The 288,358-nt window shown below is 39.9% G+C and overlaps 2 protein-coding genes, 2 long non-coding RNA genes and 1 pseudogene across 4 annotated transcripts; all 5 read left to right on the plus strand.

The window, feature by feature from the left end:
• The first annotated feature begins 14,989 nt into the window (after positions 1-14,989).
• Positions 14,990-20,373, plus strand: LOC124873034. The gene is made up of 2 exons (XR_007039421.1): positions 14,990-15,039; positions 19,135-20,373. It is a non-coding gene; the product is annotated as an uncharacterized LOC124873034 (long non-coding RNA).
• A 2,101-nt stretch (positions 20,374-22,474) lies between these two features.
• trabd2a (TraB domain containing 2A) lies at positions 22,475-112,545 on the plus strand. The gene is made up of 7 exons (XM_047372050.1): positions 22,475-23,111; positions 25,167-25,727; positions 69,382-69,528; positions 69,868-70,042; positions 93,876-93,966; positions 106,745-107,017; positions 111,197-112,545. The coding sequence occupies exons 1-7, from the start codon at positions 22,941-22,943 to the stop codon at positions 111,396-111,398; spliced, it is 1,620 nt and encodes a 539-aa protein (XP_047228006.1). The 5' UTR covers positions 22,475-22,940; the 3' UTR covers positions 111,399-112,545.
• An 80,634-nt stretch (positions 112,546-193,179) lies between these two features.
• LOC124873046 (extensin-like) lies at positions 193,180-195,041 on the plus strand. Its single transcript, XM_047373526.1, has 2 exons — positions 193,180-193,351; positions 194,221-195,041. The coding sequence occupies exons 1-2, from the start codon at positions 193,180-193,182 to the stop codon at positions 195,039-195,041; spliced, it is 993 nt and encodes a 330-aa protein (XP_047229482.1).
• Positions 195,042-201,306: 6,265 nt separating this feature from the next.
• Positions 201,307-207,745, plus strand: LOC124872867. Its single transcript, XR_007039373.1, has 3 exons — positions 201,307-201,439; positions 206,385-206,502; positions 206,592-207,745. It is a non-coding gene; the product is annotated as an uncharacterized LOC124872867 (long non-coding RNA).
• A 50,902-nt stretch (positions 207,746-258,647) lies between these two features.
• Positions 258,648-264,509, plus strand: LOC124873048 (annotated as a pseudogene).
• Positions 264,510-288,358: the final 23,849 nt, after the last annotated feature.

The raw sequence follows: 288,358 nt of genomic DNA on the forward strand, positions 1-288,358 counted from the left end.
AAATCAAACCTCTTTTTTACCTGAACATGATTGTCTCTCAGCCGGAGATAAAGGAGATGTCTGTGACGATGACAAAAATGCTGAAGGTCCTGGTAAAGCTGGTAAAGGCAAGACCGTTCACGGCCTCCGTGGTTTTAGCGGTTGACGAAGGACCCAGCCCACATAGACCGGGTCCTTCGAAGGATGCAGCCCCTGAATTGGGACACACCCACTGCGAGCGCTCCCGTTGTCACTTCCGGGTCAGCCTCGGAGTTGGTACATTCCCTTTCCGGTTGATTTTGTCAAATGTAAATTTGTTTCAGTACTTGTAAAAGTATTTTGCATCTTGCTAAATTGTTTTCTGAAATAATAACTTGTTTTCTGCAATGTAAATTTATTTCAGTACTTGTAAAAATGTTTCGCATCTGTTTAAATTGTTTTCTGAAATGTTAATTTGTCTTTAGGTTTGTAGAAGTGTTTTAGATTTTGTAATGTTGGTTTTCACCCCCCGGCCACTGTAGGGTTGTCACGTTTAAAACTTAGATATTTAGTGTGTGGGCTGCTGACTTGTCAAGGTGACAATGAACACCATAATAAAATCAAAAGAGCTGTCTGAGGCCTTCAGAAAAAAGACTGAAAGGAAAAAGGATTTCAAGAGATCTACAAAGAATTTGCAATCAGTCAGTCAGTCTACTTAATGGAAATTAGTGTACAAGTTCAGGACATTTAAAAATACTGCCAACATGCCCAGTTCTGGCTGCCCAAACAAGTTTATTCTAAAAGCAAGATGGTAAAAGTGTATGCCTGTACAATCAAAAATAGACTACACAAGGTTTACTTTCATGGGATGTGTGCACAAATGAGACCTTTGCTGTCTAAGAAAAATATAAAGCCCAAATTAAAGTTCGGACAGACAGGACCAGGTCCTCTGAAATAGAAAGAGATACTCGTAAAATTGAACTATCTGGACATGAGGACAGAGAACACTTTTGGCATAAACTAAATACAGCATTCCAAAAAAAAGAACCTCATTCCAGCTGTGAAATACATAGTGTCATTTCACTAAAGCTATTGTATTTCAGCGAGAGGGGGTATACTAGCTGTTAGAGGGAGGGATATCCTATCTTCAGTTAAAACAAATTTTTGTTTATTTGACTCCTCTCGATGCGGAGGAGCCGTAGCTCGGCTCCAAGTTTGTTACGAATCAAAGATTGGTAGGACTCACGACGACACAGGAGGCAGGCAGAAATATAATGGGACTGAGATCTTTTACAATAAAAAAACAAACCTAGACACTAACAAGGCATGAGGAGAACAACAGAGTCAGGATGGAACACAGCAGAAAAAAACAGCTAGAAGTGATTGACGACCAGAGGAGCAATGACTACTGGAGCGAGTCTAACTAAATGGACAACAGCTATGAGCGGTGCATGAATGGAGTAGCTGAGGGAAAATAACTACTTGACATGGAGACACTGGGATCAGAGAAACGGATTAAACAGGAAAACATAATCAAAAACTAAGAATAAAAATACCAAAACGGGCAATCCGTTTATCCATCTCCCTCTCCATTTTACCATCACTCTTAAACAACAAACCAAGATTCTTGAACTCTTCATCATGAGCCAGAGACTGAAAAGTTTAACAGTTTTACTGTTTGTTATTTGATTATGAAGAACAAGGAATGCCATCAAAGAATGTGATTTCTGTCATAGATCTAGTGGTGTTAACATGCAGAGACGCTCTCTGAACTCATAGAACAAGAAAAAAATGTTTGGTTTTAAAATACTGGTGTTCTTTATGAATCCACCAGACAAATAGGAGTAGCATAATGCTTTGCTTTATTTGTAAAGAGCCAAATACCTTGCACCAGGAAAACACTGCAAGGCACTTTCAACATATGCTGATCATATTTCCTGCAGCGAGATGCCTTCTCTATATTCTATAATGTTGAGACATAACATGGTATGATTTTTCTTATATATATATATATGTATATATAGTAACATGTGCCTATTTGTTTTGTCTTGGTTTTGATTTGCAGGACATTTTGGCACTACTGAAGGCTGCCATATTAAAGGAGAAAATAGGAAACTGCTGTGCCCTTTCATTGCTGTTTTTTCATCCCGTCTAGTGTGTTAATATTCAAGTTTCCTATCAAGAGCAGATGGTCGCAAGGAACATGATTTTGGATGATTAAAATGCAGAAAATTTGATTTACCCCACTGTTATTTACTAAGGTTTCTTTTTATTTCAGTCTGTGTTTGTAAAAAGAGAATTGAAACAAATACCACATCAGCAAAATTTCCTCTGTCCTTGCCCCCTCGCACAAAAAGTGCAAACAGAGAGCTGAAAATCGCTGGACCGGAGGGATGAACGTCTAAGTGATCTTCTCTGTGTTTGAGCCGCAGTGAGTCACACCGAGCAGTGTGACCACTAAATCAAAGGGCTGTTTGAACAGCTGCATTCTTTCACACCCCTTCATCCTTTCCCCTCTCTCTTGCTACTCAGTAAAACTAACTTTGTGGTTGTGACCCCTCCACCCTTTCCACCTCAGTCTCTGTAATTGTGGATCAAGCTTAAGGTAAAAAAAAAAGAAAAACTAAGTGCAAAAGTGAGTTAAGTCATTTTTTGCCTGTGGGCAGGTGAGTAGACAAATGAAATTGACAAATTTGGATGAAACCTCACAGAAGCAACTGATGTTGGTTAATGGACCCATTAACCACCTGAGTGAGTCATTATGTAGCTTCTATTTCATTTAATACTTCCAACTCAGCCTCATACATTGCTTGGCCATCTTTTCCCAGTAACAAGCATGGAAATTGTAGAGAGGTGGGGCAAAAAGAAAAAAGGGAGAAAAGGAGAAAAGAATGAAGGAGAGAAATAAAGATGAAGAGATTACAGGATAACAGCCTAGAAGATTGCTTCTACACCTGCAGAAACACATATAATAACAGCATTATTACCAAAAGGTGCACGGTACTAATGAATGCAAGATGTATTTAGTGGTAAGGGTGGCTCAATATAGAACATTTGTGTATCTATTAACACCTGAATCTAAACACCTGTGGGTTTGAGTGTGAGCGCGCTTGTATATACAAGGTTTCTCCATAAAAATATGCAATAGCATGTGTGAGGAGGCACAGACCTGCCCAACCTGGACCTGAGTCAGACATGGAGGAGATCCCAGCCACAGACATCCAAAGGCCCCCAGAGCACTGGAACCCCAGAAAAACTACTGCCGGGACTACCACATTCCCCCCAGAGAAGAGCAGGGGAGAGTCCCATGGGAACCACCCAGCAGCCACAGTGCAGAAGCCCCGGGGAGCTGCAGCGACGAGCCCACAGGCCCCACCGGCAGCTGTCTACTCCTGAGCAGTTCCAGCCATGGACCCAGAGACCCGAGACCCCGGGACACATCCCTCCCCAAGCAGAGGCCCGACAGAGCTCAGGGGCCCAGGTCCCGGCAAGCAGCCACCGGGAGGGAGCGGGTGCACACCAAAGCACCCAGCCCCGGAGACCGAGAACCACAAGTACACCAGCGGGCAGACACACCAGCCACCGGCAGGGAATGTGGGGCCAGGAAATAGGTCCTACATTTGATGGGGGGTTTAAACTGATCCAGGAGAGGAAGCAGCCCAAGACCCAACCTGAAACAAAAACAGGCACACACAGTCAAATCACACATTCTCAGCCTCATGCCTACACATAAAAACACTCACACCCACGCACCCAACATAAAGATACACAACAATGGACATCATACACTCACTCACACTCCCCATACATACTCTATACTCCCAGGTCCAGGTGCAGATACCCCATAGGGGTAACCAGCCCCTGGACCCAGGAGGTGGTCCCTTTCCCTTCGGGGTGGAGACAGGCTAAACGTCCTAGCCTCAGACCCCATCCGGACAGGGGGCCATGTACAAAAGAGGGGTCTACCTGGTCTAAACGAGCCCGCTAACAGGATGCCACAGGATGAAACAGTTCCAACCCCCCAATGAATTCCAGCCTCAACCCCATGAGCCTGACACCCCCCCTACATGAATCTCCCCACAGGGCCACCCTCAACCAGTACACTGATGTCGAACACATACCCCCGAACCCAAATGCCATGAATCCCCTCCCCACGGGGGCATACCCCCACAGATGAGCTCTATCCCCGATAAGTCGATGAAGATACACCCACACAGCCCCTCTTCAAGCACCCCCGCTGCATCCTGTCCTCTACCACACAGCGTGTCACAAAGGCAACGCAAGGGCCCCGCGCAACACCATTCCAGCCATCTGCCCACAGGCGCAACAGAGCAGACACCACCGAGCACCGTTTTCATAACGAAACCCCCAACCCCACACCAAGACAGGACAAACCCACCCAGGAAGAGGGCCCTGACAAGTACTAGGAGCTGGCAGCCCCCACCACGACCCCTGCAACCAAACAAACATACCACATCGCTGCCAATGCAACAATAGCCCAGGGAGAAACACTAACCAGATTAGCTCCACCATATTAATAATATTTTTTACTATCTCATTGGAAGTCGGGCTGCATGGTGGTGCAGTTGGTAGCACTGTTGACTTGCAGCAAGAAGGTCTTGGGTTCAACTCCTGCTTCTGCATGGAGTTTGCATGTTCTCCCTGTGTATGTGTGGGTTTTCCCACAGTCCAAAGACATGACTGTTGGGTTAATTGGGTTTTCTAAATTGCCCTTAGGTTTGCAAATAAGTGTGTACATGGTTATTTGTGTACTTGTGGACCCTGCCTCTTGCCCATAGACTGCGGGAGATAGGCACCAGTTTCCCTGCAACCCAATATGGAAGAAGCGGTATGGAAAATGACTGACTATCTCATTGGCAGTGCAGCAGGCATACAACTATAGACACTACAACAAGTACCAGGAGTGGAGTTTAGGGAGGGATTCTGATACTCATAATTCAAAAATAATTTGATTAAGACTGATTCTATCCCAAGTATTGAGTTGGGACATCTCTAGATTTTCTTTACATTGATGGAAATAAAATTACAAAAAAACAAAACTGATACTTAATATGATTAAATGATGATACATTGACGCAAAGACACACAAACAATGGGTTTGGCATTTAAGAGATAATTCTTTTGTTTGGCCTACAAGTGAACCTGTAGCTAAAACTGTTACTTTTGGCTAATACCTACAGATTGATTGCTGAAAGAATTGAAGCTTGACTGTCTCTCTATTACAGTCGTCTTGTAAACTCATTCTTTAATGTGGGACCAATTATTCTTCTACAAGCGAGATACAACAGACAAAAAAGTGGCAGGGGAGTGCAATTTTCCTTACAAAAAAATGTGAGTTTTAAATGATTCAGCGCATTTCCATGGCTTTCAATCTGGGCCAAGAAACGTTCTGCAAATCTCTGCATTTGGCATTCCTCTATTCTGACAGGGTTCTTGTTGAATATCTGCTCCTGCAGTCCCCAGAGACATTGTTGGAGTTCAGATGTAGCTTTTCATCAAGTCGTTATTGAAGAAAGATCTTACACCTGAGGGAAAACACTCTGGCAGAAGTGTCCACTGAAGCACTAATGCTAAACAGATGAGGTTCATCAACTACCATCCTGCATTTTACTCTAGTTTCACTTAATATGCAATTACAATATTACACTGGAGCTGTGCAGTGATCCAACACTAATGAGCAAAATACTAGTAGTCTTGGGAATACAAGCAGCAGCAAAGATGATAATCAAAATTACCAAAATTGTTGAATTAGTTTCCAACTATTTTCATTTTTTTTTTGCATTGTAAAATGAAATAAATTGGGCTTTAAAAAGGTCCAATACTTCAGCTGCAACAGCAGGCAGCATTTTATGTATATCTTCATTGAAACGACTTATGTGGATGCTAAGCATCTTGGATTCTGGTAGTAATTGAGGATGGAACTGAGGTTATAATTTACAGGAAGCCAGTTATCTTTTTTCATTCTAAACTTTTGACCTAATTTGAGACATTCAAATCTCTGGTTGAGTTACATATTTTTCCCACTTTTAGTGAAGGCTACATTGCAGACAAAACATTATGACTGCCACTAGTTGAAAAATATGGTACAAAATGAATTTCTGTCTCTGAAGTAATGGGTTGGAATCAGAAGGAATTAGATTTGATGGATGACTGTCAACAGCTTCAGCTCCTGTGGGATGTCCCTATTCTGCAGTGGTCATGTCAAGCAAGGCCAAAGAAATGACAAAGAGATGTAAGCATAGGCAGCCAGATGCAGGTGAAATTCAAACACATTAACAGATGTTTCTTTTGCATAATTTAAAGTTCGGTTCAACAGGAAGTTGTCAAAACAAATGTAAGAAATACTTTTGCTAAAACTGCCCCAAAAAGGTAATACTTTCATTGTGCTTTTTTTTGGTATTTTTTTTCATTTAATGGCAGGTCAGTGGTGGTCATGCTTTTGTTTTGCTATTTCTATGAATGTTAATTTGGTACAAATATCCTTCCTTGGAAAAGTATTAATACCCAATTAACTTTTTCACATTTTGTCACAAAACCACAGATTTCCATATATTTTGTTGGGACTTTATGGGATAGACCAACAGATACTGATGCATAACAGTGATGTGAAAGGAAAAGGATACATGTTTTTCTTTTCTTTTTTTTACAAGCAAAAATCTAGAAAGTCTGTCAAAACTTTTATATTCATATGAATTTAAATGCAATTACACCTCCAAATCTAGTGACTGAATGACTCATTGCAAAATAGCTCAAGCTCAGTCAGATTGGATTGAGACCACCCGTGAACAACAATTTTCATATCTTGCCACCGATTCTTAATTGGATTTAGGTCTGACTTTTACTTGGTCATTTTAACTCATAAAGATAGTTTAGTCTAAAACATTCCAGCTCTGGCTGTAGGTTTAGGGTTGTTGTACTGCTAGTACATAAACTTAAATGTAAATATTTTCTTCCAGGATTGCCCTGTGATCAGCATCATCCATTCTGACTAGCATCTCCGTGCATTCAGAAGAAACACATTCAGATGGCAAGATGCGGCCACCAGATCGTTTCACTGTAGAGATAATGTTTTTAAGGTGATGTGTTAGATGGTTTCATCCTACTAAAGAAGGATCTTCCACATTTGCTGTGTCCTCTACATTGCTTGTGGAAAACTTTGTTTAGGACTTATGGGTTTCTTTCAACAATGCATTTTTTCTTGTCTCTCTTCCATAAAGTTAATATTTACAAAATGCATGGCTCATAGTTGTGAACAGATTATTTCACCATATTGCTTTATAGCCTAAACCTCTTTAAACTTCTTCACAACTTTATTCCTGATCTGAGCTGCTTTATTCCTGAGCTGCTTGGTGTTTATGATGCTGTTTATTTTCTTATGTTCTCGAATAAATATCTGAGACCTTCACTAAAGAGCCAATCTGTTACATAACCGAACTTAAAGGATCTGTAACAGATGCCGTGATGTCAGATATCACAGCAGCCCTTTAAAAGTCCAGCTACTCGCACCATCATCTTATCATTCTGACATGCTATCCTCAAATAAATGATTAATGGCATTATTAAAATTTTAAATTATAAGGAAAAATTATTACTGATATTTTCTCCTCTTTGCTGATGGTTTTAAATTTAAGTTGTAAATTGGGGGAATATTTTCTAGAGTCAGACAAGAATGGGGGGAAGGTAGTAGCGAGCAAATTGAGGCCAAAAACTTACTTGGGATCAGAGCTTTAGATCATGGAATGTGCGCTTTCCCACAAAGCCGCCAGGACACTCTGGATTCCAGTAAATGTTTTTGACCCTGAACACCATTTGTGCTTTGATGCTGTGACTAATGCCTCTGTCATACAACTGCTTCCATCATAACTACTTGTGCAGGCACGTATTTTTCTGGTCTGTGTGCCACTTCCCATTTATGTCATGTTTGTTTTTGAAATGCGAAACTGTGGATGTTTACAAGAAACAGATAATACAATGTGTCATGAATAACAGCAACAACAATCATGTGGGTTGTCGTCCTACTAAAGCCAGAAAGTCAGTGGACAAATCATGTTGTAGCTGAGCCGTGTCTGGGCAGTGTCTTGCTTATATGTTGGGAAGGCACAGATTACAAAAGGTGGCAGTTACAATAAGCAACAAGAAAACACCAAAATTATCTTGTCACACAAAGGGAAATCTCTATGGCCACCTTAAAATTATGTCATCACAAAAGACACCAATGAACAGGCCCATTTCCAGAATTAAAGTCAACCACCCAAATATTTCAGAATGTTCTAAAACATAAACATTTTATAGCAATCAGAAGGAGTCTAACTCCCAACTCCATTTAGAAATATTCAGGGAAGTCTTTATTTTTTTTTTATCACATAGATTAAGATTTGTTTATAGAGCACATTACAAACACGGAAGCTCTGAAGGATTTGTGTGAACAGAATTATATTTAAGTCACTATTTTAGTAGTGAGATCTTACTAAAGCCTCCTTCAGCAGGAACCAACCTGATAAAACCTCTGTATCCAAAAAGACACCAGTTATTGGAAGGGCTTATTTTCCCATCACTTTATTTTTCACTGTGCTTGATTTAGAAGTCAAATACAATATTTACATTGAATTCTAATGATTATACAGTGTTTTAGGTAGCATACATTGTATTTTATTTATTCAATTCAGTTCGAGTAATTTCATATCAGTTAAATTCAATGTTGTTCAACTTTGTTCATTCATATTAATTCAGTTAAATGAAATTCAATACATATCAGTTTATTTCAGTAATACAGTTGAAAGAAAATATTTACCTACACAGTATTACTACACATTACCATTATTTTATCACTGTCTGACAGTATGAGGATAAACTTTTCCTGTTTAGGTTAACTAGGATTAAAAAAATAATTTTAATTTGCTAAATGCTAGAATAACCCTCTTAAACAATTTGGGAAGGCCCATATGATGATGCCAGGACTTTGCAAGCTTCTGATTCCCAACATCTTAGGTAACCTCAAACAATGTCAAGCAGAATGCAAACATCTCTGATACAGAGTCAAAATGCCATGCAAGGCACGAAAGCAGTACTGTGTGAAGGGAAGTCTGACAAAGGAGTTTTCCCAACAGGTGTGTTCCTATGGTGCATTCACATAAGACTGGTACACTGGATCGTGTATATATCAAAACAACTCCAAAGAAACTCAGTAATTCGTTTATTAGCAAATGTTGGATCTGTGTTATTCAAAATTCCTAAACAGCAACAACAACCATTTTCAAGTTGTTTTATTGTTGTGTGATCTATCTATTGATCCACTGATCCCCTTTATCTTTCATTAATTGACAAACTCAAACCAAAGTCTCCAATCAGTTCTATATACGCCACTCATTGAAATGCTAGAACACATTGCCAGAAAATTTAAACTTACTTCATTGACTGTTGAATAAAGTAAACAATAATATTTATACATTTTTGTTTCTCTACATTGAAACTTACAGAAAACCAAGGTACATGTCGAACTGTTATTTTGTGTACCATTACATCCTTAATATGTATCTATTAAATGAACTTTGAAAATCCCCTCATATGGATAAGCATACCAATTCTGCTTTCAACCTTGCAGAATTGTGTTGCTAATATGACGCCACTACTTCCATCAAGGCACAGAGCCAAAGCAACCATCCAGACAGTGAATTTGCTGGAAGCACTTGCAATACATTTAGCCATACTTGACATGCACATGTGAGCTGCCAATACCCATGTCTTTTTGCCCAGCACACTCCATATGCTTCTTATTACTTCTCATCAGTCCTCTTGAGTTATTGCCTGGCTCCTTCTGACACCAAACAATATCCTCTGTCACGCTAAACAGTTGACATATCAGACAGTACAGCAGAAATTAATGGGCAGTAGACCAGAAGTTCCTCAAATTCAATCTAACTCTTTTATCAGTGAACATTTTAATTTTGGTCAGATTATCTGCAAGCTGGTTTCCAAGCAAAGGAGCTTCAAGGCACCATCATTTCTGACCAATGTTTTGAAAAAACTACAATTAGATGTTAAAATGTTAAAAGATGTTAAAATGACTCTGAAATTTCATAAAAAGGACAATAACTGTAGAGGTAGCAGATGTTGACCCAATGTAAAAATGCATGTCCCAGTTTCACTCATAAATTTACTCTCAAAAAGATTTGTTTCACCACAGACAGACAGATGAGCAGTTCAACACGTGAACACATGGTGTAATAGGGCTAACTCAATGACTAGAACACAAATCAGTGACAAGGTTGCAGTCAAGCTTGAAGCAGACAGACAATTGCTGCAAAACCATGGGAATATCTTCATGTCACCATAGGTCACATTTTAGCAGCACATCATGGTATTGTTGCTCAAAAAGAGGTTTAAGTTATCATTACACAGATCCAATAGCTTTCACCAAGATATAAACATTAAAAAGCTCTGTAAAGGGCATTTGATTTCCAGAAACCATATAGTACCACAACACCTCTTCATTCCCTCCAAAAAATGATGGCTGGCTCAGTTATAGGACATTGGTCCCCCTAATTTCCGCTGGCTTCAAATTTGCCTTTAATACACAGTGGTGGCCATGTTTAATGACACCCCATGTTAAGATGTGTAGAATGGCTGAAAATATATTAATCTTTTATTTTTCAATTCACCTTGAGCAATTTCTGGTCTTCATGCAGCCAAAGTGGTAAAAGTATCCCACCTAGTGCCTGTTATTTTCCATTATGTGTAACTTAGCTAATCTATATACAAAATACCTAACTTTATATATAATCTATATGTTAACATTCAGTCTCTGCTTTATTTAGAATCAGTTTCACATTGGTACAAATCACATTTGTAGGTAAAAAACATCTTAAGAAATAATTGTTTAAACCAAAACCTCTGTTAAGCTGTTAATACTTTGAACAACCCAATTTTGTCAATAGTACGAGTCTTCTAAAACATTTTATAAACTTGGAGGTAAAAAGGAAAGGTCATAAACAATTCCTCTCTCTAGGTTACCAAGCATCCAGGCCCCTCTGTCTTCTCTTTAGCTAACTTTGCAGGTTTTTGGTTAATTCACATCAGAGGACTGAAACTCTGGTTGAATCTATGTTTCAATTGCAAGGACCACACCTCAAGCATATGAGTTTAAAGGTTTATTGAAGTAAGGAGTTGAAGGGATAGAAGAACTGGAAATAAGGATAAGGTCCTCTGGGGAGACAGGTCTGGAGACTTGGGAGTAAGAAACTCAGCATGGGGGTACAGTCTTCTCAATAAGGCCTTCCTAGGGAAGAGGGTAATGGGATAAAGTGAAGGAAGGGGGATGAGGATGATGGGATGAAGGGAAGGAAGAGGGATAAAGATGATGGGATGAAGGGAAGGAAGAGCGATGAGGATGATGGGATTAAGCGAAGGAAGAGGGATGAAGTGAGAAAGGTTAAGGGTAAGGGAGGGTGGGGTTGAAAGAACGTAACAGACTGTGAAGGTTGGGTGATTTTGGAATAAGTAGGCTGTTAGAGGTGTGGTTAAGGCGTGGCCCTGCTCCTAAGTTAAAAAATTAACTTCACACATATTTACGTTTGTGATGGTAGGACAGAAAAGGCTTCTTGCATAGCCGCCAAACCATTATTTGGTATATAAATAGTGTCTAATGGTTGTTCATACCTCACAAGCTGGGTAACAGTCTGTAGTGACAAGATAAATACGGGTCCAGTCTGTGGCCAGAGGAAGAGAGACACCTCCATGTGATCTTTCTCAAGCTCTGCAGAACATGCCAAGCATACACTAACATAACTATTTGGGCAGTTTATTTAAGCTGCAAAACATCTTGCTGCACTATAAATGTACGATAAGTATAAAGATAAAAACTAGATAAATGTATTTTAACATCTTTTCCAGAAGTGCCAATAAACGTGGCAAACAATGTACAACCCCAAATCCAATGAAGTTGGAATACTGTGAAAAACATAAATTAAAACAGAATACAATGATTTGCAAAATCTGTTTAACCTATATGCAATTGAGGACACTATGAAGACAAGATGTTTAAAGTTTGAACTGATAAACTTCGCTTTTTGGAAATATTTAAACATTTTGAATTTCATAGCTGGGACAGAGGCATGTTTATCACTGTGTTACATCATCTTTCCTTTTAACAACATTCAATAAGCATGTGGGAACTGAGGACAATAATTAAAGCTTTGCAAGTAGAGTTCTTTCCCATTTTTGCTCGACGTACAACTTCAGTTGCTCAACAGTTGGGTCTCCGTTGTTGTATTTTGCACTCCATAATGCGCCACACATTTTCAATGGGGGGCAGGTCTGGACAGCAGGCAGGCCAATCTAGTACCAGCACTCTTTTACTATGAAGCCATGCTGCTGTCTTGCTGAAATAAGCATGACATCCCGAAAGATGTTGCTTAAATGGCAGCAGATGTTGCTCCAAAACCTGTATGTACCTTTCAGCATTACTGGTGCCTTGACAGATGTGCAAGTTACCTATGCCATGGGCACTAACACACCCCCATACCATGACAAATGCTGGCTCTGGATCTTTGTGCTTATGACAATCTGGATAGTACTTTTGCTCTATGGCCCAGAAGACACAATGTCCATGGTTTCCAAAAACAGTCGGAAATGTAGACTCGTCAGACCACAGCCAGGTTTCCACTTTGCATCAGTTCATCTTAGATGAGCTCAGCCCCAAAGAAGCTGGGAGAGTTTCTGGTTGTTGTTGATCAACGGCTTTAACTTTGCATACTAGAGTTTTAACTTGCACTTGTAGATGTAGCTACAAACTGTGTTAATTGACAATGCTTTTCTGAAGTTTTCCTGAGTTCACATGGTAATATCCGTTACAGAATGATGTTTTTATTGCATTTTTATTGCAGTGCCTCTTGAGGGGTCAAAGGTCATGGGCATTCAATGTTGGTTTTCGGCCTCACTGTTAACGTGCAGAGATTTCTCCAGATTTTCTGAATCTTTTGATGATATTATGGACTGTAGATGATCAAATTCCTAAAATCCTTAAAATTGTACATTGAAAAACATTGTTCTTAAACTGCTTGGCTATTTGCTCAAGCAGTTCGTTTACAAAGTGATGAATTATACAATAAAATATATAAAATATACAATCATCTCCTTTGTTTTAGTCACGTTCAAAATGAGATGATTGTTTCCACACCATGCCACAAAGATGATTTAATTTCCCTTTGGGATTAATGAAGTATTTTTGAACTGAATTGAACTGAAAGCGGTCCACCAGCTCCCTGTACTCATCTTCTTGTCCATCTCTGATCCACCCCACAACTGCAGAATTATCCGAGTATTTCTGCAGATGACAGGAGTCTGTCTTGTACTGGACGTCTGAGGTGTACAGAGTGAAAAGGACTGGTGAGAGTACAGTCCCCTGTGGTGCTCCTGTGCTGCTGACTACCTGGTTATACACAACCCTTCAGTCTCACAAACTGTGGTCTGTTTGTCTGGTAGTCTTTGATCCAGGAGATTGTTGAGGCCTCCACCTGAGTCTTCTGGAGTTTCTGACAGAACAAATCAGTTTGAATTGTGTTAAATGCACTGGAGAAATCAAAGAACAAGATCCTCACAGTGCTGCTGGCTTTGTCCAGATGACAGTGTGTTTGTTGAAGCAGGTGTATGACGGCATCTTCAACTCCAACTCCACAGCGATAAGCAAACTGAAGGGGGTCCTGATGGTTTACTGTTTGCTTACTCAGGTGGGCCAACAGGAGTCTCTCTAGGACCTTCATGATATGGGATGCCAGGGCAACAAGTCTATAGTCATTGAGGACTGATGGGTGAGTTTTCTTTGTTACCGGAACAAGACAGGAGGTCTTCCACAACACTGGAACCTTCTTCTGGGCCAGGGTTAGGGTTAGGGTTTGAATTGAATTGAAGTGGTGCTGCAGATCCCACAGAGCTGCTGTGCACAGGCCTTCAAGACTCTAGGGCTAACACCATCTGGACCTGTAGCCTTATTCCGATTCAGTCTCTCCAGTTGTCTCTTCACCTGACTTCTTGAGACACACAGGTGGAAGGGGGAGGCAAAGGGAGCATCAGCATCTTCTGATATGGTCGAAGGTAAACATGTAGAAGCAGAAGGGTCTATGGCTGAGGTGGAAAATAAAAATGTTGAGGTGTTACTGGACAGCTGTGAGTCCTCTGGGTCAAAGGAGGGTGGGATGTCTGTTTGGCTGTGAATGCTGAAAGCTGAAGAATGGAATGTGTAATACTGTGTAAAGTTTAAAACTGAGCAGATTAGGGAAAGAACTGTAGGATAACTAGGAGTGACGAGAGCCAGCTGCATGCTGACAGCGACGGGAGGATGCGAATCCAGACCAGCGTGGCTATTATTGGCATCTCCAAGGCTGAGAAGCAGAATCAGTGGGTCACAATGACCATGACGAAAGTATTGAGCAATAATCAAGAAGCTGAGCTGAATAGGTTGCGCAATAACTAAGAATCCTAATAAGGGCCTGACCGGTGCAAGCATCAGGCGCTATAAAAACAATGATGAGAGCAGAAACGGGGTTGTTTCCTCGCAGAAGACCAGCGAACAAGTTCGGACGGAGAAAATAAGCTTGGATGGAAAAGGAACAGAGACACAGCCCCACTGATTGACTGCATTAACAAAGAGGATCAACTCGTGAGCCCAGAAAGGACTGTGCCTCAAAATTAAGAATCTGATTTCATCTAAAGCCTTTTTATCCAGACAACAGAAGTGAACTTGATCGGTGAACAGCTGATTGCTCTAAGTTTCAGGCTTCTGGAAGTTCTGAATCAACTTAATTTATGTCCCCGGGTTTCCTTCAACTCTTCAGCCTCTGGAAACTACTGTTTTCGGAGACAAATAACAACAAAGATCCTGTTTAACCATCGAAGCCTGGAGCATCAGTGCCTGCCACTTAAAGGAAGAAACCTGAAGATTAAGTCGTATTTCCTTCAAGAAACCACTCGTTGTTACCAGAAGAAACGTCTCCATCAGGTGCATGGATGAGCCTCCGTCTTCAAAGCCTCTTCAAACTCACTAGTTTCAGCATCAGGGAAAGACAGGTTGAGTTGATTGATTCATTTCTATTATTGAAATTATTTTGTGTTGCTGAATTTAAGCTGTTACTGACCCCTGCAAAAGCATTACTAAATAAAGAAAGCATATACAATTCTAGTTAAATCGTGGACATTCAGTTATTTGAGTCACTGTATTGTTGGTTTTCATTGGTGGCAAAAAGTCTTGTTGCCTGGTTCTAAGATATTTTAGGAGGTTTTTATAGAGGTCCTTCTCAAAATATTAGCATATTGTGATAAAGTTCATTATTTTCCATAATGTCATGATGAAAATTTAACATTCACATATTTTAGATTAATTGCACAGTAACTGAAATATTTCAGGTCTTTTATTGTCTTAATACGGATGATTTTGGCATACAGCTCATGAAAACCCAAAATTCCTATCTCACAAAATTAGCATATTTCATCCGACCAAAAAAAGAAAAGTGATTTTAATACAAAAAACGTCAACCTTCAAATAATCATGTACAGTTATGCACTCAATACTTGGTCGGGAATCCTTTGGCAGAAATGACTGCTTCAATGCGGCGTGGCATGGAGGCAATCAGCCTGTGGCACTGCTGAGGTCTTATGGAGGCCCGGGATGCTTCGATAGCGGCCTTTAGCTCATCCAGAGTGTTGGGTCTTGAGTATCTCAACGTTCTCTTCACAATATCCCACAGATTCTCTATGTGGTTCAGGTCAGGAGAGTGGGCAGGCCAATTGAGCACAGTGATACCATGGTCAGTAAACCATTTACCAGTGGTTTTGGCACTGTGAGAAGGTGCGGTGTCGTGCTGAAAAATGAAATCTTCATCTTCATAAAGCTTTTCAGCAGATGGAAGCATGAAGTGCTCCAAAATCTCCTGATAGCTAGCTGCATTGACCCTGCCCTTGATAAAACACAGTGGACCAACACCAGCAGCTGACACGGCACCCCAGACCATCACTGACTGTGGGTACTTGACACTGGACTTCTGGCATTTTGGCATTTCCTTCTCCCCAGTCTTCCTCCAGACTCTGGCACCTTGATTTCCGAATGACATGCAGAATTTGCTTTCATCCGAAAAAAGTACTTTGGACCACTGAGCAACAGTCCAGTGCTGCTTCTCTGTAGCCCAGGTCAGGCGCTTCTGCCGCTGTTTCTGGTTCAAAAGTGGCTTGACCTGGGGAATGCGGCACCTGTAGCCCATTTCCTGCACACACCTGTGCACGGTGGCTCTGGATGTTTCTACTCCAGACTCAGTTGAATGCTTCCGCAGGTCCCCCAAGGTCAGGAATCGGCCCTTCTCCACAATCTTCCTCAGGGTCCGGTCACCTCTTCACGTTGTGCAGCGTTTTCTGCCACACTTTTTCCTTCCCACAGACTTCCCACTGAGGTGCCTTGATACAGCACTCTGGGAACAGCCTATTCGTTCAGAAATTTCTTTCTGTGTCTTACCCTCTTGCTTGAGGGTGTCAATAGTGGCCTTCTGGACAGCAGTCAGGTTGGCAGTCTTACCCATGATTGGGGTTTTGAGTGATGAACCAGGCTGGGAGTTTTAAAGGCCTCAGGAATCTTTTGCAGGTGTTTAGAGTTAACTTGTTGATTCAGATGATTAGTTTCATAGCTCGTTTAGAGACCCTTTTAATGATATGCTAATTTTGTGAGATAGGAATGTTGGGTTTTCATGAGCTGTATGCCAAAATCATCCGTATTAAGACAATAAAAGACCTGAAATATTTCAGTTAGTGTGCAATGAATCTAAAATATATGAATGTTACATTTTCATCATTACATTATGGAAAATAATGAACTTTATCACAATATGCTAATATTTTGAGAAGGACCTGTAAGTTGCCTTAGTCAAGTTTGTTAAAACAGCGCCCTTGGGGCTCGTGCTGAGCTACTAAAATTAACCTAGCCAATATACCAAGAGCCAGTTGTAAATTAGGGAATGAGCAGCCGTGAATGAAAGTGACTGTCGAAGGTGTGGATGACTACAAGAGGCTACTCGGTCGCCCGGACCTCCAGTTGAAGAAGGGTGAGACTTTTGGATGAAGGCTGTCAGAGGCTAGGCGAGTCATTTCCCAACACCCGCTTAAACAGAACTTTCAGTAAACCTGCTTAGTATTAGTAAGACCTTTCAGGATTAGGGAAGTCCGGACCCGTTGGATGGAGCGCTGGATTGAGCAATCCCTTTAGACATGGAGAAGTAGGAGGGAGGGGTTAGCTCATCGGACAACGAAAATGCTGAGCTTGTTGCTGAACTGAACCTATTGAAGAATGTGTTCAGTTCATTGGCTCTATCCAGACCTCCATCGGTCTGATCTTCCTTCTGCTTGAAGCCTGTGATCTTCTTCATCCCTGACCACACATCTCTGACATTGTTTTGCTGGAGCTTGCTCTCCAGCTTCCTCTTGTACACCTCCTTGCTGTCTCTTATCTTGACTTTAAGTTGCTTCTGTATACTCCTCAATAATTCTCTGTCTCCCTCTCTGAAGGCTCTTTTTTTCTTGTTAGGCAGGTCCTTCAGGTCACCGGTGATCCGGGGTTTGTTATTGGGGAAGCATTTCACGGTTCTGGTGGGGATGATGTTATCCACACAGAAGTTTATATAGTCGGTTACACACTCAGTCATGGCACTGATGTCCTCTCCATGTGGCTGGCACAGTGCGTCCCAGTCTGTAGTCTCAAAGCAACCTTGCAGGGCTTCTTCAGCTTCCTGTGACCATTTTCTCACAGTCCTCTTTATTACAGGTTGTCTCTGAACAAGGAGCTTATATTTCGAGCAGAGAAAAACAAGATTGTGATCTGATATGCCTAGAGGAGGTCTTGCTGTAGAGATGTATGAGTCCTTGACATTTGCATAAAACAAATCTAACGTTTTGTTTTCTCTGGTAGAGCAGCTGACAAACTGTTGAAATGTTGGAAGTGTAACAGAGAGTGAAGCATGGATAAATCACCAGAAATTGCCACAAACGTATTGGGGTTTTGTGTCTGTCGCTTAGCAACAACTGAGCTGATGGCATCACATGCAGTGTCGGCAACAACGGAAGGTGGAACGTAAACTGTTGCCAAAATAACACTGTTGAACTCTCTGGGTAAATAATATGGACGAAAACTTACTGCCAACAGTTCAATATCTGGACTGCAGAGATGACACTTCACAGTAACATGTCCTGGATTACACCATCTGTTGATCACAAGTACTGCCAGTCCACCTCCTTTACATTTGCTGCTCCTCTTTAAATCTCTGTCTGCTTGTATGGTTAGAAAGCCTGGCAGAGAGACGCTGGAGTCGGGGATATGATCCTCCAGTCATGTCTCAGTAAAACACATAATACTGCATTCCCGTTACTCTGACTGGGTCCTTTGTAGGGCTTGGAGTTAATCCAACTTGTTTCCCAACGATCTCACATTGCCCATCATAATCGACGGAGGAGATGGTTTGAACTTCCTCCTTCTCTTTCTTCTCTTAGCTCCTGCTCTGCATCCACGGCATTTCCTTTTCAACTCATCAGGGATTTGGGGTTGTAGTTTAAGTATTATTTGAGCTTTTGAGATATTAATCAGCTGCTCCCGGTTGTAAGAAACAACCCCGTTGCCATGGCAATGCATAATAACAAATGTCCAAAAGTAGAAAAGTATTAGAAAAAATCTTCCAAGCTGCACAGCATCCGACATTGGAGAGGACACTCGTCCAAAAAAAACAACAAATCATGATATTCACCTGTTTCCAACTAACTTCTTCACCTGTAGAACCTTCCAAACAGGTGTTTTTTGAGCATTTCTCATCTTTCTCAGTCTTTTGTTGCCTTGTGTCCCAGCTTTTTTGGAACATTTTGCAAGCATGAAATTCAAATTGAGTGAATCTTTGTGAAAAATGATAAAATTTTTCAGTTTTAACATTAAATATCTTGCATTCAATTGTATATAGGTTGAACGTGATTCGCGAGTCACTGTGTTCTGTTTTTATTTACATTTTATACAACGTCTCAACTTCATTGAAATTGAGGTTGTATGTTTAAATTATTCTTTTCTTTAGAACATTTCTAATCTTTGGACACTTTCACTATTTCCCCAAAAAAATTTTTTTCTTGTTTTCGTTTTATTTTCAGGGACAAAGACAAAAAGACAGGAGTAGGAGTCACCTGACAGGATCAAACACATCCACCACCCAGTGTTTATAAGATGAAGCATATGCGATCATTTCCATATTACAAAATCCTTTTGAAGGTTCTCTAAAGAGGCAGAATCAGATGTTTGCTCAGGAACACTCAGAGAACCCTCAGTCTGTTTGATGTCAGCAAACAGGACACTTTAAAGTGGAAATGTACAAATGTACGATAGAAGCAGTATTGATGTAGGAAATATCAGTATCCCATATGGGCATCAAAAAGAGCATAAATAAATTGCACGAAAATGCAAAGGCTTGATTGGAGAAAAAACCTTATTTATTTTTGTAATACTGTTGTTTAATGTGAACAGAATAAATGGATTGAATTTTCACCAATGGAAAGTAGAATGATGGTTTACTGGTTTTAAGCAAGCCTAAATCAGATCACTAACAAATATAAATATGCAATCATCCCTGGCAAAGTAAGTGAGTTCAAGCATTTTTTAATTATTCATCGGCATTAAGATAATCTAATGGTTTAAGTGCTAAATACAGCCGATTTTGTTAAAGCACAGTATTGACATTTTTCTTCATCAGCTTTTTTTCCCCTTGAGATACTATAAGCTACAGGCCAGATCTCGAGTGAAAAGTTAAGCATGAGGCTTTGTTTTTCTGTAGTACAGAACAATAAATGATATTTATGAATAAAACATCAGTTAACAGGTTTTCCATCAGGCTGTACCGACTGTGACTCTAAACAGAGCACGGGAAGGATGACAGAGCTGCCTGACAGAGAAGATTAAGCCCAGGTGTGTCTGTAGCAGCGGATGCACAGATGGTCAGCTTTTAATCCTCGTAGCATAGGGAAATAAAAGACCATCAACACACTCATCCATTTTTTAGTTCTGTGTTTTGTGTAATCTTCTAACAGCTTGAATGAATTAGCTTGGCATGCAGTGTCTCCGAAAACTACAGACTGCACAATTTACATGTCTTTCCATTTCTCATTTTTTTCTGCATGCTGCAGATTTACAGGTCAGAATGTTTCTCTGCTATGATAGCGCCCACTGTACAGTTATTGGCACACCTGGTAAAAACATGTAAAAAGCCATTAAGTAAATGTATCATTTATTTCTGTAGTATTGATGCCTCTCTCAGATAACTGGGGATTTTTTTTTTTTTTTACCTCCTCTACCATTCTCCTAACTGTGTTGATGAAATAAACGTGTGTTCTTGTCCAGCCTTGTTTGTCACAACTTCAATTTGTATTTCTCTGCCTGTAGACAAGGGAAAGACTAGATGAAGAACTACTTTCTTGTATCAATGACCTGACTAAAGATCAACAAACATCTGCTTTACTGAACTGATGTGTTCTCTTTTGTTTCCCATTTTGATGAGTAGCTAGCAGAAACAGACCCACAATATTGCTTCAGTTAAATATATTTTATAGGTTTACATTAATTTAATTTAGCACCAATAATTCTGATAAAAAACAATGTTGGAGTTTTTCTTCCTTTGCTAAATAAATGAAGGCAAGTTAAAAGTTGCATTTTAAATTTATTTTAAATGTGAGAATATGTTCCTGCACAATAAGTAAATAAATAGCTATATATCTTTACAGCCTATAAATGTGGAGAGGGCAGTGATGAAGTGGGAAATGTATAATTTTTAATCATCAAAACAATTCTATTTCTTATTTATAAAAGACAACCCTTTTCATTTTTTAAATCTTATCTTAATCCTTAAAGAAGTAGTGTTCCCAGACCTTTGCAGGGCAAAATTATCAGTTTAGATTTATAGTCCTTAAAACTGTGAGATTATGATACTGCAGTACAAGATCAATTTATTTTAGGGTTTTTTACACATCTTTACCAAGCATCATAATGCCTTGCAAAAGCATTCATTACCCCTTGAACAATGTACTTTGAAGGAGTTTTATGTGATATGCCGACACAAAGTGGCACATAGTGGTGTTTACATTTTGAAGAGGTACCTGGAGAAGACCTCTGTATGATTCCATATTTCTATCCAAGGAAAAAGGTAAGTTATGGACTAATAAGTAAAAGTTTCCAGACACTGATCAGCTTAGAAAACTAAAACATAAATGTAATAAAATTGCTTCATTCAAAATAATTTTACATGATGCTTGGAGGGGACTAATATAATGTAGCACCAATAATCTGGTAAAATAACATAATTTTCTTCCCTTACCACTTTTTTTTTATTCTATCCTATTTTTTAGATTTTATTTCTTCTGTTATACTATTTAGTGGTGTCTATTTATGCTGAAAACTAGAAAACTGGTTCAGTTAAGTCAAAGCTCAGTATTTGGATTTTTTAAGTTGGACACAATCAAATGCTCAGCAGCAATAGGTATATCCACGAGGTGGCGCTTTAACTCGTTTGAAGGTAAGATTTGGTTTACATGACAAACTCCAGTTCAAGTTAATAGCTGTATTCATGAATTCTGACAGTTGTGTATTTGATTTAATTAGGGATATTTCCAATTTAAAATAAACTTAAGTGCATGAAGAAGTCCTCACCTGGTTAACTAAAGTTGAAAATAAGATACCAACAGGTCTGACATTTTCAGTCTCTGGTTACACTAAACATGGCGACTGTTTTCATGTTAACAACTTTTTGTGTTTACTCATACGCCTGTCAAGTCTCCTTGATTATTTGATACCTTTTTTCCGGATAAGAAACAAATTCTATTGTTTGTAATCCAAATTATCAATCAATACTGTTGCTTTAAAAAAAATGTTTTTTATTGTTTGAACATACCTCGTGATTGTGTCTAAAGATGGGAATATGCACTAAGACTGAGGTGTAGCCAGCTGAGATGGTGATGATGAAACTTTGTGTTTTTTTAATTAGAAAAATAAATCCAACTTGTCTCAGGAGCAGGGCCGTAAACCCTAATGAAAAGGTAGAGCTCGGCGTCTTCTCTCAGATACCCAAAATAAAACGATGTTATTGCAGGTTTTCTCATGTTAATGCCTGCAGTTTGTAAGTAATAGATGGGATTGCCACAGTCACAGTCATTGTTTTGGGCCCTCCTGCAGGGTCAGCAACAAGAGATCAGCCTAACTGAGAATGATGTGGCAATAGATGAAGGGTAATTGCAAATAAAAATATGTACACACTGCGGTTGTGTTCTACCACTATTTTTGTGTGTTCACATGTATTATATGAATGACGAAGACAAGGTGATGTTTAATCAGATTATTGTGAGTGTGCGTGTGTGTGAGAGGAATGGGGGTCGTGATGGTGGGATTATGCGGGCAAACTAAGGGGGTAGTGGAGCTGCGTGCTCTCACTGACACAGACACGCACAAACCCCGAGCAGCGAGCATGCAGCGCAAACTGCTGAGAAATTCTGTTTAATACATTTTCTTGCTTACTTTGGGCTTGTAACCGAACAACTGCAACACAAACTTTTACTTTTGTGTTATTTTTGGCAATGGATCACTGACTCAGCTCGGACCTGTTGGATCAAACTCACTTGCAACTTCTTTCTGTGATCGAATTATCTTTTAAAAGAAACAATGCAGAGCTGGAGAAGTGAATAAAACTGTCTGGGGGAGCAGTAAAAGGATGATCTGACCCTGCGTAAAGCCCCAGAGGACATCTCTTTTTCCTCACCCAGAAAACACGTGAAACGGCAGCAGGAACAGCAGAGGCGTCCAGGAGGCTTCAGTCAACATGACCGTGTCCGGCGGTTTTGTCGGATACTTGTCAGCTCATTTTACTTGACCGCATGGTGCCGTGGCTGCGGAAATAAGGACCGCTGTCCATGTACGTTGGATGAATAAGAGTAGTTTCAAACACGTTGTTGGAGCTGTCCTGCACAAGTTTGGTGAGAGCTGTACAATGCGGGGCACTTTGGGCGCATTCATGCGGTGCTGTCTCATCCTGCTGGTCCGTGCAGACCAGTGGAGGCTGAAGGACTCATCCAGCTGCGAGTTAAAGAGGAAGGTAAGTGTGAATAAGTGAGTCTGCCTTAATTAAAATGAGTCATTTAATGAGTCTTAAGGGTCCATTAGACTTCGTCTGTGATTATAAGTATTCTTTATTTTAAATGTTTTTATTGTGTGAACTATTTGAGAAATCAAAATTTGAAAAGCATGATGCACATTTATGTATTCAGCCTCCTTTACTCTCATGCCTCTTAATAAAATGTAGCACTGCCAATTGAATTCAGAAGTAACCTAATAAGTAAAAAGTCTATTTGTAAGTGGTACAGCGTACATAATGTTGTGCTTTGAGGGGCTCAGACGTTTGTTAAAGAGTATTGGTGAACAGCATCATAAAGACCAACAAATACAGGAGGACCATGGTAACACTAGAGGAGCTGCAGAGATCCACAGCTCAGGTGGGAGTACCTGTTGTAAAAACAGCTGGTTGTAGCATTTATGGAAGAGCGAAAGAAGAAAGCCAATGTTGAAATTATGCCATAGGAAGTCCAGTTTGCAGCGTCCCACAAGCAAAGGGATGAGGCTTGTGGCCTCCACCAAACACACACACACACACATACACACACACACACACACACACACACACACTATCTTAATTGTGAAACATGGCTTTGGTGGCCAAGCTGCAACCACTATCTTCATGGTAAAACATGGTGTTGGCAGTATGATGCTGTTTGATTGCTTTTTCTTCAGCAATCAGCGGTGAAGTAAAGTTGGTGGGAGTTGATTTAAGGGGGACTCAGCTTATGGCATGTTGGATTTGTCTTGGAAGCCAGAAGCTTGGATCTGGGAATAAGATTCAACAGTCTTTATTGTCATTATGCCACCATAACAACATTTTCCTGAGACATCAACTTCAAAAAACGCACATGTAGTACACAGATATAAATTAAAAACATTTACAAAATTAAAAAAACACTTATAGAAAAGAGAACATATCTATATGGAATGTGGCGTGTAGTATTTAGTATTTACATAAAGTGCAGCTTGTGCTGAAACAATATATGGGAGGGGCTAACATTTGAGTTGAGCACATAGTTGTAAGTGGGACAATCTGTGGATTTGCTAATTGTTGTGCTAACTTAGCAATACAAGCCAATAACAATGTATTTCTAGCCATTTTATTCATTGATTAAGTAAAGTAACATAAATATGGGTTTAATGGCCTACACACTGTCACAATTGAAAATAAATAGTTCAAGTCTGCAATTGTCATTATGTTGTACATGTGTTGCAACCATACAACTTGGCACAGCATGGTGACCTCAAACTTTTCAGTTGAAACTGACTTCAGAAGGTGTTTTTATTGTACTTCAGAGAGGAAACTTAGAAAATCATACTTCTGAATACCAAGAAAACACAACATAGGTACAGGGTAAAACTGGATGGAATTGTATTAGAGGCTGCAAAAGACTTAAGATAGGGGTGGAGGTTTATCTTCCAGCACGAGAATGACCTGAACATAAAGCCAAGTTCAAGAGAAAACATTCAAATTAAGGCTTCTTCTCTCTATTTCTAATATTTTACACATTTTCACCCACTCCTTATTGTTTACCTGTTAATCACTTTTAAAGTACTTCTGTTTTTACACATTTTCCTTGACCTTTTCCAGAGGCAACAGGAAGGCATAAAATTCTGGTTAACAGCCCTTTAGTCTGACAATCACCCTCGTGTGTATTGTTTCTTTGGCACCTGGGTTCTAAGTGGCCTGTTAAAAAGTCATTATCAGTCTGTTAGCAGTCTAAGAGGCAGACAAAAAGGTTCTTGGTGTCAGACAAGTCCAGTGTTGGTTGTAAAGTAATTGTAAATTCAACCCTTGCCTCACTTATTTTGCTTTTATGTGTTCCTAACTTGTTTTTGAGTACTTTGTAAATTAATTGATCAATGTGAAATGGTGTTAAGTTTAAATATGAGGATATATATATATCTGAGGATTTATTTCCACACTGTATATTTTTGTGTTTATTGATGCAGGAAGGCATGAAATTAATGGTTTGTCACATTGTGCTGAACTTCAGAACATATACACAGCTTCTTCTTTTCAATTTTCCTTCAGCAAACGGACCTAAACTCCTTCCTGTGGACTATTAAACGGGATCCCCCATCATATTTTTATGGTACAATCCATGTTCCCTATACCCGTGTTTGGGACTTCATCCCTGAAAATTCCAAGCAAGCCTTCCAGGAGAGCAACATTGTTTACTTTGAGCTGGACCTGACTGACCCTTACACCATCTCAGCCCTGACCAGCTGTCAGTTGCTTCCCCAAGGAGAAAACCTGCAGGACGTCCTACCAAGAGACATCTATAGGAGACTTAAAAGACACCTTGAGTATGTAAAACTCATGATGCCATCTTGGATGACGCCCGATCAGAGAGGAAAGGGACTCTATGCCGACTACCTCTTCAATGCCATAGCTGGGAATTGGGAAAGGAAGCGTCCTGTGTGGGTGATGTTGATGGTGAACTCACTAACTGAGCCAGATATCAAGACGCGAGGGGTGCCAGTGCTGGACCTGTACTTGGCCCAGGAGGCAGAGAGGATGAGGAAGAGAACAGGAGCAGTGGAGAAGGTGGAGGAACAATGCCATCCGCTTAATGGTCTCAATTTCTCTCAGGTGAGTTCAAAGCTTTCTGAGCGCTGGCTTTAGAGCTACTCCTCTTGTACATGCATTGCTATAGCAGGGTTTAAACATACATGTTTAGGTTTGTACTGTTCATATTGCAAAGGCTACATCTCTTTAAGAAAAGGTCACATTTGTTCTTCGTAAGTTCTGTCTTGTGTTGATAAAGTTTCTTTTTCTGGGTGTACACAGACTGTTAAGAAGGGGAACCTTAAATGAGTCACTGATGTGAATGTTTTTCGCTGTTCTTTGTTGACTAAGTTCTTTCCAAACCTGTCAGAACTCATCTGCCTTTATAGTCAGTAAATAAAACTGCCAGGAGGTAGTTGTGAGATCTTTCTGATTGGCCTTTGGATTGGATGAGAAGATAGGTGAAACTGACAAGAGATAGCAAACAACTCAGCCACCCACAGGATCTTTTCATTTTCTTCTTTGGTCTAAAATCATCAATCCGTGAAAAATAAAACCAGCTAATAATCTTTAGATCTTAAAGTGATGCAATAAACACAAAATTAAAAAATGTTTAATGTGTATTGCTGGAAAGAATTGAATCATTAATTTTCCTGCCTCTATCTAGCATGACATTTTAGGCCCTGGAAGTTGTATATATTGTCCATAGCTAGCATGTAGTCTTTGTGTGGTATTCACATACTATACTTTTGCCATGATGAGTAACAGTATGGAACCTGTTGTCACCACTAGTATGGTAAATACTATAAACTACAACTCTGGTAGCTGTAGATGTCTGCAATCTTCATTGTAACAAAGTCAAGACAATCTTACAGTCTCATAACTTGCTCATCCATAGAGAAGTTGTGTCCTGTATTTCCAGTGGTATTTTAGGTTAATTGAAAGAGCTACATTATGTTATTTTTGCATGAGAACAACCTCTATTAAACAGGGTTTTAGTTTTTCAAACAATGGCAAAATGATTAGGGTGAGGACATTTTAAATATGTAGCAAACCTAAATTAGTGATTAGCACAGCTGACCCCCTTAGCATGGCTATGTGTCTATACACCCCAGAAATTTAAACTCTTACTCTGTCTTTGAGATTTCTAAAAGGCTGCCAACATATCCAATTCAGGATGTTCTATAAAAGATAAAGGTTGAAAGCTCAAAAGAATAAAATTGTGCAACTTTGCTATTAGCCTTCCTGTTATCTGCTGAACGTTCTCTCTCAGCCAAAATGAACTTCAGACATTTAGTAGAAAACACAATTTCTTTTTTAATTTTCTTCTTTCATCCATGTGCTTCATGTGAGTTCATTTATAAACACTTCGTTGTTACAGAAAACAACAAAGTTTACCTCCTCATCCCTTAGTAACAGTTTCCTCTCCAAAGAGCGCTTTTGTTACAGAACCTGGTAGCACTAAGAAAAGATGCGTTCACTGAATGAAGAGATATAATTTCTGTCCTTCTCTCAAGCTTGTCAGACCAAAAAAAAATTAAAACAGTTACCTGATTCCACTCACCAGTTGGTTTGTCGGTGCATCTCTAATTACAAACCAGTATGTGTACTCAAGCCTGCAGAAACTGTATTGAGAATTGAGTAGAACACATAACAGTTTTACTTTACTTCAACTTAAAAAATTTTTTTGCTCATAATTTATAATTATACAGTATGTCATAAAATTATTTGTAAATATGCATATTCATTTGCTTTTAATTTCACTATATTGACATTCATTTGTTCAATGTAATTTAACTATTAAATGATTCTCATGGTCATATTAAATAAACAGTAATGAAGTCATAAAACAAATACACAACAGATGAGAGTATAACTAGCAGTGAGACATTTAGGATAAAAAAAAACTGTGGTTACGCTGCTAAATGTTTTCTAAGAATTATACTTTATTTAACACCTCCTTCAGTTATCATAACATTACCCAGGAGTACACCCTATCCCAGGAGATAGGGAAGGGAAGAAATATTGGAAGAATAGCAGCAAAGAGATGCTTCAATTAAGTTCATATTGCTTTTAATGAACTCTAATAAACTCTACTAAACTTTAATAAACTATGATTTAAAAATGGCAACTTGTTCAGAGTTAATGCGTAACTTTACATAATCTTATATCTTCTAGGTGGTTCAGAGAATCTGTATGTGTTAGGTTAACCTTTGTGAAACATTGCCTCTGTGAGGAATTGTATCAATAATAATTTACAGAGCTTCAGACTATAGTCGAAAAGGTAAAAAGAATACCTTTGTCTATAAAGAACCTTTTTTATTGGAGCTCTTTGTCAAGTATTTGGGCACATATTACAATCTATATAAATAGTTTGCAGAAAACATTGATGTGTTTGTAAACACCATGCATCAGAGGCCTGTGTCATTTTTTTTCAGAGTAGTAAAGTGGAGGAAGGTGTGCTGTTAATAATCAGCTGTGCAAACACTCACTAACTTCCCCCCCATGTTCTTTATTATTAAGGAAAAATCGATCCTAATAACTCCTGTCAGAACCACAGAAAAGCAGCCTTGTTCCTCAGGTGGATACATTTAAGTCCCCTTCACTACCTGCCTGTCTGTTACTCTGTGACCTTTTGTGACCTTTTCAGGCTTTATAAACATATTTCAGGGGTAGCCACCTCTATGAAATCATGTTGCATATTACTGGGAAGTTTCTGCAGTGTTGGTCAGGAGTTAAACAAATCTCTCCTGGCAATTCAGCACAAAACAGAAAAGCTTGAAATAGTGTTATTTTATAGTAGTCCTTTGTGGACCCTCAACAGACAGCTAAACAATGTTTTTATTGGTGCATTCATGAGGAAGAGAGTGAAAAGTTCACTCTGAATAATATTACTACTGTATAATCATTAAGCGATAAATATACTGATGCAGTTTGTCAGTCATTTGCACAGGATTTTAAATGGATTAGATTTTTCCACTGGGAAAACGTTTTTGAAGCAAATAGTTTAAAACACAATAGTTGAGGACGACTGGTTAAAGGAAAGACATTTTGGTTTATATTTTACTCCAAATATTTGATTAAACTCATCACATTAAAATCCCATATCTAACACGCTTTTCAGGTTTAGTGATGTACCAAAATTTTTCTTTTTTATAAATGATTGTTTTTTACCAGTTTTCTCAAAGGGTTTGTGTATTTTGTTGCTTTGACAAATCAAGCCTTGCATCATAACTGCTTTGCTTGAATAATGCATACAAAGCCCCACAGACTAAACAATAAATTTAACTACCACACAACAAGCCCTTGTCCTGACATTGCATAAAAACAGGGCACAGCTTGAAACTTCACAATATTCACATTCAGTTTCCATCTTATTACCAGGAGCTCAAAAGATGTCTTCAACCCACTGCCTCAATATTTCAGTAAACCCCTATTTCCCAGCTTGCTGCTATAGTTGAAAGAGCCAGTTCCATTAACAGCTTTTTAGTTTACCTCAACTGTAAAATGTCTAGACAGAGAGCGATGAGTAACAGACGCACTTGGTGAAACAGCACTGGCCAATTGTCATTCTCAACTGAAAAGTATGTTTTATCAAGCTGGAAAGAAAGTGAGATAGAATCACATTTCTGTGTTGTAATGGCCTCTAATATTTTTTTGCTGCCTTTTTGTGTATGGCATGAAACAGATCTTGGGAGAAAAATGAAAATACTTGTCAGTCATCCTAAAAACAAAAAAGTCAGTTAAATGTAAACCTAGAATCCTGCCTGTTTACATACTGTAGCTTGGTTTATGATGTGAAATAAAACATTTAAACCATGGCTGAACCAGAAATTCTGTTCTTTGGTAAAACATCATTAAAAATCTTTTGCATAAATGGTTAGATGATCGCTTCATTAGCTGGATTACATGTTTTTATGTAAATTTCCAAATTGGAAGGTTGTGGTACTTCTTCTAGAATAATTCTGACGTAAAATTGTGATGAAGTTTGAGACAAGTTGGCCCTGCAGGCATGTTCCATTGTTATATTTTGATCTACAGCACCCACTGAAAGTGAGTTTAACATTAGGTTTGGAATGTCTATTTGTGCATCAATGCATAAGGTGGCAGGCATCAAAGACAAAAAAAGTGATAGCAAAGTCTGCTGTTTGAATGTGAGCTGTTAATGTGAACATTTCTATGGCTACGTATTCGCTGAGGAGCAGGAGGTCAGGGGAAAGGTTGTCTGAGAGCAGAAACCGGCACCTTATCTGGGATTTGAAATTGCTCTATTGTGAGCCTATTGCGCCTCTTTTTTATCGTAGTGATTAAATGATGCCTTTGACAAAAACTCAGCTTTTATGTTGGATATTGCAATTTCTCCCACCTATTCTGGCCAACATTGTTCCTCTGAAGTGCATGTGTGTCAGCACTCCCGTTTCTCTAAACAACTATGTCACCAAAATAGCCTATGTTATATTAGCAAACCATGCAGAGTTTGTCAGAGTGTCACTTTTCTGCACACATCTACTCCATGTTTTACTTGTGAGGGAAAGCTGCACTATAATGTTGTAGCTGACTTTATCTCCTAACACTAAAAAGTCACTTGAGGCTAATGCTACAGATGTGTGTTAATGGAAGGGAATGCAAAATACTCAGACTGTATGCAGCCAAACATGGAAATAAAAAAAAAAACATACAGCATCTACATACTACATTCAATTATTGGGGGTAAATGTGCATGAGGAATGTTTGAACGAGTTATGGATATTTTTAGTCATGCAATTTGCGCACATCAACACATCGTTTGCAACAACAAAGGACACATAGAAATAAAAAAAGGAGTTATGGTTAAAGGAGTATTTTTATTATGTGAGAAACTTTATTCTCACAAACAACACCCACAATCACCTTGGTGGTCTGGCTGTCGATTCCCTGCTCCAGCTGCTGACGTCCCTGTTGCTGTAATGAATTGTGTTGTGACCTTGTCTCTGAGGTTGGTCATTTTCCTCCAAATCCAAGATTGCATTGTTTTATAATCCTGGGGTTTAGGGACTGTTTTTGGTGGGTAGGGAGAAATGTTTCTCTTGTTGACTTACAAGAAGCTCACCCATGTATCCTATGTGGACGATGTTAAGATTTAACATCATAACTGCTCGCTATATCCCTTTTCTGTATCGACAGTAAGCACTGGCACATTCATTCACTATGTTCACATTTAAAAGGTCTTTGTCAAGAAAACAGTTTGTTATGTGATTCTGTTTAAGATTTCTCAATGCTATTGTGACATACTTAATATCATCACCCGTATATTGAAGTCGGATCTGATTCTGAGGGCATAATTCCAAAGTTTGTTTCAGAAAATTGTGCTTTAAAATTAATTAAATGCACTGAAAAACCAATGGAAAGGCTGATTAGAAATTATTTTTGTTACTTTTAGGATTTTTCTGCATTTTTCTGATTTATCATATATATATATTGGCATAATTTTCTTCCATTGTCAGTTCATTTCTTTAGATTTAACTAGTATAAATGTTTATTGTTCTAAGCCAATTAAAATGGTACAATGTCTCTAAGGGGCATGCAATAAAGATTTTGGAAGCCTCAATATTTTTTAGAAGTTTTCATCAACACCGACTTTTAACTGCTCATTCTTTTTAGATGAACATTTCCATTTTTATTTTACATTTTTATTATCACCATCCTTTTACATAAAGTGAAAATACCTCAAAATATTTTGTATTTGAGGTGAATTTTGAATGATGCATTCAGCTACATAACTTCATTGGTTTAAAAGTAATAACCTTTTTCCTAACAAGTAATCTGTTAATGTAAGAGTTTGCTTGTCAATACAAATTAAGCCCATTTAGCTCATTATTACCAAAGCACAAAGATTTTTACTTTCTTTCGTCAATTCTCTAATCTGGCTAAGCATGACTGCTCTTATTCTTAGATGGTGCCCCTGGTCTTTTGAAGAGCAGGCTCAGCCTTGCCCATTACACTAAGTGAGCTTTTCCAGGACAACAATGGCTGCATGAAGGCCTGCTTTCTCTGTCACTGTTGTTGGAAACCCACGGGACATTCCACACCTCAGTGGTGCAGACCCGCTAATGAAAGTGTTGTTTCTTTCCTTCCATCACTGGGTGTAATGGTGCATGGAAATGTGATGAATGCGGGTCTCTGCGTAAGTTTGTGAGAGCAGAGAAGGAATGTTTAAAGCCCATTTAGTTCATTCATTACTGGGAGAACAAGGAGGGCTGAGATACAGTCTGAGATCAGTAGATGATCCATTAAGGGAAGAAGGCGTGACTCCCACTCCATAAAAGGTATCATGACGTTACCTTTGTTTGACAACCTTGAAACCTTGTATTTCCATTTCGACTTAGACTGACAGACTACAGGGCTTTGGTCCTGCTTGGTCAAACAATGCAAGGTCTGATGAAACCCAAACAAAACTCACATTTAAAGTGTACCACAATGAAAAAAGTATCTGTTTTCCATTTAACAGCTACAGGTACATCTCAAAACATTATCGTGAAAAAGTTCAATGTTTTTGGTTGCTCATTTCAGAAAGTGAAACTCATATATATATTCATCATACATGGAGTACGTTTTAAGCCTTTATTTCTTGTAACGTTGAGGATTATGGTTTACGAATGATGAAAACCCAAACTTGAGTGATTCAAGTAACCTGTGCTTGAATTTGTTATTCTCATCAGGGCATTCTTCGGGCAAAAGCTTAATACACTGCCATGTAATTGGTCTGGCTTACACTGGGACAAATTATGAATCATGTGGACATTTAAACATATAATGCCAAGAAAATGTCATCATGTGAGATATTAACAGGAAACGTGTGTTTTTTAATACCACAGAAAACAGATGTTTAGTGGATTATTGCTGTAATTTATTTTAGAATAGTATCAATACACCACGGTTGTGCTCATGACTCTTAGTTTAGATGTGTTGTAAATCTCACTCATATTGTAGGAAATGATCTTATTTTCTTGTGTCTTAACTTTGTTTAAACAATAATTTATTTTGCATCACACTGCTTTCATCAGAGGGAATATACTTTCCATAAGTAATTACAGCATGTAGTGTATTTGTCTAGTGTGTACTGGCTCATGTAATTGCTGTTTAATATTGTTTGTGTCTATATGAATGTTTTCATGCTCATGTGCATATCTTTGCTTGTTTCCAAGAGTTCATGCCCGGGTATGAATGAGGGATTTCTGTGGGTATTTGTATTTCAATGTGCATATACAGCTCTATCATTGAATTTCCAACATGTCCTTACAACTGCCTCTCTCTGGTCTCATGCCACACCAAAGTGCTTGATTTCCTCTCCACTGTTGACCAAACAGTGGTGTATTCTATGTCTGGCATTTCCTTAGACATTATCTGTCCATCTGTCTGGATACATGACACCGGAGAAAAAGATGTGAAGCTCCTCTTACTTTCACTTCTCTCTTTTCCAAAAAGCTTCATAAACCACTCAATGTTGGTCTGTCTGCCTGTCATAGATATAACAGGATGTCAGAAACCTTCCTCAGTGATTTTGGTCCACATTGACCTAAAACATCACACAGTTGCAGCAGATTTGTCAACTTCACGTCTATGATGCAAATCTCTTGTTCCCCGCTGATGATAGACATCAACAACAATATTCATGTAGGCTGTGACATTTAAACAATGCACAATTTGAAATAGTTGTCCTCAAGTGTGCCAAGAAAATATTCCACGCAGTTACACTACCATCAGTTTGAACTATTGATTGCCAAATTATGACCCTACATTTCTAAACCACAATTATTCTAATTTACATCAAAAACCTAAAAAGATCCTATTGTGTGTTGTACGTAGAGCAAAACTAAAAAAATGCTGATAATGTATAGAAAATACTTTCCCATATATTGCAATATTAGGTAAGATGGTGCAACCAAGAACATACTCCATGAAAAACCAAAGAAATCAAGCTTTACGTTTGACTGATCATCTAACCTCAGAAATATCATACATATTTATATGTAAAACATGTTAGTCTTCTGTTTCATTAATGTTTAGCTTCAGTTTCTGTTCAAAATGTTTGGTTTATTAAATCACAAAACCCATTTTTTTTCCCTCTATCTATCTTACCAAGGTCGGATAATGTCACAAATTAGATTTTCATTTTCTGTGTAGGACACAGTTTGCATTCTTTTGTATTTTCAACATATTGGATTGAAGGTGGAATCATATACCAATGGATGGTGCCAACTGGGTGCCAAAAAAAGGTCTTAGATCCCCAAAAGTACACATAGTAAAAGTCTTTCTTGGAGTAGAGATTGACTTGTAGAGACCGCCCCAGGCTTTTCCTGGTTGTGTAACTCAAGCTCCTGCAGCTCAAAAAGGGATTGAATAGCTTGTCTCCCTGACTTTACACCAGGTCATGAAAATGTGTGCACGCTCATAGTAGCAACATTGTGTTCTTACAAATGTTTCATGCTTTGAGTGATCTTCTGAGCATTTAGGCTTTGGAAAACCTAAAACTGCAAACGAAAATATACAAAAATATGTACAATATAAAATTACTGTGATTCATAAACAAGCTTTGACATATTTAGGCAAGAGAAAATACTGTATAATGTAAGATAATGTTCCTAATAAATTGTTTATTGTTACATTAACTGACATAATTAATATATAGATTAGAATTTTGAATTCTGTGAAAAAAACATTTTTAAAAAACATAAAAAAATAAACCTCTTTATTCTGTGATGCATCGCCTCTTCTTTTAACAAAATCCAATATAACATTCAGAGTTAGGGAGGCTGCCTGCTTTACTTTAAGAGCTCAAACGTTTTCACATTTCTGTGTAATCTGGAATCTTAGCACAACAGCAATGGGCTCATTTGTTGTATTTTCACTTTATATTTGTTTTGTTTTTGAAGTTTGCACTTAGACTTAGACTGTGACAAAAATATTTAATCAAAGCAATCCAATAAATTCCAAAAATGTAAAATATTTAAATTCAGTTACATTCCAATTCCATCCAAGTTATATTGCAATGCATTTAATATAGGTTTATAACACCATTTGGTAAAATGCAGGAATCCCTCTGCCACGCATTCATGTGGGAACTGTCAGCAGTTCATTCCATTGAGTCGTTAACTTTATAGTCATCTAAGAATTTTTACTGGCCATAGAGAAATTCAATTAGCCACAAACTGATTTTAAAAGAATCTAATGTGGTATACAGTTATGGTGAAAATGAAGTACACCCAGTTAAATTTTAGAGTTTAAGATATTTTGTCTGTATGTCTAAAACATTTCCATTTTGGCTTAATCTTCTTGTAAACTTTCTTGTACACAATGATGGTATTATTATGATCCTTATTCCCTATCATCAAGTAGAACAAATATATTTAACCATCCTTATAGTTTACTCGCCCATTTCTCATCAACTTAAAATTAGCTCACTTTGGAAATTTCAATTAAAAATCCAACGTGTATAGTTTCTAATGGCCCAGCTGCTTGAAAAAATATGAATAAATTGAGATATGTTCACCTCTTGATTTAATATTCCACAGATTACAAGGATATTACAAAACATATTACAAAAGTTGCACGCATATAAGAGTACATCATATTTGTTCGACTAAACCTACATTTTAACAAATGCTCATCTTTAGCTTAACTACTATACATGAGACTGCTGAATGAACAGTTTCAGCTATTACCTTGTGGAGACTCGAGCTGTTTTTGTCATGGGTGTTTGACACACAGCAGTTTTGTACAATATTTTCAAGTGTGGCTCTTGTCTCTCTGACCCGTGACTTTTAATAACATTGGATAAAAGGGCTATGATAACAAGTAGTGTGTTTACATATAAAGGGAAACAAAAATGTTTCTCCTTAGGTTGCAAACCAAATTGTCATAATTTTTCACCATTATGGAATGTCCCAATCAGTTTTATGTTGTAGGAACATTGCCAAAAATGGCTTTTTGGCTTGTAAAGGTGGCTGACCACTGCATTAGGGTAATTGGACGGAATTTATGTGGTGCTGAAAAGCATTTTAAATATTTGTTTCTCATTCCAAAAACTGAAATATCCCACATTTGCCATAATTTTATCAAAAGTCAACATTCTAGGACAGATTATTTTCTAACATTTATTGTATGATCAACGGGAATGAAGAAAGCATGTCAGTCACACTGTAGAAGATCAAGATTAAAAAAAATATATAAAACAAAACATGATATTAGGAAAAGCTGGAAAAGTTGAAGTCCAAATTACATTTTAAGTTGCTGTTAACAGATAAAGACTAAGAGAAATTTGTATTCTAGTTTTATTTTTCATTTCTTTTTTCACACATTTCAGCTGTGTTAGCATGTCCTGCATTTTCCCACATAAACAATTACTTACTTATTTGGTTGGGATCTAGCCATCCCAAAATAGCAAACATGCAAATTTCACCTCGTATATGTAAACGTCAACATGTGCAGAGGCTATAGTCCTCGATGCAGTTGTTCCAGGTTCGAGTCCTCGTCCCAGCGACCTTTGCCGAATGTTTCCCCCTCTCTTTGCACTCTTTCCTGTCTACCTACTGTCGGACAAATGAAAAAATGAAGGCCTCTAGTGCTGCAAAAAAAAAAAAAAAACGTACAAACTGGATTGCATGCACAAAACTGATCTACAAACCAGGTGCAAATCAAATTGCATTTGTAAAATGAGCGGAAGGAGCAGGTGGAAGAGTTTGCGTTCATGAAAACAGATGCTTATTACCAGAACATGCAATTTATGGAAAGAGGGTATGCGGATGTTATTCCTTACCATCCCCATTTATCCAATCTGAAACAGATTACAGGTACACTTTCTGTGTTTGTATTTAGCATGTTTGAAAGACAGGTGCAAAATTCCGTGCAAAAATGTCTGTGGTCATTGTGGCGAGAAGGAGGCATAGGTGCAGTGACATACAACAGAGAGAATTAACCTTCTGTGTACATGTCAACATATTTTGACTGTCAGAAAAACAAATTGTAGAGATATCATCCATCCAGCAATGCCATTTTGGAGCTGCAGCATAATAATTTTAGCCCACCATCACTTTATGGCAAAACACCATTATGTCTGGATGCACTGAGGAGCGCTTCTTTAGTTTTCTTCTGCATGTTTGCAGCGGGACTGCAGACAATCTTTTTGCAATTAAACCAAAACGAAAAACACGATGACTGAACTTAAATACCGTGGCATGTTTCTAAACAAACAAATCTGAACAAAAACAGCCACCAGAGACCTGAAAAAGGGAACACTGAAGAAAAAACTGACATATGCACTCCCATCTTGTGGCAAAGAGAGGTATTTATTTATTCTGGCCGGTCTGGGGTGTGAAAGTCAACTTTCCCAGTTTTAATGATTGATATAAAATGTTTTATCTTCAGGTTTTGTTATTTTCAACTCATTTAAATAGGGCGGTCCAAACTGCTTTTGCACCTGTTATCCATTGCACACAATTTTGTAGGTCACCCGTTACTCATCCTGAGTTGCAGCAGCTGAAGCATACTGAAGTAAAAGATGTAGCTGCAGTTTCTGTCTGAACTGCTCCCATGCATTCTGATCTGCTGCAACACAGTGCAGCATGTTTATAAGTTTAAAGAGACTGTACAGTACATCCTGCAGAATTTATAAAACATACATTTTATAAAGGCTGCACAGTGGCGCAGTTGGTAGCACTGTTGCCTTGCAGCAAGAAGGTCCTGGGTTCAATTCCCAGCTGGGGGTCTTTCTGCATGGAGTTTGCATGTTCTCCCCGTGCATGCGTGGGTTCTCACCGGGTACTCTGGCTTCCTCCCACAGTCCAAAGACATGCCTGTTAGGTTAATTGGTCCCTCTAAAGTGCCCTTTGGTGTATGAATGACTGTGTGCATGGTTGTTTGTGTGCTGCCCTGTGATGGACTGGCGACCTGTCCAGGGTGTACCCTGCCTCTCGCCCATAGACTGCTGGAGATAGGCACCAGCTCCCCTGTGACCCACTATGGAATAAGTGATAGAAAATGACTGACTGACATTTTATAAAATTAAACAGTCAGATGAAGCGATTGTGAAGACACAGTAACAATTTCTATGCATAATTCATTTAAATATGCCTCGTATTTGACATGCCAATAGAGCATTATCTATCATTACCCCCTTCTCAATTAAGAAACAAACATGTATTTTGTTTTAGCACTCATTCTGAATAATAATTTCTAGTTTATCCATTTTTTTCTACAAGGAAGAATGTATAGACATTAAAACAACTCAAATGAAAGTAACCCTGAATGTAGTTGCAGATGAAATAGCAGATATCTTTGCCACTGCTTATTTTAGCAGGCAGTTTCCATCCACTGATCCAGCATCTGATTAGGAAACTGTGCTGTGGATAAACAGCTCATGGAAAGCACTGGAAACACATTCAGTCTGTGTTCAACCATTGTAATTTAAGTAAGAAAAGCTCAGTATCTACAGAGTACCTATTTTATATCGTCCTTTTTAAAAATTAAAGCCAATGTAAGATATGTATGTACAGCCCTTTGCAGAAGTTTTTAGACATCCCTTGTTTCTTTGTATTCTGCTTTTCGATTCAGGCTTTCTTGTAATCTTTAAAGGGTTCTTGAGCAATTGAATAAAAGACAGTTAGTTATCTCTGAAAGGTGTTACTTTCTGATAGATTTTAAAAGTGCTGCACAACATATTGAATTGCAGTATCAATTTGTGCAATATCACAATTGCAAACAACGGTTTGGATATAACATTTGGTAGGATATTCTTTTACAAGTGCCATGTTTGCAAAGTCAGCATGCCAGTAATATTTTTAACCTGTTGAATAGACCTTATCGTCCCTCGATGCCCTTACTTTATGTGTATTTTTAGAAGTTGAGGTTCCAGCACTCACAAAGAGTGGTGGGGGACATTGTGATGAAGGAAAAGAAAGAAAATAGTAAAAAAAAATGTGGGTCAATGGTAACCAATATAGTAAACGCAATTTTCAGCAATACTGTTGCAATTGCATGTTTTTTTCATGTAGTGCAGCCCTAGCATTTATCGCTGAAATCCTTATACCTCTTTGTTTGTTTCCTACTTGACCACTTCCTCTTTTTAGCAAAAACTGAAAAATAAGAGTTGATGGAAATTCACAAAAAAACATTCAAGCAAGTCACATAGAACTTCCAAATGCACTCAGAAAACCTAAAGAACAATTACTTCACTTTAAAATCACTTTTTAAAGAGCACTCTAAAAGATTAAGGTTACTAAAACTTTCGCACAGCACTAGACAGTGCACATGTAGCATGTATAACCATTTTTCCAATAATATTTTTAACTTGTTTAGTATCCATTATACCCTTCTTTAGTCACTCGTACTCGTACTCGTCGTACTTGTCGTCTTCCGCTTATCCGGAACCGGGTCGCAGGACCAGCAAACTCAGCAGAGACACCCAGACGTCCCTCTCCCCAGACACCTCCTCCAGCTCCTCCAGGTGGAGCCCAAGGCGTTCCCAGGCCAGCCGAAACACATAGTCCTTCCAGCGTGTCCTGGGCCGTGCCCTGGGCCTCCTCCCGGTGGGACATGCCTGGAACACCTCCCGAGGAAGGGGTCCAGGAGGCATCCGGTATAGATGCCCGAGCCACCTCAACTGGCTCCTCTCGATGTGGAGGAGCAGCGGCTCTACTCCGAGCCCCTCCCGGATGGCCGAGCTCCTCACCCTATCTCTAAGGGAGTGCCTGGCCACCCTATGGAGGAAGCTCATTTCAGCCGTTTGTATCCGGGATCTCGTTCTTTCGGTCATGACCCAAAGCTCATGGCCATAGGTGAGGGTAGGAACGTAGACCGACCGGTAAATTGAGAGCTTTGCTTTTCGGCTCACCTCTCTCTTCCCCACAACGGACTGGCACAGTGCCCCCATTACTGCGGCAGCCTCACCAATCCATCTGTCAATCTCCCGCTCCATTTTTCCTTCACTCGTGAACAAGACCCTGGGATACTTGAACTCCTCCACTTGAAGCAGGAACTCCCCTCCAATCTGAAGAGGACAAGCCACCCTTTTCCGGTCAAGTACCATGGCCTCTGACTTGGAGGAGCTGATCTTCATCACAGCCGCTTCACACTCGGCTGCGAACCGCCACAGCGCATGCTGTAGGTCTTGGCTACAGGGGGCCAGCAGGACCACGTCATCCGCAAAAAGAAAAGACGAAATCCACTGGTCCCCAAACCAGACCCCCTCCGTCCCTTGGCTGCGTCTAGAAATCCTGTCCATAAAAGTTATGAACAGGACCTGTGACAAAGGGCAGCCCTGCCGGAGTCTAACATGCACCGGGAACAGGTCTGACTTAGTGCCGGCAATGCGGACCAAACTCCTGCTCCGCTTGTACAGGGACCAGATGGCCCCTAATAAAGGGCCCCTGATTCCATACTCCTGGAGCACCCCCCACAGGGCATCACGAGGGACACAGTCAAAGGCTTTCTCCAGGTCCACAAAACACATGTGGACCGGTTGGGGAAACTCCCATGAATCCTCGAGTACCCTGTAGAGGGTATAGAGCTGGTCCAGTGTTCCACGGCCGGGACGAAAACCACACTGCTCCTCCTGAAGCCGGGGTTCGACTATTGGCCGGACTCTCCTCTCCAATACCCTGGCGTAGGCCTTACCAGGTAGGCTGAGGAGTGTGATCCCCCTGTAGTTGGAACACACCCTCCGGTCACCCTTCTTATGAAGGGGGGCCACCACCCCAGTCTGCCAGTTCAGAGGTACTGTCCCCAACCGCCATGCAATGTTGAAGAGGCGTGTCAACCATGACATCCCCGCAACATCCAGAGATTTGAGGTACTCAGGGCGGATCTCATCCATCCCCGAAGCCCTGCCACCGCGGAGCTTTTTAACCAACTCTGAGACTTCAGCCTGGGTGATGAAAGAGTCCAACCCCGAGTCCCCAGCCTCTATTTCCACCAGGGAATGCACGATGGCAGGATTGAGGAGATCCTCAAAGTACTCCTTCCACCGCCCGATAATGTCCTCAGTCGAGGTCAGCAGCCTCCCACCACCACTGTAAACAGTGTTGGCGAAGCACTGCTTCCCCCTCCCAAGGCGTTGGACAGTTTGCCAGAATCGCTCCGAGGCCAACCGATTGTCCTTCTCCATGACCTCACCGAACTCCTCCCAGGCCCGGGTTTTTGCCTCTGCCACAGCCCGGGCCGCGGCACGCTTGGCCTCACGGTACCCATCAGCCGCCTCAGGAGTCCCACAAGCCAACCACAGCCAATAGGACTCCTTCTTCAGCTTGGCAGCATCCCTTATTGCCGCCGCGACAGGCACCGCAGACCTTATGGCCACAGCTACGGGCAGCTGCATCGACAATAGATGCGGAAACAATGGTCCATTCGGACTCTATGTTTCCAACATCTCTCGGAATCTGGTCACAGCTCTCCCGGAGGTGGGAGTTGAATACATCCCTGGCCAAGGGCTCTGCCAGACGTTCTCAGCAGACCCTCACTATGCTCTCGGGCCTGTCCGGCTTTCTTCTCCTCCAGCGGATCCAACTCACCACCAGGTGGTGATCAGTGGAAAGCTCAGCCCCTCTCTTCACTTGAGTGTCCAAAACATGCGGCCAAAGGTCTGATGATACGACAACAAAGTTGATCATTGACCTCCTGCCTTGGGTGTCCTGGTGCCAAGTGCACTGATGGACACCCTTATGTTTGAACATGGTGTTCATTATGGACAATCCGTGACTAGCACAGAAGTCCAGTAACAAAACACCACTCGGATTCAGATCGGGGAGGCCATTCCTCCCGATCACGCCTCTCCAGGTGTCTCTGTCGTTTCCCACGTGGGCGTTGAAGTCCCCCAGCAGATGGAGTCCCCGGGAGGGGCACTATCCAGCAAACCCCAAGCAAACCCACTCCAGCCCGCCGCATCTCCCCGTGGGCTACTCCAGTGTAGAAGAGAGTCCAACCCGTCTCAAGGAGATGGGTTCCAGAGCCCACGCTGTGTGTGGAGGCACGCCCAACTATTTCTAGTCGATATATCTCGACCTCCCGCACAAGCTCATGCTCCTTCCCCCCCTAGCGAGGTGACATTCCACGTCCCTAGAGCCAGCCAAAGCATCTGGGGATCGGGCTGCTGAGGTCTCCACCTTCGTCCGCTGCCCAATCCTCTGTGCATCTGTCCCTCATGGTGCAAAGAGGATTGGGCGGCGGACGAAGGTGCTTCTTTAGTCATTTAAGTTAAAATATTTGTAGTAGCTTTTCAACCCATGTTTGTGTAGTAGCAGAGCTTCCTGGGATTTAATGTTAATTTTAGAAGATAAGGTCTTCTTTGCATGGGACATCCATGAACTTGAGTATCACATATCTCCAAGGCAACTCCTTCTAAAAAAATTTAAAATAAAATACAATTCTGACACATTTCAGCATTGACCTACACTGAGGAGTCAAACAGATCATAACGAATCATCAGTCTCTTTAAAGAAACAGTCCATTAGTGTGAGCACTCTACTGCTCCTTTTCCATGGGCTGTACTTTGGCCAGCTCCACTCCACTCAGCCTGGCATTTTGAGCCTGGTACTTGCTTTTTTGGCACCTGCCCGACAGCAGGTTCCGTTGGGGTTGACCAGGACCGAAATGCGCTGTTCCCTGATTGGCCATGGGTGTGGTCAGCCGTATAGTCTGACTGCAATATGTTTCCATTGATGATGTCAATGGAAACCTGAACAGGTTTTGTGACAAGTAGAGTGAGATCTGGTGTAGCGGAGTCGTGTGGTGCTAGAATCGTGAATCTAAAAGAGGCATAGATGTAGTCCATCCTCCATTAACACAACTCCACACCTAAACATCTAACTCCCGAGTACCTTGTTCACAGAGAACAATGTAAGCCTTACTTACACTGTAAGGCTTCTCCCTCTCCCCCTACAAGCGCTGAAGAGGGGCCCCAGCCAACTTGCAATCCTGCAAAGATAAGCGGACAGAAACAATGGATGGATATGGATGTAATGTTTAGCTTTGCCATAAATAGTTACCACCAGGTGTCTGACATGACATCTGATATACAGTACTCACACAGTTTGACTGATACAGGGATGCCTGCATCAAACCAATGGCTCGTTCCCTGGCCTCTGCAGAGCTGTAGGACATGCTGATGAGGGATTTCAGACATATGGTTCAGATGTGTTGGAGCAGAGATGTATCTAAAAGTTGTAGAATAGTATCTCTCAAGGACTGGACTTGGGCACCCTTGTGCTAATGCTTTCTTTATACCGATGCAAGTTGTGGCAGGTCTAAATTTGATCCAGCACTTGTAGAAATTTGCCAAACCTGGCTGGATTTTGGCCAAGCAATCCAGTGCCAAACATGTCCACAAGCTCTAGTCCAGAGCATTAATAGTTTCTGCTTCCTTGTAAGTGTGGAAAGGTGTTGTGCTGCAGCCAAATATGAATCTGGAATTATTAATTATTTTTTACTTTTTTTTATAATGGGTTCTCTTTGTAGTTTATTTAAAATATACAGCAGATTTTTAGATATCCTGTTTGGCCTGTAAAACATTTCCAAAAATGTTGTTAATAAAGCTTTTCTGCTCAGAATGTAAGGCTAAAATAGATCTCACACAATATGTAAGTGGATGCTAATAAAATTACTTAGCAGATTCAATTATTTAACCCAATAAAAAGGAGAGTTATGGTTCTGAACTAACATGGCCATAAATCCACTTGTGTCGATTTGAGTTCAGTCCACATTTTCGTGGCTTTAGTGGAATTTCACAGGTGGGCACCACACAGCAGGGTCTGTCAGACTCTGCAGATGTTTTGACCAGAGTCGGACTCAGACAGGCAGATGTCATGATGCTCTTATTTCCAACAAAAATATGATGAATGGGCGCCCTGTACGTCAACAGGAAGTTTCGTTATACACTGCCAAATGGTCAGTGCTCACCTCTGAGATGGGACTTAAACGTGCTTGAGACTTTAACCTGACAACATTTTTATTTTAAACAAGGCCACATTTAATTATTGGTCACTTACTTAATTTTTTAATGCTTCAAATAATCTGAATTAGAGGTGTCGTTGTTAACTATTATGGGTTTTCTTGCTGATACTGGTATTTAAACATCAGGGTGGTTCATGACTGCTGTATCAGGCTAGTATTGTTTATCTTAATCAACTGATTCCATGTTTGCATTTTTGTCACTCTTAAATGTTTTAGATCCTCAAACTAATTTTTATATCAGACACAAATATTTGGTTCAGTTTTACAAGCCACACCCTCCTCTGATTATTGCTGGGCATGAAGAATCAGGAAATTAGAACCCGTGGGACAACATGAATTACATTAAAAGACCTCAAAACAACATACAATGTCTGAACTTCAGAGCAATTCAATGACACTTGAGAAAAAACAATGACACATAATTTTGAAAAGGGTTACAAAGTCATCTCTAAGGCTCTGGGACTCTAGTGAACCACAGTGAGATCTATTAACCACAAGTGGAGAAAATGTGGAAATGTGTTAAACCCTACCTGGAGTGGTAAATCTATGAGAATTACTGCAAGAGCATATGGACAGCTCATCCAGGAGACGACGTAAGAACCAAAACTAACATCTAAAGCACAGTTGGCCTCACTTGACTCAGTTAATGGCAGTGTTCATGATTTAACAATAACAAAGAAACTGGGTAGAAGTGTCATCAAGGCAAAGAAAATTATGGTCTGGGGTTGCTTTCTTGCTTCAGCACCTGGACGACATGCAGTAATTTATGGAAATATACATTTTGATCTGTACCATCAAACCATTAAGGCTAATGTATAGCCATCAGTTTGTTACCTTAAGCTCAAGTGTAAAGGGGGTTATTCAGCAGGACTACGGACAATAGCAAAAATCGACTGATATGTCCTATCTAACCCAGATTTCCCTGACTTTTCTTTTTGTACAATTACAAAATGTCCCCACTACTCTCCATGAGCTTTAGAATCTCAGCCACTAAAAACATACATCAGTAGTGGGCATTAAGGTCAGTCAGAAACTGTCCAACTTGCCAAATTAAGTATAATGCTTATATGAAAGCATGCCACTTGAAATAATGCAGTGAGCACAACATTAAAGATTATGTATTTTAGTGGGTGTGTTTTTTTTTTTTTCCAGGTGCCATACTTCAGTCTTTGACGGACATTGACAAATTAGCTTTTATAATATCTAGAATTACCCAGGTGGTTGTCACGGTGAGGTTTTGGGGTGGACCGAAGCGCAGACAAGAGCTTGGCAGCAGCATTCCGAATAATCTTCAGCTTTATTCAAAGTTACAAGCGTAACAAAATCACTGCTGGTAAACCTTGAGATCCAAAACTTACATCTGCAGGAACATGGTAAACATGGCAGTAGAGGGTAGACCCGAGTTGTGCAATGAGAGGAACCAGCAAAGGACAATGAAACAAAACTAACTAATATACTGAGGGAGAACAAAGGCAGGTAATCAAAGGAACTAAGAACAGGTGAGACAAGGAGGCAGGGAGTCAGAGGGAGCAGGTGAACCTAATAAAACTAAGCATGAGGAAAGGGACTAATTAACACAACAGTGAGCAGACCTCATAGAAACTATAGACCAAGATAAATAAAGCATAAAAATCAAGAATAAACATGAACTAAAGGAAACTGGGAAAACAGAGGGAACACAACAACCTAAGAACTAGCAACACCATAAAGAAGCCCTGACTACAAAAGTAAACAAAGCTAAAGCACACTGACTGAATAGACTGGAAGGGAAGCAGAGAACATGTGGACTAGAATGTAAATAAACAAAATATAAACAATAAGTAAACACAACCTAACCAGAGGGGCTGGAGAATAGAGCTAAACTAGAGGAACTAAATGAAAAAGGACTACAACTAAGAAAGGAACTAAACACAGAGAAAATAAGACTAGTAACCTAGTAGAATATAAAAGAGGACAAATACCAAACCATAAATAAACACAAAGATACTAAATGGGATACTGAACTAGGAAATACAAGGAAACCAGAGCACTACAATAAAATAATAATAATAATAATGTAATAATAATGTAGTAATAATAATACAACAGAGAAAACCATACTAAGTCAAAACTAAGAAAGCTACAATAACCAAAGGAGCAATGAACGAGGAGGGTGACAATACTAGGGGGGAAATAAACAATCAGGAGTGAGAGGAAGTAACCAAAACTACCACAACTTCCAAAATACTAAACATAAACATAAACAGTGACTAAACACAAACAAAGTCCAAACCCTGACAGTGGTCCAACCAAACAGTAGCTTATTTGGCTGCATGAGAGACAAACTAAAAATAAAACATATTCCTTATCAGATAGACTATTTAACACCACAAGCTATATTAAGTAGAGCAACTGTAATGCTAAAGAGCATACAACATTTGAGTTCAGTCATATTTTAAAAACATAGACCCAACATTTATTGATGCTCTTTTGGCACCAATAGTGGAAAAAAAATATAGTAAAAAGCTAAATATTAAACAATCCCAGTCATACCAATAGTTTCGAGAATTTGCATCATCATCAATTATGAGCTGATTGTTATTATCACATGATTACTTGGTCTGTTAAAAAAAAAAAAAAAAGAAAAACTGTAAAAGATGTCATATTGCCCATCCCTAAAAATATGCATAACTTCACTATCCATCTGCATATGTACAGCAGTTTTAAAATTGCCAAGAAAAAATAAAACAAAAATAGTGAAGAAAACAATTCTGCAGATAAAGGTGGAAATTATTTGAAACTGCTTTGCTTGAAAAAAAAGTGAAAAAAACTTTATTGACCAATTCTGGGCCAAGATACGAACTCTGATGGTATCATAAAACACACTGTCAAGTCAACACTACCATACTTTCTACCAGCAATATTCAATTCAATTCAATTCCGTTTTATTTATATAGCGCCAATTCACAACACATGTTACATATTAAGCCTGTTTTGTTTGATTAAAGAGAAAAAAACCAAATATTCTTGCTCTCATAACTTTTACTTGACCTTTCTGTTTAGATGTTGTTTTACTAGGTTTTATGGAAAGTAGTGCACCTTGCAGATTTTGATGGTAATCAGAGGTTTGCATTTTGAAGCTTTCAACACAGGCAAGTTGAAATTTAGTTGTTTTTCAAGAAACAAACTGTGTATGTCTGTGCTAAATATAAACTGAGACTTGACTGAATGTAGGAAATTCTGTAGGTGTTTTGTACTTCATTTAAAGCTTCAACAGCATTTTTTGAAATTGGTGATTAAATCTTCAGTTATTTTACGGTTTTCCCTCTGGGTGAGGATTAAAGACAATACTTTCATTGTCATCTCCAGCAGTCAGTAGTAGTACGTTTTTGATAAGATCTAGATTTATTGAAAGAATCCTTGTACTTCTTGCTTTTTGGATGTCTGACAGATATTGTTCTAAACAAAATTGGAGATGTGATGGTCTGCTGCTCTGACTTGTTTTGAATTCATACAGGAAAGAGAGAGATGTTGTATAAATCTGTGGTGTGCGGCCATGTTTCTACATCTGTAGCATTTTTCTGTTGGTCACCAAATCTCTGTTTCAGAGATTTTATATCAGTAAAGTTGTACCATCATGTCATGAAATTAATCTTGTTTTTATATTCATGTTGTTTTAATCATTGTGGATGATAAATAATCGGAGGTACATATCAGGCAGGAACACACATTTCTGATGAATAAAATTATCCAGAACTACTTGAAAGAGATTAAAAAAGAAATAAAAGCCACTCATTAAATGATGCAGGCAGAAGTCACAATCCTAATGTTTCCACCATTTGGTTTGGCTATGACACATAACTGTCTTTTCCATACCTACAGGATCAACTACCGTCAGTGCCACTGCAAACTGCGGAAGTCCACAGAATTGTTTTATTGCTATTTTGGGTTGGCCATTTATTAAACTTATTTAGAAAAACATATGTTGAAAATTAAACTTTTTTTGGTCCATTCCGTATATTCTGTCCAAAAATCCGCCTCAACAAATATATTTTAAATTAGGCCATTAGCTTAGGCCATTTTAGCAAGTCTCAGCAACTTTTCAGCTACATTTAGACATCACCAGACAGCTTTATGGTTTTTTTCACCTTTTACTTTGCAGTGTGTGATATTCCTGCAAATAAAATGTGTTTATGAATTAACTAAGTACTTTTTTATTTCTACAGCAAATGTCATAGATAAAAATCAAAATGGTGCTTCAAAGATGGAGCATAAAAATGAAATCAAATATTAGTTGCTGCCAACTGCTCTGCTCTTTCAAACTGGCCAGGCTTGGGGCTGTTTTGTTCAGTGTACCGAAAATACTATTGGTTCGACCAATATTTTCTGATGTGCCTGCTTTTTTTGAAGGATTTGTATATATGGGTGCAAAATCGCTAATGGATGCAGGCGTTCTAATGGTGCTGAATGCAGGTGTTGTAGCCGTAGATTTAAAGCTGACGAAAATTGTCCCTTCATCCTTGACAAAATCTTGTGCTTTATCAGGTCAGTGTGTATTCAGACACACTCAGAAGAATATATAAATGGCTGGGCCCGTGGTTTCCTCTGACTGCAGCCTGTTTAAGCTGTCTACATATTCGACAGGACATTCTTACGAAAAACACTCTGAAATTATTATTTATCTTCTACCTACTGTATTTATGTCTATATCTACAGGAATTTGAGAAATCTAAATCTAAACTACAGTGTTGAATAGTCGTCAGACCTCAGTCACGTGGTTTCCACTCGTTCATGTATACATTGCTCGGAAAAAGCTCCCGTCTCCATCTCTGTAGTCAGAGATATAATACTTCTGAGAAGTGATGCTCACCCTGTGTGGTAAATTAGAAACTGCTGTTTGTTGTTTTACATTTGATGGATGATCTCAAAAAACAAAGGAGCGTAGTTCCAAAATATATAGAAGTAGTTTACATGTCACATGTTTAGAACTCAGAAATGTATATGTCTTCACATTACAAATTCTCTGTTTAATCAGATAATCATTTATCCCAATTACCCAATTTTCCCTCGACTGTCCAGATTGACAATCAGTAGATCAAGCACTAAAAGTAACAATTCTTTTCCCCATTCATCAAAACAAAAAACTCCCTCCATTTTCAGTCTATAAACACATCAGACAAAAGCATGTTTTTTTTGTTGTTTTTTTTTTAAACAGATGTACGATCAGATTTTTCCTTGCTAATACCGATTGTCTCTGAGTTCTTTCATAATTTCTGTTTTGATCGATTCCATAATTGCACAATTTCTTTGATGGCGATATTAGTTTAGAGTCCAACAAACTATTTACCATTGGAACTGCAAATTAGTGATTATCGGCTGATGAAGGGAGAATTAGCTGATTCCGATCCCTTGATTGATTGATTGGTGCATTTCTATTTAAAAACTATTACCTCCATCATACAACCTCCAGCACCTTTTTTTCTTGTGTATATGTTATGGTACATAGAACAAAATTAGCATGAGTAAGAATCAAGATCGGCAGCTCGCAACTCACAGAAAACCATAAATCGGTCTCACCAGGAAAAGCCTGATCGGTCCATCTATGCTTTACATGGATAAATATATGTACAAGAAAGGTTTAGCTGTTTATGTAACTTGGAACCTTAAATGTTTTTGATGTACATGGGTTGGACAATGAAACTGAAACACCTGTCATTTTAGTGTGGGAGGTTTCATGGCTAAATTGGACCAGCCTGGTAGCCAGTCTTCATTGATTGCACATTGCACCAGTAAGAGCAGAGTGTGAAGGTTCAATTAGCAGGGTAAGAGCACAGTTTTGCTCAAAATATTGAAATGCACACAACATTATGAGTGACATACCAGAGTTCAAAAGAGGACAAATTGTTGGTGCACGTCTTGCTGGCGCATCTGTGACCAAGACAGCAAGTCTTGGCCAGGGTAATGTCAGCATACCACCAAGAAGGACGAACCACATCCAACAGGATTAACTGTGGACGCAAGAGGAAGCTGTCTGAAAGGGATGTTCGGGTGCTAACCCGGATTGTATCCAAAACACATAAAACCACGGCTGCCCAAATCACGGCAGAATTAAATGTGCACCTCAACTCTCCTGTTTCCACCAGAACTGTCCGTCGGGAGCTCCACAGGGTCAATATACACGCCGGGCTGCTATAGCCAAACCTTTGGTCATTCATACCAATGCCAAACGTCGGTTTCAATGGTGCATGGAGCGCAAATCTTGGGATGTGGACAATGTGAAACATGTATTGTTCTCTGATGAGTCCACCTTTACTGTTTTCCCCACATCCGGGAGAGTTACGGTGTGGAGAAGCCCCAAAGCAGCGCACCACCCAGACTGTTGCATGCCCAGAGTGAATCATGGGGGTGGATCAGTGATGGTTTGGGCTGCCATATCATGGCATTCAGTTGGCCCAATACTTGTGCTAGATGGGTGCGTCACTGCCAAGGACTACCGAACCATTCTTGAGGACCATGTGCATCCAATGGTACAAACATTGTATCCTGAATGCGGTGGCGTGTATCAGGATGACAATGCACCAATACACACAGCAAGACTGGTGAAAGATTGGGGTGTTTTGGAGGAGAGAGTCAGGAAACGTTTTCCTCCGCCAGTATCACGTAGTGACCTGGCCACTATCCTGCAAGAAAAATGACTTAAAATCCCTCTGACTACTGTGCAGGACTTGTATATGTCATTCCCAAGACAAATTGATGCTGTATTGGCCGCAAAAAAATCTAGAATTGCGCCGCTCAAGGTGGCAACAGGTTGGAGTAGCTCTGTTACTTTTGATTCTGATTTATTCTTTTTTGGGAACTATTCCTCTTGTGGTGGATACAGTTGATTTTTTTTGAACGACTGTTCACACCGGTGTCGGATGCTGTGCAGCTTGGAGGATTTTTCTTAATACTTTTAATTCTGATGATTCTGCAGTCGTGGGGTGGATCAGAGATGGACAAGAAGCTGAGTACAGGATGGTGGTGGACCGCTTTGTGGCATGGTGTGGAAACAATCATCTCATGTTGAACGTGACTAAAACAAAGGAGATGATTGTAGATTTTAAGACAAACAGGAATAGGTCAAAAAGTATTTCCATCATGGGAGAAGAGGTGGAGGTGGTGGAGGAGTATATATACCTCGGTGTTCACCTGGACAACAGACTGGAGTGGAGCTACAACTGTGAAGCCATCTACAAGAAGGGACAGAGCAGACTGTACTTCTTGAGGAAGCTTAGGTCCTTTGGTGTTTGCAGCAAGATGCTGCATATCTTCTATAAGTGTTGTGGAAAGTGTGATCTCTTCTACCATCATCTCCTGGGGAAGCAGCATCAGAGCCAGGGACTTAAAAAAGCTCAACAAGCTGTTAAAAAAGGCTGGCTCTGTTCTGGGGACTCCTCTGGAACCTCTGGAGATCATTGTGGAAAGACGGATTCTTCATAAAATGAAGAACATTATGGAGAATTCTGACCATCCTCTTCATGAGACTGTCCTACAGCAACAGAGTGTCTTCAGTCAGAGGCTTCTTCAGATCTGCAGTAAGACGGAGCGCTACATGAGATCCTTCCTGCCCACAGCCATCAGCATCTACAACGGTTCTTTGAAGAAACCTACATAATATGTTATATGAGCTATAACAACATTTAATTTCCCTTTGGGATTAATAAAGTATTTTTGAATTTAATTGAATTTCTATTTTTGGACATTTGTTATGATGCATTGCCATGGCAACAGGGTTGTTCTTACAACCGGGAGCAGCTGTTCACCAGTGTTAGTTTGGCAACAGTTCACGTTCCACCTTCCGCTGTTGCCGACACTGCATGTGATGCCATCAGCTCAGTTGTTACTAAGCTACAGACACAAAACCCCAATGCTTTTGTGCCAATTTCTGGTGATTTTAACCATGCTTCACTCTCTGCTACACTTCCAACGTTTCAACAGTTTGTCAGCTGCTCTACCAGAGAAAACAAAACATTGCATTTGTTTTATGCCAATGTCAAGGACTCATACATCTCTACAGCAAGACCTCCTCTAGGTAAATCAGATCACAATCTTGTTTTTCTCTGCTTGAAATATAAGCTCCTTGTTCAGAGACAACCTGTAATAAAGAGGACTGTGAGAAAATGGTCACATGAAGCTGAAGAAGCTCTGCAAGGTTGCTTTGAGGCTACAGACTGGGACGCACTGTGCCAGCCACATGGAGAGGACATCAATGCCATGACTGAGTGTGTAACTGACTATATAAACTTCTGTGTGGATAACATCATCCCCACCAGAACCGTGAGATGCTTCCTGAATAACAAACCTTGGATCACCAGTGACCTGAAGGACCTTCTTATCAAGAAAAAAAGAGCCTTCAGAGAGGGAGACAGAGAATTATTGAGGAGTATACAGAAGCAACTTAAAGTCAAGATAAGAGACAGCAAGGAGGTGTACAAGAAGAAGCTGGAGAGCAAGCTCCAGCAAAACTATCAGAGATGTGTGGACAGGGATGAAGAAGATCACAGGCTTCAAGCAGAAGGAATATCAGACCGATGGAGGTCTGGACAGAGCCAATGAACTGAACACATTCTTCAATAGGTTCAGTTCAGAAACAAGCTTCGCATCTTCCTCTCCTGCTCACAGCCAAACAGACATTCCACCTTCCTTTGACCCAAAGGACCCACAGCTGTCCAGTAACACCTCACCTTTTTTATCTTCCACCTCAGCCCTAGACCCTTCTGCTTCTACATGTTTGCCTTCAAACATATCAGAAGATGCTGATGCTCCCTTTGCTTCCCCCTTCCACCTGTGTGTCTCAAGAAGTCAAGTGAAGATGCAACTGGAGAGACTGGATCGGAATAAGGCTGCAGGTCCAGATCATGTCAGCCCTAGAGTCCCGAAGGCCTGTGCAGAGCAGCTATGTGGGATTCTGCAGCACCTCTTCAACCTTAGCCTGGTCCAGAAGAAGGTTCCGGTGTTGTGGAAGACCTCCTGTCTTGTTCCGGTACCAAAGAAAACTCACCGATCAGTCCTCAATGACTATAGACCTGTTGCCCTGACATCTCACCTCATGAAGGTCCTAGAGAGACTCCTGTTGGCCCACTTGAGTAAGCAAACAGTAAACCATCAGGACCCCCTTCAGTTTGCTTATCGCTATGGAGTTGGAGTTGAAGATGCCATCATACACCTGCTTCAACAAACCCACTGTCATCTGGACAAAGCCAGTAGCACTGTGAGGATCATGTTCTTTGATTTCTCCAGTGCATTTAATACAATCCAACCTGATTTGCTTTGTCAGAAACTCCAGAAGACTCAGGTGGAGGCCTCAACAATCTCCTGGATCAAAGACTACCTGACAAACAGACCACAGTTTGTGAGACTGAAGGGTTGTGTGTCTAACCAGGTAGTCAGCAGCACAGGAGCACCACAGGGGACTGTACTCTCACCATTTCCTTTCACTCTGTACACCTCAGACTTCCAGTACAAGACAGACTCCTGTCATCTGCAGAAATACTCGGATGATTCTGCAGTTGTGGGGTGGATCAGAGATGGACAAGAAGCTGAGTACAGGAAGGTGGTGGACCGCTTTGTGGCATGGTGAGGAAACAATCATCTCATTTTGAATGTGACTAAAACAAAAGAGATCATTGTAGATTTTAAGAGGAACAGGAATAAGTCAAACACTATTTCTATCATGGGAGAAGAAGTGGAGGTGGTGGAGGAGTATAAATACCTCGGTGTTCACCTGGACAACAGACTAGAGTGGAGATGCAACTGTGAAGCCATCTACAAAAAGGGACAGAGCAGACTGTACTTCTTGAGGAAGCTTAGGTCCTTTGGTATTTGCAGCAAGATGCTGCATATCTTCTATAAGTCTGTTGTGGAGAGTGTGATCTCTTCTACCATCATCTGCTGGGGAAGCAGCATCAGAGCCAGGGACTTAAAAAAGCTCAACAAGCTGATAAAAAAGGCTGGCTCTGTTCTGGGGACTCCTCTGGAACCTCTGGAGATCATTGTGCAAAGACGGATTCTTCATAAAATGAAGAACATTATGGAGAACCCTGAGCATCCTCTTCATGAGACTGTCCTACAACAACAAAGTGTCTTCAGTCAGAGGCTTCTTCAGATATGTTGTAAGACGTAGCGCAACAGGAGATCCTTCCTGCCCACAGCCGTCAGCATCTACAACGGCTCTTTGAAGAAACCTGCAGAGCTACAACAACATTTAATTTCCCTTTGGGATTAATAAAGTATTTTTGAATTTGAATTGAATTGAAAAGGAGGCCCTACACCATACTAATAAATTATTGTGGTCTAAAACCAGGTGTTTCTGTTTCATTGTCCAACCCCTGTATATTTTTTTCATTTTTACCTGTCTCACCATCTTTATTATTTCTCCATCTTTCCAGGGGGATAATGTCACCTCCGACAGCCAAGCCAGGTCAAAAACTTTTTTTCCGTGGTGACTGGACTTTTTCTGCGTGTCAAGTGGCAGGGCATGACACATTTGGGCTACTTTGTGTACTTCTACCTTTGCCATATGTACCAGGAGTAGGAGAGTTAGTCCTGCTGCCGCTCGCAGGAGAGGAAGTGCTGCCATCAAAATTAAATTTGATGCTTTTTTAAAACCACAGATATCCTTGCGTCCTTTCTAGGTTTTAGTGGCATGTTTTTCTGTCCACTGTCAGGAGCTTGTGTTCACCTGCCCACTCCCTCAGTGTCACAATGATGCGTTTAGGTATTGAAACATGGTACCGTTTTGATTTTATATGAATCGGCACCTGGTAGTACCGACGGAATTCGGTCGGTACCTATTAAAGTACCGAATTCAGTACCCATTCCTATGTACAGTATCTGTCACTTTGATCTTGAAGGGCCAAGCTTTGGCCTTCTCCTCCCTCAGGAGTGGCAGTGTTCTGCTGTAATGGTGATGTGCTCCTCCTGGTCAAATTGTCATCTTAAATACTTGAGAAAGAGATTCAGCATTCTTTGACTCCTGGTGATCAGAACAAGTAAAAAAAAAAAAAAAAGACCTAGAGCAATTACAAAGACATTGTTGGAAAGCAGAGACCTGATCCTACAAACTGACTGAAAATGGTGATTGTAGATCAAACTTTATGGCCGTGAGGGCAAGTTAAAAGTCATCCTCCCAGAAAAAAAGAATGCCTTCCTCCACTCTTTTTAACTGTCATCTCCACTCTGGCAGTTGGTTTTTCCCACAACGTTTGGGGCACTGCAATGCTAAATGTGAAAAAATCTTTGCAGGTATAAACACAATGTTTTCACTTCTGAAAATATGATGGGTTTCTCTACAAACAGTAAGTTAAACTGTGTTTGTAGGTTAAAGTATGTTGACAAAACGAAGCCTCAAAAATACTGAATTCTGATGATTGATCCTTCTTTATTAATTCTGATGGGATTTCTGAGCATGGTTTTTGACCAATTACGTTACTATGGTAATGCGAAAATCCAATAAGAGTAATAGCACACATATCGAGTCTGAGCCGCAGGTTTTGATATATACTGTGTGGGTAAAGCCTACGGTTCGGTCCATTAATGTTTACATTAATGTAAACCGATAAAAAATAAATAAAGAATCTAAATTTGAGGTGGATAGTAATAGGTGCATAAATACAATGCATGACACAGAGAATTTCATTGCCTCCATGCATTGCTTTGGCAGGCCCTATTTAGTTCCTGAAAATGGTGGAACAAACATGGTGGACCAAGCATAGGATTGATGTTCAATTAATTGATTTAATTAAGCTGCCAATCTCATGTACTCCCACCTTGCACCTGCAACTCACCCAACAAAAGAAAGATAAAAAGACTAATGGGTTCAATCATGTATGAATCTGGTGTGTACTTACACTCAAGAACAGCACTTTTACAAGTCAGGAAATGTTTACCTTTTAACTATTAATACAATCAAAATGCAGTTTTTCCTTAATCTTTAAGCCTGTTTAAAGAGTTTACAACTCAGTTTAACCTCAAAAATAATCACTGCGATGCTGTTTTGATGAACAGTGGGGGAGCTTCTTTGTAACAGACACACACTCCATGGCACCTGGATGTGTTTAAATGTTACTGCTGCAGGCCAGTGAATTCTGAGGACCCATAAGCTTCCACTTGAATAGTAAGATACCGTGCAAAGTTAGTCATTAAGCAGGATGCAGCACTTCTAATAACTTTCAAAAAGCCGATTCAGTTTTGTTTCCTTTTCCTTCCCTCTCCATGTTCTACTAAAGAGATTAGGTAAAGAAGAATAGACCCACTGGAGATTAAGTCAATATGACTAATATAATATGAGTTTCTTCATGGTGAAATATCTAACCATTTTTTGTGAAGCTGTGAAACTTTTAAAGTGTCCTTCATCTTTCCATTTTTGTTTGACTCACTGTTTCACTCTCCACAGACCTTTTTTCCTACTTAAAATTGTTTATTTTTTGGTGTATTGCTTTTTGTTATGTAGCTCTGTCAGCTGCTGTTTTGGTCTTCACTTCACACGACACGTTCCTGTTTATGCATGTATCCTCATTGAATGCAAATGGACGCATCTGTGAAAACTGAGCTGCAAACACACTAACAAAGTTTGGATGTTTTTCATATTTTGTTGACTGTTTACGTGTCTGTGGTCAGGCAGCAGGCCTGAGAGGATTTCTTAACAACTATAACCACATCTTTCGCTTTCTCTCTCTCTTTGTTATTTTTGAGCTTTTTACCTTTGCCTCTCTAACACCTGCTGTTTTTCTTCATTTGCAGTCACAGTCCACAACCTTTTCCCTCTGTTTGCCTCTTAAAACTGTTTTTCACCCTATGTTTATCTCTGTCATCCCCTTTTGTCCCTTGCCAATCAGTCTGTCAGCACAACAACCAAATCTATTTCTCAGATGGTTTGGATACTAGATCCCATTTTCCATTACATAAACCCATTCTTATTGTGTGTTGTTGCATGTGTAGGTGCTGCTTTTTGTACATGAAAGCATATTGTGTTTTGGGTGTTTTTATTCAGAGCAATAGAAGTGGTGCAAAGTACTTCAAAGTGTTTACACGTGTATTAATATGTTTAATATGTCTGTGTGTGTTTGCTTCACCGGCTTGTAGGTCTGAGTCAGGGCCAGTGGTTTGAGTGGATTGCAGATATTCATAAACAAGATTGTGGGTTTTAGTTTCCTGTTGCATCTTTCTGATTTCAGCAGAGTCAAAAGTTAGAAATGTGTTTCTGAACATGGTTTCTGCTGTTTTTCTTTTTTTCAATGCTCAGAAAAACATGCCTGAATGAAATCGCACTGATCATTCTCTGCTGTAGGAGACATATTGTCTTGGATTCTTCATTCTTACAGAATGGGGAAGTAACTAGTCTTCCAAATGCAAAATGAGGTTGTAATTTTTTAAATACTAATAAATAAATGGGGTTATAAACAATCTGATTATAATTTTCTTAGTCCACAAAATCTTTATTTCATTATTTATATGGACATCCATAAAATGTTGCTCTTGGCTTTTCCCTTGTTTGCTTGTCTGATTCTTTCAAAATTCATATACAGAGGTACTGCTCTTGTGACAAATAAACTACATGTTCTGGGACTCAGGAAACAGTTTGTCACTTATTTCTGTCTCAATCAAGATTGAAGAACATAAATATCCTTTATGAGGGATTTTTATAGGGAGCTCTACCCACATGAACAGTTTTCTGGTTATAACACAGCTGGTACTTACAGTTTTTACATGTCCAATTGAGTGTTCTTAAAACAACAAAATGATGATTGATGTTAAATCATGTGGCATTGTTGTTGGTGCTACATGGGTTGGTCTTAGTATTTCATAAGGCATTAATCTACTGGGATTTTCACAAACAATTATCTCTGAGTTTTACAGAGTGATCAAAAAAGAGAAATTATTCAGTTATCGGCAGTTGTGAAGACAAAAATGCCTTGTTGATGTTAGAAGTCAAAGGAGAATGGACACTAGTTTGACATGTGTAATACCTTCACTGAATCCTTAAGAAGATGGGCAACTTACGACCACATGCATGGCCTCTCCTTTCAGCTAAGAACAGAAAACTGTGGCTATAATTTGCACAGGCTCGCTAAAAACAGACAACCACAGATTGGAATAATGCATTCTGGTCTAATGAGTCTTGATTTCAACTGTGACATTTAGAAGGTAGTGTCATCATCATCATCATCATCAACATTATTTATAAAGTGCTTTAACACCAGCCATAGCTGAAATAGAGTGCTGAACAGGAGGATAGGATAAGAAAAAACAAGCTAAACACACAGCAATAAAAATAACTTAAAAGCTCAATACAAAATATAGTAAAAACCAAACAATAAAAAAGATAAAATACATACCAAAACAAAGTAGGGTAAAATCAAGTCACAGTTTTGTTGAAGGTCCATGAGTAATAATAGGTTTTTAGACAAGTTTAAAAAATATAAATGTACAGTATAATGTACAGTATAAACATAAAAAATTCTTTAATGGTGTTGGGGAGATTTTCTCTGCATGCTTTGAGTCCCTCTGTAAATTTGGAGTCCACAGTCTGCATCCCTTTTTGATGACATTATATAATTTTCTGTGAGATTTGCATCATGGATGTGCACCTTGCAACAATTCCCAATGCTATCATGTCAATATGGTTCGCAGTCTTTGAGGAGCATCCCCTTGTTGAATCTACGTCACAAATAATTCACACAGTTCTGAAGGCAAACGGGTGCCCTTCAAGGTCCAATAAAGTAGCGTGACTGTTGATTAACATAGTGTGCTGATTTGTCAACTGTGTATTTGAAGAGTAGAACAAAATAAGTAATCTCTCACCAGGATGTCTGCCTATTATTTGTGTCTTTGTGGTCCCTGAATGAAATATTACACATGTAGAATCTAGCTCCTTGCACATTATTTCATCTACAACAAATCTATAAAAATATAACTAACAAGCATCCTTTATCTTTGTTGTTCTGCCCATGCTGGACTTGCAGTCTTCTGTGTCAGTGATGTGTTTGTCACCAACATTTGAATAGGATATAATATTATCATGTGTTATCACCCCATGCAGTGGCCAGTATATGTTTGTTCTAAGGTTCACTATATTATTCTCCATGTGTTTTTACCTAAATTCTGTCAATTTCCCAAGTCAACAGCAGTTTAGATTATGTGTAAATTTTTCATGTGGCTTGCTGCATAGGTAAGATTTGCGGGATGTTTGTAAGTGAATGGATGTCCTGTTGTTTTGTCATTTGCGCATGCATATCGGCCCAGGAAAAAAAATAGAATGTAAAATGATTGCTAGAAATAGAATTAAGGGACAATATGCTGTGAATGTCTGTGGTTTCCCAGTCTTACAAATGCTTGTGTTTGGTTTGGTCACAGTGAGATTGTGAACACAGGTGATTTAGTCTTTGCTGTCATGTGTACCCTCACTCCCTGAGTTTGAAAATCATATCACCAAATTATCACCAGATACTTTATGATTTTCTCAAAGTTGCAGGTAATCACCTGTTGTAATAGACCATCACACAGTAGATCTTAGTGGCAGATATCTGCAAATACCATTGCACAGTTTGCTCAGGGTGTTGTGAAGCAGGAAAGTGTGAAGGGTTCAGAAGTTGGCACTTCAGTCACCACAACCCCATTATGCACACACAAAAACACCGCCTTAAACCATTGGGCTATTTGGTTTGAGACTGATTCCCTGTGACAGCCTAAATATTTGGCTGTGTCCGGGCACCAAGGTAAATGCACCCTGCAAGAATGTTTTTATAGGACACAAGGGGGAGGCCGAGAAGGGGAGTGAGAGAGGTGGGCTTAGGATAGACACAAAGTGAGAGAAATAGAAAACACATAATAAGAAAGACACGAAGAGAGCTTTTACACTTTCACATCAGCCATCACTCAGATGTGGTTTGAGTGATGGCTCCTAGTTTTACAGATGTCAGTGTGACTTAAAGGGTTTGACATTAAATTAATTTATTGTTATTAATTGATATGATGAAACAACACTGTGCATTTTGACTTGAATGTTTTAAAGAAAACACTATATGAAACATCAGAAATATAAACATATTCTCACAATAAATTTGTTAAATGCATTTCTAAGTTTTAACAAGTGATGCACCAATTACAAAACTGTTTACAATCACAAAACATAATCAAACAAGTTTTTCTTGTTTGACTATTAACTGATTAACTTGGAGATCGTCAAGTGAAATACAGTACAATTTCAAATGTTTTACCTGATTAATAAGATAATCAAATTCAGTAACTACCCCATCTGAAAAAAAAATCCTGTTTTTTTTAAAATTTCTGTTTGATTCAAGGCTTCAACATTTTATAAATTATATGTTGTTATTTTATGAATGTTACATTTAACTGTTGAAATAAACCGAGGTTTTCTCAAATACATTTGCAATTGTTAAAGTCCTTAGACAGAAAATTGTAATCGCAAAAATTCCTTATTTGTGAATTGGTCAGCAATGTGCAAATTGGTATCCACTATTCAGAGCCTGATCAACAAATCTCTTCTTTCAACCTACTTAACGTGTAATGTGGTGGGATGTTTTAAAACTGATATATACTTTCTCCAATAATGTTTTGGTTTACTTGGTGGTTTCCTCCCAGTGGGACATACCCAGAAAGCTGCCAAATGGAGTCACCCAGTTATTCTGATCAGATGCACATACCACCTTAACAAACTCCTTTATTGAGCCCAATCCCAAGGTAATTTTAACCACATGGATCAGTAAGTCAACACAAGAGCAGTACCCACACTGTGTCAGATGAAGCCTCTATCTGTCTATCCAACTCCTCCTCAATCATATTATAACCAGTGACCAAGATACCAGTACATTCTGCTTGAGGCAGCAACTGTTCCCCAACCTGGTGGCAGTGATCCACTTTTCTGCCAGTTAAGAACAATGACATGATGTTTAAAGGAGCTGATCTTTATCCTAACTGCTTCACACTTGGCTAGGAATCACTCCACTTCACACAGATCATGACTTGAAGTTTTCAATAGAATCACATCAACTCGAGTTTTGCAGAAAGGGCCCTAAAAAATTGTCAGACAAGGATAAACAAAATTCTCTGGTCGAATTAATCCAAAATATAACTTTTTGGCGTGAACTTCAGATGTCATGTCAAGAGAAAAACAGGCACTCCTCATCACCTGGCTAACACCGTTCCTACTGTAAAGCATAGTGGTGACTAGTATCCTATTGGGAAGTTTTTCCCAGGCAGGAACTGGGCAATTAGTCTACATAGAGGATAAGGTAAAAGCAGCCAGATATAGAGAAATTCTTAAAGGAAACCAGCTCCCGCAAGTCCTGGACCTCAGATTAAAGCGACAATTATGTAGTGTATTAACTTTAGTGTTTTTTTTATAATTTTTATTTCATCCTTTTACCTTTCTACATGTTCAATATGCAAATATCTCCAGTGTCTACTTGCTAATCTACACAATTGTTTTCAAATTCTTCAGCCTCTAAAACTGATTCATGTATTTCACTTTTAATTCCTCATTGTTAAATAAAGTTGGATTTATTGATTGATCTTCCTACACAACAATTAACCAAAGCAGACAGCCCATATTACAAAGGACTGGCTTCAGGAATAGTCTGTGAATAGCCTTGAGTTACCCAGCCACAGTCGAGGTTAATTTCAACATTTGTGGAAAGACCTAGAAATAGCTGTCTATTGACGTTGACCACCCAACCTAACTGAGCTGAAGAGGATCTGCAGAAAAGCATGTTGAAGAAAATGACCAAAAACAAATTTGCCAAATTTGTAGAGACATACCCGGAAAGACTTAAGGCTGTGACTGCTAACAAAGTATTGAGCAAAGGCTGTGAATACTTGTATGTGATTTGTGTTGTTTCTTATTTTTTAACAATGTCAGATTTTGGATCTTGTTGATGCTTGTTTTATTTGATTTTCTAAATTGTCAAAATAATATTCCAGAAAACAATTAAAAGCTAGTAGAGTTTTAAAACATTTCCTTTCCAGTCAAAGCCAAATTTCTTAAACATGTTTGGAAAGGAAAGAAGCTTTTTGCGCATACACAAACTTCAGCTGTCTGCCTGCTGGACAACGTTGCTCCTGTCAACATTCATAGATTGAAATGTTGACGATCAAAAGGAATTGGATATATCAATTATGTCTGGGGATGGATTTTCCTTTCAAAAAGAGGGGGGAAACAATTTTTGGCCATCATTACTTTCAAAGCTTTAGGCCTGGGGAGTTTTCCCTATGTGGCTTGGCTGTTTCTCTTTTTCACTCCCACTTTTGTCTCTCCTGTGGAGGAAATCATGGCCCCATATTTCCTTTCTTTTGCTTCGAATTGGAAAATATTAATAAACCTATCTTCAAAGGTCCTCTTTGAGCTCTGTGAAGGCTGCCATAATCCATGATGATGAAACATTTAGGCACACACTCACACTTACAGTAGATGCACATACATATACACCAGCATGCAAACACACAGACAAAAGACCTAATCTTGTACAGGTGTGTGCACACTTACATGCACGGAAGCACAGAAACGCAGTGAGGAGGTCATTAGTGACCCGAGGAATGTAGAGGTCAAATCTTAAAAGACCTGGCTGATAGAGGGGATGTATAAGATCAAAGGAGAAGAAAATGAGAGAGGGAGGGAGGGAGAGATGGATGGAAGGAGATGCATTGGATAAATAGGATCAAAAGGGAGAGGAAGGGAGGAATAGGAGAAAGATGCATTTGTGAATGAGAGCGGAGGTGTAGTGCAGGAGGAGGAAATGTAAAGAGAAAGTGTTGAGGAAAGGTTTAAAGACAGAGAAGGGGGGTGATGGTGGAGGTATGGAGTGTAGAATCAGTACAGATAACTCAATTTGACAGGTGCGTGTATTTGTATTTAAATGGTAGGTTTTCAGCCTGAAAGTGAAAGCTTGTGCAGTGATGAGAGGTTTATGCATGTGGTGTGTGCGTGTCTGCGTATGCCTGCTAAATAAGACTGAGTGCATTTTGGAAGCCACAAAACCCACAAACTATTGGAGTCATTTCTTCAAAAATGTGAAAAAACTGAAAAATATTTGCTCTTTGATATCTACAATAGGAAACAGTTTTTACCACATTTCACTAAGGCACGATGAACCTTCTCATCTTGTGATAGCACTTTTTTAGCAAAACTGTCTAATGAATAAATTACATTTTCTAATACCTCTGTCACATTATTACATATCTGCCTTGTGGTTCAATTTCATGGATGAATTATATGGTTTGACTAACAGGCCCTTACAGACTGGGAATAGAGTATTTAAATTGTATCCTCAAATAGTAGGGCAATCATTAAGTGTAGTTGGGAAGTAGTGGGAAAATAAAATAAAAAACAAGATGGTAATATGATGGCAAATGTAACCTACTCTGTGCTGATGCCTTAGTACACTGTAACTTTTATACCCTTAATCCTTGTGGACACACTATACAAAATAGGGGCACATCAAATTTGATGTACTTTAGATGTGATAAGACTTTCACAAAATGTGCTTCATTTGTTCAAATTTAGACCCAAGTAAAATATTTTTTTAATGTACATGGCATGATTAATGACCAGTAAGAGAAGCTTTAGTGCCCATCTTATTCCTATCTTTCCATAGAGAGACAGAAGGCATAGTCCAGTTGGGTTAAATGTTAGAAGAATGTTCTTCAGTTTACATACTTCTTAGTACTAACCTCATGTGAGAAGCACAAGGGAAATTCCCACTTGACAGGGAAACTCATTACATCTCTGTCAGATGGCATGGCATTGAATCAAAAGGAAAATTACATTTAAAAGCAAAGATGCCATTTAATAGGCTTTTTTAAGGCTACACAGAGATATTGTCTTGATCTTGAGAATGTCTATATGGAGTGATCATGTTCTCCCCTTATTCCAACTTTCTTCCTCAGTCTAAAAACATGCATTCATGGAAATTGACCTTTAGTGTGAGTGTGTTTAACCATGGTGTTTTTGCGTCTTGCAACAATGTGTTGCAATATCAAGCAGATGTCCAAGGTTTACTTTAGTTTATTCTACTAAAGATTAAGTGTACCTTTGTAGGTAGAGACAAACGTCCATTTAGATTTCTAACAATATCTACAGTTGGATCCCTAGTTCATACTGGCAAGTTCAAAGTGATATGAACATAAAATCAAGGCTCTGTGTGTGTCAACTTTTACATGGCTCAAGTATGTGGAAAATGTAACACCCTGTGGTGTTGTCCTGTGAAGCTTCAATAGTAACTTCAGAAGTGAGTTTTTTTTTCTTTACTCTTTCTTTGTCTAATTGATTTGACTTTTTTCCCTCTGCCGGTTTCTGGTAGAAATCACTGAACTCCTCTTTGTCTTAAACAGTTTCATGTGTGTACAAGACAGAAAGAAGAAGAGTTGCTTTACTATGATAACATCACAAAGACAAAGGGAAATGGAGCAATGTTTGGAAGTCTTCATTTGTACTTGGGAGAAAGCCAAGGCTCATTGAATCAGCTGTAGCAGAGAGTGTGTGTGTGTGTGTGCTTTGAAACACTTGTTACAACACATGGTTTTCTACTCTTATGCAGACACACTATCAGTCATAAGACAAAGAAAAACTCCCACACAGAAAGATGTGCTGCATACAGGCAGACACATGCTCCTCTTTAGTATGTCATTAAAACTGAACTGGAAATTAAGTTACTAAATCGCTCTAAAACCAGTGCCAGCGCTTGCAATTAGAAGAGCCTGAACTCGCCGAAGGCTTTACCATACAAGGAGAATGCCATTATTTTTACATGTTGTTCACATTATAGTGCCCTCATTTACTTTGATAAAAATCCTACAGTTTTTATTCACTGTTCATTTATGTACAGAGTAAATGTATTGGTGCCATTAATTAGCCCAGATTTTGTTCATTTACCTCATTATCTAAACTGCTATCATACTGTTTCTTGCTATGCAACATTTGCTGGCATATCTAAAACCAATTTTCTGAGTTTTATGTGAAAATATGAAGTACATTTCCTGAAACTTCAAGACCTGTCAGTGAAACTGCATAGCCGTTGCTTATAGTGTATCTATTTTGGGGTAAAGAGTGAATATTTCAAAGTTTGTTACTGTGTAAGGTATTTTAACTGGTATTCTGTACTTATCAACTGGTTTTCTGGGAATGAAAGTTTAACACTATACACAGTCAATGAGTGTCCCCAAAGGGTCAAAATGTTTTCAGATTAAATAATCGTAAAATATGTCCAACTTCCCCTCCTATTCAAGCATTCGGCATGTCATGCTGTGTGAATCTTTATTATTGCAGAGATAGTGTCCGCATAGGATAGGATGAAATTAAGCAGTTATCAAGTCATTGCTGCAATGTTTGCTTAACATTTCCGTACATTTTGCAGCAGTACTGAATATGTGGTGACGCTTATGCCACAAACATTTTCGACATGTCCAAACAATTTGTGGTAGATGTTCATAGCCGGAAAGCATATTACATATTCTATATTATCAAATGTATAGAATGGCAATGCTGTAGTTTTACTTAAATTAAATGCCACAGTTTAAAGAGGTTGAAGATATCTGGTGTACACAGTTTGCATTTAAAGACTGGAATTTCCAAGTTTCAAGTAGAAAAAAATCAACCCCTACAATCACACTTGTAAAATATAAGGTCCACAGGTTAAACCCAGTATGACTGGTTTAGGGTTAGAGTTAGGGTTACGTTTTCTGAAAAACATTTGGAAAAATTGTGTTCAGCCAATGATTTGGCCCTCAACAACAGTCTCAGTTGTGTTTGTGGCCATATTGGAAAAATCACAGTCCACCCTTGGTAAAACATCTGTTTGTTAAAGTGATTTACCCTGGTCACTTAGCATATAAATGGGCATAAGCAACACGTAAGTTGTCTTTACTAAATTATTCCCATTTTGTTAAATCATTCACTAAAGGATGAGACCATATAATATGAAGTTTTATTGCATTTAATAGTGAATGGTAACTGCACATCATGCTACATACAGTGCAAACTAGTTTTTCTACTTCAGCATAAAACACCGCGTATGCACAGAGTGATAATGACCCAAATTTAAAACAAATATGACTTAATTTGACAACCTTTGTGCTGCAAATACACACTGCCAGTTATGCTTCAAATCTCATAAAATGCAAGTGCAAAAGCCCAGATTACAAACATAGCAGACAGTGATCAAAGTCTTTCCAGTGAGACAAAAAAAGTGATGTAAAAGAATGACAGCATTGTTTTTCATTTCTTTCTGTTTTAGAACAAAGTACGTTTAGAAATTACATGATTGAGATGCTATTGCACATATGTTTTAACTTTCTCTATGCCTTTTTATTATTGTCCTTTGATTACCTGTCATTTGAAAAGATCTCAGCAGAAGGTCTGCAACTGTTTATTTTGCATGATGGAAAATTTTTCCATTGCCCGGTTGGCCTGTCAGCTTTAGTTACGCCAAAACACGTTTCATTGTCATTAGTACAATGTGTTTGTTGCATAGGCACTCAGCTGTGTTCAGGGCTTTTCTTTATAAGATTTTAACCAAAATTGTTGCTAGTGCTCCTTACAATCCCAGAAAAATAATAATTTTCTAACTGTAACTGATGCAGTGCCTCATTAAAGACACTCTACAAAGCTTTCTCTCCAGTCTGTTTGGTAAATCCAACATTAAGCTAACACACTCCAGAGCGCAAGCTTTCAACTAAGCCACTGAACACTCCAAATCTCCACATGTGGGAATCTAACTGTGATGATGTTTGCTCTAGACGTGCACATCCACCCCACTTCATTTCAACAAGAGGGGACATTTCCATAACAAAGCACAATTATTGACTTTCATTGGCTCCGCTCGCTTTGATATCAGCTAGGGGTGTGTCTGTGTGTCTCCCTGTGTGAGCAAGAGGGGCGGCGGGTTAGAGGACTGCAGTGGAGGAGAAGAAACAAGTGGACCTGAAGAAAGGAGCCCAGTGGGAAAACGGACCCACTGACCCTAAGTGCACTAACATAATAGGAAGATCACAGAGATCACACAAAACCAAATTTAGTTAAATAATGTTTTTTTTTCTTTCCTTACATTTGTTTCTGTAGTTTTTATAATTTTCTTTCTTATTTGTTGGTTGGTTTTTAATATACAGATATTTGACTGATCTCACTTCATTGTCCTCCTCCTGTGCTTGCAGCCATAATTTAAGGGGCTGAAAGGCATGTCGAGCAGAGAAAGAGAAGAGTAGAGAGTGGAGAAAAAGGGGAGACCCTGCAGATGAGGGCTTTCCTTCACGGACGTGGCACAGATGTGAGGGTGGTTTTGTGAAATGAGCTGGGGAGGGGCGGTGATAGGCTAATTTGTGTAGAATAAAGACAGGGTACTTTTCATATGCAGAGCACCACTTTGATGCGCGGCTGATGAAAGCTGGAAGGAGCGCAGAAGAGAGGGTGACGGAGGGGTTCTTTGTCCCATGACGAGAAGGCATCTGCTCTCCGCTGCCCGGCTCTCCTCGTCAACATCGAGGGTCCCACAATGGGACGACCCAATGAAAAAGTGTTGTCGGATCACCCTAGGATACTGAACATAGAAAAAAAACTGTTGCTTTGGTCTGCCTGATTAGCATCCCCATTTATGTATCAAAACAAAATGTATTTGAATCAAAATCTGTTACAATACGCATGCCTAAGAATACATATCAAACATAAATATGCACTAAACTCAAAAAAAACATTCAGCCAAATTGCAGCTGCATTTACATTGTCAACATTTAGAGTCACCCCTGGAAAAGATGTATACAATGTCCCTCTTTTTCACAAAGTTTCACAAAGTCCATGGGAGAGAATCAGTTTCATAGCATAACAAATCCTCTATCATAATCAGCGGTTGGCATTATGAGCTTCTGCAAATAGTCTTTGTTTTATGGTAAATCCTCCTGGAATGTTTGTTGCTGAAATGTTAGATCTTAGTTTCATCTGACAGAGGGTCTTGTAAAAATCCCATCGAAGCTCAGGAAACTAAACACAATTACCATTGTGATGGTAGGACTGAAAAGGCTTTCACTGGTATGCCTCCCATACGACCATGTTACATGCATAAGCTTTATTTAATACACGGTGACCACAACATGCCACTTTGCTGCAACCTCTATTTGGAGCCTTCAAGATGTGTGGTTGCAAGGTAAACTTACGTAGCTGTCCAAACGTCTGTGTCACAATTCAAGTTCTATGTCATTCATCTGACAGTGGTAATGACAATCTGCTCAATGGCATGCTGTCATGTCTTACATTTCAACATCAGTATAATGTCAGTGTAAAGATTAATTTATCTCAAGACTTTTTACACATCTTTATCAGGAGTGCCGATAACTGTGTAGTGTGCTAGAGCTTCACCTATGAAAAAACATGTTCCCTTCGAATGAAATTTGAGAAACAAGTAAGTCATACAACTTGTCTCTTTCATGGAAATGAAGATCAATGTTTCACTCGGGTAAGGTTAAGCCTATGTATGTGTATGTGTTGGAAACATAACAAGGAGACAGTGAAGTGAGGTGCTAAGGTGAAAGGAGTTGCTCTTTTTGTAGGAGACAATGGACTGGATGATAGTGAATGTGCTATTTTGTATATTTGCATTGTAAGTGGATCTTTGCGATACTGATCATATTCTGCAGACTTGGCGGGGCTGTAACACCAAACCCTAGCCAATTTACCCTCACACAACTAGACCTCAATCATAGTGCAGACAGGTTTTATCAAAAAAAGTCTTGTTTGGTTCTCAGTACAATAGCCTATATTTTAAAATATTGACTCAACAATTTGATTAAATGTTTTGGCTAATATCTATAGCACAAACCATCTTTGGACTTTCTAATGTGTATTCACCCATATTTACAATGTATTTCAGATCAGTTGGAGCAAAGCACACCATTTAGAGATGTACAGCCTGACATTCAAGTTATTTCTTACCAGAAATTCAAAGATTTTTTTTTTTTTTGTGGATGCTGTTTTTTTTTTAAATAATCTTAATCAAGATCAGCATTTAACACACAAGAATTGAAAGTGTTTTGTTAACATAATAATTAATGGTTGCCTTTAAGAATATGCAATGGTTAATTTCTTAATTGCTAAAAAAGAACAAAAAGTACTAGCAAGCATAAATAGAAAGACCTGAGATCACTTTACTTAACTTAGAGCCTACTAAAAGAAAGCAAATGCACGTATTTTAGTTTAAGGTTGTAAAGTTGGAAAACATCTACTTTAAGTCTTGACTACCCTTAAGACTTAAGATTTCATGAGAATTATGGGTACTACTTTTACAAAAAAAACATGATTGTCCATATTATGTGTTCTACTGTTTTATTTATATTCAATATCATATACTACTCGCACTCATGATACAGGCCTAACTCAGTGATTCAAGTTACCTTGACTTGTGTGTTGAGACAGTAACAATGGTTTGCCTGAACTAGTGGTTTCTAATGGTATACAATGAACCCATCTGTAAATGACACTTTAAATTTTAAAAGGCTTGGTGTGAAAGAGAACATGTCTGGCTTTTCAAAGTTTAAACTATATCATTCAGCTATGTCTTAAGCCAAGCCACTGGCCTTCTGTACTTCCACAATGGATCATCTAATACAAGGCATGACGTAGTTGGATATTTTGTTAGCTTACCTGTGTTGAAATTATACATTATGTTCTAGAAGGAAGGAAGACTTTGGGTCTAGACCAGAGTAAAAAAAAATAAAAAATCTATATTTTGTTTCCTTGTTGCAGGTGATCTTTGCCCTGAACCAGACATTAATGCAGCAGGAGTCTTTGAGAGCAGGAAACCTCCAGGTCCCATACACAACCGAGGACCTAATCAGACACTACAACTGTGGGGATCTCAATTCCATCATCTTTAATCATGACACCTCACAGGTCTGTCTTCTGAATGTCTTATCCAATCTTATCTTACCACTAATGTAACACTGCTTAAGACTTTTGAAAGGCATCTTAACCTGTCAACGTTTTGTTTTTCTCACTGGCATGGCCTTTTATCCTTTTACTTTCACCACTGACCTCAGTCTTCACCCTCCCTTCTTTTCTACTCAATTCCTCTCAACATTCTTTCTTTCTTAGGGAAAATGTTAGCTTTTGTAGTAATAGTTTGTTCTTTAAAAAGAAAACATCTTATTTAAAAAGTCTAAATCAAGGTTTTGACAAATAAAACGCAAAGAATCATAATGAAATGACTCAACTTTTCATTCTCAATCAAAGGTGCCTAATTTCAACAATGTGACCTTGCTGCCTAGTGAGCAGGTGACTGCCCAGGAAATTGATGCCTACTTCCGACTGGAGCTAATTTACAAGAGGAATGAGAGAATGGGCAGGAGGGTCAAAGCCCTGTTAGAGGAGCAACCAGACAAGAGCTTCTTCTTTGCCTTCGGTGCAGGTTGGTCTTCTTTGATTAATATGAAAAACAATATGGAATCAAAATGTAATCATGTTTTTTTTTTTAGAGCCAAGTGAATGGAGTATAGTGATTCTGGATATGCAATTATATTTTTGAAGCATAATTTGGTTTGAACCAAGTCCTAAAATGAGGCCTATTCAAACTTAGAAGATAAACAGTGCATGATTTATTGCACTTGTAACACTCAGTGTCTCCAGGAATTAAACGTTTTAAGTTAGGATGTTGCTAATCAAGTGGGTTTGATGAACTGATCAGCAATGAATGTGAACATTATCTACATAAGCTCCTTATTAAAATCTTTACGGGAACATGTGGGATGGTCTAAAAGAAAGATGTTATTCTCCAGGATCAAGTCTTTTGTCAGACAGCCCAATATGGTGGAGGCATTAGAACAATAGATGAGTGATTCGAGCACTGGCATTCTCAAAACAGCAAACTTTGCACACACATGGAATAAATTCACCACAACTTCTGCAAAATATAAGAATTTTTAAACAACAACAATTCAACTGCAAGTTAAACATATTTCGGTTAACAAACGTTTTACTAGGCTAGAACAATTCAACTGAACTACCAAGCAAAATGAAGGAAAAAAGATCTAATGAACTATGTGCAAATAAAGGAACAAGAGAACAACTAAAACTGATGCAATAATATGACAGTTCAATGTGGATATTTATTTTTAAGAACCAAGATTTACCTTGAGGAATTTAGGAATGACAAGAAATTAGTTTCAAACTAATTAAGGAAAGCAATTTATATATCTTCAAACAACCAATCACAATGTGAAATCAGAAGGTAAGTAAAACATTGTTTTATTAAAATAATATTTAAAGAATGGTTTTGCCAAATTAGTCAATAACTTTTTGGTTAAGTGTTTCTCAGTGTTTAAATCTGCCACCATTATTTTAGTAAAATAATATTTAAGGAAATATTCTATTTATACATACATTAAACCTTACACATAAACACTAGGTTCAATTGTTTTTCAAATCATCTGATTTAACCTATAAACTTATGAAAAATAACTAATACTTGGTTGCCTTTTGAACACTTCTGCATAGGAGATTTTGTTAAAAGAATAAAAACAGCTAAATCACTACAGAGGAGACAAATTTAAACTTGTCGACAAATGAAATTTGGCAATTTTACAAAACTGACACAGAAAAAATTATGTTCAAAATCAAGAAATATTAAAAATATATAAATATAATATTTTTATAAAGCAAACTTTATCCAGGACAGAAACTTTAATTTAATTTAAATTCAAAGAAAAGTTTTTTTATACTGTTGTGATTATGACTATATTATTTAATATTTAATATAAATACTTTTTTATTTTATTGAAATATACTTCGGTCTGGACCTGCAATGGACTGCCGTCTTGTCCAGGGTGTACCCCACCTCTCGCCCATAGACTGCTGGCTATAGATACCAGCTTCCCCGCGACCCAATATAGAAGCAGTGGTAGAAAATGACTGACTGACTGACTTTGGTCTGTTAAGGGTTGTCCTGTGAATACCATCCCAATAAGACAGTGGTATTAGGACAAAATTGAAAGGGATGAGCCAAGCTCTGGCAATACTAAACAACAAAACTCTGTACACACACAGAATGAATTCACACAATTTCATAAAATACAAGAATTTATTAACAAAAATACGTCAACTCAAATCCATCAACAAACTCCTTACTATGCTAAAGCAACCTAACTGAACTACCAAGCACAATGAAAGAATAAAGAAGACTAATGGGCTATGTACAATATAAACAAGTGAATCAAAGATGGTTGAAAACCATGACCAAAAGAGTGATGCGACATTACTGTGCAATGTTATCCATGTTTGAGAACCAAGGATTATCTTAAGGAGTTTGGAAATGAGGTTAAGTTAGTCTTGGAACTAACTGAGGTAATAATGGTCAATAAAATGGTCAATAACTTCACTATAGCATGTTTTAGTGCCATCAAACTCACAGCACACAGAGAGCACCTCATCTTGAATCTTTTGAATAAACATAACAATGACACAGAAACAAGACAGAAAATGGTATTCAGGTGAACCGGATTTTGTGTGCAGCTGTAAGGGCTTCTTTAATATTGGGATTTTTATTATTCATTGTGATTTTATTTTATGTCATATTGCATGAACAAGCTGTAAGACTTTTTTTGTGTGCTCATGTAATGGCGTCCGATCTCAGGTTGTGACACACTGCAAACAGTAAAGGAAAACTTTAATATTATTTGGTTGTAATACAGAGTTATTATCAGTATAAACAAGTCTGCATCAATAAAGGCAATGTTATGTGTATTCAAAAGATTCAAGATGAAGTGCTCTATGTGTGCTATGAGTTTGTTGGCACTACAACATGCTATAGTGGAGTTATTGACCATTTTATGCATATTTTACTGAATATTTGACTATTTAGGCTATAGTCTTTGGGAAATTCCAATTTTGTTTAAGTATTAATTTCCGATCCAAGAAATGTAGTATGAAAAACGTGACATCACATACACATACAATGATTTTAATGACAATACACCTCTCCTTGGCGACTTTATTGAATATTTCTCCATCATATTTTTCTGGTGTTGCAATTTGCAGACGGTCCCTGCGCATTTGAGGAGCAGCGAGTTCTGCATAGAGGCCAATGCAAGTCTCCCAGCGCAGTATTAGGCTCGTTTTGAGGAAAATACGATTGTAGCTCACTGTCTGCCTTGCTGTGGTTGCAGAGAGGTGTTGGTTTTCCAGAGGCAATGTTCCGCTGATGTGTTATTGATCCGGAAAAGCCGAATCTGTGAATATCTTTCTAACTTTACCGAAGTAAGTTGGCGGCCAACTTCCTCCAGACAGTCCAATATAGTGGAGTCAACCTCCACATCCATCTCAGCTTGGAGCTGATTGAAATCCTCCATGACCCGTGCACAACGAAAATGGAGGTAGTCATTTTGGTCAATACCATTTGCCAATGACCTTCAATCATTGGCAATGGCAGTAAGAGAACCCTCCATTGTGTCTACCAAAAGAACTTCGGTACCGGAGTCCAGGCAGTAGCAGCAGGATCGGGATCATCCACACAATTCTAACCAATGCTGCTGAAGACAAATGTTAGAACCACCCATCTCATTAACATTCGGAGACAGAAAATAATAAATAAATAAATGTGGAAATGTAGAAATACAGAAATAAATGTAGGAATAAATAAATAAAAGTATAAATAAATGAATGTATGAATAAATAAATGTATATAAAACGTTTAGATTTTCCAATATGTATTCACTGATAGTTATGATATTGTTTAGGTTAATTGGAGTACAGTGATCCATTCAGAGGTTTAAACTGCTGCATAAAAATAGTGGTTATAATGCATCGGCTTGTCAACAGAAAAAGAACGAAGCATTCGAGTAATTTCTTGCAAACCCTTTAATGTTTTTTCCTATGCTTGTTTTTGCCAACTTGGGTGTTGGTCATTTCACCCTTTTGCTATTTCACACTTTTGCAGTTTTGCTCATGGTTATGACTAGTCAATAATATCTACAGGCAGGTGTTTGCTCATAGTTATTTTGGTTTGATTTGTGGTTAGAATGTAGGAACAAAAGAGTAAACAGGAACCATAATCCATGAAAATATTGTATCCGGGATACCATTAAATGTGGAGACAAGTGCTTGCAGAGTATATCTTGTGTGAACAACACAGCATAAGTAGTGGTTTATGCAGTATCTGCTTTGTTAGGAGAGAGTATCAGGTTATAGTGGCAAAAGAAAAGAAAAAAAAAATCAAATTTCCCTACAGTGATATCATCACAATTACTATCTTCCTTAGTTTTCCCTAATATTTTCCGAGCAGAAAATCAATGGCATTTTTGCAGAAGGAGAGACCTTCACAGTCTGCTGGTCTCTGAACTGGCAGGAAACAGCTGAAGAAAAGCAGGCAAACACAGTCACACACACACCCACGCACACACACAAGTCCTAACAAGGAATACATTTCACAGCGTGTCCCTGAGGAGGTGCCTTTACAAGGGCTTGGTCTCTAAAGGTGTGTGGTTCTGTGTGTGTTTATGTGTGTGTGCGTGAGCGTGGGCTGCTGAGTGAAACTGATACAGCCAATCAGCCCAGAAGCACTAGTCGTAGACATACAGGGGGCAGGTTAGGTCGACATGTACAAGAAATGGGATGGGGCACATTAGGGTAGTGACACACACACACACACATCCATGTTTTACTATCTTTATGAGGGCTTTTCGGTTACTTCCATTGACTTCCATTCATTTTCCTTGATGTTTAGTGCCTAACCCTGACCCTAACACTAACCCTAACCAGTTAATACCTAACCCTAACCATAACAATAACTCAATTCATACCCTAGTCCTGAACCTAACCCCTGTCCCAAGAACGGAATTTGAAAAAGTGAGGACCAGAAAAATTTCCTCACTTTGTCAAAATGTCCTCACTTTGCGATAAAAATACGAAAAATGGTTCTCACTCAGCAACAAGTACAAGAACACACACACACACACACACACACGGAAACTCCTGCCAGAAGTCATTCCGAAAACCAACCTGGGTAAAATGTGTCCTTAATTATATCTAGAAGGGTCAAAGGCGACCCACATACACATACAAACACACTAAATACAATGGAGTCCATTATGTCAGCATACTCACTTCTCTGTTGCCATCAGCTGTGAGACTTATCTGTGAACATCTCTTGTCCATTTAAATTAGCACAAAAGGATGTCTCAACAGACTAAAGGTTTAGCCATTTTTAGAGTGCATTTACTGAGGTGTCGGCATAACATGCAGCAGTAACTGGACTCTGGGAAAGAGTGGGACTTATCACCCTTAAATTGTACTCCATCAAGTGTCAGCTAATCCGTAATTAGCTTAAATGAACTCAGTCTGGACTCCACATTAGATTCTGTGGAATTTGGAGTTGCGTTGTTTAAAGGAGAGCCAGCATATGGAGCATATTTCTCTTCCGAAGTGATGATCCAGTCATTGTGCAGACGCTGCCAAAGCATCTTGACTGACGCTTTGTGGAAAATAACTGTGGGCTTTCATTTTTGCCTTCAGTAAGCTTTATTGCCACAACAACTTAACAAAACAGTTTATATGTGATAATTTACCACCTGACAAAGCGCCTGCTTTGATACTGATCAGTCTTGGCCAAAGAAAACTAAATATATAAATAGGTCTGGGTGTCCTGGTTATCTGTGTTTATGGAAGCTGTCCTCAATGCCTGAAGTGTTTATGCTATAATAATTTCTGGTTTTCTTCTATATATTTTTGTTACATGCCACTACCAACAAAAAAGAGTCCTACCGTACACTTTAAATAAGAGTTATCAGCTGTTAGTCAGCTGTGCTATGCTCACTTTCGATCAAAACGTCAGACTCATTTTGCTATTTGACGAAAAAGCGTTGCAATATGTTTTGGGAAAAATAACACACAGTCCAAAAAATGACAACAATAAAGAATAAAACGGATAATCTATGTTTTTGTTACCAAAAACCTAGTTTGCAAGTAGGTTAGTGTTGCAAAAGGCAGAAACAACCTTTTTTTTCAGCAAATTATGTTTTAGTAAAGAACGCACCAAATAAACCATGAGGTAATTGTGATGTTGAACTTTATTCTTGATGTGATTGTGATGATTAAAAGTGCACAAAAAAGATATAAACATTTGGTTGATACTGGACAATGCTCAGCTAAAAATAATATTAAAAAGAAAATCAATTAAGACAGCATAAGGTCAAACAGAAACTGAGTTTCATTATTCTTATCTGTTAAAGTATTTGCAATAAATAAAATATATGTGCTTATTTATGGGTTTGCTTATTTAAGACTTCTAATATAGCATGAAGACAAGCCCCTGCTAAGTACAAAATAAAGAAAACAAACATTGGCCGAAATCCTCAAAGTTGAATGTCACAGTTACACAATAATTTAGATCCAGAAAGAAGGATTTTAACAATTTCATTTTACTGATTTGTTGTGTGTCATTTGCCTGGTTTGAGCTTCATTTCGGGATTCCCTTGCCTCAGTAAACACTGCAGGACAGTTAAGAAAATAATGACTGTAATCCAAATTACAACCCACCTATCTTTTTTGTGCACTTTTAATCAACACAATCACATCAAGAATAAAGTTCAACATCACAATTACCTCATGGTTTGTTTGGTGCGTTCTTTACTAAAACATAATTTGCTGAAAAAAAAGGTTGTTTCTGCCTATTGCAACACTAACCCACTTGCAAACTAGGTTTTTGGTAACAAAAACAGATTTTTTTGTAACACTTTCAAAAATGGAGATTTTTCAGACTCAGAAATTGAAAATCTTACCATACATATCACCCAGCCTAAATTATGCTTTTAAACTATTTTTTTAGAAATAGAAACATATGAAGACAATTATTACCACCTTGTATTCTAATTTATATTATCAACATATTCTCTGCTATGCCCTTTCATGTTTGAGAAATAGTGTGTTTACATATTGGTGAAATTATTTTCTTATCCAGACTGAAAACATGCATGCATTCATTTTCTGCCTGAATCTGCTTAGCAGTATAGTTCTCCAAAAAACTCTGCTCCCAAAACCACAAATTTAAATGTTTGCGGCAGCGTAATTGCCAGTGTGGCTGACATGCTGTAACGGTTACTATGCACTGAAATGTTTGACTCGTTTCACGGACGATTAGGGTTTTCCTTTGGATCTTCTACTATTTAGCTTGGTAGGAGCTTTCTAAAGTGAATACTTCTTGGTTGGTGAGCTGTTTAGTGCTTTAGGTAACTGCAGCAGATGGATGTCTTGGACCTTGACCTGGCTCTAGGCAGAAGGTGACATGACATTTCCCAGAGCCCACTGACTTCTGGTGTGTTGGTAATGCTGCAAAAGAGAGTGGAAAGATATTTATCTAAAATGTGGAGTATTAAGCCACATTGGCATGCTCATTATGAAATTAAAAAACATGATAGAAGTAAAAAAAAAAAAAAAAAGGATTTTTGGGTGTTTAAATGTTTTAGTGTTTAAATGCTTACCAGGGGAAACACAGAAGTAAAATCAGTTGTTTTGTAGCACCAATGTTCCGTGGGGAAAATTTGTTGGAAGAGCACTGTAAAGTTAAGGAAGTAAATTAAATGTGTGGCCCTACGGTTTTCTAATACTATTCAGGTCAGATAACTACATTAAAAGGAAAGCGTCAAGCCTTTTTTTGTTCTTCTCTTAAAAATACCCTTTTTTTTATCTTTAGTAGTTTAAATAAATAAAACACCCTACTCCACAATTATCAGCATCCCTGGTGAAGATTTGTAAAAACCTCTGAAATAAATTATTCTTTTATTATAGAAAGATAACCTTACACTGAAAAACAAGCCAAACTTCTCTAATAAGAAGATTTTGTTAATCTCCATAACATCTTCTTCATGTTGTGTGTTAGACTTGGGTAATTTTACAGCCTTGTCTGTAACAGTTTTAGTTTATTTTAAACTTGTATGACATACATTTTAAATGTTGTTGTGAACAGCTGGTACAAAGTCAACTTAATAGTACCATCAGTGTCTATATTTAAAAAAAAACAACTATGCAACATTAACCTCTGTGTGTTTGAATGCAAGGCTCCATCAAAGGTTAATAAATGGACATTCTTATTTAAATTTCTGCTCATAATTTCCAGTCTAAAAGCTGCCTCATTTCTTGCCCAAACCCCTCCTGAGTGTTTTTTCCTCTGAGTGCCACATTTCTGTAGCTGCTGTGCTCTGTCTCTCTCATGTTTTTTTCTTCCCCAGATGGTGTGAAACTCAAAAAATGTGCCGCTTTTCCACAGCACCTCACCCTCATAAACAGCCAGTTTACAACTGTTTGGGGTAGTCGCTGACACGAGTACACACATGTCATCCAGCACCATTAAAATGCAAACCAGACCCACCACGCCCACATACACACTGGGTGGGGAAGCAGCACCAAGCAGGGGCTGAAACGTCTGCCAAACCTGGATTGCGTCCCAGATTTAAGTTTGAATGACACCTTTATGTTGGAACGTTTTATTTAAAAAGATTTATTTAACTTTTATTAGTGTAGCAAAGAGGATTTTTGCTACTGGAGTACAAATCATTTTGCTGTTACTCTGTTTTACTTAATCTCCAACAAACTGAAAATACAATTGGCTATTCAAGAATTAGATGGATACCTTACTAGACAAAACAGAGCAATCAAGCTTCACTACATTAAAACCAATCTGCTAGAATCCTCTCTATAACAGCTCTTTGCAAAACTATTCATATACCTTGAACTTTTTCATAGTTTGTCCTCTTACAACCGCACACTTTAATATATTTCAATTACATATTATGTTGTAGACCTATATGCAGCATACTGCTGTGAAAAAGTGGGAGAAAGTGGAAGAAGCCAGATACATGGTTTTCAAAACTTTTAAAAATTAAAATCTGAAAATTGTGGTGTGCCTCTTTTAAATCTGGCACCTCATGAAAATCCATCCCAACCAAGTGCCCTAAAAGTCACCAATTTAGTAACCACCTATTTAGAGTTCAGCAGTGTATAATTTAAAGTCAATATATATACAGCTGTTGTGTGATGGCCTCGGAAATTTGTTAGACAACATTATTGAACAAACAGCATCATGAAGACCAATGAACAAAGCAGACAGGTCAGTAATAAAGCTCTGGAGAGGTTTAAAGTACAGTATGGTTATTGAACAACATCCCAAGCTTTGAACATCTCTCAATCATTTTCCAATCAATCACAGGTAAATAGAAAGACTATGGCACAACTGCAAGCCTAAATAACCTGTAGAGATCCACTGCTCAGGGGGAATAATCTACAGCCAGAGCTGAAATGGAATAGTTTAGATACAAGCATTTGCCCAGTCATAGCCAGACCTAAACCCAAGTGATAATTTTGGGCTAGATTGACTTCCACAAATTCTCTGAATGAGCTTGATCTATTTTGCAAAAAGGAATTAGCAACTGTTTCAGTCCCTAGTAGTGCAAGGTGGATCTATAAAGTATTGACTTAGGGAGGCTATTATTTCCAGTTTTTATTTGTAAACATTTCCGTCCACTTCAAATGATCTACTTTGTGTTGGTCTATCATACACATTTTAAACATAAGCTATTGAATGTTTTGGTTGTAATGTAGCAAATTGGTGAAAAGTATAAGGGGTATGAATTATTTTACAAGGCACTGTATGAATTTATTACTACAAGTCTCTGAAATTATTAGACAGCCACCAAATGTCAGAGGACGACCCTTTCAAAGATATATAACACAGCAGCATTAGAAGGATTTCAGTGCAGCAAACAATTCTGAGATGTTTTTTTTTGGAGTCTTTAGTCTTAGTTTTGTTGATATTTACAATCGCAAACTCATCTCAGATAAAGCTGAAAAACATTTACCCTGAAAGATAAGAAGTCAGGAGCATCTGTAATATGTCATCAGCATACCCCTTCCCCCTTAAATAAGGATAAATGGAAGATAAACCTGTCAGCCACTTTGGATAACTTAACTGCCTGTAAAGCTGCTAAGTGAAAAGCACATAAATATATACATTTCTATGATCCGGGGCCCCAGTGTCTGTTCTCGAAAGACATATTTTATACAGCCCACACTTCTTCTCTCAGTTGTCACAACATCTTGCTGTGATTTATTGAAAGAGTTGAACTCCTCACCCCTGACCCCATTCAAACCCAGCAGTATTTCCTCATCCACCTGGAACATACTCTTTATGTGCCTGCCCAGAGGCCAAACTTTCATTTGGACCAGAAATACCGCACTCGTATATGAAAGGGGAAAAGAGAAGGAAAATTATATATTTAGCAAGAGAGCAGCCGTCTACCCATTGATGATTTGAAATGTGAATTGTTATGAAGGGGTTGTCCTCTTTCATTTTGAGGATGAAACATAAAGTGGACTGATGCATTGGCCAGAGGGGAAGAAGATATGAGAAAACAGAGGAAGACACAACTCATGATTAGTGGTTTTCTTCAGTTTTTAGATAAAGCCAAAGCACTTCTGGAGTTCTCGTCAATCGAAATGTAATTTTAGCCAATTTAAATCATGTAAGATTAAACCATGTAAAATTTGAGGTAAAAATATGCAGCTTTATGCTTGTAATCAATTTGATACATTTGAAGGCTCTTAAAAATTTGCACTGTACCTGTACCGTTAGCTTTTATTTTATATTTCACAAAGCATTTTTTGGTGTTTCACTACAGATGTACCTGAATGTTACATTTTTTAAGTATTTGTGCTTTAAGACTTTGTAAAGACGTCATGTTGGTTTTGTTTGAGACAGTCATGTAGGAGAGGAACTGGAGCGTCGAAAGGTGGACAGGCAGTTTAAATATAGAGGCAGGGTGGAGAAATGACCAATGAACAAGAAGAGCTAATCAGATAAAATGTGGAGCAGCTGGAAGCAGGAAGATTAGAGTAACTAAAGGAGCGGGGGGGTAATTAACTCAGACGAGTCCAGGAAAGTAACAAATATCTAAACACAAGAATGAACCATGAACCTAAACAATGAATTAACTAAAATGACAGCAATTAAAGAACAACAACAGAGAGGGTACATAAAGAAACCCAAAACTCAAACACCTACTCACTGAAGAATCATGACATTTTAATTTATTTTTTTGTGATCTGCATTTATTTTATTTTTCTTACCCAAAAATCATGAATAAGTACACATTCAAACATCAAGTAATGTCATCACAACAGTAGGTCTAGACTAGATAAAGTGCTATGCAAGTACAGGCCATTTACCATTTGACCCAAACATTGCAAACCAAGGTAGGCCAATAATAATTTAATACATGAATGTTCTTTGTGCATTGTTGTAACGTAACATTGAGGGTGCAAAAATAAATAAATAATCTGTCTTGCGCACAAGATAGTTTTTTTTAGTATTTGTTTTTTTCTTCCATGTCCCTGTGGCTCTATAATGTTTTTCTGGTCTCTGGTGGCTGTTAATGTTCAGTGTTGCTTGTTAAATACCCGCAATATGTTTCAGGTTTAGTAAATCACGTTACAGGTGGTAAAGGATTACATTTGCATATCCTCCTCTCCTTCCATACATTTGCACCCATACACTATTAGTGAACATGTTGCCAGAACATTTTGTATTTAGGCTGGATACTGTGCACAACAATCAGAAATTCCACAAAGCTGGTAGAAAATGGTTAAGTTGGGTATGATTATGATTATTGGGTATCATTATAAAATCTGAGATGCCTTTGAGATAAATTCAACATGCCAAACAGTGCAACGTTCTGTTTTAGATACTAAGGATATTTTAGTTGTAAAAGCTGCCAACTTTTAACTATGATCTTGACTTATTTGCACCAAGGAATAAGATCTAGAAAAACACAGTTTAATGAACTTATTTATTTGGCAAATACATAGGCGTGATGAGGAATGTAACTGGGAGATCACATGGTTAACTGACAAAGTTAGTTGCCTAGCAGAAAAATATGCCGGGTGAAGAACAAAATCATTGACAAAACACTAAAAAGGGGTAGAATGACCATCAAAAATGGAGCCTGTTGGAATTTACAAGACTCTTTTGTAAGGATCTGCTTTTACTTATGACTTAGACCTTAAACACAGATGATATCCAGGCCTTTTGAGACGACAGCAAGATTGCTTTCAGATTAATCAAACTAAACAGGCACAAAATTGCTCTCTAACCCACATGTTTTAGATGGAAGCGCTGTGTGGAATGCTTTTTAAAAAGCAAGAGGGCATCCGACTCCCATTGCTATACTTTTTCCTGGATGGAGACAGTTGACAGGCTGAGGAGGGACTCGCAGCAGGATCTGAGGCTTTCAGAGATTTACGTGTTGTTTTAAAAGAAGCCATTCTTGAGGCCACAGTATTAAACTGCAAGAATACATTATAAAACATACTATAATGATAAAAAAAACAATAGTTATTATTGTCAAAGATTTGCAGCCAACAGTCTAAGCTTTATCTAAATCATGGCATACTTTATCTTGGTACAAATTTGCAAAAAGTTAATAAGTTGCCTCAGAATAACCCTCATCTGTATCCCTGCCCCAATTGTGTTGTGTTTGCTACTCAGACCTATTTGACAAATTGACATTTTGGCTCATGACCCTTTTAAATATAGCTGTGCCAGCTTGTAGACTACATTGTGTCTGTGTAGCATCGCCAGCTCAAACAAATATTCAAGCTGTTTTATTTGGGCTTAAAGATGTGAGATTAGCCAGTAGACACAAGCAAAGATAAGAAACAGCATTTGAAAAGCCAAAAATAATGATGTAGGCCACACCAAAAATGTGTTATTCTGCATTTCTGCCCTGTTAATCATCTTGGAACCCATCATTTGTTCCCATGTGTAGAGACAATAAATCATTTCTTGAGAGGCTAGTCCTGATGTTATGACTGTGCATACTGAAGATATATGTACAGTACAGACCAAAGGTTTGGACACACCTTCTCATTCAAAGAGTTGTCTTTATTTTCATGACTATGAATATTGTAGCTTCACACTGAAGGCATCACAACTATGAATTAACACGTGGAATTATATACTGAACAAAAACGTGTGAAACAACTGAAAATATTTCTTATATTCTAGGTTCTTCAAAGTAGCCACCTTTTGCTTTGATTACTGCTCCGCACATTCTTGGCATTCTGTTGATGAGCTTCAAGAGGTAGTCAGCTGAAATGGTTTTCACTTCACAGGTGTGCCATGTCAGGTTAAATAAGTGGGATTTCAAGCCTTATAAATGGGGTTGGGACCATCAGTTGTGTTGTGCAGGAGGTGGATACAGTACACAGCTGATAGTCCTACTGAATAGACTGTTAGAATTTGTATTATGGCAAGAAAAAAGCAGCTAAGTAAAGAAAAACAAGTGGCCATCATTACTTTAAGAATTGAAGGTCAGAACAATTGGGAAAACTTTGAAAGTGTCCCCAAGTGCAGTCGCAAAAACCATCAAGCGCTACAAAGAAACTGGCTCACATGAGGTCCGCCCCAGGAAAGGAAGACCAAGAGTCACCTCTGCTGCGGACTATAAGTTAATCTGGGTCACCAGCCTCAGAAATCGCAGGTTAACAGCAGCTCAGATTAGAGAACAGGTCAATGCCACACAGAGTTCTAGCAGCAGACACATCTCTAGAACAACTGTTAAGAGGAGACTGTGTGAATCAGGCCTTCATGGTAAAATAGCTGCTAGGAAACCACTGCTGAGGACAGGCAACAAGCAGAAGAGACTTGTTTAGGCTAAAGAACAGAAGGAATGGACATTAGACCAGTGGAAATCTGTGCTTTGGTCTGATGAGTCCAAGTTTGAGATCTTTGGTTCCAACCATTGTGTCTTTGTGCGGCGCAGAAGAGGTGAACAGATGGACTCTACATGCCTGGTTCCCACCGTGAAGCATGGAGGAGGAGGTGTGATGGTGTGAGGGTGCTTTGCTGGTGACACTGTTAGGGATTTATTCAAAATTGAAGGCATACTGAACCAGCATGGCTACCACAGCATCTTGCAGCGGCATGCTATTGCATCCGGTTTGCGTTTAGTTGGACCATAATTTATTTTTCAACAGGACAATGACCCCAAACACACCTCCAGGCTGTGTAAGGGCTATTTGACCAAGAAGGAGAGTGATGGGGTGCTGCGCCAGATGACCTGGCCTCCACAGTCACAGGACCTGAACCCAATCGAGATGGTTAAGGGTGAGCTGGACCGCAGACTGAAGGCAAAAGGGCCAAAAAGTGCTAAGCATCTCTGGGAACTCCTTCAAGACTGTTGGAAAACCATTTCAGGTGACTACCTCTTGAAAATCATCAACAGAATGCCAAGAGTTTGCGGAGCAGTAATCAAAGCAAAAGGTGGCTACTTTGAAGAACCTAGAATATAAGACATATTTTCAGTTGTTTCACACTTTTTTGTTCAGTATATAATTCCACATGTGTTAATTCATAGTTTTGATGCCTTCAGTGGGAAGCTACAATATTCATAGTCATGAAAATAAAGACAACTCTTTGAATGAGAAGGTGTTTCTAAACTTTTGGTCTGTACTGTATGTGGTCTTTGTTTTTCTAGAGCATAACATGTTCACAATTACACCTGTTATATAACAACATGACAGTCGGGGCTGCTTTTTCTTTGGCATGAAATATTATGAACCTAATCATATTATAACCTAATCAAACTCTAGAGTCACAAATCTTGTTGCCAGTGGAATCCATGCCTGAAGGCGTATTTCATCTGTACTTGTTGATGTTGTGTTTTAAAACATTGTGAACATGGCCTACATGAAGAATAAATTTGTTGATCATTAGCAAGACATGCAAAACAATCCATCACATCAAACAGTGTAAAGTTTGATGCGATGTCCTTACAGATTTATTTTGTTAAACCTTTTCAAGTAGGGCTAGGTTGGTTCAGGTAGCCTTTTACCTTAATAAATTAAATCATACTTTAAAAACTACATTTTGTATTACTTTCGTAAAATTTGTCTCATTTTTAAATTTGTTTGATTATTAAGAGTATTAAGAGCTCCGCTTTAAAGTAAAAGCAACTAAAGAAACTAATACGTTGGCAAAGAACCAGTATTAGTTTCACTTTCCCACATCTGAATAAATGAATATAGAAAGTTACATTTTTTATCGTGTCCTTATGATGGCTTTGAGATTGCTTTTGTCACAAGGATATTAAAAGTTAGATGTCACAACCAGTAGTGCTGTCATATGAAACACAAATATGGTGGAGTAGATTTGCTTTGAACTTACAGTGAATTGGTAGTAAGGTAGAAATATTACACAAGAAATTTACACAAGCATCACTAGTATATACAAAAATTATCTTAAATGACATTATTAAATCTCACTTATGCCATATATCATAGATAACTACACACTTTATATATTGACATGTGGCCCTACACATAAACTTTTAGAAGACTTTTTAAACTTTTTCCCACTTCATCCCGCTAAGAAATACTCATGTTCAAGAGTATGAAAGCAGTTAGTTAATTGTTAACATTCTGCCCTGAGACTGCTTATACAGGTCCTTCTCAAAATATTAGCATATTGTGATAAAGTTAATTATTTTCCATAATGTCATGATGAAAATTTTACATTCATATATTTTACATTCATTGCACACTAACTGAAATATTTCAGGTCTTTTATTGTCTTAATACGGATGATTTTGGCATACAGCTCATGAAAACCCAAAATTCCTATCTCACACAATTAGCATATTTCATCCGACCAATAAAAGAAAAGTGTTTTTAATACAAAAAACGTCAACCTTCAAATAATCATGTACAGTTATGCACTCAATACTTGGTCGGGAATCCTTTAGCAGAAATGACTGCTTCAATGCGGCGTGGCATGGAGGCAATCAGCCTGTGGCACTGCTGAGGTCTTATGGAGGCCCAGGATGCTTCGATAGCGGCCTTTAGCTCATCCAGAGTGTTGGGTCTTGAGTCTCTCAACGTTCTCTTCACAATATCCCACAGATTCTCTATGTGGTTCAGGTCAGGAGAGTTGGCTGACCAATTGAGCACAGTGATACCATGGTCAGTAAACCATTTACCAGTGGTTTCGGCACTGTGAGCAGGTGCCAGGTCGTGCTGAAAAATGAAATCTTCATCTCCATAAAGCTTTTCAGCAGATGGAAGCATGAAGTGCTCCAAAATCTCCTGATAGCTAGCTGCATTGACCCTGCCCTTGATAAAACACAGTGGACCAACATCAGCAGCTGACACGGCACCCCAGACCATCACTGATTGTGGGTACTTGACACTGGACTTCTGGCATTTTGGCATTTCCTTCTCCCCAGTCTTCCTCCAGACTCTGGCACCTTGATTTCCGAATGACATGCAGAATTTGCTTTCATCCGAAAAAAGTACTTTGGACCACTGAGCAACAGTCCAGTGCTGCTTCTCTGTAGCCCAGGTCAGGCGCTTCTGCCGCTGTTTCTGGTTCAAAAGTGGCTTGACCTGGGGAATGCGGCACCTGTAGCCCATTTCCTGCACACGCCTGTGCACGGTGGCTCTGGATGTTTCTACTCCAGACTCAGTCCACTGCTTCCGCAGGTCCCCCAAGGTCTGGAATCGGCCCTTCTCCACAATCTTCCTCAGGGTCCGGTCACCTCTTCTCGTTGTGCAGCGTTTTCTGCCACACTTTTTCCTTCCCACAGACTTCCCACTGAGGTGCCTTGATACAGCACTCTGGGAACAGCCTATTCGTTCAGAAATTTCTTTCTGTGTCTTACCCTCTTGCTTGAGGGTGTCAATAGTGGCCTTCTGGACAGCAGTCAGGTCGGCAGTCTTACCCATGATTGGGGTTTTGAGTGATGAACCAGGCTGGGAGTTTTAAAGGCCTCAGGAATCTTTTGCAGGTGTTTAGAGTTAACTCGTTGATTCAGATGATTAGGTTCCTAGCTCGTTTAGAGACCCTTTTAATTATATGCTAATTTTGTGAGATAGGAATTTTGGGCTTTCATGAGCTGTATGCCAAAATCATCCGTATTAAGACAATAAAAGACCTGAAATATTTCAGTTAGTGTGCAATGAATCTAAAATATATGAATGTTACATTTTCATCATGACATTATGGAAAATAATGAACTTTATCACAATATGCTAATATTTTGAGAAGGACCTGTAATGAGCTGTTGCATTTGCCCTAATTGTAATATCTGTCCCTTAGTGCATTTCTGAAAAATACCTAGGTATTTTTCCACAAAAGAGTTGGCAAAGATCCACTTGACTTCAGATCAACTTACATTACCGAATTGTCTAACTTTTCATGCAGCGTCCGTAACTGGTGTGTGTACACAGTCACCATAATTTCTCTGCAACAAACAAGAGCAAAAGTGAGGACAACACTGACACAGAGAGCACAGAGACTACCACAGGCTGGACAACATAATCCCTAACACGGCTTCAACGTGCTGTGTGCCACCGCAAATCTTGAGTTAGGTTTTTTTTTTTAAAACAACCTCACACCAAAGACCTCTTATGTTCATGTTTATTCTAAACATAATTTAAAAGCTCTTTCTTTAGCACACTTTCTCTGCCATCTCATTAAAAGGACTTTAAATGGTTGAAATGGGACGGCATAAACTTTACCAGTTTAAAAACTACCTCTCCAGTCCTACAGTAACGAGCATAGCTGTCATCATCATCGCAGCTTCTCTATGGGTCGCTGTGTGCATGGTGTGTATGTAGGTGATGAAGAGCAGACGGAGGCCATAATGCAGACAATGCAGACAGAGGCTGATAGTAACATAACGGTGTTTAGCACCGGGCCCATCACCAAATAACAGTGTTCTTATTCACCGTGTTTCACGTTAAATCAGATTTGATTTAGAAAACATGACTCGTCTCTCTAGACATAACATTATATTATGGACCTGCTACACTAGATAGCTGTATAAGCTTGCACCTTACAGATTGTTGGGTTTTGAGGAATTTGAACTGGAGTCCTTATAAAACCCAGTGCCCGTATTCACAGAGATTCTCAGAGTCCTCCCAGAGAGCTCTTAACTTGGCCAAAACATTCTATTTTAGTTTGAGAGTGATTTCGGTAATTGCTGCGAGCAATTTGTAACTAGGCAAACCACACAATAAGCAGAATAAACAAAGTTGAAGGTGTAAACATTTCACGCACAAATAAATCACTTCTTCATCAACAGAAGTAAGAGTAACAGAAAAAAAACAACAAAGATAAAGGTAAGAGAAACATAAATGTGAGTTACAAGGTTTGATCGTATGCATTACCAGTGTTTAAAGTTTTACGGCTGTTTTATTGTTAAGTGTCCCAAATTGTATCTAGATACAGTTTTAGATCCTTAACAAAGAGGTCAAAAAGTGGTTTTATGAATATGAAACTATGCAAGACACAGAATGACTTTAATAAGAAATAATGTTTTTGATGGGGCAAGCAGCCATTTCTGGTGTGTGAACTGAAGCCTTTCATCTCACTTTTACTACATTTCCACTGGTTATGTAGCATACTGCCCCCTGTGTTTTTGGAGAATACTGCACCAATATCAGTGTCATGTATAAATGCCTACAGCACTTGTTTAGGCTCACTATGGACTCCCCCGAAGTTCTGCGCGACCTAGTATAGACCTAGTTTTACAGTTGCGCGGATCTCATTTCCGCTTCTGACATTTTGACATTGATATGCCACCATACATCTTTTTTGGTAACATAACTACACTACAATGTATTTCAAAAAGATGGATTTTAGGAATACATTATTCTGAAGCATTTGTTTACATTCACAATGTGAAATGAATTGCAAAGAAAAATATTTTAAAATGAGAAACATTTAAAATGTTGCAGATAAGGTAGCAAAAAATGGATTTTATCAATGATTGTTCATGTCGTAACTCTGTGTTTATGGAATTTGTATTTCCTGTAGCATAGGTATAGATAAAGAGATCTGTTAGTTAAAATGATTGTAAAAACCACATGTTTACTATACATACAGTACCTTTTTAAGCTATCTTTTGAATATAACACACACACATAAAATGTTCTTAACTGTGTATTTTTAATACAGTTGAGGGATGGGATGCACCCTCCCTCAACTTCACATTCCTTTGCTTGTTTTGATTTTTTCTAATTGTCTCTACTTGTGTTTTTTTTTCTGTCTTAAGTTCAGAAATCTGTGCTCATCTTATCCTGTCTGTGTTTATGGGTTTATCTTTTTTTTGTCTGCTGTTTTTGTCATCCTCTTTCCTGCCTCCTAGGTCCTTCTCAGATTTTCCGTCTGCTTTGTGTTCAGCAAATGGAGATCAGTATCAATATTACAAAAAAGCCATAGCCTATTGAATGTTATCAGTTTCTGAGTCACACTATAGTGAAATAGAGTTTTGGTGTTGGTTGAAATACTATCATTCTTTAGAATAAAGACTACTTATTTTGTGGACCTTAGGTGCTTGTTTATGGGGTTTTTTCAACAGCCCAGCTTATCTTTTAAACTCTCAAAGCCCAGTCAAAGGCATATTTTATCAGGGCTAACTCTTATCTCTGAAATCTTACTTTCAAAACTATGTCCTGTTTTATGTTGGTGTTTAAAAAACAAGTTTTACTTTAGCCTAGTAAAGCAAAACTAGGCATTTATTTTTTTAATGCTGAGGACACTTATATTAAGATCAAAACAATAACATGTATTTACAAGGTACTTTATCGTAAATGGGTTCAAGGCAACAGCATTCACTTTCCAAAAGATTTGTTTTGTACAGTAACTGCATTGTGGCTTTTGTGTATTTATATGAAAAAAATTGACAAAATTTCTTATTCTTGTGTCTACCAAACATTTGGCTACACTTCTGTGTAGCTGCAGAGGTCAAATACGAAGAGCATATCTACCATGCCAACAAGAGCAATTACCAAGAGCACAGCTAGCTTGATATGCTTGTAATGATTTAACAGTCTTGACATATGGCCAGCCTTGCAATAAATGATCTGATGACCAACCCACATCTGTGTGTGTGCAGTGCCACACTATATGGATAAGCTTCTTAGGAATACCAGAGACCTTTTTGTGGCCAGATATTAACTATTTGAAAACCATAGAAAAAAATAATAGACACAAGGCTTTAAATATATGTATATATGATGTGCATAAGTATTTTATATGAGGTTATTTTAGGTCATTTGTAAGAGATATGCAGTGAAGGTGTATTTAAATATCACCACATATGGTTATACTCCTCTGGCTGATTATTGATAATGGTTATATTTATTATTTGAAGGAATTTTGTGTCCATTGAGTGCAAATAACATTATGAGAAAGTCATGGCTAATAAGAAAGTGTCTTATTATCAAAGCCTGTATTTCTAGACAGAGCTGGCATTGTTTGAAAAAAACGCTAGAAAGCCTGTGTTATTTTTGTGCTAGTGAATAGTCAGTAATTTTTCTCTTATTTGTCTTTGTCATAACTGTCACTTTTATGGATGGTTGAGCCTCTTTGACAGTTGAAAACCCTAAGGTTTTACTTGGCTATTACAAGCCAGTGTTGGGGTTTTTCCTGTAAAAAAATTTGGTTAGTTACGTCATCTCAGAAACACTGAGATGACTGATCTTAAAATTCTGTCCCCCTTTTTTTTTTTTTTACATAAGCTTAATTGTTCTCTTTATCGTTCAGTGTATGGCGACACTTTACAGTTTCTTTAAAAAAAAGGCTTCATTCTGTGGACAGAGGTGATGATTATAGGCTGCTGAAGAGTACTGTCTATCAGGACATAATGTGTACATAAACAACAAGAAAAGTCAGAATGGGGTGGAAAGGCCTTAGTGCTGACTATAGTGTTTGTTTATCCAGCGTGCTGTAATGTTATGAGAACTGCTGCTATGGCCTTGGTTTCAAGCTGTAGTGTAAATATTGAAGATTATAGAAAAGGAACAGTATTTAAGGCTTTCCATATGTTCTAATAATCTAAGCCTGTGATTGAAGAGATTCCATGTCTAAAAAAATGTCCTAAAAAAGGGGCCCCCGTGGTTCTCATCTGGTGCAGCTTTAAATACAGGTGTGACGAGTATTAAAATGTAATTTGTCCAAGCTAAAGACTAAACTGTTTAGTCTTTAGCTTGGACTTTACTATTGAACCTATAATCTCAGCAAAGCAGTCTTAGATATTTGGAAGCCAGTGGATGGATTGAAATAGTTTTAAGGCAGATAAGCCTTTCTTCAATATTTTCTCCAACATAATTATTGAGCAGTATTTTTGTTTTTTGTTCCATATATTTTAGGTCTTTGTGGCATTCCTCTGTAGTTTTTTAGCTGAAACAAAACTACACTGGTGAAGCATTTTAATCATGGTATCTAAAATAAATCTTAATATGGGAGCGCTAATATTTGAAGTTTTTTCATCTTAATAACAGATTTTTAAGACTAGTTTGCAATGTCTTGAGTTTGCCTAATTTTCTCGCACTGCTAAATTGCTCTCCTTGTATGTGACTAATCCACACTTAAATCCTTTTTTTTCTAAAATAAGAGTTGTGTCCAAAATATATTTGGTTAGTTTTTAATATAAATGGGTATGTTTTGCAGCAGGGTTAAAGGCTTTCTAAAGCCATATTTTGTTGGACCACAACTTATTTATAGCTCTTCCCATCTTTGGCCTGTTTTAAAAGTTGTCGCTTCAAAGGAAATTGGAGCAAACATTATTAAAATTGAGCATTTACAAGCAACACATGACTTAATCTGTGTCTCTCTTAGTAAGTGTTCCGTTTCATGTTTCTGGGTGTAGGGGGTCCACTGTAAATGAAAGCTTTCAGGTCTGTCTCATATATTTATCTCCACCATCTCCCCTCTCTTGGTGTAACTTAAAAGGCTTACAGTGAACATATTGTGCATTGGTGCAAATATCTCTAGCCAATTTCATCGATTTAAGATGTATGAAATAAGACTAAGTAAATAATCAGAGGAAACACATGTCAGATGTTGCTCCAGATTACTCCAGATGTGGACGCCCAAAACTGTGAGCTGGGCTCTAAATTGCAGGGCTGCAGGTCTGTTTCCAGTGAGGCTGTAAATAAATATCAAATGCAGGTTATGCCGTGAGCCCAAAGCTGGGCCAGAATAACACGTTTTTTGTCTTAAGGTAGAACATTTCTGTATCTAATGGATGATAATGGTAGTTTCACCTTAGAAAAGGTTCAAGGACAGAAAAAAAGAAATGTTTCTATTTTTTTAGCTATCCATTTGAGTGTATTAGTTAATGAGTCTAAAAATGCCTCTGTACTAAAAACATGTGTGGAACCAGCAGGGCACAGTTTTAATTAGTGACAAATTAGGAGCAAGATGCCCCGAAAAAGAAAAGAAACATAATTTGTGTATGGAAGTCATCTTGTATGAACCTAAATGTACATTTTCGAAGTATATCTGTGGCTACCCTAGGTACCATTAAGTCTCTTCAGGTCTTTAAATCTGAATGCAGTATTTAGAAAAATATTTAGGTATGACTGATGAAAGGGTATAAAACAAATCATTCTGTTTTCAATGTCACAGTGAAGTGTGGGCAAATATCTTTTTTGAGAATTTATTGTGAAATTTTTTATTCTTTATATACAGTGAACCAGGTTTATATTTAACCATAAAAGCTTTTATGCATTCAAAAAATATTTGATTACAGCTGGAGAACTCTCTCTGTGATGTCTATCAGATTTAAATTGCCCTCCCTTGCTAAATTCTAATTTACTTGCTTCTGTGATGTCTTTGTCTCCCACTATTTTGAGATTTTACATTTCTGTATTTTTATCAAAAAATAAGAGTTAGAATAAATTGATACTTGTCCTAGCTCACAAAATTCACACTTGCCTACCAAAAAAATACTTTGGCCTTCCCAATCTAAAAAGGTTAATCATATACCTCTTCAGCGCTTGCATATTTCTGTATATTTATGTGGGAATGTTATTGTGTGTATTCTAATGTGTCTCTTTGAAGTTTTGAAGTCTACCCACCTCTCTGTTGCCCTACATTGTGTGGAGCAGACTCATTTATCCCACCTCAGTCGCCTGATGTAGACCTGAATAAATCATGAACTTGAATAAGACTTGAGCTCTTTCGAAATGTAGGCAAGTTGAAAAACTTTCCTTCTGTCTCTTTGATTCGTTCTGATCTACGTTTTTTGTTCATGAGGTTTGGGGTTTGGGATATTTAACTGTCTACTTGAGTTGAAAATTGTTCCTGCCTAAAGTAAAAATCTCTCATTCTTGCACCAGCTTGTTTTATTGTTGTATAAAAGCCCATAAGATGCTTGGCAATTATCTACATTTAACAATTAAACTAACATTATGATATAGTTACCATTTGAGCTTTTTTAATTCAGGCCTTCTGAAAGAATAGATTTGACTTTCAATAATTGCTGACAAAAGAACCAACAAAAGTGGTCGAAGTGGCAAAGAAGTGTTTACAAAAAGCTGAATATTTATTTGACTAGACAAAAATCTAATAAAGAGTGATTTAAGAAGCCATATTCTTGCCCATTTTAGACACTAATTCCTACTGTTGCACATTCGAACACTGCATATTCAGTCATATGTGAAAGCATTCTGTCCAAGTCATGGTGGCAGCAATATGGAGCCCATAGTGCATCCAGGCTAGCCTGTTTCTGTCAGTGGCTCTGGGCCAGATTAAAGTGCTGGGGCTCATTGTTTACACAGCTCTTTGGTGCCATGGCTGAGCAGGCCCAAACAATAGGCCACTGCTCCCTTTTGTCTAAATAAGAGGAAGAATGGAGACCTCTTGACATGGCAACCTGAAGCCTCAATGACCCCACTTCACCTAGCTGAGAGGGTCACACCAAGAAAGAGAGGACAGGCAAGTAGAGGGGATATAAAAGATAAGTACGGAGGTGAATGAAGAGATCAAAATGGATGGGGAAGAAAAAGAATCAAATGAGGGGGGTGGATGGAGAACAATCAGAGATGGAGGAGGAGTAGAGATGAGGGCATTTCTCCAAAAGGCAACCAGCATCTCCTCCAAAATTGTACCGCTTTAAATCTAACTCCATTTTCAAGGGAACATGAACATTGTGAAGTCAAGCTCTTTTTTGAGTGTATTGTTTCTAGGTACATATTTGATATTGTTAACTATTGATGAATGACTATAACCTTTGTCACCCTACCTGGGGCCATTCCTGTCTCCTTCTGTCTTCCAGACTTAATTACTTTATTGCTGAACTCCTGTACTGCATTGTGCAGCCATTGATATCAAATGTCTCACTTCCATTAGCTGGAATACATCATCATTAGCTTTGGAAAGAGGAAGTCATCATTTTTCATTATCTTGATTGCAGGTCACTTTCTTGGCAACAACACAGTTATCGATGTGCTTCGCCGTCAGGGATATGAGGTGGAGCACACACCTGCTGGACAGCCCATACAGAGGTAATTTCACTGGTCAAAACATTTAAACACAACCACACACTGCAATGTATTTCACAGAGATTTTGGACATGATAGACTGACAAAAAGTAGTGCCTAGGTGTGAAATGGAAGGAAAATGAGACATCGAGTCTTGCTGCGGATTTTCAATTGGATTCAGGTCTGAACTTGGACTGTGCTATTCTAATGAATGAAAATGTTATGATAAAAAAAATAATCTATTCTTCATCTGGCTGTATATTTAATGTCATTATCCAGCTGTAAGATAAACCTTCACCAAAGTTTTCAGTATTTTGCAGCCTCTAACAGGATTTCTTTCTGGATCGCCCTGTATATTGCACCAATTTTCCTACCAACTCTTAACAGCTACCCTGTTCCTTGCTTAAGAAATACATCCCCACAGCATGATGCACCATGTTTCTTGGTGGGGGTTGTGTGTTCACATTGATGTACAGTTTGTCTTCTGCCACTCTACATTTTGCAGGAAGACCAAAAGGTTTAATTTTAGTCTCAGCTAACAGGAAAACTTTCTTCCACATGGATGTGGGGTCCACTGTATGGCTTGTAACAAACATGAGATCTTCAAAGTACAGCTGTTTTTACTCTAACAATAAACTAGTGGACTTATTATCTGCTAATAAGGTGAAATCTGGAGGTGCTGGATTTGTTTTAGGGGTATCAAAGTAAAGGAAGCCGATACTTGTTTTTGTATGTTTATTCTCCTATCTGCCATTATTCTGTGGTCACTGGTCTATCTTGTATTCTTTCATCACTATGTGGTTTGGCTCATCAACAAAACAGGACAGGTCCAAACTGCAACAAACAAACATCAGGGCTGAGCTTCCGTCCATCCAGGATTTGCTGAGGTCAGGGCCAGGAAAAGGGTCAGCTAAAGTCTCTGCAGACACCACACATCCAGGACACAAATTGTTTTGTCTTTTCAGGTTGGTGCTAAAGAGTGGTATTTGCTAAAAACAACAGCCACAGAGACAGTTTATTTCCTGTCTTTTTGATGAACACCTAACAGTCAGACTACCCAGATCCATACAATGCATATTTGCACTGATTCAACCTCTCTTTTCTTCATATTTTGTAAAACCAAAAAGCTAACTTATTTTCCTCTTTTTACATATTATTATTTAAAATGTATTCAGTGAGAGAAAATTGGAACCAAAGTCAAATTCATTGTTTGAGTGCATAAACATGGTGAATAAAGTTAATTCTGATTGTTAGTCTTTCACATAAAATCACAAACAAAAATTTTTAATTTGTAGTTGTAATGTGAGAAAATTTAAAACTTTAAGGTATGAATATTTCCAACACATTCTAAGATATAGAGTGAAAGTAGTTAGGGGGATCCTGTTCTTTGCCATTTTGTTTTATAAGACCAGGATGCTACAATGCTATAAATATAAGCAATTAAATATTTTCTCCCAAGCTGGGTTTTCATGTTTTTTATGTACGTTTTTGACTAAAAATATGTGCCTGTTTAGTCGGTTGCAGATTGTAACTTCACCACTGCATTTTACTACAGTAACTAATATTTGTCTATTGTGATACACTTTTCTTATACCCCCCCATAGTCCTCCCAACATAATCAGAATGACACACACTGGTCCCCTAATCAGATTCCACAATATCGTAGATGCAGTGTTTACATTTCAGTTTCAGCAGAAATAATTCTCATCGACTGCTCTCATTCTTTAGGGGATTTTGCATGTCTCGGACTGCTTCTGTGTTTTGAATTGCACACCTGATGAGTCTAACAAATTCCCCAACGGCCCACCAATGAAGCGGTGTTGAAAAGGCCACCCTAAGTACGGCTTGTACCTCCTGCTGCGAAGCATGTAGTGCAGCCAGTCGAGCATGGAGCACTGCTGGTGGCTATCTCACTTCCAATCTGCGTTCTTGTTCCTGTGTGTGTGCGAATGAGTGATTAATCTATTTTCACACACAAAAGCCGGTGTTGGATGGGATTATGAGCCAGAAATGAAACACCATCTAACCCACATATATCTGGCAAGTCATTATTCCCTTCTCCATATATACTTATCTATATTATCATGAAAATAAAATTGATTGAAGCGATTCTGTCACGGTTCTGTCACGGTTTACTTGGAATTGGACCCCAGAATGCAGACGAGCAGGCAGCGTGATGGTATGTGAAAAAAAAAAAGTTTAATAACAAAAATTCACACTCAGCAGGAGGCAGGAACAAAACAAACGGGCAGGCAAGACAGGCATGGCATGATAAAAAAAAAAACAAGACTTGGTTAGAGAACTAGACATGAGAGCTAGACATGAGCATGAGAGTGAAAGATGTTTCCGTGAAGACTAACAGAACAGGTGTGAATATATCGAGTGAAAAGCAGGTGGAGCAAGGGAACAGATTAACTTGGACAGGTGAGCCGAATAAACTTAATTGACAGACAGAACAAAATGTGGCTGCGGCAAAAACAGAGACTCTAATAAACAAACTAGAAAAACATGAAGCTAAAGCATAACCAGATCCGAAAACCAAACTTGACAAAACATGAACAAGACGACAAAACTAAAGAATGACCAGGAAAATAAACAGAAACATGATTCAAAACTTGAACAGTGAAAAACAGAAGGAAAAACCCCGAAACCAAAAGCCGGACCCTCAGTGATGTGAGCAGGAGCTGAGGCGTCGACCGGACCCTCCGTGACGGAGCAGGAGCTGAGGCATCAACCGGACCCTCAGTGACGTGTGCAAGAGCTGAGGCGTCGGCGAGACTCTCCGTGACGTGAGCAGGAGCTGAGGCGTCGACCGGACCCTCAGTGACGTGAGCAGGAGCTGAGGCGTCGGCTGGACCCTCAGTGACGTGAGCAGGAGCTGAGGCATCGGCGAGACCCTCAGTGACGTGAGCAGGAGCTGAGGCATCGGCGAGACCCTCAGTGATGTGAGCAGGAGCTGAGGCATCGGCGAGACCCTCAGTGACGTGAGCAGGAGCTGAGGCGTCGGCCGGACCCTCCGTGGCGTGAGCAGAGGCGTCGCCGGGGCCCCTGATCACTTGAGCCAGGGCGTCCCTCTTACGACATCTTCTGCGCCGTGTGGAGGGGGTTGAGGCTGACTTAGGGTCAGGCTGTGGAGTGTCAGGCTGTGGAGTGTCAGGCTGTGGATTGTCAGGCTGTGGTGTGTCAGGCTGTGGACCTGACGTGGGCTGCTCTGCAGCAGCAGCAGCTCCCTGGAGTCCTGGCGTGGGCTGCTCTGCAGCAGCAGCAGCTCCCTGGAGTCCTGGCGTGGGCTGCTCTGCAACAGCTTCCTGGAGGCTTGACGTGGATGATGGAGGATGGCAGTAAAACAGCCTTACTGAGACTTCATACTCCATCTCGATCTGCTTTATCCTCTCCATCAGCTCAGGAGAGGAATACAGGAGACCTGTCGTCCTGAGGATCTTGATTCGGCGTACCGTGAACCTCAAGCGCTGCTCCAGCTCGGCAGGTGTTGCCCCAGAACACCGGGCCGGAGCGAGCGCAGACGGCATGGGCGGAGGTGCAGCGAGCCTGGGAGTCAGTGCTGTGGCAGGCGAAGATGCGGGCTCATTTGCTGCAGCGAGCCTGGGAGACAGTGCTGTGAGCAGGCGGAGAACGGCGACGAAGGGGACCTGTCCCCGGAACTGGAATCGCCAACCTGGATCCATCATAAGCCGACTGCGGCACTGACAGCCCTGCAGAACGGCGCAATGACTTCTCCGCCTCCCTAGACAGGAAAGTAAGGAGGTCAATGGAGCTAGCCTGATGCTCCTCCGCGAGGTCCGTTGTTGGCGGAAACTTACTGTCACGGTTCTGTCACGGTTTACTTGGAATTGGACCCCAGAATGCAGACGAGAAGGCAGCGTGATGGTAAGTGAAAAAAAAAGGTTCAATAACAAAAACTCACACTCAGCAGGAGGCAGGAACAAAACAAACGGGCAGTCAAGAGAGGCATGGCATGATCAAAGAAAAACAAGACTTGGTTAGAGAACTAGACATGAGAGCTAGACATGAGCATGAGAGTGAAAGATGTGTCCGCGAAGACAAACAGAACAGGTGTGAATATATCGAGTGAAAAGCAGGTGGAGCAAGGGGACAGATTAACTTGGACAGGTGAGCCGAATAAACTTAATTGACAAACAGAACAAAATGTGGCTGCGGCAAAAACAGAGACTCTAATAAACAAACTAGAAAAACATGAAGCTAAAGCATAACCAGATCCGAAAACCAAACTTGACAAAACATGAACAAGACGACAAAACTAAAGCATGACCAGGAAAATAAACAGAAACAGTGAAAAACATAAGGACAAACCCCAAAACCAAAAACCAAACAACCCTACATCATGACAGATTCATGTTGAACAATGTAAATTAAGATTTGCCGTTTGGCTACATCACATGTAATGAGACAATGCAGCACAAAATGCATAACAGACCTATATGGAGCTAAATTGGGGCCATAAAGTTTGTTCAAACGAAACAAATTTGAACCTGAAAAATAAAAGTTTGTTCAAACGAAACAAATTTGAACCTGAAAAATAAAAGTTTGTTCAAAAGAAAAAAATTAGAACCTGAAAAATTATTTTGAACTTCGTCGTTGTCGTCGTCTTCTGCTTTATCTGGGACCGGGTCGTGGGGGCAGCAGACTCAGCAGAGACGCCCAGACGTCCCTCTCCCCAGACACCTCCTCCAGTTCCTCCAGGGGCAGCCCAAGGCATTCAAAGGCCAGCCGAGAGACATAGTCCCTCCAGCGTGTCCTGGGCCATGTCCTGGGCCTCCTCCCAGTGGGACGTGCCTGGAACACCTCCCGAGGAAGGCGTCCAGAAGGCATCCGGTATAGATGCCCGAGCCACCTCAACTGGCTCCTCTCAATGTGGAGGAGTAGCGGCTCTACTCCGAGCCCCTCCCGGGTGGCCGAGCTCCTCACCCTATCTCTAAGGGAGTGCCCGGCCACCCTACGGAGGAAGCTCATTTCCGCCGCTTGTATCCGGGATCTCGTTCTTTCGGTCATGACCCAAAGTTCATGGCCATAGGTGAGGGTAGGAACGTAGACCGACCGGTAAATTGAGAGCTTCGCTTTTCGGCTCACCTCTCTCTTCACCACAACGGACCGGCACAGCGCCCCCATCACTGCGGCAGCTGCACCCATCCGTCTGTCGATCTCCCGCTCCATTCTTCCCTCACTCGTGAACAAGACCTCCAGATACTTAAACTCCTCCACTTGAGGCAGGAACTGCCCTCCAACATGAAGAGGACAAGCCACCCTCTTCCGGATGAGGGGTCCAGCAGGACCACGTCATCTGCAAAAAGAAGAGACGAAATCCTCTGGTCCCCAAACAAGACCCCCTCTGGCCCTTGACTGCACCAATAGATCCTGTCCATAAAAGTTATGAACAGGACCGGTGACAAAGGGCGTCCCTGCCGGAGTCCAACATGCACCGGGAACAGGTCCGACTTAGTGCCGGCAATGCGAACCAAACTCCTGCTCCGCTTGTACAGAGACCGGATGGCCCCTAGTAAAGGGCCCCCTATTCTATACTCCTGGAGCACCCCCCACAGGGCATCACGAGGGACACAGTCAAATGCTTTCTCCAGGTCCACAAAACACATGTGGACCGGTTGGGCAAACTCCCATGAACCCTCGAGTACCCTGTAGAGGGTATAGAGCTGGTCCAGTGTTCCACGGCCAGGACGAAAACCACACTGCTCCTCCTGAAGCTGGGGTTCGACTATCGGCCGGACTCTCCTCTCCAATACCCTGGCGTAGGCCTTACCAGGGAGGCTGAGGAGTGTGACCCCCCTGTAGTTGGAACACACCCTCCGGTCACCCTACTTATGTAGGGGGAACACCACCCAAGTCTGCCAATCCAAAGGCACTGTCCCCGTCCGCCACGCAATGTTGAAGAGGCGTGTCAACCATGACAGCCCCACAACATCCAAAGACTTGAGGTACTCAGGGTGGATCTCATCCAACCCCAAAGGAGCTTTTTAACCACCTCGGTGACTTCAGTCCGGGTGATGAAAGAGTCCATCCCTGAGTCCCCAGCCTCTGTTTCCACCAGGGAATGCATGATGGCAGGATTGAGGAGATCCTCGAAGTACTCCTTCCACCCCCCGATAATGTCCCCAGTCGAGGTCAGCAGCCCCCCACCCCCACTGTAAACAGTGTTGGTGAAGCACTGCTTCCCCCTCCTGAGGCGCCGGACAGTTTGCCAGAATCGCTTCGGTGGCCTCACCGAATTCCTCCCAGGTCCGAGTTTTTGCCTCTGCCACAGCCCGGGCTGCGGCACGCCTGGCCCCACGGTACCCGTCAGCCGCCTCAGGAGTCCCACAAGCCAACCACAGCCGATAGGACTCCTTCTTAAGCTTGACAGCGTCCTTTACTGCCGGTGTCCACCACCGGGTTCAGGGAATGCCGCCGCGACAGGCACCGCAGACCTTACGGCCGCAGCTACGGGCGGCAGCATCGACAATAGCTACGGAGAACATGGTCCACTCGGACTCTCAGTCTCCAACATCCCTTGGAATCTGGTCAAAGCTCTTCCGGAGGTGAGAGTTGAATACATCCCTGGCCAAGGGGTCCGCCAGACGTTCCCAGCATACCCTCACTATGCGCTTGGGCGTGCCAAGTCTGTCCGGCTTTCTCCTCCCCCAGCGGATAAAACTCACCACCAGGTGATGATCAGTGGACAGCTCAGCCCCTCTCTTCACCCGAGTGTCCAAAACATGCGGCCGGAGGTCTGATGATACGACAACAAAGTTGATCATTGACCTCCTGCCTAGGGTATCCTGGTGCCAAGTGCACTGATGGACACCCTTATGTTTGAACATGGTGTTCATTATGGACAATCCGTGACTAGCACAGAAGTCCAATAACAAAACACCGCTTGGATTCAGATTGGGGAGGCCATTCCTACTGATCACTCCTCTCCAGGTGTCACTGTGGTATCTCCATTGGGCGTTGAAGTCCCCCAGCAGAATAATGGAGTCCACAGGAGGGGCACTATCCAGCACCCCCGACAGTACCAAGAAGGCTGGGTACTCCGCACTACCACTCGGCCCTTAGGCCGAAATGACAGTCAGAGACCTCTCCCCAACCCGAAGGCACAGGGATGCGACCCTCTCATCCACAGGGGTAAACCCCAACACGAGACGGCTGAGCTGGGGGGCGACAAGCAAACCCACCCCAGCCCGCCGCCTCTCCCCGTGGGCTACTCCAGAGTAGAAGAGAGTCCAGCCCCTCTCGAGGAGTTGGGTTCCAGAGCCCACGCTGTGCGTGGAGGCGAGCCCTACTATTTCTAGTCGATATCTCTCGACTTTCCGCACAAGCTCAGGCTCCTTCACCCCCAGCGAGGTGACATTCCACGTCCCTAGAGCCAGCCTAAGCATCCGGGGATTGGGCCGCCGAAGTCTCCACCTTCGTCTGCCGCCCAATCCTCTTTGCACCGGTCCCTCACGGTTCCCCCTGCAGGTGGTGGGCCCACTGGGGGATGGTCTCGCCTCTCTCATTTGGGCTTGGCCCTGCCGGGTCCAGCGAGGAGCAACCCAGCCACCAGGCGTTCTCCGACGAGTCCCGACCCCAGGCCTTGCTCCAGGGTGGGACCCCGGCTCCGCCGTACCGGGCGACGTCACGTGCCTCGATTTTGTAGTTGTCATGAGGGGCTCTTGAACCGCTCTTTGTCTGACCCGTCACCTAGAGCCTGTTTGCCATGGGAGACCCTACCAGGGGCATTTAAGCCCCAGACAACATAGCCTCTAGGATAATTCGAGCACTCAAACCCCTCCACCACGTTAAGGTGGTGGTTCAAGGAGGGGATCATTTTGAACTTCCCCCCAAATAAATGTGAAAACTGGAAAAAAAGTTTTGCAGCTGAAAAAAAAGTTCAAAACTACTTGCAGATTTTTTTCCATGAGAGCATGCGAAATCTCACATTTCTCAACATAAATCAAAAGAACCGCTAGACTAAGAGCGGTATGAAACCAGATGCAAAACAAGCCGGTATTTTCCAAATATCCTTGCATCCTTGCATATATATATATATATATATATATATATATATAGAGAGAGAGAGAGAGAGAGAGAGTTTTTAAAAAGTGCCACTGTTTTTTAGCCCAGGCTATTTTTCTGATCTCCGCTTTTCATTGTCAGCTCAGCTGGCCGCCCTGCAGCGCATGTTGCCTGACTGGAGCAGAGAGGAGGTTTGTCTGAGCTACTGCACCCTGTTGGTGGTCAGACCTCTTGGAGTTCCTCCGGTCCTTGGTCCCCAGAAGCAATCACACTACATCTAACACTGACTCTTAAAGGAACGATTCTCAAACAGTTTCTAACTTTCAGTTCAATTCAATTCAGTTTATTTATATTGCGCCAATTCACAACACGTCGTCTCAGGGCACTTCACAAAAGTCAGGTACATACATTCCAATTAATCGTAACCATTGAACAGTGCAGTCAGATTCAGTTATTTATTCAAATTTGATAAAAAGTTTTTCTGTCTAAGGAAACCCAGCAGATTGCATCGAGTCAGAGACTTGTAGCATTCACTCCTCCTGGATGAGCATTCTCTCGCTTTGCAGCAATCCCTCATACTGAGCATGCATGTAGCGACAGTGGAGAGGAAAAACTCCCTTTTAACAGGAAGAAACCTCCAGCAGAACCAGGCTCAGTGTGAGCGGCCCTCTGCCACGACCGACTGGGGGTTTGAGAGAACAGAGCAGAGACACAAAGACAACAAAGAAGCACTGATCCAGGAGTCCTTTCTATGGGAAGGAAAAGTAAATGTTAATGGATGTAGCTCCTTTAGTCATTTCACCTGACCAGATAAACTCTGAGCCAGTTTTCAAGGTTAGAGTCTGAAAGAGAGCACATAGAGTTAGTCACAGTAAAAGCTCAGTCAATTGCCATGTCTAGGACAGAGAAAGTGTTAAACACTGAAAGACAGGGCCATATGGATCATCAGTAGAGGGTGACCATTAAGTTGTTGCCAGAAAGGTGTCACAGGTAGACACAGAGTCAGGCCAGTTGTAGCTTCTAGGAAGAGAAAAGAGGGAGAACAAAGTTAAAAACTGAAATAACAGCAAATAATGCAGAATTAGAGAGTAGTGTGAGAATGTAGCGAAGAGGGTGAACGTGGTCATTATGTCCTCAAGCAGCCTAAGCCTATAGCAGCATAACTACAGAGATAGCTCAGGATAACCTAAGCCACTCTAACTATAAGCTTTATCAAAAAGGAAAGTTTTAAGCCTAGCCTTAAAAGTAGACAGTTTGTCCATCTAGAGCCCACTGATGGCCATTGTTATACTAAAAACTACAACGATTGGGATACTTCTCTCTGTCAGATTGACCATAACCATTGGAAAAGAAAAGGGGTCATACAGGTAGCAGAAATGGAGGGTGTGTTTGCACCTCAACCATAACTGAGCCGGTTTAGGCTAAACCTGTCTCCCCCTTGCTCCATCCAACAGGGAGGGAAGAAGATGGAGGTAAAAATTAAGGAAGCCACTCTAACTATAAGCTTAATCAAAAAGGAAAGTTTTAAGCCTAGCCTTAAAAGTAGACAGGGTGTCTGCCTCACGGATTAAAACTGGAAGCTGGTTCCACAGGAGAGGAGCCTGATAACTAAAAGATCTGCCTCCCATTCTACTTCTAGAGACTCTAGGAACCACCAGTAAACCTGCAGTGTGAGAATGAAGTGCTCTGTTAGGAACATATGGAACAATCAGATCTCTGATGTATGATGGAGTTAAATCATTAAGGGCTTTATATGTGAGGAGGAGAATTTTAAATTCTATTCTGGATTTAACAGGGAGCCAATGAAGGGAAGCCAAAGTAGGAGAAATATGATCTCTCTTTTTAATTTTCATCAGAACTCTTGCTGCAGCATTTTGAATCAGCTGAAGGCTTTTAACTGCATTTTGTGGACATCCTGATATTAACAAATTACAATAGTCCAGCCTTGAAGTAACAAATGCATGGACTAGTTTTTCAGCGTCACTCCAACAGGATATTTCTAATTTTGGCAATGTTCTGGAGATGTAAGAAGGAAACCCTAGAAACCTGTTTAATATGGGATTTCAGCTCCTTTAATCTAAATTAGGCAGAGGAATGATTACAGAGATCAGTGCCGAGGCTCTGTGAAAGGATGACGAAGAGCCCCGAAAGAAGGTCACATATAGTTTTATATCTGGCACTCCGATCCAATGGATGTGCCCTCCCTCAGTGTTTATCAGCAGACTTTGTGTCACCATTGTGGTGTCTATCTGGTAGGTTGTGTAGTAGTGGGTTTCCATCCTTAATCTAAGTGTGCTGCTGTATTCTAATCAAACCAGTTACAGCCTGCTCCACCGTCAAACCCAGTGCCCCAGCCACAGGTCATTTATGACAAACCTTGGGCCATTTATCCTTGTAATGTGTGTCGAGCATTCTTGTCCTATTCTAACAAAAAGGAAACATTAGAATTTATGCTTTATATCATTATGGTATAAGTGGGAAAAACTGCTATGAGTCATATAAATAAAGGTTATCCTTTATTTATAAAGGTTGATATGGCATAGTTTAGGGCACAGTGGTCCAGCAAAATATCAGCGCCCCAGAAACTGTCGCCTCTTGCGTGCTTGCCGTCGCGCTCGCCCTGCGTCTGTGCAGGGCGGTGAGCCGGTGGTTCAGCTCGTAGGCCGGTGGTTCACGGGCTGAAGTCAACCACCGGCCTACCGCCCTGCGTCTGTGCAAGGCGGTTATTAAAAACTAAACATTCACAAAATAAGAAATGGCTAAGCCAGCGGTCCACTGGGGATTTCCCCGGTTGCCCCGTATGCCAGTTTGCCCCTGGCTGTGAGTCATTTCACTAAATGAAGACCAAACACGTTTTAATCAAAAATGCACCAGAAACCGAAACCCGAGTCCAGTTCATGTGAAAACAAGTCCAGGCTTAATTATGCAAGGATATTCGGAAAATACTGGCTCATTTTGCATCTTGTTTCATTCCCGCCGCTTAGTCTGGCGGTTCTTTTGCTTTATGTTGAGAGCATGGGAAATCTCCAACACGGACTTAAATTGCTGTGCAAATCTGTCAAGATCATATTTTCTCCTCTGAGATGCGCATCGTGTATTCACGTAAGCTGCTTCTATCGGTGAAACATGTTATCTTTCAAAACCAATCACATATATAGAATATCGATGATGTATTACAGATATTTCCAGTTCCCACGGTCCCTGAATGCAACAGCTGGGAATATGTTGTTCAGCCACTGTGTTGAGCTGTCAGTCATGATTCCGCAGACCCGTGATCTGAGGCCCCGCCCCCCACGCCAAAACAGAGCCAGAAGTTTGAAGCCGAAATTCGAAAAAAAAACTTGAATCTGAAAAGTAGTTTTGAACTTTTTTTTTCCAGTTTCACATCTGTTTTTTTTCAGTTGCAAAACTTTTTTTCCAGTTTTCAAATTTTTTTGGGGGAGGTTCAAAATAATTTTTCAGGTTCTCATTTTTTTCGTTTGGACAAACTTATATTTACACACACCCTCACACACACACACACACACACACACACACACACACACACATTTTACTTTGACCGGGGGACCTCTAGGACACATTCAGCACAGTTGTTGCTGTACATTCCTGCTACTCGGTTATAACGTTCTTTGTATGCTTTACCGGCCAGCATCTTGCACCCATTTGCTGGACTGTTTCAAGGGCATCTTTGCAAAACCTGTCTAGTATGGTGGACCCTGGCTTCTATACATGCATTTTCAATAAGTTAAAATATTATTTAAAAGTTAATTTAGTTCAGTGACTCAATATACTAAGTGAAACACATTATATAGATTAATGACATACAGACTGATGTTTTCAAGCCTTTATCTCTGTTAATTATGATGATTTTCTGCTTACAGCTAAAAAAATCCCCACAACATTTAATTTCTTAGACTAGAAAATTACATCAGTTCAATAAAAACCACAATTTTTAATAGAGAAATGTGGACTTGATGAAAGGTATGTTTAATACCTTCTTAAAGGTTGTTGTTTTCAAAAGATCTGACAAACAAGCGTTATTGGGACACATTCAGTTTTTTTTTTTATATGACTGTATTTAAAACAATGCTGGTTACATGGGTAAATGTTTTTCTATCTAAAAAAATACATTTAAGTGTAAAGTAAGTGAATTCTTGTTGAAGTCTGTATCCATGGAGTTCCTTTGCAAGATACGGTCGATCACAAGTGACTGAACTCATTAGAAAAGGTCAGCATTGTATTAATCATTACAGTTTTCAATTCCAATATGAGGTTGACGTTTTCTTTCAGTGATCCATTTTGAACCTTCAGTTTGTGTTTCCCAAATATTGGATGTGTTTCCATCAATTTTTATGTTGTTTATTAGATTTTCCGGAACATCCTGTTTCAATACTACAGGAATTTGTCTTATCTCCCCTTTTCAGTAGCCTCTCCCTCTTTCCCTTCAGTTTTATTTTGTCACGGTTAAAAAATATCTAAGAAAAGAAAACCTGCCTTTGAGGATGGTGTGTCATCTTTTCAATGGTACACGAGTTCCCAGGAGGAAGGAGAATATGCCACTCAGTGTTTGCAGTCTCTAACTGTAAAGATGTAAGAATGGATAACTAAAAGTTTGGGAAGTTATTCAAAGCTGATGGATCACAAAGAGAGGCAAAGCAAACAAAAAAATCAACCAGGAAAATAAGTTAATTGTCAAATTTTGCTCTTGTTAGATTGTCACATAGAACTGCTTCATATATATTTCAACCTATATAAATGTGTTTGTGTCATTCAGAAAATCATTATCAAAACCGGCTTCTCCAGCACTGGAGGATCACCATGATGATTTTACTTATATGGAACCTTTCCTCCATGAGCTCCCCCACAAGGAGGAGGATCAGGGGCTTCCCCTAGAGGAGGATCCGTTACCCCACATACTCCTTCCTGCAGACAGCCTAGATCTTCTAGAGAAAGCAGAGAGGAAAATGCTTAAGAAAAAGAGGCGAAACAAGCAAAAGAAACAACGGAATCGACATTTTAATGACCTCTGGGTGCGGTTGGAAGAGAGGTAAGGTGACAGAAAAACAAAAGACAAGATGACAACTTCATTTTAGACCTTCATCAATTTATTTAAAGTATTCTTCTTCCAGGGTGAAAATTACACAACATACAGTTTATGTGGTTATTCAAAACAAGAATCAGTGCATATGTTTAAGTTTACTGTAAAATATGGTCAAACGTAGACATGACAGCTTAAATATATACTGGCATTTAAGTTTCTCTTAGTAATGAATATTGAGTAGAGCAGATCGTTTCTGTTTGCCATCATAAAAATTATTTGTTAGATAGAACCTATTGGTTAGACCAATACTCAGAACCATTGGAAACTCCAAGTAATTCAGTTAAATTCAATTCATTTCAATTCAATTCAATTCATAAATACTTTATTAATCCCAAAAGGACATTAATTGTTGTTGTAGCTTATATTATACAGGTTAAATTCCAAGCAGAAGAAGAAATGTAGATTGCAGTTGACTTCAACTGATTACACATATTTTAGAAGTATCTGAGCAAACTATTGTACCTAAGTACACATTATCACTAATGTCATCCTCAGAGGATATGAAAATGGTTAGAATGTTCAAGAACAAAACGGGAACAACCAAGGCTTGGATCTACCATGAACTGAAAATTTTTGGAGTGTCACTTTCCACAATAAGGCAAGTTTTATATTGCCATGGATTAATACGGTGGAGACCAAGAAAGAAATCCCAGCTCCAAAATTATCAGTCAGGTTTCACAGAAATTTCCAGATGCCAACATAGACAAACCAACAGCCTTCAGGAGAGGTTTTGTGGTACTTCTATTGATACTCGTACTTGTACTCATCGTCTTCCGGGACAGAACAACACCCCCACCCCACATGCTGCAACCCCTCCACTCCACCCTCCAGTCCTGGGATTTCGTTCTTTCAGTCATGACCCAAAGTTCATGCCACAGATACCAAGCAGTAATTTGAGAGCTTCACTTTCCGGTTCAGCCATTGCTTCACCACAACGGACTGGCACAGCATCCTTATTACTGCAGTAGCCGCAGTAGAGGGCAAGCCTGAAGAGGGCAAGCCACCTTTTTCCAGTCCAGAACCATGGCCTCGGACTTGGAGGAGCTGATCCTCATCCCAGCCGCTTCACACTGGGCTGCAAACCGCCCCAGTGCATGATGTAGATCTTGGCTAGCAGGACAATGTCATCTGCAAAAAGAATAGACAAAATCTACTGTACCCAAAACTAGACCCCCTCCAGACCTTGGCTATGCCTAGAAATCCTGTCAATTAAAGTTATGAACAGGATCGGTGACAAAGGGCAGTCCTGCCAGGGTTCACTTGGAACAGGTACAACTTAGTGTCGGCAATGCGAGCCAGACTCCTGCTCCGTTTGTACAGAGAAAGGATGGCCCTCCAATAAAGGGCCCATGACTCTGTACTCCTGAAGCGCCCCCACAGGGCACCACTGGGGACACGGTCGAATGCCTTCTCCATGTCCACAAAACACACATGGACCTGTTAGGCAAACTCCCAAGAACCCTTGAGCACCCTGTATAGGGTGTAGAGCTGGTCCAGTGTTCCACGGCTAGAACGAAAACCACACTCCTCCTGAAGCAGAGGTTCGACCATCGGCCAGACTCTCCTTTCCAACACCCTTGCACTGTCCAGCACTCCCAAGAGGGACGCCAAGATTGGGTACTCCGCACCACTGCTTGGCTCATAGGCCAAAACTACAGTCAGAGACCTCTCCCTGACCGGAAGGTACAGGGATGCGACCCTCTCATCCACCGGGATAAACCCCAACATGAGACAGCTGTGCTGGGGAGCAACAAGCAAACCCATCTGAGCCCACCACCTATCCTTGTGGGCCACTCCAGGTTGGAAGAGAGTCCAACCTCTCTAGAGGAGTTGGGTTACAGTGCGAACACTGTGAGTGAAGATGAGCCTGACAATTTCTAGCCAATATCCATTGACCTACAGCACAAGATCATGCTCCTCCCTCCCTGGCGAGGTGACATTCCACATCCCCAGAGAAAACTTAAGCATCTGGAATCGAATTGCTCATCCTTCATTTGTACCCTTCCTTTCGTGATGAATTTTGACCTTGTGTAGATTGAAAAAAAAATAAGAAATCAACAGTAAATTCAAGCTTGTACACCTAAATTGTTCTCTTTAAAAAGTTGCTTAATCATCTTGCCCTAGAAAAAGAATAATCAAAACATTAATTAAAAGCCCCAAATCAATATGACATTCATGCACATATGATTGTGTGTAAATGTCTGGTCACAGCTGTATGTTTGTTAAAGCATCAGAAAGGAATGAACACAATAAGGAATAAATACATTACATGGTAGAGAATGTGGGAAGAAGATGAGGAACTTCCTAAAGTGATGCTGAGGGATCAAACTGCCACCATATCACCAAAAAAACCACCAACATATCAAATCACTATTCTCTTCATTTAGTTACAGAACACAAACATTAGATCCATGCTTCTCTGTAGCTGGTATCAGTGTCTTAAATGGAAAAATAGCAACCTGACAATTAACTCCAATTTGGTTCTCACCATAGCTCTAGGCAGGGACTAACCGGAGAACAAAACAAGCTCACCTTTTTGACAAAAAACAGTCACCTGCCATGTCAAAGAACTTCTGTGTGTTTTGTGACAGCGAGATTTTTATTTCATGTTAGTTGTCAAAAAGGGTAGGACTCTGTCCTTCCATTTCCTGCAGTCATTTATTAGTTAGAACCATTTGTTCTGAATGTCATCAGTCATAAGGTCAACCTATACAGTCCACAATAAATGGCGCTTATGGGCCATTTAGAGTTTCAAGTGTCATCTGACCTACACAAAGCTGAACTGTGTGAGTTAAATAGGACAGCCTAAAGAAGAAACAAAAATATGGAAAAGTCACATAAAATGCTCTTTACATTATGTCTTAAGGAATGTTTTTCTTTCTTTATGTGAGACCCTGAATTTTAAATGGAAAAGGAAACAGACTGTTTGCCTACCCCTGCTACAACGAGCATTCCTTTTACATTTTTGTGTATTTTCATGTCTGAAAAGGAGAGAAGTTCAGAGTAGACAAAGTGTTCCACTGCAGAGTTGAGATTTTCTAATGTAATTGCTGAATGGCCACATAGTGAATTGCCAAACCTGGTTACTTTAGCTTACACGAAGTCGCTTCCTAAAACCACTAATGTGACATAGTTTTCAATTTGAAAATGTGATTAATCTTTAAAATTACAGTTTGTGGGCCATTAGGTTTTTAGGCCAATTAGGAAAATCCATTAAAGTAATTTTGGGTAAACTTAGATACTGACTGCCTAATTAGTGTGTAATATATGTGAATAATATTTAATTATTAACATAATGATAAATATTTGATTTTCTGGGGTAAATTTACATTGACTGAAAATGTTTTTAATTACTTCAAAAATGCAGCAATCTTTACTGTTTATTTATTTTTTGGTCCAATTGGGGATCAAATCTTAAATGTTTAACATTACCTTCGTTAAATAGATGTGAAGGTTTTGTTTTGCTTCAGTGTCAAATGTGCATCCCATAAAACAAAGGAATTTTTTTGTGCAGCATATTTCAGTACCAAGACAAATCAAAGTGCTTTACATCATAAAAACATAAAAAATACATTGCAGTGGCATAATAAAACCAAGTAATGTAACGCTGGACTAAAGACTAAAATTGATGATGTAAGAGTATCATTCACTGGCTTCAACAATTACATAAACATTTTGTCTGCATCAAACCTATGTTTAATTTATGTGAATAATTACTTTAAGTTTATATTTTTACGTATAATACAGGGGTAATATTTAGGAAGTACACTGTAACTCAGAAGTTCGCTGGCAGTTATTTTATTCATCAGGATACATTTTTCCAGAAAATTATTAAAAAATATTTTAAAGTAATCTCTTATTATTCTAGCATTTACCAAATAGAAATAATTTTTATAATCCTAACTGACCTACACCAGAAAAGGTTTAATCTGAATCCTCTTCCAGTGTAACAAAATGTGTTTCTTTTTATACAGTGTATGTAAATGTCTGGTTGTAACTGTTTATGCAAATCAAACAAACTAGCATCGTTACGCTTATCTCAGAGTCATCATGTGATTAATGTGATAAAGAACCATAATTAAACCATTAGTGTGATTAATGTTTTTTTGTTACTTCTTCCTGCAGTTCTATGGTGCAGTCTCCGCCTCCCACTTTGGTTCGCATCATCAATGGTTATATCACAGTGGAGCCACCAAACTCAGTTTACAGCCAGCACAACTACCATCATTTACAGTCTTCATCACACATCTCCATTCCATACATTTTACTTCTCTTGCTCTCTACATTTATGGCTTTGATTTTTCAGAGAGAGTCTGTGGTACTCTAGTAAGACATCGTTGATTAATTTATCAAATAAGCATTTAAGAGTTTAAACTCTATTTAATATAAGGTCTGATTAAAACCTGGAGGGTGGGCTTCAGAAATTAGGGGGAATTCTGTTAAATGAGGATTACATGTAGCTGTCAGACTGGATCAACATCACTTGGAAATGAAAATTCAAATGTTAACTGATGTCAGTGAACTAACGCTCTGATGAAAACATTTAACGTGTTTTCCTGGAATATACAGGTTTGATGTTTTCTTATTTTACAATGATAAGACTTTGGACAAAGAATGCAAAAGGCAAGTGGAAAAAATAATTGTATACTTCTCATAGACATTAATGCCAGATGATTGCTACCCAATTTATCCATTCAGTGCCTGCAACATGCATACCATTCAAAGCCTTCTTGAACATCAAATATCATTTATAAACACAAACAGAATCATTTCCTGTCTTTAGTGCGTTTGTATGAGTTGTTAATGTGTGTTTGTTTTTGCAAGTTTGTCAGCTGTTATGCCCCCTGTGTTTGCAACCAGAAGAATTCTTCACAACTTAATTTATTCTATCATTTACAAAGAATTGCTTTAATGTTGGGAAAAACATATTGCTTGGGGAATTGTACATAGTGTTTTAAATACTATAGATGTATTTTAGGGCTATACAAATTAAAATGATCAAAAGCATTGTTATATATAAATTAATAAATAGTGTGCAGTATATTTCTGAAAGGACATCAGGAACTAACCACCACAGCCCATGTCATGTTTCACACTGTAATTAAAGTTGTGATATGGACATATGATTGTATTGTATCTAATCTATCAGTGTTATTACCTGCTTTGTTGTGTTTATTGAAAGAGTTCATGATCAAGCATATTTGTTTTTCATTAGATTTAAATTATTTAACTTCATTAGTTTTTCGATAAAGCATATGGGACATTTTCTATGACTTTTTTATAAATAATTTTGTTACTACAGCATACAAGTGTGTTTTTTATGTTTTTAGTGTAATAATAATAATATTGCAGCTATAATAAAGCTTTCTACACATGTAGAACATGTACAGGGTAGTATTCTAGGCCAGTCATATGTCATCTATGGAATGAGATAAGTGTAACAGTATCAGCAATAAAATATTTATGTAGACATATTTTTGTTTATTGAAAATTATTTTGTGTAATAACAATTGGAGAAAGTCAATAATGTTGTTATTATTATATGTAGAACAATATGTAGTGGCATGCTTTTAAAATGATTTTATGTGGTGTAGGACCTAAACTCAGGCAGGAGGCAGGCAGGATCATGTTGGATGATGGTGATTTAATGATCTACAAAACATAATTAAAAACAAATGAAGGCAGCAAGGAAGGGAAAAATACAAAGGGACATATTAGCGAGACACATAGAGCTTAACAAGAGGATGCTGAGATGACTGAGAGGCAACCAGGGGAGGTGATTACTGAAATAGAAACATGGAACAGCTGTGAGGAAGACTGGATGAATAAACACAGACAGGAAACACGGGGATCATGGAAAAACTAAAGCAGTAACTAAACACAAGTGAAAACAGATAATCATAAAACACAACAAAACAAAGGAATCACCAAAGATAGAGACCTAACCATGTACAAAGGTCCCAAAAGATCATAACATTCCTTATAGTAAGTAACTGGATCCACCCAAAAAGGCTCAGGAATCAAATAGTGGCCTGGGCTTTTAGGAGTCGATCAGACATTTCTTCACCACAGCTGCAATTCACACAGTTGTTGTAAATTATAATTCAAACATTTTGGTGTAATATTTTTGTTTTGTGTCCATCGTTGTTGATACTGCCACATTTTTATGTTCAGTTTATATAAATGATATATGCTATCATAATAATTGGATTGATTTTTAACAGATCAAAAAATGCTTATTTTTATGTCTTTCATTCATTTATGCAGCAAAATTTGGCATTTAAGTATTGGTTTCCTGTCAGGCCTAAATAAATACTTTTAATATTTTTATCATCTTTATAAAGTCATAAAATGTCAGCTTCAGCACTGAACCACATCTGCACGAGTGTGACATGAATAACATGCAAAACGATAAGTGTGCTTGTAAGCAATGCTGCCATTGCTTTGTTATCGATGGTTCATGACAAGTTAATGTGTTGCTCACATGTTTTCTAAACGCCTATATTAGAAGTTGTTTAAGGGGCACACGTGGTTTGCCACAAACTGAACGGTTGCTTTGTTTGGCAAATAAAGACATAAACAGGAAACTGGAGCAATAAGGGATCCTCTAGATGTACAGGAAATGAGAGTTAATAGATTTGTTCTGTCAACAGGAAAAGATACCTAACTGACTATTTAGCCTGTGCTTTCATTTAAGGTGGGGCTGCATTTTAGATGTGCTTATGTACGTGTGCCAGATAATAAGACGGTATAAGAGTTAGAGCACAAGAGGGATGTTTATTTCTTAAATTGCATCACTGTTATGGAGCTGTTTTTATAACAGAGGTAATTGTTACCATGATCTGCACAGAAATTATTTGGCAATTTATTTTTTATGAAAATAAAAGATATTCTGGGCCATCAATAACCAATCATATTTGACACCAAATATAACTTCACAAATGACCTATATTGACTACTGACATTTTGATTTATCAGGTATAGCTTTTAATTACTTTTGCATCTTAAACAAACTAGATCCCAGACATTTGATACTAAAATTACATGCAAATGCACACTCAAACACTGGCACATTTGATCATGTGATTGTGAAGGGTAAAACTGAACTGTGGTTGTATTGCTTAAGTCCCATTGGTTTTCAATCAGTCTTGTGTCTCAAAAGCATTAAACTTACATTATCTTAAAGGCAGCATGCAAATCTAAATAATGGTTTTGATTTGTCCATGTAACTCAAAACATTTAAAAACAACAAACCATGTAAGTCACTCAGCTCTTCCATAAAAGAACAAACAAATAAAGATGCAGGTCACTCCCCTAATAGCCTCTCGCTGAGTGTGCTTGTTGACAGATGTTATAGCTTATTTAATGTTTGAAACACAGCTTGAAGAACAGCAGGAATGTCAGAAGTCAACCACAAAAGCTACTGGCAGAAAAAAAAATCCCTTTAAAACTTAAGCCAATATGTTAGCTGCAAACAAGAAAAATAGTCATCATCCGCTGACAAGTGCGCTTACTGATTTTGCATAAATCTATATCTCTAATAAAATATAATCAAAAAGTTGGGTCCTATCAAAGCACACCACACTGGACTGGAGGTTGGGTGGCCAAGTGAACCTGGAGAAATTAAAAGCAGATGTCCTTTCAGACTCCTGTTTCCTGTAAAACCTCAAACTATAGACAAAAATAAAGACATGCCATCAACCCTGGTCATAAAGACTACCAATCTTACAGTATATTTTTGCTGCACATGGTCAACTCATTTTCCTGTGTGTTGCTGTTTAACTGGTGTGTCTCTGGTCCTTTAAAATTGTGCAGAAATAAGTCGACGGTGTATTTAAAAAATATATTGTAGTGTATTTTTACTGCATCCTATATAGACTATACAGGGTAAATTCTGAAAATTAGATGTGAATTCCTTGAAAGACCCAAGAAAATACCGTTGAGAGTTCTGCAAAGTAACCTCTAAGTTCCAGGAAAGTACATGGTAAGTCCTAGGAAGCACTAGATCTTGAAAGCAACCTCTAAATTCTTGAAAGTTTATAGGAAGTTCCTGGTAAAACATACAGGTAGTTTTAGATTTAAAGCTGCAAAAGAGGACGAGAAAAAGACTAAAGCAAATAGGAGGAAGGCTAAATGGTGCACAGAGAAGCAAGTTGCTATGTTTTTATTTTTGAGCTTTCAATTTGATTCTGTCAAGAAACACGCTAGATTTAAAAATAACAGTCTTTTGGAAATCTTAGATTTAAGGTTAGGAGCTACATTCCTTAGGGAATATGAATGGAGAGTATGGCTTTAAAGGTTAGTCTTAAAATAACCCAAAGACTATAAATATCAGCTTAATTAATTATTTTATTTTTGTTATAAGGAAAAGTCTGTTTTATACCAACCACTCTCTTACACAGGTTACCTCTGCTTTCAGTTTAACTAATTACAGACAACTCATGGCAGGCAGGAAAGGAGAAAAATATTTTGAAATGCCTATATTACTGTTCTAAAACAGAAATTCAAATTAACCCACAATCGGTATCAACAGGACAAAGGTTTACAAAATCCAGAGATCAGAAATCATCTTGACTTTTGTACAAGGAATATAAGAAAATAACGAGTGTAAACCTGTAAGCTAGTTTCACCTAAGTGATCCAACAGTGTTTGAGTCTATAGGCAACTTTCTTAATTGTCTAGTTGTTCATACTATATTAAAGTTATTGATAGTGAATAACATTAACAACCTGCTTGGTTACTGATTACAATTTTTCAGTATTCATGTATAGTCTATAGAGCTATTGGGTGAATAGAATTAATTTTATGTCTGTTTGGTTAAACAGACATTACCACTGCATTGTACTTTTCCTATTGTTTCTGTTTCTTTTTTTTTTCATGTACAGCACTTTGAATTGTCTTGCTACTGCTTTGGTGGAGGGGCTGGCCGGCTGGACTGCTTGGTGGGCCGTGGTGCGCCATGCGGGGTGCGGGTGGCCGGCGGGCTGGGGCGCCATCCGGGGTTTGGGGTTGGAGTGCCCGGTAACTGGGGCCGCCGTGGCCTTCTTCCACTGCTTCCTTCTGTGGTTCTGGCCCATGGTCGGGCGCCGGGCTGCGGTTGGCGGTCAGGTGGGTGGGGCGGCGAAGCATGTCTTGTGACTGCACCGGGGCGGTTGGCTGGTTATACTTGGCCTGGAGCGGTTGGCCTGCATGGCCCAGGTACCCGGCTGGTGCATGTATCCCTCTCGTGGACTGGTGGGCTGGGGCTGCTCGTGCTGTCGGGGGGGGTTGGCGGGGGGCTTGGAGGTGTGCTGCTCTGCTGGCTGATGTGTGCGGGGGGGGGGGGCTGGAGGGGCTGCAGCCTGTGGGGTGGAGGGGTTGTGTCCACTTCTAGGGGGGCGTGGGGTCACCGGCGTTTGGATCAGCTGGGCGGCGATGGTGGAGCTGAGCTGGATAGTGTTTCTCCCTGGGCGGTCGTTGCAGTGGCAGTGATGTAGTGTTTTTTGTGGCTGAGGGGGGCGTGGTGGGGGACACTGGCCCTGGGTGCCTGCCGCTGGCCGGGGACCTCTTGGTGGATGAGTTTGTCCTGTCATGGTGCGGGGTCGGGGGTCCTGTTGTGGGTGCGGTGCTCGGTAGGGTCTGCCCTGTTGCGCCAGTGGGCGGGGGTTGGCATTGCGCGTTGCCCTTGCCTTGCCATTGCGGCGCGCTGTGTGGTGGGGGAGCGGAGTGTGGCGGGGGTTCTTAGAGCGTGGCTGTTTGTGGCGCTTGCGCTGTGTGGGTGTGGCTTCATTGGCTTCTCGGCCATGGAGTTCACCTGTGGGGGTGTGCCCCTGTGGGGGAGGGGATTTGTGGCGTTTGGGTTCGGGGGGATGTGTTCGATATCGGTGTCCTTGTTGGGGGTGGCACTGTGGAGAGGTTCTTGTTGGGGTTCACTGGGGGTGGGAGACTCATGGGGTTGGGATCGGAGCTCACTGGGGGGTTGGGACTGCTCCGTCCTGGGGCGGCTCCGGTTGTCGGGCTGGTTTGAGCCATGTGGACCCCTCTTTTGTACATAACCCCCTCTCCGGAGGTGGATTGAGGTTGTTGGGGGCTGTCACCCGGGTCTGGGCGGTGCCGGCACTGTCTGCCTGTCTCTACCCCAGGAGGGAAGGGGACCACCTCCTGGGTCCGGGGCTGGTTGCCCCTAGGGGGTACCGGCGCCTGGACCTGGGAGTATAGAGTATGCATGGGGAGTGTGAGTGAGTGTATGACGTCCATTGTTGTTTGTCTTTATGTTGGGTGCGAGTGATTTTATGTGTATGCATGAGGGTGGGAGTGGGTGATTGTGACCCTGTGTGTGCCTGTTTTTTTTTGTGACAGGTTGGGTCTTGGACTGCTCCCTCTCCTGGATCAGCTTAGGCCCCCCCATATTATGGGGGGCCTATTTCCTCCCCGCTACACTACCTGCCAGTGGTTGGAGTCTCTGCCCGCTGGTGTACTTGTGGTTCTCGGTGTCTGGGGCCGGGTGCTTTGGTGTGTGCTGGCTCACTCCCGGTGGCCGCTTGCCGGGGCCTGGCCCCCTGGGCTCTTTCGGCTTCTGCTTGGGTTGTGGTGTGTCACGGGGTCTTGGGCCTCTGGGTCCATGGCTGCGGCTCCCATGGCTTCTGCACTGTCACTGCTGGGTGGTTCCCCTGGGATTCTCCACTGCTCTTCTCTGGGGGGGGTTGCGGTAGTCCCGGCGGTGGTTCTCCTGTGCTTTGGGGGGCCTTTGGAGGTCTGTGGCTCGGATCTCCTCAGTGTCCGTCCAGGGACCATGGGGCAGATCTGTGGGTCCTCACACTCGCTATTGCATATTTTTGTGGAGATACCTTGTATACAAAAGCGCATCCACATTCATACTCACAGGTGTTAAGCTTCAGGTGTTGACGGATACACAGATGTTTTACAGGTCCTTCTCAAAATATTAGCATATTGTGATAAAGTTCATTATTTTCCATAATGTCATGATGAAAATTTAACATTCATATATTTTAGATTCATTGCACACTAACTGAAATATTTCAGGTCTTTTATTGTCTTAATATGGATGATTGTGGCATACAGCTCATGAAAACCCAAAATTCCTATCTCACAAAATTAGCATATTTCATCTGACCAATAAAAGAAAAGTGTTGTTAATACAAAAAACGTCAACCTTCAAATAATCATGTACAGTTATGCACTCAATACTTGGTCGGGAATCCTTTTGCAGAAATGGCTGCTTCAATGCGGCGTGGCATGGAGGCAATCAGCCTGTGGCACTGCTGAGGTCTTATGGAGGCCCAGGATGCTTCGATAGCGGCCTTTAGCTCATCCAGAGTGTTGGGTCTTGAGTCTCTCAACGTTCTCTTCACAATATCCCACAGATTCTCTATGGGGTTCAGGTCAGGAGAGTTGGCAGGCCAATTGAGCACAGTGATACCATGGTCAGTAAACCATTTACCAGTGGTTTTGGCACTGTGAGCAGGTGCCAGGTCGTGCAGAAAAATGAAATCTTCATCTCCATAAAGCTTTTCAGCAGATGGAAGCATGAAGTGCTCCAAAATCTCCTGATAGCTAGCTGCATTGACCCTGCCCTTGATAAAACACAGTGGACCAACACCAGCAGCTGACACGGCACCCCGGACCATCACTGACTGTGGGTACTTGACACTGGACTTCTGGCATTTTGGCATTTCCTTCTCCCCAGTCTTCCTCCAGACTCTGGCACCTTGATTTCTGAATGACATGCAGAATTTGCTTTCATCCGAAAAAAGTACTTTGGACCACTGAGCAACAGTCCAGTGCTGCTTCTCTGTAGCCCAGGTCAGGCGCTTCTGCCGCTGTTTCTGGTTCAAAAGTGGCTTGACCTGGGGAATGCGGCACCTGTAGCCCATTTCCTGCACACGTCTGTGCACGGTGGCTCTGGATGTTTCTACTCCAGACTCAGTCCACTGTTTCCGCAGGTCCCCCAAGGTCCGGAATCGGCCCTTCTCCATAATCTTCCTCAGGGTCCGGTCACCTCTTCTTGTTGTGCAGCGTTTTCTGCCATACTTTTTCCTTCCCACAGACTTCCCACTGAGGTGCCTTGATACAGCAGTCTGGGAACAGCCTATCCGTTCAGAAATTTCTTTCTGTGTCTTACCCTCTTGCTTGAGGGTGTCAATAGTGGCCTCTGGTCGGCAGTCTTACCCATGATTGGGGTTTTGAGTGATGAGCCAGGCTGGGAGTTTTAAAGGCCTCAGGAATCTTTTGCAGGTGTTTAGAGTTAACTCGTTGATTCAGATGATTAGGTTCATAGCTCGTTTAGAGACCCTTTTAATGATATGCTAATTTTGTGAGATAGGAATTTTGGGTTTTCATGAGATGTATGCCAAAATCATCCGTATTAAGACAATAAAAGACCTGAAATATTTCAGTTAGTGTGCAATGAATCTAAAATATATGAATGTTAAATTTTCATCATGACATTATGGAAAATAATGAACTTTATCACAATATGCTAATATTTTGAGAAGGACCAGTATATTGGGCTGCACCTCTCACTAAGTACATTTTACATTCATAATTTGCCTTTTGCCCCATCTCTCTCTTTTTTTTAGCTTCTTTTTTTCCTTTTCATTTCAGTCTCCGTGTCCATAACAATTGAAATATTCCCAAAGTTTATAATAAAGTTTATTTTATGAATATCAAGCAGAGCTTTAAAGCATTAGCTGTGATGCTCCGCTTGTGAAAGTAAATCTGTTGGGCAATTTCTTGGCACTCAGACAACAATTCTGAGCGCTACTCTGCCGGACGGTAAAAAAAAAAAAAAAGAATTATCTTGCTACTGAAATGTGCTAAATAAATAAACTTGCCTCGCCTTAAAAAATGAAAATTAATAGTCTGATCAGTGTATTTATTGTCTCTGTTCATAACGGAAGGATGCAACCAGCGGTTTCTGTTCCTTCAAAAGCCCAGTCTTTAAACAGTTTAAAGTAGTACTGTTATAGTTTAGGATCAAGGGAAAATTGTAAAACAAATCTCTAAAATCAAAAATTGTTTCTGAGAGAATCTAATCGAATATTTGACTGACCTCTTTTCTGAAAAAAAATAAATGACTTAGTTAACAGAAATGTCATTCATGTATGTTTAAAAAGTCTATTTTACAGTTCCGTTGGGGTTTCAGAACAAAACCATTTTTGTGTCTCTCAAAGCCTCTCAAGGTTAGTCTGCCTTTGATTGTCAGTTTATAAACAAATGAGCCGTTTTTGTCCTGGCATGGCACCACTTGATGTCACTCAGTTTCAGCTTGGGTCAATGAATCCCATTCAGGATGATTTTTTTTTTTTTTTTCTGAAGAGTGCTATGAAGAGAATAAAGCCCACAATACAAGCTCAAACTCAAAGTCAATAAATGAATACACTCTTGTAGATACACTATTAGTCCCAAAACACACTCTTACATTTCACACCAGAAGTTTGCCTCCAGGTTTTTAATGCATGCTACCCAAATCCACAAATTCTCCATGCATATTCTAAATGTCTTGTTTCCAATTTTACTTTTTATGTACTCTTCCTTTCAGATTAAAAACTGCTTTCCTCAAATGTTCTCAAAGCCAACTTACTCTGTACAGAGGAGAAAAAAGTTGCAGCTAAAAAGTTATTATTATAGTATGCTGATTGCCAATCATCTCAGTCGAGAAAACTGGGAGTTTTATGCTTGTAAAAAACAAATATTGCTTGATCTGCGTTTTTAAATTTTCTTTACTGTCATTTATCAAAAAAGAGAAAATGACTAAAGATAAGACACCCCTTCAAGATATGTGCCTGGCAACAATCACTATTCAAACTGTGTGCAATGCTGCCCTCTACCCGCAGAGTGAGGAACTGTCGTTTAGTCAAGTCAGTCTCTCCAAGGAAATAGATTTGGAGGTCTTAAATCTTCAGGTCATTTTCCAAAGTTAAATTTGACCAGAAAAATTAAACTTGATCTATTGCCCTGGTCCAAGTTGAGTTGTACTTTTTAGATGGTTGGTCATATATGTGTGTAGGTCACCACACAAGAGGGATAGTGCTGATGTTTCTGTTAAGATGTTGTGAGATGTAGAAAGTTTACCTGCAGTAGATACATGTTATAGAGTCTTAGCCATGATAAATCAATGACACTGACATTGAGATGGAATGTGGAAGGACGTAAATGAGTTACCTCTGAACTTGGCCCAGTATGTTTTGTTAAATACTTCACAATGGTGCTGGTGTCTTGGAACATATCAATAAATGGCTGGTGGCAGTAACACTTCATTTGAAAATCTTATTGAATATAACAACATGTAACGACAGAAATATTTACTAGTATACAATATTTCCACAGTCAGAAGAGTGGACAGAAGTATAAACTTATATTAATCCACCCCTTTTTTGCAACATTATTGTCATCACTTCTTATTCATCAAAAAAAAAAAAAAAAAACAAGCAACAAAAATCAGAAAAAGATAATAAAATAAAATTGATAAAGTGCATGCCATAAACCTCTGTTGGGACCCACAGCCATGGATACAACATGAAAACTCCGGTATGGACTTTTCTGTAACTTTCAAAATAAAGTGCATTTAACCTACCTCCGGCACAGCCAAGCAAACTGTAACAGCGGACTTCCCATGATGCCACTGGCCGTATAAAACCCCCACCTTTCCAATGGTCCAATCTCTTCTACGCGGGTCACACAGGGACCTGGACAGAGAGACCCAGCGTGCTAATGTCTCTTTGCTGGCAAACAGACATACTCTTCAACTGGATCCAAGGGTGTCATAAGATCACGCGATCATATGCACAAGTTAAGTACGAATGAATCACTGTATGTGTATCCGGTATTCATTCATAAAAAGGGATACATTTAGGTACAAGCGTTGCTTGACTTTCTCTCTGAGATCTTCAGAAGCGAACTGTTTCCAGAGAGTTCTCAGCAAGCCGAGTGAAGGAAGTTTCCGAAAGGAGGACAACAGAGGCCGCATCACCGTGGTTACCGGTAACTTGCAGTTTTGGTCGCCCCCCCCCAACAGCTCCAGAGGTTAGCTGAAGCTAACCATCGTTCAAAGTGGATGTTTCTTCAAACTGCGTCGCCCCGGACAACGTTTCCTCAGCACGGTTCGGAGGTTAGGTTTGGGCAGAGAGAGATAGAAGTATTTAGAATTAAATAATCTAAACGTTTTTCATTTTATGAAGTTTGGTTTTGTTTGTGCTGAACTCAGCTATCTTAGTGCTAGCAAATTATCTGTTCAGCACGTGCTCAGTTTTTTGTTCTGTGTTTGTGTGTTTTTAAAGTTAAGACAAACTTTAATAATATTTCTTCAAATATTATTTCAATAAATAAAGGCAGCTAATGAGACACCATTGAGAATAGTCATCCAGAAGGTTGGTTTTATTCAGCAGATCATTCTTTAAAACATTATTTTAATAAAATAATATTTTATCTGATCTTGCATTGTGAACGGTTGTCAACAGGTATGCTGATTATTGCCTAAGTTGGTTCCAAGACTAACTTCACTGCACTTCCGGATTCTTCAAGATAATCCTTGGTTCTCAAACATAAATAACATTGCATGGTAATATTGCATCACTCTTTTGGTCATGGTTTCAATCATCTTTAATCGACTTGTTTATATTGTACGTAGCCCATTAGTCTTCCTTATTCTTTAATTCTGCTTGGTAGTTTAGTTGGATTGTTTTAGCCTAGTAAAGAGTTTGTTGATTAAAATATGTTTGACTTTGAGTTGACTTAGTTTTGTTAATAAATTCTTGTATTTTAAGAAATTATGTGAATTCATTCCATGTGTGTGCGCATGTGAGTTTTGCTGTTCAATAATGTCAGAGCTTGGCTCACTCTTTTCGATCTTGTTCTGATACCACCGCCGTACTGGGCTGGTATTCACAGGACAACCCTTAACAGACCGAAATATTATTTGATAAATATTAAAGTATTAATATTAAATAATATTTTCAGATTCATAGTCACAACACCTCCATGACTATCTGTATAAGACAATAATACAATGTGTGGTAATATAAAAAGTGACAAATGGTAATAATGATAATTACTATTCAAATTACTATTCTAAACTGTTTCATGTTTGGATATTGCTTAAGCTCCACATTCAGAACTGCTTTAAGTGCACTATTATCTCAAATCGCTGATATTATTTAAACAAAAACGATGATGATGAATATTCAAATAGGTGAGGAAAATATCAACAATAATAATATTTTGTAAACAAGGAAAATACATTATACCAACAATGAAATAGTGAATGTATTCACATTTCTTAATTTACCTTTGAATGCCCCAAGATCACAGGGCAATCAAGACAAAATTAACAACTTGTTTCAACAGATGAAACTTCCTAAAGTGTCAGAAAGATAGACTGAACTGTGATTCCATTTTGTCGAAAATGTGAAAATCAATCTAGTACTTACAATCATCTTATGTGGTGTTGCCCAAGAACCTTAACTTTTTCTAAACCTATACAATTAGAAGCTTTTTGGGGATTAAGATTTGAGGATATAATGATGTATTTGGGATAAATGTTTCTATAAATACACAATGTTTGGTTTACCTTTAAGCAGAAACGGTTAGGTTCATTATTTGAACTTGAGCTCATTGGAAAAAAATTATAGTTTTTATTAAGAGGTACAGAAGTCATGCCAAGGTTTGTCCTTACCTCCTATTAGCCTTGTATCTGTGTTCTGTGTCTTCTCTTATTATCTCATTTTGTCCCTGCTATCATTATATGCAATTACTTGGGTTTCCCCATAGACACCCATGCAAAGGTATATGCCCCTTCTGATCTTAATACCTGTCATCCTCCCATGCGCGGATGGTGGAGCTTTATTATAAAATGGTAACTATTAAAATCCCATTAGAAGAAGCAGGGAAGCATGTTGTCCCTGGCAGGAGTTTATTAGAAAGCAAATGCAAGCTCCCACATGTGGAACACCTCATTAACCCTGTGGTTATTTACACCCATGTGGCATCGAGGCACGGACAAAGATTGAGGCCTCCCTCATCTTAATAGCACCTGGGCCAAGACTTCTTCTCCATTTCATACCTTTGCTTTTGATGGCATTTATTCCACCTCTGATCACCTGATAATTTCTGCAGAGAGGCTGTGTTTGCTTCAACTCCAAATGAAAAACAAAGAAGCTCTGCTGGGATTCTGTAGACATAGATTATGTAGATTTTAGTCATTGTGGTTACACTACTCTGCAAAATTAAAGAAAATCATTAAAGGAGGATTGGGACACCCAGAAACTAGATTATAAAGATTTATGTTTATAATCTTTATAATCTAGTTTCTGGGTTATAAAGATTTATGTTGTTTCTTTTTGTCATCACTGTAAGTGCTCAAGGTTTTCACCTCACAGTTCAAGTACCTCCTGTTCACCATTGCAGTACTACCTAACAATACAACTTAGATCAATGGGGATTAAAAGGGTTCAAACTTGTTAGTATGCCAAATGTTTTTTAATATCCTAAAAGATATTTAATTAGCAAAAGGATAAACGCTTTAGATAAGTATTTCGGCTCCGAATCTTGTTTATTCTAAAGCAGAGTTGTACCAGCTTGAATATTCTTTTCAAAACCTGTACATAGTTTTATGTTGATAAAAAACATCAAATCTAATCCGATATTTTGTCTGGGACTTGTGGTTTGAAGTTCCTTCACCCAAAGTAGTCTGAGTAAACCTTTAAGAAAATTGCAAAATAAGTTCAGTCAGACAATTTGATTAGTGGAGCTGTAAATTATATATGTCCTCAACTCTTGATCATTTTGGAGATAGTTAGTAAATTAATGTACATACTCTGTTGCTGTGTGTGTAGAAATGCTCAAATAGGCAATACCCTGGGCTTTTAATGAGCCATATAACTCTTGGCTCATACATGGCACCTCTCAAGACCTATAAAAATCTTCTTGGACCCATGATCCAAACAATGGAAGGACTACAATTTTGCCTAAAGGCAGCATTTTCTGTAAATGTCAAAGGTTCTGTTTGAATTAAATCATCAAACTCACTTTAGTTTTTTTTTTACTTGAAGCTTATTCTGTTTTCCCCTAAAACACAAAATGTACCAAAAGCTTAAGTCTGTGTTAAATGGCATGGGCATGATGTCAAGATGGTACTCTATCCCAAAACAGCGACTTCTCATCGAAGTCGCTGATTGTAAGATTCAATCTTGTAAGATTGAATCTGTACAAAAAACTTAATGAAATTCCATTAATAAGCCTATAAGTTGATCTAACTTTCCGACAGTGGGTCTTGAAACAAAAATATATTTGCATTTTTTTCTATAACATTTACAAAGGATAAATATACTGCAGTATCCATAAATTGGTCAAATGTGGCCCATTTGTGTAGACACCATGCAATTTTAAATGATTAATTATCTGGGGGAAACACATCAAGACTTTGAAACCCTAAAAAGAGGATTGAAATTCAGAGTGGACTTGAGAGTGAACATTTACGTGCTGTTTGTGACTGGTTGCTGTTAAAAACACAAACACAGGACACCTTGAACCTTGAAAAAATGATCATCTTAACTGTTTAGAACTGCAAAAAAAAACTTAACACACAGGCAGCAATCCAAATGGAAACCTTTGTGGACGCTAGGATGAACTTCAGAAAAATGTTCTCAAAAAAATAATGAATGGATTTTGTTTTCAACTGAAATCAGTAGTGAGATACTACACTTTTGCATGATTTTTATATATATTTTCTTTACTTTTGTCTTTGTCTTGTTAACTTTACACTGGTAGCTGTTAGTAGTGTGGTTGTGTGACATTGGTTTACATGAGATCAATTTAAATTATGTCTTGCAGTGTAAGTTTATAGAGTTTAATAGCTGTGACTGTTTTTTATGGTTAGATCAAGCAATGAGTCAAGTACAGTCACACCTTGTCCCATAATATATCTATGTTAGGATATATTGGAAAACATTGAAAACCTTAAAACATTTTCTAAAATTCCAATTAGGATTTAATGAAACTACAGTTGGTAACCTACAAGATGACCTTAAAATCAACTGAATAATAATACTTTTAATCATAATTAAACTTTTTTTCTAATGATTTTTAAAGGACATGTTAATACTAATGTTAATAACAGCATAGCAACACTAAGGTGTGCTTATATTGTCCTGGCACATTTAATTAGCGCTATTCAATTATTTTAAAATCCTTCAGTCAAGTAAAAAGTTTTTGAAGAGAGAGCAGATTGTAATTTAGGTCCTTCTGCAACACTCAGGTCAAATTATCACTATGCACACAACATTTCATTAGTGATCATTATACTTTGATGGGACACAAAGCAATTGTCTGGGTAATGTTTGGCAAGCTTACCCTTCATTGTCCTTTACCTGAACAAACCTTTGGTCATAAAACTGTCCTTGCAATGTCACTCAGATTGTGAAGTAAGAAGCACCAGATGGTAGAAAATACTGTCCACCTTGTTTATATCTTGTATAAATCTTTACATTTTTCTTTGTTAGGCTAAAAGCAGCAAAGTGACCCTCAAATGACCATCACCTCAGGTTCTTTCTGAGCAAGTGGAGATAACCTTATTGAATAGAAAGGACCTGAGAATGACTGTTTAGGCAGCCACGAGCACATTTTAGTCTGTTAAAAAAGTTGAAAAACGCCTAGGGGGCTTTAAACAGTTGAAATAGCGTGCAATCCCTTAAAACACCTAAATAGTTGCTCCTACTAAAGTCTCAGAATTTATTCAAGAGATTTGAGGGGAATGTTCTGTGAAAAGAAAAACACTGTTGCTTACGGTAAGACTTTCATTACTAAATCTATGCCAAAATCTAGCTTGTAAAAAAATGGTCTGTGTTTAATTGCCCATCAGACTTTACACCTTTGAGACAGCAATTCAAATGAAGCTTATACGGACTCTTTCTCACTTCTTGGCATTTGAAAGTAACACACTTTACATGAAATGAAAGCTTTCGGCAGCAGTCTTTTCATCTTATCATCTTGCTGCAAATCAGATAAACTTCAGCTCCTGTTTTTCAGTCTGAAGTGTTTTTCTGCTCCCAAAAGGTGACCATAATACGGTGCAGTTTCCTGATATTGTGTTGTGAGATGAAACTGATGTCTTTGAAGTGACACTGTCTCAGCTAATCATTTGAAATAAATCTTATCTCTTTCAAAAGAAAGCGTCACTTTTTAAATATATGTCATCAAAGCCAGCTCGAGTCGTAAAAAACCTGAGCTGCTGCTTTGGACACTCGGGCCAACAGAGGGAGCCCAAAAGCTCTCATTATTGTATAAATTGGATATAGCATCTCGCACCTTTGCAGTTTCAGTCATTTCATACATAACTTTTTCAGGTACCAAATGGAGCCTTCTGTCATAGGACGTTGTGTAGGAGTCTGTCATATTTCAGTGAGCTGGCCCTGGATTACAACTGTAGTAAATGGCAATAGAGTCTGTTACAACATATTTTTGTATTTTTAAGAGTATTTATCTCCATAATTCATGAACATACTTAATCTACAAAGTAAAATACAGTCCAATGCCATTTTAAGTACATGGTTATAAAATGGCTATGTTAAATTACACATGTGTAGAATTAACCTTACACATTTGTAAGGCCGTTTTGTTATGAGAAAACTAACTGTAGACAGACCTATGGAGTTTCAGTGGTGTGACAAACGGTTTTCTTCAGAATAATGTCTTGACAGCTACATATTTTACTGTGGTGCAGTTAAACTATCACCAGTAAAACACAAACTGAAGTTAAAGTTGCACAATAACTGGATGGCTCCCTGATATAAGGTATTCTCGTGACAGCTGTTTGGAGAAATGGGAGGACTGAAGTGTCAGAGTAAAAATGCTGGTCAAGACTGGAACAGAAATGACAACATCTAAACTGAATGCTGCCAAAACTTTAATGCTTTGAATATGTTTTTATTTCATGAAGTCATTTACCACTGGGAATTATAGGTAGACTTGGGTCACCATTGAGTGCTTTTAAACCCCTGGGTAGGATGCCGGTTTGTTGACTCTCTAAGTTATTGATCTCAGAAAACGTTTCTCCACACATCCTCCTCCTCACTGGATAAATCACAATATGAGTCTTAACTTTGTGAACTCTAATTCAAGCTGGATACTTTACAGTCACTTCTTTCTTCTTTGGTAGCCATTGTCCACTGATATCTGAATTCTGCAGACCAAATGTAACATTCCCACTTCCCAGCAACTCTTGCCTGCATTCTTTGCTGCTTTGTGTTCTGTTTTTTTTGGAATATCACCAAAACAACTATGTTGAGCTACAAGCCTGAACATAGCTAAAAGGTTGTAAAGTTGTAAAAATGACCATATATGTCTTATAATGACACAACTGTAGTTTAATAATTTATGTTCCTTGTGTTTTGGCTGGGGTTAAATTTCATACACTCTGTAATTGTTTTTAAATAACTCTCAGTAATTAAATGACTATTTATCTTATGTGTTTGTAAGCACAACCTAATAAACCTTGCCAATACTTTCCATCTCTAATGACTCTGTATTGAGATAATGTGCTTGTCATGACTGCAAGAATAAATGAAAAAGTCAGAGAAATAACCCAGTCTATCATTATTTACAGTGCAAAAGCCCTTTATTTAAGAAGTAATGTAAACTGACTGACAGAGTTGTCATACAGGTAATGCAGGGTGGTGCTGTGGGGGATGATGGATGATGGATGATCTTATCTGCAAGTGGGTTCCCAAATCACATTCTGTCTGGGGCAACATTCAACCTTGGGATGGCTCTGAATGTTATCTGGACAGTTGTTCTTAATCAACTTTTACTGTTTCAGAGAATAACAAAACAAAAATAAGTCATTGCAGTAGTACTGTCCAAATAGATTAAAAGATTGTAATATTATGTTAGGGAGTTTTCATTTTAATCCATGTGATAATTTGGGAGTGAAGGACAGAGTTCCAAATGACCCCAGAGGAATACCGCAAATGTAGAAATGAAGAGAGTTAACCTGTAGTAACCGGGGCAGGTTGGTATCCAAAGCAGCAGAAATAGAAAAAACAGGCCTATAGCAAGAGCGGATGTTGTTTCTCCAAAACTATGTGTTTCTGTCATCTACACACGGATTACATTTTCTTTGCTATGTTACAAGAAGCAATGAGGTTCATGCCTAATATATGTGGCTACATTACCATCTGCAGAAACATGAAAATGTTTGAAATTCAGAGAATATGTAAGTAATAATGTATCAGATTCTCATGCCTGAAGCCACATGTTAAATTCATTTCACAAAGGGAGGATTCTGACCCGTTAACCTCAGACTGATGGGTATACTCACTGGGAATTTGAGCCATAGGCGAGTGGAAATGAAAATCTCTCCACTTTAGTTCTGAACTGAAAATATTATAAAAAGAACATAATTCCAAAATAAAATTATTTAAAAAGAGATAGAAAACGAGACATTCCTTATAGTTTAATAATTTTCTGCTCATCCACATTAAGATTTACAGGATCAGTCCTTTATTTAGAGCTTCTATGTTGAGGCACATGATTGAGCTGCATGCTGCTGCTCCAGGCTTTTCTGGTATTCTGGATTGAGGTTTGGATAACTGACACTGACAAGGAAAAGCAGGAGCAGATGAACCTCATCGACTCCCTGAAGCACCGCGGATCAAAACCCTTGGAGAACGATGAAGAAGACTGACAGAGGACATTTGAAAATGCATGTCAAAACTGACTGTACCTGTGAATCAGTTAAGGCTACCTCTGTCCAGAATTCATTACTACTTTACGAACTACCAACAAGTCAAATATACTGTCATTTTGACAGTATATTTCTGGTGGGAACCTCAGACCTTAAATAAATTTCACAGCTGTCACTGTAATTGCTGTTGTTTAGCGATGCTGATTGCAATAATATTACCATCTTTTAAATTATCACTGAGCTTTGATTGACGTAACCCACAATTGATTTTAGGTCCTCTATCTGAGATATACCCCTTGCCTCAGTTAGTGAGTGTGTATGATGAAAGCACTGAGTAATCCAACTTCTAAAACTTTTTTTTTAAAGTTTACTCTACCTAAAGAAAATGGCACTATTTTCATCTTTTACTTTAATGTTTAAAACAGGTTAATGTGGCAGTTCGTCTGTTTTACTGTTACTTTCTCTCTGAAAGGCTAATGAGGACCTTATGACCACCCTTAAAGTATCCCTGTTAGTGACTGCGGAAACTACCAAATGTCACATCTTAAAAGTGTTGGTAAGGACTTTTTAAGTTTGTTAAATCTCTTAATGTTTATCTGCATATATCTATAATTGCCTTTAGGAAAGGTTCAGAGGTGACAAATAAAATAGTTTCCCCTGCCAGCTACATATTGTGCTCAAACCAAGTGATGATCTCTTGTGTAAAGAATTGTCAGTGTTCTAAATTGTTCCTGGATTTGGTTTTGAGATTAATTTTGAGATTAATCTTGTATTTCTATATCAGTACCTTCAGTTTTTATGAGTGCACGTATTTTGTTTCTTACATAATTTTTCAATAGTTACTGGTGTTTAGTTATTTTCAAATGGCTGCTCCATTTTCATAGTCTCCCTATAGTTTATTTACCCACTTTTCTGTTGCTGTGCCCCAACTATGGATAAAAACATTGACTCTGAACTGTACACAAACAAAGATGCTGGTAGGAAACTACCAGAACTGACTGTTCTGATACCACCGCCGTATTGGGTTGGTAATGCCAGGACAATACTCGACAGACTGAATGATTATTTAATTAATTATTAAATAACGTAAGCCTCCTAAATGAACAACACTGTGCTACACTGATGCTGCATTGGAAGGGACCTATGAGGACCCGGGATTCCCAGGATTTCTGCAGGAGTTCTTTTAAAGTATGACAATTCCTGACCAGGAAGCACTTTGTTTTTTTTTTTCATCGCCACCATGAGCAAAATGACTAGGGTAATCTACTTTTGAAGAATATGTACCAGCCTTTACACTCTGATTGCATTTTTTTTGCATTGGACTACTCCAGGGCTGTCCCTTATCCCCCATCCTGTTTTGGGTATTGATAGACAGTGTCCACAGGGCAAATTCATGGAGAGGAGGGTGTATGATTTCGAAACCTGAGATTCTCATTTTTGCTTTTTGAACATAATGTAGTTCCGTTTGCATCTTCAAGCCATGTGGAGCAATAACTAATATATCCCTTCTGGACTAGAAATACTTTGGCATCTCAGGATTTTTAATGTGCTGTGCAGTGTTGCTGGAGAAATGGAACTCTAGGTTTCCTTGCTGGACGTCTTAAACTTGTGACCCAATCTTCCGAATATTGAATAAGTGAAAGATAAGGGATGATAGATGGATGGAAAAGTAATAAGGTTGTTCAAAACTAATAAATGTATCTACATCAACATGTGTTTGTTAACATGTAACCACTTTAGATTTAGATAGCTATACAGGTCCTTCTCAAAATATTAGCATATTGTGATAAAGTTCATTATTTTCCATAATGTCATGATGAAAATTTAACATTCATATATTTTAGATTCATTGCACACTAACTGAAATATTTCAGGTCTTTTATTGTCTTAATACGGATGATTGTGGCATACAGCTCATGAAAACCCAAAATTCCTATCTCACAAAATTAGCATATTTCATCCGACCAATAAAAGAAAAGTGTTGTTAATACAAAAAACGTCAACCTTCAAATAATCATGTACAGTTATGCACTCAATACTTGGTCGGGAATCCTTTGGCAGAAATGACTGCTTCAATGCGGCGTGGCATGGAGGCAATCAGCCTGTGGCACTGCTGAGGTCTTATGGAGGCCCAGGATGCTTCAATAGCGGCCTTTAGCTCATCCAGAGTGTTGGGTCTTGAGTCTCTCAACGTTCTCTTCACAATATCCCACAGATTCTCTATGGGGTTCAGGTCAGGAGAGTTGGCAGGCCAATTGAGCACAGTGATACCATGGTCAGTAAACCATTTACCAGTGGTTTTGGCACTGTGAGCAGGTGCCAGGTCGTGCTGAAAAATGAAATCTTCATCTCCATAAACTTTTCAGCAGATGGAAGCATGAAGTGCTCCAAAATCTCCTGATAGCTAGCTGCATTGACCCTGCCCTTGATAAAACACAGTGGACCAACACCAGCAGCTGACACGGCACCCCAGACCATCACTGACTGTGGGTACTTGACACTGGACTTCTGGCATTTTGGCATTTCCTTCTCCCCAGTCTTCCTCCAGACTCTGGCACCTTGATTTCCGAATGACATGCAGAATTTGCTTTCATCCGAAAAAAGTACTTTGGACCACTGAGCAACAGTCCAGTGCTGCTTCTCTGTAGCCCAGGTCTGGGGAATGCGGCACCTGTAGCCCATTTCCTGCACATGCCTGTGCACCGTGGCTCTGGATGTTTCTACTCCAGACTCAGTCCACTGCTTCCGCAGGTCCCCCAAGGTCTGGAATCGGCCCTTCTCCACAATCTTCTTCAGGGTCCGGTCACCTCTTCTCGTTGTGCAGCGTTTTCTGCCACACTTTTTCCTTCCCACAGATTTCCTACTGAGGTGCCTTGATACAGCACTCTGGGAACAGCCTATTCGTTCAGAAATGTCTTTCTGTGTCTTACCCTCTTGCTTGAGGGTGTCAATAGTGGCCTTCTGGACAGCAGTCAGGTCGGCAGTCTTACCCATGATTGGGGTTTTGAGTGATGAACCAGGCTGGGAGTTTTAAAGGCCTCAGGAATCTTTTGCGGGTGTTTAGAGTTAACTCGTTGATTCAGATGATTAGGTTCATAGCTCGTTTAGAGACCCTTTTAATGATATGCTAATTTTGTGAGATAGGAATTTTGGGTTTTCATGAGCTGTATGCCAAAATCATCCGTATTAAGACAATAAAATACCTGAAATATTTCAGTTAGTGTGCAATGAATCTAAAATATATGAATGTTAAATTTTCATCATGACATTATGGAAAATAATGAACTTTATCACAATATGCTAATATTTTGAGAAGGACCTGTAGAACAGCTTTGGTGCCTCTGTAGATTTTACTTCAAAGTTCACATGCATATATGTTACCACAAACTGAGTGACTCAATACAGATGCAAGCTTTACATATTGTTTTCTTCTGCTTTGTTTCCAGGCAACACAAGCTTTGACAATACTATATCAAATTTTCTCATTTCATTTATTTTATTTGGTTTCATCATGGCATAGTATCCTAAGTATCTGTGCATTACTGCTGTGTTGTCAGTTAAATCTGAGAGGGCTCATAAGTCAGATTTAGCCCACAGTTTCCTCTCGGAGTATTAGACGAAGTAAAGATGTATAACCCTGATTTGTTTTGCATTTTGGAGGAGTAACAGCAGGGTCAAACTAAAATCAGTTTCCAAGTCAGTTGTCTGTACAATGTGAAACACCCATTTGAATTATTTGTTGATTATCTACACTGAGGTATGGTCTTGATTATCTAACAGGCCCTTTATAGATACACTTAAAGGCAAAAGTTTTAGTTGAGCTAAAGGGACAGCAGAGCCTAAACAAAGAAACCAGGAATTGATTTTTCCCTTTTTTCCCTCTCAGCACTCATGTGGAACCATTTCATTTGAATGAAAATTGCTTTCATTCCCAGATATTACATGTTTTAGCCTTTTACTGAGTATCCTTTTTCTGGCAAACAAATCTAAATTTTCCATCAAGTCTGTTTAGAATCAGTGCAGGGAGTAAATGAAAAAGAAAATATATATTTTTACATACTTCCATATATGGAAATATAACTCTTTTTAAACAAATAGTAGAGCAAATATTACATGTACAGTGCAATATTTATTGCACATTTTATTGGCAAAATTTCAAGATCTGGAAAAATGTATTGGTACCCCGGCTGTCAATACTTGGTACTCTTTTATATGCAACATTGGAGTATATAGAGAAAGGGATATTTGACCTTTTCTTTGTGTATTATCTTTGAGTGTCCTGGACCCTCTTATTTGATAAATGACAAAGTTGTGTCAAGTTTTATGTTACCTTCATAAGTAGCCACACAAAAGACAGACTAATCTATTTACATTGTACATGTAAACAATTTACATTACGTAATTCTTTCCAACTTAGAACAGCAAACGTTTGCTTTACACTGCGACTATGTTAAAGTAACTTTCAAACTGTGAAGTTTTCTTGGAATGTATAGAAGTTCTATAATAAAACGTTATAGAATAGATCGTTCTATAATAGAACTGGTGCATTTGACAACCTATACTGAGTGAAATCAAGTTTTCTTGGGAATGCCCATGTCAGCAGGGGGCAGAGAGTCTGCTTGTACATACACACTCTATTCTGCAGTTCTGTAACAGTGAGCTTTGGAGATCCTTTTTTTGCGCCTTTACTGTCCTGCTCACTGTGTGGGTTGGCAAGACAAATATGGGTCCTTGTCACATGCTTGTCAGGAGGACTAGTGGTCTTGGAGGTGGGACCCAAGAATGGTTGAAAAAAAGAGCTGGCTCAGAAAGAATTCAGCTGAAACTGCTTTAATCTTTTTGATGCAGCAAAGTAACCAAGCCACACCAACAACAACAACAACCCGGACAGTGACAGACATACTACTTAAATAGAGGTGGAACTAAATTGGGAGAAACCATTACAGGGGATACACAACTGCAAAAAGGATAAACAAAACAAGAATATTTACATTAAATGAATAGCTAATAAAACAATACATTACAGATCAAGACAAAACTGAAAATATTTTAATTTAATCCCAATAAGTACTCCAAACTTGACATAGAAAACATATGTGAAACCAAACTCTCTTCCCATTCCTTGATTGTGCGATCCCAGAACCAATAAATGTGCACAAGCCCCCGGGGAATGTTTTGTCCGTGCACACCTGCTGGGAAAGGGAAATGGCAGGGGTAAGTACTCAAATTGAACTTTCATTTCTTTTCCTTTTATGCAATTAAAATTTAACAATCATTTAAATCTTGAAAAGATAATTCAATTTACCTTTACAGAAAAACCAAGATGAGGCCTGCTAAAGAAGCCACACCCCAAACAAATCTTTTGCACCCAAAACAACCAAAATAAACTGAATTGCAAACCAAGATGTTGTTTAACTGTGTTGTCTTTCACTAACAAATATAAATGTACATGTAACAATGGCTCAATGTTACAGTTCTCATCCAGCCCAGTGACCAGTGGTTTAAAGAAATTTATTTGTGCTATATATATCCCAAGGAACCAGATCATCATAAATTACTAAATGGAAACTAAAATAATATTGAAAAAAAAAATTAATTGTAAGATTGCAATTTTTTCAGTAATTTAAAGTATAAAGGTTTGTATACCTTTTTTACCAGCAGTAAATGTGTCCAGCACTGTAATTTTAACCAATAAACCTCAAGTTGAACAGAATGATTTATTTAACAAGTGGAAGAAGAAATGCTTCTGTGTTCTGACCTGTTGGTGGCAGTGTTGCAGCTTGCAGCTCCGGCGAGGAACTGTGCTCCACTGAACTCCTACCACACACGTGTCTGCTCTGATAAATGATAAGGACAAAACAGTGCTGTCCAAGGCTGAATGGGGGGCTTTAAACTGAATTGATTCAGGGGTGTGGAAACCTTTTTTTTTTCATGGTGGTGAATCCACAACTCGCAAGATCAATTTGTCACTCAAATGCACAATAAAGCAAGGAATAAAGAAAAACATCTCATGCAACTAAGTGCATTGTTTACTTGATGTGTTGCTGATCAAATCCCCAAGTCATTGATTCAATTTTATGTATCAATCACTTGCAGTAATAGGAGTTTTTATTGAATCAAATCGACTTCTACAATATCGTTGCTCATTTGTGTCAGTGTAAGATGGGCTTGCCATCAGAACAGCCAGTAGTTATTATCACTGGATCAGTCACCATGTGTTTCTCCAGCAAGTTTAACAACACTAATAAAACAGATTAGGTTATACTGGTATAAAAAAGTACTTTTTGGAGAAACCTTGAATGTTAGGGAGAGTTTTGATACTGCTTAAACATTCCCAACTTTCTGTTTCAGTCACCTCCCAGTTTAAATTTCTCTACAGTTCATATTGTTTCTTAGCTTTAAATTATGTGACAGCAGGGATCTGTCTTACAGTGTGCAAACACAGCATTCAGAACTAAAGTCTCTCATGTGGAATATCAATTTTTTACAGCATTTATTCAAATACACTACCAGGCAAATGTTTTAGACAAACTTTCTATTTAATGGTTTTCTTTGTTTATTACTATCTACATTGTATGTAGATTCTCACTGAAGGCATCAAAACTGTTAATGAAAACATGTAGCAAATGAACAATTGTAAAAATCTAAAATATGAAAAGGTTTAGTTATTGCAAACTTTTTGTTTATTACATAAACAAAGGCAACATAATCTACAATTTAAATAGTCATGAAAATAAAGTGACCCATTAAGTGAGAAAGTGTATCAAAAACGTTTGAACGATTTACCACCATAAAAGCGGCTCACTTTAGTGGTAAGGTAAAAAATGAATTTAATGAACTGCAAACTTCCATTTTAGATGTCTGTGGAGGGAGTAATGCTGGCATTAAATCATTTTTAGGGATTTAAACCAGTAATGTTACAATACTTATGGTTAACTTAACCCCCAGTGTTCCCAGATGAGGAGATTCCAGGACTGGTGTCTTGTGTGCTGTAGAATCTATATTAACATATTAATACTGTGTTGTCCTTTTCAGTCTTTTGTTAAAAATGGCAAAAAGTACAAATGCATTCAATGTGATTTATGCCGGCAGCTTTGAATAACTTTTCAGTGTGCATACTGAAGATTTGTCTACCATGCCCAGCACAGTATTAATGAGCAAGGACATCACAATGGCCACGACATGTACAAGTATCCATACAATAATTCAGGACTGTGTAAACACCACTATCTTGGAATGTAGTGCAGGGTCAGTATGTTATTAGTTTTGTCGATGCCGTGAAGCAAAATCATGTACAGAATATTTCTCAGGTGTTAAAGATGGTATTTTTCCTGCAATAATTCTCAGTAAAACGAAAGAAAAAGAAACTGTTCACATCAAACTTGTTACCAAATGAAATCTTAAAAAATATAGAAAGCTATTTTTCATAATCTCATCCTGAAAAATAACATTAAAAAATACAAAATATTTCCTGGTCAAACTGCTTTCTTCCCCAAGTCGTCAGCCTGGAAGCCTGTTATTTGTAATATATAATATGAGTGGGCAATATAAGTGGGCAGGTACAATGTCCTGTAACAATCTTGTCACACTATTCTGTTCTGCTTTGAGTTTGCTGTTTCAAAATGTGTGGTTTTAAGTAAAAAAAAACTATTTATGTATCTGATGCTGCAGCATGGGGCTCAGGTGGCTCAGTGGTAGGGGTTTTGTCCTGTAACTGGTGGGTTGCTGGTTTGAACCCCTGCTTCATCTATCCCAGTCGTCGTGTCCTTGGCCAAGACACTTCACTTGCCTTGCATGCTGATGGTGGTCAGAAGGCCCGGTGTGCCGATTGTATGGCAGCCTCGCTTCTGTCAGTGTCCCCCAGGGCAGCTGTAGCTGCAATGAATGTGTGTACAACTTGTGAATGGGTGTAAATCACTTTGGGGTCCTGCCTTAAATTAGCTTTATTGCATCTCTGTCTTCTGTGGTACTAAAAACTAGAAACATGTAGATTCTTCATTTTATAAAGTATTATTAAGTATTATGACATAGCTTCCATAAATCAACATGATTCTTGCCACAGTGTAATCCTACTGGTGGTGCATCTGTTCAACATGTGATGTCAGTTCAGTAAAGTAAAATCAGTGGATAAAACAGCGATATAAATGTTCCTTGAACCTCTACAGGTTTCTAAAATCCCTACATTTTTCCCAAAACACTGTTTGGTTATTCTAAATATATTTTAAATTAATGTTCATATTCTTAAATGCATACAACACCCACAAAGCTATTCAATTTTGGTAGAAAGGAAAAATAAAGGGGTTTTCCTTAATGATCACCATCTTATTTAAAGTCCTGAAGCTGTTTTGCAGAAAAGAGCATCTTGTACTTCCCCCAGGTCTAAACAAGTAAGTAAACAAAAATTAAATAGTAATTCCATGGTCAGTTTCCACCTACTAATTGGCAGTTATTTCATTATCGTATTTGCTGTTCAAAAGAGATGTAAAGGCTTTACTTTACATTTACAGCTCTGTTTCATTACATCATTTATTTTTTTCCTCCCCAGCTGTGTTTTTGTGCTTCATATATTGAAGAGGAACCTAAATTTGAGGATTAAACTACAGCACAACAGGAAATCAGACTTCAAAGCAGGCTAGCATAGGCCTTTTCTCTTCAGTTGTACGTCTGGATTCAAGTACTCAACATTGTAAAATAAGCTGGCAAAGAAAAATCTGCCCAAGTTTAGGATTGCACTTGCTGAGGATAAACACAGAAACATACACCACACATATTCTGCTTATTCTCTGTGATGCCTCTAGGGACCATTTTTATTATCAAACTGTTGCTGTCACAATTTTCTGATTGTTCTTCAAAGGAACACTCAAAAACATATTGCAATGTTCTGTCTGATTAAACTGTTCATGTTATATTCATTTGCAACTTAATCTAATTCATCTGGTGATTACTGTGAAGCCATCTCCATCATGTAATCTTCTAAGCATTTCTAACTCCAGTTTGACACCATCTTATATATACATAGGCAATTTAAAAAGACAGACAGGCTTTTTTCCCTCACATTAAATAGGACTAAATGTTTCCTGATTTAAGTAAATTGGGATTACCAAAATTATATATATTTGCTAGGTGTCAGAGAAATGGGAGAATTGTTTTTGAGACATTTTGGTTACTATCTTCAAAGTTATAGGTTTACATACACATTGCTATTCCTTTTAACAATTTGGGTAAGCCCAGATAATGACTTCATGAAATAGTTGACTTCTGCAAGCCTGGGATCACCATCCCCACTGTGAAGTATGGGGGTTAGGATGATGCAGCTTTTCATGGATTATCAAAACAGTTTTAAAGAAAAAACTACAATTGAAGCTAGGCTTGAACTTAAACCTTTGAGGTTTAAGCACATCACTCCTATCCTAATATTTCTCTTCTAACTTGAGCAAATAATTGATTTTAACAATTGTATCATTATTTTCAAAGCCCTTAAATGACCTGTTTTTCCACTGTTATTATCATGCTCTCTGAATATAACCCAAGGAGACCTTAACAGTCACTAAGTAAAGGTGTCTGTTCATATTATCAAATCAAGGTAAGCCCGTGGTTTGTTCAGTCATTGGGGTGCAGTTTTGTAAAACTCTCTATCACCAAAATCTCATCTGACGCAACAATGTCTTGCTTTAAAAACCAACTCAGAACTTGTCTTTGTTCCCTAAACGTTTAGCTCAATTTATGTATTTCTGTGCTAAATGTATTTACTTGAAGCGACAAAGAAGTTACAATCAGAACTTGATTCATGTCTGGCTTCACTAGTTTCAATGCCTAGAGACATAAACTTCGCTAACAAAAAGCAACGTTCATCATCAAACTTTTCCTTGAAGCAGTTGACAGATAAGCTTTGCATGAAGTCTTGTCATGACTTTTTTCCCTGTTTTGACCATGTATCTTTCATAAGATTAAGAGCTGAGCAGTTTGCTGGCCATGTAATTAAGCTAATATGACTTTCTTGAAGAAAGGTTTTCATATTTATGGCACAATGTATTACCATTCTCAAATATAACTTCAGCATCCACAAACCTATTTTGATTGATGAAATGACAAAAGTGTCGAAGTATTTAATGTGCGACTGCACATTATTGTAGAAATAATGAGCCCCATTTTTTCTGTCTCTACCTCATATGCAACTGCACATCAGCAATCATTGTAATAATATGCTTGTTTTCTTAAGGGTGTCAGCTTTATGTGTTTTTGAGACTTGCTCTAAATAAAAACTTTCTTATCTTCTTGCTAAATTCACATTTGTGGTTCATCACTGTATATAACTTTCACCCAATCATTCTATGTGTATGACTCCATCTCTTCAGGGCAGTGTCACCTTATTTTCTTGTTCAAGCATTGATGGTATTTTGTGTCTAGATTTTATTTATAGGAATACTTTTTCTACTATCTGATTTCTCACAGTATGATCTTGAGAAGAGACTGGAACCCCACTATCATTTGTAATTCATATTCATAAGATGAAAAAGAAAAAAAAAAAAATCATTTTTGTGAGCAGTGACACAATTGTATGTTTTTCAGTTTGGGTAAGACTTTTCTGAACTTCGTCTGACTTGTCTCAATAATATTCTGTTGTAGTACACCCCAAACTCAGTTAAACTCCAAGTGCCTTTATACCCCTAAGGTATGTTTTACAATGCTGGAATATGTGCATTTATATAAAATAGTTCTGTGTTTTTTTCATTTTCTTCTTTAAAATAAAACAGCTGGACACATACTCCGACAGAAGCCTTTGGCAGTAACATTACCTTTACCAAAGCACTGCATCCACTTCTTTGTGAACATTTTATATACTCTACAACGTTAACTGTTATTTTAGATCCCTAATTTATTCAATTTGTGTTGTGAGCTCTGTTCTAGTAATATGTATTGCAGTACCAGAGTGGAAAAATATGCATGTTCAAATTTGGACCAACTGGTGGCTTTGCTCTCAGGTCTAATTTCATGTGTGCATGTGTGGTTGTTCATCTTCATGTTAGCCCTGCAATAGACAAGTAATGTAACAATGCATACTCCAACATTGCTCATTGAGTGCTGGGCTATATATTAAATTATTTCAGAATTCTTACTGAAAGACCTTAAATATATGCATGGAACTCCAAAAGTTGCATGTTTACCGTGGTAATGCAATGTTTAATTGTTAAAACGTCATATTTCATCAACAATATTTTAATCCTCCTCCTAAGAAATGTTCTCTCTTTCTTCTTATCACACATGAGCTTGCTATGTTTTTTTTTATCTACCATTCCCTCTTCAAGTGTGCAGATTCAGTGTGAGTGCACAAGTTTCTTCATGTGTTTAGATCTCTTATGTGTGATTTAGCCCTTTCTTTCTACAAGCTGCACTTCAAAATCAGTGGTCGTGGTTGAGATGTAATTTCTCACAACAGAAAAGATCTTTCATACCGTGAAAGTCAAGGGAACAGTAAAAAATAGGTCTCTTTCGTTGAGGGAAGTTTTTGTCTAAAACATGATTTTTTATAGGACTGAAGACATGTCCCCAAATTAAACTAAAGGTATGACAAAACACCAAACATTTCAAAACAATAATTGCAGTATGTTAGCACCTACCAATTTGATAAAACCATTACATATTCCTTTGTAAATTGCACCTCACTGCTGCATCAAGCTGATAAATCATTAAAGTAGTTGTAAAGCAGCTTCACTTGTTTCTTCAGAAGCCCTGAACCTCTTTCAAATTCCCATAACATGTAAGATTCAGCTCAGTAGTTTTGTCTCCATCTGGGTTTCTATAAAAATAAAAACCTTGATGATGTGCAGAGACGTTTCGGCAGCCCTAAAACGTAAAGTGAAAGAAACATTGTCTGTGGTGAGGCACATTGCCTTTATATTGGCAGGCCTTATTTTATAGGTTTTATTCTCAAGGTGGAAATGTCAATATTCTGTGTAGTGGTCGTGAATACCTCAGATTTGACCTTTCACCTACTTGTTATTCTCCTTAAAGGTCATGCCAGACATTCAGGTCGAGCCGAAAAAAACCCCCCATTTTTCAACGCAGTATCCTAGATTCTTCAAAACATTAATGTTTTTCTGAACTTGAGACTCAAAAGTTTTAACTGAATGCTCTTTCAGTTGTCAGTGTTTCTCCTGGATGAATGATCTTATTTAGCTAATCTAGAAATTCAGTCTTAGTTAGTCTTAAAATCATCTATAATCATTAATAGTAATTATTGTTAAACTGTTGAACTCTGAATGAACTCTGTGAAAACTCTTTTATTCAGTGGAAGATTTACACATTTAAATTAGTAATGTGAAAAAACACCCCAGTCATGAGATACAGTCAATATATTATAGATATATGTCTAAGCCTACAGTTTATTGACATGTTTTGTCTCTCTCAGTCTAAAGAATGTGTTTTGTCCATTGGCAGTCTAATGAGACATATGTCTGTCGTTACCCTAACACTGCCTTTGATCAGCCAGTATTGATGATTTTCTGTAAAGAGGAGAACTGAGTCTGGGTTTAGTAAATTAGAACCTCAGAATCTATAAGGAAGCCTTGCACAACTGGGTCAGAAGACGAGCATTAAATATTTGTTTCCACTGTTAACTATGCAACACTTGTCTTTTTCTTTATGAATCTGTGCAAGATTCGCATTTAGCTCCATCCATCGTGGACATATATGCAGAGTCACTAAGTAACTTCCTTTAGAAGTAGTATTTTTTTCAAGCCAAAGATGCCAACTAAAATAATCTCAGCTTTATTTTCAGATGATTATAAATAAACAAATACAAGAGATAAGACAGTTTGCAAGAAAAAGCCAAATAAAATAAATTAAAACATTAAACATGTAAAAACAAAGTGACCTTGTAACATTAAAAACTATAAAGAAAAACTCTTTCAGAAATGTAGGTTTTATGTTAGGTTTAAAAACAGGAAGGGAGTCTTTAAATTAGATGAATTTTAAATTATTTCATTGATTTCAAAGAGAAACAGTGTAGGGAGGCAAGCGCTGGTGTAATGTGATGTCTCTTAAGGGTACCTGTCAAAACTCATACTGAAGCATTTTTAATTAGCTGCCAAAACATCCAAAAGACCTGGGCCAGAACCAGCTGTCTGCCAGAGTGTCTCTCTTGCTGAAACAACAGCTGTTTGTACCAAGATTTTTCTATCATGCAAGTGTCTGAACCACAAGCGTGCAGAGATCTAGATGGTTCTGTGCATGAGACAAACGCCCAATTTTGGAGCATAGTAAGGTCCTCCATTCTTTCTTAGTGATAGTTCTGGTGCTTTAAGCTGACGGGTCCAGGTGATTCCAAAAGTTTTAATTCAGATTAGATTTAAAATTACGCTGTGCTTGGGGTTGGTGGTCTTCACAGTGCCCCTACCAATGTATGGAAGGATGTGTGGCTATGGCATTGGCTCAGTGTGAACTGTGACTAAGTTTGGCTTACTCATTTCTGCTTGGCTAGCATGGATGTTAATGGTTCTGTGTCTCGGGAGTGAGTGCAGCCCCTTTGCTGTGCGTGCTGTGGCCTTTCTGTGGCGCCCTTCGGCTTGCTGGGCTGGCGCCTTTCCCTTGGGCACGGTGGTGGGTGGGGTGGTCCATTGCGGGGTCTGCTTGACTGCCTGGCTGGCCCTGGGGGTTTTGGTTTTCAGTAGGATCTCAGGGCCTGGTGCCTGTCCCTAGCCTGTCGCCTGATGGATGTGCCTATATCTCCGTCCTTTGTTGGAACTTAGCGAACGGGGGTGCCTATTGGGATCAGCTGGGGAGCTGGCTCCCTGGGAGACCATTTTGCCCCCCAGTCCTTCCCTCCCCAACTCTGGACACCTCCCTCTGCCCACTCCATCACATTACCATTCATGTAGGGCCTTGGGGTGCAGGTCGCGTCCGTCTCTGCGGTTCCATTTGTACAACTTATTGTACAACTTATACACTCATTTATAATATTTTCATGACATTCACATGTAGGGCCTTGGGGGTGGGCATGCTCAATGGCATCAAAAGGGAGGGTATTTTTTTTAACCTAACCTAGCCATGGCAGACCCTCTTCCCCACCTGTATTTTTTCTTTTTAAATGCACACTACAACAACACGCATCAACACCACAATTGAGCGGGCAGAGGTAGGCGTGAGATCTTTTCACACCCACGTTTGCTGGTCGGAGGCAGGGAGAGGAGGCGGGCCATCTGGTTGGGATCTGGGATTGGGGTTCAGGTCTTGGGGGTTGTCTGGTGCTGGGGCTGGCTTTTCGGCTCTGTCGGGATTGCTTGGATTTCCTAGGATCTCTAGCTGGTCCCTGGCTTCGGTGCCCGGTCCGTTGGTTGGGGTGGTGCCGGGCTGTGGCGAGGGTGGCTAGCCTGGACCAGGTTCAGGTGCAGGTAATAGGGCGGTCTACCTGTCTCCAACCCCGGAGGGAAGGGGACAACCTTCTGGGTCCGGCGGCTGGTTGCCCCTATGGGGTATCGACACCTGGACCTGGGTGTATAAAGTATGTATGGGCAGTATGAGTGAGCCCATTGATGTTTGTCTTTACGTTGAATTTCATGGGTGTGAGTGTTTTTATGTGTACATATGAGGGTGGGAATGTGTGATTGTCTTGGGCTGCTCCCTCTCCTGGATCAGTTTAGGCCCCCCATCAAATGTGGGGCCTACTTCCTCCCCGCCACACTACCTGCCGGTGGTTGGTGTGTGCTGGCTCATGGTGACTGCTTGCCAGGGCCTGGACCCCTGGGCTCTGTCGGGCCTCTGCTTGGGGAGTGATATGGCCTGGGGTCTCGGGTCTCTGGGTCCATGGCTAGATTTGCTCGGGTGTAGACGGCTGCCAGCGGAGTCTGTGGGGTTGTCGCTGCAGCTCCCTGGGGCTTCTGAACTGTGGCTGCTGGGTGGTTCCCCTGGGACTCTCCCCTGCTCTTCTCTGGGGGAGGTTGCGGTAGTCCCGGCAGTGGTTCTCCTGAGGTCCCTGTGCTCTGGGGGGCCTTTGGATATCTGTGGCTCGGATCTCCTCCGTATCTGTTCCGGGTCCAGGGGGGCAGGTCTGTGGCTCCTCACACTTGCTATTGCATATTTTTATGGAGAAACCTTGTGTACACAAGGGCACTCACACTAGCCTGATCACGTTACATTTCATCAGGAATGATCCAATTTCTCCCCAGTATACAGGAAGTAAACTGTTAAAAGCTTTTGTTTTTTATTAAACTACACCTCCTTGAATGCCCTTGCTGGTGACTGACATTGTTTTTCTGATAACACCTATTCAAAAATTACACCTCACATAAAGTCACAGCTAACATGACTTTAAACCCATTAACATACTTTACAGGAGAATAAAGGTTTCTCTGTTTGTTGCCTTTATATACATGGCCGTCTCTCTGCATGACACTGGCTACCCTCCTTTGTGTCCACTGCAGGAAACTATAAGCCTGAAGTACTATTGATGACAATTCAATTCACACTGCAAGGGAGGTATAATCACAATACTTTCTCAAATTCACACTTATTCTCTTTTTATTTATCTGTTTTCATCTCAAACATACATGCACAGACATGACAAATCTATTTGTTTCTCTCTGTCAGTAGCTGCGTTGCTGTTGCCTACAGGTAAGCAGATGTTGGGTAACTTGGGAAGAGAGTCCAATAAAACTGTATGATTGAATAATTGACAAGTTGATATAACTATTAAGCATCGCCTGGGTTGAAAAGGGAAATGTGGAGGAAAACACATGGCGTATAAAAAGTAAGACAAGGATAACAAAATCTACTCTGAGATTATTGCTGACAGGACAAGAGTGGACAAATTACCCTGAACTTTAGCCAGACACAGGCTGTTAATGGAATAATGGTTTGTCATTAGCCCTGTGTTTGCAAGTGCTCTTTATTACTTTACAGGGTGAGCAAAAATGATCTAGTAAAGAGCCACTTTATATTTACTGTAACAAACTGCCAAACTGCAGGGATTACAATCTTTTCTCTTCAGCTTGATCTTATTTTATAGTTGTTTCCTTAAGATTAGACTCCTTCTATTGTAACCTCATCAGCCACATTATGCTTTACTTGAAAACCCAATGTATTATTAAATCATAACACTTTTTATTACACAAATAAGTTTGTATTTTCAAGTGGCATATTAAAACCCATTAACTATACAGTATATTTCCTTACTAAATGTGATTTGAAAATATTTTGAAATGGTCACAAAGACTAAGTCTGCTTAAATGTAGAGACTTTTTTCGTTGTACTGAACGTTGAGTTGAACCTAGAGAATGTTCTTTATTTTATAGCATCCTAAAAATTAACCAGTGCATGAGTGACTGGAGTTTTGGTCACATTGTTTATTAATAACAATTCAACAGTCTAAAAAACAGTCATGCTAAAAGGAAAGTATGCACACTGTTAACTGTTTTGTACCCATCTGTGGCTTTAGGGGTTCACTTGGTTCATTCACAAACTTTATTGGGTTTATCTGTGTTTAATTAAAACTACCTTGTAAATCTGTATTCATATCCAACATGATTTGGACTGTGATCAAAGAGTTTAGGAATTCTTTAAAACAGTTTGGGACTCTGATTACGTACAAATTGGGTACATTAATTTAAAGATAAGCAAGTCTAATAAACATTTCATTTTCATGATTTTTCAGTGTTTGTGTTTTGAGTTTCCTATCTGTTATTGTAGTTATTCTTATGAGACTAGGTTCATGGTTCGTTCTGGTATTTTGATATTTCTGTTACTACTATGTGTTGCCCATTATCTGTGTTAAATAGCCTTCTTCCTTCAGTTGCTCTGCATGTTCCGTGTCCTACGTCTCTTGCAAGTTTACCAGTTTATTAAATGCTTCCTCTTCCAAACTCTTGCTTGCACCTTGGTCCTGCTAAACGCATCTATAATATGACATTTATATACCTTATGAGTATGATTAAATTAGATTTGCCTTTAAAAAACATGCCAAGTAACAACAGACTTTACAGTTTGAAAGAAAGCTGTTTTATTTTTTTATTTAACTATGTAGAAGAGTTACTAACAGAGACAGAACATTGCATTTCTCTTTGCATAGATAATGGATTCGGCTGCAGTGATGGAGAGCTGGTTATCATTTTGTGTTAGGTTTTCAACATCATGAGGGGGTTGGGCAAACATACAGTGTGCTTTTTTATTTTTTAGGGCACATTCCCCAAACACAAACTGAAAAGTATGACTTCTGACAGACATGTTTCACTGCCTTCAACTCAAGCTTCTGTGAAAAGAGTAGTTTCAAATGAGATCCATAGCCAAGCATGCTGATGAAATCCCCAAAATATTGGGGAAAGATATTTTGTCAGTTGTAAATATTTTGCAATCTGGATCTAGCAACAAATCACCCAGTGATAAAAACTACTTTTCTAATTTTTTATTTCCTAGAAATGTTTTACCTATGATGTTATGAAAAAAAGAAATATTTTATTATTGTCAATAAAAAAGTAACACCTCATTATCTAAAAGCTTGTAGAGCCAACTTTAACAGCAGTATAGCTGTTTAATGTATTAATGTAAAAGCTATCTTTAAATATTGTGGATAAATTTTGCTCTACTATTTAACTACTATCTAACTTCAAACCCTCAAACTAGATCTGAAAAGCTGCAAACTGGAGAAAAAAACAGACTGAGGTCCACGGAGTGTAAAGATTGATACATTACATTTAACTGAAAATAGATGTCCTTTAACCCACTCTCAGTATTGTAGGAAGAAATGTTTTATGACCTCTGTTTAACTTTTGTTTTATCCGGTGTGTACAGTCTGTTCTAACCTCTGTTCAATTGTATTTATCTTTGTTGTGGTTCTATTTTTTCAAGAAATTCTTGAAGCTCCTTTGAGTGCTTCTCCTACCCTAACACCTACCCTGTACTTGCCTACCCTCTTTCTGCACTTCCAGCACTTCCACTAACCCTGTCATCTTTGACAGAACCTGACTAGTGGTCTTACTTCTGGGTAGTTTCCTTAGCATTGTCATTCACTGCATTGTTATATCCTCATTCGTAAGTTGCGATGGATGGATCGATGTTCAGAAACATCGATCCATCCATCTTTTGTCTTGCAGGGCTGAGGGGATGCCGGTGGGGTTGCTTGGGGCGAGAGGCAAGGTACACCTTAAACAGTTTGCAGGTTCATCACAGGGCAACAGAGAAACACACAGGACAAACAACCGTGGATGCAAGCAACACCTATTCCAAAATGACCTAACCCAAGCATGCAACATGCAAACTCCATGCAGAAAGATCCTAGGCTGGGATTCAAACATCAGACCTTCTTGCTCCAAAGCAACATCGCTACCAGCACCATGCAGCACTAAACATAAAACCCGAAAATCAAAGCAGAGAAACATTTAAAGTAAGGAATACTATTTTAGTAACATGCAAATAACTGGCAAAAACCAGTGGTTCCCCAATGGGAAAAAAACAAAGTTCCAGTGGTATACTGGGATTGTTCATATGCAACACAACTTCAACAAAACGTTTCTGTTATACTTCCAAAACCACTCAGAATAGACTAGGTACAATAATTAATATTTTTCTTATTAAATACTTCTTCAAAGTCAATCTTCTTTTTATGCATAGCCACTAAAATTAAAATTGCACACTTTCTATGTTATGAAGGAGATGGCTTTTGGATATCGGAATGCAGACCGACAGGTGGTGAGTTAAAAGCTTTCATTTAACAAAACTCACTCTTTGATGGTAGCAGAAGCAGACAAGACAAACGAACAGACTTGGCAAGACAAACGGTGTGAAGAGTGAGAATGTTTCCGCTAGGAGTAAACAGAACAGCAGAGTATATATGGGCAAGACAAAAGTGAAAACTCATTGGCATGAAACAGGTGGGCCAGATGAAGCTGATACCTGGCTGTGGCAGGAGTGAACACAAAACATGGCTGAAACGAAAACAGAAATACAAGGATATAATAAAACCTAAGAAACATAGCTATAACAGAACATAAACTTAAATGCACACAAAACAGAATACAAGAATCATGAGAAACTAAACCTAAATATTTTAGAACACATTGCATGTCTTGCATTCTTGTGTTGCATACAAAACTTTAGTTTGAGTCTCTTTAAGACAGCCTTGCTTGAAAAGCTTTGCCTGCTTGTTATAATTTGCATATGTCATGTTAAACTAATTACTTAACTGTTTCAACAAAAAGCTATTTAAACAGGCCAGCAATAAGTCTTTTAAGGTAGTTCCCAAGAAGAGCTCTTTGATGAAGAGTCACTTTTCATTAGGTTTGGTATTTCTGTCTTTGAAATGTTACAAAACTCACAAGAAAGGAAAATGCACCCAAGGACAGCATGTATCTGATAAGCAAGAACATGTACTCTTTGCAAAGTTGTTTAGTCACTGTGAGGGTCAAATAGTAGTTAAAGACACCTAACTGCTGTAAACATTGCTGTGAAAATTCTTGCTTTTGTCTTCCTATTTTGAATACAACTTAGAAGACTCGAGATAAATGTTCAGAATAGTCGAATTATATCCTATAGTTCTCTGATGCAGCCACCAGGTAATAATAAATTTGGGACTGAGGCTTTGGATAACACTTGAAGCCAGTTGAGATCTTAGAAAGGTCAGAAAGTCAGGTGAAATACAGACAATGAAAAACTAGAGTTCAAAATTAACAAACTGTCAAGGCAATAAATGGATACAGTCAGTCAGTCAGTCAGTCAGTCATTTTCTACCGCTTATTCCATAGTGGGTCGCGGGGGAGCTGGTGCCTATCTCCAGCAGTCTATGGGCGAGAGGCAGGATACACCCTGGACAGATCGCCAGTCCACCGCAGGGCAACACACAAACAACCATGCACACACTCATTCATACACCAAATGGATACATTGTGAGAAAAAACAATGCCACAAAGTCATCTTATGTGTGTAATACTCTCAACATTCATAGTGTGATCACCAGAAACAGCAGGCTACCAGAGATTTTTTAGACATGTTGAAAAATTCCAAAGCAAGAATGTGGCAACTGAGAAATATCCCATATGCCACACATAAACCCCATTGCTACAAAAGTTGTATATCTGAAAAAAACGTAACAATTTAATACTTGTACACAACCTTATTCTATGCCATAAAATCATTCTGTTTGAGCTGATGTGAATTCATTCAGCTCGGCATGTTGATTGCTTGTAGTGGCTGAAATGGCAAAGAAGCTGGTCCTACTTCAGGAAATAAATGTTTGACCACATGGGGACACTCATGGACTAAACATTGAACTTTCAGCCTGAGATGGTCTGTGTTAATTTGGTATGGGAAAAAAAAGTGTGGCAATTTTGTAGCATTGTTGAAGCTGCAGGATGCCATGTATCTATGCAACTTAAGGTTTTGGACTCAAGTGAACTATCATTTATGCTGCTTCTTAAAAAGAAAGAATCTCTGCAAAGCCAGCATGAATTTATCTTTTAAACCCACTATGGACACCAAACTTTAAATGGAACCCACATTTCAGGTAAAAAACAAATCTGCACATGACAGAAAAAACAGACCATGTCACCATGCAAAGTAATTTACTCTCATACCCTCATACCCCCATACCTTCTATACACACTGCACACCAGCCAAACTAGGCTGCCTCAGATTTGTTGGATATTTGAAAATTGCATAAGCATTACAACTTACAAACCACATATATACTGCAAATATATAGTTTATTCAAGAGCTACTCAAATGTTGCAGTAGTGACCTGATAATGACATAACTGGATCTCATACTACAGTAAAAACTGTTAAAGATTCACTCAACTCGCATGAAGAATGTTTGTTATGGCTGCAACAGTTGTGCACTCTTACATACCTCTGATTAATTAAGCTAATAATGTGTTGACCACTTGGGGGCACTCATTGGCTAGTGCATTAAATCTTTAGCCCAAGATGGGCTGGCAATCTTTAAGTAAGGAAAAAAGAAAAAGTTTAGACAGTGACACTCCATTAAATATTATCTTCTTTGAAAAAATATTCACATATTAGTAATAAATCTTTGTTTTTAATTTATCTGTAGAAAAGAAAGTGATTTAACTACAGGGAAACACCAAACACACATATTTTACTTATTAAAAGATATCAAAATGTGTTTTCTTACTGTGGAAAAAGTTAAGACACACTAACTTCTAATAGCTACTTTTAACCCCCTTCGACTGAAAGTCATTTTAGTCAGTGAAACACTTCTTGAAGCCATCAGCCATCTTCTAACATCAGACGGAGGAAGGTCTGCACCACTCCTCACTTTCAGCTATGAGATGTCTTAGGTGTTTCATGCATGTATAGCCCGTTCAAGCAACCCTACAGCATCTATAATTGAAATCAAAATCAAGATACAGGACTGTCCATTTCCAAATTGTAAGCCAGTCCTTGGTGGATTTAGAGTTATACTGAAGGTTTTTGTTTTGTTACAGGGTCCAGTTCTGTTCAGCTTTCATTTTCTTACAGATGGATTCACATATTCCTCAAGCCTCTGATACGATAACGAATTCATGTTAGATTCTGTGATTCCGGCCTGTAGCAGAGCAGAAAAAGGACTCCACATTGGACATTTGCAGTCCTTTCCTGATTGTTGAGGCATGCACTTTCGTGCCAGCATAGCAAGAGGCTGCTGTAGATCCTCTGATGACATTTAAGGGCTTTTGGAGACAAAATTATATTCTTGTAGATTCTTGTAGATTCTTCTAGATTCTTTGACGGCCGAACTTGGTCAGACAACCAGACCTGGGGATGTTGGATGAGATCCGCCCTGAGTACCTAGAGTCTTTGGATGTTGTGGGGCTGTCATGGTTGACACGCCTCTTCAACATTGCATGGCGGACGGGGACAGTGCCTTTGGATTGGCATACTGGGGTGGTGGTCCCCCTACATAAGAAGGGTGACCGGTGGGTGTGTTCCAATTACAAGGGAATCACACTCCTCAGCCTCCCTGGTAAGGCCTACGCCAGGGAATTGGAGGAAATTAGCTTCCTCCGTAGGGTGGCCGGGCACTCCCTTACAGATAGGGTGAGGAGCTCGGCCATCCGGGAGGGGCTCGGAGTAGAGCCGCTGCTCCTCCACATCGAGAGGATCCAGTTGAGGTGGCTCAGGCATCTATACCGGATGCCTCCTGGACGCCTTCCTCGGGAGGTGTTCCAGGCACGTCCCACCGGGAGGAGGCCCAGAGGACGGCCCAGGACACGCTGGAGGGACTATGTCTCTCGGCTGGCCTAGGAACGCCTTGAGCTCCACCCGGAGGAGCTGGAGGAGGTGTCTGGGGAGAGGGACATCTGGGCGTCTCTGCTGAGTCTGCTGCCCCCGCGTCCCGGTCCCGGATAAAGAGGAAGACGACGAGCCAGGAGCTATGAGCGTTATGTTGTATTTTTCCCCTTACTGTAAAGTATCTTATTCTTATTTTTTTGTTTTTATATTCTTTTTACTTTTGCGTGTATCTGCATAATTCTATTTGGCTTTGACTTTGCTGCTGATACACCTAAATTTCCCTATTGTGAGACAATACAGGATATTTTTATTCTATTCTAAATAGTTTGCCCTTCACATTTGCTTCTTTGTGTGTGTCTGTAACTACATAGATGGGCACAAGGATTTGAGCCTAGCTGCTTTTTATTTATCTGACACAACAACAAAATGCAGTAACCCTAACCACAAGATAGTAAACTTTGCTAAATTAACACTGGTCTACTTTTTCCTGGAGTTAATCCTACCTAACTGTGTTTTCTCCACATTATGCTTTCTTGGTTAGCCTTTGCCCTCAGGAACCCAAACTAGGCATCTGTCTATAACCTGTTAAAAATTTAGGGTTCCTGTTTTACCTGCATGAACCTTCCACTACCAGTTCAGGCAGTTCAGTTGTTTGGATCTCTTCAGAACATTCTCCCAATACTATGCAATTTAATGCAATTTAATTCCATCATCTCGCTTGTGGCATAGGACTACTTTAACTCTCTCCCAAGTAATTGTTAAAGTTAGAGATTCACACTAAAACGTATTAGGAATAGACTTGAAAACAAAAAAAAAAACATTTAAACAATGAAGAATATGTGGGAACTTGATTTGTGATGTTTAGGCATGAGCAAAAGTACTAACCCATATGTACCATTTTTAACAAAATGTTTTAACAAGATTGATCAATAAAGACACACGTCTCATAATTGTACATTACATTACAACCCCCCGAGTGCATACCTTTTTGAGCATAGCTGATGACAACCTCCAACTGCTGTAAAAGGTTATTTAATAATATTTAGTGTGCATAGAAATAGAAACTACTAATTGGTTTAAAAAAATTAAACATGACCATATAATTGGAGTTTATTTGTATTTTTTAGAAAGCAGAGTTATAAAATAGCACTTATGTGGGGCTTTTGATCAAATTGAATCTTCTGTAGAATGAATTACTAAGCCTTCACACCCCAACTAATCTAAAAAGACAGCATCATCTCCCAATTTGTCACACGTCTGTGCTGAGCTGCACAGACACACACAAAACAGCCCTATAAACATCCTGATGTAAATGGTTAATGCCATAGCAAAATATTATATTTTTATATTTTATTTAGTGTTTTAAAAACAAGCTGGAATAAACTCAAAATATTCTGTCTTCACTATTTTCAGATAAGGGATAGTCTATTTAAAGTGTAAACCTAATCTCTTCAACCAATCTAAATCTGCTGTAAAAACTCTCTGCTGCTCCATTGTGCAGCGTGATGGTTTTTAAACAGCTACTATATGTGTGCCCAGAGTATTTCACCTATTTTATTAATTTGTTAAGGTGCATCCTCCAGCCAAAATTAATTACAGATAGTTTTCATTTTTGTATTACACTCAAGACTCCGTTTTGAAATGGATGTCAGATTTAAATAAAGAACAAACAAAAAACATTATTTACTTTCAGTAGCATTTCACACTGTAAAAAAACTCAATTTAATTTTAGCACATTTGCTCAGTGGAGAAAAAAAAGTCTCACATTAAGATTTTATTTTGATTTTTCACAAAATCACTGTATAAGGGTCAATCCTTAACAGTTTCTCTAAAATACGTAAGCATTTATGTGATTGATTCTTTAGTTTTTGTGTATTTATCAGTGTCAAGGAAACTTTAATTAGTCATCCTTGACTTATTTTCTTTGACACGGAGACCCATTTCCTTTGGCTACTTCTCAAAATAGGAAAAAAAAAATTTTGTTCATGTAAGGCAAAAAGTGTTAGTGTTCATAACTGAGGAAATGGCTTGGAGTCAACACATGGTCCTCACTACATATAGCAAAACAAGAGTGTGTGTGTGCGTGTGTGTGTGAGTGTGTTTGTGTGTTTCTCCTCTGATTGCAGGGTGTGATGGTAGGTGTGTCCTCACAGGAGGAGCTACTCAAGCCCAATCAGGAGGAGCTTAAAGAGGAGTGGATACTCTGAGGCAGATGCTAATACTAGGGTGGTGTACATGGGAAAAGCAGTTGTGTTTATATGGGTACCTACTCACATTAAGTACAAAAAGAGCAGATAGTATGGCAAAGGAGGCGGTACAGAAGAATGAGGTGTACTGTATATCTGTTTAGCAAGAGGGGAAGGGAAGAGAGGTAGTTTGGCTCTGGCAATATTACAGGAGCACATCATTGAAGTGCAGCCTCTATTCAGGGTTCAAAAAAGGTGGGTGTGGCTAAACACAAGAGTGTGGGTAGGAGAGAACAGGTGGTTTTAGCAGGTTAAGAGGTTGACACACACGGCTGAATAAATCTCTGCATTTAATTTGGAAGCATCACACGGGTTACTATAGTTTTTGTCACAAGAATGAAACTGTGCAGCATATATTAATTAGATGTGTGGATGGATAATTATTCTCTAAGCAGGACTAAACAAGCAGGAAATTATCAGTTCAGTTATTTATCAGGTCAGTTATCAGCAACATGGATACTGAGGTGTGGAAATGAGGGAGGTGGGTGGAGAGTTATTGTATAGTTTTTAAAGGTGACCTTTGTTATTTAAAATAATTTAAAATGTAGACACAGGGTGTCTCAAGGAGGTGGCAATTCAACATAGAATATGCAATATGCTGTAAAATATCAAAAAAGAACTACAAGAGGCAGATGCCAGATTTTTCTGTTCATGTGAGTGGTAATTAGGCCCATTACTTCCCTACTACATTCCTGGATGTTCTTATGGTTACCTCTTTATTGTCTCCTCTTCAGGAAACCTGTTTCCCAGTTCATATTATTTTCCTAGATTCCAGTCCTCAGCCACCTCACTTAGAGTTTGTTTGGAACTCATTCCAAGACTTCCTCCTTGAATCTACTCAATGCTTCTCTGGCTGCTCCTCTGGTTCATGCTTTCAGGACTCTACAACAATCCACCATCACTCACCCGCAAATAAGGAAATCATTAGCAACAAGCAGGGACGTGCACAGATAGACACCAGGTGGTGCTAGAGCACCTGCCCTTTTCCCTCTGAACCAAAAAAGTGCCCTAATGATGTTTTTTTCTTTTTTTTTTTTAACAGTGTAGCTTTAGTGTGTGGCCCAAGGTAGCATTTCTGTATTTAAAAACTTTTACCAATGCCACTGACTTTTAGTTAGTGGCAAGTCTGCACAAGTCTGCGCCCTATGCAGACTTGTGAACTCAGAGGCGTGCTCGATGGTGCAACGCTTCTCTCATCCGCCTTGCCCTTGTGATGGGCAGGCTACCCATCCAGGTAACAAACAAAACAAGTGTATTTACCAATTGCAGCATAATGCCGAGAAAAGGAAGGACGAGAAAAGAAAAATAAAGAGAGCTACAGCAGGCAGCCCAGGGAAGCAGCACCCTGCTCTACTGGATCAAACCAGCAGCAGCTTCAGAGGAGGAGGAAGATGATGAAGAAAGGTCAGAGCCGATACCAGAGTCATGTTAAGGGACAAGCTTTATGGAAAGAGTTGTCTTAATGCTCAGATTTGTTGGTTTTTTTAAATTTACATTTTACTACTAATAATATTAATAATATTATTAATAATATTTTGTAATAATAATAATAATAATAGTTATTATTACTATTATTATTATTATTATTACAATAATGATACTTGTCCAGGGTGTACCCTGCCTCTCGCCCATAGACTGCTGGAAATAGGCACCAGCTCCCCCGCGACCCACTATGGAATAAGCGGTAGAAAATGACTGACTGACTGACTGACAATAATGATAATTTGTTTGTAGAAAAAGTAGTTATGTGGTAGGGTGTAGATTTTTGGCCATGACAGTCAATGAGTCAGTGAGTGAGTCTTCATGTTGTAATTGTTGATCTTCTAGGCAGCCAGGGCAGCTGGTCCAGGGAAGCAGCTCTATGCTGTCCTGTAATAGGCCATTTATGAACATGGAAGGTGAGGCAGAAGAAGTTATCACAGAATCAGAAGCCAAGATGTCAGAATCTAAAGCATGGACAGCCACAGAAACAGTGCTCTCTCATAATGAAAGTAAGGATGAGAAGGAAAGAGAACAAGAAAGCCATGAACAAGAACTAGCTGTGTGTGAAAGAGATGACACAATTGCAAAGCTACGTATTATGCAATACCCGACAGATCCTTCCCATGTTGAAGCATTCCACATCAAGTGCAATGACAGCTACATTTCCATGTGCTGCAGTGTAGGTCCTTGTCAACCAGACATGACATTTCCCAAAAATGATAATGGGCGGTCATTCCAAAAACAATGGTTCTCTGGGAATGTGTGGTTGGAGTACTCACCTACTACTGATTCAATTCACTGTTTTAGTTGTCAGCTTTTCCTCTCTGAAGAAAAATATAAAAAAAACTCAGCATGGACAACTTGTGGCATAAAAAAGTGGAAAACTGCTCTTGAAAAAAATCAAGCAACACTCAGTCACAGAGATGCACATGAAAAGCATGGTTAGGTGGACCAGTTACCAGAAAAAGGCACTCCAGTCCTTTGATGTTTCAGATATAAAGGGGGTGGAAGTTAGAGAGCGAGAGAGACAGACAAACAGAGAAATCCTGACCAGGGTAATTGATCTCAAAGTATATCTTGCACGACAGGGACAAGCTTTCCGAGGTAGTGATCAGAGCACATCTAGTAACAACCGTGGTAACTTTCTTGAACTGGTGGATGTGTTTTCCAGATATGACAGTGTGCTGAAAATGCATATAGAGAAAGTTGCCAATGTAAAAGCTATTAAGACAAGGCCCCAGGTGTCAATGCTTTCTAATAGAAGCCAAAATGATATAATTGCAGCGCTGGCTACTTACATCAGGAAGGAGACACAAGTTGAAACAAAAGAGGCTGAAATGTACTCCATATTACTTGATGAAACCTCTGATGTTTCGCACCAAGAACAAGTATCATTTGTAGTGCGATATTTTCATAAAATGCAAATAAAGGAGAGATTCATTGAGGTGTGCAATGTCGACACAACTACGGGTCAGGATCTGGAGAATGGTGTGCTCTCGCTCCTGCAGAAGAATGGCCTAGAGCTGAAGAATATGTATGGCCAAGGCTATGATGGAGCAGCTAACATAAGTGGCATGTGTAAAGGTCTTCAAGCCAGAATACGTGCACACAGTGAGAAGGCCCTCTATGTGCACTGCAAAGCACACTGCCTTAATCTAGTCTTGGTGGAAGCTTCTAAGTCCAACAAGCATTTTGTCACATTTTTCAATCTTGTGGAGAAATTATATGGTTTTTATACTGGCTCTCCAAAGCGTCATGCTGCCTTGGTGAAATGGCAGCAGTCTCTGTATCCTGGACAGCGGGTTATGGAACTCCAGCAGCTGTCAGATACTCAATGGGCCTGCGGGGAGGCAGCACTGAAGGCCCTCCGGAGAAACCTAAATGCTGTTTTAAAGCTCCTGGATGACATCATTGACAGCAGTCCGCCTAACCTGGCTCGAGGTGATGCTCAGATGTACAGAAATACCATCAACTTCCTATTCATTCTTTGCCTGGAAATCACCACACCAGTGTTCAAAGTCACTGCTCTGGCATCAGATTCTCTGCAGGAAGAAGGGTTGGACCATTCCACTGCCTACAAGGTGATTGATGGTGTGCTTCACACATTGCAAACGATGCGGTCTAAGGAGAAGTTTGGGGAGATATTTGGATGTGTAGCAGAGAAGGCAAAGAGCCTTAACATTGCAGTACCTACTGTAGTGCCTGGTCAGGAGAGGAAATGAAAAGTGCCAATGCGTTTACAGCACAGTCCAACAGTGTCTCAAGTAGGTGCTCAGTTTGAGTCTTTGGAGGCATACTTTAGGAGTACTGTGTACTACACTTTTCTGGATACTATGACTGAGGAGCTCAACAGGAGGTTCAAAGGGGACAAACCTGGATGTTCCAATGACAAAATCATTCAGTTCTTTCACCACTTAACAGTGCATTCCAACTGGATAAACAACCCAAACACAGAAGCAAATGAAGCTGTCCACATCCTCTGTGACTTCTATGAAGAAGATGAGATTCAGCTGAAGACGGAACTAAAAGTCTTCCACTCCAGCTTTCCTTCAAAAGACCTCAAAGAAATCTTTGCCATACTGAGGGAAAATAGGGGCCAGCTCATATTTCCAACCTTTGTGAAGATAATACAAATCTACACAACACTGTCAGTGACAACAGCTTCTGTTGAGAGATCATTTTCAAAGCTGAAAATTATTAAGAACAAACGAAGAAGTCTGTGTGGAGAAGAACGGCTTGCTGACCTTCTCCTGCTTGCAATTGAGAAAGACATTCAGATCAAACATAGCGAGGTCATTACAATATTCAGAGACATGGCACCAAGGAGGATGCTCTTTTAAAGCAGGAAAAAGACAAAGATAATACTCACTTGGGTATATTTTGAGCAAAATACAGTCTAAGTCAAGTATGTGGTCTTTGAACAAGCCCATTTTATTTCAAGTTTGTTTATAGTTTTGTATATTTGAAATGGTTAATTATTTTATAGACACAAATGTTTCATTATACTGTGTTCAGTTGTTACCAATTTTATTGTGAAACCAACCTGTAGAGTGTTCAACATTATTAAACACATTCATCAGACAGAATATGGCTATTCATTTTAAATAGGTATACATACATGATGTTTAAGCTGTGCCCATAATAAATCTCATACTGCTAGGACAGCAAGCGGTGTTATGCGCCACACAAAGTGCCCTTTATTTCTACTTGAGCACCTGCCCCCCAAAATGTCTGTGCAAGCCACTGTCAACAAGCATTATACATCACTACCAGCCAATCTCATCCTCTGTGGGTGTGCTCACCTTTCCCCCCCTGGAACTCCTTCTCGCCATCTATCCAACAGTAAGCCAACTGTCTCATCCATTATTTTTTCTCAAATCTCAACAATATTCTACTACTCTTAATAACAACTAACACTACACTGCTATCTGGCATATTTACATATGAACTTGTGCTCATGTTAATTAATAGGCATTGTCCCATTTTTAAATAAATAAATTGCAAATTACAAACAACTTGCCACTCCTTCTCAGTGCCATCGTGGACTCCTCTTCTGAACCTGGAAGAACAATTAATTCATTTGTTTGTAACAAACTGTTTGAACTTCTCTTTGGTATTTGTAATTGTTGCCTCAAAGAGGGTCTCAAAACCAACATGATAGTCACCTCTCTTACCAAGGTCCTTCTGCCCTTACTACTCAGTTTAGATGGGCATACATAAAGAATTTCGGACGCCGTGGGGTCTGGCATAGAGGTGTTGGCAGTGGGGTGGAGGTGCTGCAGCTGCCGGAATTGAGTCAGGACTGGGCCTGGGGTCTGCTTTGGCTCCTGGTGGTGTGGCTACCTGTGTGCTGGTTGCCTCCTTGGTGGCCCTGGCCCAGAAGGGAGCCGCTGTGGTTGTGGTTTGTTGGACTCGGGGGCTTGAGGCTATGGGTGGGCCAGAATAGGGTCTGGGGCTGGGAGTGGTGTTTAGGGATTTGGGTATGTCAGGGTGACATTAGGGGCCTAGAGGCTGGGAGCAGCAGCTTGAGCCTACGTGGAACCTGCTGTCCTAGCTGTTCTGGTATATCTCTGGGTCCATAGGCTGCTGACCCGGGTTCTCCCGGATTAGCTAATTTAATTTACTGCAGGAAGCTTCTAGTAAAGATGTAGAAAGAACTCAAAGTTGATTAAGGAAACAATAATTTCCAGACATATTCCAAATGGCACAAGAAAAAAAAACAAATTATTACATCATTCTCATGTTTATGGTTCTTCATATATAGCTTTCTCTATTTTTTTGTCAATAAGACATTGCATGGACTGCTTTAAAGCTTTAGGTAAAAGGTTGCAATATACAACATAAATGACAGTAGAGGAGTGTAAATATCTTCTGAATACATTTTAAAAACTTAGAAGAAAAACAAAGTTCAATTCAATTCAGTTTATTTATATGGTGCCAATTCACAACACATGTTGTCTCAAGGCATTTCACAAAAGTTAGGTACATACATTCCAATTAATCCTAACCATTGAACAGTGCAGTCAGATTCAGTTATTTATTCAAATTGGATAAAACGTTTTTCTATCTAAGGAAACCCAGCAGATTGCATCGAGTCAGAGACTTGCAGCATTCACTCCTCCTGGATGAGCATGTAGAGACAATGGACAGTCACTGGCATTGACTTTGCAGCAATCCCTCATACTGAGCATGCATGTAGCGACAGTGGAGAGGAAAAACTCCCTTTTAACAGGAAGAAACCTCCAGCAGAACCAGGCTCAGTGTGAGCGGCCATCTGCCACAACCGACCGGGGGTTAGAGAGAATAGAGCAGAGACATAAAGAGAACAAAGAAGCACTGATCCAGGAGTACTGTGCAAAGTCTGTTCAGCTGTAAAATAAATATCAAATTATGCATAATTTCTGCATGAGACTGATACATCCAACATGAGGGCCTTCAGTGGTATTGGATTAATTAAAACTTTAATCTCCAAATCACCATGGGGTATTTGTATATTTAAAAAATAACTTTTGCTTGACACTGTTTTACAACTTATCTAGCTTTAGCTTTTACTTAAGAATTTTATAGTTATTTTAATTTGATATTTTGTAAATGAACACTTGTTATGATCCTTATAAAATGTTAAAAAGAAAATAAATTGCAATAACTGACAACAAAGTAAAACACTTTGAAGAACTGTTCTGATTGGGGTGTAATTTGCTGTTACAGGCAGTTGTCTGTCGCCTGGTAGCCAAAAGGTTGTGGGTTCAAATCCCGGCCCAGGGTCTTTCGGAAAGAGTTTGCATGTTCTCCCAGGGTATTGAAGCTCCCTCCCACAGCCCAGAAACATAACTGTTAGATTAATTAGTCTCTCTAAATCATCCTCAGTTATAAGTGTGTGTGTGCATGGTTGTTTTTCCTGTGATGAACTAGCAACCTGTCCTGGGTGTACCCCATCCCTTACCGAATGATCGCTGGACATAGGTATTTTTTTCTCAAAGATGTATGGTTTGCAACCAGAACAAGACACAGTCATGTAGGCTTAATATAGATTTCAAGGCATGTCCAACTTGTACGATCATCTGGGATATACTCCGAGTCTGCTGAAGAGTGATTTGGAGAAAAACTGTTTCGAAGAGCAATATTCTTTCTACCTTACCCCAACACATTAATTAACCAATGAATTGGTTAATTAATGTGGAATAGCAAGGTGCTGGTTGATTATAGGAAACAAACAAGTGTGCAAGCAGCAGAATTAAATCTGTAATGTTACTGGCTACAAAAGGATGCTGGCGTCACGAGGAGACTTGAACTTTTTTGTAGGTGATAGAAACTAGATTAACATTCATGATGTGATGCAACACATGGCAGCACAGGAGTAAAGCTGTAATATGGTTGTTGTAATGCAGTATTACGAGCGTAACACTTACAGTCAAAAACATGCAGTTATGTAGTAATTCCTTTAGTTCCTGTACACACCACACAGACATGTTAGATACTGGAATGGCTTTATAACTTTAAACCAACACTGGTGACACATCAAACCAAATGCTAAACATATGCATAATTACCAGGTGCAGTTTTTATTGCAAGTGCAGTTTGATTCTTTGATTTATCATTCCTTCAGCCATATAATTTTCCTAAACAGCGTGATATGTTTGCTTTTTTACCCATAAGACTTAAGATAAAGGATTATCATTGACCACCAAACTGCCTCCTCAATCACATCAACATTTCAGAAAACAACCAGCCCTCCTTTCTAGGGTTCCGCAGGAATAAACATGTGGTACAGATGAAATTTGCCGGTGCTAAAAATCACAGATCCAGCAAATCAACCTGACAGGCATAAACTTACATAAAAGCCTTTAACAATCATTGCCATACAAAGTAAATACAGGCCAAATCCCAAGCTATTACGTGGGCATTATACAATAACATGAAAGCAGCGTAGGTTTATAATTCTGCCTCTGCTAGTGTAAATACTTTAAAAAACAGTAATGCACGTCTCATTTAAAAGAGGAGAGTCTGCTTAGTACAATGATACTTCTCCTATCCATGTTTCATTATTTTCGTAATAGATCTGACCCACATACAGAAGAACACTCTGAGGAAACAACTGAATTAGTGAAAGGTGTTTATTTACAGCAAGTGAGTCTGGAACGTGAACGGATGAATCGCCAACTGTATGTAAAGAGGGGGAAGAGAATTGGTGAAACAGGGAACTATTATGTTGCAAAAATAACAAAAGGTAACTATTGTAATCAAGAGAATGTTTTACCAACATGTGCAGTCAGGTCGCCAGGGGTAGAGGGAGTCGGGGTCCAGGTGTGTGAAGCGGAGAAATCGAGATGGTTTCACTTGAGCTGTAGAATGAGTTCTGGACTTAGTTCAATGTTCAGGTACTTGCGTTGGAGGGTGGACAGGGTACGCTTATGCCTTGGTTCAAAAGATGGAGGAAAACAGGAAGCTGCCAGCTTGGTCCTTGGAAACGAAATCCAAACGAAATCCACCAAACGTAGGTAATCTTGATCGTCCAGAATCTTCTGGAACCGAAGTCAGTGTTCAACAAAGATAATAAAAAGATTCAGGTTTCTGCCTGTGAAAGAGCATACACAAAGTCAGCTTAGAGACAAGGAACGAAGCATAGCTTTGAAGTGGCTGAGCTTGTTACTACTGATGGCAAACGCCTCCTGTTTAAATACTCCTCCATGCAATCAGCAGATCAGTTGCACCTGTCACCCGGCACACCTGAGAAACTCCAGCACCATCTGGAAGCTGAAAACAAATTTGCACACAAAACACAAACACACACTCTAACTCAGACCCCGACACCATGTGCGACAAATCTATGGGTTAGCAGCCAAATGGTAGCAAAAAAAAGTATTCAGAAAATTGTTAGACATGTCTTACCTTTGCTGTTTTATGGTTGAGTTATATTCTAGCTTTGTAGCTTTATAGAGATAGAATTCTATACATTTCTCATTGGTGGAATAGTTCTGTATAGGCTTTTTTTGCATGTGGGTTCCTCAAGGTTTATCTCCACAATTGTATTTTATGGAACATTTTTATCTACCTAGACTCTTTATGGTATTTTGTTATCGCGGGCTGTTAATGTAGATTATGTTTATTGATACTGAATTGGTCTTGCTCTGGCTTGACAAGTGCGTGGGGAGAAAGATCTTTATTCTCAGCAACAGCAGAGTCCAGTATGTATGACTAATGTAATGACTATGGCAGTCACAATTTAAAGGCCATGGTGTGCCACTCCAAACTGTTTGAAAGTAGGTGGAGTGGATTTTAAATGGATGGTGCTCACCCTGACTTCTGGAAAGAAAGGAGCTCTGATTGTGATTACAACCTGCTTTTTAAATACATAATTCTTGGCAATTTCATAGGAGTTAAGCTCTGAAACTGAACTAAAATCCCCTCTGACTCAAAGAAAGCTTATAATAATTCGCAGACTTTTAATTAAAGCCAGGGTAATGTGTCTTGTAAGAACAGTAACCAAACATGCCAGCTGCTACAAAGGTGCTACAACTTCATTCAAACCTAAAATTGATGAATGATCAGCCATCTTGGGCAATTGTGAATCCTTTAATCTATATCTCAGAATAAAAATGATGAAAAATATTCTGACTTTGCCGGTTAAATTTCTTAAAATTGGCTTTCATAAGAGTGTTAGGATTATGATTATTGATTAATTAATATTTATCAAGAAATATAATTTAAAATCATAATTTGAGAAAATTAATTTATTAACCAAAAATCCTTGTTTATGAATCGAAGGCAGAGATGTCCTCTGGTGTTGTAATTGTAGCCTAAAGCCCTTGATAATTACAACCGTTATATACTCAGTAATAATTGATAACTATTACTAGATGTCACTGTTTAATCAACCGTTTCTGCCGAAACGTGAGGAACTTTGACCTTATTTCAACTGACAAATCACTCTTGCACAAAATAAACACAAAACACCTTCTCTTTATCTATGTGAATATTTATTAAATCAACAGCCCGATTCACCTTGCTATGCCGATTCAATAATCTTCATCTAATCAAACATGCAAAGTTCTATACAGAAAAAAAAGGGTAAAATATCTAACTAAACAAAATAAAAACAGCAGTGAGTGTGTATGAGATCAAACGCGCAGTTATGGCAGTTATGGCAAAATAAAAGGGAATATGGTTGAACAAACCTTTGGGAGCGCCCCTCCCAAAGTATAGCTCAGCGGGACACAGGCTTTCATAAAAACCCCCAAGCAAAGTTGTAAACTCAGCCCACACAAAGGATCATAAACCTTTTTGGCGGCAAACCAGTAAAACATGAAGTTGAAGACACAGAAAATGGTTGATTTTCACCATAAGGTTATTATAGCAGTCCAGTTTCTCAGCGCACCTGCGCTCAGGTGTTCGCACAATAAAACACAACTTGCGAGACTCGGTGGCCTCCGAAATTCAACAGCAGTCAAGTTTCAAAAAAAGGTTGCATGCACATACAATTCAGAACACATTAGACTATAAGTGGAGATTCTACATCACACTAAAACCTCCTTTACCCTGCCCAAGCTATTCCTAATAAAGAAATAAAAATAAAAGGTGGATTTTACTTGTCGTTGTCTCTTCTGAGCAGAGGGAGAGAGAGGGGGGGGGTGAAGAGTTCCACGCATCCGTGGGTACTCAGCAGTCCGTTTTCTTCCTTGGGGGCCTCCGTGGCAGAAAGGTAGAAAAATTATGACGGACCGTCACTAGTCGACTGGTACAAAAACAAGGAGGAAAATTGCATCTCCTTTTTTTCTTGGTTACGTGTTAAACTCACGTCTTCGATCGGTAACGTTGAAAACTTACAAGCCTTCTTATTCCTGTAAGCTTAATTCGCTTAGTTTTCTCATTGGCCAACGGTGGAGAATAAACGAAAAATCCACGTGGGACTTCTTCTCCAGAGTGATGCCCTTCAGTTGCTGGTTCGGTTTCCAGCGTGAAAAGCGAATAGTGGGCCGTCTCATACTCTGTTATATAGTTGACTCTGGCCTCAGGTCTGTGACGCCCCCGTCTTATCAGCCGCGGTGCCCGCTGGGATTTGTAGGAACAGACTATCCTGCAGTACAAAATGGCCGATGACGTTGGAAAGGCATAGTGGCGTCCAGCAACGTGCAAATGGTCCAATATTCAGCAAGCAAGTGGTCCAACAAGAGTTATTCTCTCTGTCTCTGTGGAACACTTAAAGCAATAATGTGTGATCTTTTTAATCAAATATTTCCACTGAGGTTGATGGGTTTTATCAATGTATTTGAGCGCAAACTCTGTAAAACATTGTAAAATTCAGCCTGGTGGCTGGATTTAAATGCTGTATTTGCAAGTCAGAATTTAAAGTTAACACAAAATATGACTTGCTGTCAAGGATATACTTGGATATGGCAGAAATGTTAAAATGTTAGGGATATTGAACTTGTGAAAAAAGGTTTTTAGCATCTTCCCACTACAATCATCCACCTAAAAAGTCCTTCTACCCTTGCAAGGTTGTTTTTGTTTTACCTGCTTTCGTCTAGTTTGTGGTAATGCATGGGGGAGAAGAAAACTACCACAGACAACTAGCCTTGTTCTTTAAAAGGTTCCTAAGTACATTGGAATCACACCTTGTTGTAATGTTGAATTTTGCAGTGTTTCATAGAGTTTGCATTCAAATGCATGAATTATATCCACCAAGCTCTGTCGAATTATTTAATTAAAGGAGGCATGTACTTCTGCTTTTAACATCTCCACAGATACAGAGAGTAACACTTTGCTCAAAACCTTTTTTTAAGGTTATTTTTACTGTTCTTAGATACAGAATAAAGCAATAACAACTGTCCAGGATTGCTTTTTCATTCACAAATCAGACGTTTGAATTGTATTAACACTCTAAATCTAATCAAGATCTCTTCTCCTTTCTTCTGTAGTCAGTACTTTGTATAGTTCATTTAACCTATTCGCCCATGGACTGCTGGAGATAGGCACCAGTTTCCTTGCAACCCACTATGGAATAAGCGTTAGAAAATGACTGACTGACTGACTAATTTTACATTTTCACACAGTTTAGGGTGGCACAGCTCATACGTGGCCCGTTTCTCCGACCACCAAGTTCCAGAAACTTAAGCTTCGAACAAAAAACATTCAGGAAATTATAGTGTGTCACGATTCTCTAGTGTTTGGTTTCTGCTTTTCATTTGTGTTCACTTTTTGATCATTTTCTTATGAGATTTTTAGTGTTTACTCTTGGTCCATGTTATTGTTTTATCTATTTCTTTACTTAGGTTCTTTTTGAGTTATTTCTGTTAGATCTAGCTACATGTTCATCTTATGTTTTCATGCCACTGCTCCCCATACTAATTAGCTTAATTCAGTCCACCTGCATTCTGCCAATCTGCTCCCCTGTTCCACCTGTTTGCTGCACTATATATATGTTTCAGTTCTATTTGCTCCTCGCTGCTATATACTGTTTTATTCATGCCAGGTCTGCCCATGTCTGTGCCTGCTTCTGCCACCTCATGTCTGGCTGTAAGTATTTTCTTTTTATTTATTAAATCTTTGCACTCACCGTGCCGCTTCTGTCTGCCTGTTTGCAATAGCCTCCAGCTCCAAGAGCCCTTCCTGACATAAAAAAACGTGCCTAAAAGGGTTTTTAGAGGCAGAGGTATTGTCTTACTAGCAAAATATCTTTCAGGTCTGAATGAATTATCATAGGACAAATTTTTTTTTTAAATGAATGAATAGCAATAATGGTTTGTTAATGAAACATGATTAAACTGCCCACTCAAGTGGCACATAATGAGTCCAAATGGCACATTTGCCTAGACAAACCTTTGTTAAAATATCTGTAAAACTGCTCAAAGCTCTTTTAGCATCTAAATTTGCTCAGTTACTCATTATATATTACTCTTATAATGCCCAGAAGAACTTAAAGATGATTTAAAGGTGGTTTTCACTGTAAGTGATTAGTTTGTTTAGGCTATTCAGGGGGAATGTACTGTGTTCCAATGACAAAATTTGCATTCTGACGTACCTGTTGTAATCTCACATGTTTAAACATGTTTTCTTTTGAGACCAAGCTTATATAAACAGCCCTTACAGTTGTGAAGATATGTTCTGAGGATGAAAATCTAGATCTCATACTGGAGAGGTTTGGTGACTTACCCAATGATAGCAGTACATTTTTTGTGCAGAAAAGTAAAGTCATTTGAATAGGTGTATTCATAGCTCATCAACGTGTGAACAAATAAAGTTTTAATAAGAGTGAAAAACAAATCTCTCTTTGAGTACATGTGTCTCCTTTCATTAATAAGACGCCTGGTGAATAAGGCGTCAATATAGGAGAAAAAAACCATCTCTTCTTATTACAGGAGCATTTGCCTTTCATTAGATCAAAACTTATATGGACTAAAATTCATATAAAAATATTTCCAAAGGAGTTATGCTGAGTCATAATTGGTCAAGCGTCTGTCAGAGTTTTGATTACAGCCTGAACTTTCCCTCGCTTCTTATGTATTCATGAACATATGACTTAAATAATCGAAATCATTTATTTTTTTGCTGATAGTTGTGCTCCTGAGATACTTTCCTTTTATGTACAACATGAGATTTTTATAAAAAGCTGGGAATTTGTCATTGGTATTAAACCGTGTCAGTTGTGCATCTGAAAATTAATGAATTTTCAAAAACTACTTCACTAGATGTCATTTCTGAGGCAGACTGTCTCAGTCAAAGGCTGACACAGTAGTAATGTGTTGGAAATTAAGTGCTCAGTGTTTACAGTCTCTGATATGCTGTGTGGTCTGAAGGCACAATAAATCCCCTTTGCTTTAAATTCTATCACAGCTGTGCAGAAGCATTATAAAAATCAAAGACACACTGTGATGTATTGTCTCCTTGTGTGTACTTACAAGACCCCTGTGAACATTAAAGATGAAGGTTTAGTCTGAACATCAATAAGAAAGAGTTATGCATCCACTACAAAAAAAAAATCAATAACTAATGCCCCAGATAAAATTGAATGGATCACTGGGAAGTGTTGCAAGTTTTTCAAGCTGTACTCTGCAGTGATTACCTGAAGCAGTTCAGCTGCTACAAGACGACTGGTGAGAAGTGCTCCTAACAATACCACACATGCACATGATTTTAGTATATTTTCAAGGAAATTGATGTTTGCAATCATCTCTAGAAACAATATTTTTTTGTAGGCAAAGTTGTTCAATATTGTTCATGTTATTCAGATGCCAAATTTTAATCAGTCAGCGGTCAGTTTTGTCCTGTCAGACACAGATTTCCAGTCAATTAAATACATTCCAAATTGATTTTAATTATCAAACAATCCAGTCAAGTTCAGTTTATAATTCCTTAAAAAGTTTTATATATAAGGAAACCTGGCCGATTGCATTGATTGACTGACTTGCAGCATTCTATCTTAGTGGACGAGCTTGTAGCTGCTTCACTAAGGTTTCTCATAAAACTGTATCAAGAAGTAACATTAGGTGACGCAGCATTTACTTAGTTATGTATGTACCTGCTGTTTTATTTATCTTGTGCCAACCTGCAGAACATGCTTTACAAACATGCCTTACAAAAAAATGAGAGAGTATTATTTCTGTTTAATAAAGATACTTCTCGTGTTGTAGTTTCAAGGAGACTCATTAAAGTTGACTTTGTCACATCCTGGCAAGTTTAAAAACAGGTTTGCCCTCCAGTGGAGGAGAGATATCCACTGTTTTGCCGGAAATTAGATTGCACCGCTGCCAACTTCTTTATTTGTGTTCACCATAGCCTTCAGTGCTGCGGGTTACTGCCAGCAACAGTAAACAGAAGAGTTGTTAGGAAGCAATTCTTTAATGATGTGGCTATTTACCTAAAAGCTTTTTTGCCTGCTTAGCATTGCTTTTTACAATGAATTTGAAGGAGAGCTATGAACAAAAACAGCTGCGTGTCTTTGTATGTGTGTTGGTGCACATCTTTTCTTTTGCACATTACTCTCTGCCGCATTTCGTGGGAGTGAATCTATCATTGTTTTTATCCAAGGACAAGTTCTACATCAGGTAGTTCAGACCCACAAACAACAATAACTCTCTTGGACAACACTGTTTTTGCTGCAGTTAGTAAAAGCAACAGTGGAAAAGCTGATTTCAGGGCAACAAATTAAAGCAAACATATTAGTGTTGTACACAGTTACACAGACGCTGAGAAAAGTGGATTTAAACCATATTCGAATCTACTGAAATGTACCAATTAGGGACAATTTTAGAGGTGTCACACATACTCAATTTTGTCACACTATAATGTTGGTGCGTACTTAAGGGGCGTTTTTAGGGTCTTGATATATTGGGGGCTTTAGTCCAGAGCCCTCCTTCCTCCTGTTCCCTCTTTAAAAGTTTCCTTTCGGAGTCTCTGTTAATGTATTTTGACCACTATGTTTATTCCTCCTACTACCTGCTGAGTGGGGCTCACCCCGGTCTCAGTGTAAATGAGACCGGACAAGCGGTTCCCAAAGAAGACGTTTTTTTCTTCAGCCTTTAGGAACCCGTAAACCCCAGACCTTGAAGGGCTGTGCCTGTTCTCATAGAATCTGGGGTTATGTAACCACAGATTCGTAAGAGAGAAGCGTAAAAAGAAGCATAAAGGCTTTGAGTGTGTAAATACATAGTCAGAGGCGCCCTGTGCAAATGAACAGGGAGGATAAATAATCTCATCAGGATGGAGGCTGACATGACAAACCTGCTGATGTGGACATTGACGACACAGCTTAGCAAACTGTAACAGTCCAGAAAAGCAGGAGCAGATCATAACAGAAGGAAAAACATCTGCAGCAGGATCATTCATAATGACGCAGCGCGACAACCTCCTGCGTGCTTCAAGCAGCCTGAGCAGAGGGCATCTGTTCGCTACACAGGAAAACGCGCAGTGCCAGGCCACCTGTGGTTCTCACTGAGTCCACAGTCATCCAGTCCGTTCCCTCACAGTCCATGGCCGAAGACGCTCCTTTGTGGTTTTGCTCCAGTTCGGCTGAACCCTCAGCATCTGTATTGGGTCACAGTGCAACCCATGGAGGAGCCGCAGGATCAGCGGAAAATACAAAATCATTTTAGATCATCAAATTTGACCTTATTGTTGGAATAATTGAATATGGATTTATCTTATATATTCTCCTATTCTTTAACGTGATTATTTGATTTTATAACCTTTCACGATGTATGTGTGAGTAAGGATGTGATGAGTTTGTCTGCAGGCAAAGATCAGAAGTGGAGCTGAGAAGGAAGCAGTCACAGTTGAGGAGGTCATAAAGATGAAGGCTGATTGCGCTGAACAGAAGACACACTGATCTTAGGATGGGGGTAGACTGTGGAAGTGTGTTGTTAAAAGATAATGGTGTTTATGACCTGTTTATGATGCAGCTGTTTTTCCCATCCTTAGAGAGCAACGTTTTTTGTAACTAGGGACCCCCGAAAGATAATAAAAAGAGAGGTGTGGACAGATGGTTTTCAGAGCGGTAGAAGATTTGTAACTGGAAGCACATCTCTGTCCGTTCTCCTCGCAGCGAGTGAAATAACTAATTCTGTTATTATTTGGGGTTGTTTGGTTTTTGGTTTCTGGGTTTTTGTTGGTTTTTCACAGTTAAGGTTTTGAATCATGCTTCTGTTATTTTCCTGGTCATGCTTTAGCTTTGTCGTCTTGTTCATGTTTTGTCAAGTTTGGTTTACGGATCTGGTTATGCTTTTGCTTCATGTTTTTTCTAGTTTCTGTTAGTTTGTTTTCAAGAGTCTCTATTTTTGCCGCAGCCACGTTTTGTTCTGTCTGTCAATTAAGTTTATTCGGTCCACCTGCACCATGTTAATCACTTTTGTTTTCCACCTGTACCATGCTCCATATATACACACCTGTTCTGTCATTGATTGCGGAAACATTCTCATGCTCATGTCTTGTTCTCAGATCATCTCTTGTTTTTTGCTCATGCCATGCCTGTCTCGCATGCCCGTTTGTTGTTTTGTTCCTGCCTCCTGCTGTGAGTGAGTTTTTTTGTTATTAAACCTTTTTTCACTTACCATCACGCTGCCTGCTCATCTGCATTCTGGGGTCCTATATCTTGCAAACCTTAACAAATTATTTATCTTTCTCTTCTTTTTGTGATGTTATAAGTATTTTAGGTTGTTTAAACCTGACACTTATATTTAATATTTAGCTTTTCTTGCTTTTCTTTATGTATACCATATATATAACCATATATATATTTATATATAGTGAATCAATGCAGTCAGCTAGGTCTCCTTATGTGTATATAACAATAACATAGGTTTATAAGCATTGCTCTATTTATATGAAGCACAAAAACAACTATCTTAAGTTGTGTCCGCACAAGATTGACTGAAACTTCATTAAAATACATGTAATATCGTACTCGTACTCATCGTCTTTCGCTTATCCGGGACCGGGTCACGGGGGCAGCAGACTCAGCAGAGACACCCGGGCGTCCCTCTCCCCAGTCACCTCATCCAGTTCCTCCGGTGGTAGCCCAAGGCGTTCCCAGGCCAGCCGAGAGACATAGTCCCTCGAGCGTGTCCTAGGCCTTCCCCTGGGCCTCCTCCCGGTGGGACATGCCTGGAACACCTCCTGCGGATGGCGTCCAGGAAGCATCCGGTATAGATGCCTGAGCCACCTCAACTGGCTCCTCTTGATGTGGAGGAGCAGCGGCTCCACTCCGAGCCCCACCCGGATGGCCGAGCTCCTCACCCTATCTGTAAGGGAGTGCCCGGCCACCCTATGGAGGAAGCTCATTTCAGACTCTTGTATCTGGGATCTCGTTCTTTCGGTCATGACCCAAAGTTCATGGCCATAGGTGAGGGTAGGAACGTAGACGACTGGTAAATCGAGAGCTTTGCTTTTCGGCTCAGCTCTCTCTTCACCACAACGGACCGGCACAGCGCCCCATTACTGCGGCAGCTGCACCGATCCATCTGTCGATCTCCCGCCAGCCGCCTCAGGAGTCCCACAAACCAACCACAGCCAATAGGACTCCTTCTTCAGCTTGACAGCCTCCCTTACTACCGGTTCGAGGATTGCCACCACGACAGGCACCGCAGACCTTACGGCCGAAGCTACGGGCAGCAGCATCGACAATAGATGCGGAGAACATGGTCCACTCGGACTCTATGTCTCCAACATCCCCTGGAATCTGGTCAAAGCTCTTCCGGAGCCCTCATGACGACTATTAAATCGAGGCACGTGACGTCGCCCAGTACGGTGGAGCCGGGGTCCCACCCTGGAGCCAGGCCAGGGGTCGGGAGTCGTCGGAGAGTGCCCGGTGGCTGGGTTGCTCCTCGCGGGACCCGGCCGGGCCAAGCCCGGACGAGAGGCGCGAGGCCTTCCCCCAGTGGGCCCACCACCTGCAGGGGCAACCGTGAGGGACCGATGCAAAGAGGATTGGGTGGCAGACGAAGATGGAGACCTCAGTGGCCCAATCCCCAGATGCTTAGGCTGGCTCTAGGGACGTGGAATGTCACCTTGCTGGGGAGACGGAGCCTGAGCTTGTGTGGGAGGTTGAGAGATATTGACTAGAAATAGTCAGACTCGTCTTCACGCGCAGCGTGGGCTCTGGAACCCATCTCCTTGAGAGGGGTTGGACTCTCTTCTACTCTGGAGTGGCCCACGTGGAGAGGCGGCGGGCTGGGGTGGGTTTGCTTGTTGCCCCCCAGCTTAGCCGTCTTGTGTTGGGGTTTAACCCGGTGGATGAGAGGGTCGCATCCCTGCGCCTTCAGGTTGGGGACAGGTCTCTGACTGTCGTTGTGGCTTACGGGCCGAGTGGTAGTGCGAAGTACCCGGCCTTATTGGCATCCCTGTCAGGGGTGCTGGATAGTGCCCCTCCCGGGGACTCCATTATTCTGCTGGGGGACTTCAATGCCCACGTGGGAAACGACAGTGACACTTGGAGAGGCGTAAATGGGAGGAATGGCCTCCCCGATCTGAATCCGAGTGGTATTTTGTTACTGGACTTCTGTGCTAGTTATAGATTGTCCATAATGAACACCATGTTCAAACATAAGGGTGTCCATCAGTGCACTTGGCACCAGGACACCCTAGGCAGGAGGTCAATGATCGACTTTGTTGTCATATCATCAGAACCTTCGGCCGCATGTTTTGGACACTCGGGTGAAGAGAGGGGCTGAGCTGTCCACTGATCACCACCTGGTGGTGAGTTGGATCCGCTGGAGGAGGAGAAAGCCGGACAGACTTGGCAGGCCCAAGCGCATAGTGAGGGTCTGCTGGGAACGTCTGGCGAAGCCCTTGGCCAGGGATGCATTCAACATGTAATATCAACGAGTCAAATTAAGACAGAGTATATATGCTAATGTTAGCCTTGGTCTTCACCAAAGCACTCATAAATTCTCAAAACAATACACAGTACTAGTCCAGGTTTTTGCCCAAGGACACTTCAACATCTGGAAGGGGAAGCTATAATCAAATTCTCTACTTCTTGATTGTTCAACAGCAACTCTTTCCTTTGAGCCATAGCCTCCCCAAGGTATTCTAGTACACTTTATCAACTGTTGCAAACTTGAAAAACCCAGGATTGAATACCTGTCTTCTATTCAGCTATTCCATCATAATCAAGTGCCTGAGAAAATACTTGCATATTCTGAGAATTAGTACCATGAGTGGCCCACAATCCCAAACCAGTTTGTGAGGGTGTTGCTCTTTTCCTTTGCAGCTTTGACATTCTTTCTGCATTGATGGCAATGATACTTGGTTTGTTTTATGGCTAGTCTTGTAACCGAAGTCATAAATATTGAAAGCAAATGTATCCTTCAGTAAAATGGCAATCCATTGTAGATCAGAAATCAAGCAATTCTTCTCCACACAGCGCTACTTGCAAATATGTATGGGACAGATGACTAAGTAGTGGAATATTTACTGCTTTTCCTTAACATGGACCCCGCCTCATCTTGACAAGACCTTTAAGCCATTGTAATTTGTTGTTTAAAGATAAATGTCAGAAAACATTTTGGTATAAAAATGAGCTTCAGCCTACACGAATCTGAGCACTGATACACAAAATATAAAAATGTGAGTTTGAGGTTCACAACAGCTAAGGCTTTGCAAATATTTAACGATGCAAGGAAAATGTTTTGCATATTTTAGACCTTGACTGAATCTATGTGGGAGATGCTTAATTCAAATGAAACACACCTTTTGTGATGTAAATCGTATTCTGCTTAAGTCTGCTTTGAACTTCGAGTGGATAAAAAGATGTACTTTTTTCATGTTTTTTCTTAAACATTGCTCCTATCCACTCTGAACTCAGCTGAGCATAATGCAACAGAATTTACATGACTTGAGAAGATTTCCTCAGCAACTCTGCTCTTTTGATGGTCAAAGATCCCAGGCTCATTTAATACTCTGTGGAAAAAAGCAGTACACATCAGCAGGATACCATCTAAGCTTTTGTTAATAACGATGCAGACCACAATGTCAAGATGGAGCGCTCTGCAGGAGGCAGGATGGCTCAGTGGTTACCTCACAGCAAGATGCTCTTACGTCTCTTATGTAATTTTTTGAAATTTGCATGTTCCTCTTCTGTTTGTGACATTTCGCCACCAAAGTTTATTCTAGACTGGATGCTGAAAAAACGCATATGTCTGTAGGACTCTTATGCGTATGTGCCGATAAGTGTAGGCTAATGTTTTTTTTTTTTTTTTTAGACTAGCATTAACAAATTAAAGAAAGAACAATTTAATTATTTCACAGTTTCATTGTGTTTAGCCTGCTAAACCTCAGTTAAATAGTGTTGCGGAAGTATTCATACCTCTAAAAAAATACTATATGGTCATGTTCTATAAATTACAAGATGCGTTCTGATGAGGCTCGTTTGTCAAGTTAAAAGTACCTTTAAGGTGGTATTAAACACACTATTCAGTAAGCCCACATTTCTGTATTAAAATGTTTTTTGTTGGTTTGATGTAATATTCTAATCTTGAATATCAGGTTTTCATTAGCTGTAAACATTATCATAATTAACAGAAATAAAGGCTTGAAAACATCATTCTGTGTATAATTAATCTATTTATGTTTCACTTAGTAACTGAGGTACTGAAAATTCAATATTCAAAATTCAAAATTCAATTTTATTTAATATGACTGTACATTTGAGCAGCAGAAAAAAATGAATATCTCCAAAAATATATTGAATAGATACATAAATACATACTGCTCGAGAGAAACAGTGTGATGCTGTGTTTATGGAAATCTCTAGGTTTACATCCGGCTTCTGCCTGACTGGCTTTAATCAAGTTATTAAAAAAACTCTATTAGCAACTAAAAATATGATTAATCCTCATCATGAAATAACATGACCTCTTCAAAGGCCATTAACACTATAAATACCCTGCTGATATGAATTGTATACTTAGGGGTACAAAGGAACATCTACAATGAACATATCTATCAAATGAGTATATCAACACAATAAAAAAATAAAAAAATAATTACCTTTACATTTTGAGTTAGAAGAGTAATTGTCTTTGATGATTAATTCAACTTTGGCAAAGTGCCAGTCAGTGAGTTAACTTCTCATTTTACAAAGTAATGCAGGATCTCCAAAGGATCTTCCTGGTCTTCTGCCTTCCTTTATTTTTATTTATTTATTTTTACAAATTCTCTAATCAACTGAATCTGAATGTATTATGTATGCATTGTTTATTTCTATTTTTCCAAGGATCCAGTCCAGAATGCTTAGGCAAGCAGAATGTCATTGGTAACAAGCAGAAACTTATTTTACGTCACAAAAAATACTTTTGCCTGAGCTGTCCTCAGCCATTTCCTGACGAGTATAACATGCAGTATAATGTGGTAATAATTGAATATTTCATGTTATCAGAAACAGTAAATCATCTAAGCGCCTTGACCTTCTCGTTATTAATCCCGTCTTGTCACAGGGTCACAAATTTTATGGTTACATTAAAACAATGTGCAGAGCAAATTCAGTTTGGAACTTTAAATCAAAACGTCCAAAACTGCCAGTCATTGACTCATGGACTTTTAAATGTGGAAAGAGAGGTAGCTATGGACTCGTATTTTAGACGAATATTCTCTGAAATAAAGTACAACTGTAAGAATTGCTGTGCTGAAAATAAGAGAGGGCAACATTCTCTAGGTTTTAGTAATCCAGACAAGTAATTCCTGGTTGCACAACACTCATATCTGGTTTATCTTTTGTATGTTTCATGAGCTGAGATCTGTATGTGCCACTATTACAATATTGTCACATTTACTATAAGGCCAGCTGCTTGTACCAGTTTTTGGTTTACTTATGTATGCATGCTATTTTAGATTAAACAAAGGGAAGCAAACAGTTTGTTTCAATTTGGCTCATTTTTACCTTAAAATTAAATTGTTAATACGTTAAAAAGTTTTTTTAAGAGAACTGGTTCAACAACTGAGGATAATTTAGTATAAATTGGGTATACATAAAAATTATTTAAAGGTTAAACTTAAAAAAAAACAAAAGAAAAAAACAAAAGAAAAGACACCCAACAAAGACATAAATAAAGCTTACCACTGAGGTTCTGTTTGACAGTGATTGTGAGCCAGTGGGACATCTGATGTGTTGTGACAGACACCCATCATGTCAGCAGTGATATAACTGCTGTGAATGAACACTGTGATGCCAATCATTGTGAAATGATGTCTGACAGCATAACAATCCAAAACCTATTTCTAACTGAAAAAAGGTCAAGAAAATCAGAAGAATGAGCATGGCTTTAACCCTCAACAAACAACAGTTTCAATGAAAAGCACATAATACTGTTATCTGGTGGCTCAGTGGACTGTACAAAACCACAAAAGCTTTCCTAACACCAGCTTCAGCTGAACTGCATCAGAGGTAACTAATAAGTTTGAATTAGTTCTTCTCTCAAATGACAGAAACAGAGGAGCGCTCAAGAAAACCCATTCTGCTACACAGATGGAAATAAAGACTCATTACAGGGTACATTTCCATGTGGAAAATGACTTTTCTGCGTGTCTGTCTGTTTCCATAAAGCTGGAAATAGAAAACAGTGAGATACAGATTCACAGAAACCTAATTCTCACCATTACTAATGAAAAGAAGGAATTAAATTTGTGCATTTCTTCACAAATGTTATTGTGTTTATGCAAATGACTCAAAAAGATGTTCAGACATTGCAAATTATACCTGCAGTTTCTTACTTGCTTTTTAAATGCCGAAAATAGTTACTTTTTATACACAGAAAATCTAAAAATGATAAAATAAATAAATCCCATTGAGTTTTAACAATACTTTTCAAAACAGGTATGTAATTTAAATGCACTTATAAGACCCAAAAAGAGCATTTGCAGCCACCCCTCTCTAAAAGCATCCCTAGATGATGAAGTGTCTTCTGAAAAAAAGATGTTTCAAATGAGAAAATGTTGAATGCATAATTCTTTATGGGCAACAAAAACTGCAGAGTCTTTGTGACGCTGCAGTTTTTGAAGAAAGATGTGCTATCACCCAAGTGAATAACAGTAACAAAGCTGGTCAGAACTGGAGCCATGGTGGCACAGTTGGTAACACTGTTGCATGGAGTTTTCATGTTCTCCCTGTGTATGCATACGTTGCCTATGGGTGCAATGGCTTCCTCCCTCTGTCTAAAAATATGTGTATTGGGTTAAATGAATTGCCCTTAGCTATGAGTGCGTGTATGCTTGGTTGTTATTCCTATTTGTTTCCATGTGCCCCTTTGATAAACCTGTAACATATCCAGGGTGTACCCCACCTTTTGCTCAATGTAAGACCCCCACAACCTTGCCTGGATTAAACAGTTAAATGGATGTATGATTAGGCTTCTTGTCAACTGTTTAGTCTACACTGTTGAGAATCACTGGTAAAATGAACTTGCCACAGTCTAATATATCCCTCAAACAACATTTCTCCCAAGTCCCTCCAACTCAATTGACAAATCACCATCCTGACCTTAAAAACTTATATTTAAACTGGAATATGAGTACTTTCTTAATGGCAGTTTGTTGTGTTCTCCATTGATGCCCAAGCTTGGTGTGTCCAATTAAAACATCATGTTTGGGCAACTTTTGCCTTCGTTCTTAGCTGAGTTGCGCTCAATTTGTTTGTCTTTTATATTACACATTTCTCAATTTTAGACATAGAAATAAATAATCAAGCATAAGCTACAAGGTTGAACACAACTGTAAAGGAAAACCTTTAAAAAGTATTAGAAATGCCCTTTAAAGTGCAGCTTTATCAAGGCTAAAATAAACCCAGGTGATGAATGACCTTATGAACAAGTTAAACAGAGCATGGTGAAATATAATTCTGATATACCTTGACCTTTCCATTTCTCTTCGCATTGCATTAGATAACCCTCCTGCGGTGACATTGAGCAATGTCTAACTGGCATTTTGAAATCTAGGAAGTGATGTCATAGAATCTAAATCTGCTCTTATCAATAATATAAATCTTTCAGTGCAAGACAGTGCATTATTGATATCACCTAAATGAGATGTTTTTCACAGGATCCAATTTCACCTGAGTTTCTTACAGCTGCACGTCACACATACTCAGATCATATTTAAAACTCTCTATATTTTTAGCTTGAATCAGGTTTAACCAGCATAACTTCCTTCTGGACGATGGCATTTAATTACACTCAATTACTGAACTCTGAATTGTGATAGAATATATTTTAATCTGACGGGTATATACTCTTGACTTTTTAATATCATGTCAGGTTCTGCTACATGTTTTACTTCGAATAAAATGTTCTGGTGGAAACTTGGTGTCTCAAAGATGCCACTCTTTGCTGTGGTTTCCCAACACTGAGCTTTGGAGACTTCTTTTACCCTTCTCAACCTACCATACGTACCATAATCCTCACTGTGTGTGGTTGTAAGATAAACCTCATCCAGCCATGGTTGTCACAGTCTGAACTGTTAAATTGTTGCTTTTTTCAAATTTTCAAATTTTCAGATTTAGCCATCTGCCTTACTTTAACAGCATATTCTCTTGTTTGTTCCTGTTTTTAAAAAATAGCTAAAATAAATAGGTCTTTGGGTCAAATCATATTTATAGTCTATGGAAGCAGGAAGCGATAACTTACTGATTAACAAGGTGGGCGATGGGGCACGGCGCATGGTATAGAGGTATAGGGCATGACCCATATACAGAGGCTTCAGTCCTCAACGCAGCTGTCCCTGGTTTAAGTCCTGACCACAGTGACCTGTGCTGCATGTCTTCCCCCTCGCATCACTCCTTTTACTGTCTACCTACTCTGAAATAACAAAAATAAAGGCCAGGAGTGCTGCAAAAAACATCTAAAAAAACCAAAAAACAGGGTGGGCTATATGGACTTACAATTTTATGCCAATATTATGTGGCATTTATTGTGATGATAAGCATGCTTCTGTAGAAGATCACATTGTGGGGAGTGTTGTAGAAAAATTCGCATCCAGAGACTGATGATTGTCACTCAGAATCAGCTTTATTAGAATCTTGCAAGAGAGAAGGATTTTACAGCATTGGAGATGTGCTCACTAGTGCTGCCAAATCATTCTGACCAGACAAAGTAAAAGTTCTTCTATAAGCTACAACAGTTTTCAAGGTGACTCTCATGAGACCTGTTGTCCTAGACATAATCTTAACAGTGTGGCATACATATTATCTCACACAGCTGCAAGAAGAAGGCTGAGAAACCATTACTCTAAGACTAAACAAAGAAGAATGGAACAACACTGAGGGATTCTAATACTTTTGTCAGTTCCTGTAGAGTATCAAGGAGCAAATCAAGCAAGGCACTAAAATTTCCATAACAGGAGACAGTATAAATAACAAAAATTGTGTTATTTATCTCAGGATCTATGTAAAACGGATTTCCCCAATTTTGATGCAGCTGATATTGATCAGTACCACCAGTGATGTGAACAACAGTTAAGTGAACCGATCCCGGACCCTGAAATGGACCAGAGAACCATACCCTGGCACGGTTGCATCTGCTGGTCTCGGCACTCTTAGCAATTTGCCTTCAGTTTGGTATGCATGCCATCCAGAATAACACATTTGAGTAAAGGAAGAAGAACAACATTGTAAGAGTGGAAAGACAGAAGAGTTTGAAAATGTCTCAAGGGACTAAGTGGAGTAGTGAAAAGGTGCAGGCACACAACTACATGTGAATACCAAAAAAGCAACAGAAACCCAGATGAGATGGTCTTTCTTCATGCTTTTTTTCTTCTCAATCAGAGCAATACTGCCTCCGCAACAATCTGTTGGAACTGCATGACATTATTTGGTCTAAAAATCCCTCTGTGAAAGCAAACCGCACCAATTGAAGGTGTTCACCTTTTCACTTTTACTGATCCCTGGACTAGACCAGCAGTGTGGATGCTCTCTACGAACGGTTTGCAGTGGAAATACTGGCTGAGACCACCTCTAACATTGACCTACATTAACTTTGTGACTGGTGATACCAACAATAAACAACAGAACTAAGAAGGTAAGATTTTGTTATTCAAAGCAGTTCATTCCTCTGTTTCAGCTGAGACTTATGGCTCTTTTCCACTTATACCTACCCATGCTCCTTTTCCACTGTCTCTTTTTAGGCCCCACGGCTCCACACCACTTGGTCTTGCTCTACTCAGCATGGAACCTGTTGTGTTTCAATTGACTCACTGACAACTGGAGCTATGACTTGTAGCCCCGCCTCCAGTCGTCAGTGTAGTGCGCTGTGTTGCTATTAACATTACTGTGTTGTCACATTAATGTAATCTGTGTAAAATGATAAAAAATAAATAAATAACTGAAAAATAAACAAAGGACAAATAATATTTGCATCATTGTATAGGCAAGAATGTCTTACATTTTTTTTACGTATAAAACAATCCATTATTATCTGGAACACAGCCTAGCCAGAAGTTATAAAATTAGGCGAGGGGTTTCAAAATAAGGGGGGGGGCAATTTTATCTGTCCATACACTGGTGGGAGGAGTCAATAGTACAACCCAAGCTTTTGTCATTGACATTTGTGCGTTAATGGCTCATTGTTAAGAAAAGCTAACGTGAATAATTTCATTTTCTTACTGGGTGAAATAAGTACACATGACTCTATTCTTTGATGTGCCAGTGCAGGAGAGACCATACTATTTGGAAATTGTACTTTTATATCAAGGACATCTGTGCCACACTAGCATCTGCATTTCCTGATACTGGGATAGTGTTTAATTAAATTAAATTTGTTTTAAATAAATTCTTAATACTTCATAATTGTGTCGACCAAATTATACCAAACCAAAGTGACAGGTCCTACTGTTGGATAATTCTTCGTTTTTTTTTTTTTTCTTTTAGCATTAAATTTGTTATAAAGTCTTAGTAATATATGCAAAACAAAAGAAGAGACATTTCTAAAAATAAAGCTTATTGTCTAAATTCGTAGTTAGGTACAATGATAGATACATGCTTGGGCTGAGGGCTGGGAAGGCAACAAGAATCATTTTAAGCCTGCAGCAGCACAAAACTCATGCATACAGTTGTGATGCTGAGTCCCAAAAGATGCCTGGTACTGAAAGTCGTATCTTGCCGTTGCAGAGCTGGAAGCAGTTTGTTGCACAGGAAGTTAAACATTTGTTCAAACAAACTGAAGTTCAGGAACCACTGCTCATTCGTGAAACTGATAATAACATCCCATCCCTGGAAAGCTCAGTTAAGCACTTAGAGTAAGGGCTTGCAGTGATATATTTGCAACAGAACAGTCATCTGAAATACACAAAGCATTCATATTACAGTAACTAATATCTTCACCCACTAAATCACTGTATGCTGGGCTCATTGTGTATATGACCACTATAGCAAGCTAGCATTAGGTACCACTAGCTTACCCTCACAAGTTGTCTAGATGGTACACTTTGCTTTGATTCTGCACTATAAATTCCATGTGCTCCTCTTTTCCAGTGTTTCGTCTTGCATCCGCAGCCTTCTCTAGCTCTTTTGTTTTTACTTTCAGTCTGACAAAAGCTGAACAGTGACCACCAGGTTTATCGTTGATTCCATGTACTCTGTTGTTGCATACAAATTATGTCACGTTACTTACTGGGCTGCCTTTCTTTGACGACCCCACCCACATTGAGGTAAAACTAAATTGTAATGGAAAACCACCCGAGCCATGTAGAGTCAAGTCGAGCTGAGTAGGCACTAATGGAAAAGGGCAATTAGTACTAAGAAAGCATCAGTTTTCTTTGCCAGGGTCAGAGTTTAGGTCACTGAACAGAAAAACATGTGGTCAGCAAACACAAGCACCAGTTTACCACTGGAACAGGTTTAGCAGAAAAAAAAACCCCAAAAAACTTTTGTTGAATTCATGCTTTGTTAGACTTGGTCATAGTCATCCCTCACCAAAATATATATTTTTCATTGTACATCCTAAAAAGAAACCTCTTCTAAGGTCTTTCCTTTTGTCCAAATGTCCCATAAACTAAATTATTTACAGATATTATAGATGCACAGTTGGCAGGCTTTGCTTGTATTGTTTGAAGTCCTGCTCCAGAAACAGAAATAACGCAGGAAAGCAGGAACAAAGAGTTTGTCTTTTCATTACCAGAGCCGAGATACTTTAGAACAGAGTTCATCTTTTCGTTACTTGAGCCAACCTGCCCTGAAGTATTTTGGCCTTCAGTACTTCCATGCTCCTCCTGCCAACATCAATATTTCAAGTTTGATGTACAAAATGTAGAAAACAGGTCTTTTTTTCCTCACTGAGCTCAGGATGTTTGCTGAAAGGCACCCTGATGAACCTGAAACCCGTTTCTATAAAATTTGTTAAATATTTCACTTTCTGCCAACTATGGAGTTTAATGTTAGGCTTAAAAACCCTTCTGGAAAAAAGGTATTCTGTAAAATAGAAAACCAACAATGTTGAAGTATAAAAATTAAGGCAGAGCAGAAATGGAAATAGCACGAACAGAAAGGGTGACAGATTGAAGAGGCAAACTGGTTAAATGATGTGGGAAACAACAAAGACAAATTTTCTCAAGTGTCCATGAGAGATGAGAACAAATTTTAGAACAAACATCTAGAATCTTGCTGAGTGAAGAGAAGGAGGATGCAGAGTGTGAATAAATATGCTATCCCTTGTATCAACTCTCTTGCTGCGCCGTCGTTTCTCTGTTGTGTGGGTGAGAGCAGAGGAGGATGAAGAGGTGTTGTGCAGTTAAGGAGTGGTCAGGGGATATTTCTGTCACTGTGCGCCTGAATCCAAATTATGCCCAGAGACAAGCTGTGGCATTATGTCAACATACAACAGCAATAGGCAGTTGGATCTCCCTGCACTCCATTCTTATTTACAGGTCCTTCTCAAAATATTAGCATATTGTGATAAAGTTCATTATTTTCCATAATGTAATGATGAAAATTTAACATTCATATATTTTAGATTCATTGCACACTAACTGAAATATTTCAGGTCTTTTATTGTCTTAATACGGATGGTTTTGGCATACAGCTCATGAAAACCCAAAATTCCTATCTCACAAAATTAGCATATCATTAAAAGGGTCTCTAAACGAGCTATGAACCTAATCATCTGAATCAACGAGTTAACTCTAAACACCTGCAAAAGATTCCTGAGGCCTTTAAAACTCCCAGCCTGGTTCATCACTCAAAACCCCAATCATGGGTAAGACTGCCGACCTGACTGCTGTCCAGAAGGCCACTATTGACACCCTCAAGCAAGAGGGTAAGACACAGAAAGAAATTTCTGAACGAATAGGCTGTTCCCAGAGTGCTGTATCAAGGCACCTCAGTGGGAAGTCTGTGGGAAAGAAAAAGTGTGGCAGAAAACTCTGCACAACGAGAAGAGGTGACCGGGCCCTGAGGAAGATTGTGGAGAAGGGCCAATTCCAGACCTTGGGGGACCTGCGGAAGCAGTGGACTGAGTATGGAGTAGAAACATCCAGAGCCACCGTGCACAGGCGTGTGCAGGAAATGGGCTAAAGGTGCCGCATTCCCCAGGTCAAGCCACTTTTGAACCAGAAACAGCGGCAGAAGCACCTGACCTGGGCTACAGAGAAGCAGCACTGGACTGTTGCTCAGTGGTCCAAAGTACTTTTTTCGGATGAAAGCAAATTCTGCATGTCATTTGGAAATCAAGGTGCCAGAGTCTGGAGGAAGATTGGGGAGAAGGAAATGCCAAAATGCCAGAAGTCCAGTGTCAAGTACCCACAGTCAGTGATGGTCTGGGGTGCCGTGTCAGCTGCTGGTGTTGGTCCACTGTGTTTTAACAAGGGCAGGGTCAATGCAGCTAGCTATCAGGAGATTTTGGAGCACTTCATGCTTCCATCTGCTGAAAAGCTTTATGGAGATGAAGATTTCATTTTTCAGCACGACCTGGCACCTGCTCACAGTGCCAAAACCACTGGTAAATGGTTTACTGACCATGGTATCACTGTGCTCAATTGGCCTGCCAACTCTCCTGACTTGAACCCCATAGAGAATCTGTGGGATATTGTGAAGAGAACGTTGAGAGACTCAAGACCCAACACTCTGGATGAGCTAAAGGCCGCTATCGAAGCATCCTGGGCCTCCATAAGACCTCATCAGTGCCACAGGCTGATTGCCTCCATGCCACGCCGCATTGAAGCAGTCATTTCTGCCAAAGGATTCCCGACCAAGTATTGAGTGCATAACTGTACATGATTATTTGAAGGTTGACGTTTTTTGTATTAAAAACACTTTTCTTTTTTTGGTTGGATGAAATATGCTAATTTTGTGAGATAGGAATTTTGGGTTTTCATGAGCTGTATGCCACAATCATCCGTATTAAGACAATAAAATCCCTGAAATATTTCAGTTAGTGTGCAATGAATCTAAAATATATGAATGTTAGATTTTCATCATTAAATTATGGAAAATAATTAACTTTATCACAATATGCTAATATTTTGAGAAGGACCTGTATATGCTTCTCAAATGTATGTTATTTTGATATCTGTTCATTCCCATGATGCAACAGAAAAAAAGTTACAACAACAGCAAAATGAAGGAAAAAAACTCAGTGGGGCAAAAAAGGGAGCAGGAAGCTTCGTTCTACGTTGGGTCATCTTGACAGCTCGAGATCTACAAAGCCAGATAACATCCTGAGATTAATATAAATCTATCTATTCTTTTCAAAATAAAGTAGCAGATCAATCCATCGACAAGCTTAATATGTTTTACCTATGAACAGAATATTTTTCCATTGCATGATTCTTGTAAAAATCCTAAATTGAGACAAAAAAGCTTTAATTAGAACAAGGTTCTTTGGAGCAGCATACAGATCCATAGTTCCCTGCAAAGTGAATCTGATGTGGAAGCTGACTGACTGAGATATACAGGTCCTTCTCAAAATATTAGCATATTGTGATAAAGTTCATTATTTTCCATAATGTCATGATGAAAATTTAACATTCATATATTTTAGATTCATTGCACACTAACTGAAATATTTCAGGTATTTTATTGTCTTAATACGGATGATTTTGGCATACAGCTCATGAAAACCCAAAATTCCTATCTCACAAAATTAGCATATCATTAAAAGGGTCTCTAAACGAGTTATGAACCTAAACATCTGAATCAACGAGTTAACTCTAAACACCTGCAAAAGATTCCTGAGGCCTTTAAAACTCCCAGCCTGGTTCATCACTCAAAACCCCAATCATGGGTAAGACTGCCGACCTGACTGCTGTCCAGAAGGCCACTATTGACACCCTCAAGCAAGAGGGTAAGACACAGAAAGAAATTTCTGAACGAATAGGCTGTTCCCAGAGTGCTGTATCAAGGCACCTCAGTGGGAAGTCTGTGGGAAGGAAAAAGTGTGGCAGAAAACGCTGCACAACGAGAAGAGGTGACCGGACCCTGAGGAAGATTGTGGAGAAGGGCCGATTCCAGACCTTGGGGGACCTGCGGAAGCAGTGGACTGAGTCTGGAGTAAAAACATCCAGAGCTACCGTGCACAGGCGTGTGCAGGAAATGGGCTACAGGTGCCGCATTCCCCAGGTCAAGCCACTTTTGAACCAGAAACAGCGGCAGAAGCGCCTGACCTGGGCTACAGAGAAGCAGCACTGGACTGTTGCTCAGTGGTCCAAAGTACTTTTTTCGGATGAAAGCAAATTCTGCATGTCATTCGGAAATCAAGGTGCCAGAGTCTGAAGGAAGATTGGGGAGAAGGAAATGCCAAAATGCCAGAAGTCCAGTGTCAAGTACCCACAGTCAGTGATGGTCTGGGGTGCCGTGTCAGCTGCTGGTGTTGGTCCACTGTGTTTTATCAAGGGCAGGGTCAATGCAGCTAGCTATCAGGAGAATTTGGAGCACTTCATGCTTCCATCTGCTGAAAAGCTTTATGGAGATGAAGATTTCATTTTTCAGCACGACCTGGCACCTGCTCACAGTGCCAAAACCACTGGTAAATGGTTTACTGACCATGGTATCACTGTGCTCAATTGGCCTGCCAACTCTCCTGACCTGAACCCCATAGAGAATCTGTGGGATATTGTGAAGAGAACGTTGAGAGACTCAAGACCCAACACTCTGGATGAGCTAAAGGCCGCTATCGAAGCATCCTGGGCCTCCATAAGACCTCAGCAGTGCCACAGGCTGATTGCCTCCATGCCACGCCGCATTGAAGCAGTCATTTCTGCAAAAGGATTCCCGACCAAGTATTGAGTGCATAACTGTACATGATTATTTGAAGGTTGACGTTTTTTGTATTAAAAACACTTTTCTTTTACTGGTTGGATGAAATATGCTAATTTTATGAGATAGGAATTTTGGGTTTTCATGAGCTGAATGCCAAAATCATCCGTATTAAGACAATAAAAGACCTGAAATATTTCAGTTAGTGTGCAATGAATCTAAAATATATGAATGTTAAATTTTCATCATGACATTATGGAAAATAATGAACTTTATCACAATATGCTAATATTTTGAGATGGACCAGTATTTAATACTCTTTAAGGAAGTGAATGTCAATTTATCTCTCGATACACAGCAGAAAGTATAGCTTGATCCAGTTTTTGGATTAAAATAATAACAAATATTTTTGTTTAGTATTATTTTGTGTGGTCAATTTTTTTGTTTAATGACAGCATCAAGTCATGTCATGTAAAGACGATTAAGTCCAATTCAGGTCACAAGTCATTAATATTCAAGTAAGAGTCATGTTGAAAGTCTTTTCTATGATAACCAAATCAAGTCATGAAATTTGTGACTCGAGCATGACTCAAGTCAACTCGGAGTCCCGGAGTGGTGGGCTCCCATCGGGTGGCTTATGACTCCTCTGGGATGTGTCAGGCCGGCTGGGGCTGCTGCTGATTAATAATAAAATGTATTCACACGGTTAATGTAAACTCTATCTAATTTCTTCTGATAAATTTTCACTAAAATTTGTTACAACTTTAACTTAATAAAAGTTACCTACAATAAAAATGTGTTTCATCTCAACTGTCTGCAGGAAGGTTAATATTTATTTGAAATTCTAACAAAGTGAGGAGTTTTTTTGGTCCACTACTCACTTGGATATTTTTAACAAAAGTGCACACATGCACATAATTATTCATACATGCAGCATGCAATGACTCCCACCCACATGTGTTCCGGTGTTCACCCACCACTTAAAAATATAAAACCTTACAAGAAAAATAAGCTACATTATCAAATTTAGCGGCAATACAACCATGTTGACACAAACTAATAGGAGTTAAAAAAAACATGATGGGTAAAATGTAACAATGTCTGATACATTCATAAAAGTCTGTATAATTATTTTGTCTGCATGACTTACGAGACAAGGCTAAATGATAATACCTCATGTAAACTATTTAGCCCCTAACTTTAGGGTGAACAGCTCTTTTTTGTGAGAAATAAAAGCTAAAAAATATGATTTACAAAAGCACAAAAACAACAATCTGCGTACATAAAAGGATGAAAAGCTTTTTCTGCTGCTCTAAAGGACAGAAGTCTGCTTTTCGACAGTGTGATGACAGTTTGAAGTAAAAAAAAAAAAAAAACAAGTAGAGAAATTTAAAACTGATTTAGAAACTTAAAACAGAACCAGATTGAAAATAAATTTTTTTTGTACGCTTGTAAAGCTGATTGTGTTTTAGCTACGGCCTACAATAATCAGACTCTATTATATTTGGCACCGCTGCTTTAAATTGTATTCTGCTAAACCTTTCGTCAATGGTAAACTGAGATGTCATTATTTGTAAAAGTCAGTGGTTGTTTTATAATTTTTATGGATGAGGTGGTTTGGACAGATTGGATTGGATTGAGGTGGAGCTTTCATCCTGAACTTGGAACCTTGGGCAATATCTTTTTCTCTCAGTCAAATAAGTATAGTTGTCTGGTCCATATGTGGGAGAACACTTACAACAGCTGTTTCTCAGCACCAGTTGAACTCTTTCCCAATGTGAGCTGGACTCGGTCAGGATCCTTGATCCTGTTTGTGTTGTTCTTGGACTGGATGTAATCTTGGAAAGGATGGTGTCTGGTTTGGAAATCTTAGATTATAATTTTGCTTTTTACAAATGAATTTGTTCTGTTAGGTTTTTCAAGCCATCCTCATGACTGGAGTAGTTACTCAAAACCTGAAAGCATGGTTCTCAGATGGGAAAAGGGTGGATTGCTCCCTTCTAGCACATTTCTCTAAGAGGGGACTTCGGGGTAGACCCAAAGCCCACTGGAGTAACTACATATCCCTTCTGCCCTGGGAATGCTTTTGGTTTCCCAGATTGAGCTTGGAAGTGTTGCTGAAGAAACGGCTATGTGTTCCTCTCCTGTACCATACCCTGAGACCCGATCTCATATAAGTGTAAGACAAGATGGATGGATGGATGGATGGATGGATGGAAATACAAAATCATATTGAAAATATCTCAGTAAAATTAGCAAAAGAAAATAATTTTAATGGCCGTGTGGGTGGATTTTCTATCTGGAGAAGGATGTGATTGTTCACAACTGTTGGTTGTGAACAATCACTTACTTACTGTCCTGGCAGAGTTTAATAGTCTCTGAGTCGGTTATTCTCCCTCCATGTGTGGGTGGGAGTGTGTTTGTTACTGTAATTATACAGGAGACGAGACAGGCATCCATATATGTGTGTTTAGGCACATGCCCATCTGTGTGGGAGATGCTTCTCAGCATTACCTGGGTTTGTCTCTAGGGATTAATGAGTTGTGTTTATCTGCCTGCATTTACGACATACAGAAGCCCTGGCTTTACTTAATCAGGCTGCAGGTGTTTTTTGTGTGCAGGCAAGGTGAATGCTGAGAAGGCCTGATCGCAATGCCAAAGATATGTAGAGTTTGCCCAGCTAAAAAAGCCCCAATGTTATCAGCAGGTGCAAATTGCTTGTTTACTCAAACCACCGTTAAAAACAGCTTTACCTGGCTAAAATGTGAGCATAAGAGAAAATAAGTATATGTAATGTCCATGCCCCTGTTTTCGGCTATGCCCTAATTTAAGTTTCAGTTTTGACTGTGGAACTTATCCAATCACGTAGCATGTGTTTGGAGTAGAACCCAAGTGCAGACAGGAATGTGGGAGGTGCTTGATTTATTCATACTAAAAACAGAACTTACTGGTGGACACAAGGAGAACAGGATGAGGGAACACAAGCAGAAAAACAGGCATGGGAACGGGGCAACGAAGAAAAAGCCAGGCAAGCAGAATAACAGAAGTACAACTAGCACGATAATAGGAGAATCCAGCGGAGAACAAAGAGAACCAGAGAGCTTATATATTGAGGGATATGTGGAGAATGACATTGGTAATCACGAGATAATAAGAAATAGCTGAGGCAGAAGGTAAATAGAGAGACTGCGGTAGAGACTAATTAACACAGAAATGCTTAACTTAGACACAAGGAAACACTTAAACAGGGAGAAAGACAAATACTAACCAAAGGGGAATAAACTAGAATACACAGAAAACAGAACACAGGAATAAACTAATAAACTAAACACAAAGACATGAACTAACAAGGTACAAACTAACTGACACTAATGAGCACAGAGAAATTAATTGAAAATGGCAAGTATATATAATATAGAACATAAATAAACAACAAGCAAATGAGAACACAAACACAAATGAAAACCAAAACCAAAACCTTGCACCCAAGGATAATGGCATACCCTAAATGGGACAAAATTCCAATTATTGGATTCACATCACCATTTAATTCAGGTAGTGAAGAGCTAGTACTCTTGCTTAGGTCTTTAGATAGGTTTGTCTTGGATGCGCCCTTAATATGTGGAATTGAAACATCTTCCTCACCCATGCATTAGGTTTTTTTGGGTAGTCCAATGCCCTCTTACATTTGACTGCTTGGTAACTCTAAATTGCTCTGAGATGTAAAGGTGAATTTTTAACCAGCGTTTACATGTTTTTAACTTGTCACAGACGGGCAAGTTGTCTAGGTTGTACCCCACAATCTACCCGTTGACTGCTACAGATAGACCTCAGCTCTCTGTGACAACTGTCATGTCAGTCGAAGTAAACCCCTTCGAGCTTTAGTGGAACCTGGAGTCACTAATTTCTACTGTACACCTATTATTAGAAGATTTCGCAGACTCTAGATCTCAGTTGTTCTACAGAATGAGTGTTGAATGAGAAGCAACAGGCATATAAGAAAAAGCATTTAAGGAACTGAAAAGGAAAACCTAACACCGCTGCAACTAGCTCAGAGTGTGGCACCTCTGGATCTGCACTGTGCAGGAAGGGGAGTTGCGGGGGCATAACTTAGATAAACACAAAAAGAGATAGATAGAGAGTGTGGGCAGGAGGGAGACATGCAAATGAGACAGAGAACAATAAAAATTGAAAATGAGTGATACCGTGGGATGACGTAAAATTTTTATGCATTTAAATTACATAGTCATTTCAATATTATTGCAAGATTAAAGTATCACTGGCGACCTGTCAAGGGTGTACCTCTCCTCTCGCCCATAGACTGCAGGAGATAGGCACCAGCGCCCCTGCGACCCTGTACAGAAGAACAAGGTATAGAAAAAGGATGGATGGATGGATGGATGGATGGATGGATGGATTGATGGGTAAAGGTTAAAATATCATATGAAGCAAGCTCAACAAATAACCTACAGAGACACATTAGATGTTTTTGTATTTTGCAAAAGCCTGTTAACACTGACTTTTACCACAATTGCACAATATTTTTCTGCCTTTGTGCAATTTGTTTTTGAATTTTTAGCATTGTGTGTTCTATTTAAGCTTAAGAGGAGAAAAAGAAGGATAAAGAGAATACAAGATTACACCCTGCTTGCTTATACACCTACAGCTGTTTTTTTTTTTTTTTTTAACAAAATAGTACACGGTAATTCTGAATGTAAAATGTACTTAGTGAGAGGTGCAGCCCAAAATAGAACATCTGTGTATCTGTCAACACCTGAAGCTTAACACCTGTGAGTATGAGTGTGGACGCGCTTTTGTATACAAGGTTTCTCCACAAAAATCTGCAATAGCGTGTGTGAGGACCCACAGGCCTGCCCCATGGTCCCTGGACGGACACTGAGGAGATCTGAGTGACAGACCCCAGGAGAACCACCGCCGGGACTACCGCAACACCCCCGGGGAAGAGCAGTGGAGAGTCCCAGGGGAACCACCCAGGAGCGACAGTGCAGAAGCCCCAGGGAGCCGCAGCGACGAGTCCACAGGCCCCGGCGGCAGCCATCCACGCCCGAGCAGATCCAGCCATGGGCCCTAAGGCCCAAGACCCCGGGACACACCTCCCCCCAAGCAGAGGCCCGACAGAGCCCAGGGGGCCAGGCCCCGGCAAGCAGCCACCGGGAGTGAGCCAGCCCACTCACACCCAACATAAGGATAACAACAATGGACATAATACACTCACTCGCACTCCCCATGCATACTCTATACTCCCAGGTCCAGGCGCCTGTACTGTACCTCCTCACGGACCCAGGAGGTAGTCCCCTTCCCTCCCGGGGCCGAGACAAGCAGATAGCGCCGGTACTGCCCAGACCCGGGTGCCCCCGGCCCAGCTCCCGCCCCCCTGCCCCGAACCCAGTCCCCAACAACCCCCAGCCACCTCCGGAGAGGGGGCTATGTACAAAAGAGGGGTCCACATGGCCCAAAGCAAGCCGCCAACCGAAACCGCCCCAGGACGGAGCAGTCCCGACCCCTCAACGAGCCCTGATCTCAACCCCACGAGTCTCCCACCCCCAGTGAACCCCAACAAGAACAAGAACCTCCCCACAGGGCCACCCCCAACAAGGACACCAATATCGAACACATCCCCCCGAACCCAAACGGCACAAATCCCCACCCCCACAGGGGCACACCCCCACAAGTGAACTCCGTGGCCGAGAAGCCAATGAAGCCACACCCACACAGCGCAAGCTCCACACATTGCCCCGCTGTAAGATCCCCCACCTCACAGCGCGCCGCAACGGCAAGGCAAGGGCCCTGCGCAGTGCCACCCCCGCCCACCGGCGCAACAGGGCAGACCCCACCCAGCACTGCACCCACAACCGGACCCCCGACCCCACACCATGATGGGACAAACTCATCCACCCAGAGGTCCCTGGCCAGCGGCATGCACCCAGGGCCAGTGACCCCACCACGCCCCCACAGCAACAAAAAACACTACATCACTGCCACTGCAACGACCGCCCAGGGAGAAACACTATCCAGCTCAGCTCCACCATCGCCGCCCAGCCGATCCAAACGCCAGTGACCACACGCCCTAGAAGTGGACACAACCCCTCCACCCCACAGGCCGCAGCCCCGATCCTCCCTCGGACAAGACAGCCAGCAGAGCAGCACACCTCCAAGCCGCCCAACCCCCCAAGACAGTGCCAGCAGCTCCAGCCCAGCAGTCCACGAGAGGGATACATGCACCGGCCGGGGACCTGGGCCATGCGGGCCAACCGCTCCAGGCCAAGCACACCCTGCCAGCCATCCCGGTGTAGTCACAAGACATGCTCTGCCGCCCCACCCAACCGACCACCAACCGCAGCCCAGCGCCCGACCCCGGGCCAGGACCACAGAAGGAAGCCGTGGAAAGAAGGCCACGGCGGCCCCAGTTACCGGGCACCCCGCCAACCCCACCCCCAAACCCAGAGGCGCCCCATCCCACCGGCCACCCGCACGGCACACCACGGCCATGAGGGGGTGCCCCTCATTGCCGTAGGGGGTGCCACCCCGCCGGAGCCCGGCACCCCCCCAGCCGGCAGACCAGGGCCTAAAGCCAGGGGCCGAGATCCAAGGGAACCCAAGCGATCCCGAGAGAGCCGAAACGCCAGCCCAGCACAATCCCCAAGACCCGACCCCTAACCCCAGCTCAAACCCGACTAGAGGGCCCATTCCCTCTCCCGGCCTCCGACCACAGATGGGAAATAGCGAACGGGGTTGTGAAAAGACCCCAAGCCTGCCTCCGCCAGCTCAAATGTGGTGTTGATGCGTGTTGTTGTAGTGTGCATTGAAAAAGAAAAACGGTGGGGAAGAGGGTCTGCCCCCCCCCCCGCCACTCTGAACCCTCAATGTCTACATGCAATTATACCCTTAGAGGTGAGCGCAGGCACCAGAGGTTACGCTACTAGGATATCCTTCCCTCCTGATGCCATTGAGTGCGCCCACCCCCAAGACCCTACATGTGAATGTCATGAACATGTTATAAGTGAGAGTGTCTAAGTTGTACAATAAAATTGGGGCACAGGCTGCCATGGGACCGCAGAGATGGAAAACCCTCGCGGCACTCCGATGGCGCACCCGCACCCCAAGGCCCTTCATGAGTGGTATTGTGATGGAGCTGGCAGAGGGAGGTTTCTGGGGATGGGGAGGGAAAGACTGGGGGGCAAACCGCTCTCCCAGGGAGCCAGCTCCCCGGCTGACCCCAATAGGCACCCCCGTTTGCCGAGTCCCAACAAAGGAGGGAGGCATAGGCACATCTGCCGGGCAAAAAACTAGGGACAGGTAACAGGCCCCGAGAACCAACTGAAAATCGGGACCAACGTCCCCAGCCCCCCCCGGAACCACCCGGCCCCTCATACCCCGAACCCCAGCTCCGTTACCCAGTCCGCCGCCCGAAGTAGCCACCGACCCCCAACAAAAAGGACCCAGCCACAAGCGCAGCCCCACTCCAAACAAAGGAGCAGACCAGCCAGCCCAGCACAACCAAAATACGCCACACAAAGGAGGGCACATGACCAGCATGTCCAGCCACCCCCGAACCCACAGGACAGAGCCAACAGAGCGCCCAGCCCCCGAAGCCCGCCACCAGACAGCAGCCACAACCAGGCAAGCAGGGCAACAAAACACATCCCACTCCAACACCAAGGCCGCCACCAAACCGCACCTGACCCAAAACGGCAGGCCCACCCAAATGCAAGCTCCAGGCCATGATAGGTACATGCACCCCTCCCCCATAGACAGGCAAACCGAGACCACCGGGCCAGCTGGGCAGTTAAGCAGACCACACGATGCACCACCCCGCCCACTACCATGCCCAAGGGAAAGACACCGGCCCAGCAAGCCGAAGGGCGCCACAGAAAGGCCCCAGCACACGGAGCAAAGAGGTCACACCCCCATCCAGAGACGCAGACCCACCTACATCCAGGTCAGCCAAGCAAAAACGATAGAGCCAAGCCAGACCGCAGATCCCCCCGAGCCAGCACCACAGCAACACCACCCATCCTTCTGTGCATTCGTAGGGGCACGGCGAGGACCACTAACCCCGAGCAGACCGAACCCACCAGGAACCATCCAGCAAACGAGCAAACCCTACCCCAGTATGAGGCGAGACGCCCGACGCAAGCACAGAGCCCAGCGACGCCCGCCCTGACTCACCCACGCCCGGAGGTCAGAGCCGCCACGCATAGGACCACCACCCCAACACCACAGCATGCCATACAGTGGAGGATGGAATGCAGCAAAGAGCACCCAAAGCAAAAGCTGCACACAAAGCCCACACTGCGCAAATGTGCCCCTACCAGCCCCCCAAAAACGAAGCCCCCCATGAAAGTGCACCCCCACGAAAAGAAGACCCGCACCATCCAGGTCCTAGAACATGCCCGACACCCATACCCCTGCCAGAAGCAACCCCGCAAAGCTACACTCCGTGGCCCACAAAAGGCAAGAGAGCCCACACAGCCTAAACCAAAACCCATCCGGAAGCCGAGACCAATCCACCCCGAGACCAACCCCGGCCAGCCTGCACACTCGGGCCATGCAGACCCCTCCGAACCCCCTCCCCCAGACAGAAAAGGGACCAGCGTCAGTAACCGGAACCAAGACAAGGAACCAGAAACCGAGCCGGAACCACCCAAGACCAAACAACGCCCCCAACCATCCAAGGCCAACCACCCCTCCCCACCCCAGAAGGAAACCTACACCCACCCCAACATTCGAACAACTCCCAGAGCACATAAGACACTGGACACCCAGGCTGACACCGCCCCACCCCCTCCCGCAGACCCTCCTCCCCGCCAGCAGAATGTGCTCCTTGAATGAAGGAGCACCTGCAATGAGATGGGACTTACCTGCCAGTTTCGGAGGCCCTTATGCCCACCGGTACACCAAAGGTCCCCCGAGCCAGGGCCATTTGTCCTGGTTTAATAGATGCCTATAATAAAATGCAAATATAAGATTTAGTTTATAGCCATAAAGGTAGTAAACATTTGATATAATGTATGTTAGTCATTTTATTTAATTTTATTCAAAACTTAACTTTACTTTAGGTAATAAATACATTTAAGCAAAATAAATTTTGAGGACCCACTTAGGGGCTAAAGGAGTTATTTGCTTTTATTGATCTAGGCCTTAAGAACACATGCTCTTCTCTATCCTTCACTATGCATGACCCTGAACAAAACAGGAATAAGAAACAAATGGATGGATGAGCATTCCATGCATTTTGCTTTGACGGAGTATTTTTTTAACATTTGGTCTAGCACATCCACGCCAACCTTGGTATGGTTATGGTAAACCATACCATACCTCGGGTTTGGACTTCGTGCCATTGAGGATGCCAGATGAAGTGTGCACAGTGCTCAACACAAACAAATTTTTTCGGGCTTTACACTGGTAGACTGTGAGGGTGGCGTTGGTGTTTTTTAGCACTCTGGTTGAGTACAGCGGCATTTGCTCCTTTACTCACGGGGAAAGCTCGCGTCTGCTTCCATTCACTATACCCACGATGCTGGTCTTTTTTGTTTGAAGTGTCTTGGCCAGTTCAAGTGATGCAAAAAAGTTGTCTGTTCTGATGTTTCTCCCCTTCCCCGTGTATGGCTCCACCAACTTCAACACCACACTGTCTCCAAGATGCTGACCTGGATTGTGCGCCTCATCCTTACCCAGATAAGGAGCGCCGTTCAACATGTACTTTGTGTTGACATCCGCTGCCAGCCAAAACCTGATGCCAAACTTGTCAGGTTTGTGGATATTGGAGGAAGGCACATCTCGCTTTGGTTGTGAGGAGCTGTTCATTGATGGTGATACCAGCACCATGTTTGTAACAGCTCATACAATTGTTGACAAAACTTTCCCACACTTCATTCACAAGAGCAAACTTTGTAATTTGGAGACGTGCGTGTCTGCTATCTTTATTGTTGAAGCTCAGAAAGTGCATTATATTAAGATGTATTTGTGTTTATGTTTAACTGACCATTCTACAACAACTCTCCCATGTGGAGGTCTCAGTCCTGAGTGACCCAAGGTTCACTTATACCGCGGAGGCCTTTTGTTTGTGCCGATTTTTTAATTTTCAATTAGAGCACTTAATATTTCTTGAGCTTCTAGTGGCATTTGAAGACAACAAGTTGTCATCTGATACTCAGTTAAAAACAATGCCATGTATTTGCTTGATAGCTCAGTATCTCCCCTCCTTAAACTGCCACCTTAATGTGGTGGAGGGGTTTGAGTGCTCGAATGATCCTAGAGGCTATGTTGTCTGGGGCTTAAATGCCCCTGGTAGGGTCCCCCATGGTAAACAGGCTCTGGGTGATGGGTCAGACAAAGAGTGGTTCAAGACACCTTCATGAGGACCACACAATTGGGGCACCTGATGTTGCCCAGTACGCCGGAGCTGGGTCCCACCCTGGAGCCAGGCCTGGGGTCGAGACTCATCGGAGAGCACCTGGTTGTTCCTCACGGGACCCAGTCATATCTTCAGACCTTCGGCCGCATGTTTTGGACACTCGGGTGAAGAGAGGGTCTGAGCTGTCCACTGAACAACACCCTGGTGGTGAGTTAGATCTGCTGGAAGAGGAGAAAGCCGGAAAGACTTGGCAGCCCCAAGCGCATAGTGAGGGTCTGCTGGAAACGTCTGGCAGAGCCCTCAGCCAGGGATGTATTCAATTCCCACCTCTGGGAGAGCTTTAACCGGATTCCAGGGGAGGTTGGAGACATAGAGTCCGAGTGGACCATGTTCTCCGCATCTATTGTCGATGCTGCTGCCTGTAGCTGTGGCCGTAAGGTCTGCGGTGCCTGTTGCAGCTGCAATCGCCGAACCCGGGGGTGGACACTGGCAGTAAGGTATGCTTTCAAGCTGAAGAAGGAGTCCTTTCAGCTGTTGTTGGCTTGTGGGACTCTTGAGGCAGTTGACGGGTACTGTGAGGCCAAGCGTGCCACGGCCCGGGCCTGGGAGGAGTTCGGTGAGGCCATGGAGAAGGACTACCGGTTGGCCTCGAAGGGATTCTGACAAACCGTCTGGCACCTCAGGAGGGGGAAGCAGTACTTCGCCAACAATGTTTACAGTGGAGGTGGGGGGCTGCTGACCTCAACTGGGGACATTATCGGGCAATGGAAGGAGTACTTCGAGGATCTCCTCAATCCTGCTACCACGCATTCGTCAGAATGCGTGGCAGTAGGACTCTTTCATCACCCGGCTGATGTCACCGAGGTGGTTAAAAAGCTCCACGGTGGCAGGGCTTCGGGGGTGGATGAGATCCGCCCTGAGTACGTCAAGTCTCTGGATGTTCTCGGGCTGTCATGGTTGACACGCCTCTTCAATGTTGCGTGGCGGTCGGGGACAGTGCCTTTGGACTGGATAACTGGAGTGGTGGTCCCCCTTCATAAGAAGGGTGACCAAAGGGTGTGTTCCAACTATAGGAGGATCACACTCCTCAGCCACCATGGTAAGGCCTATGCCAGGGTATTGGAGAGGAGAGTCCGGCCGATAGTCGAACCTTGGCTTTAGGAGGAGCAGTGTGGTTTTCGTCCCAGCCATGGAACAATGGAATGCTCTACACCCTCTGCAGGGTACTCAAGGGTTCATGGGAGTTTGCCCAACCGGTCCACATGTGTTTTGTGGACCTGGAGAAGGCATTCAACTGTGTCCTTCATGGTGCGTGCTCCAGGAGTAGGCAGTCGGAGGCCCTTTATTAGGGACCATCCGGTTTTTGTACAAGCGGAGCAGGAGTTTGGTATCCATTGCCGGCACTAAGTCGGACCTGTTCCCGGTGCATGTTGGACTCCGGCAGGGCTGCCCTTTGTCACTGGTCCTGTTCATAACTTTTATGAACAGGATTTCTAGGCACAGCTAAGGACCAGAGGGGGTTTGGTTTGGGGACCAATAGATTTCGTCTCTTCTTTGTGCAGATGACGTGGTCCTGCTGGCCCCTTCTAGCCAAGACCTACAGCTTGTACTGGGGCGGTTTGCAGCCGAGTGTGAAGCGGCTGGGATGAAGATCAGCTCCTCCAAGTTCGAGACCATGGTTCTCGACCGCGAAAAGGTGGCTTGTCCTCTTCAGGTTAAAGGGGAGTTCCTGCCTCAAGTTGAGGAGTTCAAGTATCTTGTGTTTTGTTCATGAGTAAGGGGAGAATGGAGCGGTAAATCGACAGACGGATTGGTGCAGCTGCCGCAGTAATGGGGACGCTGTGCTGGTCCATTGTGGTGAAGAGAAAGCTGAGCCAAAAAGCAAAGCTCTTGATCAGTCTACATTCCCACCCTCACCTATGGCCATGAACTTTGGGTCATAACTGAAAGAACAAGATCCCTGATACAAGCATCTGAAATTAGCTTCCTCCGTAGGCTGGCAGGGCACTCCCTTAGAGATAGTGTGAGGAGCTCGGCCATCTGGGACGAGCTCGGAGTGGAGCCTCTGCTCCTCCACATTGAGAGGAGCCAGTTGAGATGGCTCGGGCATCTATACCGGATGCCTCCTGGACGCCTTCCTTGGGAGGTGTTCCAGGCATGTCCTACTGGGAGGAGGCCCAGGGGATGGCCCAGGACACGTTGGAAGGACTATGTCTCTCGGCCGGCCTGGAAACTCCTTGAGCTCCCCCCGGAGGAGCTGTAGGAGGTGCCTGGGGAGAGGGACGTTTGGTTGTCTCTACTGAGTGTGCTGCCCCTGCGACCCGGTCCCGAATGAAGGAGCAGACGTAGAGTACAAGTACGAGCTCAGTAGCTTTAAAGCACAGTAAAATAAAACACATTCAACTGCAGATACTGCAATATTTAGATAGCTTACCTTGACAGTGACGGATATTTTTTCCCAACCAGAGTTGCATTTCTAAAAATGTATCTGACTCGACGTATGCAGCTCATGTCTTGCTTCTACTGATGTGTTTATCTTTGCTGAAGTGCTATGCCAATGTGTGCATGTTCACTCTCTATTTTGATATAACTTGTTTGGCTAATAACTTTTTCTGCGTTTCATATGTGTAACTTAAGCACTTCATAAATATGGCACTTTGCTTTGAATGTCATAAAATGAACTGACCTGGCAGCTGTGCTTTAGTCAGCTTTCCCTAAACTGAAAGCTGTCTGGACAATGGCATACAGAGTAGGTCACATGATATAGGCAGACAGGAAGGGAACCCCATTAGAAAGGGTGAAAAATAAATACTAAGGAATAAAACAGATTTTTTTAGATGAAGAAAATGATGTAGAGGGCCTAAAATACAGTTTTGCGAGCCAAGCACATTGCTCACCGGGATATGGCCTACATAAAATCACACACAGCACAAAAACAGAAGTTGATGGGAGTTTAGTTTAGTCAGGGACCAAAATGGTAATCAATTTAAAATGAAATATTTTGTGTGATGTTACAAAGTTGAGTTCATTTTGTGGTGGAAGAGTTATTCAAATATTTATTTAATGCAATCATAAAACACTAACTTTTTTGCACAGAAAGGTCAAATAAACATAGGCATGACGTACTGTACTAAACTCATTCATTTCAAGTTTTCAAAGCATGACTACATTTCAAGAAGTTATGTAGAGAGTGGACTACAAAGATCTTTGTAATCCAAAGAAACATCCCTTCACATGGATGGAACGAGGACATATAAAGTAAACCATAGTGGTTAATTTAAAAGATGAAGCTACAGGCAACCTACTTTTGTATATCTTAATTATCCAGAAAGACAAAAGAAGATTTTTTTATCCATCATTAATCTCCAGCTTTGTTTAACCGTATAACAGCAGTATGGCTTAGGGCTGTTCCAGCAGGAATTTTGCAATTAAGATAGATCTCTAAGGATGCATCTGCACACTTCATGAAAATAACTTTTGAGTAGATTACTAACACTGCAGAAATGTACTCCATGATTTCTTTTCAAACCATTTTTTTCCAACACAATAGGGGCAATCTGTTAAGGTTACAGATAATTCCTAAACTCTGCATGAATTGCTTTTGGGCTTTTTCTTCATTTCACAAAGAAAGATGTGTAGAAAGTGTGCTACTCTTTAGTGTCCCACATCAATTAGACTAATTGATGTGTGCACGACGAATAAGGGAAAAAAAAGAAGACAAGAGGAAATTCACAGGAGGATTCTAAACTGAATTGAAAGAGAATTGGTATGAACTCAAGGACAGACTCTCCTGCATGCTGAACAGAGGAAATCGGGTAAAACAAACAAGCCACAAATGTTTAAAATGATTTTTTTTCTACACACACTATATCATAATAAAAAAAAAATCAAAAATATGTGTTATTTAGATTGAAAATAAAAAAAGTCAGGCTGCACACCTCTAAGTGCCAGGCTGGTTGTCTTTGTATTAAAGGAAAACACCTCTATTTTACTACCGCCAGGCTGCTGTCGTGGTCAGGTGGGTGGGGTGTTGGAGCAGATTTTGTACCTGCACTGGTGGTAGGTGTGCTCGGCCTGGGGCAGTTTGTCGACCTAGGTGCGAGTATCTGGCTGCAGCATGCTTTTCTCTCATGGACAGGCGGCTAGGGCTGCTGACATTGGCTTGATGGTTAGGAGGTATGCTGATCCGCTGGCTGTCGTGTCAGGTGAGCATTGATTGGGGTAGCCAGCTGGAGGGTGGCATGGAGGGCTTGCAGTGTGTGGGGAGGGGAGGTTGTGTCTTCTTTCTGAATGTGTGGTCATTTGGATTGGCTGAGTGTGTGTTTGTGGGGGGATGGTGAGTGCCTGGGGGGCGGGTTGTTCAGGTTCGGGCGGTGCCGGCACTAGTCCGGGCTGGTGCTGGGGCGGTCTGCATGTCTATATATGTTTCTGCAGAAGCAATCTTCTAGGGTGTTATCCATTATTCACCTTTCTTTCTCTCTATTATTTTCTCCTTTTCTCCCTTTTTCCTTATAGTCCGACCTCTTTCTCCTTCTTGCTTCTTTTATTTTCCTTTTCGTTAAAATAGAAGGAAAAAAAAACATAGCCCTTCTTCCACATGTTTGCTTTGTCGCTTACATGCTTTGAAAACTGTGTTTCATTTTCCTTCCACTTTCAAAGTATGCAGTAGTTTGTGTTGGTCCATCAAACAAAATACCAATAGAACTAACAGGTTTGTGGTTGTACTGTGAAAAAATGTAAACATGTTCAAGGTATACAAATACTATTGGAAGCCACAGTAATTACATAAATAATCTTAACTCTTAAATTTGTTTGAAATCAATAGATTTTACAAATCTAAAAATGATAGCTGCAGTTTTATTGTTCAGCATCAAACTGTTGGCAGCATGATGCAAGTTTATGTTGTCCTCCATATTCAGGGAACTGAAAGATTACTGGAGACTGGTCACAGCAGTAGCAGAAATCTTGATAACCATGTTTTAGGAAGTACAGTTACTGGCATGCTGTAGTGAATGAGAAAACAGTAGTAGTGACAGTAATGTCACATACAATAAAAGCCCAAAGCGCTAAGAAATGACTTTTATTCTCATGTGAGCTGCAGTCCCCTGCTGTCTGAAGACCAATATTCAGCTGGGTTTCCTATTTTAAAAGCATTTCTACAGAGTCAGGGGGCATAGAGTCAGAGATAAATTAGTGTCTGCACACAGGGCAGGCTAGAAACATTTCACGGCAGTAGAATTTGGCAATATGGAGAGATACTTATTGGCTATACATTTTGTTATTCTTTGAAACAAGATCTAGAGCACTTTAGGGTACCAAGAGCTCAGGCTAAAAGGATGATGTGTTTTTCAAAAAACATAAAATAACAAGAATGAAAGGCCATAGGAATATAGAAAAGTATTTGCTGTGATGCCCAAAATGTTCTTTGAGTAGGAGTGGGGAATGTGGGGACATTTTTTTCAGGGGGCTGTTGAGCGAAATATTTTAATACAAGGGTCTTAGGCCACCAGTTATTGAAAGAAAAGTGTTTAATTCACAAGAGTTCTTATGTCTGTACATTGTCTTACAATTTGTTTCTATTTTCACATTACCCTTATTTGCTGTACATAACTTTTCTAAGAGAGAAGCCACGACTCTGTGGTAGCCTCTGCCGTCCTCTACGCTGTCGTCTGCTGGGCCCCAGGCAGCACAGAGTGGGACAGGAAGACACTGAACAAGCTGGTTAGGAGGGCCAGCTCTGTCCTGGGCTGCCCATTTGACTCTGTGGAGGTGGTGGGTGAGAGGAGGATTTTAGCCAAGCTCACATCCATCATGGACATAACCTCTCACTCACTGCACCAGACTGTAGAGCTCAGCTCCTTCAGTGGCCGAGTGAGACACCCTCAGTGCAGGAAAGAGCGCTACTGCAGGTCCTTCATCCCCACCGCTGTCCGACTGTTCAAATTCCACCATGTAATAACTAGTGCAACCACCTTTGTATTTGTAAATACCTGCAATCATTGTCACTTTAGCACAAATGACCTCCACTTTTTACTGTACATAATTAATTTAATTTATTTTTATTTTTTTATTCTATTATTACTACTTGTTTTTGCACATTTACCTTGTTCTTTGATTAGACAGTTTTTCTACTGTAAAGTCTATCTTATCTTATCTTATTTTGCCAAATATCAGCAGAGCTAATTATCCCAAACAGCCATGCAGGAAGACCTCCATGAGATTAGGGGTAAAAACTGACACCATATTTTACAACATGTTGGACAGGTTTCTCAAGGCTGTGCTCTTGCGCTCTGTGGCCATTCCTCAGCTTGGTTTCAGTAAATTGGTGCTAACCACTCAAGACTCTGAACTATATCCATGGGAATTCCACTGGTTAGATTATGAATTAGTCAGGGAGCTTGGAAAGAAAACAGCAACATAATTAGGGAAGACCACCATCATGTTATATATACTGCAAGGGATTAGTTTCTGCTGTATACCTGAAGAACACGGCTAGGTAGAGTTAAGGAGCACTGAGCATAAAAATAAAATAGTTCTCTACGTATGTTACAAAGGACAAATAGAAATGCATGTATCTCAAAAAAGCATATGTTATGCAAACCTATGGTGTGAAACATCTTTTGTTAAATAAGGCCCATTTGCTTTATCTAAGATGGAATGTTTTTTCTTTTTTTTTATGAATTAAATCAACATTTTTTGTTAAATAAGGCCCATTTGCTTTATATAAAATGGAATGTTGTTGTTTTCTTTTATGAATTAAATCAACATTTTTTGTTAAATAAGGCCCATTTGCTTTATCTAAGATGGAATGTTGTTTTTTTTTATGAATTAAATCAACAGTTGAAAATACCAGTCAATTTTAACGTAAAACCTTAAGGGGTCTTAAACCTTCAAGCAGAAGAAGAAAACTAATTTCAGTTTTCAACAACAGAGTAAGTCCAAATGTACATTCAAATCGACAGAAGAATTACTTCATCAGAAGAAAATGAAAAGTGAAAACGTTGGTGTTTTTTTCACAGTCAAATTTAAACCATTACAAAACCAGACATTTTAAAAGCAGTGTGTACACTTGGTGAGCCGCTGTAAGAACGAGGGCATGGTGGAGCACTACTAAAATTGAACTATCCCTTCTACACCCATTCCTCTATTTTTTCATGGCTACAATGTTACACAACTGTGGCTCAGTAGGAAGAGTAGATGTCTTGCAATCAGAAGGTTGTGGGTTTGATTCCAGCTTCCTGCCATATGTTGATGTGCCCCTGGGCAAGGCACTTAACCTCTAGTTGCCTACCGATCTGCGTATGAATGTGTGAGCGTTAGTGAGTGCAATTGGGTGAATGTGGCTCTAGTATAAAGTGGTCTGTATGACTGGAAAAGTGCTATATAAGTTCAGTCCATTACCATTTTACACCAGGGTCTCTACCCATTTTACACCACTCCATTTTCAGGCATTGTCATTTAGATGTGCTGATAAGGAAAGTGTCGGGAGCTGTGAGTTTACTATGTACAGGTCCTTCTCAAAATATTAGCATATTGTGATAAAGTTCATTATTTTCCATAATGTCATGATGAAAATTTAACATTCATATATTTTAGATTCATTGCACACTAACTGAAATATTTCAGGTCTTTTATTGTCTTAATACAGATGATTTTGGCATACAGCTCATGAAAATCCAAAATTCCTATCTCACAAAATTAGCATATCATTAAAAGGGTCTCTAAACGAGCTATGAACCTAATCATCTGAATCAACTAGTTAACTCTAAACACCTGCAAAAGATTCCTGAGGCCTTTAAAACTCCCAGCCTGGTTCATCACTCAAAACCCCAATCATGGGTAAGACTGCCGACCTGACTGCTGTCCAGAAGGCCACTATTGACACCCTCAAGCAAGAGGGTAAGACACAGAAAGAAATTTCTGAACGAATAGGCTGTTCTCAGAGTGCTGTATCAAGGCACCTCAGTGGGAAGTCTGTGGGAAGGAAAAAGTGTGGCAGAAAACGCTACACAACAAGAAGAGGTGACCGGACCCTGAGGAAGATTGTGGAGAAGGGCCGATTCCAGACCTTGGGGGACCTGCGGAAGCGGTGGACTGAGTCTGGAGTAGAAACATCCAGAGCCACGGTGCACAGGCGTGTGCAGGAAATGGGCTACAGGTGCCGCATTCCCCAGGTCAAGCCACTTTTGAACCAGAAACAGCGGCAGAAGCGCCTGACCTGGGCTACAAAGAAGCAGCACTGGACTGTTGCTCAGTGGTCCAAAGTACTTTTTTCGGATGAAAGCAAATTCTGCATGTCATTCGGAAATCAAGGTGCCAGAGTCTGGAGGAAGACTGGGGAGAAGGAAATACCAAAATGCCAGAAGTCCAGTGTCAAGTACCCACAGTCAGTGATGGTCTGGGGTGCTGTGTCAGCTGCTGGTGTTGGTCCACTGTGTTTTATCAAGGGCAGGGTCAATGCAGCTAGCTATCAGGAGATTTTGGAGCACTTCATGCTTCCATCTGCTGAAAAGCTTTATGAAGATGAAGATTTCATTTTTCAGCACGACCTGGCACCTGCTCACAGTGCCAAAACCACTGGTAAATGGTTTACTGACCATGGTATCACTGTGCTCAATTGGCCTGCCAACTCTCCTGACATGAACCCCATAGAGAATCTGTGGGATATTGTGAAGAGAACGTTGAGAGACTCAAGACCCAACACTCTGGATGAGCTAAAGGCCGCTATCGAAGCATCCTGGGCCTCCATAAGACCTCAGCAGTGTCACAGGCTGATTGCCTCCATGCCACGCCGCATTGAAGCAGTCATTTCTGCAAAAGGATTCCCGACCAAGTATTGAGTGCATAACTGTACATGATTATTTGAAGGTTGACATTTTTTGTATTAAAAACACTTTTCTTTTATTGGTCGGATGAAATATGCTAATTTTGTGAGATAGGAATTTTGGGTTTTCATGAGCTGTATGCCAAAATCATCCGTATTAAGACAATAAAAGACCTGAAATATTTCAGTTAGTGTGCAATGAATCTAAAATATATGAATGTTACATTTTCATCATGACATTATGGAAAATAATTAACTTTATCACAATATGCTAATATTTTGAGAAGGACCTGTATTTGTGTTTGCCTGCTCTGCTTTGTCACTAGATGGTGTTGGAGTTCACAGATGCAAAGGGGACAGGTGCTTTGCATTGACTAATTACCTGGAGGTGTATTTAGACTGGAAGCTGCCAGCACTTTGATGCCTGAGTATTAGCCACCAGTGGTAATAGACTCTTGCCAAACTCTAGCTCTAGTTTTGCTTTCTTATTTCTTCCTGAACTTTGAGTAATTCAAGTGTGTCCTCCTCCTCAGATTGTTTCCAGACCAGGTTGAGTTCAAGCTGGTTTCCAGACTCTTGTTAAAGAGCATTCTCTGACTTCTGGATAAGGATTCAAGTCTCCAGTTATTTCCTCTGCATCAAGTTCAAGCTGGCAGCTTCCTGGCTCTTCGGCCATCCGGATCAAATCATAAGCGAAACCTGTCCACCCTCCAACCAACTCTCATGCAAGTACCTCCAACCTGTACTCCTCACCATCAATCCACTCTCATCACACAGTCCTGGATCAGAGCTCCTAAGGATCTACCTTCACAGAACCACTCCTGCGTTGTGCTCTCAGACCCCACATCTCTCACCCCTCTGGCAGTCCATCTTCCTCCCCCAGTACGCATAGAGAGAAACTGGCTTTACAATAACTGTTTATTTCCTCTAGTCTTACCCTCTCCGCATCTTCTGTGCAGTTGGGGATTTACCGGTTCAGGATCTCAAACCCATCTCACTCCTGTGAAAAATGTTTTAAACTTTCTATTTATCTCCTGAGTGTTATTCTGCATGTGGGTCAGATCATTAACAAAAACTATGACAGAATGTCCTCTTCTCTATTTGATTAACTGTCTTGTGATACTGTCTGTACCCAAAGATTTAGTGGCAAGTTGCACTTATCCACTACCATCTCCACCTGTGTAGTTCCCACCACAACCAAGCTGCAGCTATCATTCATGATTGGAGCAGTCTAAGGTGATACTCAAGTCTAGCCTACAGCATTAAGACATACTCAGTAATCCCTCATGTCAGACTGTAATGAACTGAGAGCACCTGGAGTGATGGATGGTCATTGTTGCCCACATTTCTTTATTTGGCTTCAAGATCTTCTTCATCCTGTTACACTCATTCTTTCAGATGTGCCCTTTCTCATTTATTTCGCATTGCTCCATTTGTCTCCAGGTTTCTTCCTATGTTTACTTTTGACTCCTCCCTCTGGCTTGACTTTATTCTCATGGAGGTGATGATTGGACCAATCTCACTACAGCAAGCTCAAAAAGAACAAAAACTATGATTACACAAACTAGGTGTTAACAGATACTGTCTGATTACAAACACAAAGTGGTGTGGTACAAAAGATTATTCTTAAGACTGAACAGTTATACTTGGAGGTTTGAATTAAAACAATGTTCTCATTATGCCCAAACAGCTTCTTTCTATTTTTTTTTCTTGGTTCAGTTTGGTTTATGATTTATTTTCACTAAGCATGGGTTAGCTACAGAAAAAGGCTTTCTAATTTAGCACTCATTTAGTCAGATTTACTTCCTCCTTCACTATTATTTTTTTTTGCTATTAGGGAAAAAATAAACCAATATGTAGCTGCAAAATACAACTGAACATTGCAGGTATTCAAGGACTGTGTAATCAGACAGGCCAGCCTGGTTCTTGTCTGAAAAAATATTAGGGCATGTTTGCAACTTTTTCAATATATAAAAGTCTGGCTGTATTCTAAAAAGTTCTACCAAAACAAGTTGCCTTCCTACAATAGTTAGCAAGAGTACAATCTTTTCTGGATTAAGTTCTGGTTCCAGATGATAAAAATATGCACAACAAGTAGGATGGTAAAGGATGGCAAAAAATCTCTATAGATCTCTGTAGTTTTGTGGAAAAAAAAAAAAGGCTCAACTGCATGAAAAAATGGCCTCGCATGTTCACCATGTCTCCATAACAACCACTTGACGCTATTTATGTGCCAATTGTTTGGTGGCCGTGCAGTCAAAAGGTCTTTTGTTTTACCATCACAAAGGTAAATGTGTGGACTCTGGTCAACTCTATAGAGACATAAACTGAAAGCATGTGATCAAACTTAGCCCCAGGGTGTATGGCAAGAGCAAAGGATGAGAATATAAAACAGCACCTTATGCCCACTAATATGTACAATGGAGGACCTGTAATGTTTTGGCCACAACTGATTCTGATAAATGTTCCAACCTAAGTTGTGGACCTCTGCAGCTCCTGAGTAACACTAGCAGTTGCCTCCTTTCACTGATGAAACTACAACTAAAAATAAAACTGAGGTAAATTTTATGCTAACTTCTCCTTTTGTTCACCTCTCCATTTTTGTTGATTTTTTTGTAGGATGCATTCCTGTCCATGCGCATAAAAATTAAAGACGTTATATTTCATAGCGACTAAAGGGAGTAAATGCAGAGTAAAAAAAAAGATGGTCATAAACTGAGCCCTGTGGTACCCCACACATAAAGGGGAGCAGATGACATAAAAATTTCCAAGACATACAGAGAACCCGTCCTTGGACAGACCTTGAAAAACGCATGGCAAAACCTTTTATGCCAACACAGTGCTTCAGACGAGGTTATGAGTTTACAGTCAACTGTTTCAAAACTGTTTATAGTCAACTGTCTCTCACCCGTAGACTGCTGGAGATAGGCACCAGCTCCCCTGTGACCCACTATGGAATGAGCGGTATAGAAGATGAATAAATGAATGTTTCAAAACCTGTAGTCATATCTTAAAGCATGAGAAACACAGTATCCACATAGCCTTCATGTTGGTCTATCTCATAAACTCCCCCTGAAACATAGCTTGGTTGTAACTGGACTAAATGCAAAAAGATTTATAGGGTATGCATACTTTTGCAAGTCACTGTATATTAAAGGTGGTAAATTCGGGTCATATTGTGCATCCGGGTGAGTCTGAGTTACTCAGTGAGGGGATTTAATTCACTTAAGTCACTTGAATCAGTCCTCAAATTAATAACCAAATCAAATTAATCAACTGAGTTTCAGGTGGATCTGCTGTCTTTACACTGGTCCACTAATTAATCTTGTGCATATAGAAACAGCCAGCATCAACACTCACAAAATCTGCACTAATGGAGACCTTGGACGTTTGATTTCTGATGTAGTACAGAGACTTGAATCATCAAGCAGGTTTATTCAGCTCTGCAGTCTATCGATGTTCTTACTTGAGTTCTGTCAGACTTGCAAGTCGAGATGTATTTATTCACATAAATATTACTTTAATTACTGTATATTAGGATAATTCCTAGTTTGATCCTTTGTCAAAAAATTGTTTTCTGTTTTTAATTTTTTTGCCGGAAAGCACCCCTTTCAATTAAATTTGTTACAGTGTGAGAGATAAAGACACACTGACACGGGTAAAGAGAGCATGAGTCTGACAAAGAAGCATGAATTTTTTGCACTGAAATGTCAAGAACAAAAACCTTACAAAAGACATAAAGCCTTTCATAAAGATTTGTATATCTTATTTTATGATCTATCCAGAGTAAAATCCCAAAGGGGAAACACTTCTATATAGATGTACATTTCTGTCTGCTCGTCCCATGGCAGGGCTGCTCTGTTTCCAGTGTGTGACTCAAAGAGCTACTTAAACAGATTACATTTGGAATATTATTTCTCCCGTAAGCTGCACTGATCAGATTGGTCATGGATCAGAGGGCAGATGGGTTTAAGCAGAAATAAATATTGCAAACCCCCTGTCTTTACAGTGTTTTTGCAAACCATTAAAGCATTTTGCACTCTTCCCTTTTTACCATTTCCTTTCCCCTGAGAGGAATATAGTTCTGCTTAATGGAATTCCAATAACAGGCCTGATGCTGCCTTAATGAAAAGCAAATTGAAAGGAAACAAATGAGGAAATAGTGTGACTGTCTTTACATTTAAAAATTCAAATTTTTTTAAATTATGCTTAGTTTAAGTTGTACAAATCCTAAACAAATTAAATGTAACAGCCTGGGTTGTTATATATTTGTTATAGTCATGAAATGAGAAAATTTGAATCTTAGACAAAATCTTTATAGAGCCTTAAAGACATCTTGATAATAAAATGTTTCACAAAAAATAATTTAAAATTATTTCTAAAAGACGCAGGACATCCTTTACCTATAACTTAATTATGCCTTTTTTGTTTTGTTATTATGTCTTTTAGTCTTTTAACAGAAACTGGAGAAATTTCCTAACACAGTTAACCTGCCCTAATGATCAATTGTGGTCAAAGTAAATCAGAAAATAAATTATTCTCATGTACCCCTGAATGAAAACATCTACTTAATATTGTAAACACCAAAAATCATTTGAAAACAGTATAATACCTTTCTTAGGATATTGGCTTTTTGATCCCTGTAGCTACATTTGCTCCTGAGACCAATGAATGTGCCAGCTTGTCTTGATTTTAACATCAGAGATGATAAGGCAGGCTGAATTAAGACTGTTTTCCATCTTAGGGGTAGATGAAATGGTCCGAAGGAGACATGCCACGAGCAAGTGGTAAACCAGTGAATGCACTTGAGGGAATTAAAAAGATGAGTGGAGGCTTTTGCAATTACAGACATGATTTCTGGAAAGTCAGGAAAGCAGGCATAGTTTGGATGGCTGTTGCATTTTGAGAGCTGAGTGGAAGTTGGACATCATGAAAATACAATAATTTAGAGCTGTTTATTCCTGTTAGCCATATTTAATTAGATAAAAGCAGGAAAGCCGCCAATGGTGCCCAGGAAATGCTTTTTGACGGTCACTTTTATGTGCAATGTAATTTTGTTTATTTCAAACATCTTAAATTATAATGATTAATCGCTGACTCATTCATTTCTATAGATTCCATTGCCATAGTGAAAGGGCGAACAATGAGTTTCATGCTGGAATGATAACCAGTACGTTGCCAAAATGGAGACACACAAACAAGCATGCACACACCCTTACATCTGAGAAAAAACTTAAAGGTGACAAGTTAACTAACATGCAGGTTTTGGGGTTTTTCCCAAAAAAACATATTTGGGATCCTATTGACCATATTAAATCAAGACTGCATCTGACATCAGAGTAGACAGGTTGTCCAGCCTACCTATCAGATTTGCTTTTATACTAGAAAACCAGTATTAAGACATACCTATGGTTTCCTTGATTTCAAGTTATTCTGTGTTTACTCTGTGTTTAGTTTGTTTTTTTTTTTTGTAAAATTTTTGGTGCAGTACTATTTACTTCAGTTTGGTCTTAAATCTTCTGAAAGAGACTCTATGAAGGAAAATTAAGATTATAGTGATGGTAAGGAGGCCTTCCAACCTCGGGTCCTGAGGTTTATCACTAAAGATAAATACCAGTGGAAAAATGCAAAATGCTGGTTTAACTGGATTTGAAATTAACTTTTAACTTGTCATAAATGTGTTGTGTACTGGCACTACTTAAAAACACGGAATGTAATGCATCAAGTGAATCGAATACCAAAATGGAATCCTACCGGGGCCTAGGAATTTACTTTCTATTTACTTCTTCACTTGATGCTATTTATTTGCCCGTTATTTAGATTTCATAAGACCAGGTTTTCTATTTTATTGCATCCAGATCTCTTTGGCTTATGTATATATTCCTATCTTGTTGACATTGGACAAGATGATTCGCTTTCCATTCCACATAATGGAAAGAAAATCCATTATGTGGAACGTAAAATCGTAAAATTTTTACTTCCTATACCCCGCACCTTCCACAGTGTAGATAAACAGTACCCAATCTATCCTAATCCCTGTTTAGGGAATATCAGATAACAGAATCCTCATCAAAGTTCCCTGTTAGGTATTATTTAGTCAACTCAGAGGTAAGAACGATACAGTCAGAGTTACTTGCAGCAAGGGTAGCCCACTTTGCAGTGAAACTACAAAGTTTTGACACCCTATCTCTTTATTTATATACACAATTCAACAGACAGTTCAGACAGGGTGTGTGTGTGTGTGAGACGGAAAGGAGGCTGGTTCACACAGAGATAACAATGATCTCACACACACAGGGAGGAAGGCATAGTGCAGGTGCCTTCCAACCCAAGGTTTTTACATGAGTGATAACAAGTTTTTGCACCCATCCAACAGTCCCTCCTTTTATCACAAGTAAAAACATTTAATATAAAAACGAGTAAGAAAAATACTTTGTATGAGCGAAAACCCACGGACGGTAAACAGATTATATTTTGTGGGAAATACTCATACGGCCCCGCCGCCCTCGGCGACCATTAAAAGTTAAATGTTGATTAATACTTGAAATCATAAAAATAAAAGAATAATACTTGAAATCATAAAAATAAAAGAATAATACTTGAAATCATAAAAATAAAAGAATAATACTTGAAATCATAAAAATAAAAGAATACTTGAAATCATAAAAATAAAAGAATAAGAATAATACTTGAAATCATAAAAATAAAAGAATAATACTTGAAATCATAAAAATAAAAGAATACTTGAAATCATAAAAATAAAAGAATAAGAATAATACTTGAAATCATAAAAATAAAAGAATAATACTTAATTAATGAAAACAGTGAAACATAATAAAGGAATTTAAAAATCTGCCCTGTTTATGTCATCATTGTACTTTTTCTCATTTCACTTAAGCAACAACTTCTTTCGATTTTCTGCTGTAAGGTCATTTTATGAAATACAATGTATGAGTTCACTCAGGCTTTTGATGTGATTTATTTACAACATGTCATCATAATCGTCCCCTTCATTTTCGTGTATTTCTACCTAGTTCAGTGTTGCATATGCCACCATGAACAATACCAGAAATTCTGTAGGAATGGATGTGCGTCATGTTCTTCCGTCAGTGTTCTGAGATGGGTCCCGTCTGATGTCCATCTCTTCTGGTTCGGTATCACCTCCTGTGGATCCTGCTTTAGATAGAGAAAGAGTCCTGCTACCAGAATTAAGCTCAGGCTTATCAGTCCTGTCCACATGTTACAGAGAGCCATTTTATAATTGGGCGCAGATCAGCTGTTTTCTTCACCGGTTTGAGACGCTGGGCCATCTTTGAACCCGGACTTCCTCTGCTACCCCGTCGGTTGGTTTGGCTCCTGTAACGGCAAAACTGGCTTACAGTGGCTTTTATGGATCCAGGAAGGCCTCTCTGCTATTTTCAGAACTGTGGGCGTTGTCAGGAGTATTTGAAACGGCCCTTTCCACCAAGGAGTGCTCCAATCCTTCCGGTGGAGTGTCTTAATCAGGACCAGGTCTCCAGGCCTCAGGTCATTCTGTGGGATAGGAGCAGAGATTATCGGCAGACCACTGGACATTTGTTCTTCTTTTGTCTGCAACATTTTATTCATCCACTCAGCTAATGAAGTTTCCTGTTGTGCTTTCTCTATTTCATTCATGTCAGAGGGCACAGAAAACGGTCTGCCATGTACTATTTCTTTGAGAATACAAATTCACATCAGCAACTTGGTGTCACGTGATCTCAGACTCAGAATATAGTGGGTGGAGTTATACAATGATGTACAGTAGGTGGCAAATGGAGTAAGACCAGTTTGATTTGGAGTTATTCTCATCCATAATTTAACCAGGGATAGGCATTTGGGCCATGGCCTCCCTGTTTCTTCCATTGTTTTCCTTAATCTTTAACTGAAACCCTAATGCATTAGAACTTAGATCTATTAATTTATTTACAAAATGAGTTCCATTATCTGACCTTATAATCTGTGGGATACCATATGTGGGGAAGAAATGTGTCACTAGGTTCATCTATTACAACTAGGCAATATTTCTTCCCCCGTGTTTGCAACAAATTATGCATAATCTGCAAAAATGATTTGCATAGTCAGAAATATTTATAGTGTAGCATTAATGCTTTTCCAGATGTGACATATTCCCCCCTTGACACGTGGGTCTTCCCAATGTGTCACTGTAGCCGCTGTGTTGTATAAATGTTTTTGGGAGGATTGGTTTATCTTCTATCTGATTGATGTCATCTTTTCTCTGTGCTCCTCTCTTTAGCCAGGCCTTTATTTCTGTCTTGGTTGCTGACTGTTGGGCGTCTTTCAGCACGTCTGTGTCTATAAATAGCAGATCTGACATTTTCTCTTTAATAGGTTGAAATGAGTTAGTTCTGTCCCTGATGATGTTTTAAAACCTCTATTTTGCCAAATCTTAGCATGGTGATGTACTGATCCGAAAACGTATTGGCTGTCTGTGTATATAGTAAGTATTTGTCCCTCATGTAATTCACATGCTCTTACTACAGCATATAATTCTGCTGTTTGGGCTGAGCATGTATTGGGTAGAGATTTAGCTTCTATTATTCTGTCGATGGTTGTTACTGCATAACCAACTCTATTCTTTCCATATTCATCTTTAGATGCTGAGCCATCTACAAACACAACACATGAATCTGGTATAAGGGTTTGAGAAATGTCTTGTCTGGGTTTGGTGTCTTCTTCAACTTTTGCTTTATAAGAATGTGGTTTTCCATCTTCTGCAGTAGGTATTAGAGTACTTGGATTTAAAGGGCACATCTTTTTAGAGTTATGTTTGGCTGTGATAATAATAGCGATGTCAGTGTGATATGCCTTGCATGTAGCGTCAGGTGCTTCTCTTAATATTCCTGACTTCAACATATCTTGTATTACTGGCTTAGTATCTTCTTCAGCTTCTGGCTTTAAGGGGTATTGGCGGACTGATGGCCTTTTTTCAGATATTAGTTTAACCTTGTATGGTGGGAACCCTTTTATAAGTCCTACATCAGTTGATGATTGGGACCACAGTTCAGGTGGGACAGCAGATAGGGCAGGATGCATGTTGCTCTCAGCTAAGCCCTGTATTTGTCCCTCTGCCTCATCTAAATGTATCCTTGGATGGACTTTGACTATCCACGCCAGAATGAGCTTCCAGATTCCTGTATTAGGATCTACCTTTGACAGTGTCAGTGCTGTTCCTGCAGAGGTTTAAAGCCTCTGTTTTTCCAAATTCTTATTATTCTTTTTTATCATATTTTATAAAGTAAGTCCTTATTACATTTAAAAATGAGATCAATATTTTTGGTAGTTGCTATTATTATAAATAATGCTTGGTTTAGTTCTTATTAAAAATAAAAAATAAAAACTCACTCACTGATGAACACAAAAAATGAAGGGCATATTATATCTGATAATCTTAGTTTATCTTACCCAGTTTTATAGATACAACATACAGTTTCAGTCAGCTTTGTATTTAATTCAAGTAACTAAAGTTTGTTTCAATTAACTAAAGTTTTATCTATTTCAGTCCAGTCCAGTAATTCTGTTAAGGTTCATTTCATCTTATGTTAAGTTAGAGTCTAGTTCAATCATTTTGAACCTGACTGGAAAAAGTCTAAACATCTGTTAAAATCTTTTTGTTTTACCATAGAGAACTGACTTAATATTATTATTGTAATGTTGAGGACTCTAATTTTTACATAACATGAAACAGACATTTATTTCACAAAAACAGAAAGTCAAACACAGACATTTGGCCACATGAAAGTTTAAATAACCTGTTTGTACAAGAATTGTGAAAAATTGAAGACAGATCTATGAACTGTCTTATGGTTATCAGTATTTTCAATACAGGTAGAACCTTTGCCATCTTTATATGATTTTTCGAAAAAGATTCTGGAAACCTTATTAAGATATAAATTTGGCAAAGATCATCAGAACATCAGACCTTTATTAGCGCTTTTAATGTCCCTCAAAGATGCATTACAATGAAATCAGTCATTCCCATTCACACACATTCACACACTACTTACTTATTTCTCTGTCAGAGTCATTTTATTTGCAAAAATTTGAACATAATTTGACTTCTATTATTCTTAAAATGCACATTGTTTCCTCATAACCCCTTTTGTTTCCACAAGGTCTGTTTTGAACGCTTCAATTCTTTTTTTTTATTCACCAAGAATCAATAAGGTGGTCTTAGTGGGGTCCTCCTTAAAGGTGTTATCTGTTGGGTGTCATGTTATCATTGTCAGGTCAGTGAGGTTCATAAGTCAGTCAGAACCTTGGTCATTTGTTCTGTGCACATAATGTTTCATAGATCCAGCCTATGATTAGTCAGCAAAACTTCCACCTATAGGAGAAAAATTGATTGTTAATGAATGAGCTGCATTTCCTAGGAACACTGTCTTCCTTCTGGATGAGCATCACCTGTTGAAAAACTTTCATCATTGTTTGTTTCATATATTCAATCAGATCTTTATATTATACCAGTAGGTGAAGTTGTTAGTATCTCATGTAAACTGACATATACTGTTGCATTTGGAGAAGATCTCAGATTAAATAAACATAGTTAGAGCTTCAATCCAGGTTCATTTTGTGTCTGCAGACTTTAGCCAATTTTTCTTTTCTTTCTTTTTTTTTTTTTATACATAAAGATCAAGATTCAAAACATTTTCAAAAGGCAGATTGTGGCAGAATGTAGACAAAACTGCTTATTGATTGACAAAATAACATTCAAGCACACAATCACTATATTAAAAGGCTCTACTTCTAGAGAATCACTAAACTTCTGGGGTCCGGTTTTGGCCCGCGGACCTTGAGTTTGACACATGCAGAGGTAGTTACAATTTTTTTTTTTAGACCTTTCAGCAGAGACAGACTTCTGCTGTTTGCAGAAGTTTTATCTTTGTTTTCAGGCAGCTACATCTCTTTGTCAAGGTCGTTTCACAGAGCTGAAATTTAACTTCTCTCAAAGAGGAAAAATCAAGAATGCACACAATCTGAGCCAAATATGGAATTATTTCCCTGTAAAATGAATCTTTTGTATTTTATCATGATATTGTTAGTAGTATAACACCATAGAATGATTTTTAAAGCACCTGTTTCTCACTAATGCTTGCCTACAAAATCTTTTACTCTCAGATTACTTCTTTAACAACATTCTGTTCTCTCTTCTCTAGTCATTGTTCACTGGGTTGTCCAGTTGGACAGTTTCCATGTTGTCCACATTGTCACCTCCTCTTTTAACTTCTTTTACCACGTCCTCTAAAACCATCTCTTAGTCTTTATAATCTAACCTGGGATGGGTGGCGGTCCGCCCCCCCCCTTTATTTGTTTTCAGTTAAGCTGAAAGTTTTTTCCTGTGCTTTTCTTAAGGCCTCAGTATTATGGCTATGTCAGTTAAAAGCTGCTCTTATTGTTGTTTTTTTAATTCATCTTTTTGTTTTAATCTGTTTATCAACTGTGAGCACTCAGGGACTGAAAAGTCCCCTTTGAAATTATAATCTGGCAAGGTTTTTTATTGTCTCTTGAATCTTTTGAATGCATAATCTCCAGTTTAAGATCCCCGTGTAGTTTTAGGATTTCAGTGATAATTAAGTTACCTGAAAATCCGTATTTTTATGCCATCGTGTACATATTTCTGTTAAATCAGAGCTTTTTCTCTGTTCTTCCCCCATTGTTCTTTGTTATTTTTCTCTTTTTAGTTTTCATTATTGCTAATTTTAGATCCCCTTGTAATTTTAAGACATCCTTTGTATCTAATTTGCCCAAAAACCCATGTTTTTTATTTTTTATCTATGACAGATCATACCTGCTCCTTTTACATAGTTCTCCATAAACTTTACCTCCCCTTCTAAGTCAATTAGTTTACTTTGTTTCTTCCCCATTATGTTTTATGTTAGTTTAATTATAGTATAAATGTCCCAGATAAAAGGTCACTGGCATGAGACTTTAAGGAGAGGACATTAACACGCCCTTCTACTGCGACTAATTCGCAGCGGTGTTAATTTTCTGGAATTAAATCCGACCTGAATCTCCAAAGTCACCAGTACGTAGTTTTAATCTGGACAAAAAAAAACACAGGACTAGCAGAATCCTGCTGATTCTATTAAAATGCTTAGTCCTCCAAACACACACAACACAGTCACACAGTTAGTTTCAGGTACCTTGTAATTTTTCTAAGTTAACTTGGTGTTATTTTATGAGCTCAATTTACTCCGTTCTTTTTACTTTTATAGCGCTTATTCTATTCCCTCGCAGGGGAATAACCCTTAGTCGTTTTATTTGGCCCCCTTCTTGGCGGGGCCCTACCTTAATTTGTCACTATTCCTTTCACGGTGGAATAAAACCATCCCAATGCAGCGTCCTTACCGGCGACGCACTACCAACGACTGTTAAGTACTTTTCTTCTTTTATTTATATAGCGCTTACTCTATTCCCTCGCAGGGGAATAATCCTCAGTCGTTTTCTTTAATCCCCTTCACGGCGGGATTGTACCAAATCTGTCACTATCCCTTTCACGGTGGAATAAAACCATCCTAATGCAGCGTCCTTACCGGCGACGCACTACCAACGACTGTTAAGTACTTTTCCTATGAACTGTATTTTAAAACTGTCTCACCTCGGAGTTGACTTCTTGGTGACTCTCTGGACCCTGTGAGAGTCACCCCGCGCCGAGGAAGGCAATAACCCACTGGCCAGGTGTGAATTCACACACACCGGGACTTTCAGCCACTCCGGCTAAAGGAGGCTGTGCAGCGGTGCTTCGCTCGACGTCAGGCTTCCCCCACGGATCCCAGAGTCACTGTTAAAGCAAAGAGAAATAAGGTTATTGAATTAATCCGGCTTCGAAGGACCAATAAATGTTAGGTATTATTTAGTCAACTCAGAGGTAAGAACGATACAGTCAGAGTTACTTGCAGCAAGGGTAGCCCACTTTGCAGTGAAACTACAAAGTTTTGACACCCTATCTCTTTATTTATATACACAATTCAACAGACAGTTCAGACAGGGTGTGTGTGTGTGTGAGACGGAAAGGAGGCTGGTTCACACAGAGATAACAATGATCTCACACACACAGGGAGGAAGGCATAGTGCAGGTGCCTTCCAACCCAAGGTTTTTACATGAGTGATAACAAGTTTTTGCACCCATCCAACATTCCCCTATTCAACAATTTTGGTAATGGAATATTTTTTCCATTACCAAAATTAAGGGCAAGAGCTAAGAGTAATCTACAGAAATAATATTCAGTCTAAGTTTACTACTTACTCAAGCTAATAAAATCCTGTGTACTTTAATTTAAAGAGGGCTTCTTAGACCTTTGTTAAAACATCTGAATGTTGACAAGCTTTTTTTACAGGAAGCTTGCAGCATTGGTCATTTTGCCCCTTCGCCATGTGATACTTTTGCAGTCTTTTGCAGTCTGAATGAAACAGCGCCACATGGTTATGAAAGGGGGGTACACATTGGGAAAGGAGCAAATTGAAAGCTGGAGTTAGCTATTGGACATTTGTACTGATACACTGAAAGGCAAGTGAAAAGAAAATGTATATTAAAATATTTCAAAATGTTTCTGCCCTGCGATGGACTGGCGACTTGTCCAGGGTGTACCCTGCCTCTCGCCCATAGACTGCTGGAGATAGGCACCAGCTCCCCCACGACCCACTATGGAATAAGCGGTAGAAAATGACTGACTGACTGATTTCTAAATTTCTAAATGTTTTTGTTGCTCTGCCCTGAAAGACAGGTGAAAAAAGTTTTTTTTAAGTCTGACCAAATTATCTTTTTCTCATGACTTTAGACGTTGGCTGCAAGTAAATAAAATTCTAGATCAAAATATTTTTAAGGCTTATTTTTTGCTCTGCCCTCACGTTTGTGTATGTTCTTGTAATACTTGGCTCTGCCACTAGAGGCACTGGAGTAAAACCACCAGTCGTCACTAAGAGCTCTATTGTTCAAATGGAGAGTTAAAGGGCTGGTTTCCAAGAATCAATTTCCCATTTTCTAAAAGCATACAAAATAGTGTAGATGTGGCACATGCTATGTTGTCATCATACCAATATGTAAATTTCCCCCACATTACCAAGCTTTTATATTCATGTGCTATAAAGAATTAACTATAGCATTGATCCAGTTTTGCAAACAGTTTGAGTTATTGTTTTTACAACTTATTATTTTTTTTTCAACATTAACGAGAAGTTCTAATTGCTCGTTGAGGTTTTGTATGCACAGCAATATTTTTGAGACATGCCAAGTGGATTTACTGGTATGATCATAGGCGGATAGTGATTTTTTTTTCCCAATTGTAACTTTTGCTCAACTTGAAAGAAATCCACCAGAACACCCTCTGAAGTCGCTCCAATTACGATACTGTGTCTTTCTGTTTTGCTGTTAACTTTTTAATAACCTAACCCTGTTTGGTCTTTCTTTGTGTCTTTATTCTGTATTTTCCCATTGTCTCTTTGCCTGTGTATCTAGAGTATCTTTTACATTTGAGGGGGTTCTATTCTCTGTAGATCATAGCTATTCTTAGTTTTATGCTCATGTCCTTTTCTAATATTTTAATGAATATGTAAGACCAAAATGAAATATTCAATTTTCTATAAAATTATTTACTGTTACATATTCTCCCAGCCTTTGATACTGAAATATTCCAGATACGTATGTGTGTGTTTCGGAGAGGGAGAAAATCTGCCCTTTTTATAATAAAATATGTCTTTAATATTGATCATAATAAATGTACATAATATTAGAGTGCTTACATGAGGTCTATAATATTGTTCAGTGTTCTTAATAACAGATCAAATGTAAACAAATGCAACTATTTCTCCCATAAATTCAGCCATAAACTCTACTTTTTAGCCAGTTGACTGAGACTGAAAAAGGAAACAGTAAATATGTTACAATACTTCCTATTCCAATCACTTTTTAGTTCTGTCATGTTAGACAAAAGTATAAATATAAAAGCAATTGAGGTTGGTTTTAGGCTTAATACATATATTTTCTTAATACATATATACATTACAACCAGACATTTCAATGTACTTTTATGTGATACGCCAACACAAAGAAATGCAGAAGTGTGAAGTGAAATGATACATGGATTTTAACATTTTTATAAATGAAAATCTGAATCTGCTAGAGAACAGTCATGAACAAACAACATCATGAATACTGTGGAACATACCATATAGGTTGGGGGTAAAGTTTTGGAGAAATTTAAAGCAAGTTTTGGTTTTCAAAAATATCCCCAGCTTTGAATATCTCACATAGTGCCTTGCAATCCATCATCTGAAAATAAAAAGAGTATGTCACAACTGCAAACCTACCAAGATATGGCTGTCCACCTAAACTGACAGGCCAGACAATGACAACATTAATCAGAGAAGCAGCCAAAAGGCCTCTCATGGTACCTGCAGAAATTCACAGGTCAGATGGAAGAATCTGTTGAGGTATGACCTCTCTATATAGCCAGCCTTTAAGGACTATTGGCTAAAAGAAGGCCTTTTTGGAAAGAAAGCCTGTTTGCAGTTTGCCATGAGACATTCAAGAGGCAAACATGTGTAAGAATGGACTCCAAATCTAAAACTGAGCTTTTTGGCCAACATGTAAAATCCTAGCTGTAGCATAAAACTAACAAGCCACACCCATGGTGACACAAGGTGGTGGCAGTATCATGCTGTGAAGATGCATACATTTGTTAGGATTGCCCAGTCATAGAGGTGACCTAAATTTAATTGAGAATCTGTGGTGAGAATTGAACATTGTTTTTCACAACAGCTTCTTGTCATTGCAATTGCATATAATTACAAATAAGAAATGTGCAATAGACAATGTGTACTTTAGTTCCCATGTTAATATCAGGAAAACTATTTGCTACATGTATTTTATTTTGCACTGTAAGGGGCATAATGCAGGAAATAGCAAAACCAAGATAACATGCTGCATCACTAGTAGTTGTTATGGTATAGTGCACTGACTGATGGGATGAAGGATCTATGAAATTGTTCACTTCTACTCTTTGAATACTTCAGTGTGTTTGAGTGTTACTGAAAGAGCTTAAAGTCCCAACACTTTGCTGCAGAGACTGGGAATATCTTTCAAAAAGATCCTTCCAAACCATACAGAAAATAGGAGTGTTTCTAAAAAGATTATTTTTTGTTAAAGCAGGCTTGGTAGTAGGTGTGCCATTTATGTTTACTCTAAAAGAAAACAAATTGGTCCTTTCACACTATCAATGGTAATTTTATCACCACACAAAGGACACCTACTTGAACTTCAATAAAAATTAGGTTGACATGTTTTCTCTTTTGTCGGAATGTAAACAAGCTGACATTGCAGGAGTAATTTCCATTGAAGACACATTCTATACATCTATAAAAACCTTTAAAAACATTATGCTTCTCTTGCCTGTAAGCCTGAAAAGCTACATTTCCAAATCACTTTAAATCACTTTGTAGATGGGCTGGTGGTGTACAGATGCATTCAGATAATTGTGCCAAGGGAAAGGTCAATCTACAGGTTTACTTTCAGTCCATCATATACAGCTATTAATGAGCTTAAAAGCTTTCTTACACGAACACGATCAGCATTTACAGTCTTTGAGTGTTCTTCATCTAAATGCGCTGCAGTTTTTTTCAAGCACTTGGTCCTCGCTTTTTAATTGCATGCACCTTTTTTCAGTGTATACAAAATGTGCACTGAAAGTAAAAAGGCCAGGCAAAGATTTTAAGCAAAAATGACTAACTGCAAACTAAAACAAATGACTGTTGAAATTAATCAACCAAAAGGTATTCAGTTTGAGTTTAACAGTTTGATGTTATTAATATAGTCAACAGCCAAAATAGAAACATACAGTATGTTTCCGACATATTTTTATGGTAGCATTTTCTAGACTCAAATTTCTAGAGTTTTTAGCTGATGCTTTAAGTTATACAAATGTTCTCTGGAAATTTATAGCAGATATTTGTACAGTGGTAAGGCTTTAAACGTGGAACATGCAAAATTGGATGGATGGATGGATGGATGGAGCAAAAGCTAAAGGACAAATGAAAAATACAAATATTGAAGCTATTCAAGAACTTTACAAGATGCAAGTAACCACGTCAGCGAATACACGTAATTGAAATAGGCCTTAATTTTCACTATAAAAAAGCTTCACTTGATGTAAATAACATTTTTATTGTATAATATCATACTTAACAGCTGCATTGCGGTTTTGTACTTTCTTTTTATGTCTTCAGTGTTTTTATCTATCTCGCAGAGAAATGAATTCTATCAGACATTTCAGAAGTGCACCGGGAGGCTAACCACAGCAAACTTTAAATCTTAATTTCCTGTGCTCAGAAAGCGATATTGTGCTCTTTCCAAAAATCAATTTCAAACCAACAAACAATACATTAGCATGCTGAAGCCGCAGTAGGGCTTGATGCTGCGAGTCACCAGTGAAACATGGGTGGAATGTGTAGAACTTTGAGTCATCCTCAAAGTTCATGGTATTTAGAATTTCAACTCCATCAAAACACAGCCTGTTTCACACACACCCCCCATAAAATCAATGCAATCAGCTGGCGAAAACGGTACTGTTCCACATCCTCAATCTGTCTACAGCAGCTTTAACTTTAGGCAAAACAACTGCAGCTGATTGCACGTAATGAAATCATTTAGGTTTTAGGCATTTTTCTGAAAGAAAAAGGAATGTAATTCCATTGAAGATTCCCCATCAATTGTATTTTCCTTCTTTTAAGCATAATGTAAATTTGAAGGTTTCCCTTTTTAATAGAATTTTTTTTTTCTTATACAAAAAGGTGTTTTTTGTTTTTCACCTGTTAACAGTCATGTAGTCGCTGAGCAATCCAGCGCTCCTGTCGATTTCAGTGCAGGGATGACCTCACTTGTTATTGAGTTCATTCTGCGGAGGCCATTTGAAATCATTTACAGTCTGAATTGGCAACCATGCTGTGCTCTATCGATAGCGGACACAGTGGGGGGATGTTTTCTATACAGAATTTGGTAAAATAAAAACACACCTGCAGCTCTAAAGTCTACTTTCCATAATGTTTGATCTGTTACATGTGGTGGTATGGCATCATTACTGGAAAAAGAAAGCAGTGGGACAGAGTTAACAGCATCAACAGCTTGGCCTTTTTGTTCGATGAAGCCTGGTAGGTGTCTACATTCTCTGGCTCCTGCAGAGGTGAAATGACTGAAGCAAGTTGACTGGTTTGATTAAAAACCGCACACCACTTAAATCTGCTTCAGCTCTACCTTATGGTCTAATCTTAATTGTTTTTAAAATGTAGCATCCTGCTGTAAAAAAGCCTGAAATATTTGATATCTTTTCAGAGTTTGTAAGGCAACAATGTTGGGATGTTTTTTAACATAGCTACCATTTAAAATCTATGTGAGGATGTGTACAGACTTTTCATCAACAGATTTCCACTTTTATAGGATTCAAAAGAGTGTCCCAAGTGACAGTCTTCAGTTCTGTCACGGCTTGTGTAGCGGACGACCCCGGAATGCAGACAGACAGGCAGCATGGCGGTAGGTGAAATGAGTTAATGAACAAAAAACTTACTTCAGAAGGTGATGGCAAAAACAGACATGGGAAGGCTTGGCATGAGCAAAAGGACGACACATGAACAGAGTGAGTGAATGATCCAAAACGTTTCCGCGAGGAATGAACAGAACAGATATGTATATATAGAACAAGAATAAGGTGAAACGAGGAGACTGATTTGCTTAGTGCAGGTGAACTGAATAAAGTTAATTGACAGACAGGAGAGAACACAACGTGACTGGAGCAAAACAGAAATTCGAGGATACAAACTAATAGAAACATAACTAGAAATACATGAAACTAAAGCATAACCACATCCAAAACCTAACTTGACAAAACATGAACTAGAAGACAAAAACTAAGCTTGAGCAGGAAAATAATAAACAGAAGAATGATTCAAAACCTTAACTGTGAGAAACATAAGAGGAAAAACCCGCAACCAAAAACCAAACAACCCCAAATCATAACAATTGCCTCCTTTAGAAAAAATTAACATACTCCCACAGGAAGATTATAATTTAATCTTGTCAGTGATTTCTTGGTTTGCTGGGTAGCCCAGTTGGTAGGATTGAGAGAACTTTCATTAGTGGTGACCAGGAAACATCTTGATCAGATGGGCATCTAATTTTGGATATTTTCTGGACACCATCTCATCGGCTCTTTTGGAAGTAGAGGAGCAGCAGCTTTAGTTAGAACCAGTGGCGTGCACAGACATTTTGGGGGGCAGGTGCTCAAGTGGGAAAAAAGGGCACCTTGTGGGGCACATGGAGCTGTCGGTTGCCTTTGTAGTGTGAGATTTATTACAGACACAACATGAACATAATTTATATGTATTACTAAGCACCCCCAAAACAAACTGTCCTGTGGGTTGAAGGGAAATGACCACCCAGGAAAAAAAACTCAAAACAAGAATGCATTTGACAAAATTCTTAAGATTAATAAGGCAACAAAATTATCATAGACTGATTTAAAGTTAGATTACTGATTCACAACCTGAACTTCTTGAGTCAAATTTGAAACTTACGTTATCCTTCATTTTTTTCCTTTTTACACACTGAGCACAATGTGTTTGTCATGACTATATCATTCTGTACTTTTATCACAAAATGTCTTCTGCACCAAATAACCGTATGTTGTAGCAAAGTAGGTTACACTGCCAAATTTGCCAGGTAGGTCACACTAAATGAGTTATCTTCAGAAATGTGAGGAACCAATGACCATTTTACAGTGTAAATCAACTATACCCAGAAAATGAGTTATAAAATCTTTATAGTCAAAATGAAACCAACAGCAGAGAATATGATCATAAGAAGAATCATCTATACTTCTGCATGTAGCCAGTGTGATATATCACAGAAATTATTCTTAGAGAATAAAAATTAATGAGATTACAAGTCCTGAGAACTGATAAGAGGTCTGCTTTTTAGAAATTAAAATACTCTGATCACATCATCATTTTTACACACACAGAAGTAGAAAATACAACTTAGCCTACATGCTCCACATTTACTGAACTTTATTAAAGATATTTTAGTAGTGTATGAATTGTAATGTTAACCAGCTCATTTGGCCGTATTTCCAATTAAAAAAAAACATGAGTCAAACAGAAGTCATCATAAACCATTATAGCAAATGTAATACCAACATCTATGAGATAGATTTTAATTTATTTTTTTTCTTCTAATTTAATCTAAGAGTTCAATCGTAGACATTCTCCTGGTGCCTGGTGGTGGCCATAGAAGACATAGCGGGTAAAGGTATGCCATTGATTGGCCTGTTCTGTTTAGATAAAATGGTGGCAGGTGAAGTTTTAACTTTTTCATCTGAAGTTTAGGAAGCAAGTATATTCGCTTTGTTTGTTTCCTGGATGGTTAGCCGGCCTGTCGGCAGGGCAGGGCTCTATCTGACGGTGGAGGGGAGGAGAGAAGAGGTAAGCTGGACCAGCGCAGGTCCAACTCTCTGCTCTGCTCACAGACCGTCTCTGTTGAGAGACACACGAGGCAGGACACGTATGTGTGTTGGCGAAAGGGGGGGGAATTTCAAAACATGGGGCACTGGTATTATAGGCCTTTAAATTCAGAAATTTTACCTTGGGCCCCACACTATACACTGTAAAAAAAAAAAAAAGATTTCAGGAGGGCACTTTTTTCTCCAAAGGATAAAAGGGCAGGTGCTCTAGCACCACCTACCTCATGCTAAATTTTGAGACTTCTCTTTAACAAATGAGCATTGCAGGGCCAAACCAAATTCCATGGTTTCATCTGCCACCCATCAGATCCTCCTGTTGATATCTGGGTTTATTTTCAGTTTTATGCCTATAGTTTGACTGCTTCCTCTTTGTTGGATTTCATGTGTTGCTACGGTCACGGTTACCTTTATTTCAATAAATGTTTCTATGCTGAAATAAGCTTTCCTGCTACCTCCCTCCTGTGAGCAATTCCATCAGGATGTATGACACTATAAGTCATCTTTGACTTTTGAGGTGTCCATGATGTTGTCTATCAAATTGAATGCAGCTGTCCAACTGCAATGGGTTGTTATTCTTCTTGTCAAAGGTGATTATAGGGGACTTCTAAAGGCTTTTCATATCTCACATATAGGAACTGGCTATTGGCATCCCTAAAAACAACCACTTACAATGCCTTGCAAATGTATTCATACACCTTGTACGTTTTTCACATTTTGTCATGCTACAACCACAAACCTCACTGTACTTTCCTGGGGTTTGATGTTATATACCAACAAAAAGTAGGACATAATTAAGTCAAACCGATTTTCTAATTATTTTCCAAATTAAATTCAAAGTTCTAAAAAGATGGTGTGCATTTAAATAATAGGGAAAAAATGTGGAGTAAATGTTAACCCCTTTAACAGTTTGTCCCTCTAGCTTGCCAGTTGATGCATAATCTGTACATACCCTTCCAAGGTAAATTGGAAGGGTATGCACCATGTACCCTTCCAAGGTGCATGGTGTAGGCAGGAATTTACCTTGGATGTAACCTTGGCTGTAACCATACAAATGCGCCACAGAGCCCTCTGACCACCATCAGTAGGCAAGGCGGGGGAAATATCTTGCCCAAGGGCACAACGACTGAGACAGATATAGCATACCCTTCCAAGGTGCATGTTGGAGGTATTTGGGCACCATATTGCAATCAGAGTTATACACAAATATGCAGTTTCACCAATTTGAATATTAAATTCCTGCATTCATATCTATAGTATGTGTTCTATTCAAAATAACAATCTCTAATTAATTTAGCATCTGTTTGAGAGCAAGAATTTTTTTTTTTTTATATAGCTCATTGTAAATAAATTCAGACAGTAAATTATTAAAACAGGGTTAGGTTATAAAGCAATATCCCAAGCTTTAAACATCCCACAGAGTACTCTTCAATCCATCATGGAAAAGTATGGCACAACTGCAAACCTAGCAAAACCTGTCAGTTCACCTAAACTGGCAGGTTGGGTAAAGAGAGCATTAATTAGTGAAGCAGCCAAAATGCCCATGGTAGCTGTGGTAGAACTGACCCATAGAGAGACCCATAGCTCAGGTGGGTAAATCGTTCAACAGTATAACTATTATTTATGCAGTCCACATATCTGGCCTGTATGGAAAGATTGTCAAGAAGAAAGCTATTAAAGAATTAAAGTCCAATTTTCATTTTATCACAAACTATTTCAGTTAACAGGAAGAAGTTGCTGTGGGTAGGCAAGACCAAAATTGAAACTAACACTGAGCATCACCTTTAATACACCATCTCCAGGATGAAACCTGGTGGTGGTAGCGTATTGCTGTGGGAAAGACTTACTTTAGCAGGGATGTGGCAGCTTTAAGAGATGATGGAAAGTTTATGGTTGTTGTACTCAGGGCATTGAGTGGGAACTTAAATGTACATGAATGAGGAGGGATATATTAGGGCAACGGACTGATGTGTATGTAAGCAAGTGGGTCTGCCGGACTCCAGTCTCAGAACATAAAATAAGCTATTGAGGAATGTAGAACAGTTGTAACCTGACAAAATGTGGAAAGGGTTAAGGGTTGTAAATAATAATTTTACAAGGCATGAATCAGGTTTCTTGGAAACTACACGATAGACATCCTGAAAGGGGGTTTTCTGAAGTAAAACTGTAACTTTTGAAGCCTTTCAAGGCATTAACAGGATAAGGTCATGTATTGACAGCTGGACTCTTTATCAGGTGGATTATAAGGACATCAGTGGCATTTTTCATTTGCATTAAATTGTCATAACATTTTACATACTTAAGGGTTGCTTGTCATAATTTAGTTTTTTGTAATCCCTTAGATTTAAAAGCTTATGGCAGCAATTTGATTACAGTTTAAAAAAGTATTCCAAAACAATGAACATGTCTGTTTCCATGCTGGAACCAGTCCAATTGTTGATGTCTGCCAGGCTTCCACGTGTTAATTGTGCTGTGCATGTGTGAATCTTGTTCTGTGTATTTGGGAAAATTGAGACCGTTTTACCTCCATAGGCTTCCAGATAATTCTTTTATGTTGTGCTGGTGCGTTGGCATAATGTTCAATCATAAACTCCCATCTGCCTGTTTCCCTCTTGACAAGGCCCTCGGTGATCTTTTGCATCATTTTTGACTGTGATCTACAGCTACAAATGCGAAACATTCTCCTACTTAACATGTGAGTTCTGTAGCTGGAATCAGTAAAGCATAAGACTTTGCTTAACTAACTCCTTCACAGCTCATTAATGACAAACAAATCAACGTTATACTACAAGACAGATAGGACAGATGGGAGGATGAAATAGGAAAAAAGATGATGTAGCAGCAAGTAAAATGGAAATGTTTAGTAATTAGAGTGTTTACCTTTGGAAGACTAGTACACCAAAGAAGTACAACAAGGATGCAGCTTGTACAGGTCCTTCTCAAAAAATTAGCATATTGTGATAAAGTTCATTATTTTCCATAATGTAATGATGAAAATGTAACATTCATATATTTTAGATTCATTGCACACTAACTGAAATATTTCAGGTCTTTTATTGTCTTAATACGGATGATTTTGGCATACAGCTCATGAAAACCCAAAATTCCTATCTCACACAATTAGCATATTTCATCCGACCAATAAAAGAAAAGTGTTTTTAATACAAAAAACGTCAACCTTCAAATAATCATGTACAGTTATGCACTCAATACTTGGTCGGGAATCCTTTTGCAGAAATGACTGCTTCAATGCGGCGTGGCATGGAGGCAATCAACCTGTGGCACTGCTGAGGTCTTATGGAGGCCCAGGATGCTTCGATAGCGGCCTTTAGCTCATCCAGAGTGTTGGGTCTTGAGTCTCTCAACGTTCTCTTCACAATATCCCACAGATTCTCTATGGGGTTCAGGTCAGGAGAGTTGGCAGGCCAATTGAGCACAGTGATACCATGGTCAGTAAACCATTTACCAGTGGTTTTGGCACTGTGAGCAGGTGCCAGGTCGTGCTGAAAAATGAAATCTTCATCTCCATAAAGCTTTTCAGCAGATGGAAGCATGAAGTGCTCCAAAATCTCCTGATAGCTAGCTGCATTTACCCTGCCCTTGATAAAACACAGTGGACCAACACCAGCAGCTGACACGGCACCCCAGACCATCACTGACTGTGGGTACTTGACACTGGACTTCTGGCATTTTGGCATTTCCTTCTCCCCAGTCTTTCTCCAGACTCTGGCACCTTGATTTCCGAATGACATGCAGAATTTGCTTTAATCCGAAAAAAGTACTTTGGACCACTGAGTCCAGTGCTGCTTCTCTGTAGCCCAGGTCTGGGGAATGCGGCACCTGTAGCCCATTTCCTGCACATGCCTGTGCACGGTGGCTCTGGATGTTTCTACTCCAGACTCAGTCCACTGCTTCCGCAGGTCCCCCAAGGTCTGGAATCGGCCCTTCTCCACAATCTTCCTCAGGGTCCGGTCACCTCTTCTCGTGCAGCGTTTTCTGCCACACTTTTTCCTTCCCACAGACTTCCCACTGAGGTGCCTTGATACAGCACTCTGGGAACAGCCTATTTGTTCAGAAATTTCTTTCTGTGTCTTACCCTCTTGCTTGAGTGTGTCAATAGTGGCCTTCTGGACAGCAGTCAGGTCGGCAGTCTTACCCATGATTGGGGTTTTGAGTGATGAACCAGGCTGGGAGTTTTAAAGGCCTCAGGAATCTTTTGCAGGTGTTTAGAATTAACTAGTTGATTCAGATGATTAGGTTCATAGCTCGTTTAGAGACCCTTTTAATGATATGCTAATTTTGTGAGATAGGGATTTTGGGTTTTCATGAGCTGTATGCCAAAATCATCTGTATTAAGATAATAAAAGACCTGAAATATTTCAGTTAGTGTGCAATGAATCTAAAATATATGAATGTTAAATTTTCATCATGACATTATGGAAAATAATGAACTTTATCACAATATGCTAATATTTTGAGAAGGACCTGTATGCAGATTGGTCCTGCAGCTGCAGGATGTCAATAAAAGTTAGCTCATTCTGACAAGTGCTTATTTATTTCATGCTCTATAATGTCTTTAGATTTAGTGTTTGACACAAAAAAATGCAATTTCTTTATGAATTTTGTGTAGTAAAATAAATTAATCTCTTACAAACATTTCCAATTTAAGTATATACATTTTTGTTTCATATTTTGGTTTATCATGGTAAATGGCTTGTACTTGTATAAGCACACTACAGTCAGTCATTCACCCATTCATACACAAATTCACACACTGACAGTGGTAAGCTACATTGTAGCCACAGCTGCTCTGGGACAGACTGACAGAAGTAAGGCTGCCATACAAAGGCGCCACAGAGCCCTCTGACCACCATCAGTTGACAAGGCGGGTGAAATATCTTGCCCAAGGACACAACGACTGAAACAGATATAACGAGGGCTTGAACCGGCAGCCTGCCGGTCACAAGATGAACCCCTACCCGTGGCGATGGTGGTAGGTGAATTTTGATTTTTGTCATAAATGACAAAAAACAGGTGCTATCATAGAACTGCAATGGCCAGTTTATTTAAAGCACATTTAAGCAACAAGAGAATTAAAAGTGCTGTACATGATGAAGACATAGGAAAAGAAAGCACATTTTAAAAATGGAAAAATGAAACCATAAATCAGCTACTTACCACACCAGCAATGCTCCTAGAAAGTTTGACACATCCAATATATTTCATTCCACTTCACGATTGTGTCCCACTTGAATTTTATATCTTTATGTTTGAAGCCTGAAATGTGGCAAGAGGTTGACCAGTTCAAGGGGGCCGAGTACTTTCGCAAGGCACTCTATATTGGGTTCATATATTTGTAAATCCGACTCTAAGGGCTTCACCAGTCATGGACCTCACCACACGTCACTGAACTGAGATCTAATATAGCCTAGGAAATACCAAATATGTTCATGTTACAGGATATTATTATATCACAAATAATCCCAACAACAATTTATTAAGAACAATCATTAGGCCTACATTGATACACGAACCGGTAGAATAATGATAACCAGGGGTGTTTTCATTGTAAATCTGATTTGTCAGATATTTTATGATTAAAATAAAGAAAATAAAAAATAAAATAAAACATTGTTTTCCGCTTTGTTGTTATGTTGTTAAACAGGTTTGCAGAACGTCTGCTGACAAAACAACCGTTTTTCCCTTTTTTTCATATCAACCAATTGTCTTTAATAAAAAAAAAAGTAAAATAGAAGTTCTTCATTCCTTAAAAACGGTTTTGTGCGTCCTGGTGTCTTAAGAGATTATGTGACGGCCGTTCCTGACTGGCGTTGCATTCAGAAAACGAAACAATGACCCTGACAAGCTGCAAGATGTCCTGATTATTTTTTTATTCTATTATTTCAAAAATGTTCACACGAACAGGGAAGTATGGAAGCAAATCGTTACCATATTTCAATGAAAATGCATTTTCAGAAATGCTTTTTCATTTTAAGAATGTGGCTGCGTTGTTTGACTCATAAAGGAAATTAGTAATCAATAATCCTATTTGCATTTTAATTTTCTTCTTCAAGACTGCTAATTCTTTAACTTAATTAAAATGAAAAAGAAAAAGACATTTGAGATTTATTGTTCAAAATGTACCCCAGCAAATAGATACCAAAATTCAATTTGAAATGTAAAATTTGAAAATGAAAAAGCATTTCCAGAAATTCTTTTTCATTTTAAGAATGTGGCTGCATTATTTGACCCATAAATAAAATTAGTAATCAATCATCCTATTTGCATTTGCATTTTCTTCTTCACGACTGCACGTTTTATGCCATAAACAAAAAGAAAAGAAAGCAGACATTGCTTTTTCGTTTTCGTAGTCTGCCCGCAAAGTACTGCCCAGAACTCAGAAACGATAAAGCATTCCGAGCGGCGGGCACAGCAGAGTGACGTCAGCAGCCGCTCTTCCTCAGCTCCCTGCTGACCGAGCTACCCATCATGTTCGGTAGGGGGCGCTGTGCACCTCTGCATTGCATTACATTGCAAACGTGCCGAAAAATTGATTGAATTGCAGCAAGGGCCGAGCTCAATTTGTGGCAGTGGCAGGCAGAACTGGCCCCCTGCCCCCTCCTATTCCAGCGCCACTAGATTTGTTACTAATTAGCTTTCCACATTGGTAATCCCACTCAGCTTTAAAAAGTACAGGTGACTTATAATCAGTGTTTGGACTTATAACATATTGAACATATTGATTTTACAGTTTTATAGATGAACAAGGAAGGAAGCTCATCACCTTCAATCTTTACAATCACCTGCTGACATTTTATTGAAAGAATTGTGGAGGAATGCATTAATGTTGCTTTTCAAGTTTATGTACCAAGTCAAGGGAACAAAAGAGAGCTTTTTCTGCCTTTTTTTAAATGTGTTTTGCCTTCATTCTTAGTTTTGGAAATTCCCTTCATTGAATTAAAGCTCATTAGTGACATTAAAGCATGCACATCTCCAGTAATAATAGGGGAATTATATTTATTACTTCATGCAACAAACACCTTCTTCAGTTTTTATCAGAATACAGCACAATGGTGTCAAATCTCAAACAGTACAGGTAAATAGTTTTGCTCTGTTTTTTATTCTTGTGCTTGAGCATTCATTAGTGTGTTAATTTTTTTTAAAGAGCTGTAAATGCATCTGCCTAATATGATTATTGTCATCAAAATTCATTGCTGTTTATGTCCTGCTGTGACAGAGCTTACTTAAAATTAGCATGAAATAGATTGTCTAGAAGTGTCATTTGGGTACAACATGCTGATTAAGTGAGGACCACATTTTGCTCTTCGGTTAATCTCCACATCTCTCGAAATATTAAAAGAGAGCAGCAGTCTGTCATTAGGCAGAAAAAAGCAAGTCCCTCTGAAATGGCTACCTCAATGTGGCTTGAACTTCTCATCCAAAGGCTAGAATCTAATCATGCCCACAATAAGCTAGTAGTTCTCCGAATACATGTTTTGCACCATAGACCCTATGTGAATACCTTCCTGCCACTGTTCTGGGAGTAATACAATTGATCTTACAAAGCAGCTGAAATCTAAAAAAAAAAAGGTTTTTGCCCTTTGAACATAGAGATAGGTGTTCCACATGTTCAGAGCTGCGGAAAGCTGCAGACACCTCCAAATTGTGCACAATCTGATTACTGAGAAAAAAAAATGTAATTATCTATGCTTCTTTATTTTTTTTCTTTTGAACTTCAGAATGAAAGTTTATTTTTAAATCGGTATCTTTGGTGAAAACAAGAGATTAAACATGAAAAACATCCAGAATGAAAGCAAAGCTTGATTTAACCTCCAAAGGAACAGAACCAAGCGACTCAATGAGTACGCAGCAAGAGAACCACTACCAGGGTTCAGAGAAAATACCAGAACCATGTTCCAATGACAGCAGAACCAGCCGTTACTGTTTTGTCAGCTTTAAGTTGAGATCGAAAGGATTGTGCAACAGGATTGGTTCAGGCCCATGAACGATTCAGGGTGAAACCCATTAACCTACTCAGTCTTTACAGAACTGTCGCTCAGCTCAAGCTGAACCTCACGGTCGACCGTTCGGTTAGTACTGGGTTCAAATCAACACTGTTGTAAACATTATTTCTTTCCTTTAGATCTGAAGGAACATCTGCGGAAATCTTCAGCTTAAAAGTCCACTCTAACCAATAAAGTCCAATAGCTCATTAGATCCTGAGTTGAGACTGAATGACATTTAAAAAACAGTAACAAGTTAACTTTTTTATTGCTCTAAAACATTTTTTTAAATTCTTAAATTTAAAGCCAAACAGAACAATGCAAACAATACATTTTCCTATCATCATTGATCAGCAGTTCAAATAAAAAAAATCCGTCTGGAAAAAAATAATAAATCTGTCCCAGAACTCAAAGAAAACCAGAAATGAGGTTCAGGATGGGGTCGACCATTGCAGGGGTGGGGCACTGCATGGTGCTCTCATGCCCTCAAGGCCCACATCCCAAGACCCAGTTGATGAGTGGTGTTGCATATGTAAGGGTGGAGTGGGTGGGCTCCAAAGCACCTGCATGAATTTCATCCTGCCACAGATTCAAAATGCCGACTGAGGCCAGGGACCCCCAAGAGATCCCCAAAGACACCAGCAGGAGCCTCCCATATACACTCATCAGTATTGAAGACTATAACGCAACATGCTGCAGGGGGTTTTTAGCGTTAACAGGAATTGGAAATCCTCCCACTGATGACCTTCAGATTTAAGGTTCAGGTCAAATACAATAAGTGATTAAATAAATGCATCTCAGACAGAAAAATGTGCACATTCATGAGCAGTAAAAAAGAAAAGCACTAGAGCTGCTCCTCTTGGCCCTCACGCTGTAGGAGAAAGAGAAGGCTCTAATCTTCTGCAGTGTCCCGTCCCGCCTGCTGTGTATATTTCTCTGGGAGTCATGTCAGTGAGCTGGGGAAGAACTCTCCAGTTTCTGTGGGGTCGGCTTTGGTGTGAGTGTGGTACTTGTGTTCCTTCGGTTCTCTGCCTCCACTTCCTACATGTGGTTGCGCTGTTGACCTGAGCTTCTTTTAAGTCATTCCGGAGCTTTTCTGCAGCTTTCTGTTGTTCTATACGTTTCTGCTTGGAATCAACTTTTTTCATTCAGTTTCTGCTTCCTTTAGCTGCTGCTTTGATGAGACTTTCTGCTCTTCCAGTTTCTGAATCAGCTGTTGCACTTGCTGATCTGTGGCTTGTGTTTTCTCCTAAAGCTTCGTTTTCAGCAGCTCAGCTTCCTGTTAGGAAGTCTGATGTTGGGATTCGATCTAGGCTTTGAGTTCCCTTAATCTTTCTTCTGAACATTCACTCTCAGCTGATCTCCTTCATGTTTGGAGGTTTCTCGTTGGAAGTCGAACTGAACTCTGAGTTCTTTCTGCTCTTCTTTCTCCTCACCTTCTTTTTCAGTTCTTCTATTTGCTGCTCTAAAGCAGCTTCTGTCTGTTTCAGTTTCTCAGTGAACTGATCAGAACCCAGCTGTTTCTGTGTTACTTATTCTAGCTCATGCTTCAGTTCCTGGATTTGTTTTTGCTTTGTCTTGATGTTTTTAATTTAAATTTCTATGCTTTCAAAGAGAAACCCTGGCAATGTATTTAGTGACAGTGAAAGGAGGAGTTGGAAGAAGAGCAGGAGGAGGAGGATGGGAAAGAGAAGGGAAATAGTGAACAGTGGCTCAAATGATATATAAGAATTTTACAAAAGCGACAGGATGAAACAACCAACATCAACAACATAAGGTTTCATAACCTTGGTTTGATGATCTCAAGTAAAGGCCATATATGTTGAATTTTATGTGCATGAACCCTTTATTGTGCTTTTTGATATATGTGTGAAGAGTTGTGTCAGGTTAAAACTAATATTATTACTGGCAGAGCGTGGTGAAATGGTCTTGGAGATCCTGGAGAGCATAGGGCAGTTTCAGTCTGGTGTGAAATGGGCCTAAACTATGGTAGCATTAAATCACTCTGTTGAAAACAGCATTGACTAAAACATTTATACTTCGAATGTTGGACATTTCTGTAAGGAGATTTACCAGCTACAACAATAAGAAAATGTTTTATCCTATGCTTTTACACATAGAAAAAACTAAATACAAGGTCAGTTCAGGAGTACAGAGCATGATTAAAAAAACAAGATTTAATAAAAACTATTTTTTTAAAACTCTGAAATTTAAGATCTAATAAAACTCTAAAATAGATTCAGCAGTTGTGATGTACAAATTGATCCTGCTCCTCCTACACAAAAATAAAAGAAGAAGCCTCACTCCTTCCCGATTTCTTTCTGAGAAGCACATGCCCTCAGGAATTTTAGTTTCCAAGCATGAAGACAGAAAAGGGGGTTATTGTTTGTTTTGGTGTGGGAGTAGAAGACAAGAGGTGACGGGAAAGGATTCCTGGTGAAGGGTTGAGATAGGAATGTGCTGGAAATGCAAAACATGTCTGGATTGATAAATGAAAAATGGGAAGAAGTGCAGTGGCATAGCAAAATAACTGGCTGAGAGAGTTTGCGTGTCAAACGGGATGACTGACGGCAAATGAAGGAACGCTGGATAAAGCTGAGCAAGCAGGTTGGCTCTATTGGAAGAGTGGTGGACCTGACGTACAGAGCAAGTGTGCCTAAGAATGGGCAGAATCATTAGGAAACGAACAGCTGAGCAAAAATGTAACGAGGCGATCATCTGTGAAATGCACAGGTGGACTGTCTGAGCTGAAACACAAAGACTGGTTTAAGGAAAAGACCAGGAAAAGAAAAACTACCTATATTTAGCTAACTCATTGCAATTCTTAATCAGTCTTTTTGTCAGGATCTGTGCTTTGTGTGTCTGTTGGTGCTTTTACTGTGCTCAGCCCCTAGATGGCGTGGAATCTGGAGGAGAGGTGACAGGTGTTCGCTATTCCCCTGATTATTCTGCAGAAGACTATTTAAGAAGGAGGCTGCCAACAACTCACTGAGTGTTGCCCTTAGTGGTACTACTCAGCTACATTACCTTTGCCTTTGACCTTGCCTTGTACACCAAGTAACTTTGTCTTTGTATCCTGCAGGTTTCCTGAACCTGATTTTGCTTTGCATTGAATCCTGCCTGGATAAACTGTCTTCTGGAAGGAAGCAATCCAGTTCCATGAACAAAGACTCAAGTTTCTCATGACTTCATTGGATCACCCCGGCTGGCAGCCTCCTGATTCCTGCGTACCTTGGACCTCCATCTGCGAACCCTGTCCACCCTCCTCCCTCCATCGCACCTCGTGGATTACAAACTCTCCTGGCTTACCATATCCACCAACTTCAGTCTCACCGGCAAACAACCACTTGGTTTCTCCACTCTCCCTCTGGCGGATCCCTCCACCATTCTTTGTAAGACAGATTTATTATTTTTATGAGTTCAGCCTCAGAGTTATCCCTGCTTACGTTCTTGTTTATTTCTACAGTTTGCATCCTGGTTCCAGTTCCCTGCATTATTCACCCAGTTGTAAATAAACACTTTACCGAACAATACCGTCTCCTGAATTGCTTTCTGCATGTGGGTCAAATCCTTTAAATTCAATATGACACTTTTAAGCATAGATTTATCTACTTATTTATTTGTCTAAGTGATTTTTACTTGTATAAGTAGGACACACTTTTGCTTTATTTTTTTGCTATTCTAGAAATAAGGATAATCTTACAATTATTTATTTATATGTTTATATTTAGTGTTAGTTCATTATCTGAACTTTTGTATTTACCAGCCAGGAATGTAAAACTGTAAAATGCCATTCTTACCATTTTATTCAGATGAAAGTAGGCCAATATATATATATATATATATATATTTTTTGCAGTACTAGCCATTTTGCTTTTGTTATTTTTTTGAAAGTAGGCAGACAGGAAATGGGAAGAGGGGGGAGACATATAGCACAGGTTTCTGGGGTTGGGACTCAAACCCAGAACAGCTGGGTAATCTTACATTTTCTGTCATAATATAATTTATACAATCCTCTAGGGGTTCAAAAATAAAAATAAAAAATCTCCATTTGGGAAATTTAAACCATTAATGTCAGAATAAAGGGTGGCACAGTGCCACAGATGGTAGCACTGTTGCCTTACTGCAAGAAGGTCCTGGGTTTGACTCCCAGCTGGCGTTGTTTCTACATGGAGTTTGCATGTTCTCCCCATGCATGCGTGGGTTCTCTCTGGGTACTCTGGCTTCTGCCCAGTCCAAAAACATGACTGTTAGGTTAATCGGTCTCTACGTTGCCCTTAGATGTATGAGAGTGTGCATGGTTGGTTGTCCTGTGTGTGTCTGTGTTGCCCTGTGATGGATTGGCAACCTGTTCAGGGTGTACCCTGCCTCCCTCTCATAGACTGATGAGGATAGGAACCAGCTTCCCCACAACCCACTATGGAAGAAGCAGTAGAAACTGAATGAATGTCATAATAAAATTTGTTCAATTATAAAACAAATGAGGAAACAAGGAAACTGACACAAATAAATAAGTCAAACAAATATATAAATGAAACAAAACTGAAAAACAATTAAATATAACAATGTGTAAATAAATAAAATAGACAAATAACTGAGTCATCAAGCAAATAAGTGAATGAACAAAAACACCAACAATATATTTAAAATGACAAAAAATAACTTCTCAGTTGTGTTGTTTTCAAAGCCCTATTCTATTTGGCCAGATGTGACCAAAATAAATAAGCTTGATCACACCACACATAAATTTTAAAGGCAGAAGCTCACTATTACTAACAAGCAGTGAGCAGTGAACAGCCCTGATCCTTTTTCACCTCTAGGGGTGTGTTTCTATGAACTTTAAATAACCTTTAAACTGTTATTTGATTTGAGGTCATTTGCCTTTGGGCAGGTTTTCTCTAATTGGCAAATTCCTTCTTTCCTGACATTGCCATTTTAGGCCCTCACATGTCTGTCAATTGCTCCCCCTGCTGAATATAAGCTTTCTCTTCCAACTGCAGGCCCCACAGAGAGAAATCAGTTGGAGTTTTCATGAAGCAATGTCATTGTTACGCTGTGGCTAATTTATACCCAGGAGTAACTTTGTGTTTGGTTTTTTGTTTTTTCAATTTGTGTTGTCCCTAAATTGTATTAATGAGAAGACAAATGAATCATGACACCTAATGTTTAGGTCAAAGGGATTTTATATATCAGCACAGAAAGGTTATAAGCATAGTTTAGTGCAGAAATTCCTCCTACATTTAGAAGAATATGAGATGTGAAGGCTTAAAAGTAAAATAGCTCCATGCTTATACATTTTGCATGGATGCTTCCATATAATTTATTATGTTGTTCAGACAATGTTACTTTAGCAGAGTTTGTTTTCTAACTAAACAACAACAGATTTTTCCTGTTACTTTTTGGTCATCTTTATAAACTGAAAGCCTACTGTTCTACTGTATGTGCTCTCTGTCTGTAGCCATGTGTCATGTTTTGTTGTGTAATTGTGTCCCTGGCAGGTAGCAACAAAAGAACGTTTGTGCCAAGAGGAGGGGTTTAGCTTGAAACATCTCCAACCAAGAGTTGAAAGGCAGCACATATGGTCACATGAAGCATGGGCATAGCAGATGGACCCTCTTATTTTAGTGTAGTTTTATCAGTAGGCTCTCATTATGTTAACTTTCTGAGTGCACCTTAGTAAGAGGCCCATCAGCAGAACAGGCCAACATTGTTTTTCTGGGTTAGGGCGCTCTACCTCAGGAAAAAGTGGAAATATGGAAGCAGCTAAAATGCTTTAAAACATCAAATCCTTTGTGTCATGTGTTAGCTATTTCTCTTTTTTTACATTAAAAGATTGTCGTTAAAACTCATTTCTGCTGTTGTCAAAATGTTGTGATTTAATTAAATATTGCCTTTTAAAAGTATTTACATGCCTTAAACGTTTTCACTTATATTTTATCTGGTTTATCTGAATTTTATGAAAAAAAACAGAAAACAGTGAATAATCGTGACAATGAAGTAAAATAATAAATGTTTGTTTTTTTAACCAATAAAAATATAAAACTACTGGATCTGTTTACAGCATAGTTAATAGTTTTACACTCCACAAATCTGGATTTTATAGAAGAGTGTACGAAAGAAAGGTATTGATGTATAAAAAAAAGTCACAAGAAGTCCAATTTAATGTTTGCCACATGCCATCTAATAGACACAACAAACATGTGGAAGAAAGTACTCTGCTCAAATGAAACACCAACACTGATCTTTTTGGCCTACGTGATTACCACTACAGGTCACCCTGAGCAAACCATTTCCAACATGAAACAGTGATGGCAACATCATGGTGTTATAATGTTGTTTTTAGCAAGGACATTTGAGCTGGCCTAAGCCGATGGTCAGCGATGGTAGAGAAATAGTTGTAATCATGTTCCTATAAAGTGTTGGCTTAGGGGGATTAAACTAAATAATAATACATTTATACATTTACATTTGTGACAAAATAAAACAAAATACAATGATACCCATTTTTACTTCATAATTCACTACGTCCGGTCCTGTTCATAACTTTTATGGACAGGATTTCTGGACGCAGCCAAGGGCCAGAGGGGGTCTGGTTTGGGGACCAGTGGATTTCGTCTCTTCTTTTTGCGGATGACGTGGTCCTGCTGGCCCCCTCTAGCCAAGACCTACAGCATGCGCTGTGGCGGTTCGCAGCCGAGTGTGAAGCGGCTGGGATGAAAATCAGCTCCTCCAAGTCCGAGGCCGTGGTACTCGACTGGAAAAGGGTGGCTTGTCCTCTTCAGGTTGGAGGGGAGTTCCTGCCTCAAGTGGAGGAGTTTAAGTATCTCGGGGTCTTGTTCACGAATGAGGGAAGAATGGAGCGGGAGATCGACAGACGGATCGGTGTGGCTGCCGCAGTAATGGGGGCGCTGTGCCGGTCCGTTGTGGTGAAGAGAGCTGAGCCGAAAAGCTAATCTCTCGATTTACCGGTCGATCTACGTTCCTACCCTCACCTATGGCCATGAACCTTGGGTCATAACCGAAAGAATGAGATCCCGGATACAAGCGGCTGAAATGAGCTTCCTCCATAGGGTGGCCGGGCACTCCCTTAGAGATAGGGTGAGGAGCTCGGCCATCCGGGAGAGGCTCGGAGTAGAGCCACTGCTCCTCCACATCAAGAGGAGCCAGTTGAGGTGGCTCGGGCATCTATACCGGATGCCTCCTGGACGCCTTCCTCAGGAGGTGTTCCAGGCACGTCCCACAGGAAGGAGGCCCAGGGGACGGCCCAAGACACGCTGGAGGGACTATGTCTCTCGGCTGGCTTGGGAATGCCTTGGGCTCCACCCGGAAGAGCTGGAAGAGGTGTCTGGAGAGAGGGACGTTTGGGTGTCTCAGCTGAATCTGCTGCCCCCCGCGACCCGGTCCCGGATAAGCGGAAGACAACGAGTACGAGTACGAATTCACTACGTTGTGCTGGTCTATCACAAACAAACCCACTAAAAACAGTGAAGTTTTTGGTTGTGACGTGACAAAATGTTGCAAAGGTAAAGGCATCTGGATACTTTTAAAAGGCATTGTAATTTCCTTGGCTTTGTAAGGAAATTTCTCACTTAAATGAGCATTTGTTATTGCAGGCAATAAAGAGTTACAAATACTATATTCACATTTAGCAAAGCCACTAAGTTTATTATGGAAATTTTTACAAAGGTACATCTAAATATAATCATGCATCATTTTAGCACTGTCTAAATGATGTTGTAAGTCATTAAACCAAATTCAAAAATGCTGTCAGTCACTTTGAAAGGTACTTTGCTGTGTCACACTGTTCCCAAAATAGTTTTGATTGGATAAAGGTTGTTCCTCCTTTGTAACTTTGTGACAAGTGTTAATTTTCACAGCTGCAGACTAATGTTAGAACTCCCAGGGGAAATTCTTCCAGTTACAGTTTTAATTTTTTTTAGATTACGAGTCTAAAATGTGCTTCAATAACGCTTTGTGCTGAAATCAGCAGAGACCTTGTCAAAATTAATGACACGTCATATAATTAATTCAAATGGACACTCCAAATAGAACAAAATAATTATAGATAACAACTGGTCTACATTGTGAGCTGGCTTCACTTGTAGCTGGAAGGCTTTTTTTCTCAGTGTGATGTGACACACACGTTTAAAGAAGCACACACACTGTCATGAATGTTTTTCTTTTTCACAACAAACTAAATTTGAAATTACACGAGGTATAATTTTTACACTAATCAAAACATATTACCTTAATGGAGGATGGGCAATTCTCGTGTGCATAAGGGTTTATATTTAGAAGCAAGAGCTGCCCTAAATACATTTAAATTGATATTTCGAATTAAAAATTGAAAATGTAGCACCACACTTTAGGTTGGCAAAACCTACCCTTGAGTATAAATAATGAAATAATTACCGTTATATTACTACACTTATTAGCCTCATGAATACACATATTTTGGCTTTATCCCAAAACAATATTAGGGTGGGATCGTGAAGCATTTTCTGTTTTACTCGCCATTAAATAAGCTCAAACCCACTAATGTTGCTTTTGGGGTTGCCGCTGAAGACTTAGATTTACTAACAGTGGGTTGCAAGGTTATTGCATTTTCAACTCTGTTAGCACAGCACCTATTTTTTTAAATAGAAAGAGGCTGCCCCACTCACAGTATCACAGTATTGGATTAAGAATGTATTATTCAACCTAAAACCTGACTAAATCTGATATGTTATGATGCGTGTGGCTCGAAAAAAGTTCCATATAGTCTGGAAATATTTTTAAATTTTCTTTAACCAACCATCAATACAGGTCCAGGAATAGTTGACCTTTAGTGTTCTGGTTGTTCTTTAAATCTGACCATTGTTGTTTGTATGTTTTTTTTTTTTTTATACACTGCTCAAAAAGATAAAAGGAACACTTAAACAACACAATATAACTCCAAGTACATAAAACTTCTGTGAAATCAAATTGTCCACTTAGGAAGCAACACTGATTGACAATCAATTTCACATGATGTTGTGCAAATGGCATAGACAACAGGGGGAAATCTTTGGCGATTTGCAAGACACACTCAATAAAGGAGTGGTTCTGCAGGTGGTGCATGAGACGGACTCTACAACCCACACAAGTGGCTCAGGTGGTGCAGCTCATCCAGGATGGCACATCAATGCGAGCTGTGGCTAGAAGGTTTGCCATGTCTGTCAGCGTAGTGTCCAGAGCCTGGAGGCGCTAACAGGAGACAGGCCAGTACACCAGGAGATGTGGAGGAGGCCGTAGGAGGGCAAAAACCAGCAGCAGGACCGCTACCTCCGCCTTTGTGCAAGGAGGAACAGGAGGAGCACTGCCAGAGCCCTGCAAAATGACCTCCAGCCGGCCTCAAATGTGCATGTGTCTGCACAAACGGTTAGAAACCGACTCCTTGAGGATGGTATGAGGGCCTGATGTCCACAAATGGGGGTTGTGTTCACAGCCCAACACCGTGCAGGACGCTTGGCATTTGCCAGAGAACACCAGGATTGGCAAATTCGCCACTGGCGCCCTGTGCTCTTCACAGATGAAAGCAGGTTCACACTGAGCACGTGTGACAGACGTGACGAGTCTGGAGACATGGTGGAGAGCAATCTGCTGCCTGCAACATCCTTCAGCATGACCGGTTTGGCAGTGGGTCAGTAATGGTGTGGGGTGGCATGTCTTTGGAGGGCCGCATGGCGCTCCATGTGCTCGCCAGAGGTAGCCTGACTGCCATTAGGTACAGAGATGAGATCCTCAGACCTCTTGTGAGACCATATGCTGGTCTGGTTGGCCCTGGGTTCCTCCTAATGCAGGACAATGCTAGACCTCAAGCGGCTGGAGTGTCAGCAGTTCCTGCAAGATGAAGACATTGAAGCTATGGACTGGCCCGCCCGTTCCCCAGACCTGAATCCGATTGAGCACATCTGGGACATCATGTCTCGCTCCATCCACCAACGTCACTTTGCACCACAGACTGTCCAGGAGTTGGCGGATGCTTTAGTCCAGGCCTGGGTGGAGATCCCTCAGGAGACCATCCACCGTCTCATCAGGAGCATGCCCAGATGTTGTAGGGAGGTCATACAGACACGTGGAGGCCACACACAATACTGGGCCTCATTTTGACTTGTTTTAAGGACATTACATCAAAGTTGGATCAGCCTGTAGTGTGTTTTTCCACTTTAATTTTGTATGTGACTCCAAATGCAGGCCTCCATTGGTTAATACATTTGATTTCCATTGATGATTTTTGTGTGATTTTCTTGTCAGCACATTTAACTTTGTACAGAACAAAGTATTCAATGAGAATATTTTATTCATTCAGATCTAGGATGTGTTATTTGAGTGTTCCCTTTATTTTCTTGAGCAGTATATATACCTTTATTTGACAACATATACAGGGATGTTTGCTGTTTGTAGAGTGGGTCTTTTTCTTTCTTTATATTTTTGTATTTTATACTAAGGAAACTTTTGATAAATAGATTAAACACAAAAGAATCAAGCATAAAGATGTAATCACTGAGCAGAGGCAATGATTGTGGGTCCCTGAGCAGGTCAAACGAAGAAGAAAGGATCAGAGTTGCATCAAGACAGAGGGACTTAAATCATAGGACAAATCTCTGTCTCTGGCATCTGTTGAGTATTGAGGGCAACTTGTATTCCTTGTATTGTATACAAGAAAACCAGATGAGCCTTAAATAAAGCTGCACTTGGATTTTCAAATCTGTGATAAACACCACTCAGTCAATTTCACATGTCAAAAGCACAATGAGTTGGCTGGATATACAACCTTGCTCGATGTGTATATTGCCTTTTCATGTCATGGATTGAAATGTGAAAAAAGTGAGTCTGACAGCTTAAGAGAAGAAGAGTGGCACAGTTAGTATTAAACCAAGGTTTGAATTAAACTAACTGCAGGTTCCTCTGAGGATCCATTGTGTTATTTGACTGAGCTTCTGAGGCGCCTACCATTTAAAATTTTAAAAATGTTCTGTGCTGAAAAACCCAATGAGAACAGGTTTGACTGTATTAGTGGACAGCTACTTAACAAATAATACAAGGTGAAGATATTTAGTACACTCTCACAGTGTTTATTTTTTGACAAATATTTTTAGAACTGGTTAGAATTATTTCAACTACTGGTTTGCTTCCATAGCCTGCCTGAGGCAAACATAAATTAGGCTGCTTGGGGTCCCTGGGCCAGCAGGGAGAGCCCAGAAGAACTTTAATTATCATACCTTACAAACCCCAAGCTTGTTCTCTATTGCTTGTTCTTTGCTGGCAAGAAAAAAAAAATGATAATAAAATATTAAAATAAATAAAAAGAAAAAAAGAAAATTAGTTTGTAAAAAGTTAGTAAAACTTTATTTTTAATAGTTACCATAAGGATTAGAAATTCATGCAACTACTGCATTTTATTTACCTTTATTGCTTGTGCCATCCACAATGTAACTACACATAAATCTCAACAAGTACTTGACAATTATTCCATATGTCCTTCTAAGCACCATCATTAAATTTGACTCCCAGCCTCCCAATTCTTCTACATCCAATCCAATCCAGCTTTATTTATAAGGCACTTTAAATTATAAGCAGGACCAATGTGCTGTACAGAAAACATGAGGCATTAAAATTACAAAAAGCCAATTACACCGACACAAAAGCATAAAATAAAAAATGCTACATACTAAAAAAAAAATATAAAATACTAAAAAGCATAAAATACTAAATACAAAACAAAATGTAAAATACTAAAAAGAAAAACATAAAATATTAATTTCACGTACTTTAAAAAAAACAGTCATGCAGTAAAAACCTAACCAAAACTCACAGACTAAAGTCAACATCTCATGTGTTGACAAATGCCAAGGCAAAGAGATGAGTTTTAAGACGTGATTTAAAAACAGACAGAGATGTAGCCTGTCTAATGTGGAAGGGTCATTTAACATTTTAGGAAATGCCACAGCTTCTGTTTTGTTTAGGACACACTAAGGAGCAATTGATCGGCTGACCCGAGAGAACAGTCTAAGAAAGATAAGAAGGAGCAAGGCCATGAAGTAAGGCTAAAATGGGGAAAATGTGCTCATGTTTGCGAGTGCCAGGTAAGAGACATGCTGCAGCATTTTGCACTGACTTTTTGTACTGACCCCCGCATAAAGTACATTACAGTAATCCAGCCGGGTAGTAAAGAAGGCATGGATTACTGTCTCAAAGTGTTTTCTAGGAACAATGTGTTTTGTTGTGGCCAACTGCCTTAAATGATAAAAGCTTGATTTGACCACTGCACTAATCTGGCAGTCAAATTTAAGATCAGCATCCACTTGACTCCAAGGTTTGTGATAGTTAACTTCTTGTACTGGGCTACAATAACCTAGATAACCAATAGCGGGAGTCTCAGCTGTGCCATTAAATACTGTGACCTCAGTCTTACTCTCATTGAACTTTAAAAAATTGCGAACCATTCAGGCCTTTAAGCCTCCGAGACATTTTAGCAGAAAATGAACACTGTTTCCATTCTTCTTTCTGAGTGGAATATAAATCCAACTATCATCAGGGTAGCAGTGGAAGAGCACACAATGCTTTCTTAATATGGAGCCAAGTGGAAGCAGAAATAAGGAAAAAAGAAGAGGGCCTAAAACTGAGCCTAGTGGCACACCACATGGTAGAGGAACAGAGGATGATATGTGGTCACCGAGGCTAACATAGAAGGTTCGATTTTCCAGGTATAATCTGTACCAATCCATTGGTGCTTCCCTGATGCCTACCAACCTCGCCAAACTGGAGAGTAAATTTTGTGCTCTACCTTATCAAAAGCAGCAGTTAAATCCCAAAGGACAAGAACACACAGTCACCAGAATCTGCAGTTTAAAAATATCATTATTTTTATTGTATTTTAAAAGAGCCGATTCAGTGCTGTGTATTGTTTTAAAACCAGATTGGAAAACCTCTAAAACATCCTGTTCTTCTAATAAGGCCATCAACTGATCGTAAAATACCTTCACAATATTGTTTTAAATAAAGAGTAACTTCGAAATTGGCCTATAATTGACAAGAATTGTGGAATTTAGAGCAGGTTTTTTAAGCAGGGGTTAATATGAGCATGTTTTAAATTTGCAGGAACTACGCCTGAGGACAAACTGCTGTTAACAATAGCAAGGGCAGAGTGGCCCAAGGTGATAAAGACCTTAACAAGTTGGGGAGGAACAGCATCATATGGAGAGCCTGCAGGCTTTAAGCAGCCAAATATCTTATTTAAACATAGCAGCATCACAGGCTAAAACTGGTTGAGAACAGTTGAGCGAGTAACAGAAATTGATAGTTCAGAACCAGTATGTGAAATTGAGGCCATAGTTGATGTGATCTAAGCAATAAATTGCTTCAAATTCCTTGTTTGTACGAACTTGGCAATAAAGCTGATTCTGATTCTAAATGAAGATAATTTTCACAAGCAGCAGGAGATGCATTAATCACAATTTTCTGGGGAGCACAGCCCTAAAAAAACATGAGGATTGTGACAGATAAAATAATAGGATAAATGCTTTCTTTTAGCATTTCTTACAGTTGTTTGATGTTGATTCCAGCAACATTACTTGAAATGACACCTGCAGTTTTTCTTTTTTCCACCAATGCAGAACCTCCAGCATACAGGCAAGCCAAGCAAAACCTATAGAGCCAAGCAGCAGCTCCCCCCGAGCCAACCCCACAGCAACAACGACACCACACATCCTTTCATACATCCATAGGGACACAGTGAAAACCACCAATCCCAAGCACACACCACCCACCAGGAACCACCTAGCAGACAAGCAATCACCCCCCCCCCCCCCCCCCGTACAGAGAAGCCCACTTTCACCCTGAGCACCCACACACAACAGCGAGAGCCACACTGCACAGGATCACCACCTCACCACCACAGTATGCCATAAATCAGAGGACAGAACACAGCAAAGAGCACCCAAAGCAAAAGCTATGCACAAAGCCCAAACTATGCACAAAGATGTGCCCCCATCAGCCTACCAAAAAAAGGACCACCCCCCACCCCGCAAAAGTGCACCCCAGCGAAAATAGGACCCACAGCATCCAAACCCATCAACATATGCCCAACACCTATACCCCAGCCAGACATAGCTCCACGAGAAAACCCACACCGAAGCCCACAAAAGGCAGAGAACCCACAGAGCCAAAACCTACCAAGATGCCTTGACCACTACAACAGCTCTGGCCAACCCACCCACCCCCAACAAGCAACCCAGCACATGCATCAGCCCAAAAAACTGGTGACATATCCGCCAGAACCCAAACCCCCCAGGTCCAGCCAAGACCCCAGCCTGGGGGCGTCATGCCCCAGAAACCCCAAGACCCCAAGCCCACCCCAGACCTACCCAGGAGCAGTATGGTTATCAGGCCAGTAACCTATATTCACCGGCACAGGCCCCCAAAAGCATTGCATGCAGCCACCAGATGTCCCAGGAGCCACTAAAGACCCACCCCGGTGGGGGCCCCAGCCCTCGTCACCAGACCCCCAGCTACCCCGGCCCAGGGACACCCCAGATGCCCCAAACCCAGACACCTAGTTTTCTTAGCGATACATAAGGCAGTGAAAACCATGTGAACTGAATTTGTCTCCATGGTGACATCATCTAAGTTGCCCAACAAGCAAACTGAGGGGGAAGGTGAAATATTACCTCTCAGACACTTTGATAAATCTTTACATATACGGCACCAAAATTTCTGAATGGGTGTACATAACCATAGTGCGTGGATGTAATTGTCAGGTATTACCTGAATACCTGTGCACTGAAAGCAAGTATTAGGCTGTGCCAAACCCATCCTGAACATCTGTTTACCTGTAAAGTGTATCCTATGAAGGATTTTATATTGTATTAATATTAAATGGGGGTTACTAGTCATTTAGAAGTTCTTAAACATATCTGAGACCAGAAGTTGAGTGATGAATCCGCCTCCCATTTCATAACAGGAAGTGATATATATTGATTTATCTATTTTAGACAGTGTCCTTTATATTTTAGACAGTAATTGAGGGGGGTTGAGATTAAGGAACTCTAATACACTTGGCAGTGTTTGTAACCCAACATTATTGAGCCTAAATGTATTTTTTATTATAGATTTCATTTGTTGATATTCTAAAAATGTATTCTTGTCCACTGCATATTGTATAATTAATCTGTTAAATGGGATGAACTGATTACCTTTAAATATATGTTCTACGTATTTAATTCCTTTACTCCTCCAATCTGGAAAGCTTATCATTTTATGTTTTATGTAGGATCTCAGGGTTGTTCCAGATGGCTAAACGTCTACATGGGACTAGTGAAGACCCTGTCATTTTTAGATACTCTCACCATGCTATAGGGGAGGAGATGATTTTGAGGTTTTTAAAGCATACATGTAATTTTATATTTGAGCTTATAAATGGAAGGTCTCAAATCTTAATATTGTTGCATAATGTTTGTTCTACATCTAGCCAGGGTTTATCTAGAGGACTGTGTTTAAACCATTTTGAGATGTATTGTAGCCTTTAGCTAAGAAGTGAGTGTTAGGCAGGTCTAGTCCTCCTTTATCTTTGGTTCACTGTAGCATCTTTATGCTAATACGCAGGGGTTTATCTTTCCAAAGAAATCCAGAGATCTAAACCAGTGAGATGAAAGTTTATTGGGGATCATTGAGAATAAGTAATGGATTTTTGGCCAGACCATCATTTTTATTGAAGCAACCCTGGCAATGAGTGATATGGGTCAAGATTTCAATCTAGCGAGACCTTCTTCAACTTTTTTTTAAAAGCGGGATGTTGTTTAGTTTTGTTAAATCTGCCATTGTAGGAGAAACATTAATACGCAAATGTGTAATATACTCTGACTGCAGTTGTGTAGTAATGGAATTGTGGAAAGAACAATTAATTTTGACCAACTTAATAATCTGAAACTCTTGAGAAATAAATTATTAATCCAATTGCCTAAGAGAAAGGGGTTTATGAATGCTGGAGAAAAAGTAATGCATCATCTGCATAAAGACTAATTTTATGTTCAATATTCATGCATTTTATGCCTTTAATATCTTTAGTTTGCCTGATTTTTGCCACTAGTTGTTCAATAGTAAAGTAAATAATGGGGGGAAAGTGGGCCTCCCTGTCTGGTGTCCCTCTGAAGACAGAAGAAGGAAGGTGTTTGAGTAATTCTCCTGATACATGCTGCTGGGGAACTGTATAATATTTTAACCAGTTTAACAGTGAACCAGCCTCTGGTGGTCTTATTTCCATTCAAGCTTGGGCCGGCCCCTTTTTGTTCCTGTCACACTGCACACTGAGGTCTTTTTTTTCTGTTTTATTTATTTATTTTTATTATTATGATTTTTAACACTGAGGTATTAAGTCATTCATTTAAATCCATCACAATGCTAATTTAGAAATTTCACTCAAACCTGCAGTTTTGTCGATTTACATGGAAAAGTAATGTTTTTCTAAAAATAGTTGTTTTATTTCAAAATTCCAAGAGGACAAGAGAAGGGTTGCAAAGACAATTTTTTTTTACAAACTGGAAGCTGTTATCTCCAACTTGACCACCAGATGTCAGAAATTGTTGAAACATTTTTTTTCTGTTTTCCAAAAATAGTAGTTAAAGGAGTTAAAAAAACAATTGTCTACCTTTTCACCTACACAAAAGTTATAATAGTCAGAAAAAGGTAAAATAAATGTTCATCATTTTCTGTGAAGAACATGGGAGAGCTCCATTTCCTCCGATTCCCATGAGATCAAAGACAACCTGCAGAAGACTCTTCTTCAGTATTCTCTCTGTGGTGTTAAAGTCCTCTGAGCACTTTTCTTTCATGCTTGCTTGTCTGCCATTGCCACTTTCCTCTGGTGCTTATATTTTCATTTTATTTCCTCTCTCTCCTCTCATGAATTCACCAGATTGCACAGCTGATATCCTCCCAACAGGCCTGTTATCGGGACGTTTTTCAATAGAGCAGCTGAAAATAGAAATGGCTGGCAGGTTGCCTCGCTGTTGTCACCTTTGGGTTATAGATAAAGGTTCCTGCAGCAGCCATTGGGACCATCGCCATGTAAGTGCCAGAGTTTAGGTACTTTATTTCTAACTTCACTTAAACCAAAGGAAAAAACAGCCCTAGCATTTGTCATGTCAATGGGCAAATAAAAATATACATTTTCATTATTTAGTGAGATAGTTCAGAGCTTATGTAATAACACTAACAATTTATTTTACTTATTTAGAAAATTAATATATAATGCATTTTAGGTACCTCCAGATTTCTAAAGAAAAACAATCCAGACACAGATGAATAGGGGGATTCTGAGTGCTAATTTTCCTACAATGGGGAATATCATCCCCAACACTCCATCCGATCATTCTCTTCAGCTCAGCACCTTTCATGTCGACCATCTTAGCAATTATTTATTCAGCTGTTCCCAATACTAAAGAACATTTGGATTCTGTGCAGATCCATCATAAATACCTATTTTAAAAATTTATGAAATTTTCAGATCATGTTTGCTCTCATTCTGTTCTTCAGCTCAGTACTGAAACAGCTCTGAAATGGTCATACTCCACAGATCAATTGTATCTACAGTCCTGTCATTTTTAATTTATGTCAGCAGACATATTTTAATACATTTGCAAAGCCTAAGAACATAGCAATTATTTCAGTACGAATATATGCTGCCTGACCTTCTGCAGTCTCAAAATTACATACAAAGTGCATACAATATTTAGTAAAAGTTAATTACAGAAATCCATTGTATTTTAAAGGCCAGATTAAGAATTTTTTAATTGTTTAAATATTATACTTGTTTTCTTTTGATTGGCCCGACCATGGGGGGAACTAGAACTGAACTACACACAGACAGCAAAAGAGACTCTGAATCCCAGAATGTATAGTATTAACCCATTTTCATGAGACCAGGAAGGAGGATTCACAGCTGGAATCCCTGGGACATCATAAAGCTACAAAACTCTGCTCCCAGCGACATTTCTTTCTCTTCGCCCACAGCTCTCCACTGGCTGCATTGAAGAGGACTCGTGTGTGAAAGTCTTGATCTGGCTGGCCCAGTAAATGATTGCATGTTTGACTAATAAGACTAGACTAAACTGGCTGTCTGAGATTCTGCAGAAAAAAATCTAAGATTCTCCAAGAAGAGGTGTGTTGTCTCAAATTACAAAGCGGGATTTCCCTCTGCTGCCTGAAGTAGATGGCATTGAAACCGCAGCTTGGCATACCTGACGCATGCGCCAGTCTGAGCAGACTCTCCCCCCAGCTGTTAGATCGAGTGTGGCTGCCAGGTCTTTTCTGTACATCGGACTTGCTGAACTCAACGTGCTGTCCTGTTCATCAAAACAGACAGCAAAGGTAAATTCCCATTTTTTGGGATGGGAATAGGATTTTTCTGGTAGCTATAAATGCTTTACTGAGCAGCATTATTATTGCCCGGCCCACTGGCCGACTAGTTGGTGGACCTACATAATTGCAAAGGCGTCTGTATGAAGTATAAATGCCATCTCTGAAATTTAAATACTTATATGTATTTATATGTCCAAAAAAATACATGGCAGCCTGGCTTAGCCGGAGACCATATTGCATATGCTTCAGAATCAGATGCAAAGAAAGTCTATGTTGCAGCATTATCTTCTTTTAAAGCGTCTCGAATACACCATGGAAAAGAGAGGCAAATACGCCATGAGAAGATGGTGGTATTATTGTCAAAGAAACTTCTAAACTTAGCTAATTATATCTACTTTAGTCTTCTATTGAAAGTGAGAATTCTTCTTCATATTTTTAATAAAATCTTAAGAAAAAATTGTTCAGGAAAGAAAAAAGCCACATTTAGACCAGAATTTAACGTTTCTTTTAAAATACATGCAACTTGCTGACTGAGATTACTTGAGCTTTTTCTCTTAACCATGTTGTTGTAACATTGCTATGGACCAAATAAGAAGTCCAAATATATATATCTAACATGGTTTTATGAGAAGACTAAGTAGAGAAAGTGTTGAAAACGTTTTAGGTAAGGTAAGGTAACGTAAGGTAAGTTTATTTATATAGCGCTTTTTAGTAACGAGACACTCAAAGCGCTGTACATACAATTACAATACAATCACAAAGAAAATAAACACAGATACAGACACAGAAAAACCAATCAAATGATACTGCAATCCTTCTAAGAAATCTAAAAATCTATGAATCCTTCTGAGAAATCTAATAGTCTCATCATTCCACTGAATTCTAACTAGGGAAGCTGAGTCACTGGTACAAAACAGCTTTAATCCACATTTTCTGGTGCTAATGATATATTGCTTTTACTGGTACTGAAGTTGAACTAAGTAATAACAGTCCATTGTAGTCTAACTAAGAAAGCTGGGTCATTGATGTAAGAGCAGCTAAAGTCCAAATTAATAATAATATTTGGTTTTTGCTGGTAATCCTTCTGATAAAACAAAAAATCAATGAAAAAGAAATGAAATACTAATAATAATTGGCTTTTGCTGGTAATCCTTCTGAAAAATCTGAAAATCTATGAAAAGTTATAAAATCACACATTTAGGTAAAGTAAGATAGGAGGAAAAAAATCATTATATTCTCTAATCACTCTATTCTGCTAATAATAGAGTCTGAAATAGTACAAAAACCTCATCGGGGGTAAGCAACACACACATAAGTAAATATTTAGCAAGGGTACGGTGGAATCTTGAGGGTGCGAATGTAAGTCTGAGTGTGGTTGCAAGAATTAGACTGTCAACACTGATAGAAGCACCATTGACCTTGAGAAGAGAGGTGGAAGTTTTATCAATCGGCCGCATAGTCCTATCAGCACACAGCTGGTATGGGAGTGCTGGGGAAGAGGAAGAGCGTTGTGTTTATATAACATCCAGGAGATATTTTGTCGATAGCCAGTTAGCAGAAGTTGCCAAGGCCACATTGGGGAGCCAGATTTAGAAAAACAATAAATGTTGTGGTTCAGGCAGTTGTGAATTTCCAACTACCTTAAGAGTTTTACTGGTATGTTTCAATTGCGAATCCAAATAGCAAAATTTCTGGTACTTTCCACAGATCTCGAGCGTACAACTTCTCCAAGATTATATCCTTTAACCTCTGAGTCCAACCGCTGCCAGGCTGCGATTCTGTTCAAGAATCGTGTTCTGCTTGCGATTCTGCTCTCTTAACATTCCAGTCTGAGTGTTGATCGCTCTACAGACTCCATCTAACATCGCAGGCAGCTTTGGAATGCTTTGAACAGCCGCCCACGTTTTGCGAATCACTCGATAAGCCAGGTAACAACCAACTCCAAAAAGCAGAAATCCTGTTATCAAAAGTCCAAATATGTAAACATTTTCTATGTCCTCGACCGACATCGTAGCCAGGTACATAGTTTTCCACTGCTGCCAAGAATCCATTGTGTATCCAGAGAAAAACGTCCCGTCTGGACAAGAGGGTCTCCTTTACCCTGTCTTTCAGTTGAAAAGAAAAAAATTAGATCAATTACGTTGAGAGTCCAGCTGACCAAATCCATAATTTAAAAGTTTGGTGGATATGCAAAGCGAGGCTCTGAGGAAAATACAGACAAAAAGCAGAAGCAGGGATCAGCAGGGAGGGAGGGAGAGAAAACACGTGTGTCTTCCACCAAGAGCAAGAGAAGGTGGAAGACACATTTTACAATATTTAGGGTGCTTATATTAAATATCCTACAATGGTAAATATTTGTGGATATTACAGTTAAGCCTTTGATTATGAGTTTTTGAAGCAAACTCATTCCGTTGCTCTGCCAGTGACCTTAGAAGTGACCTTAGAAGTGTGCAGTCAGGGTTAGTTATTTATTCAAATTGGATAAAACGTTTTTCTGTCTAAGGAAACCCAGCAGATTGCATCGAGTCAGAGACTTGCAGCATTCACTCCTCCCGGATGAGCATGTAGAGACAGTGGACAGTCTCTGGTGTTGACTTTGCAGCAATTCCTCATACTGAGCATGCATGTAGCGACAGTGGAAAGGAAAAACTCCCTTTTAACAGGAAGAAACCTCCAGCAGAACTAGGCTCAGTGTGAGCGGCCATCTGCCACAACCGACTGGGGGTTTGAGAGAACAGAGCAGAGACACAAAGAGAACAAAGAAGCACTGATCCAGGAGTCCTTTCTATGGGAAGGAAAAGTAAATGCTTGTGGATGTAGCTCCTTTAGTGGTTTCAACTAGAAAGAATGAACAGATAAACTCTGAGTCAGTTTTCAAGGTTAGAGTCTGAAAGAGAGCACATAGAGTTAGTCACAGTAGAAGCTCAGTCAATTGCCATGTCTAGGAGAGAGAAAGGGTTAAACACTGAAAGACAGGGCTATGTGGATCATCGGTAGAGGGTGAGCATTAAGTTGTTGCCAGCAGAAGCTCAGACGATTCCCCTCTCCAGAAAGGTGTCACAGGTAGACACAGAGTCAGGCCAGGTGTAGCTTCTAGGAAGAGAAAAGAGAGAACAAAGTTAAAAGCTGAAATAACAGCAAATAATGGAAAATTGGAGAGTAGTGTGAGAATGTAGCAAAGAGGGTGAAAGTGGTCATTATGTCCTCCTGCAGCCTAAGCCTATAGCAGCATAACTACAGAGGTATCTCAGAATAACCTAAGCCACTCTAACAATAAGCTTTATCAAAAAGGAAAGTTTTAAGCCTAGCCTTAAAAGTAGACAGTTTGTCCATCTAGAGCCCACTGATGGCCATTGTTATACTAAAAACCACAACGATTGGGATACCTCTTTCTGTCAGATTGACCATAACCATTGGAAAAGAAAAGGGGTCATACAGGTAGCAGAAATGGAGGGTGTGTTTGCACCTCAACCATAACTGAGCCGGTTTAGGCTAAACCTGACTCCCCCTTACACCATCCAACAGGAGGGAAGAAGACAGAGGTAAAAAATAAGGAAGATAGCTCAGGATAACCTAAGCCACTCTATCTATAAGCTTTATCAAAAAGGAAAGTTTTAAGCCAAGCCTTAAAAGTAGACAGGGTGTCTGCCTCACGGACTAAAACTGGGAGCTGGTTCCACAGGGAAGGAGCCTGATAACTGTGGAGATATATTATGTGTGTGCATTATTACTATGTTCAAAACAGTGTGGGAAATAAAATGTGTAACATGTGTTAGTATAAGACATTGTGTGGCCTGCAGAAGTATTTCTCTCAGGGGTATGGTGAAAGTGGAAAATTACTGAGAACTGCATGTGTGTGAAAATTAGAGATAGTACAACTGACTGAGTTACTCCCTGCTTATATCAGTAGATACGGGATGCAGCTGTGGGACAATACCTGTCTAAATATGGTAAGCCGGAAAAGTGTGTACGTGACTATGTGTAGAAAATATTGTAAACAAGGGCGCTGCCCATTTTCGTGTGTTTTTTAATAAAAGAAATGAGCCCAGTGAGAGAGAGCCAGAAGAAGTCTCGGTGTGTCCTGCCCACATGAGCTCTCTTCCCCTGGGCCCAGGTATTTAAATTGAATACAACGGTGTCTGAGTGTGATTTATTCTAATGTGATGTAAATTCCTCTAGGTTACGGTGAATAAATGAACGTGCAGAAGACCCCGTTAAAGGGGCACTTCAACAATTTGGTGACCCCGACGCGATTCATGGCTGAATCAGGGAATTCGGATAAAAAGAGAGTGTGACACCCGAACCTTCTGACACCTAGGGCGCCCACAAATCATCAAACGGTAAGGTAGAGCCTGTTTCTCTCAAACTCTCCGATTGAACTTATGTGTAGGCTAAATTAACCGGGGTGTCAGTTGGTTCTGAATGTAATTTTACTCTGCAAAACTGTAAAAGAGTGTGCGTTAACTGGACGTGTTAAAGTGTCGTCTGTAACTTGGCAAAATACGAAAGCTGAAAAAGGTTAGAGGCCTTATATTGCTGAGAGTGGCGTCTCAACTTATTGTTTGACGAATCAGTAAGACATAGCTGGGTTAAAGGCCTGTGACTTGGCAAACCACAAATAATATTTTTAACGGGGGTTAGAGGCCCATCTGAATATTTTTAACGGGTGACAAGTTAATTCAGAAATTTTACGAAGGGTTAGAGGCCCATCTAGTGGACACACGGAGGGATTATGGTCCTCACAAGCGACGGGTAGTGGAGTCGATGTTAAATAATTGGACAATAATTCTGAATTAAAAATGCGGTTGGATTTTTGATTATTTGAGGGAAAATAAAAAGCATTTATTGAGTATAGGGTGGAGTGGCTTTGTAGTGGATTGTTTCTGCATATTTGTGCATTTCCTGTGTGCGAGTGTCTGTAACAAATAGTGGTGTTGAATTGAGGAAGAACAGGAAGAGAGTGTGTGTGCGACTGAGCTAGATGATTATTTGGGGTAAAATAAAAGACAAGTTCCAGGTATAAGTATCTGTAGTGCGGATTATAGAAGAAATGTGAATGTTAAGTGTTTTTGCTGATATTAAACGGGAGTGACTGTGAGGAGCACTGACTGACTGAGTGTGTGTGTGTGACTGGGTGAAGCCAGCAGAGAGCAGGCTCACCATTGCTGTTGAGTAAATGCACTGTATTGTCTGGTAAACCTGGCGGTGTTATCAAGGACAATACAGTGTTAAGCGGATTTTATATGCATATTGTGGAGCGTGAATTGAACATTAATTTCACAGGATTTTAAACAAAATGGATGACTCTGGATGGGAGGCTGAAGCCCCAGTGTGGGTAGATTTAGAAACCCAATTGACTAACATGCAAGCACTGGTTTACCAAACAAGAGGTAAGGAAGAAGGTGAGAAGGTGAAGAAGAAAATGGAAAAACAGGTAAGAGAAGCAATGAAGGAGGATGGATTTAATTTGACGGACAAGTGGAATTTAGGTGATTGGTTTAGAAAGAAAATGAACACAGCTAAGAAAAACAGGCAGGAAGCACAAGGTAAGTTGAATGAAGCTACTGTGTGGTCCAAAGGTAAGTACAAGACCAACAAAGGAAAATGTGAAAAAGAGGAGCGCTTCTGGGGAGACATGGTTTTAATACATCAAGGAGGACAGCACACAATGAAGCAGAAAAAACCCAGAGGAGGAGCCAAGAAGGAGGGGCCGAAAGCAGCTAAGGTGATGAGCCCAGACACACCTCCCCCGTATGCACCCTCCTCCAAGTACAGCTCACTCACTGGTGCACCCACACCGCCCCCTGGTGGATTGTACCCCATATTGGAGGTAGAACATGGAACACTTATAGAGCATGGCTTGGACATTCCAACTGATGAAGGTGGATCTCTCAGCGGATGTTCCAGCTCATCCATGTCAGTAGCTGCAGGTTCCTTCTATGATGCAGAAAAGAGAGCATTTCAGGACAGAGAGGTAAAAGAAAGAGAAGAACAGCAACAACGAGGCATGAGTAAAACAAACCCCTTCTACTCGCCTCCACAGCCATCCTCCCAGCCGGCCTCTCTACTTTCAGAGGCTGGGGCACAGGCACCATTCGGGACAACCTGCTTGGGCTCTGGCACAGAAGGATCAGAGACTGAACCGGTGGGATCAGTGACCCTACTACTGAGTGGAACATGGAAACCACATGGGGTTTTGTGCCCCACCCTTGGTCCCACACACACACCCTGTTATACATCAACCCCAGCGGCAGCCCTGGAGGAAAACAGGCACAGCATGCCACAAGAAGATGAAGAAGACAGAGCAGACTCTCATCCAGACACGCCTGAAGAGCCTGCCCCACCCGACAGCCCGATAATTGCACAGTCCAGAATCCATTTAGCCCGCAAAGCAGCAGCTAAACCAGAAGGCTTTAGTTATGCCCCAAAAGCCAATTATCCCCTTTTACAGCAACAGGGCTCTGGAGCCCCCCGTAGGTATAAACCTTTCTCTCTGGGCGACATTACGGCTCTCTGTGACAAGTTGCCCCCCATAACTGAAGGAGCAGCAGTGTGGCTCCAGACTTTAGACACCCTGTTGGCAGGCACCACACTAGCATTGGGAGATTATAGAGCAGTGGCAGGACGGTGCATGCCACACCACACATGTAGAGAGATTGAGACTGCTGCTTACACCTCAAGAGCCCTGGATTTTGACCCCTTCACCCAGCATGTCCGCTGGCTAGGTGATGCATTGAGAACAGCATATCCTGTAACCAGGGGGCGCACCATTCCTAAGTTTGAATGGGACCCTAAAATTAACCCCAGGGAATACCTGGACCAGTGTAAATCTATGTGGCAAACTCAGACAGGAACTAACCCAGCTAATGAGGGAGCACAGCGAGACTGGTTCAGAGATGCTGTCCTTAAAGGACTGCCCCAACAGGTAAAAGCCAGTATGGACGACAATCCTGACATGGCTGGAGCGGACGCTGGAACTTGGGATCGCCATCTGATCCATCACCTGTCCAAAATAAGAGAGGACCATAAGAAAGATGAGGAGGAACTTAAGACCCTGCAGACCCAATTGCTAAAAATGCAGTTAGCCGAAGCAAAGCAGAAAGCAGGAGAAAAGGAGAAAGACAACAAAACTCCCAAAATAATGTATGAAGGTGCGGTTTCTCAGGGCCCCCAGACTCCTCCCTTTCCTGGCCATCAGGACACGATTGCACCAAGGTCTGCAACCTCTGGTCCTTATCAGGCCCAACCAGGCCGGTTCAGGGGCAGGGGCGGGCCGAGGGGCCGTGGATTCCGTGGAGGACCACCAAGGCGATGGGGGGGTGCTGACATTTGCTACCACTGTGAGGAGCAGGGTCATTGGAGCCGAGACTGTCCGTACAACCTTGAGGCATATGGGCGTGGGTATGGACCCAGAGGAGGCCCAGGGCGACGCCCGTATCGAGGACGGGGTGGTCCACCACATGGAGGTCAAGAGCAGCAACCTTCACTTCAGCTGCCAGCCTGGGATAAACCCAGCTTTGGGCCAGACCTCTACTGAGGGCCCCCACAAAACCCCCCGGACAGAGGGACTGAGGACCCCTTACTGTCCGTGACAGTGTATGGACAAACTCTTCCTTTTTTGGAGGACACTGGGGCCACATGCTCAACTATTCAACGAGCCCCTCCTACCACCCTCTCCACAAGGACTACCACTGTCATGGGGTTTTCTGGGGCTAAACAGGTCCTACCTTACACCAAACCCCTAAAAACCGAGATAGGGGGACAGACTTTGAACCACAGCTATTTGGTGTCAGCAGACACCCCTGTCAACTTATTTGGCAGAGACATGTTGATTAAAATGGGAGCCACCATTTTATGTGGACCTGATGGACTGTCTGTGCATCTGCCCAAGGGAACTCAACTAGCCTGTGGCAACAATTCCCACCCCTCTCATGGACAGTATCTCATACAACCCCTGGCTGACCCTATGGCTGACATATATTGGGTCCTCCTGCATCCAGAAACCACAGCGGGCGGAGGCATCCTCTCGTCCTTCCTTCGGTGGAAATCCTGGATCTCGACCCTGGGGCCCTGCGTCCCTCCCCCTGACCCGCCACATGTCACCCTCTTCTATGACAGGAATAACTGTGAGTGTTATCAGGAAAGCTTTGCTGAGGAGCTGGAGGGGACTTCCTGGGAGATCGCCACCGCAGACATTTATGTAGCCCCTGAAGGTGTCGTAGCCTCCGTGGAGCTGTCTACAGAACAGGAGAACTGGTTTAAAATGTGGTCTGATGGTGTACCCCCTGTTTCACTGGCGCTCCACCCTGCTCACAAAGCCCGCGAGCTGGGAGGAGTGTTAAAATGCTCCCTAGCTCTCACTGACTGGCATTCTTCATCCACACCCAATCTATCTTATTCCCCCTCATGTAACACCTACCGCATTACTAACATGTCCATAGACGTTGGCACCTTGGAACATGTGCAACTTGAAAGACATCATGGCAGAGAAAAAACAGATCATCCAATGGCTGCAGTTGTAGTTCAGAGCATGCCATCTTCACTTTGGGCTGAGGGCCCCACGGACGTGGGACTCATTCAGTGCTCTCCCATCACTTTCCAGCTTAACACTGACCGACCCATTTGGAAATCCCAGTACCCTCACAAACCAGCAGCCGAAAGTGGAATTCCTGACACCATAGAAGGGCTGTGGAACGCTGGGGTGCTGGAACCAGCTGACGGCTCTTCTTGGAACACACCCATCTTACCAGTAGAAAAGAAGGGCACTGGGAAATGGAGAATGGCCCATGACTTGAGAGCTGTAATGCAGCACTTTCCACTCCTACAGTTCCAGTGCCCAATCCTTATGTTGCTCTTACCAATCTAAATCCCGAACATGCAGGGTTCACCTGCATCGACCTTGCCAATGCCTTCTTCTGCCTGCCTCTAGCGGAAGAATGCAGAGACATCTTTGCCTTCACATACAACTCCTACAGATACCGGTACACACGTTTGCCACAGGGTTTTGCTCTGTCACCCGGGATATTTAATCAGGTTCTTAAGGACTCCCTCCAAGATTGTCCCCTCCCGCCAAACACCACATTGATCCAATACGTGGATGACATTCTTTTGGCAACACCCACTGTTTCTGAATGCTTGGAGCCACGGCTGTGGTACTCTCACACCTAGCAAAAGCTGGGTACAAGGTCAGCAAAGCCAAACCACAAATTTGCCGGAAACAGGTGGATTTCTTGGGCAGGGTAATCTCTCAGCCCGGGACAGGAATGTCCCCTTCACATCAATCTGCTGTCTTTCTCATCCAAAACCGGTGCGGGTGAAGGACATGCTTTCCTTCTTGGGACTCACCGGATACAGCAGGTCATTTATTCCAGGATACACTGACCTAACTGCCCCACTCCGCGACTTAGTGAAGAAACAAGGCATGCGCCATTTGACAGCGCCTCTAGAATGGACAACAGAAGCAGAGGAAGCATTTATTGCTCTTAAAACCAGCCTTTCCCAAGCTGCTCACTTGGCACATCCAGACTACACATTGTCCTTTCACCTGGATGTTTCTGTAACAGCACACACCACAAACGGGGTGCTGTTCCAGAAAAAGGGGGAGTATGTTAGCGTGATGCTTGACAACATGGAACAAAGACACCATGAATGTACCAGACATGCAGCAGGGTTGGCAAACATAATTCAAAAAACAGCCCACGTAGTGATGGGACATCCACTACATATTCTAACATCACATGGAGTAGTGGCATTTGTCAATTCCAAAACTTTCACACTCTCACCATTGAGACAACAGAGATTGAGTAAGGTGCTGGAGGCGCCAAATATCATCTACAGCCATGAAGGGATCAACATGGCAGACAGAATGACAGAAGGAGAGCCCCACGTGTGCGGCAAAAAAAGTTGAGGTAAGTGAGAAAATCAGACCAGACCTACAAGGAGAACCACTGACAGAAGCAAGAAACCTGTACACAGATGGCTGTTGTTTTAGACATGACACAGAGGGTTTGAAAGCAGCCTATGCGGTGGTGGAAGACACAGGAACGAACTTTGTGACTCTTAAGGCAGAAGGGCTGACAGACACCCAATCAGCACAGAGAGCAGAGGTGCTAGCAGTAATAGCAGCCCTAGAACTAGGGGAAGGACAAAAAGTGAACATCTACACAGACTCAGCTTATGCCACGGGAGCATTGCACGTGAAACTAAAGCAATGAATGAGAACAGGGTTTAGAACAGCAGGACAAAAACCCATTAAACATGAGCAGGAAATGAGAAGATTAGCTGAGGCCCTACTACTTTCCCAAGAAGTAGCGGTCATAAAATGCAAAGGACATGATAACAGCTACACTAGGGTGGCTCAAGGAAATCAAGCTGCAGACCAAGCAGCCAAAACCAAAGCTGGATATCTGCCCATACACATCTTGATGAACTCTGAAGTTGAATGGACACCAGAACCAACTCTGGAGGAGGTGAGTAGACTGCAAAATGGGGCCTCACCAGAAGAGAAATCAGTCTGGAAGGTAAGAGGGGGAAGAAAAGACCAGGATGAACTATGGAGAAGTCCAGACGGACGTCCCATCCTACCCCCAGGGTTGACCACAGCAGCGCTGGAGGAAGCACATGGACCGGGACATGCAGGAACTACACAAATGATGAAGAGTTTTGAGCACTGGTGGCATCCATACCTGAAACAGACGGTAGGTCATTGGATAAGCTCGTGTAGCACCTGCCAACAATTCAATGTGAGACCCACTCTGAAGCCTGCACCAGGTAAGTTCCCTGTGGACCCAGTAGCAGGTAAGGAAATCATCATAGACTACACAGACATGACTGAAAGAGTGAATGTGTTCAGATATCTTTTGGTGTGTGTGGATGCATTCACCGGTTGGCTTGAGGCCTGGCCAGCAAAAAAGGAAGACAGCAAAACAGTGGTGAAGTGTCTGATTAATCACTACATCCCCAGGCACGGTTTTCCTGCGAAAATCAGGTCAGATAACGGCACACACTTCAAAAATGAAGAACTTAGAGAGGTTGAAAAGTTCCTGGGACTGAGACATTCCTTTGGAACAGTGTACCACCCCCAATCTCAAGGGAAGGTGGAATGAACCAGATGCTCAAAACCAAATTGGCTAACATCTGTACACAGACTAAAATGAATTGGGTAACAGCATTACCTTTAGCCTTGATGTCAGTAAGGAGCTCAGTCAGCCAAAGACATGGGTTGACGCCCCATGAACTACAGACTGGAAGACCTTTTCCAGGCCCAAAAACCAGGTTACTTTTTCTGACTGAATGTGAACAATCTATGTCTCACCGTGATTACAATAGATCTCTCCACAGCTTGGTTGCAGCATTCTCAAAACAGGTGGCCGCCCAACCATCCGAGGCTCAAGCCACCACCTCAGACGCAGAGTGGATCCTTCTGAAAGTCATCAAACGGAAGTGATCAGAGCCCAGGTGGACGGGTCCATTCCAGGTCACAGAGAGAACCTCACATGCGGTGAGGCTCAAGGGCAAAGGAGACACGTGGTATCATTGGAGCCAGTGTGCAGCAGCAGAGGAACCACAAAGATTGCTGCCAGAGGTCCAGCAGAACCTGAGGGACAACACCAGCACACCAGAAGACCCTTCTCACCCAATTCAAGGGGCAGAATAATCCCCTAGGGTGAGAAAGCGTTCATTTACACCTAAAGGTTAGTCTACACCTTAGGTGCACCGTCAGATCAGTGGTCCCACCAATAGGGGCAGAATAATCCCCTGGTGAGACCACTTAGCTCCAGGTCAGTCTACACCTGTGAGTGAAGCCCAGGACATCACACAGAAGAGGTGGATGTGATTGAGCTTTCCTCTCTTTCACTGGTGGTCGTAGCTGCTCTCCCACCAAAGAACTGAACTGAACACTGAACTTTTCAAGAAAAAAAAGAGGTCTTTTGTGTTTCACCATATTGTTAATCCTTATCTTCCTTTGAAAAGAATAGGAGGTAAAAATCTAGGACCCAGGCCCCTTAAGGGTTGGGTCACAGGAGGTATAGGTGTTTTATCATTTTTCATTGTCACATTTATTCTAGGTTTGTATTGTGAACTGCCTTTCCAAGCATGCTCCAGCCATCCAGACAATAAAGTATCAAAACGCAGCGTTCCACCCGCCCCAACCGATCCATGTCTCAAGTTTTATGGAGGACTTGAATTAAATTACACACTGGGCACGACCACAACATTCCAATTTGACCTACGCAATTGGAGTCCCCCGAGGTGTACCCAATGAATATAAATTGGCGGACCAAGTCTCAGCAGGCTTTGAAAACATTCCCATTATAGCAGCTTTGTTCCCGGTAACTCCCAATAAAAACTAAGACCGCATCAATTACATACATTACAATGTGTTACGCATGGCTAATTTGACACGTGATGCAGTTGAAGGCCTGTCGGACCAACTAGGTCCAACCTCTCTTATGTCAGTTCAAAATAGGATGGCTCTGGACATGGTGTTAGCTGACAAAGGGGGTGTATGTGCTATATTTGGGGATATGTGTTGCACTTTTATTCCCAACAACACTGCACCGGATGGTTCAGTGTCAAAGGCTTTAGAGGGACTTAAGACCCTCTCCGCAACCATGCATGAGCACTCAGGAATAGACAATCCGTTAGAAGACCGGATGACGGGCATGTTTGGACACTGGAAAGGGTTGATTATGTCATTGTTTATATCCATTGCTGTTTTTGTAGCTATTATGGTTACCTGTGGATGTTGCTGTGTGCCATCTATAAGATCTTTGATTGTTCGATTTATTACTACAACCATTGAAGGGAAAACCGCACCTCCTCCTACTTCCCATATGATGCCTTTGCTTGCGGTTGATGCTAACGAGGAGGAGGACGAAGATTAACCCGTAAGACTAATTGACTGATATGTATTACTGTCTAGGGAGCAGAAGGATGGTAGAATATTACATTGGCATATTTGGACAGACTATGGAATAAAGCATGGATAGACACCCTCCAGTTAGAGGGGTCAATACTCCCTGTCAAGACTTAGAAGGTTGTAAGCATCCTTGGGACTACAAAGGCCGGACAGGCAATAGTCCCTGGGCACATGGCATGGCATTGGAGGCAGGGTCAAAAAGCATGATGACAAACATTTCCTTCTGTTCCACAGGTTGTAATGACTGTTAAAATCTTTTATGAAGCATCTTCAAATAAGGGTGAAGTCTTAGGAGACTTCAAAAGGGGGAAATTGTGGAGATATATTATGTGTGTGCATTATTACTATGTTCAAAACAGGGTGGGAAATAAAATGTGTAACATGTGTTAGTATAAGACATTGTGTGGCCTGCAGAAGTATTTCTCTCAGGGGTATGGTGAAAGTGGAAAATTACTGAGAACTGCATGTGTGTGAAAATTAGAGATAGTACAACTGACTGAGTTACTCCCTGCTTATATCAGTAGATACGGGATGCAGCTGTGGGACAATACCTGTCTAAATATGGTAAGCCGGAAAAGTGTGTACGTGACTATGTGTAGAAAATATTGTAAACAAGGGCGCTGCCCATTTTCGTGTGTGTTTTAATAAAAGAAATAAGCCCAGTGAGAGAGAGCCATAAGAAGTCTCGGTGTGTCCTGCCCACATGAGCTCTCTTCCCCTGGGCCCAGGTATTTAAATTGAATACAACGGTGTCTGAGTGTGATTTATTCTAATGTGTTGTGAAATCCTCTAGGTTACGGTGAATAAAGGAACGCGCCAAAGACCCCGTTAAAGGGGTACTTCAACATAACTAAAGGATCTGCCTCCCATTCTACTTCTAGAGACTCTAGGAACCACCAGTAAACCTGCAGTCTGAGAACAAAGTGCTCTGTTAGGAACATGTGGAACAATCAGATCTCTGATGTATGATGGAGTTAAATCATTAAGGGCTTTATATGTGAGGAGGAGAATTTTAAATTCTATTCTGGATTTAACAGGGAGCCAATGAAGGGAAGTTAAAATAGGGGAAATATGATCTCTCTTTTTAATTTTCATCAGAACTCTTGCTGCAGCATTTTAAATCATCTGAAGGCTTTTAATTGCATTTTGTGGACATCCCTGTGGTACTCCACAACTAACCCTGGAGTTTAAAGATAATTTATCATTTACATGAACAAACTGGAATCTGTCAGACAAATAAGATTGTTAGGGTTTGAAAACTTTTGTATTGTTTATCACTCATGTCTGCTCTAAGTGCCTTTCTCTCCTACTTGCCACAGAAAGGGATATGGGGGAGACCAGTGAGTTATGCTTTTATCAGCAACATCTAAGGGCTGTTACCAAGTCCTCACTCCCTCTCTGTTTAAAATCAAGACCCTAACCTTTCTGACCCCACGCACACACACACACACACACACCCTGAATGTTTATTGAACTGTGTGTGAACCAGCATGTATAAATAAAGAGAGAGGGGTGCCAACACTTTGTAGTCTGCACTGCAGAGTGTGAGCTACCCTTGCTGCAAGTAAAACTGACTCTGTGTCGTTCTTGCCTCTGAGTTGACTAATTAATACCTAACAAAGATTTAAACCAGCCTAGCGCTGTTCCCCTGATCCCTACAGCATATTCCAGCCTTTCTAAGAGAATATTGTGATCGACTGTTTCAAATGCAGCACTAAGATCTAACAGGAAAAGTACAGACACAAGTCCATTATCTGAGGCCATAAGAATATCATTAGTGACTTTCACCAGAGTTGTTTCAGTGCTATGATGAAGCCTGACTGAAACTCTTCAAACAGGTCATTGCTCTGTAAATGCTCACACAATTGATTAGCAACTATTTTCTCAAGAATGTTCGACAAGAATGGAAGATTGGATATAGGTCTGTAATTTATTAAGTCATCTCGATCAAGCGAAGGTTTCTTAAGCAAATGTTTAATTACAGCTACCTTAAAAGCCTGTGGTACATATCCATTTACTAAAGATACATTAATCATATCTTAAATAGGCTGGTAATCAGAGGGAACACTTCCTTAAATAGCCAGTCAGAGCTGGAAGAAGCTGTTACTCTAAAAGCAACATAAAATGCCAAATTACAGTTTGCAAATGTACTCGTTGACAAAGACCATAATTTTTGAGACTGCAGGATTCTAAAGAAATTCTCAATTATTTTACATTCCTGTGGTCTGTTGAAACAAAATTGAAAGAGGCCATTTGACCATCAATACATTTGGAAGAAAAAGGGGAAAGCCATCGGGATGGCCTTGCAAGCCATCCCAGCTATGAATTACAAGAGTGCCAGCATAATGGTGTATAGGTGTTTAACTGAAGGAGGGACCCCTGCATTTTATTAAAAAATTGTATCATTACATAGAAATATGAAAAAAACCTTTCAAGACAACCAGCAAGGTAAAGCTTGGGGACAAATGTGTCTTCATAATTGATAACGACCCTAAGCATGCTGCCAAATAAATTACAAAGGTCAATGAAGTCAGAATTTGGACTGGCCATCACAATACCCTGACCTCAAGTCTCCTGGAAATTTTGTGGACAGAGCTGAAGTGTGTCTGTGATGAAGGCAGTTTACAAAGCTGATTCATTTACACCAGTTCTGTTGGGAAAAATGGCCCAAAATTCCACCAAACTATTGTGAGAAGCTTGTAGAAGAATACTCAAAATGTTTCATCCAAGTCATGCATTTAAAAAAAAAAACATTTTGACCATATACTTAGGAAGCAAATGAAAAGCTCTGAATTTGAAGAAAGTTAAAAACAATTACTAATACTATTATATGTGCTATACTAAAGTGCTAAAGATGAAAAAAATGCCAAATGCTGATCTGCATGAACCCAGCACCTACCCAGCTGGATAGGGTACGTTGCTTAGATAGCTAAGGTTAGCTGGTGCTAGGTGGTGTGATGTTTGGGTACATGTCTTGACATATTGTAGCTGTGGATTGGTGCTTATTAGGATTCAGCAAATGATGTAACTCATCCCATTCTGTTTCAACAAAACAAAAAAATGAAAGATAATGTGAGTTTCTCGCAGCTGAAGAGAACACCTCAATTCGAGTAAAACTGACTGATTTTTTGTACCCCTTGGTCGGGCTAGCAGATATATTTTAAAAATGAGTTACCTTGTGGGATTTGGTCATATATAATCCTTATATTAGTCTCTATCTTCTATTCAGTTTAATAAGTTGCAGTCCACTTCCGATTCAGTGCAATTATAATAGAATACATAAAGACCACACTAAATTCCTTCCTAGATGAATGCAAAAATGAAAGATACTACCACAAAGGTAAAATGCTATTTTTATTATGCCTGTTAATTACCTAAAAAACTTGGATTTTCATATTTTCACTTTCATTTTTTCAGACGTCTCATGTAGTTTAGACCAATTTAAATTAGGCTTGGTTTGCTGGAACTTTATCAAAGATCTTTCCTAAATGTATAATGCTCTCTTTTTTATTTGTCTCTACACCAAGCCAGCCTTCATCTTATTTCTTTCTCATTTTTATTCTCTTTGTTTCATCTAAATTTCTGCCCACTTACTGCCTCCGTTGTGCACTTAAAATATAACTGAATTTTCATAATTGCTGAGTTTGTTTTTTTCTAAATTATTTACACATTCACAACTGGTGACGTCTTTCTTATGTTCAACATGCAGTGGATATTTCTTTGGGTATTAAACAAAAAACAAATAAAATCTGTATTTACAATGCTGTTTGCCATTGTAGAGGTAAAGCTGGACTTGATTAGACTCTGCAGAGCTTCAGACCTCAAACTAACTGGTTGCTCAGTGATCACATTCGACCAGAATTGTCAACACAACACAAAACATTTTTAGAGCAAAAAGCTATTATCTATACTTAATGGACACAACAAAACCTGATATCAAAACCATGGAATATCTTAATGACAAAATAAAATTCTGTTCAGCTGAATTAAATGCATCAGATTTTAATTTCCATCCCAGCCGTCTTTTCATCTTGTGATTCTCATTGCATAAACACACACCGGCCTGTCTCTGTCCACCAAGATCAGACAGTTGTTCATTTTATTTAACTTCTGTGTGTGATTGTACACAAAGATTTCTGTAGTAATAAAAACATTAAATTTGAATTAATTGTGGCTTGACAAGTCTTTATAAGTGTGAGGTTTATACTAATATAAAAAAATAAACTAATGAAGTGTTATAAAATAATTTTTGAGCAATATTTTTGTGGTTCTGTGTCAATGTTACTTCATCTACCCTTTTTGGATTTACACTTTTCCAAAGCCCTGTAGTTTCATTTTTATTATGGTAAATAACATGAAATAATAATTGGAATAAATGACAAGATAATAGTCCCTAAAGTGTTTTGCTTCTCAAATGCTGCATACTTAAATGACATTATATGTCTTGTTATAATACATTTAAATATGTCCACAGCTGTATGGCAGATGGTCCATTTCTCACTGAATACTAAATGCATTTCCTCATTCAGGCCAAATGTAAAATTTTTTCATCATATCTTTATATGTTTAAAGACAGTTCCCTCAGTTTTTCGTGAGAGCTCTCTTTGAACAACAATTTCTCTCCTCAAAGACTGTGGCTCAGTAGGAAGAGTAGTCGTCTTGCAATCGGAAGGTTGTGGGTTCAATTCCAGCTTCCTCCTGCTGTATGTCGATGTGCCCCTGGGCAAGGCACTTAACCTCAAGTTGCCTACCGATCTGCGTATCGATGTGAGTGTTAGTGAGTGCAATTGGGTGAATGTGGCTCTAGTGTAAAGCGCTTTGAACGATCTGTATGACTGGAAAGGTGCTATATAAATTCAGTCCATTTACATTAAACATGAACATTTTAATTCAGCCAATTGACCATATTATCTTAAGAGACTTTATAGGTCGGTGGGCATCCTCTAGAACTGATTCAGTGTGATTCAGATCCATATATCAATTGCCTATACACTTAAACTTTTTCAACCAATTAATATTGCTCATCTCTAAACAACTTTTTCAAAACAGTTTTTATCATTTTAAAAATATAAATCTTTTGGACAATTGATCTTAACGTTGTTAACTAGCCATCACTTAGAATAATGGACTACTAAAATGTTGGAGAGGAACATGTATGAACTCTCGCGAGATGGTGACAAACTGCATATAAATATTTGACCTTCCTGGTGCTAGCCTTAGCAGTTAGTGGTTTTAACTAACAAAAGGAAATCTTATAGCTTATTTACCCCTCCTTTAATGTACCTTTAACTACTATTAGTATGACTAGTAATGTGTGTTTAACACTAGAACTCCCAGGGCCATCAATTTGACGGTTTTGAAAGTTTTTACATACCATAACTATGGCTTATTAAAACTGTCATCTTCCTGGCATCCTGACTTTTTCTAAATCTGTGTCTTGTGTATTCCTGTGTCTCTATTTTAAAAAAATGACAAAGTAAATAGAAGACGTAAGTATTTCTACTTCTAACTACTACAACTGCTATTTTGACAGCCCTATTATTTACATAGATTTTCTTTTTCCCGCGGCTGAGTACACGTTCGAGTGTTGCCTAGCAACCACCACCATAGAACGCTGTCTGAGAAAAAGATTGCTAGCATCCTACAAATGGATTTTCAACTCAAGAGGCAGTGGAAATCCTTCAAAAATTAGATGAGTGTGATTCTGGGGCGAGAGGGATGAAAGTGAGGCTCCTCCAGTCAAAAAACGACGAATCATCCCATCAGCAGGAGGGGGTGACGCACTATTTCAGGGTAGTAAAAGACTAGCCTATGTATTGATTTTATCATTTTAGGCCATAGTTTACAAATTAGTAAACTACTAATCTATATACTATTTATATAGCAACAGTGCCACAATCATCGCAGGTCCAGAGGCAGGGAGACGAGCCAGGCGCCCAGTCCCCAGCTATAAACCCAGCAATCCAGCTTGCTGGTAGGAGAGAAACTACAAATCAAGGTAATGACAATGGACAAAGAAATAAACAAAAAGTTAGGCCATAGTTAGGAAATGCAGCCTAATAAAAATGATCTATTCTGTGCTTTACAGTGTTTTCATCACAAGATGAGCGCACACATGAAAAGGAGGAGGAGACAGGAAAGGATGGCACAGTGTGGAGAGTGGTAGGGTAGAAAAAAAGCAGAGGGAGGCATCAGAGCCAGAACGCATTGACAGAGGCAGAGGGACCCACTATGTACGCAAAGAGCCAGATCCAAGATGCCTACACCCAAGGGCGTAACTTTGGGTCTAGAATTGGGGGGTTAAGCTCTCTGCCTAGTTGTTTATTTATTGAATCATTTACTCTTGTAAAAGGAGTCAGGCTAATTTTGCGTTCCTGTTTGAGAAATTCATTCTAATGCTTTTACTGTGATTTACTTAACTTTACTGTTTTCTTTGTATTTACTCTGTAGTTTTTCTGTTCCACATCAGTTCAGCAATTAATAGAAAGTTTCTTTTACTTCATGTTTTTTCTAACACAGAACCAAATATTTAACATTTTTAGAGCACCTTCATATTCATGAATGCTGCATTGTGGTGTTTCAATAGCTTCACAATAATTTGACTTGGTTTTAATTTTTTGTTAGTAGTTTAGGTGAAGGATGAAGATTAACAGTTTATAACTGATGAAAAAACATTTGGCTGAAGCAGACAATGACACATTTTGTGATATTTAGAAAAAAACGTTCTGCTCAGTCCATCTGACTAAAGTCGTTCTTAAACTCAGAGAAACTATGTTTATTGCGGCTCAAATAAATGTGCTTCTTTCTCATCTATGTAAACGACTTTTTAAAAATTTACTCTCTCACTCTCTCTCCCACATCTGAGGCTCCATTGTCATAAGTTCTTACATTTCTGAAAAAAAAACTGGTATAAAACATTTCATTAAAATATGTGCCTCCTTTTATGAACCTTTTGACTAAAGATCAGATATTTTTCACATAATGATGCAGATCAAGCTAGAAGCTCATAGAGAGGGTTCCTACTGTTTTCTATCATGTCCAGGCCTTTTAACTTCACCTGTAGCTCAGGTGAAAGTCCCTCATCATGACCTCGATGATGCTCATTAGTGAACCTCCACCTCATGTCTTGCTGGGTGAATAAGTGATTAGCACTACAATTGGCCCATTCTGAGCCAGCTCTCAGGTTTAACGCTAACTTCAGTCTGGGTTAAGCCACTCTGCTTTCACCTGTTCCTGGGCGCCCACACCCACCAGGCTCCAACTCTCTGGTTGGCTCCGCGGCTGCTCTGAAATGAGCCGTCTCCCCTATTGTAGCCCTGTTTGATGCCCTTAGTGTAACTTTTCGGGTGATTAACGAGGTAGGCCAACGCTCCTGGAGTGAACAGCCATTCTGGGCTTCTCCAGAAGGGACAAATTGCCTGTCCGTCTGAGCCTGTGCACATAGTTGCGCAGTTGCGGTGCCGCATGTGCACAAACAACAACTTTTGCCTTCTTTTCCTTTAGACTCATTGTCAGGTTAGGTGGAGCGGGCAGTGATTATATGGAACTCAATAGAAACAAATCTGATTGTTTTTAATAAAAATTTGAAGTCTGTCATTTTGGGGCTTAATGCATCTTTTGAACAGACATGAACTCTTAAATGTCTTCTTTCATGGCTTTCAGGGCTGTTTTGAAAACATCTGGATCTTCAGCCCCAGAGGTCCAGGTGGCAGGTCTAACAAAGCACCTGGGTACCACTGTATTTCGAAGCTAGTCTACATGCACTGCCATTTAGTGTGTCTGCGTGTGCAGGCGTGTGCAAGCGGCATAGAGACAACTAACGTAAAAATACATGTATATTTACCTCATTTTGATTTTTGCTGTTGGTGCTGTTGGTGTTTTTGACCAACAGTGAAAAATCGCTGTCTGTCCACTTTTTTGAGAGTACTAGCACTCTCATCAGTGACTGAATCAGAAGTACAGCAAACAGTGAATGCTTAGTGGAGAAAGCAGGTTGGGTGATACCAAGTTTTTGGGAGGAGGAGGGGAGTTACATTACCAAATCGCAGTGATGTTATTATATTGGGGGGGTCATATTGACTTGATCAGATTTTGGTGGGGGGTCATAACCCCCCTAACCCCCGTGCAAATTACGCACTTGACTAGACCCCATTCTGCTTGCTGGACACCAAAATGCTCATGCACATTCAGGGCTGCACTGTGGCTGAGACCCGCAGAGTTTTAGGTTTTAGGAGTCCTCCTGGGACATGAATGTGGATGAGCTGAAAGCGTTTTTAGCACTAGTTTATGTCCACGGAGTGAAAGGATGGTGTAACATGGAGCTGGAAGAACATGGAGTTTGTGGCACCACAAACAAAGAAAAACACAATGAAATAAAATAAATCTGCACTTGGTAGCAGCTTGGGGTAGCTTCTGCCCAAATTGGCATGCAGGGAGGCATGCAACACTGCGGTTTCAGTGCCTTCATCTTCAGGCCGTGGGGAAAACAGCTTCAACTAGAAACACTGTCTCTTCTGGGGAAAACCTCTGGCCCTGATTCCAATTTTGCTGATGCTCTGAAAGAAAGGTTTAAGACAACTTGTCTTAATTATCCCTTGTGATATGCTGGATGCACATACAGCAGATCATACCTCAACTTCTGTCCATTGTTCAATCAACAGGTACACAAACGTGAGATTGTATTCACCTTTGGATCCAAGAATTCTTCGAACTAGTAATTCTAGTTTCAAAGACATTCAGGTGTTTGCGTGATTTCTCCCTGATGCTGTCAGCTGCATTGCTGCGGGGAAAAGAGAAAGAGGAGTATCTGGGAGAAGTGTTTTATTTGTGGCTCTTTGACATTATGGTGATTCCAGCTGTGTCTCTTTCCTGTGCTGTACTAAAAGTAGGTTAATGCGGTGCGGTCTCTTTGTTTTGTCATATTCTGAGTTTGGGTCGGACCAAGGCACAGACAAAAGCTTGGCAGCAGTATGTTTAAAGGAAGGCTCAATTTTTATTCTCAGGCTTTTCCAAAAACGTTGCAAAACGTAGCATAAGTCACTGCAGGTATAAACATGAGTAGAATACAAGACTTACATGTGAATACTGCAGGAAACGTAGCAAACCCGAACTTCATCATAGGACGAGAACATAGTGGTGAACGAAGGACGGAACGAACAGAAGGAACCAGCGAGGAACTAAGAACACAGACGAACTAATATACAGAGAAAAATGAGAGGGTAACAAAGGGGAGATAATCAAAGAGAACAGGGAACAGGTGAGACACGGACGCAAGGAGACAGAGGGAGCAGGTGAGCCTAATACGAAGACTAAAAGATGAGGAAAAGGACTAATTAACAAGACAGTGAGCAGACCTAAACGAAACTATAGACCAAAATAAATAAAGCATAAGAATCAAGAACAAACATGAACTAAAGGAAACTGAGAAACTGGAGGGAACACAACAACCTAAGATCTAAGGACTTAACAAAATAGAAGCCATAAAGAAATCCAGACCACAAAAGTAAACAAACCTAAACCAACACTGAAAGAACAAAACGAGGATGAAGCAGAAGGAAAGAGGACTAAAATAAAAAGTAAACAATAACTAAAGCTAACCTATAAGGGAAGCTGGAGCTACAGAAACTAAACTAGGAGTGAGAACAAATACCTAACATAAATAAACACAGGGATACTAAAAGAAAAACTAAACTAGAGAATCCAAGGAAGACAAAGAACTCTAATAATCACAATAACAATAATAATAATAATACCACACAAAGTAATAAGAAAGCAACCACTAAGAAACTAAGAATGAGAGGAGAGAAAACAACACACACTAGGAGGCGGTAGCGGGAACAAAACTAACAGGGGGCAAAAGGAAATAAAGAAACTGCAAAAGCCAAACTAGAAAACACCTGGACGAAAAGTAAACAAACACAAAACCACAAACAAAAGTCCAAAAAAGTCCAAACCCTGACATGTTTGTGTAAAGTTCAGTCCATGTTTCATTCTATGGCTGGGGCACAATACTGTGCTACCAAAGTGTTATTGGGCTAAAAGTCCTGTAGTGATAGATGTTCTCTTGCAGGATTTTCTGGCAAAAAGGAAAATTCATGATTCCAACAATTATGGAAAGTTGTCCAGGTCTTGAGGAAGCAAACTGGCCACATTTTCACACATTTCTCAGCCCAACCCCCAACCCCCCTACCCCCCAATAATATGACAAGGCATTTGTGGTGCATTATCAGAAATTGTCTCATTCTTCTTTTTACTGGTATTTTTTAAACAAACACATTCTGCAGTTTTTTAAATTAACTCTAAAAGGTGCACTGGCAACATTTTAAAGACAACTAAGATAGTAGAGAGCTGTACTTGCAGTCGTCTTCCCACCAGTGTCTGCACTGAACAACAGTCTAAATAGTTGAAATGTCTTATTCATAGTTCTGAGATGTATCTGCTTTATCCTCTTATTTGTCTATTTAGAAGTCTTTTTACCACCTTGAGTGCAGCCTTTAATCTTTTGAGCTCCTCTTCTTTATGGATGGAACAATATGTCCTGACAGCCACCAGGACGATGTCCTCCCAAGGGCATACACAACTGTGACTGCTAACCAGATTAGGAGTTTCAAGATAGCATCTCATGTGGCGACTGAAAGTGAGAGCGAGAAATGAAGAGTGTAATGATTTACCAAGTAAAAGAATCGGGAGGATATGCCCATCTCAACACTGTTTTAACTTACTAGATTGTGTGATATACTTGGTACTCAAACACGCACAGAAATAAAATACAGGTAAAGGTGTGCTTGTAAAAATGAAACTCACATGGATAATATTCCCTTGCTTTCTTGTAATCCACCTTAATTTTGTCCTAAAACTCTTACAAAGATGTTAAAATTAAATGTTTTTTAAAATACAATATGATTTAAATGTTTGCAGGAAAAGTTTTTAAAACTATACTTCTTGTCATGTTTTTGACTTGCACCGTTTGTCTCCCCGTCATCCCTTATGTCTGTCTTACCCTGATGTTGCTGGAGAGATTAAGCACAATCCAACTATCCTGGCATTTAATCCTTTTTCAGTATCACAGGATTTAAATTGCTCTCAGATGTTTATAAGTAAAAGGATTCAGAGCAATAAGACCTTGATGAAAACAGGTAAACCAACCAGAATAAGAGATAAATCCTTTTCATTTCAAGTGATTAAGTCTGGTTTAATACAATTTAAAAAAATTAACCCCTTAATGGCATGCTTTTCTTTTCAATAATTAACCTTATTTTTGGCAGCGTCTGATAGTAAATCCATTATAAGAACATGTTTTTGTGTTGGTTTGTTGTTTGTGCGTGCAGAACATAATCATCTGCTTCATCAAAATGTTCACCCATCACACTAATTACTGTTCCCATTATCAACAGACAGGCAATCAAAAAAAAAACTGGTTTTTCATACAGGGTAGCCCTCTTCACACTTTGATTTGAGCACAAACAAACACTGAAGGACCCCTGCAGCAGAGGCGTTGTTGGAATAGTGAACTATGTTGGCTTTACCAATTAGATTCAGATTTTCACCTGACAACCGCTCCATTTTCAAGTAATTTTGTGGCAAAATGAATTTGAGATGAAAAACAGTGGGCTCACTCAAAAGGTTCCGGTCATATGTGTAGGCTGACTTTTACAGCATAAAATCTGAGCTCTTATTCAACTGTGTTTCCTTTAAAGCAGCAGGAGAAAAACATCAATTGTGGGCATGAACGTTGGTGTTGATGTTTTACACTTGATCATATGCTGTTAATTCTCTGACCTTTTTGGTTTTGGATCAACCATGTCTGGATACAATTCAGTTTTCAATTCAGTTTTATTTATATAGTGCCAATTCACAACACGTTGTCTCAAGGCACTTTACAAAAGTCAGGTACATACATTCCAATTAGTCCTAACCATTGAACAGTGCAGTCAGGGTTAGTTATTTATTCAAATTGGATAAAACGTTTTTCTGTCTAAGGAAACCCAGCAGATTGCATCCAGTCAGAGACTTGCAGCATTCACTCCTCCCGGATGAGCATGTAGAGACAGTGGACAGTCTCTGGCGTTGACTTTGCAGCAATCCCTCATACTGAGCATGCATGTAGCGACAGTGGAGAGGAAAAACTCCCTTTTAACAGGAAGAAACCTCCAGCAGAACCAGGCTCAGTGTGACCGGCCATCTGCCACAACCGACCGGGGGTTAGAGAGAACAGAGCAGAGACACAAAGAGAACAAAGAAGCACTGATCCAGGAGTCCTTTCTATGGGAAGGAAAAGTAAATGCTTGTGGATGTAGCTCCTTTAGTCATTTCATCTAGAAAGAAAGAACAGATAAACTTTGAGCCAGTTTTCAAGGTTAGAGTCTGAAAGAGAGCACATATAATTAGTTACAGTAAAGCTCAGTCAATTGCTATATCTAGGAGAGAGAAAGGGTTAAACACTGAAAGACAGGGCCATGTGGATCATCTGTAGAGGGTGAGCATTAAGTTGTTGCCAGCAGAAGCTTGGATTATGCCCCTCTCCAGAAAGGTGTAACAGGTAGACACAGAGTCAGGTCAGGTGTAGCTTCTAGGAAGAGAAAAGAGAGAGAACAAAGTTAAAAGCTAAAATAACAGTAAATAATGTTAAATTGGAGAGTAGTGTGAGAATGTAGCGAAGAGGGTGAAAGTGGTCATTATGTCCTCCAGCAGCCTAAGCCTATAGCAGCATTACTACAGAGATGGTTTCAGTTCAGATTATTTAGTTAAACGGTGCTTATTTTCAACAATGTCGTTTCAAGGCACCCCACAAAGGGTCCCACTGATGGTCATTGTTATACTAAAAACCACAAGGATTGGGATACCTCTCTCTGTCAGACTGATTATAACCATTGGAAAAGAGAAGGGGTCATACAGGTAGCAGAAATGGAGGGTGTGTTTGCATCTCAACCATAACTGAGCCGGTTTAGGCTAAACCTGACTCCCCCTTACTCCAACCAACAGGGAGGGAGGAAGGCTCCTAAGCCACTCTAACTATAAGCTTTATCAAAAAGAAAAGTTTTAAGCCTAACCTTAAAAGTAGACAGGGTGTCCGCCTTGTGCTTCGAAGTGTGAAAATACATTATTTTATCCTAAGGCAACTGTGACTAATTTGTCGTGGTAGAAAAAAATATATATAGTTCAAGGGTCTATAGAAGCACAAAGAAAAGGTGCTAGAAAAAGCTTATATTTTGTAAATTATCTTTAAGTTACTGATGTTTAATTAATTATGATTCCTTGGTTTACATTCTTGCTTTTTTCGACTCTGGTTGTGGTCACTAATGGAAATACAGCTAATGGTTTCACATTTACCAAATTTTCATGCTGCCCATGTCTCACAACCCTAAAACAAAAGAATGTTAAAAACTTTCAATGTCACAGAATCCAAAAATGAAGATATACCAAACGAAAACAAAATTAACCTGTTCGTGTTAACGGTAATGCCAGTTGTTACATGCAGCAGTGTCAGTGAGATGATCCTTCTCTGTTGTTTCTTGCTGTTATGTTCCTGCAGCCAGGAGGGTGCAGCCGATTGCACTTTGCCCTTGACAAACTGTGTTGAAGCTGGGAGAAGAGCTGGCCGGTCTCATAGCCAGTTCGTCATTTGGCAGCATGCCCCCACCAACATCACCACCACCACCACCATCCCCACATCCCTACCTTTGGGGAACGTAACATCTATCTAAAACAGAAATCTCCATTACATAATTCTAAAAAGCATGTCTTTTACGTGTCTGTGTTGGGTCGGTCTTTGCTCGTTCTGCCTATATTACAAGAGCAGAAAAACAAGATAACTGGCTTACTGTTCAGAGAAGTCTTTGAAATAGTAGAGACAGACTACTTACCTGAAGCTTTGGATGGTGTTTTATGCTAATAAAAATCCTTGCATTAGTTTGAAAGTTCCATTTCTCCAGGGAATCTCATTGGTTTGTGGCTTTCATGTTCACAGAAAACAAACCTCTTATAGCACCAAGTTCCGCTGTCTGATCCTTGTATACCCAAAGCAGGAGTGTGTCCACATTCAAGGCTCAAAGTCAAGCTCGTTTTAGTATGGGTTGGACTCTTGTCAAGATCCTGTTTGTGATGTTCATGGGTAAGATTTCAAGGCCTGGTTGTGGGGAAGAAAGAGTCTGGTTTAGGAACCTCAAAGTCCAACCAATGCTTTTGTACATAATGTGGTTCTGTTGCTGTCTTCAATCAATTACTTTCAGTGTACAGTGGAGTAGTTTGTAGTAGATTGTAAAGCAGCTGGGATGAGAGTTAGCTACTCTAAATCTCAGGCAATGCTTCTCATCCTGAAAGAGTTAGAATGCTCCCTTTGGTTTAAGGGTCAGTGTCTGTCTCAAGGGGTGCAGTTCAAGTCTCTCAGTAGGATGAAGCAGGAGTTTGATAGATGACTTGGAGCCGTGAAGAAAGTGTTTAGTCACAAAACAAAGCTCTCTATTTACCAATCCATCTACATTCTGTCCCTTACCTGTGGTCATGAGATATGGATCATGCCCAAAAGAATGAGATCCCAGAGACAAGCAGCTGAAACGAACCTCCCCTGTAGGGTAGTTGGACTTACCCTTAGGATGAGGAGCTTCATCAACTGCCAGGAAGCTCAAAGTAAAGCTACTGCTCCTTCACATTGAAAGGAGTCAGCTGAGGTGGTTGGGACATACAAACAGGGCCTTCTTTGAGAGGTTCTCTTTGTATGTCTCACTGGGAGGAGACCCCAGGGTACTCCCAGAATCAGCTGAATAGATTGTCATTTCTTCTCTGGAAATATGTTGGACCTGTTTCAAAATGAATCTCAGATAAACATAAGACAGTGGATTAAGGAATGGCCCAAATGTTTGGCTTTCTCTCTATTTAGAAACTTTAGAATAACTCTCACTTTTGTTCAATCATTTTCACGCTATTTAAAGTTACATAAATGTACTGCTTTCATTAAGATGAATAAATACTAACCAATTTCATAGCTTTTATCAATATGGTTGCTTTATAATGGCATGGTCAAATGCATAATACATTTTATTCACTAAATCCAGCTCTTACGTCAAACTGGAAGTATCAGAAGTTAAACGTTGAATGAATGAAAAACAACTGGTTTTACAATCAAGAAATGCTTTGGGAATTAACTGTTGCTTCAAATCCTTCAGTTTCAAAATGTGTAGAAAAGCTGTGCCAGACTACTGCTGGCATGGCTTCGTACCGTAAGTGACACATTCCAAGATCGGCTCTCTGAAGCTAGGAATCATGATTTTGCACTTCAGACATTGAGGGATTTTCATAAAGTGCCGTTTGCTTGATGGTTGGCCCGACAGTTTCACGCCAGCCAAAGGTAATTTACAAATTAGCCTAAGCTAATTGGCTCCTTGTTGGTGATCTAGCTGGCTTCTTTTTCCAAAGCAGATGATTTTGGCAACTGCTGTGCTTCAGCCTTGTTTTCTATTACACTGTCCAGGTAATTTTGTAAGCATTTGGGATCCTGTGATGAACATAATAAGGCAAGGGGCTTGGTGAGTTCACTTGGAATGACTCTCGAAACTGGTGTTGGTACTCTCAGTTTATTAAAAAAGTGACTTATAAACTAAAATGGCATAATTGATTGGCAATCATGCTGCAAAATTTTGTGCTGAATCAAAAGGGGATTTCAGATGTAAATCACCATACTAGGCTCCTTGTACTGCTCTATTTGTTGATGCCCGCAATTGCCAAAAAGCATTAAATGTGTTTGATCTACCTTCATATGCAAAAAGAAGGTTGCATCTACAGTTAAAATAATACTTAAAACTATACCTGTTTGCCTAAAATTGTTGAAATGTCCACCCAACAACTCACATTTGCAATGGATAATAGGTAACTGTTGCCCATTTAATTATCTGGCAGTCACCCTTTTAAAATCTGATACCTTTTGCTTTGCACATTTTTCCAATCTTCCACCATATTTCACACATTTTAATGCACTTTTAGTATGTTTTACACATACAGCCATTCTATCTCCCACCATACACATCAAATGTATTCCTATCATAACTTGGACAGTGAGCATTTTCTGTTGTAGCATTTAAAGGCCTTTTGATGGACTGCAGTGCAATATGAGTTGCTTCAACAAAGATTACCGCTGGTTTCTCTAAAACAAGCCTTTTAACTAAGCCAAATTTCAGGTATGACAAACTAACTGGAAACATCCCACTGAATGAGAAGTTTCGATAAACAGTTGACTCTTAAAACGTACTGAGGATAAGGTCATTCAGATTTGTGATTTGTTGTAGTACTTGATTTGTTAAAGCCAAATATTCTTTGCAGTTTTTTTAAAATCATCTAATGTTAAGAGTTTGGCCATTTGGTAAGAGAAATGCGGTTTAAATGTTTATTCACCATTCAGTATGCCCCTAATACTATCAGGAGGACTTTGTGTTGTTTAGCTATCTAGCAAACTGTAATGGATGGCATTAACTCTTAATACATTATACATATTGAACATCCACTAATGCATAGTCGATGCAGTTTTACAAACATCCGATCACCTCCAGTTTTACTACATAATTAGCATGTATGTATTTAAATGAGCAACTGAAACTGCAGTTTAAAAACAAACAAGGAAAAAGTCCAATGCTCAGGACACGTGGGATTTATCAAGTTTGACATGCAGGCTTTTATTTGGCAGAAACCAAATTAAATACAAACGCGCCTGAGATGATAGAAGATGTAGACTCTGTAAATGAACAGTTTACAGATAATAAGCAAGACTTATTTTTTCGCAAAGACATCTTTACACTGGTAAAGGCTTTAAGTTTGTCTTTGAAAGAAAATTTGTTTCTGGTCTATGTTACAGTGGAAGCCTTTCATGTAAAATTGTAAAGAAACTACTTCATAAGTTGCAAACAATGTTACCAGTTAACTCTTCTACCTGTATGTCACTATTGTTTGCTTTCATTACTGAAGAGTCACAGGGAAAAACAAAATCAGGTTTGAATTTTAAAAATTATCAAATTAACACCTTTGTGCAGAGTGTGACTGGTCTATAATAACACAAAAAACACAATACACTATTAAGCTATGATTCGGACTATATGCCATTGGGCTGCTAACATCATGTTTGTTGCATATCCCTGCCAGTTTACACTGGCTCTCAAGGAATATTCACAAATGTGTTAATATACCAAGCTTTCATGATGTTTAAAAGATTAGACCATGACAAATCATCTCAAAACGTTTACCATCTTTTATGTGATACATGTCATATTGAATTTAACTAAAAAAAATATCAGAGAACAATGTAAAAATTAGAAACTGTGCAAACCCTTAAACGTTGTTGAAACAGCTTTTGATTCAGTTTCTGCATTCCATCCTATTATGTACGCCTTTTTTGTGAGTGTTTCATTATGTACGGCTCACATCAATTATAGTCAATTACATTAACATGAAATAAAGTTCAACTGTGCAAATAAAATATTTACGTATTTTCCGATTCATTTAAAGCTAATACATAAATTATACACAAAACAGTTATCTCTAAGAATGGAAATATTTACTTATATATTTACTTATATATTATATATAATATTTATTATATATATATATATATATATATATATATAATATTTCTTACACCATGCTGAAAATGTATAATTGCTGTTTTAATTTGAAATTATTAGGCAGCCTATACAGAAAAAGTGTGCCACTGTTTTTATTTTCCAGACGCTTTGCAATTAATTAACACAATACCACTACGTCATTACCACACATACTATTGAGCAGCAACAGAGGTTCCTCCATCTTACACATCCAAACAAGAGAGGTTCTTGTTCACTGAGAGCTTGATCACTTTTAAAACCCCTGTGAGCAATCATGATACACCTGACTAATGTGTTCCTCCATCTTCATGGTACTGCTTGTTTACTAATGTTCCTTAACAAACCTCTAAAGCTTTCACAGCACAGCAGGATTTACACTGTGGTCAAATTATACACAAGTGGACACTATTTGCAAATTAGGAGACTCCAGAAGGAAGTTAGTTAGCACTGGATTTTTTAAGGATATCCGAGTATAGCAAGCTAAAATAATGCATATCACATATTTCAGACTTTTATTTGACAAACACGTTTCAGTCATGAGAGAACATTAGGACACCCTGTTTTTCTAATGTATTTGGACATATGAACAATTAATATATATATATATATGTTTTACAATACTGATCGATTCAAGTAAACTTATTAAAACCAGAAGAAAAGAGCTTTTAAAATTCCCTTTAAAAATGTGTTTAGGCCATCGCCTTGCACATAAATTAGGCCATCAACTTGCTCTATTTAAATCTCAGTCATTTAGTTTATTGTGCTCTTGACTGTTTTAGTGAAAAACTCGAAAGACCTGTCTGATAACATTGTAGCAGCTTTGAATCTGGTAAGGCATTTAAAGAGTTCACAAAATAATTTAAAATGAGGTATTGCTCTGTCTAGAAAACTGTCTACAAGTGAAGGACATTTAAAATAACTGATAACATGCTCACTTCCAAACGTCCAGGCAAAGTGAAGTCAAGAGCAGACCGCAACATGGTAAAAGCAGACTCAAAAAACCTTCAAATGTCATCACAGAACCTACAATAGACTTTTGTTACTGTTGATATGAAAATGTATGCCTGTATATCACGAAGAGACTGCACCAGTTTATCTTTAATGTGAGGTTTGAGTGGAGGAAGCCTTTGATCTGTAGGAAAAACACATAAAGGCCAGACTGACGTTTATCACAGAGAATGTAGAAAAATAGCAGGACTTTTGAAATAATGTTTTTTTTTTGTATGGAGCTGGATTATTTGGACATCAGAAGTTTGGTAAGAACACCAGCATTCTCAAAAACCGCTATAGGTGCATTATTGAAAGCCTGCTGACGGGGTGTAACACATTTGTGACACTTTATTAGCTTATTGCTGCGCGATGTGTACTTTTTTTATTGCACACCATCAGTACTTTAGTTTTTATGGTGAGTTGAACGGTTCTTCTTATCTCAAGCATTTCATCACATTGTTGACTGTGTGGTAACCTGCATATGACAAATAAACCAATACAATACAATATAAGGACATGTTTGGTATAAACTAATTACAGCATATTAGGACCTGGTCAGCTCAACATCATAGAATCCACCATGAATTCTACCCTGAATCATAGGATGTGTAAGGACTCTGTGAGACCATTTGTAAATAAAATTAGGCTGAAACACAGCTGGATTCTGCAACATGTAAATGACCCAGAACATAACAGTAAATACTATCAAGAAATGGCTGAAAACTAACAAATGGGAATGTCATAGTTAATGTCCAGACATGTTGTGGGGTGACTTGAAACAGGTTGTACATGCAATATATCTAAAAGAAAAACAACTAGAAGAATTGTGCATGGAGGAGTAGAAATATTTGTTCTCAGACCAATTTTACCAACTGGTAAATGGTTACAAGAAGCATCTGACTGAATTTATTTTAGCCAAAGGGATAGAACTAGCTATTAGGGGGTAGGGTGTCCTTACTTTTCTTTGGTGAAAAAGTTATTTTTATTTTTATCTTTTGTTTAATGTGTAAAATAAGGTTAATATTAATTCATTACCAGTCAGGAGGACTAGAGGAAGACCAAATAGGAGATGTATGGAAAGAGGACATGAACGTAGAGGATGTGAGAGAAGACGGTGCAGAAGGAGGCTTAGATGGAGATAGATGACTTGCTGAGGTGACCCTGAAATGGAAAAGCTGAAAGAAAAACAATTCTTGTAAATTAAATCACTAAATTTTCCAGAGATCAAAAAGAAATTAAACATCGATTTTTTAACCTTTCTTAAAAAATAACTCTTCACATGATTGTATCCTATTTCTTCTTCTACACAATTATGCACTATTTTGTTGTAAACGTGTAGAATTGTGTAGAGTCCATCACGTAAAAATGAAGCAATGGTAAAATGCACTGAAATGGTAATGTCACCAAATGTGAAAGGTTCCAGAAGTATGAATACTTTTGCAAGGAATTATAGAAGTCTTAGTTGGATCTAAAATATTAGCAGCATCACAAACTTTCTTTTAAAATTTGTTGATGTTACAAACATGATTGCTCCAAACAAAGCTGAAGATATTAACAGAGCTCACATGACGTCAGACTGCAAATGCACCTAGAAGTTACATGACATATTAAGCTTTAACTCTGTGATCTTTTTTCTTTTTTTTCAGATGATCCAAACTCACATTCCGACATCAAAACTTTTTCCTTCATTTCATCATGAATGAATTATTCATTGACAAACATGTTATGTATTCCGACTCTTTCATTACTGAGTAACACAGCTGCTCCACAGCAGTAAATTCCAGTCAAAGATACATTAACATTTTACCGCCTACAATTCATCACTGTATTACTAATTTAAAAACAGACTGTAATTGCCACTCTCTGAGGCAAACTTCTGACTGTCTAAGTTGTCTGACTTGAGGCTGCTGCAAGCCTCAAGCACAGAAGAAACTCTGCTTTAAAACAGTGTTCTATTAAATAAATGCTCTTTTTTGTCTTCATGCCACTTGGGCATAATAGCCTTGTGGTTACCTTCTGCAACTCTTCCTCTAAGTTATAACATTCTTTCCTATGGCATTGTGGGTAGCTGTTTACATTTTAGCATTAAGTTTAGATTGACGAGGCTTATGGGTTTTAAAAGTTACACAAAGGGAGTTAAGGGGTTTAAAAGTAGCACAAAGTGTAGCGTGGAGTTAGCTGTGCAGTCGTATGCGAGCAAGCAAGAGACATGAATATTTAGGAATGTGTCTGTGAGCATCCATTTGTAAAAGGCATGGATGGATGCGTCTGTATCCTAAAGAAGGGGCTTTTGCTGTGAAACAATGCAAAACGGAGTCTTGAAAAATTCAGTGAAAATAGAGGGCTTGGTTCCTTCCTTGAGCTGTTGGCTCAGCTGAGAAATTGCTTTTTATAAACTTTTTATACCTTCAAATAAAAATAAATGTCACAGGACATTTAGTACTGACCATGCATCAATACAAACCCATCTTGGGGACTTTTTATTCACACTTTGGCCACCAAAGATTTTCTAAAAAGTACTATGAGTTATATGACTCATTTCCTCCACCAGCAGGAGGTTGCCGCTAGTTATTTTGGTTTAATCTGGACATACTGGCTATACTAAAATCCACAAGGATTGGGGGTACCTCTCTCTGTCAGACTGATTATAACCATTGGAAAAGAGAAGGAGACCAATGAAGAGAAAGAGCTGAGGGAGAGAAGAGTAATGAGCAGAATCAGACAGACAGGCACAAAGGGTGGAACTCTATCAGAAAATATCTAAATATCTCAAAGGATAAGAATAAACATAAAAATAAGCAAACAATATGATGAACTAAAATGGCAACACAAGTGACTATAAAAGGGAAATAAAGAAATAGAAACCCAAAAACATCTGACACAGCAAGATCATGACATTTACATCCTAATCATTGTTGGGAGTTGACATGGAAGTGGAAGCTGACAGCTCTTTCATCCACTGCGCTTTTAGAAATTTTAGAACCTAAAAGTGAAATAATATTTTGACAGTAAGGTTCACTGTTGAGATATGGTTCTATGGTAACTTTAAAACATGATTGAGCCTGCGGGTTAAGAGCTCTATATAATAGAAGGATTTTAGATCTTTATCCATCACATAGTACAAATGATGAGGGGCTAATACTGAATAAAGATCTTTCTTGTTAGTAACTCAATACACTCTTACTGATGTCTATAGCATACACTGAGGCTTTTTAGACAGTTCATTTGGACCATTTAATAGGTTTCACTGCATTGCTCTGAGACAGGATGTTCCAAATTTTAACAATATGACACATGCAGGTCTGGAGTTTTACACTATTTTTCTATCCTATTTGAAATTGCTTTATTATATCAGACTTTTTTTTTTTCTGGAGCATCATTTCATCCAAATTCTTCCATGTCTTAGATTCCTAATATTTCTTGATAACCCACTTCTTTCTGTAGACAGGCCTTTATTCAACAACTGTATTCAAAACATTATATCTCTGAAGTAGATATAAAAGTACTTTTTAGTTAATTATTAAATGTGATGAGATAAAACGAGACAAGATGTTGATGATCCCACAGTGAGGCTATCCAGTTGTTAAAGACTCCCATAGTATTAGTACATCAGAATACAAAAAGGTTTAATTGAGAGATTTGAAAGCATAGTCATGAGGTGAATGTTAAAACAGTTGTTAGGAGACAGAAGGGGGTGCAGCCATACATGAGACACAGATGTGGACAGATCTCTCACCTGCTGACAGCCAATAGAAAATACCACTCTGGATGAGCGAACAAGATTGATATTTTACAGATGTTCTAAATTTCATAGATTTATAGCTTTCACATTGGAGTTTCAAATTAACATGCCAGATGTGCATAATACTCTGTACGCCTCAGACT

Source organism: Girardinichthys multiradiatus, chromosome 8 (genome assembly GCF_021462225.1).
Source record: "Girardinichthys multiradiatus isolate DD_20200921_A chromosome 8, DD_fGirMul_XY1, whole genome shotgun sequence".
NCBI classification, from domain to species: domain Eukaryota; kingdom Metazoa; phylum Chordata; class Actinopteri; order Cyprinodontiformes; family Goodeidae; genus Girardinichthys; species Girardinichthys multiradiatus.

What these genes read in the sequence shown, in the direction of transcription:
- LOC124873046 (XM_047373526.1), top strand. Translation starts at nt 193,180, where the DNA reads ATGCTCTGCCGCCCCACCCAACCGACCACCAACCGCAGCCCAGCGCCC. An exon ending in TCCCACCGGCCACCCGCACG is followed by an intron (nt 193,352 to 194,220) that starts GCACACCACGGC and finishes CAACGTCCCCAG; the next exon opens with CCCCCCCCGGAACCACCCGG.
- trabd2a (XM_047372050.1), top strand. Translation starts at nt 22,941, where the DNA reads ATGAATAAGAGTAGTTTCAAACACGTTGTTGGAGCTGTCCTGCACAAG. An exon ending in ATGGTCTCAATTTCTCTCAG is followed by an intron (nt 25,728 to 69,381) that starts GTGAGTTCAAAG and finishes TCCTTGTTGCAG; the next exon opens with GTGATCTTTGCCCTGAACCA. An exon ending in GCTGGACAGCCCATACAGAG is followed by an intron (nt 93,967 to 106,744) that starts GTAATTTCACTG and finishes TGTGTCATTCAG; the next exon opens with AAAATCATTATCAAAACCGG.